The sequence below is a fragment of the Caretta caretta genome, chromosome 9 (assembly GCF_965140235.1).
Source record: "Caretta caretta isolate rCarCar2 chromosome 9, rCarCar1.hap1, whole genome shotgun sequence".
In the NCBI taxonomy this organism is placed as follows: Eukaryota; Metazoa; Chordata; order Testudines; family Cheloniidae; genus Caretta; species Caretta caretta.
In genome coordinates, this window is record NC_134214.1 from 22,530,743 (window position 1) to 22,819,100 (window position 288,358).

Below are 288,358 nucleotides of genomic sequence, written 5' to 3' on the forward strand. Positions count from 1 at the left end.
TCCCAGGCCGGGGCGCTGGTCACTCACGGGGGCAGTCGGGGCCGCTGCGCTTCGCCATGCGGACGAGCTGAGGTGGTGCTGGAGCGCTGCTGGGGCCCGCTGGCGGCAGCGGCTTTTATAGCCGGAGGCGCACCGTGCGGCCAGGACTTTCCCTCCTCTCTCTTTCTCTACATCAGCTGCTTGGTCAGAGCTGAAACCCTGCGATGCGGCCGGCGGGCTCTCGGCTTCCCTCCGGGAGGCAGCGGCCCCCGGCTAGTCATCCCGAGAGAGCCCCCGGGCCTGGCCTCGCGGGCGCGCAGGGAATCCCGAGAGGCGCGCGGGAGTCCAGCGCCGCGCCAGGGGCGAGCTGGGGCCCGGGCACCAGGAGAGGGGCCGAGGGGGACTTTGCCACGCCCCCGCCCGGCCTCCTTTGCCCGGGTGGGCTCCGGCCCTGTCCTGTCCCCAGCACTGCTGTGCTGCACGGGCCCTGCGGCCGGGGCACATGGTAGCCTCAAAACCAAGCTTGGGCTGAGTGAACCACGTGCGGGCTCTAGTGAGCAACTCCCAGGCCTGGGGGACAGCAGGTCCGTGACCAGCTCTGGCTAAATCACGTCACTGCTCCCTGCCTCAGTTTCCCTAACTGAAAAGTGAGGATCATAATAGTCCCCCCTCCTCACACTGGTGCTAGGGGACTCAGTGCATCTACCGTTATGAAGTGCTCTGAGATCCTTGCGGCAAAGGTGCTGTAGAAATCCAAAGGATTATTACAATATGATGTCACTTTGATGAAATTTGATAATCTGACACTAGTTCCTCACCTTGTGATGTGACATGCAGACACAGCCTCATACAGAAGGAGTTTATCCTGCCAGCCTTGCAAGAGAATTAGTGTGACAGGGTTGCAACACATGAGTGAATAAAGTGTTGGCCCAGCATGTACAGGTTAGTATGGTTTTCAGAAATATGTCTTGAAGTTAAATCAGGATTTTAATGAAGAAATGGGATCAGCAAGAAATACACGAGGCCTTCCTTTTCTTTGTTGCATTCCACAAGCAGCAAAGCAAAAAGATGGGGTGAAGCTGAGCATATTTTAACTCCCTGTAATGCATTACTGTGTAATCTTCCTCCCTAGTTCTAAATAGCCTTTACTCTTATGATATGACCACCTTGTTAACGGTAAGCAATGGTGAAGCATTTCTGCCCCCCCCCTTTTTTTTTTGCTGGTTACCACTCAGTCTCCAGCCCTGCATCCAGATGTTGGAGCATTTAGTGATACATATTTTTTTAAAAAAATCATTGAAATCTATTTTAGGAGTTGGATCAATTCCAGTCACTGTAGTATCTGGGAAAAGGTTGTTTGGGGACCAAGCTGCTTGCATTATGGCATCACAGAGTGGTGTCATGACTTTGTTCAAATGTCATTATGGTGCAGGATGATGATATTATTAGTATGTAAGGAGGAACAAACAAGTATGATGATCAAGCTTCCTTTTGTTGTAGATAGAAAGCATATCTAATAATTAATGTATGTGCAGTATTGGAATTCAGGAGATCTTGTTGCTATGTCTTGCACTGCCATTTACATGCTGTGAAGCCTTGGCAAGTCGTTTAACGTCTTTGTGACTCAATTTCCTCATCTTTAAAATAGAGATAATACTTCCCTTCATCCTATGGGTGCTTTGACACTTAAAACATTAACCTTTGGAAAGCACTTCGAAATCCTTGGATTGGATCCTTTTTTTATACTCTCATTGCATTGTCTCATATAATGGCATTCAGTAATGGCTATCATATTAAAGGGGAAAACTAACAAATTAGGAACTAAAAAGGGTCCCATTCCCACCGGCTGCAATTGGGAGAGCATCACTCTCTAAAACTATAATGTACTATATGCAAAGGACAAACATTACTGATATTTTTTGGGAATCTACACAAGCCGAATGCTAATGATTAATTGCCAAATCTAATGTGTAGGTCTAAAAAAAAGATTAAGCAAATTTATTCTCAAAAAGCAATCTAAAATTATTAATTTTGTATCTAAATGGAGCAAAAACAATTATATGCAATAGTTTCGGGGCACTGGTCTAACAATAGATCATGCAATTGAATCACTTTACGTATGGGATCATCTTTTGATTTAAAAAGTTCCAGGGACAAGCAAATAAAATTCTTAGAGGTCCTTACAATATTGTAACAGGCTCTGTAGATTTACTTAGAGAGCATTTTCTCGATTAAATTGATTTGGGGGTATGAAACTGGAAAAGCCCTTAGAGCTAGGCCTTAGATGATAGGCCTGAGAGCATCTTTGCCTGGAAAGTTCCAGGTTCATGCTGAAATCCTGTTTAGTGTAATGCCCTGATAAACTCTTTATTCTTAGTCTCATGTCTTAAGGTCCTAAAATCTCATGCTGCAGGGCTTCAGCCAGTCACCTGTAGGGGTCAGGAAGGAATTTCCCCCCGATATATTTTGTTTTTCTTTTCTTTCTTCTGGAGCAGTGATTTTCAACCTTTAGTTCGTGGACCCCTGGGGGTCTGCAGACTATGTCTAAGGGGTCCGGGAAAGGTTGTAGAACAGCTTTTTTCAACCTGTGGTCTGTGGACACCTGGGGGTCCTCAGACTGTATCTAAGATTTCCAAAGGGTTCTGCACCTCCATTCGAAATCTTTTAGGGGTCCGCAAATGAAAAAAGGTTGAAAACAAGTGCTGTGAAGCATCAGAGATGGCCATGGCTGGAGAGCACCTACTACAGATGTTGGACTGCTGCACAGTGGATTAGCCAAGGGACCTTTTGTTCCCTGGTTGCAGCAGAATGAGGCTCTGTGCCAACTTCACAGAAGCCACCACAAGGAAATCTGGACAGGGCAGAGGTCTGAGCTATTCTCTACTGCAGTGGTTCCCAAACTTGTTCCGCCGCTTGTGCAACGAAAGCCCCTGGTGGGCCGGGCCGGTTTGTTTACCTGCATCGTCCGCAGGTTCGGCCGATTGTGGCTCCCACTGGCCGCAGTTCACTGCTCCAGGCCAATGGGAGCTGCTGGAAGCGGCGGCCAGTAAGTCCCTCAGCCCATGCCGCTTCCAGCAGCTCCCATTGGCCTGGAGCCAGGGGCTTTCTCTGCACAAATGGCAGAACGAGTTTGGGAACCACGGCTCTACTGCCTTTGCACAGTCATATATACCCGTGTAAAGCGAGGGTGTAAAATGATTCCAAACCAGAATATATGTTTTTCACCTATTTAACCAGGTGCAAGTGGGTACAAGGTGCAAGCTACAAGGCAGTGAAGGATGTGCCCCCTGATTTCCATGGACCCTTGAGTAGTGGTTGTGTGGGGATTATAGGCCCTATCACAACCCAGATGTTGGAATAATGTCAGTGTAAAGATTGCAGAGATGGTTTGTGCTCTGCTTTCAGATTGGGGAATGTATTCCAATCCCCTCCAGCCTCTAAGTAGTTCTCTTCACAAAACCCATTTACTTGGGTTTGTAGAGAAGAAACTGGGTTTGTAATGAATTTTACTCCAGCCAGTGGAGATATGAGGAATAGCCAAGAACTAGTGGCTCCTTTTTCAAAACAACAACAATCTCTCCTCCTCTCCCCCCGCAACAATTTGTTAAATGGTAAGACAAAAGCAGGCACCACAGCAGGCAGGTACTACAGAAATCTACAGCTTGGCGACCAGCTGGAGTTTCCAACACCAGCCTTCTCGTTTTCTTTGCACTTACCCGAAATTCATGGCTGCAGTTTGGTATAATTTTTCATTTCAAAAATTTAATGTAGGAGGAATAAAAATATCCAATTCAAATGTACAGATACCAATCTTTTTCTTTTTTCAATTTTGTTTTTATTACCAAAAGCTCTGGAAACTTACAGCGATATGGTGTCATGGCCCATGATAAAGCACATCTGGAAGCTGCTTTTATAGCTTGTTTGATCACATAATGTTTTAATATTAGATTATATTGTATACATGTCACACTACCAATATGTAGGTTAAAATTATAGCTTTATAATCTCTTGGGTTTGAATAATTTTTGGTCCAATATTGTCTTCAATGATGTCAATGGGAGTTTTATTATTGACTTCAATGAAAGCAGAATGAATCAAGAGTTTTATATTGAATTTCCAGGTTCGTCTGATTTTAATTGACATCTAATTTCCCATAATATGCTTGTGGTATATCTAGAGACTAGCTTTGCTAGAATACAAATACTGTATAATTTTCCAGTTTTACTGTGTATTTTCCACTTTTTGGCAAGTCATTAAGGTTGTGGGCTGTGGTTTTAATTTAGTTAGGAGACTTTTTCTCACATAGAAGTGAAACAGGTTTTGGAAATATGAATGAGTGTGAAAAGCATTTATTAGGCTTCCCATGTTCTCTGCATGGTGAAATTAAGTTGTAATGTTGTCTTCAGTAATAATGCATGAGATTTCTCATTAGATGGAGCTGTGCCAATCACCCTGGCAGATAATGTAGACCAGTGGTTCTCAAACTTTTTTTTCCATGGACCGCTTGAAAATTGCTGAGGGCCTTGGCAGACCACTTAATAGTCTTTCTAAATGTAGTTTGTACCGTTAGCTAACTATTGTAAAGCTTTAGATGAAAGTGCTATATAAAAAAAAACAAATAATAATTAATGTTTTTGTTCTATAAATAAAAGCACACAGCTCATATTTTAATATCAGTCTCTCCCCAACCGTGCAAGCCACTGACCTGGGCTGGGAAGGATGGGTGGGTCTCTCCCTCTCTCCCCCGCCGTAGCAGCTACTAAGCCAGGGCTGGGAAGGAGGGGGTTCTCTTCCCGGAAGCCGCAGCCCTGGCGCTGGAAAAAGTTGCCTCTTTCTCTGGCTGCCACAACCTTGCATGTCCCAAATTCCCCCTACCCTCTCTTCTCACCCCACTACCCCCACACCTACCTCCTATTTCCCCCACTTCAGCCCACTGCCCCCTCCCACATACCCTCTATTCCCCCCAAGGCCACCCCCTCACCTTACATGTGCATCTTCTCCAGGGTCCAGGCACCTAATTAGTGGAGCCTCGCCTGTGTGGGTCCACTAATTAGGTGGATGGCCCTTCATTCTCTTGTGTGGCCGCCCAAGTGCGCAGCTTAGAAGGAACTTTCCACGGACCACCTGAATGGAGCTCGTGGACCACTGGTGGTCCGCGGACCACAGTTTGAGAACCTCTGATGTAGACAATAAGTGCTTGCTTCTGGCATTCCTTTGCCACACTTCTTGTATCTGTAATTCCTCAACAAAAAAATAATATCAGGTTTCAGAGTAACAGCCGTGTTAGTCTGTATTCGCAAAAAGAACAGGAGTACTTGTGGCACCTTAGAGACTAACCAATTTATTTGAGCATAAGCTTTCGTGAGCTACAGCTCACTTCACCACTGAATGCATCCGATGAAGTGAGCTGTAGCTCACGAAAGCTTATGCTCAAATAAATTGGTTAATCTCTAAGGTGCCACAAGTACTCCTTTTCTTTTTTTAAAAAATAATATACTTCTCTTGTTTGAAAAGAACAGTATTTTGTTCAATTACATGTAGAAGTGTGGTCTTCTCAGGTTCTATGTACATAACCACCATTAATGTCAATGGGAGCTTTGCACAAAACACTTAGGTCTTGATTATACCACAGAGATCTGTGCATGGAAGGTACACTCTGTGTGTGATCCTCTCCTTCCCACATGGAAAGGAGGCTCAGCTTCCTTCTTGTCAGCCTCAGGTCTCACAGGGATTTTCCCTGCAGGAAAATCAGGTTCTTATCCATTCTGACACGAAAGAAAGCAGTACTAAATAGGAATACACAACACAGAAGTTCCAGTCTTTCAGTTGTTTGTTCTGTGTTAGGATAGTAGTAATGATTCAGTGGATAATTTTTAATTAAAATGTTATTTCTAATACAAACAAAATGTAAGCATAGAACAATGAACTTTGTACATTAACATGAATTATACATAAAGGAGTGACACATAATATAAAACTCCAAGGCACTGCCCTAACTGACAACAGCCTGACCCAGGCTGCTGCACAGCACAGCATTACCAAAGCACATGTCATATTTAGCAAATACCCTTCCTGCCCTGCAAAAGGCTGCATATGCCAGTCCTATGCTGCTCCTGCACTGGGAGTATTCCCCATAAGGCTATTGTGGTCCTTTTAGCAGCACAAAAGAGCAGGAACCTGGCCCAGAGGGATTAAGTAATTTGCCCAAGGTCACACAGGAAGTCTGTGGCAGACCTAGGAGTAAACTCTAGATCTTCTCTTGAGGTGAGTCCTCATCTGGAGTACTGTGTCCAGTTTTGGGCCCCACACTACAAGAAGGATGTGGAAAAATTGGAAAGAGTCCAGCGGAGGGCAACAAAAATGATTAGGGGTCTAGAACACATGACTTATGAGGAGAGGCTGAGGGAGCTGGGATTGTTTAGCCTGCAGAAGAGAAGAATGAGGGGGGATTTGATAGCTGCTTTCAACTACCTGAAAGGGGGTTCCAAAGAGGATGGCTCTAGACTGTTCTCAATGGTAGCAGATGACAGAACAAGGAGTAATGGTCTCAAGTTGCAGTGGGGGAGGTTTAGATTGGATATTAGGAAAAACTTTTTCACTAAGAGGGTGGTGAAACACTGGAATGCGTTACCTAGGGAGGTGGTAGAATCTCCTTCCTTAGAGGTTTTTAAGGTCAGGCTTGACAAAGCCCTGGCTGGGATGATTTAACTGGGAATTGGTCCTGCTTCAAGCAGGGGGTTGGACTAGATGACCTTCTGGGGTCCCTTCCAACCCGATATTCTATGATTCTATGATCTTCCCAGTCCAATGCCTTAACTGTGAGACCATCTTTCCTCTCTAAAGTAATGTTGCAGTATGTTTGGATGTTGCAGTATAAGATTAAATGCTGGGGGTTACTAGTGAAATAAAATGCAATATATTGAAAGTGCAAGTTCTTATACAGGGGGAAAAAGGACTTAATAGGACGCTGGTCTGGCTGCCAAAGACAGTTTAGTAAAGTCTAGAAAAGCCTAGGTGGCATGATCAATGCAACTGTCTTTGCAGTGATTATTATACAGACTTTTCTCAATGCTTACTAAAATATCCAATATCTATGCAAAAGCTTTCTGACGCTTGGGTTGAAGGCTAGGCTCTCCATATGATGGCATGTTCCAGTGTTTTCTCAACCAACAGCAGTGAGAAGAATGGGTCTGGCACAATTCTCGTGCTGAGTGAGCAGCTCATGTGATTCAGCCAGCAAAAGAAACCTTTTATGTTGGATCTGCCAACATAAGAAGACTGGCTACAACAGCCTAGACACTGGGCAAGGAGACTTTCCTTAGAAACTCTCCAAATTTCCTGTTATGCAACATGCTCTCCAGCAGGCTTAAGATGTGTTGCTACTGCAGTTGTGTAGCTTATGTAATGTATTATATATGACCTATACATAAGTTTGTAAAGAGTCTTCACTTATTGCACACCTCTGTCAAAGAGCATCACTTTCTTTCCTAGCTAGGCATCTACATAAAATTCCTCCCCAACCCAGCATGTGGTTGCATTTTATAAAAAACACTTTAGGTTTTTGGTAAAATTGAATATATCTTGCAAGTTATATCTTGCCCTAAAATTCCTGAGAGGATTTTTTTCTATTAATTCAATAAAGATCTACAAAAATATCTTTAATATTTCTTAGAGAATAACATCATTAAAGATATTGATACATTTGCAATTACAAAGGACTGTAGCAACCTTTTTCTTAAATGTCTATTAGAAAGAAGTGTCCCAAATACATGAATCCTGTAATGAATCTGTCTTTCAGATGAAACATGAAACTGAGGTCCTAACCACTTGTGGTTGTTAACAATCCCTGGGCACTTTTAATAAGAGTAGGGACATTAACTCCAAAGTCCTATCAAAATTCCTATTTTGGTAGTTACATTCTGCCTATCCAAATTCCCCCTGCAGTATAAAATCCTAAAATAGTTTAAAGTAAATATAATGGGTGACATTCTGAACTGGTGTAAAGCACCATAACTCCATTGGTTATGCCAATTTACATCCATTGCAAATCTGGCCTGATACTTTTCTTTGCATCCTGTCCTAATTTGTGCTGTTTTGCTGTTCTGTGTTAAGCAGCTCCCACATTAATCCCAGAGCTGGCAGAATTTCAGTGGTGATGCCTATATAGAATTTATCAGTTTGTAAAGAACTTTGAAGCAACGAAGAATGAAAAGTAATATTATTATTAAATAATTTCTTGGTTAGTTTATGTGCTTGCTGAAGAAAAGTGCAATATACAATATTAAGAATATGCACAAGTTATATATATATATGTATTATACAGTACAAAGTATGTATATATGTGTAATATATACATATATTGTACCTAATTATTATAATGAATCTATTACAGTTTTATATTTAAAAAAATCCAGTATGAGGACCTAAACATTCTAAATGAACTAGGAACCAGAATAGCATTTTCCTTTATTGGTCCTGGCAATCAGGCTCAGATGGTCTAACTGATCTTTTTATTCTAAACAACCATTTGCTCTATTTTTTCACTTCCAGCTACTTGCATTTACTTACCGTAATTGCATTTTACAGCTTCTTATGTAGTAGAAAACAGTGCTTGGCTGGCTTCGAATGTACTATCTTGATAATTCATGAATCAGCCAGTAAAGGGTGCTGAAGAGCATTGCAGTGCATACCCTGCTCTGGAAATGCATTTTTGCCACATTCTTGGTCTCCATTTTTTGTACAAGTAATTGTCTCTTTTAGCAGAACAGTCTGTATTACCTGGTTTGCTTATGTTAAGTGTGGTCTAATAGCTAGAGCAGCATAGTCAGAGGTAGAAGTTCTGGGTTCTGTTCCTAGTTTTGCCAACAGTTTGTAGTGTGATCTTGGAGAATAACTTAGCCTCTTTATGCCTCGGTTTATCTATAAGTAAAATGGGAATAATTATACTTCCTTTGGCTGTTCTGTGAGTTTGCTTAGTGAATGGCTATAAACATTTTTGCAATCCTCATATTATTAATGTATTATATTTTATTTTTATATATTAATATATTATTTTTATTACAGTAGCACCCCAAAAAGGAAAAAAAACAGTCCCAGTTTCAAGAGCTTACAATCTAAAATCACATATATTGAATATATACTAGTATATGTCTTGGCCACAAGTGATCATTTCATCAGGCAAAAGAAAAGCTATGAAGCCAGATAGATGGTCACAAACATTCTCATGAAGTAAGACCCCAAATGTAGATACCCATATTTTAGAGGGTTGAATACATTATTAAAGAAAGATACAATTTTAATAGGATGTGAGATGTGATCATTCTGTGTTCAGCACATAGATATTAAGCTATAACAATCCAGTGATCAAAGCAGACAGGACCAAATCCTGCTCTTGATTACACTGGTGTCATTTAAACAATACATTCAAGCATTGAAAAAGAAACAAAAATAGTATTTAAAAAAACCCTTATATAAGAAACCAAAGAAAAAAGGCATAAGTTTAGTTTTGAGGGCTGGATTTGTAAATGATGAGAAAAAGGATCTTCCTTACCCACACTGTTCTAAAAAGTTAGACAGTTCCTGGAAATGTGTTATGACATAACACAAATATGGTGCTTAGGGGTGTAATTATTGCCTATCAGTTTATGAATAGGAATCAGATTTTCTTTAATTCTCTGGTTTGCATCCCAGTAGATCAGTGTTTCTCAAATGTAGCCACTGTGGTCACATAGGGCCACCAGCATATTTTTTTGCGGCCATGAAAGCCTCCAAAGCAAGGGCAGAGATTGGGGGAGTGGGGGGGGCAAAGCAATGGTTCCTCCTGCTGTGCTCAGCTGTTGCTCCTGAATAACTTACCACGTGCAGAGAGATGTGTCACCTTGGTGTTTATGCTGGCAGCGCCAACAGAGATCAGTGCCCTGCACCATGCAGCCTCCTTGGGGGCTCCAGGCAGCATCTCTACAGACATGTGGGGCTGGAGTGTGTGGTGCCGGAGGTGGCTCTTGTCAATGGAGGCAGCTGCAGCATTCAGTCACTGGGGCACTCCCCTGGGCAGCTCCCCCGCTTCCACCTGGCTGGGGAATGGGGAGCCTGGAACTCCGCAGGCAGCTGATGAGTTCCTGACTCACCTTCCCCAGGCTCTCACTGAAGGGCTGCAGGAGGCAGGAATAAAGAAATAGGTTTCTCAGAGTGGCCACCAGCAAGAGTGTGTGGCCACGCTTTGAGGCCACCCAAAAATTTGTTGTGAGAACCAAAGAACATCTTGTTTCTGAAGTTTTACCACAACAAGGGTGGCTTATGATTTTCTTTCTTCCATTTCTCAGCAGAGGAGCACATTTTTCTTATTTGAGATCCATATGGCTCGATGGAATACATGAAAAGTAAGCATGGCTGAGTCTTCCAACAAAGCTTTAGTATCCAGCACTGAAGAATAATGTTTCTTTTTCTCTATTGTGAAACAGAGAAAACAAAACTCAGGACTCTGTTGAAACTGTCAGGATCCAGCTCCATATGTTTCCTAATGTGATTTGAATTGTATAGCAAATCATTCTAAAAGGGACATTCAATTTAGGACAGGTCTATTGTTTACAAATTTCCCTCACACCTGACATATTAATTGAGGATAAAAGACATAAATGTGCTAGACTGGGGCCCAGATCCTCGAAGGTATTTAGGTGCCTAACTGCATTGATTTCAATAGATGCTAGGTGCCTAAATACCTTTGAAGATCTGAGCTTGGATGTCTCAGTGGATGTGGAATAGGATATGGACCCAGATTCTCAGCTGGTTTATAACTGTGTCATTTCATTGATTTCAATGGCACTGCAACAATTTACATCACTTAAGGATCTGGTCCCTGGAGTCCTTTACTTCTGGGTTGCTGGTATGAATCCAGCCCAGATTGCAATTGGCTTACAGTTGGTACTGTCCCATACTCCTTTCAAGTGAAATATATTGTTGATCTCAGCCTAACCTCTAAGCAACAGGTGTCTGCACCATAAAAACTACCGCCATATTTGGCAATCTCAGCAAAGAGGTCAAGGTTTAAGTGAACAAGAAGACTGAACTACACCCTAAGTTCTAGACATTACCCGCTTTTGTGGGCAGCATAGAAAAGCTTTCTACCATCTCTGCTTGGCTAGCAACTCTGTCTCATCCTGGCAAATGAAGACCTGGCCTCAGTTATTCAGGCCTTTGTCTCCTCTCAGATGGATTACAGGAATTCAGTGTATATGGGCATGAAGCCTTCAGCACTTAGGAAACTCCAGCTAATTGAGAATGCTGCACGGCATTTCCACAGCAACAAAGGCTACCACAAACATATCAGATCTGTCTTCTGCTCATTGCACTGGCTTCCCAAAGTATTTCGAATTAAGTTAAATATCTCAATAGTTATCTTCAAAGTGGTTGAGGGCCTGGGCCCAGTATATCTAACAGACCATCTAAAGCTCTGAGATTAAGACTGTGGCTGACAACTGCACTCCTATGGTACAGTGGAACTTTCAACAGTAAATTTCGTCTGTGTGGGGGACAAAACTTTCTCTGGGGGAGGTCTAAGACTGTGGAATGAACTCCTCCAGGAACTAAGGACCATCACAAACATCACCCCCTTCTGCTCCAAGTGTGAGGCACATTTCTTTGACCTTGCCTTTTTTAACAAAAACACATAGCAACAGGTATATTTATATTTAAAAAAAGACACGCTACTAAAACAACGACACTCCGCTGCACAAGCTTCTTTCTCTGGGGAGAGGATGAAACTACAAATAGCACATGACAGATGTTAATCATGTTACCTAATGCAGTACAGGGAAAGCACTCAGATACTACTGTGATGAGCTCAGTATAAAATCTATATAGAAGAGTTTCAGAGTAACAGCCGTGTTAGTCTGTATTCGCAAAAAGAAAAGGAGTACTTGTGGCACCTTAGAGACTAACCAATTTATTTGAGCATGAGCTTTCGTGAGCTACAGCTCACTTCATCAGATGCATACCGTGGAAACTGCAGCAGACTTTATATACACACAGAGAATATGAAACAATACCTCCTCCCACCCCACTGTCCTGCTGGTAATAGCTTATCTAAAGTGATCAACAGGTGGGCCATTTCCAGCACAAATCCAGGTTTTCTCACCCTCCACCCCCCCACACAAATTCACTCTCCTGCTGGTGCTAGCCCATCCAAAGTGACAACTCTTTACATAATCAAGTCGGGCTATTTCCTGCATAGATCCAGGTTTTCTCACATCCCCCCCACCCCCATACACACACAGACTCACTCTCCTGCTGGTAATAGCTCATCTAAACTGACCACTCTCCAAGTTTAAATCCAAGTTAAACCAGAACATCTGGGGGGGGGGGTAGGAAAAAACAAGAGGAAACAGGCTACCTTGCATAATGACTTAGCCACTCCCAGTCTCTATTTAAGCCTAAATTAATAGTATCCAATTTGCAAATGAATTCCAATTCAGCAGTTTCTCGCTGGAGTCTGGATTTGAAGTTTTTTTGTTTTAAGATAGCGACCTTCATGTCTGTGATTGCGTGACCAGAGAGATTGAAGTGTTCTCCGACTGGTTTATGAATGTTATAATTCTTGACATCTGATTTGTGTCCATTTATTCTTTTACGTAGAGACTGTCCAGTTTGACCAATGTACATGGCAGAGGGGCATTGCTGGCACATGATGGCATATATCACATTGGTGGATGTGCAGGTGAACGAGCCTCTGATAGTGTGGCTGATGTTATTAGGCCCTGTGATGGTGTCCCCTGAATAGATATGTGGGCACAATTGGCAACGGGCTTTTTGGCGTTCTGTTATTTTCTTTGTTAGGCCTGTCCTGTAGTAGGTAACTTCACTAGCGGTCACCTTCAGCCCCCAACTAAAACCCCTCCAACGCATTATTAAGGATCTACAACCTATCCTAAAGGATGACCCAACACTCTCACAAGTCTTGGGAGACAGGCCAGTCCTTGCCTACAGACAGCCCCGCAACCTGAAGCAAATACTCACCAACAACCACATACCACACAACAGAACCACTAACCCAGGAACTTATCCTTGCAACAAAGCCCGTTGCCAATTGTGCCCACATATCTATTCAGGGGGCACCATCACAGGGCCTAATAACATCAGCCACACTATCAGAGGCTCGTTCACCTGCACATCCACCAATGTGATATATGCCATCATGTGCCAGCAATGCCCCTCTGCCATGTACATTGGTCAAACTGGACAGTCTCTACGTAAAAGAATAAATGGACACAAATCAGATGTCAAGAATTATAACATTCATAAACCAGTCGGAGAACACTTCAATCTCTCTGGTCACGCAATCACAGACATGAAGGTCGCTATCTTAAAACAAAAAAACTTCAAATCCAGACTCCAGCGAGAAACTGCTGAATTGGAATTCATTTGCAAATTGGATACTATTAATTTAGGCTTAAATAGAGACTGGGAGTGGCTAAGTCATTATGCAAGGTAGCCTGTTTCCTCTTGTTTTTTCCTACCCCCCCCCCCCCCAGATGTTCTGGTTTAACTTGGATTTAAACTTGGAGAGTGGTCAGTTTAGATGAGCTATTACCAGCAGGAGAGTGAGTTTGTGTGTGTATGGGGGTGGGGGAGATGTGAGAAAACCTGGATCTATGCAGGAAATAGCCCGACTTGATTATGTAAAGAGTTGTCACTTTGGATGGGCTAGCACCAGCAGGAGAGTGAATTTGTGTGGGGGGGTGGAGGGTGAGAAAACCTGGATTTGTGCTGGAAATGGCCCACCTGTTGATCACTTTAGATAAGCTATTACCAGCAGGACAGTGGGGTGGGAGGAGGTATTGTTTCATATTCTCTGTGTGTATATAAAGTCTGCTGCAGTTTCCACGGTATGCATCTGATGAAGTGAGCTGTAGCTCACGAAAGCTCATGCTCAAATAAATTGGTTAGTCTCTAAGGTGCCACAAGTACTCCTTTTCTTTTTATATAGAAGAGATAGCTTACTCTGAATCTGTTCTGTAGATAAACAAAAAAAAAAAAAGAAGGTGCAAAACAAATGTTATGTGTGAAAGAACAGAATTAATTATTTTCAGGCTTCACATATGGCTATTGATCTTTCACTGTTTCCTTTGCTCCAGTTTCTCCTTCTACCTCTGTATCTTTTTTTTCTGTCTTTTTCAGTTTCCACTCAGGGTAACTTTTCTACAGTTCTCAGTAGCTTTTCCGTTCTGTCTTTCTCTTCATGTGTGTTCTCTCCTGGCTGTTTATTTGATGTAACATGCAGCAGAAATGCAACTACTAGGTCTCAGGAAAAGAGTGAGTTTGTTTTGCTGTATTTTTCTTCACAATTTCCTGTAATTCTGTTTTACTCTTCAATGTTGCTGCATCAAGAAATGCAGCTTCACATATTTATGTTGCATATGTATCTTTGCTTGGAAATGAACTTCATTTCAATTGAAATTGTACCCATTTTTGAGTGAAACTCAGTCCTTTTCTGGCTCAAAAAGAAAGACAACTAGTTCAGAAAAAATATCAGAAATCACTAAACAAATATGGTTCTTATAAATATAAAACAGGCAGGTGCTTAGTGTTGGGCAGCAATATAGGGATCCTATCCTGTGAGCTGTTCCTTGCAGGTGGACCCCTTAGCCTCTGCAAAGTTTTGTTGAATTCAGTGGGGCTCCACATAAGTGCAGGAGTCTGCCCATGCAGAGCAGCTTGCAGGATCAGGGCCTAAATGTCTAACTTAAATACACTTCTAAAAGGAGAGAAAAGCCACACATAATAAATAAGAAAATAAAGTCAACACACAAATGATTATTTCATCTGATATGATTCTTGTTGATGCAGATGCACATGCAGGATCTTTGCAGTCTTGTGTTTCTCCTTTCCCAAGTGGAAGTCTTTGCTTTTGTTAGTGTCACATTATTCAGAAAAATAAATTTAATGTTGTGGGGATCTGCAAAGTATCTGTGGTTTCCACACTGAACAATTTGGAGGTGTGGAAGTTGCAAAGTACTAGGGGTCACATTTGGAGCAATTAATTAAGTAATCAGTTTCATAGAATCATAGAAGATTAGGGTTGGAAGAGACCTCAGGATGTCATCTAGTCCAACCCCCTGCTCAAAGAAGCACCAACCCCAACTAAATCATCCCATCCAGAGCTTTGTCAAGCCGGGACTTTAAAACCTCTAAGGATGGAGATTCCACTACTCTCTAGGTAACCCATTTCAGTGCTTCACCACCCTCCTACTGAAATAGTGTTTCCTAATATCCAACCTAGACCTCCACTACAACTTGAGACCATTGCTCCTTGCTCTGTCATCTGCCACCACTGAGAAAAGCCTAGCTCCATCCTCTTTGGAACCCCCCTTCAGGTAGTTGAAGGCTGCTATCAAATCCCCCCTCACTCTTCTCTTCTGCAGACTAAACAAGCCCAGTTCCCTCAGCCTCTCCTCGTAAGTCATGTGCCCCAGCCCTCTGATCATTTTCGTTGCCCTCCGCTGGACTCTCTCCAATTTGTCCACATCCTTTCTGTAGTGTGGGGCCCAAAACTGGACGCAGTTCTCCAGATATGGCGTCACCAGTGCCAAATAGAGGGGAATAATCACTTCCCTCGATCGCTGGCAATGCTCCTACTAATGCAGCCCAATATGCCGTTAGCCTTCTTGGCAACAAGGGCACACTGTTGACTCATATCCAGCTTCTCGTCCACTCTAATCCCCAGGTCCTTTTCTGCAGAACTGCTGCTTAGCCGTCGATCCCCAGCCTGTAGAGAGGGATAGCTCAAGGGTTTGAGTATTGGCCTGCTAAACCCAGGGTTGTGAGCCCAATCCTTGAGGGGGCCATTTAGGGATCTGGGCCAGAAATTGGGGATTGGTCCTGCTTTGAGCAGGTGGTTGGACTAGATGACCTCCTGAGGTCCCTTCTAACCCTGATATTCTATGATTCTTCCGTGGGATTCTTCTGTCCTAAGTGCAGGACTCTGCACTTGTCTTTGTTGAACCTCATCAGATTGCTTTTGGCCCAATCCTTCAATTTGTCTAAGTCACTGTAGACCCTATCCCTATCCTCCAGCTTATGTACCTCTCCCCCCAGTTTAGCGTCATCCTCGAACTTGCTGAGTGTGCAGTCCATCCCATCATCCAGATCGCTAATGAAGATGTTGAACAAAACCAGCCCCAGGACAGACCCCTGGGGCACTCTGCTTGATACCGGCTGCCAACTAGACATCAAGCATTTGCAAACATCTTGAAGATAATAAGGTGATAAGTAACCGTCAGGATTTATTTGTCAAGAACAAATCATGTCAAACCAACCTGATAGCTTTCTTTGACAGGGTAACAAGCCTTGTGGATAGGGGGAAAGCAGTAGACGTGGAATATTTTGCCTTTAGTAAAGCTTTTGATACTGTCTGGCATGACCTTCTCATAAACAAACTAGGGAAATGCAACTTAAATAGAGCTACTATAAGGTGGGTGCATAACTGGTTGGAAAACTGTTCCCAGAGAGTAGTTATCAGTGGTTCACAGTCATGCTGGAAGGGCATAACGAGTGGGGTCCCACAGGATCAGTTCTGGGTCTGGTTCTGTTCAATATCTTCATCAGTGATTTAGATAATGGCATAGAGAGTACACTTACAAAGTTTGCAGATGACACCAAGCTGGAAGGGGTTGCAAATGCTTTGGAGGATAGGATTATAATTCAAAATGATCTGGACAAACTGGAGAAAAGGTCTGAAGTAAATAGAATGAAATTCAATAAGGACAAATGCAAAGTACTCCACTTAGGAAGGAACAATCAGTTGCACACATACAAAATGGGAAATGGCTGCCTAGGAAGGAATACTGCAGAAAGGTATCTGTGGGTCATAGTGGATCACAAGCTAAATATGAGTCAACAATGTAACACTGTTGCAAAAAAAGCGAACATCTTTCTGGGATTTATTAGCAGGATTGATGTAAGCAAGACAGGAGAAGTAATTCTTCCACTCTACTCCGCTCCGACTAGGCCTCAACTGGAGTTGACAGGTTTCAGGGGGTCCACCAAGCAGGGCCAGTGTTAGACTTGCTACGGCCCAGGGCAGAAAGCTAAAGCCCCGTTGCGCCAGGGGTCCCGAGTCCCAGCACCCAGGGCTGAAGCCAAAGCCTGAGAAACTTAGCTTTGTGATCTCCTCTGTGGCATGGAGCCCCGGGCAATTGCCCTGCTTGCTACCCCTTAATGGCGGCCCTGCTTTTGTATGCAGAAAAATAGTTGTGGCACAACTGGGCCATGGAGTTTTGATAGCACGTTTGGAGGGGCTTCAGAAAGAAACAGGTTGAGAACTCCTGATCTATAAGATGTTAAAGCTGAATCCTGCAAGCCCTCTGTGGACAGAACTTACATAGATTTCAATAGGAGGTTCGTATGTTTCACTAACATAATCCTTAATTGTGGGCCAACTCCCACTGAAATTAATGGAAATCTTCCCATTGATTTAGATGGGAGAGTAATCACCCCTTATATAAGCAATATTATTATCTTCAAAGAGACTACTTTTGTAAGTAATGATTTTTCGGGGAGCAAGAGTTACATGCTTGGGCTTTTAATTTATGATGTAAAGAAATAACCATACATTTTCATTAGGCATTTGGTCTTGTTGACTGGAATATAATTTTTAAACCCACTTTGATAAAAATGCAATTCAAATCAGTATCTTCTAATGAAAAACAGAATATAATTACTTTTTCAGACACAAGTTATTGTTGGTTTGTCTTTGTCAACTTGTCTTCTAAATAAAGGCAGAACAAAAGTTCTGCTCTAAAGAAAGGAAGAAAAAAAAAAAGTTGTGTAAAGCCCGGAAAGTCCCAGAAACTGAAGTCTTGACAATTTTAATGGAGGTTATATGTAAAGAGTAGAACTATTTGTGCTGTTATCTGCATGGCTTTAACTAGTTACAAAATATGTGAAATTCTCTTAGATTTACTTACAGTTTTTCTTAGATTTCACCAGTAATTTTATCATACAGGAGTGTGGCAGATCCAGTTCAAGATATTGTTGTGGCAGACTGACAATGTCTTGCTCCTGAACAAACCTTATGAAATTAAGGGAAAATTACTGATTCAGTTAAATATTATTGAATTAGTTTTAATACCTTTGGGATAAATTTTATTAAAATGTAATTGTTTATGTGTTATTGTGTAATTGTATGAAATTTCTATAGGAGGAGGGGGATGCTAATGTAATTCCTCTGGTTGTCAGCCCCTTTTAAGCCACCCCGTGGTGAGGGTTGCATGTACTAGTTCAGACTGGTTTTTTCAGGGACCTACAGACAAAGAAAGGATTTTTGGATAAATAGCCTGGTTTTAAATAGGCTTATGGCCTCTTTACTGATCCAGTAAATGGACAGAACCCCTTTCCTCTAGACTCCAGGACAGGACCTCCATAGGATCCATGGAGGGCCAAGTTCTTAGTTTGGAAGGACTTATCTACCAAGGCCCCATGAGATGGCTGGTTCTGCACTGAAGCTGTGATGAACTTGAAGCCCCATGCTCTGGCCAAAGTCCAAGTTAAGATTGGGATGATCTCCGGTAAGCTTATTAGCATGTATGTAGGTTTTTTTATTGTTTTAAATATGTGTTCTCTGCCTTGCTTTTTACCTTAAAAATAAAATAGGCTTGCATAAAATGAACTGTGTAGTAACTATAACTGGGCAGTCACATTGTTTAACTGTCACTGAAGAGAAAGCAAGTCTTGTCTGCTTGGGTAGCCTGTCTCTGCTGGGAATAACACAGCGAAGGCAGGGAACTGTTCAGCCTGTAGATATTCTGGTAAGAAGGAAGAGAGAAGCATGTTTCCACCCAAGAGAGGTGACAGCCAGGGGAGCAGGAAACCTGAGAACAGACCACTTAGGGAAATGGAGGTGCAGTTGCCCTGAACTGTGACAACTATTATCAAATGACCTAGTACAGCATTTTTCAAAGTGTGGGTCATAACCCAGTACTTGGTTGCAGCATGTAAGGCGCTGGGTTGCTCTGGTCAGCACCGCTGACGAGGATGTTGAAAGTCCCGTCGGCGGTGCTGCCCAGCTAAGGCAGGCTAGAGCCTACCTGCTCCATCACCGCACTGCGTCCCGGAAGTGGCCTGCAGCGGGTCCAGCTTCTAGGCAGGGGGGCCATGGGTCTTCTCGGGGTGGGGGCAGCAAGCGCACCAGCTCCGCACTCCCATTGTCCGGTTGCCAGCCAATGGGAGCTGGGGCGGGGGCGGTGCCTGCGGTTGAGAGCTGCGCGGAGCGGTCCGCTTAGGAGCTGGACCTGCTGCTGGCTGCTTCAGGTGTAGCGCGGTCCGCGGTGCGAGGATGGGTGGGAAGCCTGCCTCTCGACCCCGGCTGTGCCGCTGACCGGGAGCCGCCAGAGGCAAGTCAGTGCCCCAACCCCACGCACCATTCCCCTGCCCCAGCCCTGAGCTCCCCCAAACCCAGAACCCCTTCCTGCACCCCAAACCCCTCATCCCCAGGCCCACCCCAGAGCCTGCACTCCCAGCCCAGAGCCATAACCCCCTCCTGCACCCCAACTCCCTGCCCCAGCCCAGAGCCCCCTCGCACATCCCAAACCCCTCATTCCCGGCCCCACCCCCACAGCCCTCACCCCTGCACCCCAACCCTCTGGCCCAGCCCTGAGCCCCTCCCTTCATTCCCAGCTCTGTTGGGTCGCGGGCATCAACAATTTTCTTCAACTGGGTCCCCAGAAAAAAAGTTTGAAAACCACTGATTTAAATACTACCTTATTATGAAGTCTAGTTATTCCAGTGGATGCTGCTGACTTCATAGGATTCTGTCATTAAACTAGGTCTGGCTAGGGATTTACAACCTTTATGTTCTTTTATTCATTGTTGCATGGCTTTCTTTTGAAAATTTTATGCCTGTGTCAGAGTGAATGTCACATGCCTACTTTAGAATAAAGATTGGGGGAGAGGGCGCAGCCATCCTGTTTGCCTTCCTCATGGCAGAAGTTCCATTGTTTTCAGGGGGGCAAACAGGATCTGGCCTGCAGTTAGTTTGGGTATTACAAGTGTCCTTGAAGGAGATTTTAGTACACTTTAGAACACAATGTGGCAATACTGATTTTAGAACTCAGTGAGGGTGGACTGAGGCTAAATGGGGCCCAGCTGTGCCAACATATATAGTGGTTACACTGGATACAGTATTCCTTTCACCCTCTCCTGAGAGAACCCACTCTTTCTCCAAATCATGAGTGTTTGATTTTCCATGTAAGCAAAGAAGTTTATTCAACTACTTAGACAAACAGACTTATTATTATTTCTGTTCAGCCAGTAGTTCTACACTGGCTTAGGGTTTTTTCCCCAAAGACATACTTCAATAGATGATGATAATATATTCATAATAATAAGATCGCTGATCTACACACAGACTTCTAGATTCTGAATCAGTCTAATACGGGACCCCACTCCTCCTCCAATGATATTATAACACAGAATACCACAAATGGAGATTTAAAAAGTATTTTAAGCTTGATAGAAGAGCAACAAAAAGGGTTGTTGATTGCATGGCTATGTTAATTGTAATTCAGAATACTGGACAATTAAGACAGAGAAAATGAATAGTTAATACCAGAAAACAGAATTATTGTGTTTGTTTTTTTTTAGTAGAGATTGATACAGGGAAAACATCTATTTTGTTATGATATGAATTCATAGGGTCCAAAACTAGTGTAATAGAAAGGGCAGCAGCATTAAATTAACAGTGTAGAGAGGAAACATGTAGTACAGTGATTAAAGCACAGAGTTGGGAGTCAGAGCTAGATTGTGCTCCCATCTTAGTCAAAGGGTTACTTTATGATCACAAGCAGATCATTTAATTTCTCTTTACCTGTTTTCCCACCTGTAAAACAGGGCTAATAATGTCCTTTCAGGAATGTTCAGAAGCATAATTCGTTAGAGTTTGTAAGGTGCTTTGTCAAGTTTGGTTGAAAAAGTATGTTACTGTAATATGTTGTTATATTTTAGGAATAATATATGAAATACTTCACTCTTATCCAATCTAATCTTCCCAGTATATCTATCTTGCATTTCATTGCCAGTGCACAATGACAAATATTTAATTGCTAAAGATTGCTGACTCCTTTACTGGTATGTGGTTCCATATTCAGTATTTGGGGACCTCTGTGGCTGTGGAGACATACAGTAAACTCCTTGCAGCTTTGCAGTACATTAAAAACATGTAATGCCTGTCTCAATATTATTTTCACCTACTTGCCTCGGGCTAGGCAGCTGTGGAAGAGCCTTCTCACAGACTGATTTGAATAGTTGCTCTCATGCGGTTTATGTAAAGATAGCAGGATGTGATGCAGCTGCTGATTTGCATTTCTGATGTCCCGCAGAGTAGAAATTTAGGAAGTGTGATTTTTGTAGACTCCGGACATCTGAATTACTATGTTTGAGCAATCCAAACTTTCTTTTACTGTTTAGCATTCTTGCCTGTTATTTATTCATTTTATTAACTTCCCCTGCCATATTTATCTTACTGTTCCTTTGTATTTGGTGATTCCCTTTGGGGGATTTTTTTGCTTTTTTTTCTACTTATTCAACAATATTCAACACAGAACACTGTAATGTTATATTAAAAATCCAGGACTACTGGCAGTGGAGGCACCTGGGGGCAAACAGCCCTCTCTGTTTTGAATCAGATGTTTCATCATGTTTATTCAAACTATGAATTGGCTGAGTGCAACTTTATGTGTTTGTCACTTACTCATTTTTCAATACCTTTGGCTTTCATTGACTTCCGATAACAGTGGTCTCTTCTAGGAGAGATTGGTAGCAGCACAAAGAATTACACAAAAGCTGTGTCTCTTGGGTAGTTTAGGGCATGTTTACATGTACAGAGCTGCGTCGGCATAATAAAACCACCTCTCCTGCCAACATAGCGCTGTCCACGCTGGTGCTTAGGTTTGTGTAACTTATGTCATGCAGGGGGGTGGTTTATTCACATCCCTAAGTGACATAAGTTCTGCAGACATAAGATGTTGTGTAGAATAGCCTTAGATGAGGAGAGTACTGTTGCAATCGCCATTCAAGTACAGGACATGTAAAATAAACCTCTGAGTGTAAACATACACACACTGGATGGTACAGACAGGGACTGTCTTTTTGTTCTGTATTTGTACAGCACCTAGCACAGTGGGCCCTGACCTGTAATTGGGATCCTCAGTACTGTTGCAATACAAATAAATAATAAGCCAGCTTATGCTACCTAGAAAAACACAAATCTCAGTTTCAAGACATCCCACAAAAGCTTTTAGGGTTGGGGATTTTGAACAGATGGGTCCCAAACCACTGGACTAATACCCTTCTTCCTAAAATCCATCATCATTTCCCGACAAGGCAGACTCTTCCACCCTATACCAGTTCTTTCAGGAGCTGCTGTCTCAAATTGCTAACACTCCGAAGATGGAGTCTTCAGTGACTGAGGAAAAGACACATCAATTATTCAATATCCTCTACTCCAGGCCGGTTAGCAATAGCCATAAAGAGAGGCATTTTAGAGCCATTGAAAGACCTCTGGCAGACCACTGCTGCACTTTCCCCAACTAGCAAGAGACCAGAGACCAGTTTTACAGGTATCTGGTCCTTGGATCTCTAGAGTCTCTTGTTGAGTCTTCATTTGCTGAGATTTTGAATTAGTGAGGGAACTGAGGGACGGTTGTCATTGCTCCGCCCTTTATGCCCTTGGGTGGGAGGGCATGGTGTTAGAGGGCTTTCCCTTAACCTTCTTCCCTGGTTCTTGTCACGCAGACAGAAAGCAGAAGACCAGAAGTCTGAAATACAGGCAGTGTGATGTTTATTGGGGTTAATTTCCAGCAAGCATGTGTCTCATAACTCTGACACCACAGAGCCTTGTTTCCCAGTGTCCTATTCCCAGCCTTGATGCTGCAGACCCTTGTCCTGTGTCCCCATTCCACCCTCCATTCCCATTTCCCTTTTCCTCTTTCTTAGCCAGCCCAAATATATCTGCAATGCACGCCCTCGGTCCCACCCCTTACAACTTATGGTCATGTTCCATTTTGGAGGGTCTTGAGTCCCACCTCTTTTGTATCCCAGGGAGGGGTGAGGAGTGAGGTTGTGCTATGGTCAGGGACAGGCATTTCTTTAGCCTTTTAGTGTTTTATACCTTCCCCCCAATTCCCGCCTTGTCCCTCCTGACTGGTTGCTTGACCTTGTTTTGAGAGAAGAGTGAGGCAGCCTTCCAGTGTATGCTCACATATTATACTCCCACCATACCCTGTAACACTTTAGTTCCATCTCTTTTCTCCCTTCACCCCATCAGCGTGTGGGCAGATGTAACACACAGTGTCTTTTTCCTTTGTTTACACATTAGTATAAGATATAAGAGTATCAAAAAGTCAAACCCAAAATTCTATCTCAGGCTGACAGACAAGCCTATATACTAACACTTCACCCCTTTTTTTCTGGTATCCCGGGAAAAGCATAGGACATATGGCAGGACATTTCCTGATATGGCCAGGTATCAAGATGGAATGTGTCAATGATTCATTTGCCCCATTGCCCTCTATGAAGTACAGTGTCCTGGACCTTTCCTCGTACGGACGTACTGCATGTATATTTTAATTAGTGTGTGAGACTCCCCAAAATGGTGGGCCCAATAAGGTTGGGTACGGGTTATCTGTCACACTGTAGTGGAGGGTCTACATTACTTATATGTGACAATGAGTGGCTGTGCTTTGTGGGTCTGTGCCCCCTTAACCACTGCAGTATACATTGCAGAATTCTATCTCAGGCTAACAAACAAGCCTGTATACTAACACATGGTGGCATGCAGGGTGCAGGCAGTGGTGGATCAGCCACTGTGCCAATGGGGCGTGCCCACGGGCCCTGATCAATTGGGGGGCCATGAAAAAATGGGCGCCCGGCCCAGACCCCGACCTGCTTCACCCATCCGGTGCTCCTGCTGAGGAGTGAGGTCGGGGTGCAGGGACTTGCCTTGCTCTGCCTGTCCGCCCAGCACTTCAGCTGGGGAGCAGGGTTGTGGCGCGGGGGCTTGCCTCGTTTCTCCTGCTTAGCGCTTCAGCTGGGCAGTGGGGTCGGAGTTCAGGGGCCTCCCCTTTTCCGCTTGCCCAGGACTCCAGCTGCTCCCTGTGCTCCGACCCCACTCCCCTGCTGGAGCGCCGGACAGTCGGAGTGAGGCAAGCCCCCATGCCCCAATCCCATTTCCCTGGCAGGGGTGCTGGGAAGGGGGCCACAGGGGACTGCAGGCCGAAGGGGTGGGGAGGAGCCCCCACTTCCTCTGGCCCAGGGGCCCCACAAAACCCTAATCTGCCTCTGGGTGCAGGACAATGGAAACTGCTGTTCAAAGATTCTGCTCTTGTGTGCATGGTGCGCATGTGTACCTAGAGTGGGCTCCACACAGACAAAATATTTAGAAAGTCCACGGTTACTGCAAGGTATTTGTTATCTCTTTCCCTCAGATTTAAACATAGGTAAATTTTTCTCTGAACAAATTTAATTTTATTGATGTATTATTTACTTTGGACAGTATAATTACAAATTTCAGTGTGATTTTTGTCCTGCAGGTTGGTGTGCATTTGACTGACAGATTGCATGTATGGTAGAATCTCAAAGTTACGAACACCTTGGGAATGGAGGTTGTACATAACTCTGAAATGTTCATAACTGTGAGCAAAACGTTGTGGTTGTTCTTTCAAAAGTTTACAGCTGACCACTGACTTAATACAACTTTGAAACTTTACTGTGTAAAAGAAAAATTCTGCTTTCCCTTTATTATTTTTAGTTCACGTTTAATACAGTACAAATACTGTATTTGCCTTTTCTTTTCTTTTCTTTTCTTTTTTTTTGTCTCTGCTGCTGCCTGATTGCGTACTTCTGGTTCCACATGAGGTGTGTGGTTGACTGATCAGTTTGTAACTCTGATGTTTGTAACTCTGAGGTTCTACTGTAGTTATATTCCGGGAAGAAGTGTCACCATGTAAATAGATAAGCATAAAAACCCCAGTCTCAGTGTAGTGTAGAGTGTCTGTGTCAAGAAAGTGAGTAGAGTATGCAGGTGGGATGTGGTCTAGTGGTTACAGTAGGAAACTGAAAGACTTCTGCTTGAGAGAGCAGGTTTCTAGACAATGTGAAAGCCCTATATGCTCATAAGGACAGGGCAGATAGAACAGGAGGTGGTATGGAGTGGAAATGTTGCTTCCGTTCTTGGGGCTCATAGTGGCAGAGAATACCAATGCCTGGCTTTTGTTACTGTTTTGGGAGGAAAGGGAAGGGGAGAAGGGGTTGTGTGGTCCCCTACTTGTGTAACTGTGGATTAAGGATTACTTCAACTCTTTTGTTTTGATATTACTACAATTCACGGATAAAGAAGGCAGCATAAGGGAGAATATTGTATTTAAAAACTAGGCAAAATTTGGGGGGTCAACCTTGACAATGTCTTTTCAAAAAGGGGACAGCAGAAGGAAATGTACTTAAACATATCAGTGCCTTCTGTGAAACAAGAAAAGGAGTACTTGTGGCACCTTAGAGACTAACAAATCTATTTGAGCATAAGCTTTCGTGAGCTACAGCTCACTTCATCGGATGCTCAAATATGCTCAAATAAATTTGTTAGTCTCTAAGGTGCCACAAGTACTCCTTTTCTTTTTGCGAATACAGACTAACACAGCTGCTAATCTGAATTCTGTGAAACAGTTTCTGAAGAAATCCTTCACCCTTATAGATGCTGTGTTATTAGAAGATACTAATGTATCCCGGAACTGTAGAGCTTTGTATATGTCTTTTCAACATAACTTTTGCTCAGCCCAATCAAACATATTTATTATAACGCTAGCATAAAATGTTTAATGTTAATAAACAACCCAAGAGTATTTATCATGCATTTATAAATTATATGACATTTCTGACATCTGTCCCTTTCTTTCTCTCTGACTAGACATCTAAAGCTCTCATCTAGGCCTTCTTCATCTCCCATCTTGATTACTTCACCCGTCTTCTCTCTGTCCTTCCCACTACCGCACACGCATACACACTGCCTCCTGCCAGTCCATTCAAAACACAGCTGCTAAAATAATTTTCCTTGCCTGTTGTTCTGACCGCATCACCCTTGCTCTTTTGAATGACTCCTTTTCCACTTTTCAAATTTAAACTTGTGTGTTTTCACTTTTGAAACTCTCCACAACTCATGTTTCCCCATTTATCTCTTGTTTATTTCCTTCATCCTTTCACTCCAATGCCAACCTTGAAGGCCTTCTTGTGTACGCTTCTCAGTAACTGGCTCAGGATGTTCTTCCATACTACCTCTTATGTCCAACCTGAACTCATCGAGAAGGCCACTGCCATCTTCTTCAAATTCGTCCTCCAGACCCACTTCTGCAATCACTCTTGTAGGAAATTAGGCAGGTTGAGGGGCAGTTGAATATTTATATCTGTATACTTACAAAAACAAAAGTAAATGTATATAAAAACTTGTATATCTGTTGACTGTATCTCTCCTACTAAGTGTATGTCTCTTGTCCTCTTAGATTTTAAGGTCATCAGAGCGGGGCCAGTGTCTTCCTATGTGTTTTTAGTGCACCTACAATGGTGGGACCTCTACTATATCAATACTGAATAATAATCATTGTTAATCATTTAGAGCCAGACTCTGATACACTTACTCAAGGTGCAACCTGCCACAGGAGTGGCAGAATGTGACCCATTAAAATAATTTGATTGACTTTCTTAGGCTCAGGATTAGATCCAAATAGATTATATTATGATAGTTAGCCTTTTCTCTTTTTTATGCAGTTGTTTAAGAAATTTTCATTAAGTAATCAGGATTGAAGGATAAATTATCCTGCATTTGAACAGTAATTCCTGAAGAAATCGTCATTATTAAAATGCATTTGCTAATTTGCTTGCAAAAACTCCTGGCTGATACAGAAAGTAATTAACTTTCAGGCAAAACAGCTGTTAAGATGTTTAAATCATTAAAAGTAAAAAATCAATGGCATTTCCAGCAGATCTTCTGCTTTCAAGTTAAGAAACCACAGTGTCCTCACATGTGAAACAGGAAGAAGGAGAGTTGCAGAGATACATGACAGCGAGTGAGTAAAGGTTTCAAGAAGCCTGCACTATATTGCACTAATAAAAAGGTCAGTGGAAAACCTTCTTTATTATACATGGTAGGTGCAATGGTATGATTGTGCCCATGATGAAGTACACTACTGAATTCACTGTTTCTCCATTAACCTGCCAAAAATCAGCATGAAATAGTATTCAAGCAAGGATCTGGCATGTTCCTGATGGGCACATATGGTAGCACTGGAAAGCATTAAACAGGATTGGATTTCTAAAAGATGTCATGTGAAAGCATTCACACAAAAAGCTTTTATGTCTGTGTCAATTATTTAATCTCTGCCAGTTCAGATGTACATCTTTCCTGGCATGGCTTAATCCACACTGACATCTGAAGTATACCAAATGGTCTCACTATCTTTTAGAAATGAAAGTGGAGGAGCAGGGCTAATGCACTAAGTACAATGTTAACATTAGTAACAGGTGAGCTTCAAGGAGATCAAGTTTTTGCAAAGTTCCAGAGATATATTATTTTACAGTTCAAGTTTATGAATTTTTTCATGGTTATTTTTATAGTGTTGCTTACTCTTGTGATTTTATCATGAATCTTGTGGTATTTGGTGTGTTTCTTAAGGCCTCAGCTTCTGGAGGCGTCTGAGTACGTGAGAATCTCAGCTGTTTTTTTTAAAGTAAGTTTATAGCCCTCATGGTTGCAGAGGAAAGTTTGAAAATCTGACCCAAGTTCAACTTAAAGCAGGGGTGGGCAAATTACAGCCTGCGGGCCGCTTCTGGGCCATCAGACATTTTTATCTGGCCCTCGAGCTCCCACCAGGGAGTGGGCTTGGAGGCTTGCTCCGCTCCGCCCAGCCCACCCGGTGCTCCCCAGCCCCGGCCTCACAGTTCCCTTGATGAGCACCATCTTCCCACACGCAGAGCCACACTGCGCAGGTGTGACTTCATGGCAGCTTCTCCCCCACGCGGTGGTGTTCTCAGTCCCCTCCCGGTCTCCTACAGCCCCACCCTCGAGAGCCTTGAAACTGCCCAGGGTCCGTACCCGTCCCAGTTTGGGTGCCTCCGCCTGTGGCGGTGCCTGGTACGGCTGCCTTGGTGTCCCTGCCAGCAGGGCCTCTAGAAGTCCCCGGTACTGCCTCTGTAGAACCCCCCCTCCCCTCTGCACCACACCCCATGAGTCCCCTGTCCCCCCACCTCGGTAACATCCCTTATAGAGCCCCCCCGCTACACCCCATAGAGTCCCCCTCCCCCACTGGGCATTCATGACCCGCCATACAATTTCCATACCCAGATGCAGCCCTCAGGCCAAAATGTTTGCCCACCACTGACCTAAAGGCTCAGAACCAAGAAGAAAAGAAAAAGAATGCCACATATACTAGTTTTATTGGAATCTCATTATTTTTGGGGCTAGACTCATGATTTTGAAATGCTTAGGGTTGGCAATACTGCCATGGATTTGGATTTCTAACTTTGGTCATCAAGTTTGAAAATTTTGGCCATAATTCTCCGAATGATGTGAGCGTCTAGTGTGTTATCACTTGGGGCCTGCTCCACAGCTCACTGAAGTCAATGGGGGTCCTTCCACTGACTTCAGTGGGCTTTGGATCAAGCCCTGGATATCCTTTGTGAAATGGATCAGGTTGTTTTATTTTGTTTCCTCAGAGGCAGGTGTTCATATCAGAAAAGTAAGCAGTAACAACTGGCATTCTCTTTGGAAACCCCATCAGAGTCATGGATTAAATGGGCACAGAGCTTGAATAAAGTTTTGGCATTAGGAATGGCTCTTCCAGATCATTCTTAGGCCTGGTGGTGGGCAGAAGCTTGCATTGCCATTATCTGTAATATATCTGTTCTAAGGATAAACAGAGGATTTCAGCCAACGTAGTCGTCAGCTGGCACCTACTACAAGAACTAAATTCATATGAAAAATATAACATTAAAATTAGATCCTGTTCTACATAAGGCTGCAGATGCCATGGTGGGCAGCACTCACTTTAGGGACTAGCACATTAAAAGTATATCCATAATATACTTCTAGCATAGTAAGCATAGTAAATAGCCAGAGACGCTCACATTATGTTTTATGTATGTACTACTCATCACAAAACATGATCCAAAATGTGCACTAAAAGCATAGCCATGGCTCTTAAATCAGCAACAGTGCTATAGAATGTTAGCTGAGAGAAAACCATATTACAGTTGCTGAATGAAACTGGACTTTCTGTTTCGAAATAAATTATATAAAAGGAAAATTTTCATTGAGAAATGCCATTCATATGTAAACAGTGGTATAGCACAATGGTGCTGGCATCTTCTTAATGAAACAGTCAGAAATGTATTAGATTCAATTCTGAGCTCACATACTGAGGTAATGTCACTGACTTCAGTTAAATTACTCCTAATTCACAAGGGTACAGGGGAGATCAGAATTAGGCCCATTCAGCTGAGATCAGCTGAGGTGTTGGATCTGACTAAAGCATGGGAGGAGTTAAGAGTGAGGAAAGGTGCTGCCAGAGTATTTCCACTGAAGGATCCTCGGTACTCAATTTGATTCCCCACTATGGAATCTCAAGTCTATTGACCTGCTGCATTTCCTATTGATTTCCCTCCAGTCTTTACTAATGGTGTGGGTTGAATGTGTGAGGAATGGCACCTTTTCCTTCCTGCCCCTGCCAATATTTGTTAAAGTGAGTGTTTGTGATTTGTATTAATTGTGTATCAGCCAGAACAATGGATGGGCCCAGACTGAACAAATCAAAGTATATCAAAATAAAAACAGAGGTGGAATGTACCTTTACTATATTTAATGATTTAATATTTATGATGACAAATAGTATGTGACACTTAGAGATTTCTTTTCATCTCCAGAGCACTTTAAAATAATTTATTATTTAGTGGCAGGAGGCTCCAAAGAAGAAATTACTTAAATTAATTTAAATTAATCTTTTCATGTGAATTCAGGGCTTGGGATTGATGCTAGATTGAAGTTCTCTGTCTAGCTTCCTAACAACTAATGCCCAAACAATAGCAGTGCAGGCTGCTGCACCGGTGTGCCTTAGCCCTGAACCAGAGGATCTGCCCCTGAGGGGAAGAGGGTAGTGAATTCTTTACACTCATTCCAATAATTGGCCTCTCTCCAGATACTGCCAACAGAGTAGTAGTGGATGGGACTTATTCTATCAACATTCATCCAGAGGGAACTAGACTGAGATCACCAAACTCATTTCACATAGTCCCCCCTGAACAGCCATCAGATGGAGGTCTGTGAAAACAGGTCCCTCTCCCTTTACAGCCCTGATTTGGAAAGTGCATTGCTACAGCATTTGCATCACATGGGATATACACTTCATTTTTGGCTTTGTCAAAGCTCCTGTGAATGGAAGAACCCCTTCGAAATTTGCTGTCTAAAACCTGGTTCAAGGAACAGTGTGATTATGTCCTCTTTGGAGTCTCGCAGGGATCCGTTCTTGGCCCTACACTATTTGACATTTTTATCAGTGACCTGAAAGAGAACATAAGATCGTCACTGATGAAGTTTGCAGGTTACATAAATTGGGGGAATGGTAAATAGCGAAAAGGACAGGTTACTGATTCAGAGTGATCTAGATCATTTGGTAAACTGAGCCGCAAGCAGGCAATATGGTTTTAATATGACTAAATATAAAAGTATGAATGAAGAATTTGGGCCATATTTACAGGATGGGAGACTTTTTCCTGGAAAGCAGTCACCCTGAAAAAGATTTGAGGCTGTGGTGGATAATCAGCTGAACATGAGCTCCCAGTGTGATACTGTGACCAAAACAGCTAATGTGATCCTGGGATGCATAAACAAGGGAATCTGGAGTAACAGTAGTAAAGAGAAAAGGAGTACTTGTGGCACCTTAGAGACTAACCAATTTATTTGAGCATGAGCTTTCGTGAGCTACAGCTCACTTCATCAGATGCATACCGTGGAAACTGCAGCAGACTTTATATATACACAGAGAATATGAAACAATACCTCCTCCCACCCCACTGTCCTGCTGGTAATAGCTTATCTAAAGTGATCATCAGGTGGGCCATTTCCAGCACAAATCCAGGTTTTCTCACCCTCCACCCCCCCACACAAATTCACTCTCCTGCTGGTGCTAGCCCATCCAAAATGACAACTCTTTACATAATCAAGTCGGGCTATTTCCTGCACAAATCCAGGTTTTCTCACATCCCCCCCCCCCCCCCCCATACACACACAAACTCAAGAGGTTATTTTACCTCTGTATTTGGCACTGGTGTATCTGCTGCAGGAATACTGTGCCCAGTTCCGGTGCCCACAATTCAAGAAGGAAGTGGATAAATTGGTGAGGGTTCAGAGAAGAGACATGAAAATTATTAAAGGATTAGAGAACGTGCCTTACAATGATAGACTCATGGACCTTAATCTATTGAATTTAACAAAGAGAAGGTTAAGGAGTGAGGTAATTACAGTCTCCAAGTACCTACATGGGGAACAAATATTTAAGAATGTGCTCCTCAGTCTAGCAGAGATAGCTATAACACAAACCAATGGCTGGAAATTAAAGCTAGAGAAATTCAGCCTGGAAATAAGGCATACATTTTTAACAATGAGAGTAATTAATCATTGGAACACTACTAAGGATCACAGTGGATTCTCCATCACTCACAATTTTAAAATCAAGATTGGATGTTTTTCTAAAAGATATGCTAAAGGAATTATTTTAGAGAAGTTTATGGCCTGTACGATACTGGAAGTCAGACTTGATATAGGCACCGACTCCCTGGGTGCTCCGGGGCTTGTGCACCCACAGGAAAAAAATGGTGGGTGCTGAGCACCCACCGGCAGCCCCCCAACCAGAACCTCCCCCTCTCCTCAACGCCTCCTGCCCACCCACGGGCCCTTCCCATCAGCACCTCTCCTTCCCTCCCAGTGCCTATCGCCCGCCGGGGATCAGCTGTTTCGTGGCATCAGGAGGCGCTGGGGGGAGGAAGAAGGAGTGAGGGTGCAGTGCACTTGGCGGAGGGGACGGAACTTGGTGGGGCAGGAAGAAGTGAGGGAGGAGCGGGGGTTGGAAGAAGCATGGGGAGGGTGAGGCCTTCGTTGAAGGGATGGAGTGAGGGTGGGGCTTGGGCAGAGCCAGGGGAGAGCATTCCCTGGCAGATTAGAAATTTGGCACCTATGAGGCTAGATGATTCTGGCCTTGGAATCTATGAATCTTAAATGTTAGCCTAAGGGAACTGCATGGGTGGCTGCTAGTACTTCCCTTATAATATGCAGCTATGGCACTTTGTCCCCACTGTGTCCATACCAATCCCCTGTTTTAAATACTGAATCAGGTGTGAAACACACACTGTTGTCCTTCGAAAAAAATACATAACATTCAATTACAAAAGGCCGCAAAACCCCTTTTTGTGACAAACACTCCAGGTGTTTAAACCTGAGCTCTTCTCTACTCAGTGCAAAAACGAAGGGGCAGCACACTTTTTCGTGTGATCGGAACATGAGACCAATCTAAGGATGTTTGTGGAGACTTAACTTCTTCTATTTATGTAATTCCAACCTCCTGTATTATCAGCTGCTGGACCAAGGACTGAGTGTTCTAACCCAGCAGCTTTCTTTACATGTGCAAAGCACTATATACCAGGGGTGGGCAAACTTTTTGGCCCGAGGGCCACATCGGGGTTCAAAACTGAATGGAGGCCCGGGTAGGGAAGGCTGTGCCCCCCCAAACAGCCTGGCCCCCGCCCCCTATCCTCCCCCTCCCACTTCCCGCCCTCTGACTGCCCCTCTCAGAACCCTTAACCCATCCAACCCCCCTGCTCCTTGTCTCCTAACTGCCCCCCCTGGGACCCCACCCCTTATCCAACTCTCCCTGCTCCCTGTCACCTGACTGCCCCAACCCCTATCTACACCCCCGCCCCGTACAGCCCCCCGGGACCTCACCTCCTCTCCACTCCCCTCCCCCATTCCCCATCCCCTGACTGCCCCGACCCCTATCCACACCCCCAACCCCTGACGGCCCCCCCCAGGACTTCCACGCCTATCCAACCGCCCCCTGCTCCCTTTTCCCCTGACTGCCCCCCCCCCGAACCTCCGCCCATCCAACCACCCCCTGCTCCCTGTCCCGTGACTGGCCCCGGGACCCTCTGCCCCTTATCCAACCCCCCTCGCCCCACCCCCGTACCATGCAGCTCAGAGCAGCAGGAGCTCAAGGGCCGGGCAGGATGGTCCTGCGGGCCTTAGTTTGCCCAACTCTGTTATAGATACTAATTACTCCCCCCCCCATTATTCTTGCGCAGTTCTGATGGTTTTTCACAAGAAAACTCACAGCAGTAATAAAGTAATGCTTCAAGAACACCCTGTCAGTTCTGAAACTCGCTTTTCTGCTCCCTCTTTAAGGGAACACAAAAGTGGTTCTACTGACTTGTGCAGGTGGATGACTGGAGGGCATAACAAGCCTTTAGGCTGTGAAAATTATTTTTATTTAGCCAGTCGCCAATAAAAATGCATGAGTGTGAATTAAGACGTAGCAAATGTGTCAAAAATTGATCTCAAATCTGGTATCCTGCCTCCAGCACTGTTCAGTGCCTGAAGCTTCAGAGCATGGCAAAAATAACTCATCGTGCACCAGTCAGTTGTACAATAAGGCACATAGGAGAAAATTTGCTTCCAGACCTGATAGCAACTTATACCTTGAATATGAGATTTAATTACGCTTATCATAATATAGACTGAATAACTACAAATTATTATTGGTCATCAACTTAACCCAGCCGTTTTAAAAAATCCAGCTGCAGTTTGATTGTGTGAGAGGGATTTTTCACCAAAATATTTTAAATGGGTTTAAAATAAAACTAATAAAATGTACCTCAGTTTCACTCTTTATTTGATTGTTCATAAGGCAAAACTCTGTTGTCAGTTACACGGAAAAGATCAGAACTGTGATACTGTGTTCCCGGATGGAACTTCCATTGACCTCAATGGCAGACTTGCACATGTACGAGAACATTGGCGTTCAGATCTGCTAGTGGCCCTGAGAACAGAATTTTGTGCTCAGACTGGATGAAAGAAAAGAGATGTAGAAATCCCATAGGACAAAGCTTTTAGGCCGTATGCAGTGCCACTTCTCTGTGGCTAACAGTTATTCAATGAAAAGTCACATCATCTCATTTTCAACAACTAGGAAACAGAGAAGATGATCTCATAATGTGTGATTAAGGCTTTTCAAAATATGTAACCCTTTATTGTATTATAATACACTGTAGTCCCATAGAAAACACACTGCATGGTGGAAATATATACTATCACTTCATTAGGGGTCTGTTCCAAAGCTCACTGATATCAATGGCAGTCTTTCGATTGATTTGAGGTGGCTTTGGATCCGATCCTATGGACAGCTTCTTATATTAGTCATTCCTCTGTAAATCTCAAGTAGTTACTCTGAAGATGATAGAATTTTTCTAGATTTACTGCAGAGTAATGAGATCAAAGTCTGGCTTTAATATGAAGACAGCATGCACTTTACAAGAGCAGTGGTTTTCCCTGTGTTTAACTTCTGTTTTCAACAAGGGTGGACCAGGAAACAGCTGTGGGTAGTGGTGGGAAGGGGAGAGGGAAGAAGGGCATAGTAACATTCGTGACCCATGATCACTTCACTGTGAAGGGGTTATGTAGCCTATCTGGACAGCCTCTGTATAGCTCACAGTCACAGGTCAGGGCCTACTACTACTTTACCGGTAATCAATGAATATGCACTACAAAAGGAAGAGAAGTCAATATTTGGCTCATGTAGCATCAACAAAAAAGATTCTGCAATCAGAATGCAGTTAACGACTGTGATAATGATGCATGAGGCGGAATGGAAAGTTTTACGCATTCACCCACCTTGGGTAAGTTCCTTCTCCCACAGCTGTGTATTTTACACACCCAAGGAACAGATCTCTGGGATAAACGAGGGCTATTTACAGTTAGTTTTCAAAGTAGAACTGGACCAATAGATTCTGCAATCTGATTTTTTTTACTTAGATGTGTAATTATTCTTCTCTCGAAATTATGTCAGGGGCTCTTTAGCAGTTAGAACCTCACTTATTTCTACTGCCCTATTCATCTGGTAGAATGATTTTATAGTATATTATGCAAACAAAGGGCAACTTTCTGTGCTATTGGGTGCACACACTGTATACCTAGACATAGATTTAATAGTTTAGGCTGCCATCCAAAATACTATGTATGTGAAATATGTCTAAATTAATGCTCTTCAATCTAGCAGAGAATTTTATTGCCTTTGATATACAGGAGGTCAGATTACAAATTCTAATGGTCCCTTTTGGGTTTAAAATCTATCAGTCTACTAAGGCAACTGCAGGATATTAATCTCTGGATTGCTTGACTTTTGTGCATGTCTCATTTCTCAGCCTTAATATAACATTTATGTGTCTTCCTGCATCATGTAATTTTAGTAACCATAGCTGCTGAGTAAAGGTCTGCTAAAGGCCCATCTCACATATAGCCGCACTGAGGAGCAGCAGTAGCAGCAAGGAGGAAGTGAGAGGATTCAGCTATGAGAATTTCTCATCTTTTACTCATCCTTTCTCGGCATTGACTGAAAACTGGAATGTGTGTTGCATTTCTTTCTGAAACTGCTGATGGGATTTGGATTGATAGTTTCATCTCATTTCTAAGCAGTAATTTCTCTCCTAGGTACATCATATGAAGTGTGAACTAAAAAACAAAACAAAAACCAACCATGTCTGAAATGATTACTACAAACAAACAACAGTGTGCTGGTTCTTAGGCTTCTAAACTGTTACCATCTCACAAGGAGTGGCAGTTCTGCAGGCCATGGCACTTCTCTTAGGCCATTGTTTTAATTGAAAGCAGTAGCAGCTTGTGCTTGCCACTGGGAACACAGCTGTGTATATTAGTAACTTTCCAGAAATCATATACTGACACAAGCCTTGGAAAATTTTACTCATTCACTCACCTTGGCAAGGCTTTTATTTTATGTGTGAATATCATATTGTTCAATTATAATTATCATTATTTATATTCAAATAGCACCCAAAATGTGCTTGGCACTTGTCAAATATATGGGACAATACAGTCTGTGCCCCAGAACACTGACAGTTTTGGGCTACCACACACTGCTTACCTCACCTCAGGGTCCCTGTAGGGTGGAATAAAAACATAAGAGTGGCTACACTGGGTCAGATCAGTGGTCCATGTGGTACAGTATCCTGTCTTCTAACAGTGGCCTTTGCCAGATGCTTCAGAGGGAGTGAACTAGAACAGGGCAATTTATTGAGTGATCGATTCCCTGTCATTCAGTCCTAGATTCTAGCAGTCAAAGGCTTAGGGACAGTCAGAGCATGGGGTTGCTGACTATCCCTGACCATCTTGCTAGTAGCCATTGATGGACATATCCTCCATGAACTTATCTAATTGTTTTTTGAACCCAGTTGTACTTTTGGCTTTCACACCATCCCCTGGCAACAGGTTCCACAGGTTGACTGTGTTATGTGAAGAAGTACTTCCTTATGTTTGTTTTAAACTTGCTGCCTATTAATTTCATCCGGTGACCCCTGGTTCATGTGTTATGTGAAGGGGTAAACAAAACTTCCTTATTCACTTTCTCCACTTTCATGGTTTTATAGACCTGTGTCACATCCCGCCTCAGTTGTCTCTTTTCCAAGCTGAACACTCCCCATCTTTTAATCTCTCCTCATATAGAAGATGTTCCATACTCCTAATCATTTTTGTTGCCGTTCCCTGTACTTTTTCCAGTTCTAATATATCTTTTTTGAGATGGGGTGCCCAAAACTGCACATAGTATTCAAGGTGTGGGTGTACCAAGGATTTATATAGTGGAATTATGGTATCTTCTGTCTTATTATCTATCTCTGTCCAAATGGTTCCTAACATTCTGTTAGCTTTTTTGACTGCTGCTGCACATTGAGCAGGTGTTTTCAGAGAACTATCCATGATGACTCCAAGATCTCTTTCTTGAGTGGTAACAGCTAATTTAGAACCCAGCATTTTGTATGTATAATTAGAATTAAGTTAACCAGTGTGCATTACTTTGCATTTATCAATATTGAAGTTTATCTGTTATTTTGTTGCCCAATCCCCCAGTTTTGTGAGATCCCTTTGTGACCCTTTGCAGTCTGTTTTGGGCTTAACTGTCTTGAGTAATTCTGTATCATCTGCAAATTTTGCCATCTCACCATTTACCTCTTTTTCCAGATCATGTTTAAAGATGTTGAACAGCTCTGGTCCCAGTACAGATCCTTGGGAGACCCCTGCTATTTACCTCTCTCCACTGTGAAAATTGACCATTTATTCCTACCCTTGGTTTTCTGTTTTTAACCAGTTACTGATCCATCAGAAGACCTTCCCTCTTATCCCATGACTGCTTACTTTGCTTAAGAGCCTTTGGTGAGGGACCTTGCCAAAGCTTTTCTGGAAGTCCAAGTACACTGGATCACCTTTGTCCACATGTTTGTTGACACCCTCAAAGAATTTGAGTAGATTGATGAAGCATGATTTCCCTTTACAAAAATTGTGTTGACTCTTCCCCAACATATTGTTCTTCTGTATGTCTAGTAATTCTATTCTTGACTATAGTTTCAGACAATTTGCCTGATATTGAAGTTAGGCTCACTGACCTGTAATTGCCAGGATTGCCTCTGGAACCTTTTTAAAAAATCGTTGTCACATTAGCTATCTGCCAGTCATCTGGTACAGAGTCTGACTAAAGTGATGGTGCCACAGGACTCTTTGCTGCTTTTACAGATCCAGACTAACACGGCTACTCCTCTGATACTTGACACCACAGTTAATAATTCTACAATTTCATATTTGAGTTCCTTGGGTGAATACCATCTGGTCCTGGTGATTTATTACTGTTTAATTTATCATCATCCCCCAGAAAGTTTTCTTATCTTCCCTCTTCTCTGTTTGGGGAGAGATGACCCAGCATCTCCTTCTCTTGTCCCTGTGGAAGGAGGGTGAATGTATCTCCCCATGGAAGGAGAATTTGATCTTCTTGCAGGCTTAGGGAACTCCACACATGCTACCTCTCTACCGTGGGTCTGAGTTGACTGGGCATGTGTTTCATTCCTCTGTATTCATTACTCAAGTAAAACTCCCTTTGAAGTCAATGGAAGATTTTTTCTAAGTAATGACTGCAGGATCAGGTCCAAATGTATGTCATTTATACATCCAATGCAGTCTAAGATTAACACCTGGGAAAATTTCTCCACCCACGTTACCTAAATGGTTTTCATTTGTCAAACAAGCCATTAGAGAAATGATGTGTGGTCTAACTGGAAATGCTTATTTAGGGCTTAGGTCACTATTCGAAATAATCTAAGTGAAACTCCTGCAATTCCCTTTTTCATAACTTTATATATTTCACTTTTATTTTGAAGGCATATTTCTTTCCCAGATGATTTGTTATCATGAAGGACAGAACTATATTTAGACGTTTCATGCAGCTCTCTCTGATTCCAGGGTTTTGGTACATGAAATCTTGTTTGTTTGTTTTTCTACAAGATTTGTGCTTATTCTATTTTTGCATTTTTTCCATTGGCTGCTGAAGATTATGGACCAGAAACTCCATGAAATTAGTGGAGTGACAGTAATTTACACCAGCTGCGGATCTAGTCTTTGATTTTATCCTGATCAAAGACCTGAAAATGTGGGTTAATTTTGCACCAACATTTTCAAACAGCTGGAAGCATACATAGAACAATGACTTTGTGATATGAAAATAGTACAACAATTAGATGTGAATTAAATCATGGTTTAATTAAAAAAGGAGTAACGGTTAAAAATGAACTGGAAAGACCTGGTTCATTGGGGTTACCCAAGGGTAAAACTGCTGCAACAAACTGAAGAATCAAGCCCCAAATATTTTGCAGCAGATACAGAGAACCCCAGATCCTGATGTTATGTGTGATCTAAATATACATACAAGAGTCCATTTATTGCTCTCATTTACACTGGGGCAAATCCAGAGTGAATCCATTGACTTCAGTAAAGTTACTCCATATTTACTCTCATGCAGCTGAGAGCAGTATTTGGCCCAGATAATATATATTACCTCACCATAGGGTTAACTAAGGTTTTTCAACTAAGTTCTAAATCAGTTGCTCAAGTAACAACCACAGAACTATCTCTCTATTAATAAGGAAGAAATAAAGAAAAAAGGTTACAAGTTTATTTCCTATTTGCTGAGACCACTGATGACTAAGGGAGTTGGGCTCAAATGAGAACCTTAACTTTACGGTCCAACTAGACTTCAATCATTTTCAATGTTCAAATAGTTTGCCTTCTTTTGTTTCTATCTTCATGTTCCTTAGCACTTCCAAGCTTTGGCTGGGCAGGGACTGTAAGCAAAACTGCCAAAATACCTTGGTGACAGGTTTCAGAGGGGTAGTCGTATTGGTCTGTATCAGCAAAAACAACGAGGAGTCCATGTGTTAGTCTCTAAGGTGCCACAAGGACTCCTCTTTGTTTTTGCAAAATACCATGGTAATTCCTGCCAGGCTCTTAGGGAAACCTGATGTTGCAAGGTTTTCCAGCTCAGAGCAGTTTGGATAAATTTTGGCTCAACCTGAATGGCTTGATGCTTATCTGACACAAATCTCTGAAAAATTTTCTGGTTTCCCCATCTTAATTTCAGTGGGCCCATTCTAGCTTCCACTGGCATGAAGGAAAGATTTTACTATCAACTTCCATAGAAATGGGGTAGAGCTCTACAGGAATGGAAGAAACTGAGTAAGTAAGTGGAAATTTCTGAGCTACATAGGAGACTATCGAGAGAAATACTGTGTCTGGATTTCAAAAGGATTGGATAATTGTAGGACTTTAGCTAGGAATGTTAGTTGAGGTGATGGAATAATAACATGGCTGTGAGCCTTCAGCGGTCAGGGAGGAAACCTTCCAACCCGTGCACTGAGTTGCCTATTTTGTGCTTTATGACATTTTAAATTGTGCTTTCTACTGAAGCATCAGTTATTGTTCATTACAAAAGCTGGGAAGCTGCCATAGATGCCCCAATATTTTCATCTGGTCTGACAATTCCTTCACCTATTTCTTAACTGTTTTGGGGGCTTCCACTGTAGTTCACCTCCTCACACCAGAAACCCTTCAATCCTCAGTCTCCTTGTCAAATAATTTACTACATATTATTTTAATTTGTGTCAATGTATTTACAGAAGTAAACATAGGTAAAATCTAATCACCATGTTGTATAAATACAGTAAACATTGGCAAGTAAGTTTAAAAAACAAGGTTAATTGAACAAATGCTATTTTTAATTTCAGAGAGATGTAACATTCATTGTTTGAACTGAAAAATGCTATGCCTTGAATCTCTTATCTTGAGTTTAGGGCCTGATCCTGCAAACACTTATAACTGGGCTTAACTTTACTTGATGTCAACTTTATGTGTGCATGAAGTTAAGCCCATGCATAAGCATGTGCAGGATCAGGGCATTAGTGCTGAGCATACTTCTGTGCAATGACTCATGACAGTTAGCACCATGCCCAGGACTAAGGGTTTGCAGGATCTGGCCCTTTGTGAATAAAGGTTTCATTTTGTTTTACAATAACAAGGAAGAGAAACTGCATTAGAAAGCGTAGGCTTATATAGGAATCTGAACTTCCCAGATCGTAAACCTCCCCCGTTGAATTTTCCTGGGGATGCCCTCTAGTAGGGCCTAAGCAAATACCAAATTGGGGTTGAAACCACATGAATAGACAGAGGGATATAGGACATTTTTTATGCTCGTTATAAGAAAAATCCATATAAAGGATATTGCTGTGGCTCCAGCCAGCAGACTTAGGGCTCAATCCTGAAAATGCTTATGACTTGTGAAGAGTTTAGATTGTAAAGTCTTTGGGGCAGGAACTGTATTTTTGTTCTGTTTTTGTGCAGCACCTTGCATAATGGAGTCCTGGTCTCTGGCTGGGGCTTCTTGGTACTCCACTACAAATAGTAATAGAACTTCCTGTCAGAAATGACTACTCACAGCACCCAGCATTTTCAGGATCAGGCCCATTAAGATTGATAGCTGTGGCTCAAAACTACAATCAGCTAATCAGTTGGTTCCTACATCCTGTCTAAGTTATATATTTATGTGCTTATTGTTACAGGAATGTCATGAGGAGAAGAAATTAGCGACATCTGTGAATGTGCTGATCTATGACGCGTCTGTTTGCCACTTTTCAACAATGAGAGGTAGAGCAGATCACAAAGGTATTTATTTTCTTGCAAGCAAATTCAAATAAAATTAATTATTATTTCATCAACAGTTTTTTTTGTTGTGAAACGAACAAACCAACCAAAGCACAGCCACATTTTTCTCACTACCAGAAACTAGCTTTTTGGATTTTTTTTCAATGAGGAGAATTAAACAAAAGGAGAATTTTTCTTTTGAAAATTTTTGTCAAAAAGCCAGTTTTTCATGAAAAAGAGTCTTGTTGAAAATTTTTCAACCATCTCTAGTGTCAGTATGCTGTTTCAGCAGAATACTGAAAACCTCAAGCCAGAGTGCTCTGTCGATAATGATTAGGGCCCTACCAAATTCATGGCCCATTTTGGTCAATTTCATGGTCATAGGATTTCAAAAATCATAAATTTCATTATTTCAGATATTTAAATCTGAAATTTCACAGTGTTGTAATTGTAGGGTCCTGACCCAAAAAGGAATTGTGGAGGGTCGCAGGTTATTGTGTGTGGGGGGGTTGCGGTACTGCTACCCTTACTTCTGCGCTGCTGCTGGCGGGGTGCTGCCTTCAGAGCTGGGTGCCCAGCCCACAGCCACTGCTGTCCAGCCACCCAGCTCTGAAGGCACCGCAGAAGTAAGGGTGGCAATACCACGACCCCCCCCCCCCCAAATAACCTTGCAACTCCCTTTGGGTCCCAATTTAAGAAACGCTTATTTCACAGGGAGAGACCAGATTTCATAGTCCGTGACATGTTTTTCATGCCCATGAATTTGGTAGAGTCCTAATCATGATGTGAGAATGATGTAGTCAGTTATGGCCTTACTCTGCTCCTAGTGAAGTCAATGGCAAAACTCCCATCAAACTCAGGACAGGGCAGGACTAGTCCCTTACTTAGCATCTGGCTAATATCCTTGTGGATGGGTGAATAGCACAGATTAAAGATCAACAGTGGAGGCTCTCAAACATCATTCAAGCATAAAAAACGAGTGATATTCTGGAGAAGATAGTCTATACATGCCCAACAGCATAATGATAAATGAGTGGTCTGTTATTTTGTATTTGCTTTCCCCTATCATATGTGTATTAGCCCTTTTCCCTTTAGGAATGGATGTGGAAGGGGAATGAGACCCTTAGCTATCTATTTGGCCTTTTTATAATGTTGCCCATTAACCATGGTATCTGAGTGCCCAGACACAATGGTACGATATATGAAGGGAGAAAATTCATACAATCTCTAGATAGAGATGGTGTTGTTCCTCCTCAGCTTCTGTGAGAGGTACTTGTGTGATGGATGCTTGATGGCTAAAAAATGGAACCCAAGCTGCAATATCTCTTACATTTTGACAGGAAGTGGGTAGAACTGAAGCTTCTCTTATAAAATATGCACTAATCAATGTTGGTTCAATTTCAGAAGAAACTTAGTCCTAAAACAAAAACAAGGCTTATTTTTAAATGCAAAATTGCATGTTTTTCAAACAGAGGTGGTCCAAAACATGTCGATTTAAAACCTGGGAAAACCCTCTGATATCAGATAGATGCAAAAAGGAAAAAATAGATAGAGGAAACAGCAGCTTTTCCCCCTTAATGTTGGTATTCCTGGTATCTTAAATATACTGAGAGATATTGAAATGGCAAATAAATATTTTTGTCTATATACTCAAGGTAATTAGGTAATTCAGTCAGTGTTCCTAAAATTAGTATCAGATACCTTCATTTATGCAAATACTAGGTCTTTTGTTTAAATATGATATACCCCAAAACATGTATTATGTGTCCAAAATATATACGTAATGTGCACATAGCTGGCTGATTAAACTGCAGAATAGATTTAAAAGTTAAGATCAAAAACTGGCAGTAACATCTGCATTCTGGGCTCTTTTACAAATTGATTAATATAGTGGAAATGTAGGGCCCAATCCCCAGTTGGTGTATATTTACCTAGCTCAATTGAAGTCAGTTGGAGCTATACTAATACCAACTGAATCTAGTCAAAAATATTTTAAAAGCCGGTCTTCTTGTAGTTCTTAACATAAGTAAAGCTGAGAATATACCACTATAACAACTAATGCACAGGCAACATTTGTGTGGGTATGACCATTATTTAAAAAAAAACACATTTTTCTGATGCAGTGAACAGTATCATGAAAAAAACAGACTGGTGGAAAATGGAACATAAAGAGATACAATAAATAAAACAGCTTTTTGCTACTTCACTTTTGCAGCCCTTTAACATAGTCATCAGATAGGTGATTTTTGGATTATAATGTGCATAATTTGATGTTATTTTATGTTTTATTGTATCGTTGGAATTACCCCATTGAATCAAACCATCTAGTCTAGAAGTCTGTCTCTGACAGTGACCAACTGCAAATAGCTCAGAAGATGGTTCAGAGTAAATAGAGAAAAAAATTTTTTAACAAACCCTTTCAGTTAGTGGCTGGCTAATGTATTGATGCATGAATGTTTGTATCCCTTTCAAAAAATCCTATGTAGTTTTTACTTTGGTTATTCTCATTATCCATATAATGCATATCTTGTCATATTTTGAACTCTGCTGTCTTGACCGGATCTGTGGCAATGAGTTCCACAGGTTAAATATTCACTAGATTTTTTTTAATCCGTTTTTAATTTGTTGCCTTTCAGTTACATTAAATTATGAGAGAGTGAGTAGGAGTGATTTACCTTCTCTATGAGAGTCACTTTTTTTTATACTTCTATTATTATGTCCTTTGCAGACTCAACAGTCTCAATCATTTAATCTTTCCTTACATGGAAATAGTTCTATGCCTTTAATCAATCAACCCATTTCTGAAGCCCTTCTATTTTTTCTGTACATTTTGAGTGAGGGTGATAAGAGGTGGAGACACTGTTCCAGGCCAGTGCATACCACTGAGGTATATAATGGCACTATATTTTCAGCATAATTTTCTAACCTCTTTGTTATACATTCTAAATCTCCACTTACTTTCTTGATACCCCCACTGCACATCGGGCACATACTTTCACTGACCTGTCCACAATGATGGCCAGATCTTTTTTCTAAGTAGTTACAGTTAGTATAGCTCATCAAGCTGCCTCTTCAGGGTGGAATGGCTCAACGTTCATGTTGCACTCCTGGTCAGTACCCAGTCCGGGCCGGGAAAGCTAATGATTGAACCAGCGGACCAAATTCTCTGATGAACCCTGGTTGTGTGCCACCTGAGGCACATTGTGTATACACTAAGAAGAAGAAGGAGTTGTCCACATGGGGCTGTTGGAGACTGATGTGAGGCATCACCTCCTCTTGCTGACCTTGGGAGCTCAAGTTTGAAATGCTCATCTCCAACTTTATGTTGACACTGGACACTTGCTATAACTGGGCCAAAAGTTCACATTTGTGTACTCTCAACTTAACCCAAAGCACAGTGAATTCCACAAGTGTGAAATCCTGGCTCCATCGCAGTTCATGGGAGTTTAGCCATGGCCATCAATGGAGTCAAAATTTCACCCCAGAAGTCTTTCCATTGACTTAAGTGGACTTGATATCAGTCCTGTGTACAAGTCAGAGTTAGTGCACACACATGGGTCTTTGAATAAGCATTTGTTTAATTCTCATTTTTCTTAATAACTTTAGAACTCAGAACTTTCTGAACAAGATATATTGGTAGTTTATGATTCTGAGTACTAAGTTGTTTTTTTTTAATAAACAGAGGCTTTTTTTCTTTAGTTTGTGAAGGAAACAAATTTCTTTTATTGCTAAATGGTAAATTGTACCTAGAAAGCTTTCTGCTGGGTGAGAGCATATCTCTTTTCTGTTAACTTAGTTTAGAAAGAATGAGGAGTACTTGTGGCACCTTAGAGACTAACAAATTTATTTGAGCATAAGCTTTCGTGGATTAAAGCCCACTTCATCAGATGCATGCAGTGGAAAATACAGTAAGATATAAATATATATATACAGAGAACATGATAAAATAGGGGTTGCCATACCAACTCTTAACAAGACCAATCGCTTAAGGTAGGCTATTATCAGCAGGAGAAAAAAAACTTTTGTAGTGATAATCAGGATGGACCATTTCAAACAGTTGACAAGAATGTGTGAGTAACAGTAGGGGGGAAATAGTTTTTAGTTCATGTAATGCCTCATCCACTCCCAGTCTTTATTCAAGCCTAATTTAATGGTGTCCAGTTTGCAGATTAATTCCAGTTCTGCTGTTCTCGCTGGATTCTGTTTTTGAAGTTTTTTTTATTGAATAATTGCGTCTTTTAGGTCTGTAATTGAGTGGCCAGGGAGAGTGAAGTGTTCTCCGACTGGTTTTTGAATGTTATACCTCTTGACGTCTGATTTGTGTCCATTTATTCTTTTGCACAGAGACTGTCTGATTTGGCCAATGTACATTGCAGAGGGGGGCATTTCTGGTACATGATGGCATATATCACATTGGTAGATGTGCAGGTGAATGAGCCTCTGATAGTGTGGCTGATGTAATTAGGTCCTATGATGGTGTCCCTTGAATAGATATGTGGAGAGAGTTGGCAACGGGCTTTGTTGCAAGGATAGGTTCCTGGGTTAGTGTTTTTGTTGTGTGGTGTGTGGTTGCTGGTGAGTATTTGCTTCAGGTTGAGGGGGCTGTCTGTAAGCAAGGACTGGCCTGTCTCCCAAGATCTGTGAGAGTGAGGGATCGTTTAGAAAAAATTGCTAGTCATCTCTATAAAATCCAAAATATTTTAAGGCTGATGAATGCTAAACATTACTTATGGAAAAATTTCATTATCTTCTTTGCCTTTCTGCCTTTTATGAAGCAGTTCTAGCTGCATTCTGATTCCATTGCAAAATGAAATTGCTTATTCAATTTGCAGCCACTGAGAACAACGCAAGTCATGACTCTTGGCATTGTTGTAAGATCACATCTTCGATCGGCATTGTTTCTTCATATTTAGTATTTGGGTCATGATCCAGTTGAGCCATTATCATAGGAAGTTGGAGATAATAATTTGTAACATTCCTGTGGCCCATCGATAGAAGACTTTTGAAGAAGTTAGCTGTGCTCAGCAGTGGGCTGCTTGCCGGTGATTAGTGATGGCCTCCGCAGGAGGTGCTACTCCATTAAAAAAAAACGAGGAGTACTTGTGGCACCTTAGAGACACAAGTACTCCTCGTTTTTTTTTGCTGATACAGACTAACAGGGCTACCACTCTGAAACCTACTACATTCAAGTTACCGTGGAAAGGCTTTTAATGGTATATGAATAACTGTCTGAGCCAAAGGGAGATTAACCTACTTGTCCAACCCATAGACTATGTTATACTTATCACATTTTGCACTGATCTCTACCTAAATTGAATTGATTTCATTTAATCTCTAGGTTTTAAAAAACATTCATGGTGGACATCACTGTTTAGCCAAACAGTAATTGTCAGATCGCTTTCATTTCCAAGGACCTTGATTTCACGAGCCAGTTACTTTCGTCAGAGCATAATTATCACATCAATGTAACTATAACGTTCTGGACCAGATCCTAGGCTGGTGTAAATTGGTGTAGCTCCTTAGAAGTCCATTAAATTAACTGGAGCGATGCTGATTTACACAAATTGAGGATTTGGCCCATAATATATACAAGAGTGATAATTATCAACCAAGTACTTTATACTGTTATATGATATTGTTTATAACAAAACCAAAGCTATGGAAAGAGAATGTGAAACAATAATAACAGTTGCATTCAAGTCAGACATTTTAAAATCATTTCCTGTAGTCTGTAACTTACCTTATTTCACTAGCTGCTGGATGTGAAAGCATTTGATTCTGTCTTTCCCTGGTGTAGTGTTTACTTTTTGAGGGGTAAGATAATTGAATTTATATACCCCAACAAAATGTGACAAAATCCTGTTACAGCTTTGGCTGGATTGGTTACCGCAAGCTGTCACCATAGAAAGAATGGGTAGCTTGGAATATGATTCTTGTAACAAGTTCTTGGCCACTTAGTCTTTTTCCTTTCATTGCTCAGCCATGCTCCATGTCATGCTGGCCGATAACAGTGCCAAGGAGGCCATTCAGCTGGCCCTGGATTGCAAAAACACGAAGTGCACTGGCCACGCCCCCTACAGTATAGGGTCCAGAAGCGGGTGGTGTATTGTCAACTGTGAATTCACTCAGGAATTCCCTACACAAGAGGAACCCCCAGCTGGCTGTTTAAGGCACAAAAGGTCATAGTGGGGTTGAGGCTTTGGCTCAAAAAAGAATTGCAACTATTTGCAATGTTTAAATCCAGAGCATGATGATGCTCCAGTTACATATTCAAAGCAGGTTTATACCCTTTCCCCTCTCCCCTGCCAGGTAGAAAAATTACAGAAACCTCTGACAATGCAGCTACTTTGCATTTCAAATGACAAATATTTCTCTTTTAATTTCTGTCATATGTCAGGAGCTGTGAAGAATTGCAATCCCTACAACACTGCTAGGGCTAGCCCTATGGCAGAAATCCCAACCTGAACATAGCTTCTTGGGGGATGCCCTGGAGCTAGACTGCACTGATCGGCTAATGTGTGAAGACACAGCTGTCAATGCAGGTTAATTCAAAGGTAGCGTGGAAGCTCCACATCAACACTTTATTCTGGTGACACTTAAAACTGATTTAGCTGTAGCATTTCTTGTGGTTTTGATTCATGGGATGTCTGCTGTAGAATGCCAATTAAGAGGTATGTTCAAGCAAAACTATTTTTAATACAAAAATAAAATCAAAGCTTATCATTATAGTTTCTCTTAAAGTAATTTAAAAGGAGTATATGTGTGTGAATTGGATAGCAGGGTATTACTGAAGGGATCTATAGATTTTCTTCTATAGGCCATCAGTTCCAGTCTGCCTGGAAGTGTCACAAAGTTATTACCGTCTAATGACTGTTTGTGCACTAAGTGAAATTATTATTCCTAATGATGATATTGATGATGATGTAATAAATACCATGTTTATGGTAACCCTCTTGCTGTTCTAGACACTTTCCAGGCAGACAAGAAGGAACAGCTCCTGCCTGGAGGAGCTCACAATTTAAGGACAGAGTTTAGATACATTGATTGGGCAGCTTGCAATGGTGCTTTCTGTGCTGTAGCTGTTCATATGGAAGTCTTCCCTTTCCAGGGTTGTCAGGCTATCACTTTTCACAAGCACAAAATTGACACCCAATTGAGAAAAAAATGTGGGAGATGGCTCAGTCATTCTGGCTGGTCTACTACTGGGATCCATGGAAATGGAGCTTAGCTACTATCTTTCGCTTTGGATTCTTTTAGCTTTTTAGTATTCGTTGCAGCATCACTTGGAAACTTGCTGCAGTTCCAACACAGTGGGAAGTCTTGGAGGCCTCTCATAATGACAAAAGGGAAAAGGAAAGCAGGCAGGCAGGAATTTTTAAAAGCACTTACTCAAGTGTCGTAACTAGCAGCCAAATGGCTGTCTTACTCAGCTGAAGTGACCTTTTTTTTTCAGTGCTCTCCAAACAGAAAGGATATATTTGCAAATTGCTGGATGTATTGCACACCAAGACTGACAGCTGTGTGTCATACTGTACCGTTGCCAGAGAGATATTTGACTCCCTTTCTTCAAAGAGCAATACCCTTTGCTGGCTGGGGTTAAGCTGCAGAGTGACACCTAGGGCATGTGCAGAACATGTCCTCAAGCTTGTGCTAAGGTTGAAGATAGCTCTTAAAATCTGAAAAAAACACCAGCCCATTACATTGTCTATGGCAAGATATTTGAGAGTCTGGAGGACCAGGGAAGGGTAAAAATCCTAGACTTGTTGTTATGGGATCTATAGTCTCTGGGGAGAAATAGATCAGTGCTTTGTTTAACTTAAATGAAAAGGGAGACTGAGTTTGAAGTTGCTGGGAGACCCGGACGCTTAGCACCTTTTGAAGTCAGGACCTTATCCTTAAACTACAAATTAAACAGGGTTGGGAGGTGGGAGAAATTGTTATTTTTCACCTTGAAAACACTTGAATTTAAATAGAATTAAAAATATTGCCTATGGGAGCTCCTCAAGGTACATTTGCCTATTCCTGGATCATTCACTTACTTGTATTTTATTGTACGATTTGTGGATGGATTAGCACACATCTGTTATCTTTCTCGCCGAATGCTCAAATGCTGTAAGGCACTTTAGAACTGGGAAATCCCCACCTGATACTCCAAAGACTCCCATTGTATCAGTGAAGGCTCTAGAGAATTTCTATTTCTTGGTATTTGTTGAAATAATCTAGAGAAGATGCCAAATTAATGCATTGTTTTCTGTCTGTAATATTAAATTAGGGTTCAAATTCCATAGGAAAAAGATAGGTCAGACCAAAGACAGTTTCAATTCCATATGAAAAAGATTGATCAGAGTAAAGACAGTTTAAGGAAGGCTGTAGTACATTCATCAGTTGATGGTGGCTAGGTGTTCTGTACTGCACTTGCTTTCTCAATTAATATACCACACCTCAGTAACACAAGTCTAATCTCATCTGTACCATGAAGAAATTTGAGTTAACTCATTACTACGTGTCTTTGTCTTGCTAATTTAGACAGACATTACACAATCAAAGAGTAAGAAATGATCCAACTAATAAGAATAACAGATTGCACTAGCATGTGTTAAGCAATATGTATTTTCTCTATTTATATGTCATAACCAGGGCAAAGAAAGTGTTCACAAAGAGTTGTATTAAAAATATTGTGCTCCTTAAAATATATTTTAAAATGAATTAAAATGAAACTTGTTTTATGGGTTCAGTATTGTCCCACTAATTGTTTGTATTTCAGTTGTTGAGACTGTTTGCCAATCGAATGAAAAACTATTAACATAATTCCTGTGAAAGAGGGATGGTGAATAGAAATGTAAGCCCTGTGCACTTGGGTAAATTTCACTCTTAGAGAACAGCAATAGTTAATGTTGAGGACACAACCATTAATGTCTACTGATTATTGCTTAACAATTGAGGCAGATTATTCTGCTTTTAGTTCATTTATAACATTATAAATGACATAATGGCTTTTTCTGACTAATAACCCCAAACTGATTTTCTGTCAAGGGGAAGAATGCTTTGAATTATAGCTTTCAATTTACCATTATTTCAGATTGGCCCTATAGATTTCTTTCAGTGGAAAATATGCTAATGATGAAATGCTGGTTTTATTGATACCAAGATAATCCAGAGTTATTTTCCTGTATGATTTGACAAAGATGATGTTGGATAGCAACATAAAATGTAGTTTGCTTCAGAGATGGGTAGATTAATCTTTGTTGAAAGAATGATTAACAAATAGGGAAGCTGACAAAAGGGTATGAAATGCTGAAAAGACACTTCCCTCTATTTTCTGGCCCAGTCACTTGATGTTCATTAGGGTTACAAAAAATTATACCCCTAATAAATGGCAGAGGTCAGTATCCACTGATTCCAGAGCATAGTGTTACATTGCTTTGTTTGAGAAGCAGAAGCATGAAATGATTGCCAGAGTTTGCAAACACAGTGAAATCTGGAACATATTTCCGGTGATAGATTAGAGTTAGTTGAATTATTTGTGTGTGTGAGAGAGAGAGAGAGAAAAGGGGGGAGAGGTTTGGGGTGCAATCCAGATCAGTGAGGGGTTCTGTCACCACTTGCCCTGTGTGCCTTACAGTGCTTTGGTGCTATTGCTCCCAAACTGGGATGCTCATTACAAGCATGCAGGTCACACCCTGAACGTCTGTGTGCTAGACACCCCTTGTTCAACAGCTCTGACCCCAGCAGCCTGTCTACTGCTCCACAGTCCCACTCAGGCTTCCTCCAGCCTGGATTACAACCAGCAAGGTGACCCCCAACATACTCCCAGTTAATAATTTCCCCAAACCCATGTGTGCTGCAATGTTCAGCTCTTTCCTGGGAATTTAGAGAAATGGTAAGATTCATTTGTTCCTCCTAGGACCCAGACACACATCACAATTTATTAACTTAACTAGGGTAAATACACCCTTCTCTTTTAGGAGGCAGGTAAATAGCTGCCTTCTCTCATGTCTGGGAGGGAACTCATTTTTTTCCTGTTTGGCCACAGACTTTAAAACCCTGGACTTTCAGGTTCCAGGGTTGTAGCGCTGGCAGATAAATAAATTTTTAAAATCCACATAACTTCACTTATAAACTGAACAAACGTGATGTGGAGTCATTGAAGAGCTAATAACCATAGTACCTTGTCATGCCATTTTCACTTTGCACTGCTGAACTGTACTTTATAAACAGCTGTTACATTTGGAAGACAAACATAGCTGGGTTCTGTGAAATCACCCCAGACTGGCAATAAGTTGGCATGGGGTGGGGAAGGTCCTTTCATACTGAGCTGCTGTCTTACTGGGCATACTTTATGCATTGTTGTTGTAGCAGTGTGAGTCCCAGAATGTTAGGCACACCCAGGTGCTCTAATAGCTTTTATTGGACCAAATTCTGGTGGTGAGAGAGACATATTTCATACTTCACCTTGACTGGTCCCTTGAAATATGTGTTAACTACTTGTGCTAAACAATCTGTTCCATCTTGTATTGAGCAATGGCCTTCTGAGTAAGTTTCCCAGACCTGAAGAAGAGCGTTGTGTAAGTTCAAAAGTTTTTTTCTCTCACCAACAAAAGTTAATCCACTAAAAGGTATTACCTTACTCACCGTGTCTGGCTATACGTTGTCCTTTCCCCGTTTTACTGTATAGGAGCCTTATCACCTGTAGGGGATTGTACTCAGCAAAGGAGACAAAAACCCTAAACGGTATTTATTAAGAAAGAAAGAAAGAAAGAAAGAAAACCAACCTGTGTTTTGGGACACGAAGGGTCAGGACTAGCTACCATGGTGATGTGACACATTGGAAGTATGTATATAACCAGGCCAAGTCATCAACCAACATTTACTCCTGGGATGTTTTCTGCAGGACTCATCCCACCCCCACCAAATTCTTGTGTTTCCCTGTAGAAAATGGCAGAGAAGCAGCACGGGAAGTAGGGGAGAGAGAAAGACCATAGGTGCAGTTGGGGGGGGGGCCTTGCCCCCCAAAATGTGAGACATGGGGGGGCACACGGGGTTAGGTGCCAGTGCCCCCAATTTCTGCAAGAACAGAGCTGCCCACCTGAAGGAGGCTGCCTCAGCTCCGCTGACTCTGCAGTTGAATGGCCACCTCCTGGGTCCTAGTGCCAGTCATGCTCCCCTTCTGTGTGCTGGGAGCCTTTCTGTGCAACAGTGAGTGCCTGCAGTGGGGCTGGGTAAGGGGGTGGGTAGAGGAAATGATGGAAGGGTGAGTGAGGCGCTGAGGCAGTGGGGAAGGAAAGAGGGGGAACTAAGGGAGGGGAATGTGGGAGTGAAGGGAAGGGACTAGAGGAAAAAAAGGGAATAAGGGAATTGCAGGGGGAAGCAGGAGCCCGGCATGCAGCATCCACGTGGCAGCAACTGGGGCTCCCCCATTAAGCAGGTCCATCCAACCCTCACCCTGACAAGCCCTACTCCCCTACACCTGGACCCCTCTGACCAGCTCCCCCAACACCCAGACCCCATGGATCCCCAACCAGTTTCACCTGTTCCCCCACCCCATCAACCCCCACTCCCACTCCCCCACTGAGCCCTCCACACCCAGATCCTCCTGATGAGCCCCAAGCACTTTCACCTGTATCCTTTGCAGAGTCCCATTGCCCCTGCACCCAGAAGCCCCCAGTGAGCCCCTGTGCATTAAGATCACGCAATGAGCTGCTTGCACCCAGATTACCCCACATAGAAACCTCTCATCCCACACCTGATCCCTGCATACTAAGCCCCTCCATGTTGGATCCTGCTGGGGTGAGCCTTTCCACCCACACTTGGTGCAGAGGGGCAAGGCCCTTGGGTGTTTCTGGGGCAGGCCCAGCCCTTGCAAGATGTCAGGGCCAGGTGCAGCCTCACTGCCGAAGCCCTGTACTGGGCGGAGGTTGGGGCTTCAGAGTGATCATAGAATATCAGGATTGGACGGGACCTCAGGAGGTCATCTAGTCCAACCTCCTGCTCAAAGCAGGACCAATCCCCAATTTTTGCCCCAAATCCCTAAATGGCCCCCCCCAAGGATTGAACTCACAACCCTGGGTTTAGCAGGCAATGCTCAAACCACTGAGCTATGCCTCCTCAATGCAGTCAGTAGCCTGTGCTCACCACTGCCAGAATTCCCTCAGGAGTAAACACTGCTATGAATGTCATTCTGTCAAACAGCTAATCTGTAGCCATAGCTTTCATTGTGAAAAACTACATATAACCCCAATAGCAGCTATTTTGTGATTTGATCACTGAGGGCTCAGAAAGGTTCTTGTTAAAGGACTGGCCGCTACTTAATGTTGAAGGGAAAAGGTTTTGTTGCTTTTTATTTTTTAACATCAAATGTTGGTTTAGAGCAGGGATGGATGAAGACAGGATCTATCCATCGCTCTGGACCCTGGCTGGGGCCCTCTGACTCATGAAATTTGCAGCCAAAGATCCTTGCTGGAGTCCTACATGGGAAGTGGGTCTGACATAGGGCGCAGCGGTCAAAGATTGGTCTTTATTTTGTGGACCTCAGGCACATGCCCTGAGACAGACTTACAAAAGAGAATGCATCAGTTTGAAAGGACTCTGACAGCAAAGCACCTGACTCCATTGGCTCCTTTATCACTGACCAGGAGACGGGGGCATCGGCGGGTGGGTAGGTGGGCGAGGCTAGAACTGATCAAAACCAAGGACATTTTGGTGTGAAAAATTCCTTATGGTGAAATAATTTCTGACCAGTCCTAAGGAGGGTCAAAAGCCCCATCACATAAGTGCTTCCAGCCCCCTCCCCCCTCCCAACCAATGTCATCCCACACTCTGGCCCTGACTGCTCTCAGGAGCAGCCTCCCTGCTAGGATGACTCAAGCCCTGCACGTCTACGGATAGCCGCTTTAGATCTACGGGTATCCATGGACTGTGTTTGCAAATCGAATGCAGATACAAATTTTGTATCGATGCAGAGCTCTAAGGATGAGGGCTGATTGCCAACATACAGGAGCAGAGCAGTAGCTGCACTATTCCTGCTATCTCCCTGTCCATCGGGGGCAGATTGTTGCATTTCTCTTACATTGGCCAAGCCTGGTCTAATGGTTAGTGCTGCCCTGGAGTTACGCTTCTTATGCATGCTTTATTTGGGAGCGTGGTGGTGTGGCTCAGCAGCCAGTCCAACCTGCATGCTAAGAGCTGGGTGTGTCAGACACAGCATGTGCAGGGCTGCTTGCAGCTGCTGACCAGAACAGTAATTTTTCAACCTTTTTATTCATTTGCAGACCCCCTAAAAATTTCAAATGGAGGTGCAGACCTTTTTGGAAATCTTAGACATAGTCTGCAGACCGCACAGACTACAGGTTGAAAACCACTGGACTAGAACCATGGGGACCCTCAGCTGTGTGATGCAGAAGGCTCCTCCACTCCCCATCAGACTATGAAATAGGGTCATAGGCCGATGCAGAGCCTGGAGGAGAAGGCAGAATATCATGCTCTGGGGGTCCAGAAGCAATGGAGGCGCAGGAGGGGTGCCCTAGGCAAGGGGAAAAGGTGGGGGGAGAAGGGGGACCCAGTGGAAATAAATGGAGGAGGGGCCCTCAGGGCTTATCAATAAGTCAGGAAGAAGGGTTGAGAAGTGCCTCTGGGAAAGAGGGCAGCAGAGACTGAGAAAAACCCCTGCAGATTGAAGTCCTGGCTCCCCCAATTCAGCAGAAATAGCCCAGTTCAGCAGTAATGTGACTGCTGGTCAACTCTGTAGTCTTGTGTAGGTTGGCCTTTGGCACTCACTAGCATGTATTACTACTAGGGCTGTTGATTAATCGCAGTTAACTCACATGATTAATTCAAAAATATTAATCACGATTAAAAAATTAATTGCAATTAATCACAGTTTTAATTACACTGTTAAACAATAGAATACCAATTGAAATTTATTAAATATTTTGGCTGTTTTTCTACATTTTCATATATATATATATACACTTTATACTGTGTTGTATTTGAAATCAAAGTGTAGATTATTTTTGCTTACAAATATTTGCACTGTAAAAATAAAGAAACAAAAGAAATAATATGTTTCAATTTCTCTCATACAGATACTGTAGTGCAATCTCTGTGTGGTGAAAGTGCAACTACCAAATATAGATTTTTTTTTGTTACATAACTGCACTCAAAAACAGAACACTGTAAAACTTCAGAGCCTACAAGTCCACTCAGTCCTACTTCTTGTTCAGCCAATCACTAAGACAGACAAGTTTGTTTACATTTACAGGATATAATGCTGCCCTCTTCTTATTTACAGTGTCACCAGAAAATGAGAACAGGCATTTGCATGGCACTTTTGTAGCCAGCATTGCAAGGTATTTACGTGCCAGATATGCTAAACATTCATATGCCCCTTCATGCTTCGGCCACCATTCCAGAGGACATGTTTCCATGTTGATGACGCTCATTAAAAAAATAATGCATTAATTAAATTTGTGACTGAACTCCCTGGGGAACTAGAGTGCCTCGTATTAAATGAGGATATTGATATAATAGGCATCACAGAAACTTGGTGGAATGAGGATAATCAATGGGACACATGCATCCAACGAAGTGGATATTCACCCATGAAAGCTTATGCTCCAATACGTCTGTTAGTCTATAGGGTGCCACAGGACTCTTTGCTGCTTTTACAGATCCAAACTAACACGGCTACCCCTCTGATAATGGGACACAGTAATACCAGGGTACAAAATATATCAGAAGGATAGAAAAAGGTTGTGCTGGTGGGGGAGTGGCACTATATGTGAAATAAAGCATAGAATAAAATCTTAAATGAACCAAACTGTACCATGGAATCTCTCAGGATAGTAATTCCATGCTCTACTAATAAAAATATAGCAGTAGGGATATATTACCTACCACCTGACCAGGATGGTGATGACTGTGAAATGCTCAGGGAGGTTAGAGGGGCTATTAAAATAAAAATCTCAATAATAATAATGGAGGATTTCAGCTATCCCCATATTGACTGGGTACACGTCACCTCAGGACGGGATGCAGAGATAAAGTTTCCAGACACCTTCAATGACTGCTTCTTGGAGCAGCTTGTCCTGGAACCCACAAGAGGAGAGGCAATTCTTGATTTAGTCCTAAGTGGTGGAGCACAGGATCTGGTCCAAGAGGTGAATATAGCTGGACCGCTTGGTAATAGTGACCATAATATAATTAAATTTAACATCCCTGTGGTGGGGAAAACACCACAGCAGCCCAACACTGTAGCATTTAAGTTCAGAAAGGGGACCTACACAAAAATGAGGAGGTTAGTGAAACAGAAATTAAAAGGTACAGCACCAAAAGTGAAATCCCTGCAAGCTGCATGGAAACTTTTTAAAGACACCACAATAGAGGCTCAGTTTAAATGTATACACCAAATAAAAAAACATAATAAGAGAATCAAAAAAGTGCCACCGTGACTAAACAACAAAGTAAAAGAAGCAGTGAGAGGCAAAAAGGCATCCTTTAAAAAGTGGAAGTTAAATCCTAGTAAGGCAAATAGAAAGGAGCATAAACTCTGGCTAATGAAGTGTAAAAATATAATTAGGAAGGCCAAAAAAAATTTTAAGAACAGCTAGCCAAAGACTCAAAAAGTAATAGGAACTTTTTTTTTTAAAGTACATCAGAAACAGGAAGGCTGCTAAACAACTGGTTGGGCCATTGGACGATTGAGAAGCTAAAGGCGCATTCAAGGATGATAAGCCCATTGTGGAGAAACAAAATGAATTCTTTGCATTGTTCTTCACGGCTGAGGATGTGAGGGAGATTCCCAAACCTGAGCCACTCTTTTTAGGTGATAAATCGCAGGAACTGTCCCAGATTGAGGTGTTATTAGAGGAGGTTTTGGAACAAATTGATAAACGAAACAGTAATAAGTCACCATGTCCAGATGGTATTCACCCAAGAGTTCTGAAGGAACTCAAATGTGAAATTGCAATTTGTAACCTATCATTTAAATCAGCTTCTGAACCAAATGACTGGAGGATAGCTAATGTGACACCAGTTTTTAAAAAGGGGTCTAGCTGTGATCCTGGCAATTACAGGCTGGTATGCCTGACTTCAGTACTGGGCAAACCAGTTGAAACTATAGTAAAGAACAAAACTGTCAGGCACATAGATGAACATAATTTGTTGGGAAAGAGTCATCATGGTTTTTATAAAGGGAAATCATGCCTCACCAATTTGCTAGAATTCTTTTTTTTTTGGGGGGAGGGTGTCAACAAGCATGTGGACATGGGGGAGCCTGTGGATATAGTGTACTTAGGTTTTCAGAAAGCCTTTGACAAGGTCCTTCATCAAAGGCTCTTAAGCAAGGTAAGCAGTCATGGGATAAGAGGGAAGGTTCTCTCATGGATTGGTAACTGGTTAGAAGATAGGAAACAAAGGGTAGCAATAAATGGTCAGTTTTCTGAATGGATAGAAGTACATAGTGGTGGCCCCCAGGGTCTGTGCTGGGACAGTCCTATTCAAATATTCATAAATGATGTCGAAAAGGGGGTAAACAGTGAGGTAGCAAAATTTGCAGATGATACAAAACTACCTAAGATCATTCAGTCCCAGGCAGCCTGCGACGAGCTACAAAAGGATCTCTCAAAACTGGGTGACTGGGCAACAAAATGGCAGATCAAATTCAGTGTTGATAAATGCAAAGTAATGCAATTGGAGAACATAATCCCAACTATAAATACAAAATGTTGGGGTCCAGATTAGCTGTTGCCACTCAAGAAAGAGATCTTGGAGTCATTGTGGATAATTCTCTGAAACCATCCACTCAATGTGCAGTGGCAGTCAAAAAAGTGAACAGAATGTTGGGAATCATTAAGAAAGGGATAGATAATAAGACAGAAAATATCATATTGTCTCTATATGAATCCATGGCATGCCCGCATCTTGAATACTGCGTTCAGGTGTGATTACCCCATCTCAAAAAAAGATATATTGGAATTGGAAAAGGTTCAGAAAAGGGCAACAAAATGATTAGGGGTATGGAACATCTTCCATATGGGGAGAGATTAATAAGACGGGGACTTTCCATCTTGGAAAAGAGACGGGGGATATGATAGAGATCTAAAAAATCATGACTGCTGTGGAGAAAGTAAATAAGGAAGTGTTATTTACTCCTTCTAATAACACGAGAACTAGGGGTCACCAAATGAAATTAATAGGCAGCAGGTTTAAAACATACAAAAGGAAGTATTTCTTTATACAACGCACAGTCAACCTATGGAACTCTTTGGCAGAGGATGTTGTGAAGGCCAAGACTAGAACAGGGTTCAAAAATGGCCTCGATAAATTCATGGAGGATAGGTCCATCAATGGCTATTAGCCAGGATGGGCAGGGATGGTGTCCCTAGCCTCTGTTTGCCAGAAGCTGGGAATGAGCGACAGGGAATGGATCACTTGATGATTACCTGTACTGTTCATTCCCTTTGGGTACCTGGCATTGGCAACTGTCGGAAGACATGATACTGGGCTCAATCAACCTTTAGTCTGACACAGTATGGTCGTTCTTATGTGTAAGTTCAACTTTCATGATAAAGAGCTTGCAGTACAGTACTTGTATTAGGTGAATTGAAAAATACTATTTCTTTTGTTCTTTTTCAGTGCAAATACTTGTAATCAAAAATTAATATAAAGTGAGCACTGTACCCTTTGTATTCTGTGTTGTAACTGATATCAATATATTTGAAAATGTAGAAAACATGCAAAAATATTTAAATAAATGGTATTCTATTATTGTTTTACAATGAGACTAATTGCGTGATTAATTTTTTTTATCGCTTGACAACCCTAATTACTACACAAATGGTAGAATGTTTTCACAAGCACCTGCCTGAAACAGATAGAGAACTTCTTTTAATTTCCCTTTGAAATGCAAAATTTTCCATTTGTGCCAGACATGGCCCTCTCTAAATCTCCTGGCAAACACTGTGCACTGCTAGCACTTAGAGGGCCCAGTGAGAGGGGGGTGGGAGAGGAAAACTCAGCAGATTCGTACTACAAAGCTTTTGAGGGTGTGTATATATATGTGTGTGCGAGACTGACCAGAATGTCCACTTTTATGAGGCCACAGGATATCTACCCACATTCAAGGCCCTTCACCAGCTTCACTTTGTCCGTGGAAGTAAACAAAAGGAATGGATTTGTTAAAGCTGAGCCTTCCTTTGGATGTCTCAGCCCATTCAATTGTCTCTGTTTTCTCCCTGTGATGAGTGCTTGCATCCATAGGTCAGGATGGGACACTTAGAATGTAAACCCTTTTGTGTCTGGGGACCTTCTGAATGGGGTAGAAGTTTGGCATGACTAGGCACCGTTTTGTACGAGGGAAATATCCCACTGACGATGTGGCCTGCAAACTGAGGTGGGTCACTGTGGAGGGCCAAACTGATCAGTCGGTATTGGTTTAGAATTATTTAATCTTCCTGTAGTTGTGTACTATAATCGTACATTTTGTTTTGTAGTCCATAGGGGGATGGTAGTGGCAGTCAGTTGCTCTTACGAGTCATCTGTAGACATTCACTTAAGAACCCACACTTGTAAATCAGAAAAGAACGGACGCAACAAAAACTATATTTTTAGCTTAGTGAATCCTTCAGCTGAACCCTTTTCTCACGTTTTTTGTACTGATTGATGGGTCATGGCCTTTAAAATGTGGTGTTGGCAGATTAGAGCCAGCCCAACTCTGGGGGGTACCTATTCTCTACCTTTCCCCTCTTTAAAGCAGGAGGCAAGCACTTTCCAGTGTTGCCTGTTGCTCAATGTGTCAAGAGCAAATACTTCCTCCAAAACAAGAGTTTATGTAAAGAGAACAAGAGGGACACAGATTTGATGAACTTTTAAATCTCTGATTAGTATCTTAATTTTACTCCTGCAAACTGCTGGGTTTTGGGGAAGAGGCTTCATAGTGCAAATGCTGCGAAGGCATTTCAGTGGTAGCCGCTAAACATTGACAAAAAACAAAGAGGGAAACCAGTTAGGATAATGTGTATGTCAATGAAACTGAAACCCAAATCAGCAGCAGAAAAACTGAACTACCTTTCATTCAAATTAAAGTTCATTCTCTCTGTGCTCAGCTGGGACAAATGTAGCTTTCTCTTTTGTTATCCATCTATCTATTGTGTGTGTGTGTGTTAAGGTGGATGCCTACAACAAATTTAGTACAGCATTTCTTGTAACTTTAGTGTGTTTTCTAACATCATAACAGAAACTGCTTATTACTGTACGTGCTGATTTTACTGTACCAAAAGGAACATTTTGACCAAGAGCTCCTTGAATCTCTTTTGGGGAATTTGGCTCCAGTGTTAAGAGGACAGATAATGTGAATTCTCAGTGAAACTCCACAAATCTCCCCAATCGTTAAAATTAAAAATAAATAAATAAATAAAGTGCGCACTACATATGCTGAAATCTGGCTCTATCAACACCCCCTCCCAAAAGAAAAACCCCAATGCCGCCTCCTGCCCCAACTGGCTGCTGCGATCCTGGAACCTTTATGCTATTTCCTGTGCAGTTTAGGAACCAGAGGCTCTAGAGCCTGGAAAAACATGGGAAACTCCACAAAGGCTACCTTGCACTTTCCCAAGATTATCAGGTTTAGGAGATGGGGGCAGGATTTGTTCACCCCTTAAGAATTAAGGTAAGAGTCATACACACTCAAGTTTCAGGATATAAAGGGTGTATTAAGTGTATCTAGCCAATAGTGACCTTTACACGCTTGGAGCTACAACCACAGCGATGTCACTGCTGCGCCCAGTGCAACTGAGGAAGGGGGCACATGGGTGGGTTTGTGACACCGTTATGCTCTGCTGAGGGCTGGTTTGTGTTCTGGCATATCGTATCATACAGCAACCTTCAGACTGCCTCCTTCCCAGCCATACATGTAGTAAACCCTGTACACAGGAGACTGAGGGAAGTAGCAAAGAGCCAGCTATGCTGTCTCTTTGCACCCAGGGATTTCCTTATACCAGAGAAAGCCTCAAGTAGCTGGTTGTGTCCTTCTGGTTTTATTTAAAGTAAATTTAGTGATGATGTATTACACCACTGGCGGTTTAGCTCTGGTGGCTATAGTCTCAAGGTCAACAGTGTTACCTCTGCCAATGACGTCAGGTCTAGAGTTTCTAGCAACACATGAAGCCCAAGGAAAGTAACACAGTCACAAGAACAAAGTCTAACATCTTTTATCAATGGTATGAATATCCAAGCAAAGATAAATCCTACAGAGACATGCACAAATTATAGCTAGTCATACTCACATCCTCCTATGTAGTATTAGGGTCTGCTGGGTCTCATGGCTTGATCATGAGTAGAGGGATGGTTCCTGCTGGAGTTTTCCTGTAGGGAGCGCAATTTTCCTAAGCTGGGCACCCTTATTTAGAATTGATTCTGACTACATCTCATACCAGGCTCAATAGCCTGGGTTCAGTTCCTGCTGTGCCAGACACATCCTATGTGACCCTGAGCATGTCATTTAGTCCCTCTGTACCTCAGTTTCCCATATGTAAAATGGGGATAAAACTCTGCCCTAACTCACAGAGTGAGGATCAATACATTAAAGATTGCTCAGCTATTACAGTGATGTGTGGCCAGATAAGTACCTAAGTCAGAGAAAGAAAATTGCACATTGCAATAATATTTCTCCAATTGTACCTACTGTTTAATTACATCTAAGGGTTTGGAATTTACAGCCTTACTTTCTGTTGATGTTTAAAACAGAAATAATACTTCTGAAACATTGCTGATAGTGGCCCTGTTGACTGTATTTTGAACTAAGCAGGACTCATGATGTGAAGGTCTTTCAGGACCGGTAGCCATAACAGCTTTATTAGAACAGCCTTGTGCTTACAGATGTTGAGTGATTAAAAAAAAAATTTTTTTTGTTAACTATATTAGGTACTTTGTGTAATTTTCTTAGTCTTGAAACTTTTCTGAAGTAAGAACAGTCTGTCCCTATTGCACACAGCTTGAGGAAGGTGGCCTGTTATAGGAAAATAATACAATAAAAAATCAGTGCCTTGTTTAAATTAATGTTACATTTGTTGTTAGGTACAAGAAAGGAGAACTTGAAACTAACTGGAGGACGTATGTCACAGGAAGTGGGACCTGAGATTATAGCATAGGAAAAAATGGTAAAGCACAAATATCATATATAATTATATAAACACTCACAAAACAGACAGATTTAGCCTAACCTGTAATTCTGTCTTGGGTGCCCAACGACATGAACAAATCACTCAAGCTTTGCATAGGTGGATTTTGTCATTACTGAAAATCTCCACTGAAATTAGAAATTCTGTTCAGGGGTAAGAGTAAATTAGGTGTTTGGATGCCCAGAATCTGGTCTCAAATCCATTCATAGTGGACATATAAAAAATATTCATTGGATCTGCATAACCCAAAAATGTGGTAGGCATGCCAGGGATGTATGTATCTGCATGCACATGCAAGATTTTAAAAAGTAGCTAGTGATTTCGGGTGCCCAGCTTGAGATATCTTTCAAAAGAGTGGTGCTCAGCCCCTTCTGAAAATCAGGCCACTTACAGATGTCTTCAGTTGGGCACCCAAAATTGCTAGTCACTTTTGAAACCCAGGCCCAGGTTGTTATCTTATGAAGAGGTTACAGTCTGTATTTTAGAACTGACATTACAAGTGATCATTTTTTTTTTTGAAAATGGAGGGGAAACAATATGGTGAAGTTGAATAAAAGTTATAACACTAAGAGCAAGCAGTTAATCAGTTTAGGCAGTGTGCACTTTGGTCATTCAGTTATTGTTTATTACATATGTTTGTATTAACTCAATTCTTCTATTTGATATAGCAGGGGGCTTTTTTGGGCAGGGGAAGGGCACTGAATGAGGATGGTGGTGAGATCTCATATCATTCTATGAAAACTGGGATGAGCAGGGATTTCCAGGTCTAGAGGGGAGACATAAAAGCAAGGTAGAAGGAAACAAAAGGAGTGTTGAGGCTGGCATTGAGGAAACAGGAAAGGTGACAAGGTCAGAGATGTAAGCTAGAGATGTAAGTACATGTTTGATCTAGAATAAGGGATTTTCTATATGGTGTGGAAATGTGCACGGGGGGGGGGGGGGGGGGTGTTGATTTTTAAAGCACACCAACATGTTGCATATTAATTGGTCCTGATAGACCCTGCCGGTGCATGTTATAGGTTCCCCAGCATGCATTAATAGAGAATGTTAAAGTGCACTAGAGACCCTTTAGCGTACACCAGCTGGGCCTGCACAGACCAATCAATGCACAACATGTTAGCATGCTGTAGAACTTATATCCCCTTAGGGTGCATTGCCCTGCCCTGTAGACAAGCCCTGAGTCTACACTTCTCACGTTCTCCAGTTACCACTGTAGAACTCCACTGTTAGGAACCTGCCAGGCACACCCACACTACTATTCTATTTACGTCAGTAGTGAGACTCGCACCCTGGGCCGTCCCCTTTATGCTAGGTAGAAGAGCAGGATTGGTGTAAATGGGCGCTAGAAGTAAAATGGGGATAATGATACTGCCCTCCTTTGTAACGTGCTATCTAAGAGCTAGGGATTATTTACTATTATTGAAATCCCTGAGTCTGGCTGAGGGAGGATTTTCCTTGCAGTAGAGGGCCATAAAACTACTTTCTGTGAACCCCCTTAAAAATTCTGGTGTCAGGGCAGGGCTGCAGTGCTGCTCAGATGCCATCGGCCTGGGGAGGATTCTGTAACTTGGCTACGAATGCCTAAATTACACAATGGACCTCTCCAGACTCTGGAGGATGGGAAGGGTGCAAAAGGGGTTTAAAGCCCTCTTTGCCCCCTCACCCCCAGGACTCCAAGAGGGGACTCTTTTTTAAATTGTCCTCTTTTTTAAATCCTGGTTAACTTTTTAACATTTTTTAAAACAAATATTTTACTATGAAATCAACCAAAAATGAGAACTTTAACTGCTATGCCAGACAGCTAAATGGATAATGTAGAAAAAATAACCCACCACCAAGCACACAATGACTAGCACTGTAAAGGCACTGAGTATCCCCCTCCTGACCACAAGGAGGCATAAACATGCAAACACTGCATAAGTCTTGGTAAGATATCACTGATATGGAACAAATATTAACGTTTCAAAAACTCACAAGAAACTCTTGTTTTAAAAATGTAATTTAATCCATTAATTCTACAGTAGTCATCATACACATCAGCACAATACTTAAGTACATTGGACAGGTATCCAAGTAAGATGCAATTACCCAGCAATATTCTTTTGTTAAAAAAGAAAAGAAAAGAAACAAACTTCTAAAGATGTAACAGGAAAAATATTGGTTATAATAAACAGCAGGTTAATTGACTAAACACATCACTACTTTTCATTATCAAGTTAAAGGCACTTATCATGTTAACCTCCAATTGAGGCTTCCTGTCTCAAGTGCCCTGAAATCTAGAGAGGACTGAAGGCCAGATTCTTATCTTTCCGACCTTGCTGTAAAGACAGCATAACTCCATAGACACTAGTGGAGACTAGCATATGTCTGAGATCAGAAAATGACCCTTAATACGCAGGCGGTGTTATAACTCCTTTGAGTCCCACAAGCCATTTGGCTAGAAGCAAATGTATCTTGCCACAACTGTTGTCTGCTCTGATAGCACTGGCAAAGGTTTCCTGGCATTTGGACTGAATTGTCATGGCCCAGTTCTCCTCTCACTTGTGTCTATTTGGCACTGATGTAATGGCATTGATCTCAGTGGCATTATCCCACGTGTATACCAGAGAAAATGAGAAAAGAATCAGGCCCTTTCTTGCTTGATCATAAATATGAGCCAGATGCTGCACTCAGGGCCTAGGACTGGTGAGCCTTTGCTTGCCAGAAACAATGCATTATTCCTCATTCATGATGGACCCATTGCTCACCTCTGTCCCAATTATTTCACAGCAATGAACCAAAACAAATAAAATGGAGCAGCTGCCTGCATGCTTGGCCATGCTATGCTGTGAAATGAATGGCTATTGTGCAGAGCCTTGCAGGTTAAATTATCTACCGTAGTCCTGATTGCTATGATGGACCACATATTTGGAGGAAAGCTCTTTAGATGTTTTCCAAATCCTCCCCTTGGATTCATGAGTGGCATGGATTGTATGTATTTAGTGGGAGCTACATGCAGGCAAGCATATGAGGGCTGAATTTGTAGTCAAGGGGGATTGTCTAAGTGAACACTGAGCAAAAAATAACTCAGATCTGGCTGCCCCTTCTTTTAAAAACCCTCAGAGGGAACTGAGGTGTGTGTGGGAAAGTTCACAAAGGCTACCTTGAACTTTCCCAAGATTATCGGGTTTAGGAGATGGGGGCAGGATTTGTTGACCAGCAGAATAAATGGAGGTTGCGGGTGGTGACACACTGCCAGAATCTGATCTCTAGTGGCTGACTGGATTTCATAACCAACCATGCAAAGGCCTTTCCATAACTTCAGGTTTAGGGCTCCCTCATTCTGTTCCTAGACAGCTTGGCTTCATATGCTGACAGACACTGCCTATACTTTCTTATCCCTGGAACAACCATTGTAGATTTGCAGCCTTTGGCTGTATTAACTTTTGAACCCATTTCCTGCCATTTGGTGGGAGAGGGTGGAGACTATATGCATCTGGCACTCCCACCATCTACATGAATCCCTGCTTTCCACAAAGAGCTCTTGGTGCAGTCCAAAGATGATGCCATGTCTGCAGCTGTCTTCCCTGTGCCCCAATTCTGAGTGAGAATGGGGAGAGGGAGGCATTCAGATAGGAAGATCTGAGCCTGAACACAGAGCACAGGGCTTTGCACCTCTGAAAACCAAGAAGACTGATGCTCTTTGCAGGGATGGGGTGAATCAGAGATGGAAAAGGCCTAATGACTTATTTAGTTCATTCACCTGCAAGGGCCGAGATTGCTTCTAATAATATATTTTCCAGTACTTCATGGAAAAACTGTCCCTTTACGGAGCATTCAGGTCTAACCACTGTTGTGGGTGTTCACTGTTCTCTAACGAATGGATTGAACAGCAAATCACTTTTAGGGATGTATCCTTGCTTTGATACAGGCTTGGGACTTCAATTATTTTTAATAGGATTTGTATATGCATGTTGCAGAAAGGGATCCCATTAAATCTTCAGTGTTACACTTAGCAGGAAATTAATTCTTTATAATAAATCAATACATAATGACTGAAGTACAGTTTTTCCTCGAACACAGCAGCACTTGCAGTCGAACTGCCAGACATGTTCAGCTGGGCCTTGAGGTTCATCCAGTGACACTATTCATGAGACATATTTGTCTCCATTGCACATATTCATTTATTACAGCATATCAGTAGTGTTATATAATCTGAACGTCTTTATCACAGATGAAGGTACGTGAGAGAGGTGTTACTATTGTAACTTTATTACTGTATGTTATCACACACATCTAGAGCATACCAGGATTTTATTTTATTTTGTTTTATTTAGCTTAGCCCAAAGTTTTCAAATTTGGGGCCTCTGTAAGACAAGCACTTTAAATCCAGTTAGGCACATAAATAAATGGCCCAATTTTCAGAAATGCTGAGCATCAACAACTCCAGTGTCTTTAAGAGAAACTGCAGGTGCTCAATACATGTGAAAAACAGGCCACATATATAGGTATCTACATTTATGTGCCTAATTCTGGTCTCCAAATTTGACAGTTTTGGCCTTAGAGCACTGAAGACTGGAACTTTACAAAGCAGAAATATAAAAATAGTTGAAACCACAGTGCACACACAATGTCAAGACAACCAAGAACATCCAAAATATTTTTTCTGCATAGATTCAAAGAAAGCAAAATAAATAATCTTAATTTTACATTCCTGTTTTATATGTATTCTATAGGCTAGCTCAGCGGTTCTCAAACTCTGTACATGCTATGGATCACTTCTTAAAATAGAGATGAGCTCTTTCCTGGACACTTCCCCTTCCAATTTCCTAATCCCAATTTAAGTTTTGGTTACTTGCAAAACTAGTCTCAGAACAGTATTAAGGAGACAGAATGAAAATCAACTTCTTAGTACATTCCCACATTTTTTTCCATGTGCTATTTACTCTCTATCTCTGGATGTGTGGAAGGAGTTTACAGGTGGGATTTTCAAAAGCACTGAGTGCTGGCCTAACTCTGCTCCACTGAAGTCAGTGGGAGCAGTTATACCAACACCGAGCACTTGTGAAAATCCCACCCGAGGCTTATTAGTACTAAATCTCTCCTTGGGGCCTTTCCGTACCTGGTTTCATCTGCACTTTTTGGTCACATCCGCCTGTGTGTTTGGTCTCTCTCCACTTCAGGTGTCATCTCTATATTTGAACCCAGAGCAACACCAGACAGAGAGAATCCTGACGCACCCATGTACAAAGGGAGCAGAGTGTGCTTCATTTATTCACTTTAAAAATAAAGTCCTGGACTGGATTCCAAATGGCAGCGAACATCACCAACTGGAGACTGACAGATGCTTCGCTAGCATGACATGCTTCCCAAAGGGATCTGCAGATCAGTTTGAGAACCCCTGTGCTAACGTCAACTTAGTATAAAACTGTAGTGGCAAAGTCAGAGCAATGACATTCTTCCTGCTAGACTTAAAGGAAAAACTGAACATTTCCCTCTTGAAAAGCTGCAAATATTTTCTAATAATAAAATACAGAATGTACATCAGTGCTAGAAAGTGTGACCCATCTAATCCCTACAAAAGCAGATGCCATCTGCCACGTGGAGACAACACCTATGCCACAAAGAGAAGTTTCTTACAACATAGTAGGGCTCTGTTAAAAAAAAAAACCTACCAAGCTCCACAGCATTTTGGTGCCTCATTTATGGACTGCATAATTGCTGAGACAAAACAAATTTAAATAATTTTATAAAATACATTCTTCATGTGAGGTGAAATTTTAATGTACCATATGGCTGTGTTAAAGCATCCTGAATAATTCTTTAGCCATAACCTTGCTCAAGATAAATTTGTCACACCTCAGAGAAAAAATAATTAAAGCAAAATGTAAAAGATAACCTGTTTTGCATAATGTATATTTCAGCTGCTGGCTAACTAGTACTAGGAATAGGTAGATTGACCTGGTATGTCAGCATGAAATCAAAGACTGAAGAGAATTATTTGGTTATCTAGTCAGTCCTCGGTGCCCACAAATGTAGCAGATACTAAACTGGGGAGGACACTGTGATCTCAGCCAAAAGGTAGTGAAGTGGTTAATTACCATACATGATACATTTAGTGTGTTAAGATTTTGACACATTTATATTTTTAACAGTTGGTGAGTTATTTGAATATTTAGTCACAGACATTAAAATGTAAAAACATCTACTGTATGTGCTGCTGGTTCTAACAATAGTCATGATATTAGGATTCCCAGTGAATACTATATATAAGAATATCCTACGTCCATGTCACATATACTTTATGAACTTACAAATAAATAGATCTACAAAAATCTGGTCCTGTCTCCATTCTCTCTCTCTCTCTCTTTTTTTTTTGTAAAATGCAATATGCAAAAAAGGCTCTTTCTGGTGATGAGAAATTAGGAATTGCACATTTGGTAGGATGAATATATTACTGGTGCAACACCTAAGTCAACCACTAGTTAACAAAAAGACATCATATGAAACAAAATTTTAAATTTTATTTTACATATTTATACATAAAACTTTCAAGGTAACTCTCTGAATCCAACTGAATGTTAATAGCACATCTAAAAATGAATGTCAGGTAGTCAACATTCACAAAATGTTGAAAACTGATTAAAATATACATATTACTGAACGCTACAATTTCACTACGAGGCAGGCATTTTTTTGTTTTTTTTTGTTGTTTTTTTTTTCTTTTTTTTTACTTGTATAGCACCGTCAATTACAGTTTCTTTGTTTAAAACTACAGTGAAGAATAAAAAGTAGTCAATGGTAAAATACTGTTCAACTTAAAATCTCTAAACAAACAAAAATAAAGGTAAACTACCTTTTCTTCTTATCCATGGTTTGTAATGTTATAAGCACTGTACATTTTTGTAATAATATTATTAAAATGCCCGATATTTAATGGCACAAGTAAAAAATTAAAATAAATTAAGGAGCAGAGGCCAATCACTGGACATAAAGCTTCAGACATTATCAATGACTAACACTCATTTTCTTGTGCGCCACCTTGAGCATCAGCATTTGTACAACCACAGAAGCAAAATAAATGCTAGCTTATTCTGATTGCTTCTTGCTTTATTTTGCTGGCATTTTCTCTGCCATGTGCTTCTGCTGACTTTCAGCATGTCTGGGGAGGAGAAAAAAAAATCACTATCAAGAAAAATTAAATGGACTATTCAACATCTTAAAACATACTTCAACCTAAATAAGGCTTCCCCAATGAAGAAAATATTAAGCAATCAATTCCTGTCTTCAGATTAGTTTAGTGTAACATTTCTTTCATGACCTTGGTCTGGTTACCTAGTGTACAATACACGTTAAAATAAAGAAACATTCCTTAGACTAAAGTAAACTCCTGGGATCATATAACCTGCAAACATTTTCCCTGCTCCCACCCAAGGAAATTAAATTTGTTAGTTTCAGAACAATGAGACGGTGTAACAAACTGAGGAATTAGCCAGGAATTAGGGTTGACACTGCATCCCTTGCCCTTTGGTGACATGACTATTGTGACGGGGCAAGGCCAGATGGCTATAGAAAAGTAGTGGGAGATAGATATATTAGCTCCAGGCTAAACAAATCCCTGATACCAGGATAAGTTAAATGGCAGCTGCTCCATGTCAGTTAAGACACCTGGGGCCAATTAAGAACTTTCCAGAAGGCAGGAAGAATGCTAGGTTGATTGGGACACCTGAAGCCAATCGGGCTGGCTGAAACTAGTTAGAAGCCTCCCAGTTAGTGAGGTGGGTGTGGATGTCAGGAGCTGTGGGAGGAAGTTGTGCTGTTGGAGAGACTGAGCAGTACACATCATATCAGGCACAAGGAAGGAGGTCCTAAGGTAAGGGTGAAGTGGAGCTTGAGGAAGTGGGGGCTGCTGTGGGGGGAAGTAGCCCAGGGAATTGTACGTGTCATGTTTCTAAAAGGTCAGATACCATATCTGATACTATTAGGGTCCCTGGGCTGGAGCCCGGAGTAGAGGGTGGGCCTGGGCTCCCTCCTTTGCCTGCCCACTGATTAATCACTGAGACTAGGAGACAACACAGACTGTACAAGGGAGGACAGCTTCTCCTCACCTCCCTCGCTGGCTTATGATGAAAATGGCTCAGTAGGCTGTGACCCTTGTCTCTAGAGAGAGAAGGGTTATGTGGAGGGTCACAGTGAACCTCTGAGGCTAGCGAAATCCGCCAGGAAACGCAGAACCCACGGGGACAAGGACAGAGCTTTGTCACACTATACAGAGTAATATCACAAAGTGTAACAATGAAATACACTGCTATAGAAGATATCAAAGACACTTCTAAATGTTTAAACAATTTCGTTTACTACTGATGCAAAATGCTTTCAGAATGCTGAAATGTTTTTGGAAGCACAGAAAAAGAAATAGCTGGAACATCAAACAAACACTACAAGACATACGATAGTAAGTGGTGTAAATCATTGTGCAAATTCATATTCCTGCAGTACCTGTCACAACAACAAGTACATATAACATCCTAAATATTATTTGAGAACACAAGCAGCACTCATTACTAGGATCTCTCAGAACGGATTACTGTCCAACCACCACAACTACATAATCCACTGCTGTTTGTCCCAAGGTACTGGGTAGTAGAGGCGTTAGCTGCTCTAATTCAGGGTGTGGTCAGCCCTGCTCATGTGAGCCTCGAGTGTGACGGGCTCCAGCTGGTAGTACCCAACAAGGGCCTCACCTTAAGTAATGGGCAAAGATCAACAACAGACCAAGTGGATGAAGGCCAAGTTCTTCGACAGTGATGAAGGACTTGCTGGCCACCCTTCCCTCAGCCCCCACTGGCCTGGAGCAGCGAACCGCGGCCAGTGGGAGCTGCGATCGGCCGAACCTGCGGACGCAACAGGTAAACAAACCGGTCCGGCGCACCAGGGGCTTTCCCTGTACAAGTAGCAGACCGACTTTGAGAACCACTGTTCTACGACACGTAGCAGCAAAAATCCAGTCAACTCTGCCACATTACATTCTTTTAGCACTCGGAGATTTCAACTCTGTGACCAAACTGGTATTAGACTGTGCTACATCCCTCTGTTTCAAGGTCCCAAATGACACCACTGCTCAGCTCTTGACATTGTATGCCTCCAAGAATTTGTCTGTCATGGGCTCCTATGTTAGGTGCCTCCATAACCATCAGTGGAACTGTATTTCAAACAGTAGACATCTGCCTTGAAAGACATTGATTATATCCTCATAGGAAATCCCTCCATAATGTAATCTCACTGGGTCTTCGCTGGCACAGAAGCACCAGGAAATTCAGACCACAGACCAGTTGTTGCTCAGCTCTCAAAACATCTTCCAACTTCTCACAAGCCAGATGTCCACCAAAAGTACAACATCCAACACCTTTCTGAGAATCATGTTGAAGCCATGATTCAGCTGACAGATCAGCACTTTGTTCTGCACCAAAAGGTCTTGGCATCCCAGATGTTCTGCTAAATCTAGTGCATGATCTTCACATCAGTGCGAGAGTGCGTGTTGGTCAACTGCTTTCCCTGGATTTCTGCACAACCTCAGATGTGCAGTAGGGATGTATTCTCACCCTGGCACTATTCTATTGCGCTATCAAATGGATATTAGGACTTGCCACTCCACGTCGGAATCAAGATTGGTCAAAAAGTGTTCACAGACCAAGACTATGTTGATGACACTGCCTTGCTTATGGACAAGCCAGAGACTTTCAGCCCTGCTTTTCAAAGTTTCTAAGACACCACCCCCATTATGGGGTTGTACATCTCATGGCAGAAGACAAAGGTTCACAGCCTGAGCTGGGTCACCAGAACCCTGGTGCAGGTGGGTTGTACAATGCCATCAGCCGTGGTTGCGGTGGCTGGCGTAACGCTTCTCAGAAGACCATGCATGTTTGATGATGGGGAGAAGTGCCTACAGGCCAGCTGCAACCCTTCTTTCCTATAAATTCATCCAGGCAGGTATGCTTCTGCTGACTTGCAGGGGGCCTGGATGAATGGGAGGATGCACAGGTGAGGCACACAAACTGTACAGCCCAGAACCCCACTCTGAATGAACTCACTGTGAGACAGCAAGCAGGGGCAGATCAAGTATCTATTACTGTGCAAATCCTTCAACCCCAAAAGGTAGGAGTATGTAACAGATCAAGGTCAGGCAGAGAATTTTCACTTAAATGGGAGATTCTCTGGCACATAACAGTTATTTTGCGTAAAGCTATGTTACAATACACTTGGGATCTCTAACGGATATCAATTTGTCTGTGCCCGAAAGGAGACCTTATAAGTATTCAGCTCCACTCCTAACCCCAAATCCTCCTCCATTTTACTATTATTCTATTAATTTACCACATAGCGACTGTGCACATGCAAGATTTCTAAATGAGGAGGCTTTACTTGTGATTGCAACAGAGGTAAGCCAGGACTGCAATATCTAAAAGCACCCATAGGTGGCATGTAAACTATTTTGAATGATGGTATTTGACTTAACTACACTCCAATTACCATATCATTTATGACAAAACTTTCCCAGGTAGTGGATAACTGTATTTCAACCAAATGTAATGCAACAAAAATTGTTGTTATTTTTTTTAAATCAAACATTTCAGACCATTTTCCCCCACCTTTTCCATATCATCAAAATGGAGTTCTGAAAATATCATTTAAAAATAGACTTTGTTTAAAAATGTTTATTCAGAAAGATTTTTAAAACTGTATTAAAAATGTTTTTGGCGGGCCATACAATTTTATATGCATAGTTTAATGCTGCAGTGCTGAAGATACTACTTGTGACCAATAAGCACTGGAAATAATCCGACATCTTTTAAATTCTTATTATGCAGAAACCTTTCAAATGTGTTAGATTAACGGCCATAATATTATACAAATTAAAAATATCCCTTAAATCATATCTGAGATGATGGACTAAGAGGACTTGATGCCTGTATTCTGGCATGTTTTTTTCTCAATCCACTGCTTAATGTTATTGTTGTATCTCCGTGCAATCCTTCTGGTTGCAAAGTCTACCTCATCTAGCCTGCACCACACAAATGCTATGGGGGATTTTTTTTTTTTTAAACCTTTTTGATGTGTTGGGATTAAAACATTCTGGCAGCACCAAAGCAGATTTATTCTTAACTAGTTTCTATTCTCTACCTTTCAGAAATGACAGTGCCAGACCTTGGCATATCAGAATTTTGGTCTCTAGGGATATGGAGTTGGACAGCTAGTTGATATTTCTCAGCAGAAAGTTGCTGAAAATATTTAGGATTGCCTGTGGCTGAATTATATTGCTGTTGTTGCAGAAATGGCCTTAAAGTACTGTAACACTGATGGAGACCACTGTGTAAAAAGATATCCAAGAGGTTAAAAGTCAGTCCTGCCCTGAGGAAGATACAGTCTCTGGCTCCAGCCTGCTGCTACTCCCAAAGTTAACCCAGGTTTCCCATTTCCTTGTGGTAATCATCTCTGAAGTTCCACTTACCTTACTATGAGTGCTTTTAGAGAAAACTGTGGCTTGGTTTTAGACATGAATCGGGTCCAAGAGTAGGAACCTTCATGTGGTGAATGACATATCATTCAGTAACAGAAATTACTTAAATATTATTCTGTATCGATTTGTAATTGATTTTTTTTTATTGCTCAAAACACCCACTTACCTTGGCAATGGGTTCGAATATAGATTTCCAAATAAAACACACAAAATAATGGTATGAATTGCAATAACAAAATATGTAATGGGGGATCAAAGTGGTAACTTCTTAAGTTTTTATTATACCTAAAATGCTTACACTGGTGATCATATATGATATTTAGCGAAGGAAGATTCATTTCAGCCACTCTGACAGCTTACAGATACTGGGTTTACTTATCACCACCAACTTTTAGGCCTGGCATTCTACCCAAATGTTGCTCCAAAACATAGAAAGTATATTCAACTTGGAATATTCCTAGCAGCAATGTTTAACAGAAGACTTTACTAACCTGGTCAAGTCTTCAATGTCTACCAGCATTGCATCCTGCTCTGTGTGCAATTCATCTCGAATAAGAAGCAGCTGCACCAATTCTTCATTCAAGCCTGGTACCAAAGACAAGGATTTTATAATTTAATTTAACCGTAGATCCAGGGATTAATGATTAGGGAACTGTTAGCTCCTCCTAAATCATCATGTTGCATATAGTAAACAACTGCTTACATGGAGAAGCAGAAAGATTCCCTAGGTAAGGTTTGGTCTCCATAAAAAGAAGCATATCACAAAATGGAATAAAAGATTATCTATATTACTAATAGAGCTATAACAAATATGGACTTTAAACTACTATGGTTCTCATGAAATAACTGAATATAGCATCCTCTCAACTCAAACTTTAGATTTTAGCTAATCCATCTACTTAAAGACAGTTGGAAAAGACTTTTAGTCCAAGAAGCCTCTACCCACTAAGAAAAAATAAATCACTCATTAGGAAAAAGTGTGTGGGAAAAAATAACCTAAAGTAATCCAAAAAGAAAATGTCTCTAGAGTTTAACGAGCTTCCTGGAACTCTCCCCTTCTCAATGCTGCCATAACTGCAAGCCTGACACTGTTCTGTAGCCCAGAAAATCTGCATCCTGATCTGTTCAAAAAGAAGAATGGAAATGAAACAGTGTGACCAAAACGGGCAGTATTTCAAAACAGCTCAGACAGATGAAAGAGCTGCACTTTAGTAAAAGAAATCAATGGCAGATTTGTGGTAATGCCAGACATCTTGAATACAACAACAGACTTTCTGAGCTCTTGCAGCCTGTAATCAAAAACCTGTGTTCATATCTACTTATAGGTTAAGGAATGTCGTGATTCTAAGCAAAAAAATACAGCCAAAATGTGAAGCAAGTGACAGTGGGTAACTATATAAATGTTATAGGATGCTTATTCTGCTTTGCCTGGAATACAATACATTGCAATTCAGAATAGAGCGAAGGTGGGTTCTTCCTTAATAAAGCAAAATGATATGATGAATCATTCTGGAGAGTGGTAGGGGACTACTGAATTTCTGACTTACTGCTAGCTAATCCAGAAAACACCACAAAGGAAAGTGCGCTTGCTCCTTCCTGTGCACACACAAAATCTGTCTTTTAAGCTAGAAGCAACACTCAACAGATAAACAGAAGGGGACCTGCGTGGGGAGCAGTCAAGAACAAAAATGATGCCTAAATGAAATGTTCAGAATAAAAATCTAGTGATCTAGGTTGTGTTTCTGCTAATGATTCACTGTCCCACCCAGAAACCGAAAAAAACTGAATCAGAGTAAAACTGATTTTTGATTGATTCTCTCCTTTATGTGCTGTCAAGGTTCCTCCCCCACTCTGAACTCTAGGGTACAGATGTGGGGACCTGCATGAAAAACCTCCTAAGCTTATCTTTACCAGCTTAGGTCAAAACTTCCCCAAGGTACAAAATATTACACCCGTTATCCTTGGACTGGCCGCTACCACCACCAAACTAATACTGGTTACTGGGGAAGAGCTGTTTGGACGCGTCCTTCCCCCCAAAATACTTCCCAAAACCTTGCACCCCACTTCCTGGACAAGGTTTGGTAAAAAGCCTCACCAATTTGCCTAGGTGACTACAGACCCAGACCCTTGGATCTTAAAAACAATGAACAATCCTCCCAACACTTGCACCCCCCCCTTTCCTGGGAAATGTTGGATAAAAAGCCTCACCAATTTGCATAGGTGACCACAGACCCAAACCCTTGGATCTGAGAACAATGAAAAAGCATTCAGTTTTTTACAAGAAGACTTTTAATAAAAAATAGAAGTAAATAGAAATAAAGAAATCCCCCCTGTAAAATCAGGATGGTAGATATCTTACAGGGTAATTAGATTCAAAAAACATAGAGAACCCCTCTAGGCAAAACCTTAAGTTACAAAAAAGATACATAGACAGAAATAGTTATTCTATTCAGCACAATTCTTTTCTCAGCCATTTAAAGAAATCATAATCTAACACATACCTAGCTAGATTACTTACTAAAAGTTCTAAGACTCCATTCCTGTTCTGTCCCTGGCAAAAGCAGCATACAGACAGACACAGACCCTTTGTTTCTCTCCCTCCTCCCAGCTTTTGAAAGTATCTTGTCTCCTCATTGGTCATTTTGGTCAGGTGCCAGCGAGGTTACCTTTAGCTTCTTAACCCTTTACAGGTGAGAGGAGCTTTCCCCTGGCCAGGAGGGATTTCAAAGGGGTTTACCCTTCCCTTTATATTTATGACATGTGCCATTCACATCATATGTTCTAAACAGCTTGACTGATGTCCTAGAATATAAAACGAATATTCCAGTAGGGTTGCTCAAAAACAGCAGCCTCTGTTGCAGGACTTCAGGGAAAAATCATCTGCATCCCCAGCAGAGCACCATGATCGTAATTAACGAGCACAACAATCTAAGGAGCAGTTCAGTGCACAACAAACATTTTTGACTTAGAGCCACCAGAATACCCTAGTCCAAACTTAATTAATTCTTAACACTGGGAGGTGGACATCCCTTGGTAAAAACTCTGTATCTATCAGAGAGCAAGGAGAGATGAGGGTGGGGAAGGACACGACACTCTCTTTACACACTAATGTATGTGACACATTTTTATTATTTATTTATTTATTATTAATGCATTAAAACAGACTCAAAGGACTGGAAGAAACCTCAAGAGGTCATCTAGTCCAATCCCCTGCACTCATGGCAGGACTAAGTATTATCTAGACCATTCCTGACAAATGTTTCTCTAACCTGCTCTTAAAAATATCCAACGATGGAATATTCCACCACTTCCCTAGGCAATTTATTCCAGTGCTTAACCACCCTGCCAGTTAGGAAGTTTTTCCTAATGTCCAGCCTAAACCTCCCTTGGTGCAATTTAAGTCCATTGCTTCTTGTCCTATCCTCCGAGGTTAAGAAGAACAATTCTTCTCCCTCCTCCTTGTAACAACTTTTTATGTAACAACTTGAAAACTGTTATCGTGTCCCCTCTCAGACTTCTCTTTTCCAAACTAAACAAACCTAATTTTTTTCAATCTTCCCTCATAGGTCATGTTTTCTAGACTTTTAATCATTTTTGTTGCTCTTCTCTGGACTTTCTCCAATTTGTCCACATCTTTCCTGAAATGTGGCATCCAGAATTGGACACAATACTCCAATTGAGGCCTAATCAGCGCGGAGTAGAGCAGAAGAATTACTTCTTGTGTCTTGCTTACAACACTCCTGCTAATACATCCCAGAATGATGTTCACTTTTTTTTGCAACAGTGTTATACTGTTGACTCATATTCAGCTCGTGATCCACTATGACCCCCAGATCCCTTTTCACAGTACTCCTTCCTAGGCAATCATTTCCCATTTTGTATGTGTGCAACTGATTTTTCCTTCCTAAATGGAGTACTTTGCATTTTCCTTATTGAATTTCATCCTGTTTACTTCAGACCATTTCTCCAGTTTGTCCAGATCATTTTGAATTTTAAGCCCATCCTGCAAAGCACTTGCAGCCCCCTCCCAGCTTGGTATTGTCCGCAAACTTTATAAGCGTACTCTCTATGCCATTATCTAAATCACTGATGAAGATATTGAACAGAACTGGACCCAGAACTGATCTGCGGGACCCCACTCGTTATGCCCTTCCAGCATGACTGTGACATTGCAACGTAACAGGGGAGAGAAAAAGACATTTTGAGAAATAGAAAAATACATCTGTGATGGGGTGCACTTACCCTGCACTGCCCAAGAAGGGGTTAGCCTCACACTCTGGGTGAAGGAAGTCCCACCCCCTTGCCCCTGCTAGGCATGCTCCAATTGGAGCAACAGTATAAGAGGGAGCAACTCAGCTCAGGCTGGGCTGACTGCTGAGGAGGGAGGATGCACCTTGCAGGCTCCAGCCCGGGAGCTGTGGAAGCCAGAGGCACCGGGACCCAGGCAGATACCCAAGCACTTGCGGACGCCCAAGGAAGGATGGAGCTGCACAGGCAGAGGATCCCAAAGATCCTGGAGATGCTCAGACCACTGCATCAGGGAAAGGGTAAGAAGCAGCCCAGGGGGACTAGTCATTGTGCTGGGTGGCATTAACGTGTTTCGTTAGGCTTCCCTGACTCAGTGGGGAGCACACTTGCCACTCCCAGGGCTCCATCCTGTCCCTACTGGCCACTGGGCCACACAGCCCTGTGGAAGAGGGCAGCCTTATTGACTCTGGCCACTAAGCTGCATAGTCCTGTAGAGGAAGACAGTCTTATTGACCTGGGCCATTGGGCTATACTGCCCTGAGGGGGAGGGGATGCGTTTGCCCTGCAACAATGTCCATACAAAAAAATAAAAATTGGTAGGGAGCCTCAAGGGAAGATGTAGTTTCTAAATCTAGCTTTAATTAACTAGATTTTGAGTTGACAATTCCCCCTTAAGCCCTGGAGCAGTACTGCCTGAGGAGCAGAAATCGTTTTAGATATGATTTTTAAAAAGCCTGATTCTGTACAGTGTTGAACCCCCAACTCTCCCTGAAATGCAGGGAAGCCTGGTTTTCAGATCTTGCAGGAGCTGCTCAGCACTTTGGAATATTGGGCCTTGCAGACTATTGGATATCCCTAAATAGATCAGAAGGGAACAAGAACTTAAGACTTAAAACATCAAACCTGTTACATATGCACAAAGAACTGCTCAGTTCACCTAAGCAAATGGACCATACTTGTCCGTGATGCAACTCCACTGACCTCCTCAACAGGGCTGATTATGGACCAAGTTACTTTACTACTATACTATACTAATCATGTAACTTCAGATTGTTTTATCATATGAATAGCTAGGAGGCCACACACTTTGTAGCTTGTATAAGCTGAGCTCATTGCACACACCAGGGGCTCTTTGCATTCCTCCCTACAGCAAGCACTCTGCTGCCACCCTCCTATCCCCCTCTGTTTCAGGGTCTCCATGAAACTTCTCCCAGTCCCTCCCTCTCCCTGGGACTCTGTGTGTCCCCTGCATTGCCCACTCTTCTACATGCCAGGGTCCCCAATCTCCTCTCTGCCCCCCAGCTCTGTGTGCACACCCCATTCTCCTCCATACCAGCGGCCGTGTATGCACCCCTATTCCTTCTTCCTCAAGTGCCAGGATCCTCCAGTCTCTCCTCCAACAGGGGCTGTGTTCCCTATCTCATACTCAGATTCCCATTCTCCCCCATGTGCCAGGGGCTTTGTGCCATGCCCCCATTCTTCCCACCCAGCATTATTCTTTCTCCCTGGGAGATAAGTCAACATGTCTCAACTCTATTGGGAGCACAGGCAGAGCTGAAATAGGAATAGTGTTATGCTAAAAGAGGTTAATTGGTGCCATCAACCAGTTGTTTGAGTTACATACAGTTGCAGAGGTGCTTGAAACTGTGGCTGTGTTAAAAACAGATGGCCCTGTGCCTCCGTTTTCCCTCTTGTGTGGTTTTCCCCCAAATCAGTAGGATTCTGCCCACTGATACCTAGAACAGTCAGTGAAATTTTGGCATTGATGAGACGCAGTATTTTAAAATTATCACGTTACATACAGACAGCAGTGCCGGTGAGTTGAGTTTAAGGCCCACACAAGTTTGGCCAAATGTGATTTTTCAAATTAATGCATCAAAATGAACACACAAGACTTACTTTCTTCCTGTGGTAACATACATGTTGCACTTTTCCCCACACCTAAGTTAATGTACTATAGCCAATTAAAAGGAAAATACCAAAGAATTAAAACAAAAATCACTTACTTTCTATTTGTGAGTGGAGATCATTGACTATCACTTGTAGCTGCCCAATAGTCATATCTCTCAGGTCAGTGGGTTTTAAACTTCTTTTCATCAAGCATTCACTTATATGAGGCATATGTGGCAGCTAAAGATGGATTAAAGGCCTTTTAGGTTATTATTACTTCAAATTATTTATATTTCTAAATAAAAATGATAAATGTGTTGACATTCCACGTACTACCCTCCCCTACCCCCACCCCCTACCATGCACACGCTTTCATGTAGCCATAGAAAGCCCATTTACTGAGACTTCCAAAATGAAAACTTTTGATTAATGTTTAAGTCAGCCTTTCAAAGGAAAGAACAAGGATGAATAAATCCTTTTATGATAAATTGTCACAAAAATAATCATCCTCCCCGTAGTCATAACCTTCTAGCTTCATTGCTTCATTTCCCCCCCCAGATATCACTTCGTAAATGACCCACTACAGTGACCCATGTTGACTCTGCAACTACTGATTGAAATGTCATACCTAAATCTCTTGCCTTATATGCAATTATACATGGTAACTGCACTTCCCTTTGGAATATATGGATATTCCTGACTGAGCCATTTCTCAAACACTAAGAATCAAGTTTAAAACAAAGTGTTGAGCCACTGGACTGTATCTACATCATCACAATATAAACGTTGATGTGGCATTAAACTAGACAAGTGTCAACTTAAATAGAAAAAGTCTTGAGAAAAGTCATCTAGAAAGACAGCTGTTACCAATTACTGGCTGTTTTAAATTAAGATACCATTTTAATTCTCAATCAGCCTTTATGTTTAACACAGGCAGACAGGATAGATGGATGAATGGTTAGCCTTACTTTTTTGCTGCTCTTCAGAGAGTGATTTATACAATATACAGTGGGAGAGATTTATTTGAAAACATATGGAACCATTTTAAATCTGGGATTAACTTTTTCATATATTACATTACTATATATGTTGGAAAAATGACTATAGAGTTAAGATCTCATCTTTAAAATGTACATTCTACTTTCAAGTACTTTTTTTGGTTTTCATTTCTGCTTAGCAGAGTTTTGTTTCTGCTGTATTTATTGGTTCTTTAATTACTAATCTGAACAGATTTGTGAATAGTGGTAGTAATGATTATATATTTCTCTTAGTTCTCTCTCTGTTCTCTCTCTATATACATGTTACACACACAGTTAAAAATTAACAAAGGCTTATTATAAAAGTTAGTTCTCATTTACTGATAATGGGTGGATGCAAATTATCTCCTAAAATAACATTTAAGCCTTTCAAAATGTTGATAAAATTATATGCACTTTATTTTTCAGCACACACACAGATATTATTATATATGAATAAACAGAACTTCACTTGCGGGTAGTTCCACTAACTGCAAAAACATCCTTTCGAAGTACACTGTATTGTCATGCCTTATTCCATTTCTGAATTTGAATATCTTTATTATTCGGTCAAATCTTCTAAAGCAGTGGTTCTATACCTTTTTGGGATCAGGACCCATTTGTGAATGTTTATGGCCTGTGGTAATGCAGTAAATAGTCAGGGATGGAGGTGGGGGTGGTTTTGGTCAGGTCCTGCCTGGCACTCACCCCACAGTGGCAGGTCCTGTGCTGAGGGCCTAACAGGGCCTGGCTCTCCGCTCCGGGTGTTGCAACCTCTGGGATTGCAGACCTGTCCCCCCGGACAAAACTTGTGTGAGTGGACTTGTCACCTGGCTCATGGGGTTGCACTGCCACTCACTCAAATATGGCCTACCAGGACTCCCGTCATCATGAAGGCTGGGCCAAACCTAACTGGTGCTGATACCCTAGAGGTTACAATACTTGGAGCAGGGAGGTGAGCCCAGCCAGCCCCGTGGGACAGGAACCACAGGTTGAGAAACCCTGTTCTAAAGTTGATGATTTCCAGCTGAATAATCTCAGATAATTTTGTAACAACTAGGAAAGAGTTTCCTAAGAATCTCTTTCTCAAACACACTTATTTATTATTTATATAAACAAATAGACACACACATATGAACACACAACCTCTAACTTGTAAGACACAGTTTGGCTTCATTATTATACAATATTAAGTATGGGTCTGAGCCTGCAAATATTTACTAGCAGGTGTAGTGCTTGATCTAAATAAGACTACCTGTGGCAGTAAGCACTGCACCCAATAAAATGTGTTTGCAAGATAGCACCTTAAAGCTAGAGGACGTTTCACTGTATAGAATTTATTTTCTCTACTTTCTCAGATTGTAATGAGCGCTACAAAATATTTGAAGTATATTTTACTCTTTGTAAATAAAAAATCCTTTGTTCATGTAGTTTTGGAAATATTTGGATGCACTATTACAGAATTTGGATAATTGGAAAGAATTAGTGATTCTCAAGTGGTTAAGTATCCCAACAGAAAAACAACAAATTGTTAACATTTGGTGGTGACTGAATGCATCCTGGCCTTTGGTTTGATACTCACAAGATCAGCTACGGGGGATTTTTTCCTGTTCTGCTTTTCCACCTCCACTTGCATTTTGGCCATTGGTTTTGCCATAGCCAAAGCCATTTTGGCTTCAGCTTGCAGTTTCTTTTGTCTAGTGAGAAAATCCATGTCATCTAGGGATTCAGATTCCTCTTCAGTAGTGTCTCTGTCAGAGTAGGAGGAGCTTTGCTTGCTCTAGGAAAGTACACACACATCAGTTGTAAGCGTATAACAACATTCACACTTTAAGATAGACAATATTGTAAGAAATTTTAGCTTTAAAGCTTCAAAATTTTCATGTATGCAAGTGGTGTGACTTCTTCAGGGGAGATAGAGATCATTTAATTTTATTTGATCAACAAAATTATTTTTAAATATCAAAAACCATTTTTCAAGACAGGAACACTTAAATGCTAATGGTAACTTGAGTTTTAGTTAGGGAGAGAAACCTGCTAGATCAGTGAGTGTTTGAAGGGAATGGATTGAATCAAACTCTGGGAAATCCCAGTAAGGGTTGGAGGCCCTCAGGTATTGTTCATATAGGGGGAAAGGGGGAATTGTAGCAGATCTGCTAATTTCCTTGCTACAATATTGTTCAGAAGGAAGGGGCGGTGGGACGCTGATGCTTCTCCACGCCATTCCCTTCCTTACTGTTACCAGCCCATAAAAGGAGGGAACTTATTCACATATCTAGCACATCTGAGCTACCTAGCAATATGCAGTTTGTTGTAGCTGTGTTGGTCCCAGAATATTAGAGAGAAGGTGGGTGAGATAATATCTTTTATTGGATCTCTCACCAACAGAAGTTGGTTCAATAAAAGATATTACCTCACCCACCTTGTTTCTCTACCCAGAAACAGTTTGCCAACTGTGGCCAGCAGTCAAAAATATTTTACAGATAATCAAGGACTGTTAAGTTTTTATAACCATCTTGTTATCTTAACAAGCTCCTTGTCCGCTTATATCATTGCCAGTTTATAACTTTTCCCAATCATAACTTAATTTATACCTATATTAAATATATTAAGAATGGCATATGCATGTGCTAAAGAATTATTTTAAATGATAGAAGCTCATGTACATACTTGTGCTTTAAAATCTTTTCATTTCTTAACTAGTTTCACAAAAGGCCTTAGTGAGGGGAGGGATAGCTCAGTGGTTTGAGCATTGGCCTGCTAAACCCAGGGTTGTGAGTGGGTTGTGAGTTCAATCCTTGAGGGGGGCCATTTAGGGATCTGGGTCAAAAATTGGGGATTGGTCCGGCTTCAAGCAGGGGGTTGGACTAGATGACCTCCTGAGGTCCCTTCCAACCTTGATATTCTATGATTCTATGATCAGACCTACCATTGGAGACAAAGGCGTATCCAAGCTTGTTTCAGTCTTGCTGTCATCGGCATCACTATCCTTGTCACTTCCACTGTCATTTACAAAACAAATCTGCAGGTTCATCCCACTTTGTAGCCTGGAGGGGGAGGAAAGGGACAGGTTTTAGCATGCATACTTTCTCTCGACAACAAATCTGAAATATTGTCACCAGCAATCACTGTTGCTTAACAAGGTATGCTAACATATTAGCAAATATAGGAGCTCCAACCTAAATCAACACTGAAGGTTTAACTGTCTCTATCAACATATCCTTCTGAGAGCCAGACTAATTTCTAGCAGAAAATAAAATGCTAAAGTGCCTTAAGCACAAGTTATTTAACTTTGAAAAAGAATGCCATCAACGTGATTTTTTTTCCTATTTGTGTAAAAAGAAAAAGTGTTTCCACTAGGTTTTTTTTTTATTTTTTTAAGGGAAGTATTTGTTTTTAGACATAATTAACATTCCCCATGGTATTATTTGAAACCTAAACATTGCAGCACTAAACTGGAAAGTGAAATTGACTATTAATAGAAGTGTAATTGACTTAACTGATTCTCAGCGTTGAAGAGGAGAAAAATATGAAGAGTAAACGAAGACTATAGTGTCAAGTAAAATTCATTCACTTCTAATAAATCTAGGGTGTTCTTAGAAACATAGCTAAAGCAATATATTTAACACAGAGGGCCAGATCCTCTGGTGTGGCGTGGCTGCTTTGCCTTGCAGCGCTCATGAAACTTATTATTATTAATTTGTATTATCAAAGTGCCTAGGAACCCTAGTCATGGGCAAGGACCCCATTGTGCTAGGCTCTGTACAAACAGAGAGCAAAAATCAAGCTGAGGAGCTGGTGGATCCAACACTGGAAGGAAGACCTCAGTACAAGAGAGATCCTCCGATGGCCAAGAACGCACATAGACACTCTTGTGGCACTCCCCATCCCTGCTGCTGGTACAGTTTCTCCATCATGCACTGATCTCCAACAAAAAGAAGTTAAATTCCCAAATTCAAGAACCAATTCAACAGCAAAGCCAGGAACAGAACACAGCTTTTCTAGGTGAAAGGCTTGTGCTCTACCACAATACTGAAACACAACAGCTGATTTTAAATCATAGTTACTGTGTTTCAATTAAAAAGCTCTCCAGTTCAGTAACAGTACTATGCTTTTGCTGCCATCTGTTGCTGAATTTTAGTATTACTAAAAGCTCTACACAGTTTGTCATTATACCTTTCTTGCTAGAAAACATGCAGATTGTAATATAATGCACAACTGCCACAGTGAAATGATATTCATTTAAGGGTTTAATTTACAGTATTCCTATTAATGTTTTTGTATAACCTGACTGCCTTTCAGACCTGCTCCAACCTAGACATTCCCTTCCACCCCCACTCACTGTGTGCTTGTCTATTATTTTAAACTCTTTGGGGGCAGGAACTATCTCACATGATGTGTTTGTCCAGTACCAAGGGACTGGATCCCTGATCACAATTGCGGCCACGAGGTGCTACTGAGATACAAAGTAATAGATGTGCCTTTATTGCCAAAAGAAGGCAAGGACCTTTGTTGGTTTTTCTAACCTTCTGTCCTGTGAGTGATTTGCCCTTTCCAAGAACACCTATGCTCATTTGTCAACTGAGTTTTTCCCAGCTTGATGACTTAGAACAACTATGAGTGGGTGTGGTTTCAAAATGCAGATAATAAGGCAGGTCTCTGGGTTTTTTGGGGGGAAATTAACAGTTCTAATGCTAAGCTTTCCCCCCTTTTTCTCAGATAATGGTTATCCCTTTGAGTACTAAATTTATCAGGTGGGGAATTTTAGAAGCAGCATATGCCTTAACCTTATCAACCTTTAATTCAAAGATTCATGGAGTTTAAGGCCAGAAGAGACAATTAGATCATCTAGCCTGACTTGTATATCACAGACCATGACATTTCATCTTGTTGTCCCTGTATTGTGTTTGAATAAAGCATAACTTGTGCTTAGCTAAAATTTATCTTCCAGAAAGGTATCTGGTTTTGATTTGAAGACATCAAGAGACGGATAATCCAGCACCTACCGGGGGGGGGTTTGTTCTAGTGGTTAATCCCCTCTACTGTTAAAAATTTATGCCTCTTCGAATTTGAACGTGTCTGGCTTCAACATCTAGCCATTGGTTCTTGTTATGCCTTTCTCTGCTAGTGTAAAAAGACCTTTAGTACCATTATTCTCCCCCCCCCCCCAAAAAAAAAAGTACTTATACAGTATAGTCAACTAATCTCTCAGTCTTCGTTTTGATAAATTAATCAGATTGGGATCTTTAAGTCTCTCATTGTAAGGCATCTTCTCCATCCTCGAATCATTATGTGGCTCTTTCCTTCACCCTGTCAATGTCCTTTTAAAAATGCTGACACCAAAACTGGATACAATAATTCCAGAATCTGTCTCCCCAATGCCATATGCAGAGGTAAAATCACCTTGCTACTTCACTATTTATACAGCCACAGATTACATTAGCCCATTTTGCCACAGCATCGCACTAGGAGATCACTTTCAGCTGTTTGTCCACTATGACCCCTAAATCCTTTTCAGTTATTCTTTTCCAGGACATAGTCCACCATTCTGTAGGTATAGCCTGCATTTTTTGTTCTATATATGACTGTATTAAAATACATTTTGTTTGAATGGCTTACCAAGCAATCCAGCTCTCTCTCTCTGTAAGACTGCCTGGTCCTCCTCATTATTTACCACTCTGCCAATCTTTGTATCATCTGCAAATTTATCAGCAGTGACTTTATATTTATTTCCAGATCACTGAAGAAAATGTTCATTAGCGTTAGGTTTAATACTGATCCCTGTGGAACCCCCTAGAAACACCCTCTTTCAATGAAGATTCCCCACCGACAAACTACTTTTTGAAATGCGTCAGTTAGCCAGTTCTTAATCCATTTAATGTGCGCTTTATTGATATTGCATAATGTTTTTTATTAGAATGTCAGCTGTACTAAGTCAAATACCTTTCAAAAGTCTACATATATCACACCTACAGTTATTATTATCAACCAAATTTGTAATCTCATCAAAGAATAAAAGATGTATTTTCCATAAAGCCACATTGACTGGCCTTAATTATATTACTATCCTTTACTTCTTTACTGGTTGAATCCTGTATCAGCTTTTCCATTATTTTTCCTGGGATTGATCTCAGGTAAACCTGCCTATAGTTACTTGGGTCATCCCACTTGCCCTATTTGAATATTGACATGACATTAAAACTCTTCCAGTCTTCTGGAAATTCCCTGGTATTCCAAGATTTATTAAAAAGAAACATCAGCAGGCCAGAGATCATCTCCGTCATTTTAGGGTTGTTAGGTGCAAGTTAATTTAAGATTAAAGTTTATGTATAAAATAACGACTGCCTAACCCTCTCCCAGCAACCACCACAACTTTCTAATTAGAACCAAGATACACAGCAAAACTAAAAAGCGTGTAGGGGATGTTTCTCCTTTTTAAATACAAGGAATTATGTGCACAAATTCCTGTGCCTCAAAATGGAATGAATCCTCTAGCTCTGGCCATTAGGCTATAAGAGCTCTTGTAGCATCAGAAATATCCAGAGGAGTTTGCAGAAAGCATCCAAAGGAAAATAGGAGAATTGCCTGGACAGAACGAAATGAGAAGGCATTTAAAACCACAGGAAATCACCTTAGCACCACTTTGTCTCTGTGGGAATGCAGACACACCTTCTTTTAGGCTAAAGCCTGTAATTCCTTTACATTCCTGGAAGAGGTAACTAAGAATGCTACACAGGAAAAAGTGTGACGCTACAGTTAATGGTTTAAGAGTGCACTTTGAAAAGCATTTAAAAATAGGTTGACATTTCCAGGTAGATCTGATTGCCTTCTAGCTTGACTGCTGCTGTGCCAATGGTCTCTGCATATTTCACTAACTTTAGTTTTACTTTGAACTTTTATGATATTACAAAGAAGACTTATAAAGTTCTCAATGGTCTATTATGTGAACACTATCTTTCAGAGAGGCAAGGAGCTCTGTCAATCATTCCACTTGCAATATCCCATGCAAGGGCAGATCCCATTGCAATCCCTACATGCAAAGGGCTTAAGACTGCTCTGTCCCTGTACCCTCAGAATTGCAAATCAATACAAAGGAGGTGGGCGAAGAAGCTGAGAGTGTTTCCTGAGCTACAAATACTTCCTTAATCTTTCAAGCTCCCTCATGGAGGATGGAAGTTTTTGGTAGTTATCTCAATCAGAGGTGCAGACTGGGTAGATAAAGAATTATGCAGGTCTTCCCCCCCAGTCCCCATATTTCCCATCCTACTCTTAAATTATGGACTGCTGTACCCTGAAAGAGTTGAACTTGATTTACAGACACTAGGGGTGTCTGCAGAGGAACGAGTCAGATTTAAAGAAAGCTAGTTTCTATGCCCACACATTGCACATACTTTTTCTGTTTTTCCCAGCCATGTGTAGTTTCCATAAGGAAGCTGCGATTTGAGAATTATTCACAATTCGTATTTCACTAAGAATTTCAAATAAGAGGGGGAAGTAAACATATCACTACACACCAAACACAGTGTAACTCACAATCACAGGTTTCAGAGTAGCAGCCGTATTAGTCTGTATTCGCAAAAAGAAAAAAAGTACTTGTGGCACCTTAGAGACTAAACAATTTATTTGAGCATAAGCTTTCGTGAGCTACAGCTCACTTCATCGGATGCATTCAGTGGAAAATACAATGGGGAGATTTATATACATAGAGAACAGTAAACAATGGGTGTTACCATACAGACTGTAATGAGAGTGATCACTTAAGGTGAGCTATTACCAGCAGGAGAGCAGTAGTGTCTCGAAGATAGCTGGGAGTGCTGGTAGCATAGGGCCTGAGGAGGGAGTCTACATAGCCAGACAATCCTGCTGTCAGGGCGCCAATGCCTGAGATGATGTGGCGTCCAGGATTTCCAGGTTTATGGATCTTGGGTAGCAGATAGAATACCCCAGGTCGGGGTTCCAGGGGTATGTCTGTGCGGATTTGTTCTTGTGCTTTTTCAGGTAGTTTCTTGAGCAAATGGGGTAGTTTCTTTTGGTAACCCTCAGTGGGATCAGAGGGTAATGGCCTGTAGAAAGTGGTGCTGGAGAGCTGCCTAGCAGCCTCTTGTTCATATTCCGACCTATTCATGATGACGACAGCACCTCCTTTGTGAGCCTTTTTGATTATGATGTCAGAGTTGTTTCTGAGGCTGTGGATGACATTGTGTTCTGCACGGCTGAGGTTATGGGGCAAGTGATGCTGTTTTTCCACAATTTCAGCCCGTGCACGTCGGTAGACGCACTCTATGTAGAAGTCCACTCTCTGATGCATATCATTCTTTATTCCTTAGTCCCAGCAGAGTTGCTTATATTCTATTTAGTGGGAATGGTCAGTAGAATATCCTTTTCCATTTATTTTAATGGCTCTCTTGATACTATTAATATGTAACATGATAAATAATTGCACACTGACATTATATTACATGAGATTTTCAATGGGTTTTAGGCATAAAGAATGAATTACAGCTACCCAGGGAAACCTGTAACAAAATACATGCTTCTACTTTGCTTAATATTGTATTGTTCAGAGAGAGAAACGGGTATAACATGCTGGTTTACACAACTCAGACCCCTTTCAAAGGCACAACCTGAGCACCTCAAAAACACAAATAACTACTGAAAAGGCACACAGTTCAGGTTAGAGAATAAAGAGCTCACATGGGACATAACTGTTAAAACTAGATTCTGTTGATTGTGATATATTAAGGACAGCTGTATTATTCAGGGCAGATTAAAGTGCTACACAGATTTAAAGAAGGGACTGACTATTAGGTTTAGCAAGTGATTACACTGAGCAGGGAATTTGCAAATTTGAGACACTGGGTGGGATTCTCCCCCGCCCCCACACACACACAGAAAGCCTCCTGTTAGGATACAGGGCTAGAAAACATAGAAAACAAGAAGCTTTTTCAGACGATGACTTTTCAGATGTGTATATTGCCATGTCTCATGTGGGCTGTTGCAGCTCAGTTTGCATGAAGAGCTGTTCAGCGTTTTTATTTTTACGCCTGCATTCATTTCCACCAGCAATGGCCATCCATATCTTATTCATAACACCTAAACAAAATTCTAGAGTAATAAAATGTTAACATGGATAAATGCCTTTACGGCCATTATTTGCTCTCACAGTGAACATATTTCAGAACTAAACCAATATGAGACAAGAGATTTCTTGTTACATTAGGAGCACTGGCCTAGCTAGTCATATGAATTCCCTACATTGCACATGTACAACTACAGTCTATTTTTTAATTCAATTTAACAAAGAAAAAGTAAATTTATCAAATAAAAGTTACAGTAACTCCTCACTTAAAGTCGTCCTGGTTAACATTGTTACGTTGCTGACCAATTAGGGAACATGCTCGTTTGAAGTTGTGCAATGCTTCCTTATAACGTCCTTTGGCAGCCTGCTTTGTCCATTGGTTGCAGAAAGAGCAGCCCGTTGGAGCTAGCTGGTGGGGGCTTGGAACCAGAGTGGACCGGCAGCCCCCCATCAGCTCCCCTAAATTCCCTGTGCAGCAGCTGCCCAGCAGGCTACCAATTGCCAGGCAGTTCAGCTGTTCCTCCCCTCACTGCCATGTGCTGCTCCTGCCCTCTGCTTTGGAGCTGTTCCCGGGAGCCTCCTCCTTGCTGTGGAGGGGGATGGGGTGTGCTAATGTCAGGGTGTCCCCCTCCCCCTGCTCCTTTACCCCATTGGGCCATCTCCACAGAACAGGGGGGACAGGACAGGGTGCAGGATGGAGGGAGCTTGCTGGCAGCAGCTGCTGTCTCAACTTGCTGATCTACTTAAAAAGGCAGTGTACTTTGAGTGGGGTCAGCGTACTTAAAGGGGCAATACGCATCTCTCTCGCTCTCACACACAGGGTGTGTGTCTTTGTCTCTCTCTGCCATGCTGTTTCCCCTTCCTCCATTCGTGCTGCCTTGTAGAGTGTCAGGCTACATTAACTACAATGTGTTAACCCTTGAGGACTCAGCCTAGTGCTAGTTCAACATTTAGCAGTAAGGCATTCCCTGGGAAATATCCCACCCTCTTCCACCCTCTGACTCCACCACCTCAACCAAGCTTCATAATTGTCATTGCTGTGTACTGTATTAAATTGTTTAAAACTTATACAGTGTGTGTGTGTGTGTGTGTGTGTGTATTTTGTCTGGCGAAAAAAATTTCCCTGGAACCACACCCCCTATTTACATTAATTCTTATGGGGAAATTGGATTCACTTAACACCATTTTGCTTGAGCTAGCATTTTTCAGGAACATAACTACAACGTTAAGCAAGGAGTTACTGTACACTGAATGCACATTTGTGTTATGACAATAGCTAGCAAAAACAAAAAAATCAGTAATGAAATGCACCTCACTGCACTCCACAATGGGAGTTCAGCCTTCAACAGCAATACTGTCATTTTCATTATTTTCTGCCACAACTGTAACATTCTTAGAATATATTTCATAGTGAACAGTAATGTATCCACCACACTATTATTATGCATTATTTGTACTACAGTAGTGCCCGGAGGCCCCAGCCAGACTAGGGTCCCAGTGATCTAGGCACGAGAGAGAGAGAGAGAGAGGACAGTCCCTGACCCAAGAGCTTGCAGTCTTAGACCCTAATCCTGCAAACATCTACACATGCATGTAGCTTTACTACCATGACAGATATCAATGTGACTATTTACAATAATAGTTAATCATGCCTGTAAGTGTTTGTAGGACCACGGTCTTAGCTTAAGACACTAGCGAGTGAGTGAAACAGCAGGGCCTCTGTAACATGAACATGTGCAGAATTTCTAGGCACAGGAAGGTTTTTTTGTTTGTTTGCAGCTAACAGACAACTTTCATAATCTGCATTTTTTGTTTTGCAGTTTTGTTTGAGAATGTCACACCTTTGAAAGATGCCAGATTAGCTGCCCAGGCAATTCATTCCTATATTCGTTCTTAGAACAGGTACAGTGTGAGCAGCAGTGGTGCAAACGTCCCTATATGACTCTGTAAATATGTCTAAATCCAGATGTGGAGGGACCATCTCAAGAGGTAAAAGTCAGTCTCCATATCCATTCAATACTTGGTCCGTCTGCTAAGACTGCAAGGAAGACTGCCAGTTGGTGCTAATTGCAAGTGGTAGTTTTTGCCATATGGACAGCTGTTCAATAGGAACTAACTCATTTGACAAAGGCCATTAAAAAGAAATAAAATCATCTTCTGGTCACTAACAACCTGAGCTGGATTCTTTCCTCTTTAGGGTACTAAAGAGGAAAGAATATGTATTCCACGTTGCCAGCCCAGAATAATTTTTTGGAGGGATTCATAACTTCTGTAAAAATGTTCTGAAACTACAGAGTTTGAGATACACGAATCACAAAAAGAATGGTGGGGGTCTTATTATATAACTGCTCACTGGAATATCCAATTTCTTTTTCCAAATCAGTTTTTCATATATGCAAACAATGCACCTTGCACACAAATGTTGATTGAATAAAGGGTGGGGGCATATAAAAGCTGGACACATGTTGTGCTATATTCACTATCCAAATAGTAAAGGGCTTTTATTATGTTTTTGTTTTCTACATAACGTATCCTTTTTCAATACGAAAGCACTCCTATGAAGGTTCCTCCACCCCCGAAATAACAACCACTGTGTTTTAAAGTTCTGACCGATGTATAAATATTAACAAAATTCAGAAGCATCTAGTAATTTCACTTGGTACATCTGTCAAATTCTGCTTGCACACTGTTAATTAGACCTGCTGCATAATTAGAAGATAGAGGTTACTGGCTTTGCTTTAAAGGAAAGTAGTTACTAAACAAAGTCAAATTGTTTTTCTTTTCAATTTATTTGAAGTTAAGCTTGATTTTTATAATTGTAGCCTCTCTCAAATAATGGTTAATTCTCTCCTGCTTTTGTCCATCTCTCTAATTTGGTCTCTTGCCACACCCTGGAAACATGTCCAGCTCTACACTAAACATGAGAGTCCATTCAGAAACTTCCCAAATGAGGTTAGCTGTTATGGAGAACAACTGGTTCACCACTATCTGGGTAAACACACATCTCTGGACTATTTTGAAACCTATTGTAGGTTTGTATAATGGGACTGTCATTTTGGTATAAACATTGAACAACATGATAGTGAAGTATGAGAACAGATAGAGCCAGATCCGCAGATACGGTAGATGTCCGCACATAGTGCAAGCTAAAGGTGCCTTAAAGCTTATCTTTTCACTCTATACATTCCCCTTAACTAAGGCAGAACAGACAGATGGCTGCTCTAACTTATGCCAGCTGTAAACGGATCTAGGATGCCAAGACAATGCAGAGGCATATTTGCCTCTCTCTCTCTGCTCTGCCCATGCCCTCCTCCCCCTGATATGTGTGTAACCGGGGGAGACTGAAATGAGAGTGACACATGAGCTGCTATATTGGCTCTGCACTGCTGGGTAAATCCCCTTACATTGCAGATATCCCTCCAGGGCCAATTAAACCAGCACTAGAGCTAGTTAACACTGGGGGCATGGTGAAATCAGCTGCACTTCTCTGGAGAATATGGCCCATGGGATTCTCTCTCTGTTCCCTTTGGGTTTAAAATTATTTTAAAAAAATTACAGGTAACTCATGAAGAAGAGCTTTATTTAAAAGATCATTTTATACCTCCAGCTAATATACGTATATATATTTTTTACATTGGTGGGTCTTTTGGAGGAGTTTGATGAAGTCTGGGTGCACCATGGGGTCACAGCAGGCTGTTCCATGCACATGCTATACATTGGAGAAGACAAAAGGGACATCACTGGATGATCAAAAAGTGGTCATCTGAGCTCCTCTATCATGGAGAGCCATAGTGAAAACACACTGACCAGAGCACCTGAAAGTTAAAAACTGGGTCTCTCCAACTGTATGGCTCTGTGAAATATCATTGTCTTGGAGGGTGAAGTAAACACTGTAGCAGCCAGATTCCAGTTCATTAAGGACTCTGTAGATTAGGAGCAGGACTTTGAATACTTATGTGTAAGGGGAACCTGTAGTCTGCAGAACATTTGCTATGCATTTGTTGCTTGCATGTCATGTGTCCACATCATCCTTTGTTGCTCATGAAGTGCACTGCTGAGAGTTGCACCAGCTTAAGCCTTCTGGTGGTGGCTGTGTTTAGTTCCAGGTTGAATGAGCTGGATAAATCTAACCTAGAGGAGATGAAAGTGTGGATCACCATGGCTTGACTCTAGCCAGAGACAAAATGGAGGTAGACTGTCCTGGCTAACAGAAGATGCTAACATCATCTTCAGGAGTAGTGACTTCAGCATGATTTCAAGACTGCATATCAAATTGATGACACCCTGGACAGCTGGTGAGATTAGCATATTGGCAATTTCCTGGATGTATTTCCCCTTCCAACTATCACAACACTGCTTCTCAGACTAACCGCCAAATCTGGTCATTTTATCCAGGCATTGGACACTTTGATGACAGAAAAAGCCTAGTAGTTAAGCTGGCAGCACAAGAGTTGAGTTTCATCCACATATGGGTAGCACATGAGAATGTGACATTTCATGATCTCTGAATGACCTTATAAGATATTCAAGGGAGAGAGAATAATGAGCCTTCTGGAACTTTCGTGGTTGGGGCACAGGAGGAGCAAAAAATTTATCTTATTAACTTTAGGACAGAGTTTTACAACAGAGAAGACACAGGAAGGTTCATATTGTTGCTTTCTTTAAATATTAGAAAAATCAGAAAATATAACTGAGATTTCTTATTTTCTGCTGAGAATGTTCCTAAAAGTATGCTTTCTGATTTGAAACAAATACGGTATAAACATATTATATTATATTCTTAATGGGTGTTTTGAATAATTTACTAAGAAAAAACAGAAAACTTTCCCAAGTTAGTATGGAATGTATCATTATTTTACATACCATACATACTGATATATGGCCAAGAAGAATATCTTTATGTGGGAATAATTTGTAACTAAATTCTTATACATCAAATGCATAGTTTAGTTTAAAAAAGAAAGAGAAAAAAAAAGAACAGGACTACTTATTTCTGCAACCCTATCTTTTTGCAAGTCCTGACCAAATTCCCTGGCTTCCTCTTTTGGATCACGCCTACTTCAATCCCAGATCTGGAAGCATTCATGTGTTTTCCTTACGTTTAACTCCTCATATACAAAATATCTACTAAACAACAGTACATCCAAACAGATTAACCAATGCAATATATTTCTTTCACTGTCTAGTTTTCTAATGACAGGCACAAACCAAGACAAATCAGGTACTGTTTTTGAGAACACACATACCTAGCTGGAACTATGCTGTAATAATATTATCTCTATTGCCAACTTCTTGCACACCTTCAGGCAGATAGCGTTATTCACATTTAGCAAGGGGGAGGGGGTGGAAGGGAGGAGAAGAGGGAAGAGCTGCAATATGCCCATTGTCCAGAGCCATGCTATTAATGGGGCTAATTGCGACATTTGCTCGTGTTGATGATTTTATTTTGGGTATGTTCAGTAGCAGCAGCAGCAAACGGATAGGTCAGATCAGCTTTTGAATTAACACCAGAATATTGTTTGCCTATATGACAAACAACAGGTCATTCTATCTCTATTCCGCTATGTTTTCATAGCTAATCAGCAACTTGATCCTGCAAGGTGCTGAGTGTACCCGATCCCACTGGAGTCAGGGAGATTTGAAGGTGTTCAGGGATTTTGCAAGAATGAGTTGAAAGTTCTGTTCCCCGTTGCCATATAGCCGAACACTTTATGGTAGAAGAATTCAGCTCTGTGTAAACCCCTTTGCAACTGTAATATCTCTGTCAGCACAACAGGCAAGAGAGAGGCATTTGTCATAGAATTCTAGTGATAAATTATGGGATAGGCCACCAACTCCATCTGCAGCCAATGTTCTATAACCTCAGTCCCAAGATTGTTCATTTTTTTTTTTGTAAATTATTCACAACAAACTGACATGACAGATACAAATTTGTGTGGAACCTAGGATCTAAAACGAGGACCATTTAAAAGGTATGGTTGCCACTAAAAATCTAGGGAGGCAACTAGAAGAAAAAATGGAGCCTACAAACATCAGGGCCTCCCTCAATATTCTAATGAGTTTCTCAAAGGACTTCATACTAAAGATATAATACACTACCCAAAGCCTCATATTAGCTTTTACCCTCTCCCCCACATATTCACCTTTAAATTCACTCTGATGCTATACCACATGAAATCCATAAACATTAGGAATGCTCACTATGCCATTTTACTTACCGAGAAGAAAGGCTTGGCTTGCCACTTTTGCTACAGCTGGTATAAATTCCTGGGCCATCATCAAAGAAACTTCCAAGTGCCAATTTCTGCCTGATAGATTCTCTCTCATTTTTCTGAGCCTAAAAGTGCAGGTAGACAACGAAGTATTAATCTGTCAGTTATAACAACACATTTCTGTAGTATTCAGTATTCAAGCTGACAGTACAGAATTAGCATTTACAGTATTGTAACATGAGATGAGCAAAGTTAGAAACCCACCACTACATTGAGGACATTTCAAAGGCTTTGTTTTAAATTAAAAATCTCCTTTCAGTTGCCACTGATGTACATACACTATTTATCTCAGCCTTGTTCACCTCAAGCTTATCTAACCCACTCATCCTCAGGGCTTTAAAGAGCAGCTTCTTCATTCTTCCCTCCATTGACTGTTGCTCAAGTACCTAGTCTCCAGTGGAAATGATGATAAATGGGGATGAAATGGTAGTTCTAGAAAACAGGTACTGAAGGAAACCAACCTTTTATGCCAAACAACTCATTGTAAATCTAGAAAATTACTGTGTTTACACTGAGCATAAGCTTTCGTGAGCTACAGCTCACTTCATCGGATGCATACTGTGGAAAGTGTACAAGATCTTTTTATACACACAAAGCAAGTGTATAAAAAGATCTTCTACACTTTCCACAGTATGCATCCGATGAAGTGAGCTGTAGCTCATGAAAGTTTATGCTCAAATAAATTGGTTAGTCTCTAAGGTGCCACAAGTACTCCTTTTCTTTTTGCGAATACAGACTAACATGGCTGTTACTCTGAAACCTGTGTTTACACTGCTACTTGGATTATGGACTCAAAACACTTTAAGGAAGATTTTCCAAAACATTAGCAAAATACTTTCATATTGAGCTAACAACATAAAAATATCTGTTCAAAAGGAAGCTGCACCTATTATAGAAAAAACAGTGAAATCATTGGATCATACATAAGAGTATGTATCCTGCTGGTAATAGCTCACCTTACCTGATCATTCTCGTTACAGTGTGTCTGGTAACACCCATTGTTTCATGTTCTCTGTGTATATAAATCTCCCCACTGTATTTTCCACTGTATGCATCTGATGAAGTGAGCTGTAGCTTATGCTCAAATAAATTTGTTAGTCTCTAAGGTGCCACAAGTCCTCCTTTTCTTTTTACATAAGTGTATAAACATTTATTAACTTTCTTAAAAATGTAAATGATGAAGATATTTCATAAAATGTGCGTTTTCAGATTTATATATTTAAAATAGAATATATATAGTGGTTGTGCCAAAATAAAAGCTGTCTGAAAAGACACCTTTTTTCCCGTCTGAGGGAGCTTACATTCTTACCTTTTTTATATATGAAGTGACACGAAATAATTGCTGAATCAGAGTAGAATGAACATCTGTAAAGTAACCAGACTGATCTGAACTAAATTACCACAATTAAATTTGTTACTTTTTCTATATATATTTTCTTATGTGATTGTTTCTTCTCCAAACAATTTATTCAAAATATATTTATAATGGCTACTGCTGAATTAGTCTTTACTCTTTTCTTTATGTTTTACATTTAAAAAATTTAAGCTACAAAGTGCTTTAAAAAATCACCAATCAATGGCTATAGACTTTGTTTTATATTTGGACTGAACCAATCAATATGCAGTAAATGAAAACTTTATTTATGTTTAGTATTAATATAATACTGTACCAGAGGGCCATAAATAATTGTGTCAACACTGACACCAAAAACATGTAGGAAGGCAAAGGATTAATGGAAGGAACATGTTCAGTCTATCAACTGCTCTACAACAATGTACAGTACATGCTGTAAAATATGTAACAGACAAAGCAAAATAGACTGTGCAAGTCTGGGTTTAATTCTGATATCTTCATATAAATGCACTTGAATGGTTTTACTTGTTTAATGTAATTAAAGAAAGTACCTTTCTGATTCTACATGGTAATATAAAATTACATGCAAATTTTATTAAGGACAAAAGAGCCAGATCATCATGATTTAGTTCTGACCTCAATCAATTTTACACTATTATATCATCCATTATATCGTCAGACTCTTAGTAGAATTTGGTCTTCATTTGAAAGCTGAACTCTCCTCTCTTTTCACAATCTGACAAGGATGGCCAACTTTCTACTGTGTGAAAACTGGACAATGAGTGCCCAGAACCTCTCCCACCTCCTGCTCCACCTCTTTCCATTGAGGCTGTGCCCCCCGCTCCTCCCCTGCCCCCATCGCTTGCTGCTCTCTTCCCCTGCCAGCTGATCAGGGCTGTAGGGGTGGGGAGTAACTGGGGCAGGACAAGAGAGGGGAAACCGCACTCCAGGGGTGGGGTGGGTAACTGGGGCAGGACGGGGGAGGGGGGAGCCACAGTCTGGGGGTGGGGGAGGGGGGACCGGCAATCCAGGGTTTGGGGGTGGGGGAGCTGTGGGTACCTCTCTCCACTGGAGCCGTTCCTGAATGCTCCTCCAGACTCCAGCAGCAGCTGCTGCTCTTCCCACCCACCACCCCCTGTGGCAGAGGCCAGTTACTGCAAGTAACCAGACTTCTAGTGTCCAGTCAGCAGTGCTAACTGGACTCTGCCAGGTTCCTTTTTTGACTGGACTTTCTGGTCGAAAACGGACACTTGACAACCCTAAATCTAACCCCAAAAAATTATAGGTAAGCCTGGTAGCAAAACCTATAATTAAAGTTGTCTAGCATTTTCAACTGTAAGTCCCAATTTTCAGGTGTTTATAACTTAGCCAGACTAACTGTTCTGGCTAAAATTTTCCATGTTTGCTTCCTTCCTCAGGCTGATCTTATATATGTTTGTTTATTTTAGTTTCAGCAAAAATGGTTTAGTCATTTCAAAGAATACATTGAGGCAAAAACAGGTAGTTTTGCTAATACTACTTTTCCTTCCCAACTGTTTCTTATTTGTTATTTCATTACACCGCCCTGGAAACATCTGAAAACCAAAATCCTTTTGATAGCTCGTGATGCATGGGCAACTTCACACACAAATCTTCCCTCATTATGATAAAAATATACGCCCTAGGACTATGTTCTTTTGCAGCCTCCAGCTATTACTAGTAGGCCATATCCTGTCATTGATTTTTATGCCAGACCTTCATGGTCTTCAGAGAGAGGCATGTGATAAAGAATGGCTGGATATAGCCTACTGCACTTTTTCCAACATAAAACTCTGCATTGGGTTTCTAATTGTAGCAGCATACCACCACGGCCAACTTTGGAGAACAGCATTGGGGGAAAAATGAGAGGAAAGACTTGAAGATGGCTATCCAAAGTAACTTCAACAATCTCTTCAACTAATGAATAAAATACAAATTTTTGAGGACAAGGAATGTATTTTTAAATCTCAAAGTTATTTTATTTCATGCAATGAAATGCTATGCTAGACTGTGCGAATACTACCAGTTAACTGTCTCACTAGTGATCAATACATAATACATTTAGTTAGAGCAGCTAAAAAGGTAGAAAAGAAAGTCTGCTTCACACAGCACAAGCCAGATAAAGCAAAGCTGTTCTTTAGATTCTAATTCCTTGATTGTTTGTCTTACTGTTCGAAGCTGACGCCACATTGTCTGTTGTGAAGCAATTATATTAATCCCTCAGCTTCAGTGAAACCTTCTGTCTAGTGAATTCTGATAGCATCATCGTTAGTAGCCCTCATTAATGAATAAACCTAGATTTAGATGCTTACTGTGTACTGTTCTCTAAAATTTACAGTAATTTATAGTCTTTCATTCATCCAGTATATCGCTTTTCTATCCAAACATGATGAAGTAACATAGTGCAGCACAAAACAAAAATCAATAGCTTCTAAAGCACATTTACTGAACTTAATAAGCTGGAATATTAGTTTTCAGTACACCGAAAGTGCCGATACCATAAAGTAAGCCCCATCAAATTATTCCTTGATTAGATTTTTCATGCAATCTATTACATGCTGAAGATGCTTGCACCCTTAATCTCTCTCAGCATTTTTTAAACTAGAAAAATGTCAGTTTGAAGAACAAATCAAGATGTGAAGAAGGCACTCACTAAAGAAACAATGTACCATATCCTATGGTATCAAAAAAATCTAAATACAAGGTTAGAACAAATACAGGCCAATCCCTGCCACTTCCAGTTCTCTTATCCTGTTCATTTTTATGATGAATCACTATTTTTAACTCTCCACAGAATGCTCTAATAGGATCTTTAGTCCACCAGGCTAGAGTACTAGAAGCTAGGAACTCCTGAATTCTAGTGAATAATTTTATTAAGATAATGTTGAAGTAAAGGGAAAATGGTACAGAGTTTAGGCATAGAAGTTTCTGGTTATCAGGGAATAAGGTACAGATTATCAAGGGGTGCGAAATTCGGTTTAGGAATGGGTGGCGTAAGGGATACATAATCTGCAATCTCCCCGATTGAGGGTAAAAGTTTAACTGGTCAAAGTACAGACATTGAGATATGGGGATATGTCGTCCATATAATGGCTATGTTCAGGTGTGGAGTATAATGAGTGGATACGATGATGGGGATAGATCTGCCCTCATTTGGTGGGATTTAATGTTCAGTGAGTTTATGGTTCCAGTTCATATGGTCCAATGGAAAAAGCCTCTCAGTCCTTTTCCCATAGTGGATGCACGATTTCGTACCGGCTCACATACCTACTTCTCTCTCACACAAGGTTGCTGTGAGGATTAATTACGGTAATTAAGATCTTTGAATATAAAAAATACTAGATAAGTATTTGAAAAAAAATTATCTTTCATTTAATTTGAAAGTAAGTAAACCATGCCAGACCATATTATGACAGCGTTTTGCCCCCTCAATCTCACTAAACTGGGTTGTTTGTCCTGGACACACAGAAAGACAAAAAAGATGGGGGTTCTTCTCTCTTCACTGTACCAGTCATTAGGAACCCCAGCACCATTCCCCAGCTTCTTTAGGGGATATCTTCCATTAATTCCACTTTCAATTCTGGAGTATCAGGGAACGCAGACTTCCTCAAGAATGAGTACATGCAGTGGACATCTTTTGCTTTTGCAATCTGATATAAAAGAGAGTTACCTTTTCCGTAACTGGTGTTCTTCAAGATGCGTTGCTCGTGTCTATTCCACAATAGGTGTGTGTGCTCGCCATGTGCACTGGTGCTGGAAGTTTTTCCCCTAGCAGTACCCGTAGGGGGAGTGACCCAGCGACCCCTGGAGTGGCTCCTCCATGGCATGGTATAAGGGGAGCAGTGTGCTCCCCCCACCCTCAGTTCCTTCTTGCCAGACAACTCTGACAGAGGGGAAGGAGGGCGGGATATGGAATAGACATGAGCAAAACATCCCGAAGAACACCAGTTACTGAAAAGGTAACTGTCTTTTATTCTTCGAGTGATTGCTCATGTGTATTCCACAATAGATGATTCCAAGCTATATCTGTTGGAGGTGGGTAGGAGTTCACAAATTCCTGGGATGGAGTACAGCCCTGCCGAACTTGGCGTCATCCCTGGTTTGGGAGACAATTGCATAGTGCGAGGTGAATGTGTGAACTGAAGACCACATGGCGGCCCTACAATGTCCTGGATGGGGACGTGGGCCAGGAAGGCAGCCGATAAGGCCTGTGCTCGAGTTGAGTGCGCCTTCACAATCGGTGGCGGGGGAACGCCCGCCAGATCATAACAGGTGCGGATACACAAAGTGATCCAGTTGGAGAGATGCTGAGTGGAGACTGACCGACCCCTCATGCGCTTAGCTGAGGCGACGAACAGTTGCAAAGCTTCCTGAACGGCTTAGTCCGCTCGAGGTAGAAAGCCAGAGCCCTTCGCACATTGAGCGCATGGAGGTGGTGTTTCTCACTGAACGCATGAGGCTTGGGGCAGGGGACTGGCAGAAAAATGTCCTGACCCATGTGATAGGCGGAGACCGCCTTCGGGAGGAATGCAGGGTGTGGGTGGAACTGGACTTTGTCCTTATGAAAAACCATGTATGGGGGCTCGGAGGTCAGGGCCCTGAGCTCCGAGACCCACCTGGCTGACGTGATAGCCACCAGGAAGGCCACCTTCCACGAGAGGTGAGACCAGGAACATGCGGCTAGCGGCTCAAACGGGGGCCCCTTGAGAGACGGGAAAACACCAGGTTCAGGTCCCACTGCAGGACTGGAGCCTAACATACGGGAAAGACGGTCCAACCCCTTGTGGAACCGGCCAGTCGTAGCATAGGGGAATACCATGTGCCCCTGCACCAGCGGATGGAAGGCCGATATGGCCACCAGGTGCCCCTTGACTGATGAGGGCGCCAGGCCCTGGGCTCTAAGGTGGAGAAGGTAAGCTGGATCGGGGCGGCCACCAGGGAGATACCCCGTTCAACTGCCCATCTGGAGAACCGTGACCATTTTGCCAAGTAGGCGCGGCGTGGAGGGCCGTCTGCTTTTCAGGAGGATGCGTTGGAACCTTTCTGAGCACGTCCTTTTCCCTCTACCTAACCATTGAGCAGCCATGCCATGAGGTGGAGAGCTGCTAGGTTGGGTGGAGGAGGCGGCCCTGGTCCTGGGAGAGCAGGTCCAGGCGGAGCAGCAATGGCCACGGTGGAGCAACTGCCAGGCCTGAGAGGGCCCCGTACCAATGCAGCCTGGCCACGCTGGGGCAATCAGGAGGACACATGCCTTGTCCGTCTTTATTTTTTTTCCAGGACCCTGCTGATAAGTGGGAACGGGGGAGGGGGGCGGGAAGGCATAGAGAGAGAAAACTGGCCTGATCAGGACAGGCAGAAGGCATCTGAGATAGCACCCCATCCCAGTCCCCCCTGCACCGGAGCAGAACCGGGGACAGCGCTGGTTCTGCCGCGCTGCAAACAGGTTCACCTGGGGAGTTCCCCACACGCAGAAGAGCTGGTGAGCCACTTCCGGGTGGAGAGACCACTCATGTTGGGAGGAGAAGTTCCTACTTAAGCGATCTGCCCGCGCATTCCGGGTGCCCAGCAGATGGAAGGCCCTCAGGCAGATGTCGAGGGCTATAGAGAAATCCCACGGCCTGAGGGCTTCACGGCAGAGGACCAGGTTCCACCTTGCCTGTTGATATAAAACATCAAGGCAGTGTTGTCCGTGAGGACCCTGACTATCTTGCCCTGCAGGTGTGAGCAGAAGGCCATGCATGCCACGCGTACCGCCCTGAGTTCCTTGACTTTTATGTGTAGGGACAGATCCTGCGCCAACCACAGACCTTGGGTGTGAACATTCCCCACATGTGCCCCCCAATCCAGCTCTGACACATCGGACACCAGCTCCAGTGACGGGATCCTGTCCCAGAATGAGACCCCTTGGAGCGTGTTGCTTGGGGTGGACCACCACTGCAGTGAGGCGATCACCAAGTCAGGCATGGTGAGGACCTTGTCCATCCTGTCCTTGGCCTGGGAGAACTCCGAGGCCAGCCAGAGCTGGAGGGGCCCCATTCAGAGTCTGGCGTGGCGACCACGTATGTGCACACCGATATGTGACCCAAGAGCTGGAGGCACGCTCTGGCCATAGTCACCAGGAACCTTGTGACCGTATTGATGAGCCCTTTTAGGGTCTCGAACCTGTCCGGTGGGAGGGAGGCTGTGGCTGACGAGTTGTCCAGGAGTGCCCCAATAAACTCTATGCGTTGGACCGGGACGAATGTGGGCTTGGCGTAGTTTACCAACAGGTCCATGGCAGCGCACGTGGACAGTAGAAGCATCACATGATCCCTCACCTGCGACCGAGAGCTGCCCTTGACCAGCCAATTATCCAGATACAGAAAGATCTGGACCCCGGCGCCTGAGGTAGGCTGCTACCACCGACATACATTTTGTAAATACCCTGGGGGAAGTGGATAGGCCAAATGGGAGGACCGTAAACTGGTAGTGATTCTGCCCACCAGGAAACGGAGGAAGCGTCTGTGCCCCTCGAAAATGTGAACATGGAAGTACGTGTCCTGCAGATCAAGGGCAGTGTACCAGTCCCCGGGGTCCAAGGAGGGGATGATGGAGACCAGTGAGACCATGTGGAACTTGAGCCTCATCATGAACTGGTTTAGATCCTGCAGATCCAGGATGGGCCTGAGTCCTCCTTTGGCCTTTCAGCCGTGACCACTCTGGGAGGAAAGCACACAACCAATTGTAGAAGGGAAGCTTCATGGTGGGGGGGGAGGGGAGGGAGAGATATCCCTGGGGAGAACTGGCCAGGTGCCCCCGAGCGTCCCATCAAAACCGCCTTTTTCCCTGCCTGTTTGCTCTTGGAGGACCCAGGTTGCAGGGCAGGCCGCGACTGCCTCTGAGGGCACCTTTTATAGACCCTCAACTTGTTATAGGCGGCCTTGTACTTCGGTTGGGTGGCCTGAGCGGGAGCCTGCTGCGGCCTAAACTTAGATTTGGCCAGAGACGGGACATAGAAACCCAGAGTCTGGAGGGTCGTGTGTGGGTCCTTCATGCCATTCAGCTTTGTATCTGTTTGCTCCACAAACAGAGCTTTGCCGTCAAATGGGAGATCCTGCATGGCAGCCTGCGCTCCACTGGACAGCCCGGACAGCAGGAGCCACGACGCCCTTCCCATGGACACCGCCAAGGCCATGCACTGTGCTGCCATGTCTGGCGCATCCAGAGCCGCTTGCAGGGATGCTCTGGCAACTGCTGTACCCTCCTCCACCAGCGCCTTGAACTCTTTCTTATTGCACTCCTGGATGGAATCCTCGAACTTGGGCAAGGAACCCCACAAATTGAATTCATACCTGCCCAGGAGCGCCTGGTGGTTTGCCACCCACAACTAAAAACTCAAGGGAGAATAAAGCCTTCTCCCGAAAAAATCCAGCCTCCGCGAATCTTTATTTTTCAGGACAGGGGCTGGTTGGCCCTGCTGCTCCCTGTGATTGATGACTTGACCACCAGGGAGTTGGGTGCCGGGTGGGTGTAGAGGTACTCGTGCCCCTTGGCGGGGACAAAGTACTTGCGTTCCGCCTTCTTAGAGATGAGGGCCAGTGAGCCGGTGTTTGCCACAAGGCATTTGAAATTTTTGCCACCCCTTTGTGGAGGGATAAAGCTACCCTGCCCGGTGTCGAAGAGGACAGCACGTTGAACAGGGAGTCTGACGGTTTCTCCAACTCCTCTACCTGGAGGTGGAGGCTTGATGCCACCCTTTTAAAAAGTTTTTGATGGGCCCTACGTCCTCCTGCGGGACGGAGGGGGGCGGGGCTGTTATCGCCTCATTCGGGGAGGGCAAGGAAGCCAGCAGGTGCTCTGGGTGTCCGCCAGCACCGGAGGATCACCACTCGGTCGGACTCCAGGCACGGTGCCAAGGACATGTGTCCCACTGACCCCCTCCTTGGAGGTCTGGAGAGGGAGGCCGATGGCGTCTCTGAGGCTCTGGCTACCGAGCGGGCCCCCACCGGGGGCTGTGTTGGGGCCACGGTGCCCACTTGTACCACTGGGACGGCCACGGGGCTCGGAGTCACTGCACTGGCTGTGACACTGATGGGCCCTGGTTGTTTGGCCTGTCTGGCCTGTCCCATGGAAGGGAGACTACAAGTGGAGGCCGGGCTGACGAACAATCTGCTGCTGTCTTGGGACCGGGAGGAACGGCAGTGCAGGGAGCGATGTTGCCCATGGGACCGCGACCTCGATGCGGAGGACTGGTACCATCTGTAGCTGCTGCTCTGCAATCGGCTCTGACGGCCGGACCAGTGACTGCGAGGTGCCAGTGATCGATGCCCTGGCCTGCGGAGGCGATGCCTTGGTGGAGTCTTGAAGCGGGATTCTGAGCGGGAACAGCGTTGATGTCCGTTCCGTGACCAGCCGCGGTAATCCCTATGAGAAGAGGACCTCTGGTGATGTCTGCCTCGGTCCCATCGGTATTCACTCCGTGACGCGAAGCAGTGCCAGGAGTTTCGGTCAGACGGCACCCAACCAGACAGACAGTCTGGTGGGAGTTGAGGGCGATCCACAAACTGAGACCGGTGCCATGCTGGGGGCGACTGCGGAGAACCCAGCAGTGGCTTGCCCCTGGGGTGTGGTGCCAACATCGGTGGCGCTCCTGGTACCGGCACGGACATGACGTCCCGGGCCACCTGCAGGGCCTCCGGCGTTTCTGAAGCAGCCGGGCTACTCCACTCTACATGAGTCGGAGGTCTAGAGGCTGGAGGGGATCGAGGACTGCTCAACATGGGTCTAGTCTCTGCCCCTGGATTCTCTTGGTGCTGCTGCGAAGAAGGCGTTTCCTTTGCCTTCTTGTGCCCCGGGGACGGGGAGCAGTGCCGACTGGTCAAAGGCATCGGAAGGTCGCTGCACGCCGACGCCGCGGTGCCTGGTGCCGACTCGGAGCAGCGCACCGGAGTCGGGGTCAGCGCCGACTCCATCAGAATAGCCCGGAGCCTAATCTCTCAGTCCGAGTTTCAAACGACTTGTAAATCTTGCAACGATCGCCGATATGGGTTTCTCCCAAACAGCATAAACAGTCTGCATGCGGGTCACTCCCTGGCATAGATTGCCTACAAGTGTTGCACAACTTAAAACCCAGGGTGTGGGGCATGCCCCGGCCTGTGCACTCTAACTAACTGAACTGCTAACTAACTACAGGTACTAACACCGAAAGAACAAAAAGTTCTGGGGACGAGCTACAGCAAAGCTGGAGCAGAGCAGTTCCAATGCACCTTCACTGGAGGCAAGAAGGAACTGAGGGTGGGGGGAGCACACAGCTCCCTTATACCGCGCCATGGAGGTGCCACTCCAGGGGTCGCTGGGGTGCTCCCCCTACGGGTACTGCTAGGGGAAAAACTTCCGGCACCGGTGCATGTAGCAAGCACGCACACCTATTGTGGAATACACATGAGCAATCACTCGAAGAAGAACTGATCAACCCAGTGTTTTTAGTATATCATGGGCATACACAAACAGCATTAGTCAGCAATCAATCATCTTTTAACTGGCACTCTTTGCATACAACACATTATATCCTAATTAGTCTAAATTTACACAAACTTATATTTTGACTTTGTATTCAGATGTATTATGATACTTAGTGACAGTATCTTGTCCTATAGGCGCATAAGGATTTCTGAGTCAATGCAGACGAAAACAAAATTATTATATTAGTATCTGAAGTTTTAATATAAAAATTAGCATTGTTTGCAGTAACTTATTTTAAAGCTACAGAGGCACCACAAACTTTTTCTAAATGTATACAGTGCTCATTTGCACTAGATACACAAATGCAAAGAACTCTATAATCTAAACATTAATAGGTAAATCCACTGAAGAGACTGCTATACCCTGGGCAAGGCTAGCCACAAGGTTGAACTCAAGCCCTTAGTCAGCCCCTCAGTCTGTTCATTCCCTCTGGGACACCTGGCATTGGCCACTGTCGGAAGACAAGATACTGGGCTAGACTGATCTTTGGTTTAACCCAGTATGGCCGTTCTTATGTTATTAGTCTGGTGAATAACAGCAGTCCTCAAAACTTAGATCTCTTGTGATTTTTTAGTCATTTGGCTAGGATTTATCTTCAAAAAGGTTAGTGATCAGAGCTACAGTATAGATAAAATTTACTCAAAATTTTTCAAATAAAGCATACAACTGTTGCAATGTTTGGTAGCTTTAATGTAATCTTCAGACGCTATTTATGACATCTTAGATGTCATGGCTGGATGTAGTAAACACCTATTTCTGTATTTTCTTTCAGGGTTTTTATCCCATGAGAATTTATTTACACACTTTCATACATGTTTTTGTACAAAACCTTTTCCACTGTAACAGCACTACTTTATGTAGTGCTTATTAGCATGAATAGATCCACCAAAATCAAAAGAAACTGTTCATGGTAGTAGCACCATGCTCAGTAAGTTTTTGCAGGATCAGAGCCTTAGTGAGGGGGAATCAGACATCTATAAAGTGCCTAATCAATCCTATGTACTTTCATACATCTGGCAGGTTTTATGCAGAATGTCATTAATGCTTCCCAAAATTTGTTGAGATTCTCATATGGAAAATACTATGTAACAGTGCAACGTTTTATTAAATATTATAATTAAATTAAATTATGTGTCATCTAGTTCCGTGGTTTTCACCCTTTTTTCACCAGGGACCTATGTTTTCTATCTTGGCAGGGATGAAAACAAGGAGCAATGGAGGAGGAGTGCAAGCTGCTGCTTCTTAGTCCTAAGTTTGCACCCGCTGGGTCCTAGTGACAGTAGTATTTCTCTACTTCCTTAATATGCACCTGAGGGTCATGCCCCACCAGTTGAAAAATGTGTATCTACTCTACTGCTTGCAAAGAGCAACATTTTCTTCCATTTCGTCTATTCTTAAGCACCTCTGCCGGAAGGAACAGTGGCCTTGTTATTAAGGAACTCTCTTGGGAAGGTCACAAGATACCTGCAAATTGAACATTAGGATGATTAAATATTTACATTAGAGGTGTGCCTCAAGACCCCAAACAAGAATGAGGCCTCATTGTGTCAGGTGCTGTACAAATGGATAAGAGAGACAATCCATGCTCTGTCTGGGTTGCATGTTGACTATGGCTTTATAGTGTTTTAAGATTTTCTTTACCTCAAGTCTATTGCTTATTATTCACCTCATTACTGTAAATATTTTTTTCAATCTGTACGAATATACTACCCTCAAATATCCCTTTCCTCCAAGTCACACAATTAATTTCCTTATCTTCTCATCTATTTATTACTTTAGTGGCCCTTCATTGGATTCTGATGTATCTATATTCTTTTAGAACAGTGATTCCCAAACTTGCTCCGCTGCTTGTGCAGGGAAAGCCCTTGGCGGGCCGGGCCAGTTTGTTTACCTGCTGTGTCCGCACACTTGGCCGATCGTGGCTCCCAGTGGCCACGGTTCACTTCTCCAGGCCGATGGGAGATGCTGGAAATGGTGTGGGACCAGGGACGTACTGGCCGCCGCTTCCAGCGGCTCCCATTGGCCTGGAGCAGTGAACCGTGGCCACTGGGAACCACGATCGGCCGAACCTGCAGACACGGCAGGTAAACAAACCGGCCCGGCCCGCCAGGGGCTTTCCCTGCACAAGCGGCAGAACACGTTTGGAAACCACTGTTTTAGAAATAAGATGCCAAATATATATGACTCCCTCCAAGCTGGCATAAAGTATTTTTAACATTTCCCGTGTTCTACCAGTGCTAACCCTACATTCAGACCAGAATGTCATTTGCCTTTTTTGCAGCTTCACTTCATTTTGAATTCATGTCTCATCTGTCTCTCTCTCATCTCCAAAGACTTTTCTGCATTACTGCTCTTTAAGTAGCACCCTCATCTTTTATGCTTGTGCTGGGGGTTACTCTTCCCTGCTTTTTTACTTTTACATATTTAGTCCCATTTAGATCTCTCTCAAACTTTCAGATCATTCTGTAATTTTGATCCATCCCCCACTGTGATTGCAATTCTTCCCAGTTTGATATCTGTACATTTGATCAATGTACAATTTATTTTATCCACTAAGTAATTACTGAAATATTGAATAATACAATTCCCAATATTGAACCCACATTAATGCACTTTGTAAGTCACCCTCTAGATAATGACCATAAAGGTATCAATTGTGCCATAAGTTCTTATAAAACAGGGAACAGTTCCTAAAAAGCCTAATATACTTGAAAGCTGGATTTCATGCTAAAGATAAATCACTGTAACGGATACACTGAATATTTTGATATTAGAGAAACTTGGTTTCAGACAGGAACCAAATCAATAATCTCATTCTTCAGCTACCAAGAATTTTTAAATTATTTTCTACATAAGAAAATCACAAAGAAACAAACACTTGGAATATAAAAATATTAACATAATTAAACATGTATTATATACATCTATGGTCAAAGATAGGTCTTTCTGTTAGATCTAAAGTGAGATACACAGATTTTCACCAAAGAATCAATTTTGTGGCTAAAGCACACAGTCTAAAAGGACAGTAGAATTTTTGTAAATGTGCACTACTTGTAGCTGTTACCTAGGAGAACGCAAATGCTACATTTCATTAATATCATGAGTTATTTTGCCTTCTATCCCATCACCTAGACTTTCACGAAGCAAAACAGGTTTGAATTATTAATTCCCAAATTATAGTGCTATAAATAAATAGTGTTATAATTCTGAACACTACATCCTGCCATTAGTCCAGCTGCTGAAGGAACAGGAAAAGGAAAAGTTACATAGTCTCTTCCTTCTATATCCATTGTAGGATCTAATTTTAACCACAGGAATAGAACTGTTCGATTTTTCTTTTTTTCTTTTAAACAACAATACCAAAAATATTTACAAGAACATAAAAAAAAGATGTGGTATTCATCAGTACATAACTCGGTCTAGCACAGAACTCATGCATGGATTAATTCCCCAACCATTGATTATGTGTGACAAAGTTCCTAAGAACCTTACTGAAAGTTAAGTTTCAAGGCCAGTTTTGCTAAACCAGTGAGGTATCTGTGGTTTAGACAAGGAAAGGAAAATGAGAATCTCTACATCTAAAACACTAATTTCAATTAAGTTTACATTAAGAGAAGTGCCAAACTTACTTCAGTAAATTAACAACTAAAATGCCACGGGGAGGCCATCATTTTGACCCTTTGTGATCATATTCTCCATGCCACATCTATCTACTTACTGCTTTTTAAAAAATATATTAATTACAGCTTTGTTGTTTACTGACCCATACATTTACAATTTGTTTTCTTAATGGTCCCCTATCTTTCCCACAAGAAAAAATAAAAATAAAAAACCTCTCACTCTTCTTTTAACCCCACAGCAATAACTTCCATTTACCACATTTGTCCCACCTATTTACCATCTGTTCTTCTTGCCAAATATTAGAAAGGAGAAACATCCCTAGAGCTGTGCTGGTGACAATAGCACAAACAAGACGATTATAAAAGTTTTATGTATTATATACATACAAATAAAAACACATACCCCTCTGCAGACTTATGGTACTATAATATATAAATAATGCTTGCATCTGTGATTTTTCATTGCGTAGTTATGGATGCCATGTTTTCTTTACAACACATTAAAAGGGCAAATGTTACACACTTTGCTTGGAAGTTGGAGTGTTGAAAGTTATGCTATTAACCTTGGGGCACTTGCCCTGGCAAAACAACAGTTACAGAAGTTAGTCAATCTATCCAAAGATATTTTAACGTTGGCTAAATATTCCTATATGACAATATAAAGTTGATTCCATGGGTCATGTATTCACCATTTAAATTTTACCATTTACTATAATTACACCATTGATGTAATTATCTGCTGCCTGAACATCTGAACTGGCTTGAATGTTTGAGAGGATACAACTTCCTCAGTAATTTGTAGCTGCTTTTTGGCACTGATCTACAGTCCTGTCAACCTCTCTACTGCAATGACCTACTCTGTTGGAGGGTGAAATGCTGTTTTCTGTTAGTCTGTAGATTCATGAGCATGACAAGACCAATGTGGATAGGAATTATGGAAGTTTCTTGAAAGGTATTATATATCACATCCAGTGGTTGTATGGGATTTAATGCTGATTGGACACATTGAGAGGGTACTATTTAGTATCTGGGAAGAGTAGCCCTGTACGGCAGTCTTTTTCCAGCAGATTTTGTACATACACTCAATACAAAGAGGGAGTTTTGTCAGGTACGAACAGGGGATTAGCAGATAAGCTTTTACAGTTTTTATCTTTTTTCACAACATACCAGATAGAATCATAGAATATCAGGGTTGGAAGGGACCCCTGAAGGTCATCTAGTCCAACCCCCTGCTCAAAGCAGGACCAATTCCCAGTTAAATCATCCCAGCCAGGGCTTTGTCAAGCCTGACCTTAAAAACCTCCAAGGAAGGAGATTCTACCACCTCCCTAGGTAACGCATTCCAGTGTTTCACCACCCTCTTAGTGAAAAAGTTTTTCCTAATATCCAATCTAAACCTCCCCCACTGCAACTTGAGACCATTACTCCTCGTTCTGTCATCTGCTACCATTGAGAACAGTCTAGAGCCATCCTCTTTGGAACCCCCTTTCAGGTAGTTAGTTGAAAGCAGCTATCAAATCCCCCCAATATCTGATATCTGAAAGATATCTGAAATAGTATTACATTTTTTGATTCAACACAACCAACGTGGCAAGACTACATCCGTTTCACATGGGCCAATCAAGAGAAACTCCACTGAGTCACTTGGGTTTATACAAGTGTAATCTGACCCCCTGAATCTACATTCAAGGACTAAGTAAGGTGAATAATATAAATGCTGTCATACCTCTGGCAATTTAAAGGATTAAGACAGTTATGTAGATGTTGCCAACAGTTTACTACTTCTCATTTGCTTTGGCTACACCTGCTTTCCTTTCCTGGATTAACTCCACATTTCTTTCTTTACTTTAGTTTGCTTGTAACAGGTTTGGGATTAACAAGAAAAGACTTAAAAATACTTTAGTGCCACAATATTACCTCCAATTCTTAGTTATTGAATAAGATTGGGCAAAATTGTTTGACAAGAAAGCTCTATATGCCCTCAGAAAAAGGAACAGTCTAACGATCCAATAGCGTATTGGAGTACAGGTACTACTGAGTTCTGTTTTATTTCTAATCCATCCACTGTCAGAGAGTGCTAAGACAACATTTACTGGATAAGCTTTCCTGTTTTGCTCAGTTTTATTAATGTTGTTACTGAAATATCACTGGGTTATTCCCATCATTTATACTGCATGTTAAGAAGAATGTGAATCCCACAATAGCAACTTGGAACTTTAGTTGATTGCTCATCCATCAGTAGTAATGCATTAGACCATTATCTTTTACTGACCTGCTTTTATGTATACTTCATTCCATGTATAATAAACAATAATTGACTCTGATATGGAATTTAACAGTTTGTATACACAGTAGATTTTATATCTATATAGTAAATTGGTTTAAATGTAGAGTTATTGCTGAAGTATTTTTACTGGGCAACAGTGTGAAATTTGTTCCAATCATGACATCTTCCCTGTACAAGAACTTTACTGCAGGGGGTGTTAAGATGCCATTAATGTGGACACTTATCACCTCAGACTTTTTCCCTTCTTGGCAATTATACAACACTGAAAACACAAGCTATGGCAGACCAATAAACAGCAGTACATGAGTCAGCTCTTGGGATTTACTGACGGTATTTCCAAAGGAGTGAACAAAGTTCATACATTACTACTTACATAACACAAGAAGTGATTATTACAATGCAGCCCATTGTTTTAATATATTTTACACACTAAGATGTCATCTGAAATAGTGAGTATGTACAAAACTTATTAAAATGTAAATTTAGAACCAACACGTAGCAGCAATTAGACAACTCTGCAAATATCACCTCACCGAGGCTTTATTCAAGGACACTGCCAACGTACAGAAGTGTTTAAAGGTAAAAATATGTTATTCTATTAACATTTAATTGGATTAAAAACCCAGCGGGGTTATGGCAATTTTTTATTTAATATTAGAAGCAATGGGCCAAATGTTGAAAGGTGCTGATGTCAGATACAATGGGCTGGATGCTGCCCGGTGCTGTAGTTAGTGAGAGTTGAGGGTGGTGGGTCTGTTATGGAATGATACTTCTACATACTGTGAAACAGTTTAGAACAGCACTTGTTTCCCTTGGAAGGAGGTTTGGGGTGGGGGGGAGGAGGGAGAAGTTGCATAATATCCTGGCTTGTCGGGACAAGCATATACTTGCAGTTAATGTCAGGATTACAACCATGCCGCTGAAGCTATTTTTGCCTCAGGTCCGTCATTACCAGATGTAGACAATTACTATATTTAAAGTTCCAAAACGGTACATGGCATACTTTATTTTTAAAGGGACAAAGGCTGTTATAATATTTATGAAAATCCTGTACTCATAGAATACTTGTTTTCATATCTTTCACTTCAAGATGTATTTACGGTGCAGTACAAATAAAATGAAAATTTAGAGTCAAAATTTTTCATTTCTTAAGCTGCACTGTAATTTGTATTAAAAACCAGAGGGTCACAATATTTCTGAATTATTTCTTAAATTACAGTTTTGACAACTAAATGTGGAGTGTAAGACGTTTTACAGAACATGGCAGTATACCAAAAACTGAATCAAATTTTAATGAAAATTACTTGTGTGTTAAATATAACAGAATGTTTCACTATTTTAGCAAATAAAGAAAAATAATCATGAAGAAACATTTATATATCTGGATGAACTGTAGCATAGGGTGCTGGGAATGGTACTGGCAACTCTTCAGATTTGAATGGTTTCTCTTTTGCAAAAACAGAGCAATTGTCAGAAGACAAGCGTCCTTTTTGTCTCTTACCTTTTTATAATTCCCCTCCATCTCCAACGTGGATACTTTACTGATGATGTCATCCATTCCATCACTGTCCATATTCATCCTTTAACTCTCAAACCCCCTCACTGCAGATTAAATATTCCTTGCAATTATCACTATTCATTGTATCCATAATTTATTAGTCCATACTCCAAGATCTGTTTGGATTTCTCATTTTTAAACTGAAATATCAGATGAAAACTGAAATTCTGTCAGTGTTCTTGCTCTTTTTCATTCAGAGAGACTGTCCCCTACTTTTACCCTTGTCTCGTTCACTCTAGTGTGAGGACAGCTGCCATTCCATGCAGTTAAAATGTGACTTCTTGCTGACACTTTGGCCTGTCAAGGGTATGGTCTTCTCACAATCTGCTATCACCTTCCTCTGAATAATTCTCCTAGAATCCTCTTCAAAGCATGTTTCTTTTCCCTAATAAAGTAAAAGGCTGTCTTTGAGCCTTAGCCAGCTGATTATACTGAGTTCACTGCTTAGCAGTGTGTGTTGTAGCTACAAGAGGAAAGCAGCAATCTTCCTCCAGCCACTGGTAGTGCAGGATAAAAATAGATGGAAACTTGCCTAGCAGACTACACCAGGGCAGAGAAAACCTGGTATCTTATGACAAAATTAAAACAGTGTGGTTCAAAGTCAAGGCTACAGGAGGCAAAACTGGACTCACTTCAGGGACTTTCACATACAACCTCTCTGTACAATATAGCAATACTTTCTGTACAGACTGATTGTTCTGTTTCAATATCCACAACTTTAGTCTATTAGAGGAAGCAAAAAAGAATTCCATAATTTGTTTGGAAATTCACCCACAGTGCCTTTCCAATTTCAGGAGGAGCTCTTCATTCTTCTTACTGCCTTTCTTGCCTCCAAGCATTGCATGGTTGGCTTACTTGCTTAAGAGACAGGAGTAGCAAAATCCACAACTGGAGGATTTCCCCCCCATCCATTTCTTTCACAAAGTATATAACTAGGGATTTTTTTTTGTTTTAAAGGTGATTCCTTGGCTGGAATATTTTTTTCAGACATAATAAAGCTTTTAGGAGAAAAACAATAAATCCCAACCCAGTGAAGAAAAAGGAAGCATTCAAATATAAAGATTTCACTTGTCACAAGCTTCTAATATTTTCAGAGTCAGATTAAACCCCACTGGCACCAGCAGATACAAATTCAAGGAACACTGTGGAACTTGGCTCCCCAGCCAACCACCACAAGTAAGTTCCTCACTGCTCCCCACTCTCCATACCAGGATTCCTTTTGGATTCATAAAGCCTTCTACTCACTCCAGACCTGTGGGCATAGTAATTGGTTTTGTAATGGTATTTAAGAAGTCATGGATTCCATGGCTCGCTGTCTTTTTCCCCAAGCCCAGCGTCTTTCCCTTTTTAATCCTTGCTCAGATTGAATATGTTATTTTCATGGAGGAAGACACCGTTGTAAGTCACTCAGGAGTATTAATTCTGCTGCATGTCAATTGTCAGTGGAGGAAGGGAGAAGGAAAAGGGGGAATGAGTGAATGTACGAAGATCCTCCCAATGCATGGGTGATGTAACGATCCTGTTGAACACGGGACACTGGTGGCCAGTTCTTGTGGTGCTCCCTCTCCTCACTTTACAGGGAGCTTGGATATTATAGCACCAGATCCCCCTTGCAAGGGGAGGGTTAAATTTTCCATACTGCATATTTACAGAAACATTCACACCCTGCTCCCTCCAAGAGGATCCCCTTGAGAAGAGGTTGGAGCCTGGTGTCTCTGTTTCAGGGACAGCGAGATTGTGGAGGGAGGGAGGGAGTGAGTGCAAGCAGATTCCTCTCCTTCCCTCATAACAGCATAAGAATGGCCATACTGGTTCAAACCAACGGTCCATATAGCCCAATATCTCCCCAAACACTGCATGGGTAGTTGACGAAGGAACTCCTTTCTTGGATTCTTCTCAGCACCCATGCATACCTTCAAGATACATCAACCCTCAGTTGGACTTCATTTTCTCAGAGAGGAGTGAAGGGTTATTGACAGTTTCTGCTGCAGGCACAGCCAATCCAGCCAAGAATGGTAGAAACACACCAGGAAAAAAGATTCCACTTGTGCCTGTCTTGTTTTTGGGACACAGAAAAGAAATGCCAGAAACACGTAACTGAGCTAGGAGCTCCAGCTCTGATTACTGTGACGGTGCCCCCCATAAGGCATTATGGAAATATGCTTATGAATATATATTACATAACTGGAATATGTTCTATGCTACATATGCCATGTAACATATCTACGTAAAGGTTATGATCTACTGAATCTATTAATCCTATTTGTATGCATGTATCATTTTTGTATTCGAAGTTATGAATATTGGCCGTGTACTGGCTTGATTTCTAAATAACCTTAGTAGAGCATTTGGTCAGTTCCTGGAGAAAGGAATTCGCAAAGTTAAGTGCCCAATCAAGAAGCACTTAAGGAACAATGCATCTTGGAATGCTCCAATCCACATAAGAAGTCTTCCTGGAGACATTCAAGATACCATGTGGGCAATAGCTTCTGCCTGTAAGAAACTGAGTCATGCACGGACTTGTGACTTGCCCAGGTGACTCCAGAACTCCATCTTGGAACTGGACTTTGCACAGGAGAGAGGAGGGGGTCTCCATCCACAAGAGAAAGTCTATTTAAGCCCGTGGGAGACCCCCTCCATTTTGTTTTCAGCTGGCTAAGGAGATATCCTTGGGGGTGGAGAGGCTAGCTGAAAGAAACTGGAACAAAAGAGAGTAACTACAGAGGGTGTGAGCGATTGCTGAACCCGGACTAGAAGGAGATAAATCTGTAAAAGGAAGATTACTGGACCTGGTGAGGTTTCGCCTGTATTCAGTTTTATTAGACATAGACTTGCGGGTTTTATTTTATTTTGCTTGGTAATTCACTTTGTTCTGTCTACTTGGAACCACTTAAATCCTATTTCTGTATTTAATAAAATCATTTTTTAAATATTAATTAACCCAGAGTATGTATTAATACCGGGGCGTGGGGGGCAAACAGCTGTGCATACCTCTCTATCAGTGTTATAGAGGGTGAACAATTTATTAGTTTACCCTGTATACGCTTTATTCATTGCACTATACTTTCAGAATGCTCAATTTATATTAAGTAGTTATGCATTCTGGGATTTAAATATTGTACAATAGATGGCAAATTCATTTTTGGAAATAAAGCATGGAATGCTTTGAAGAGATTTCTCTTTATGCAAGAAATGTTCTAGGTTAACTTGCCTGGACAATATATGATCATTATTAGACAGCATAAGGATTCTTGACATTATACTTTTTTTAATTTATGGAGAGCAAATAAGTGTATTTTTAAATGAAGAACATCCTAATGGAAGAAACAAGGCAAGTTTTCTCATAAACCTTTACTGTTCTTGTATACAGTAAATACTGTGTTTATACTCAGGTATATAGTAAATAATGATTATATCAAATAGTCTTTCTCCTCTATAATTTCAATATAAATTAATCAACAACATGAAGAGCTGGTGTTTATTCAGATGTTTTACACTTGCTTCCCCCTTAAATTATTTGAAACAACCCACTGTTAATCCAGTGATAAAATATTGTGTCTGCCTATTAAAACGGATATTTAGAAATGCTGTCAAAGTATTTTCTTCATGGGATTAATATATTTCATGCAAAGGAGAAGGTTTTGTTGAAGGAGTTAATCACTACGGGTTGACCATTTATCCCTGGATAAAGAGCATATTCTTACTACTCTTCCTGACAGAGCAACATTGTAAAAATCAGAATAAATAAGTAAAAAAAAACAAAACAAAAACCAAGAAACAAACCAACCCCCCCAAAAAACTAAACCAAAAAACCCACACCCACCCTCTTCAGGGTATGAAAAAACCATCTAAACTGTTGAAATTACAGAAACTGCACAAAGAGTTTATGCATTGTTTTAATTTAATCAGAGATAAAGGATAGCTTTGTAGTTAAAGCCCTGGACTAGGACTTTGGAGATCTGGGTTCAGTTCCCCCCATCTGTCCTTGGACAGTCACTGACTCTCTGCCCTCATTTCCCGACCTGTACAATGGGAATAAAATGTCCTGTTTTATCTATTTAGTTTGTAAGCTGTTTAGGGCAGGAGCTCTCCGTTATTACATGTATGTATCGTGTCTAGTACAAGGGGCCATGCTCCTGGTGGGGAACTCTATGTACTATCACCATATAAATAATAAATGCAATTAATGTATGTGATGATATTTTACTTCAACACCACTAACATAAAAGTCAAGTTTTTGGGCTTTGTAATTATGTTTAGAAAAAATGAAATGAAATCACACACACCACTGCAGTATCCAACTCAGAATAGTTTGCTTCTTTCATTAGATAAAAAGGAGAAGGGTTCTATTTAAAATACATTCACACAGAATCTCACTTAAAATTTTTCAGGCTAATTACCCGGTCATCCAAGTACAGTTGGAGAAATGTCTTTGCTGAGATTCTCTCAGGACTCACCTTGTAATGAGACCATCCGACAGAAAAAAATAAGTCATATCAGTTCATTTAGCTTATTAGTTTAGAAGCTGATAATTCTGGTTTTAACTCAAATGAAATCACAACCTTAAATGAAAATGCACTGTTCAATGAACATCTTCTTTCAAATGAGAGAGAAGAAATCAATTCAGAATACTATGTTGGACAACAGGTTTCTGATAAAGCAGTATAAGGGTTACTTTTGTGAGAGAGAAGCCCACGTAAAATTTCATCAGCTATGAAACTGGAATCATGGTTATAGTTACAAAAACTGTTTCTCCCTTCAGTGAATTTAAACGGTAGCATTAGGAGAGAGACAGTTTGAAGTCTAAAAAAGAAGAGGAGTACTTGTGGCACCTTAGAGACTAACCAATTTATTTGAGCATGAGCTTTCGTGAGCTACAGCTGCTCAAATAAATTGGTTAGTCTCTAAGGTGCCACAAGTACTCCTTTTCTTTTTGCGAATACAGACTAACACGGCTGTTACTCTGAAACCAGTTTGAAGTCTGAGATTGTAGTTAGGGCACCCTAACATAAAAACTGGAAACACATACTGAGTGCATCTCAACTTTAGTAGTAGTAGGAGTACCACAGTAGCAACTTAGAGGCCCCAATCAAGATAGGGGCTTCATTGTGGGGGGGGGGGGGGGTATAGACACAAAGTGAGATAGAGTCTCTGCCTAAAAGAGTTTATAATTTAAATAGATAAGACAAAGGGAGGAAGAGTTAGCAGAGGTATAAAGAGGGGAAGTTACTTCCCCAAGGTCACAAATAGGTCAGTGGCTGAGCCAGGAATAGAACCAAGGTCTTCTAACTCTCTGTTCACTGCCCTATGCAATAGGTCATGCTGCCTTCCTGTGGCTCAAGCTACTACAGTTAAGAATCTAATGTAACAACCCCCTCCCCACTCCTTCACATTCAAGGATCAAAATTAGTCACCCCCTTGAACATATAAAACTATTTTACATAACAATTTCAAACTATACCATCTTTTTGTGCATGCAAAGTCTGGGGGGAAAATGCATTTCAATTTCAGGTTTTATAAAAGCAAGAAAACAGGACAGATTAACTTTTACTTAGTCTTAACATTAAAAGCTTAATTTTTCATACTGATAGTAAGGCATGAAACAGTCAGTGCCTTCTGCTATTTTTTTTAAAAAAGGTTACTAAAAATGAGCAATACAATTGTAACTGAAATTGTTATCAGTATTTTAAACATTCAGATTTAATTATGCACGGATAACACTTATCTGAGTCAATGAAATAAACTAAACGATGAACTACAAATTTTCTAAGGTCTGCCATAAAGAGAATAGGCCATAATAATCTTTCTGTTCCAAGGATCCAATCTTTTCCAAACAGTGCACTTTAGCAGATTATCTAGTTAACTGATCATGGTAACCCAACTAGAGTACCTATACCGATGAACACCTCTCACAATAATCTCAAAAGTAGTTGCTACTTTATGATTTATTAGTAGAATTTACAGCATTTTTTATATCTGGTTAGGTTATAAACAAGTTTGGAAGGATTACATTTCTAATCAGTAAATGCCAATAAACATTGATTTTACTGTGCACACACAAACCTATGAAAATATATTTTCATCAACAATAATGAAAATGAACCAAGAGGCAACGCAAGAAAAATGCTGCTTGAGAACTTCTGAGAGTTTGATTTAAGGATAGATACTTTGTACATTTTGATATGTGATATTGACAATTTGCATTTTAATGGTTATAAAACTTTATCATTAAATGATTATTATCTGACCTGCCCCATAATTTCCTGCAACTGTAAAAATTTAAATTGATAAAAATAGAAAAAAATGGGTTACTTTAGAAAAACTCTTTTAAAGTCAGTCCTAATTATGAAAGTACCACTCTGAAGGCTGGCCATCATCCGTCTTCCCATTTATACAGACATGTCTGAAAAGTTCCACAGAATGAGCAGAAAGCACTTCCATGTAGCAAAGGCGAGCTTCTCTCACAACTTCAAAGAGAAAAAGACAGCCAGCCTCATCCTTGCAGTCTAAACTGTCTGTTAAAGGGCTCCCCACCTCCAGAGCGGCAGGCTCCTTTCGTTTACTTAATAGTAGCAGTTTTTCCATTGGTGATCAGTGTGCCCAGAACTATTGATCTATTGAGTTCCAACTCCCTTGTTACAAAATGTTTTGTAGCATTTACAATCAGCTAAAGAAAAGAATGATTTTGGAAGATAGGGTGGGTGCCATGTCCTCTGCCCCAACACAGGAGAAGTAGACTGTAGTGTTGCCAACTCTTGTGATTTTATCTTGAGTCTTACGATATTTGGTGTTTCTCCTGAGAGTCTCAGCTTTCATTTCTAGTATTTATGGTTGCTGAGAAATCTTCAAAATGTGAATCCTAAACGCTCGAAAAACAGAAAGCAAATAAAAGGACCCCAAATTAGTTATGTTTAAAAATGTAATGATTTATAAGTCAAATTTCACGATTTTTTTAAGACTCTGACTAATGATTTTTCAGTAGTTGGTATTAGCATTACTGAGGCCCTATGTATACTCCAGACCTCTGCTGATCTAGGTATATCCGTCACGGGTGTGAAGAAGAGGTAGCCTTGACTGACATAGCTGTGGCAACAGAAGTCCCTAAAATGGCCTGAAACAGCAAGTACTTTAGGTCCTCTCTTTCTTTTCCCAAGGAAATCAGATGGCTGTTGGCATGTCCTTGATCTACAGACAGTTCTTTACTGAAAGGACTGCTTTCAAAATGGAGAGCTTGTAGCGTACAAGCTGACCAACTCCCTGAAAAGGTCTGCAAAGGAAGAGGCATTTACTGAGAAATACCACTCTCTCCCCTTCTTTCTATGGAAGTGCAGCCAATCAAATTCAATACAATTTTAATACAGAGGGGCAGCCTGATCTTTCAGCACATGTATATAGCTGCCAAATTTTGTGCAGCTCCATATGACATTAACGCACAGAGATCATACAGAAAGCTTGGAGTAGGGCAGGGGTGAAATGTTGAGGAAGGGGGATCCAAAAAAGGGATTTGGGCACTGAACTGTTCTGGGGAGCGAAGGCTGAAAACTGATGGTCCAATCAAATTTCTGAAGTAATACTGAATGTGTTTTAGTTCAGTTAACACATGGAATTAAAACAGTTTTTAGCCACAATTCAAGCTGTACATGTTGTCAGCAAAAGATAAATATCCTAGTGTAGACAGAGCCATACTATCCAAATTCCATCTAAACGGATCTTGTCCCATGAGTTATGTCCCAGGCCCTTCCAGAAATATCTGTTTTTGAGCTAACTGCAGGACTTTGAAGAAAATCAAATGTAACTGGTCACATTAGTTTTTTATCTGTGTATAAAGCCCAAGAATGTTTGACATTTCAGTCAACAGAAATAGGTACATATCCAAATCGATGCTAGTCTGCAAAACCGAATGGCCCCCATGGGCAATATTCTGTTTAGGGAGTATAATATTACACAGAGATTCAGTCTCAATGTTTTGGAGTTCAGAAATTTATCAACTTTTAGAAGACCATCAGAAATAAGTCTGAGGTGATGATATTTAACTTTACTGCCATGTTAATAATAGGATTATGGTAGCATCTAGAGGCTAAGGTCCCATTGTGCTAGGCACTGTACAAATATGTAACAAAAAGGCAAACTCTGATCTGAAGAGCTCACAATAGACTCATTCATCAAGATGAAGAAAATATGCAAGAAGCTGACGTCCACTTGATTTTCAGATTGTTACTCTATGCAAAGGGCACCTAAAGGATTTAATGGTGAACTGAAATGCTTTATTACTTAATACTAGTTAAGATCCTAAATCAGGGGTGGGCAAACTTTTTGGCTGGAGGGCCACATTGGGGTTGCGAAATGGTATAAAGGGCCGGGTAGGAAAGGCTGTGCCTCCCCAAACAGCCTGGCCCCGTACACTACCCACCCCTTCCCACTTCCCACCCCTCCTCAGAACCCCCCACCCATCCAACCCCCCTGCTCCTTGTCCCCTGACCACCCCCTCCCGGGACCCCCCCGCCCCTAACCACCCCCCGGGACCTCACCCCCTTATCTAAGCCCCCCTGCTCCTTGTCCCCTGATCGCCCTGACCCCTATCCACACCCCTGCCCCCTGACAGGCCCCCTGGGACCCCTGACCACCCCCTCCTGGGACCCCCATCCCTAACTACCTCCCCCCGACCCCACCTCCTATCCCACCACTCTCCCACTCCCTGTCCCCCCCCCTACTGGGATGCCCCAGATCCCCTGGGATCCCACCCCCTATACAACCTCCCTGCTCCCTGTCTCCTGACCGCCCCCCTCCCCAAACCTCAGCCCCATCCAACTGCCTCCTGTCCCCACTGCCCCCCGGGACCTCCTGCCCTCCACTCCCCCCGTCCCCTTACCAGGCCGCTCAGAGCAGCAGGGCAAGCTTGCTGGACAGCCTGGGAGGTGGGCAGGCACAAGTCGCACTCCTCGCACAGTGGCGTAACTGCAGGGGAGGGGCTGGGGGCGAGCCTCCCCAGCTGGGAGCTCAGGGGTCGGGCTGGCTGTGGCCCGCGGGCCGTAGGTTGCCCACCTCTGTCCTAAATCATTAAAATAGTACGTGGGTATATTTAAATGGCAAGGAAGTACATTATAACAAAATATTTTATTTACTTTTATTTACTTATCAGGGCCTGAGTTACGGTTGTGTTTCTTCGATGCATGTTGATGACATCACAGATGTCTTAAGTATTTTAAACAAATGTGCAAGTGCTGTTATTTTTCATGTCAAATTTGCAGGAGAAAAAATATAGCCCTAAAACACAGGTCTTGGGAGATTAGTTGAAAACACATTTGCAATTTACTTTTAAATTATATTTATTCATAATGTTAACAATACACACGTAGTCTCTTAAATATTTCACTGATCTTAACAAGTTGTCATAAATATAAAGGGAAGGGTAACCCTGTATACAGAACTATAAAATCCCTCCTGGCCAGAGGCAAAACCCTTTCACCTGTAAAGGGTTAAGAAGCTAAGGTAATCTAGCTGGCACCTGACCCAAAATGACCAATGAGAGGACAAGATACTTTCAGATCTGGAGGGGGGGGGAACAAAGGGTTGGTCTGTCTGTGTGATGCTTTTGCCGGGAACAGATCAGGAATGCAGCCTTACAGCTCCTGTTAAGTTAGTAAGTAATTTAGCCAGAAATGCGTTAGATTTCCTTTTGTTTAATGGCTGGTAAAAAGAGGATGTGCTGGATGGAATGTTTATTCCTGTTTTTGTGTCTTTTTGTAACTTAAGGTTTTGCCTAGAGGGATTCTCTATTGTTTGAATCTGATTACCCTGTAAGGTATTTACCATCCTGATTTTACAGAGGTGATTCTTTTACCTTTTCTTTAATTAAAATTCTTCTTTTAAGAACCTGATTGATTTTTCATTGTTCTTAAGATCCAAGGGTTTGGGTCTGTGTTCACCTGTACAAATTGGTGAGGATTCTTATCAAGCCTTCCCCGGGAAAGGGGGTGTCGGGCTTGGGGGGATATTTTGGTGGAAGATGTCTCCAAGTGGGCTCTTTCCCTGTTCTTTGTTTAAAACGCTCAGTGGTGGCAGCATACGGCTCAAGGACAAGGCAAAGTTTGTACCTTGGGGAAGTTTTTAAACCTAAGCTGGTAAGAATAAGCTTAGGGGGATCTTTCATGCAGGTCCCCACATCTGTACCCTAGAGTTCAGAGTGGGGAAGGAACCTTGACACAAGTGTTTGGCATTATTTACAAAAATAATTTCAATCACTTTTAATGGTGCTGTAAAAGAGATTACCAACATACCAATGCCAATATGCCTGAACTGGAGAGGCGATCTGTAATGGTGAAAGGGTCCATGCCTATTGAGTCAATAAGAGTAGGGATGGCAGTGGTTTGTGTAATACTTATCAGTTGGGAACTGGAAGGAGGACACTAAACAGCCTCAGGTGGTAATAACTTTTGGTCACCACTGACCTGGTATGGATTCAGATTGATAACCTAGAAGTGAAAAGATTCATATTCCATTACCATATGACATTCAATTCCACTGCAATCAATGTATAATTCTTCCAATCTATAAAAGCACAGATCTTTAACCTTCGGAGGAGGGTTATCATCATATTATTTAGAATATGATCCAAAACTGTTTAATAAACACCTAGCATTCTTCTTCTTGGAATTGTTAATTCTGTTAATTAAAAAAAATCTAATTTTATGGACCACTTCCTCAAGAATTTGGAAAGTAGCAGCAGCAGTTGATTTAGGTCAGACAAGATTTGTCTAGCGAGATGCGTATAAACGAATTGCTTTTTGCTGTCTCCCGTTATAAGATAAACCTGTGTTGCTGATCCACCACTCTAGGATTCTTTTGATAGCATAATATACAGCTCTGCTTAGCATTTAGAATTTATTTTTGAACAGCCACTGTAGGGATTTAACGTCTAAACTGTATAGGGTCTCTCTCTTTATTAACTGTATTTTAAGGCTCTGATAAAACCTAAAGCACATTTCAAAAAGGAATTTGACCACAGATATCACACGTGACTATAGCAGCCTTCACATTGACATTTTCCCTTCCCCCCCATCACAGCCCGTGTTTAGGGAAGCCACCCTTCCTCTCTAGCTTGCTGAAATCCAATCATTTATGGCTTGTAGTTTGATTTTAAACCCTGGATTGCTGATCACAGAAGGATTAAAACTTGACCTCCAGGTTAATGGGTTTGATTATTTGGGTTGTTTTGCTGCTCCGTGCAACCAAACAGAGGTATTTAAACAAAACATGAAGATCATTTTCATATGACATTTTTCTAAAATAAAGATTCACATATGACTAGTGATTTATATTCAGTATTTTTGTTTTGAAAGAACACATTGTAAAGAATAAGCAGATTAAAATGATTAAAAATGTAGCCATACTATGATCACACAAAACCAAATACTTTAGGATGCTATCCAGCCTAATAGCAGTGTTTTTGACTGAACCTAATGTATCTTCACTTACTCACAGTTCCCAGAAGACTGGCTTCCATTTGAGAAGAAACAATAGGCGACCTTTAACCCTTCAGTTCCCAGAACTATGCTGGGAAAACGTTCTCAGAGACACAACAATGATGCTATTTATTAAATTACTAAAATATGACAGGCTAAAGGCTTCAGAAAATTATTTAAATATATTTTTAGAAGGGGATAGACTGGAATAATTATTTTAAACTGCTAATTGGATTAAAAATCTTCAAACTCAAAAATCATTTTTTAACTCTGTACTATGTGTACTGACTGGTACTTTGGTTTATTTCCCTTCCCTTCTATAATGCTATTTTATGCATAGGGATACATGTGTTTAACAGTAATCTTCAAGCAGGACCAAGCCCTAGGAGAGGAATCTGTAACGTAGGTGCGTGTGTCATAATACTGTCCCTCTATTGTTAGGAAAGTGAAGTAATGTCAGTGTAAACTCCTAAATTCTTACTTTGCCCTGTGGAAAGGTAATACATGAGTCTTTGTTACCAATTATCTTCTCATCTTCATCTCTGATTATTAGCATTGTGGCAGTGCCCAGAGGCCCGACCAGGATTGGGACTCTACACTGTGCTGGTGCTACAAACACATAAAAAGGCACTGTCTCTGCCCCAAAGAGCTTGCAATCAATTAATCCATATTTTGATTATTTATCAAAATAGCAAACCATAATGTGAACAATGAAAAGACAGCATGTGAAAATGACCACTACATTTCAATGCATCAATTACGGACAGTGAATATAGAACTCTTAAAAATATTAAAAGCTAATCTTGCTTCAAATATAACTACAAAGGTGCTAAAACAGCCACTTCATACAAGTAATTTAAATCAAGTACTCTCATTTATACTTGTAGTAACAGAGTAAGTGTTGACGCATTATATAACATAAAATGCAGCTCGTACATAAACACTCAGATGAATACATATTAGTGAACGTAAAGCATCAATGAATGGAAGTGTCAGAGAAAATAAATCAGTTATCAGTTCCTTTTCCACTTAGTTCATCTAAAGATTTTTACTATATTAGTGAACATTGTGTAGTGTACACAAGAACTTAGGCATTGACACTCTTAAAGTTAACATTTAAAAATATTGTTTACTATTATTTTATGCACCTTTTATTTGTTCCATAATTCGTTCCCCAAAATTATTTCCCATCTCCAAAACATATCTTAAACAGTTCTTCATTTAAAGGAGTTCCTCTATCCATATAGACATACATGTCAGGACAGATTATACCTATACAATTCACATTTTACAGCCAACTAAGCATTATTTTCTACACTGCTCATCAGATTTACAACAAACCACAATCCTAAGAATACTGTAGAAGCCGAAGAGAGGCAACTTGCTGCACTGAAAAAGTCAGGCCTTTCTCTCCCGCAAAGGATGCCTATCATCATAACAGAGCTTTAATTCTTACCTGATACGAACAGTTTTCCTGGTGTACCATCTCAGTGCATCATACAGAGAGCAGACACCAAAGCCAGGAATGTTTACAGAAGCTGCACAGTTAAAATTTACAGCATCTGAAGGAGAAAAGAACGCCCTTGTAAGGCGAGAAGCTTCCTGCAGATTAAAATGGATGCTGTTTCTGCTGTTTCAACCTGCGCAATGGCACTGCCTTTGCTAGTGAGGAGTGTAGCAGTGCTGTTCTCCTCAGGGAACTAGCAATGAGGTCTAACAACATGTAGCTGAGACTGTGATGGGGGAGGGGGTTCACTCATCACTAGCACAATCGGCCAATTATATTGTAGACACAAAGAAAAAGATCAGTATGAGGCTGGTGTGACCTTCTGGTGCTTTCTGAAGGCAGCTAACTGATGTGGAAACATTCTAGTCCTCATTAAAGGGAAAAGGGGGGGAAAAAAAAAAGACAAATCAATACTTCACTTGAACATTTCTGACCTTTGCCATCATTCTCCCTTCCTATAGCTGTTCTTCCATTACTGCTTAGAAGTTTTAATAATACTTACAAACAGAGAGTCATAACTGTATTACAGAAATATAAACAATTGCCTTGGTAATTTAAAAACATTAATCTATTTCAATCAGACAACATTTCTTTCTTTGGCCAAGACCATTTACAGCCAAATAAACCAAACTCAGGTGTACATTTCATACAAAAAAGAATCAAGGTATGTATTCCATCTTCCCAAAATAGGTTTAAGATATTGAATCATTAAATAATAAGTAGGAATGCATTCCAGTTATTTTCTTTTACAATGTATCGGAGAAACATAAAATCTTTTCTTGAAAATGTTTTGTTCTACATTTCCTGTGAATTGTAAGTATATTGTATATTTCCTGTGAATTGTAAGGATGCAATCGTGTTTAAAGAATTTACTTTCTGTATTGTTGTAATGTCCATTTTGAGCTGGAGCTTTGACTATATTATCCAATACAGGGGAACAGTTAATGCCACACTGTTTGTTTCAAATGAAACAAACATCTGTGTTCCTTGCAACAGCCCCAAACAAAAATAGGCTATTCTATAATTAAATTTGACTGATGAGAAGAAATCTGAAGATCAGACAAATATCCAGAGGAAACTATACACAGCCACAGTTTGCCTACACAGCATTTTTAGGAACAACTATGACTTGGTATTTTAGATCTGAGCTGGTTTTTTACTTTTGTAATACCCTGTCATCCAATCCACAGATATGAGATAATTTGGCCTGAAAATTCTTAGAGGCTGGACAAATATTCCAAAACAGCAGTGATAATTATTTAAGAAGATCTAAACAAACATTCATTTTTGTAAATCTTCTATTGCATTTTCAGAGTAGTATTTTGAGATTATACACTGGTTTTACAAATGGCAGTACAGGTCAGGCTGTAATTCTCAACATATAAAAGAAACTAAATACAAACTTTTTATTCCATTGATGAACAGTCTTGTGATAGAAGACAAGAGTGAAAGAAGAAATAAAGTACTACTTTACAATTTCTCAGGATCTGTGATCTTGGGCTGGGAGTTTTAGCAAGTAGCTCATAGAAAAACGTGAGATTTCAGAGTCACGTTCACCGCTGGGCTGCTCACCTTCAATTTAAAACAGTGAAAACACGTTAGGGGTCCTGGCACATTAGCAGTCAAGTGTTAACCTGTAAAACACTCAGCCCAGATTGTGCCGAGCTCTTGTGTAGGTGCTAGGACACCAGAGCGTTCTTTCACTCTTGTATTCAAGAAATGCTCCCTCCTAATACCCCTACCAGAAAAGGGCATGGAGACATCCAGCCATCAAAAGAAGAGCACATTCCTATGGTACGTCACACTAGTCATGCTTCCCCCCCCCCGAATGCTGCAGAATTCCAGGAGGGATTGTGCCAATCAGAGACAAATCCCTTCCAGAGCTCAACATGGGGTGGAGCGACTGCACCAATCCCAAGCCGGCAAGTGCCTATCATGCACAATCTACTGCTCAGTGTTAACAGACACCTTCAAACTCTGCCAGTCTTTGCATAGGAATATTAGATGTATCCAGCCCCTTTAGTAGCTTAGCTATGATGTTCCAATCTCTTGCTAGCTCATGTAATGGTGAGATCAGTGAAGCCATGTTTTTCACTGCTCTGCCAATGGAGAAGACATGCTGACCTGAAGTCCCCCATACTATCCTGGAGGAGATTGCTGCTTGATGTATTATAGACTAGGCTATTGGTAAAACATGGTAAAAAGTTAAAATGTACTGAGTAATATTCATTTTTGCACAATATCCTGTACAGTATGAAAATGCAAAAACCTATCTCTGCAATAAAAAGCAACGATATGCTTCTCCTTCCTAAACTGAATATTTCTATAAATTTGGGAATGCCAGTTCATTACTGAAAAGCTATCTGTGTATCCCTTCTATTTTATATTAGCACTATTTCCTAGGCCTTTGGAGGCTGAGCTCACAAGTTCAAATGGCTATGGGAAAACAGGAATCTTGAGTTTTCCTTAGAGCCCCTGATTCAAGTGCCAAAAATCTATCCCTGATTCAGAATTTCTTTCTCAAAAATGGCCTTGCATGATGATCTCTCTACCCCCACTTTTCTCAGCTCTTCATCCTTGCAAGTACATTAAAAAAGCAGGGGGAAATGTGGGTGGATGGCGATTCACCAGAGTTTTCACGCAAGTGGGAGGGCAAAGAGCTGAAGGGGAAAAAAATCCCATAAAACCAATCGTTTTCTCTGTTTCTTCTTTCAGGGCCTTATCCAGTATCTCAGCAGAAAGGCTGATATGTAATCATCACTCCCACAACCATGTGAGGAATTCTTCATCTCTGCAGCACGGCTTCACGGGAAATGAGGTCTCAGTCAACAACTCTGGGCATCTCAGTGTTCTTTCCACCAGGGTAGGAATGCTACGTGGCTACAGTTCATAAGGACTGTGGGACAGGAACAGTTCCAGGCTGCTCCCAGGGGAGAGAACTGAGCAGAAATAAGAACTACCTTACCTTGGAAAGGGAGGTTTCAACTACTCTGCTGCATACTGCAGAGATGTTTGGATGGGGAGGGGGAAAAGAACATCTCTTTCAAAAGTTTTACAACTTTTACAAACAAACAAAAACCAGAACCAACAGGTTGGGGTATGGGGGAGGAAGGCAAGGAAGTTTGGAGAAAGAAGGCGGCTACCCTTCAAGCCCTGTATGTGGGGACTTAATGTTGATGCTTAGCAAAGACATTAATGGCCACATATGGGATAATCATAATGAAACAATTTCCAAACTCCAGCTCTGGGAAGAGGGTGAAAAGATGGGACTCCTAACCAGGTACACAAGAGGTGGTAGAGAGGGGATAAGCCCTCTTAAGGTAGGGAATAGTCTCTGTGGCTGCTCTGGTGCTAGGGAATCTCAGCAATTTTTGATGAGTGAAGATTAGCTAAAGTGTTTTGGGTTTTTTTGGCTGGATCAGACCAATCATTCACAAACTGCCTTTTTTAAAAAGAATGCTATAAAAACCACTTACATTTTAATTTTCCCTTCTGAAGAAATGTAAAGGGATCTCTCAGCAAGACTTTTTTCAGAAGCTTCCTTGACAGAGGGCAAAATGTTTGCCCCAAAAGACCAAAAACAAACACACACACCACCACCAAAACAAACAAACAAACTCCTTGCTTAATGCTAAAAGCAGCTTCTTGTGTTACATAATCTCCTGATGACATTTATCATGTGTGTCATAAGAAAGACTCATGAAATTATCCCACTCTTCACACATTACTGGTTTATTTATAGTTGAAGTGACTCAGTGCCATTTCACACCAAGCAGATTTCTGACAAGTATAGCGTGAATCTTGTCGGACACAGCTATGGCACAGTGAGGTGCGAAGTACACAAAAACACCCTGTTTAACAGTTTATTCCTTTTGTAGGTATTTGTGCATGGGGGCTGCTTTATGTTTAACTTTTAGTTTGCTGCACAGTATCCCTCCACCTCTTCCAAGAGACTATTCTTAACAGGCCAACTGGTCTGGTTGGCACACAGTTCCCAATTCTGCAATGAGCTGTGTGTGGACATATGCCTGCATCCATGCAGAATCCCATTAAAATATCAGTGAATCTACACTGTCAGAGGGATCTGCCTGTATAGAGCTCATTGCAGGATCAGGGCCATAGTTACACCATAGGAACAGGCTCCACAGGAATTCCTTAAACCAAGCAAAGGGTTTTTCTTTAAATTGAAAGAATAAAGGAAAGTGTATCTGTCTAGAGGTTAGTGTACTAGGCTATGAGCCAGAGAAACATCTGCACCCGCTCTTTCTTTATCAGTTTGTGATTATCCATCCAGAGGGCAAGTCAGATAGGTAGGTAATAAATAAAGTTGCGGGTGCTTCAAGTGAATGAAAGTTATTTGGCTGTCTCCCAAGTGGGTCACTACAAAATGGTGTCCCTTGCTAAAGAAAAGAACAAGTAAACATTCCTATTTCTGCACCTAGCAATTTCTGCATCTGCCAGTTAGAATGCATAGGAACCTTTGATAGTCCACTAAGGGAGGAAGGGGTCTTGAAAATTAACTAAATTTCAATGCCCTAAGAACGTCTGTCTGAAAACAACTTTTGATAACATGAAAATATCCACTCTGCAATGTTTTGAGAAAACATACAGTCTGACTATGCTGCTAGCCTAAACATTCCTTTCTGAGAAGAGATGCATCTCTCTGCCCAGGAGAAAGTTACTGCATGGACAGAGAGAGCTCTAAGCCTGACAAAGCACTGACCTCTCCAACTCTTCTGACTACTGTTAAATAATGGAATATTTAATTCACCTTGCCCAGCTGGCCTTAGAGAAATTTTGCCCCAACAAATAAAAGGGAAAATGTTGCCTGACTTACAAAATGGTTTTCTATAGCTGAAATAAAATATAAGGGTCTCTTATATGTCTAGATAGCGCTACCTACTTACAGTGTCATACAGGCATTGAGGTTGATATGAAAAAGGGCCATTTTATGAAGAAAAGCAGGAACAGTATTCAGCACCACTGGGTCTTAATGAAAGACTAGGTCATAAACAATAAAATCTAGCTCTTATAACATATATATGGCTTTTCATCAGTAGTTCAAAGCACTTTATGAAGTGGTTAGTGTCTTTATCCTTATTCTACACATGGGAAAACCAGCAGGGAGGGGAAATGACTTAGCCAAGATCACCCAGCAGGCCAGTGGCAGAGCCAGGAATAGAACCCAGGGCCTCTCGAGTCCCATTTTTGTGTTCTGTCCAATTAAGCAGACCTTCTTAGATAAACAGATCACTACTGAGTAGGCAGTTAGTTCCCATTTCATGAAAGGAAGCTAGAAACAGAATTTTGGTTTACAAAGGGAACACAGGATCCAGGAGATAAAGGTAAATCTTCAAATAGAAATAATCCTCCTTCCAAAAACCTAGTTACCTGGGTGGGAACCTGCCAGTGTCCTGTAGTTCTCACCAAATAGACCCCAAGGTGAAAACCTGGGACTCTCAGTGAGCTAGGGAACAATCCCTTAGGCAGCCCTCTCCACAAGACTGCATGGGTTGTTAAAGAGAGAAGTTCCTAAAGCAACCACCTCCCTAGACTTGCATCACCATGAGAAACTCCACTGAAAGTTCACCTACAAATCGGATTTGGGGAATGGAGGGAAGTGTGCCACTGCTTAAAGAAGTCACACTTTGTTTAACGGTCCCCTTTCTGAATCCAAGGCTTAATAGAGAGGGGAAAAAATCTTGAGATCTATGGTGGATCTCTGACAGCAGTTGTGGGAATTGATGAACTAGTGCTACACACTAAGCCTGGGATCACTAGAAGAAAGTAAATTCTGACATACTGAACTGTTTGGAGAATTTTATGGATAAAGGTAAGAGGAAATCAGTTTGAGGGGATTAGCAGTTATATATAAGAGGGCTGTCCCTGAGTCTAGGTATCAATTGCACAGTCTCTACTGAGGTGAAGTGATCAGGAGGGTTGCATGGGGAACAAAGAAGCATGAACCCGACAAAACACATCAAAACGTCTGGATGTTAAAATAATGTTATCTGTTCATCTACTGAAGGAGCAGCAGCACCTAGGTATTACCATTTGGTGTGTCCCCTGATTCAGGAAAGAAATTTTTACTTATCTGCTAGCTTCTAGTCCTTTGCTCGGCACATCTCTCTATTCTTTTATTCCTAAAATGCATCTATTTTCTAACTGCCATATGTTAAGAGTATTCTTTAAAGAATGAAGCATTCCACGCAGCAAGCCACCAGTTAAACTCAAAGAAGCCCTCCTGAATCAATGTCTAAAAAGGACTAAACTGCTCAGCAGATAGTATTTTATATTTGCTCATACTTTGCTATCCAGAATTTGCCAAGATTTGTGCTAAACTTGTCAGAAGACTGCTCTGTTTTAATAGTTTACACTGTGCTAGGTCATTGGTTCATTACTGAATCAGAGGGAAGTGTGCCTCACCAAAATTCTTCCTACAGCACTTACAGTAAGTGTTTCTTGAAGACCTTGCATACAAAAAAGTGGCCTGACCCAACTTAGGCTATGTCTACACTTGCAGAGTTTCTGCACTGTCAGTTTCACCTGTGATAGGGAACCAGTAAAAGAAAGGTTTCAGAGTAGCAGCCTTGTTAGTCTGTATCCGCAAAAAGAAAAAGAGTACTTAGAGACTAAGGTGCCACAAGTACTCCTTTTCTTTCTGCAGTAAAAGAAAAGCGCTGCTTTGTGTTCTCACTCACTTCCACAGGCATCTGATCATGTTCACATTTGCAGCACTTCCATCGCGGATGAAAGCACTGCACTGAGGGCAGCTATCCCACAGAGCAGCTCTTTCAATTTTGAGGATAGGTCTTGGGGTGGGGGGGATTGATCGCAGGGCATCTTAGTCCCTGCACAGCCTCCTCTCCCTAAACACTGATCTGCTCCAGTAGCTCAGCATTGCTCCAAGCAGGGGATCGTTTGCTCCATGAAGCAGCCATTATCACTTGGCCAGATAAGTGAGCACTTGCCAAGAAAACAGGAAGGGAAATTTCAAAGTTCCGGGGGATTTACCGGGGGGTGGGGGTGGGGGGCGGACATCTTTTTACCTGGCTTCAGAGCAGCAGAGCTGCTGGCCAGAGTGGTCACCTAGGCACTGTGGGATATCCTTCGGAGGCTAAAAGCTGTGTAAACAGTAAGAATGTGTCTTCACTTGCACATCACTGCAGAAGTATCACCAGTAAGAACTGTATGTCTCTCATGGAGGCGGTTTTCTGTTTGCGGTGAAGCTCTTGGAATGTTTTACAGTCCATACAGGCTGACCATTCCTCTCTGTCCCAGAATTCAGGTATGTCTAGGATTTGAAAACCCTCAGGACTTGCATTAAAGCGCTGAAAAGGGCAAGAAGAGAGAACGTACCAAAATTAACTTTTTCTATAACCCTTGCCACCACCCAGGCAAAAAACTACACACCAAAAAACCTATACAGTAAACCAAAATACAGTATTATACACTGTGTCAGAACACTGGAGTTGCTGAGCACTCTCAACTCCCACTACCACAGAAGGGGAGTCAGGAAATGCAAAGTTGTAACTCACCTGGAAGCCATAACCTTACTTCTTCAGCAGTACCCTACCACCCCTCATTATAGTTAATTACAATGCGGCTGAATTGCAGTAGCTGAAAGAACTTAAAATTGAATTTACAGACGTTCTCTTTTAATTCTTAACCATAACATTGCACTAAGAAGTGAATTTCCTTTCGTATTTCTGGGATTTAAAAAGATGAATGAAAAAGCAAGGTGCTGGTTTGTGTGTTATTTGAGCATTTATCAGCAACTTTCTCCCTTAACTTAGTTCTTGTCCAGAGCTGATCAGAGGTTTTCTTGCCCTAAATATAATGGGAGTAACTCTCTTTCCTGCCCACAGTCACTCTCACAATAAACTGTCACTCAATATTATGATGCCTTATTGTTGCTTGTTCTGTTTATCTGGGACAGGTGGGAGAAAGCTGGGTCTTCTGGCTAACAGTAGTTTACAGTACACAATGCTGGAGTTAGTTTTAGTTTAGTTTTCTAGAACTTCATAATTAATATATGTCTGGTTCATGTAATGAACAAGGAAAAACTCTATTAGGACTTTTTTAACAAGTTATTTATGTCCAACAACGGAAGAGTCATTAATCAAACACTAACTGGTCACTTGTACGAGAAAGTTATACAACCCTTATTCAAACAAATGACACATTATGTCTGCTACACATACCTATCCATAGTACTCATACTCCTTCTTTTTTCTTCACCAATCACTAGTTTTTTCACTAACACTAGAGGCAATGCTGTTTACTTAATGCTTGCATAAGTATAATGTATTTTCAAGAAACTATGAAAAATACATGCACAATTACTGAAATTTAATGGTAATTTGCTCATGGTTTTCTTGGAGTTATGTACTTAGCTGTATTTTAGGTTAAGCTACACATTTTTCAAGGTCACTGCACCTGGCAAAAATAGATGGAATGCTTTTTGAAAACTGAGCAATGCTAGCCATCTGTTATGATAACATATTTGCTTGAAAATGAGTCTTACCTCAAAATTACTATAATATGTATAACACTTTAGATTAATTTCTTATTTAAACAGGATGCTGCTGAGATGTTTTCCATAATTTTGAATATATCACTATTCTCTGTAATAAAATAATCCTTTAGAAGCTTAAAAAATTCTTGGCACTTCTGCAATTTCAACAAAGATTCTTAAAGTGCTTTACAAATTGTAAGCCTCAAAAACCCCTAGGAAACATAGTAGGATAGAAAATGAAATGTTTGCTTCACTGGTTTGCTTTGGGAGGTCTGTCTACCATACATTTTAGGTTAAAACTCTCCCACCAATGCAACTCCACCCTGCGGTAGCAAGATTGATTACTACAGCAGATGGGGAACCAGTTGTTTTACCACCACTCCCCTCCCTCCCTGTCCTTTCTCATCATATTAAAGATGAAGTAGGCAGCTGTTCTCCCTTCTTTCCCCACACACCAAGGGTGGGGGAGGGACAGCAGCCCCCCAAACCTTGTCAGCCCTCTCATCCAAGAAAAGTTTCAAGAGAGTTTTTTCCACACCCAAATAAAGATATAACAGGCAATTATGACAGTGAAAATATAGTGTAAGTGTACAAGATTTAAAAAACAAAACAACCCCCCCCCCCAAAATAAACAAGCAACTCCCATCCCACACACAGAATATGGGACAAAGGTATATATAAGGATATAGAAAAATTATGGTATATTGTATTTTGGAATCGAAACATTATCATGTAGCAAAAGAATGTATCCGTCTATTCACAGGGGAAGAGATAATGCTGCAAGTCCATTTTGATCTAAGCTTGGTCTACACTACAGAGTTCGATCGACCTAACTGTGTCAGGGTCTACACTAAGGCCTTTCTGCCACTGATGTAAGTGCCCTATGACACCGACATAACTCCACCTCCACGAGAGGCATAGGGCTTATGTCAGTGTAGTTAGGATTTATGATGGTGTAGTTAGCCCTTACATGGGCGGTTGGCTGTCTTGTCAATTTCAGGGCTCTGCTGGAGCCCTGAAATTGACAAGAGAGCCAGCTCCCAGCTCTGCTGCTGCCCCCTCTCCACTCCAAGTTGGGCTGCCACCTAGGCTCCCGGCTTGGGCTGCAGCCCAGGCTCCCCGCTGAGAGCAATGCTGCCCCCCATGGTCCTGGCTTCCCTGCCAGGAGCACAGCAACTGACTGGACTCCGGGTGCGGATTTCCCACCCGGAGACAAGAAGCCCCAGCAGCTTCCCCACTCCCCCCGACTCCCAGCTGGGAGGTGAGAAGCCCCGGGGGGGCAGCTGGGCTCTCGGGGACGGGGAGCTGCACGGAACTGAGAGCCCTGACACTCAGCCCCCCCACACTGCCCCTCTTCAGTCAGTGGAAGAACTCCTGGTGAGGAAATGTCCCACCAACAGAAGAAGGGTAGTGCGGACATCAGCCACTGCAGTAATTACTGTGGTGGGTGTAAATCAACCTAACATAGGTTGACTTAAGACTGTAGTGTAGACATGCTTAGAAGCACTTACCTGTGGAATGTTAACATACTCTGAAAGGGGTTTTTTTTTATACACACAAGAAAATGTGTGTATAAAATAGATGTTGATTCTTGATCAGGAAAATTTTCATCCTTAAAAAGGAACGTGCAATGGGGTGTTTACCCCACACTTGCCCGGAAAGGGTTAATAAGATTGAGAAGGGGGCTAATTAACCCAACACTCAACATCTGAGGTGAATCAGGTGGCTGAGTAATTCTGTGACTGAGTGAGAAAGCCCAGCTGAGGAGGAAGAGTTGGGCTGGGACTATAAAGACAGGAAATTGGAAGAAGAGGGGGGCTTACTGGGAAAATCTGTGGTTGTCCCCTGGGAGAAGGGAGGTATGGTTTGGGCTGGCAAACTCAGGGAGCCAAGAAAGTAGGACAGGGCTTAGGGAAAGGCAGTCATGTCTAAGAGGGAACAGACCTTGGCTGCTGGCTAGAGGGTTCCTGAGCTGGAACCCAGAGTAGAGGGCAGGCCTGGGTTCCCCTGTCAGTCACTGAGGGAGTGGCACTATGAGGCAGCAAATGGGAAGACTGCCTAGGATACTGGTGAGGAAAGACTCTGATACCCCTGAAGGGGAAACAATTTGGTGGCCTAACTAGAAGACCAAGTCAGAGAGAGGCAGCAGCAGGTTGTGAGAGAGAGAAAGAGGGGCCACAGACTCAGAGAAAGAGAAGAAGATGGTATGCAACCACGAGAAGGGGAGTTGACCTCATAAGCTATTCCCCAGAACCTCCAGGAGGAGGTGACATCCTAGCGGTGAGTGGACCACCCTGTCACAGACCAAAATACTTTATATGTTGCTATATTTTCTTTGTGACAATACACTTGTGCAGGGCTCTCTTATAGAAGATAATGTCATGAAATTACTCTTGATATTTTCTACATGTCCCCTTATAAAACACCCCATGCATCATAACAAACATTTGATTTCCATATCCCTGATAAATATGGAGAATGGTACAACAGTCTTTTCAGTTTCATATCACAGTACATTTATGCCTAGTATCTCAAAATGTTTGACAATGAAACATTAAAATTATTCTTCAAGTACTGTAAATCTCCAGGGACTTAAACTGTGGCAGTTACTAACTCTTTCCTGAAGCTATACACAGATCTAGCATTACTTGCTGATCTAACAGTGCAAACTTCTCCCTCTATTTCTGGCTCTACAAGCCACAGCAGCACCCTCCATGGTTATTTCTGAGATTGCAAAAAATTTACCTATTACGCAGTTGCGTTATCTGAGCCAATCAGTAATTACTTACTCTAGTTCATCTGCCAGGTATTACAGAGGATAGTGAAATGGCAAGGGAAAACTATGGTTGAATTAGTTTGCAACTTTATTTCTTTGTATCCATAAGAAAAGAGTTAACATGTCAATCAGAAAAAAGGACATGGTAAACACAGGCTTTTTCATGGATCTATATAGAAATTCAATTGCCCCCTCCCCCCCTTTTTTTTGGCACTAATGACAACTAAATGGTGCAGCCATCCTGCTCTTTTTCTACTACATTTGAGAGATGAGGAAATGAGTCATGGTTTCCATTTCCATCTACTAAGAGGCAATTCCACCATTTCTGGTGCACTTACACAAAGGGAGGAGAAGGGAATCTGAAGTTCTATGAAAGCAGATGTGTTTGTGGATTAGCTGATATATACCACACTTCATTCAGTCATAGCCTATTATTCTACATCATCTCAACTCAACCAGAATTAAACCTCCTCCATCAGCTTCTCCCTGCAGAACTAATACAAAAAGGCATCAGTTATAAATTAAAACCAAACAGCATTTATGGTTGGCTGTTAGGCTGAGATTTCCAGTTTTCAGAACTACTTCATACTAGCTGGGCCCATATTTATTGTATTTTCTTTAGCAGAAAGAGCCAATTCAAAGAAGTTATAAGACCAAAGTGTCAGATGCGCAAGTCTGTACCAATCAGGTGGACTGACCATTCATAACTAGCACAGTAGTTCTGACACATTAAACTTTGGGAGAAACTACAGAAAGCAGTGGAAAATATTGATTAAAGTACTAGATTTTTTCTCTCAGGATCCCACAACACACTCTGTGCTGCTTTCTTTTCTTTTGTGTAGAAACATATTGCCCAGGGGGAAAAAACTGTCAAAAGGCCCATTTACAACCGTCCACTTACACTGAATGACCACACACACATAATTCTGCAAGGTGTTAACTATCTTTAGCAACAGAAATACTGCTATACCAACTGAACTAAATATTTAACCTCATTAGGTGTTCCTTGCCCACTGTGCAGGCCAGCCACTAGAGGGCGACAAGATCAGTCACTTACGGTATGTCTACACTACACACCACCGGCAGCAGGAACACACTGCAGTGACATGCAGGCTTGCGCCCACACTGCACTGCATAGCTACACACAGCAATGAAAGATTCTGGCAGTGGGGAGGCAATCAGGAAAGACTGTGGCAGCAGGAAACAGCTGGAGCCCTTTCCTGCTGTTGGAGACATGTAATACCCTTAGGGTATGTCTACACTACAAAATTAGGATGATTTTACAAGTCTATTTTTAGAAATCGATTTTATACAGTCGATTGTATATATCTACACTAAGCGCATTAACTTGGCGGAGTGCGTCCTCACTACCGTGGCTAGCATTGACTTACGGAGCAGTGCACTGTGGGTAGCTATCCCACAGTTCCCGCAGTCTCCGCTGCCCACTGGAATTCTGGGTTAAGCTCCCAATGCCTGATGGGGCAAAAACATTGTTGCAGGTGGTTTTGGGTACGTTGTCAGTCGCCCCTCCGTCCATGAAAGCAACGGCAGACAATCGTTTCGCACCTTTTTTCCGTGCAGACGCCATACGGCAAGCATGCAGCCCGCTCAGCTAAGCTCACCGTCACTGCTGCTGTTGTGTCCTAGGTGCTGCGGTCAGCAGACGGTGAAGTAGGACTGCTAACCATCATCATCCACTGCTTCCACTGCAATTCTGCTCCCCTGCTCTTGTAAATGAGCTCAGTCGCAATAGCAAATTTCTCCATGTTGCCGTCATCCACCGCTTCGGCTGCAACTCTGCTCTCCTGCAGACGCCATACCATGGCAAGCGTGGAGCCCGCTCAGCTCACCGCTGCTGTTGCGAGCATTGTAAACACTTCGCGCATTATCTTGGAGTACGTGCAGAACCAGGGACGAGGACGATTTTAATGAGGACATGGACACAGATGTTTCTGAAAGCACGGGCAGTGGCAATTGGGACATCATGGTGGCAGTGGGGCTGGTTGATATAGTGGAACGCTGATTCTGGGCCCGGCAAACAAGCACAGACCGGTGGGACTGCATAGTGTTGCAGGTATGGGATGATTCCCAGTGACTGCGAAACTTCTGCATACGTAAGGCCACTTTCCCTGAATTTGTGAGTTGCTTTCCCCTGCCCTGAAGTGCAGGAATACCAAGATGAGAGCTTTCCTGACAGTTGAGAAGTGAGTGGTGATAGCCCTCTGGATGCTTGCTAAGCCTGACTGCTACCGGTCAGTTGGGAATCAATTTGGAGTGGGTAAATCTACTGTGGGGGCTGCTGTGATCCAAGAAGACAATGTAATCATTGACGTTCTGTTATCAAGGGTAGTGACTCTGGGAAATGTGCAGGTCATAGTGGATGGCTTTGCTGCAATGGGATTCCCTAACTGTGGTGAGGTGATGGAACGCATATCCCTATCTTGGCATCGGACCACCTTGCCAACCAGTACGTAAACCACAAGGGGTACTTCTCAATGGTGCTGCAAACACTGGTGGATTACAAGGGACATTTCACCTACATGAACATGTGATGGCCGGGAAAGGTGCATGATGCTCACATCTTTAGGAACTTCGGGCTGTTTGAGCAGCTGCAAGAAGGGACTTACTTCCCAGACCAGAAAATTACCATTGGGGATGTTAAAATGCCAACAGTTATCCTTGGGGACCCAGCCTACCCCTTGCTCCAATGGCTCATAAAGCCATACACAGACAGCCTGGACAGTAGTAAGGAGCAATTCAACTATAGGCTGAGGAAGTGGAGAATGGTGGTAGAATGTGCCTTTGGATGTTTAAAAGCTTGCTGGCGCTGTTTGCTGTCTAGGTCAGACCTCAGCGCAACCAACATTCCCATTGTTATTGCTGCATGCTGTGTGCTCCATAATATCTGTGAGAGTAACGGGGAGACATTTATGGCAGGTGGGAGGTTGAGGCAAATCGCCTGGCATCCGATTTTGAGCAGCCAGACACCAGGGCGATTAGAAGAGCACAGCAAGGCGCGCTGCACATCAGAGAGGCTTTGAAAACCAGTTTCATGATGGGCCAGGCTTTGGTGTGATAGTTGTGTGTATTTCTACTTGATGCAAACTTGCCCCCTTTGTTGATTTTAATTCCCTGTAAGCCAACCACCCTCTCCCCTTTGAAATAAAGTAACTATTGTTTTGAAACCATGCATTCTTTCTTTATTATTTTTTAAAAAAGGGAGATAACTGACAGCGTAGCCAGGGTGGGATTGGGTGGAGTGGGGGAGGAGGGAAGGACAAGGCCACATTGCTTATTGTAGCTACATTACAAATCAAACTGTTTGAATGACAGCTTTCTGTTGCTTGTACCATCCTCTGGAGTGGCATGGCTGGGTGCCCGGAGCCGCCTGCCCCTGCGTTCTTGGGCGTCTAAGTGAGGAGGATATGGAACTTGGGGAGGAGGTCAGGTGGTTGTACAATGGATGCAGTGGGGGTCTGTGCTCTTGTTGGCTTTCCTGCAGCTGCACCAGACGCTTCATCATGTCCGTTTGCTCCCCCATTAGCCTTAGCATCGCCTCCTGCCTCTCCTCTTCAAGCTCCGGCCTCTGCTTTTCGCGCTTTATGCTTTCCTAGTCTCTAACACTGAATGCCTTCATGCATTCAGCTGTGCCCTATCAATGCAGGAGGATTGCGTGAGATCGGAAAACATGTCATCGCGAGTGAGTTTTTTTTTCGCCTTCTAATCTGCGATAACCTCAGGGACGGAGACGATAGGGGGAGCCTAGCAACATTTGCACCTGGGGGGAGATAAAAAGGGAGAGTAAAATTTAAGATGATACATTTTTGAGAACAAAAGGGAGACTCTTTTACAGTGAATCAAGCAATTCACAGTAGACAGCACATGTGCTTTAGGTACAAGGTCACATTTTGCCTTTTATATTGAGCACCTGCCGGTATGGTAACACATCACACACAGCTGGGCAACAGAATTCAGTTTCCAGGCAGCCATGGTAAGGCAAAGGATATGCGGGGTTGGCTTCTTACGCATAACATGTGGGAATGTTTTCAAACTGCAGCGCCATCCTTTCCCATAGCAAGCAATGGGTTGGGTTTCACATTTAAAAGGAGAGGTTGCAGTTTTCGGGTGGATGTGCAGCACACACCTCCCCCCACCCCAGCATGTGGCTATTCTCCAGAATGATCCCTTTTAGCCAAGCGCAAACAGCCCAGCATGAACGGGGTCCTTTTACTGTTTCCTTACAAAAATTCCCCTATTTCAACTAGGTGACAATGAACGATATCACTCTCCTGAGGCTAACACAGAAAGATATAGACCGAATGTTGCTTGAATGCAACCAAAACCCAGGACCATTTGCTGCCATGCTTTGTGCTGCAATGATTCTAGAATACTTTCAGAGTGCCTCCAGGAGAGCTTCATGGAGATGTCCCTGGAGGATTCCCGCTCCATCCCCAGACATGTGAACAGACTTTTCCAGTAGCTGTACTGGCCGCGAATGCATCCCAATTCTTCAGGGCAAATCAAACATTAAACACTATTGCTTTTAAACCCTGTACTGTAGTTACAAATGTGCACTCACCAGAGGTGCCTTCTCCAGCTTCAGGGTCGGGGATCCTGCCTTCGGAGGGTATTGTCTCCAGAGTGATGAAATGGTCCTGGCTGCCAGGGAGAACGGATTCACCGCTTGCCTGCTGCGCATTCTCCTCCTCCTCCACAAATGCTACGCATTCTCCTCCTCCTCATCCCTGTTGCGTGAGACTCCCCCCTTGCAGGTGTCCACGGACAGTGGTGGGGCAGTGGTAGAGTCCCCTCCTCGAATGGCATGCAGCTGATCACAGAAGCGGCATGTATGGGTCTCTGACCGGGAGCGACTGTTTGCCTCCTTTGTCTTTTGGTAGGCTTGTCTCAGCTCCTTAACTTTCAGGCGGCATTGTGTCCCTGTGCTGTGTGTCCCTGTTGTAGCCTCTTTCCAACATGCCCCGTGAGATTTTGGCAAATATATTTGCATTTCTTCTTTTTGATCGGACTTCTGCCTGCACAGATGCTTCTCCCCATACAGCAGTCAGATCCAGTGTCTCCCTTTCGGACCATGCTGGAGCTTGTTTGCAATTCTGGGGGGACTGCATGGTCACCTGTGCTGCTGAGTTTGCCACGCTGACCAAACAAGAAATGAAATTCAAAAGTTCCTGGGGCTTTTCCTGTGTACCTGGCTAGTGCACCGGAGTTCAAAGTGCTGTCCAGAGCGGTCACAATGGAGCACTCTGTGACAGTTCCCGAAGGCCAATACGGTCGATGACAGGGATCATTTATTTTCCAGACTTTGTCCTCTAGCCGTTTCTCACGGCTTCCAGGGCTCTGCCTGTATGTCAAGTGCTCTGGGACCCGGCTTCCAAATGTTGCACAGCCAGAGTCTGGAAAGTTTGGGGGTGAGGTCGAGAGCACGGTATCCATACCCAGTGAGAGCCTTCAACTCTGTCCCTTCTCAGCTGCTCAGGCACAGCAAGAAAGACTACCTCCCACTGCGTCTTGCAGGAAGCTTACTGCTCCTCTCTAGTTAGGACAGGCAGAGAGCAGCCTTGCAGGGCTGGTAGGTGGCAGCTCTTAGATCTGCTTCTTTCCTCCACTCCTGAAATGGTTGGCGAGAAGAGAACAGTATGCAGAATTGCATATGCAGGGGGGAGCTGCGAAGGAAAATGAATTAGAGAACAGTGTGTTGTGGTGCAAAGGAGAGAAAGCTAAAGCAGGAAAAGAAAAAGACAAAAGATTGCCCTGGAGATGGGGAGAAAAATGGTGCGGGGTGGAATTACATTAATCCGCCCAATACATTTGACTTCTTCTCAAGAGTTTTGAGTCTAACCTTCCTGCCTCCCACGCCAGCCCCCCGCCCCTCAAAAAAAATTCTATTTACAAAAGCACAGTTGAGAGATTACATACATACACACGCACACCCCAGAGCAGGCTAAGTAAGGGTAGTGGCTGTGCAAGCATCCACACATTGCCCTATGTGCCTTAATCTTAACCTAGAGGAACCTGAGAGGGGAGTTCATGCTGTTAGTGTACAGTCTATTCATTCCTTGGACCCTATGAGAAGACTGCAACAAGACGTGCCAACTGCTTCCAACTGAGGTGATCATCTTTATGATACAGACACTTCCGAAAAATAGAAACTGAATATTTAGAGTCAGTACAACAGATGAAGGAATCCTAGTTTATTAATGCCAGAATTCCAGAGAGGGTATGCATAAAAAGGAATGAAAAGAAGCTTGCATCCCATACAATAAAACAATATTATGAATTTTATTAACTTACTTCATTTTCTAATTTCAAGCTACTGTATAAAATGAGCTCACATTAGCAGATTCACAGAATGAAGCCAGACACAAGTATCATCCTCAGCATCAAGGAAGCTTAAAGCTTAAAGGGGAACTGTGGCCAATGGGAGCTTCGGGAGTGGTACCTGGAGGCAAGGCCAGGGCAATACACAGACCCCTGTGGCCCCCCACCCCCCCCGGCCAGGTCCCAGCTGCTTCCCAGAGCGGCACGGGGCAGGGCGGGGAGGCTGCCTTGCCCCCAGCGCGCGCCAGGCCAGGCCGGAGCCACTCTAGGTAAACGCTGGGGGGGGGGGGGGGGGGGAGGACCACGGGGAGCTGGTGGGCTGCAGAAAATAACCCCTGGGCCGCATGTTTGAGACCCCTGCCCTAACTGAACTCTCCAGCTTTGACACTGAATACACCCCATCACACATGCTTAAGTGCATTGGCTAGACTAGGACCCTGGCATGCATTTTTGGGGGTATATTTACAATTCAGTCAAGTTTCTATGGGATTCAAAAAAAAATTTTCTTTTAAAGAGAATTTACAGGAAATTCCACACCCTACAGCTGAACACACAGTTACCAAGTATCTTACCAGTTTGGGGAATTGACAGTCAAGGTAGCCCTAGCCATTTTATGCATGAAACAACGAAGACCTTTTAAGTGTGAATGATCTCCTAAACAAAGGTCTGGCATGATTATTAACGTAGCTGAAGTTGCGTAACTTAGATTGATTCCCCCCTGCCCAGTGTAGACCAGGGCTAATTAACATGCAGAGTCAAGTCCTATTCCACTGAGTAGTCTGTATAAGAATCTGGGCCTTAATTATGTTTTGTCTACACTTTAAGTCTTGGTTTTATAAAAAATGAATGTAAAGATAACTTTCTAAATTCTCAATCCCAATTGTCAATGGATAAAGAGTAATAAAAAATTGCTATGCTTGAATTTGTTCAGTAAAGTCATAATACATAAAATTTTTTTGTACAGATTCCTCAGGATGCTGGCTTTTCTTTAATGGGAGTGGCAGAAAGCATGTCATAACTAGGTCCTACACAAATCAGCCTGCAGATCATATACTTACGTTTGTTTAAGTCTCACATTTTGAAATTGACATCAAATGACAGCAATATTATTCATACCAAAATACAGCAATAAAATAATGTTTCACTAATCATTTCTGAAACCATTGACAAGCTGTGTTCTCAGAGTTGGAGAAACAATCCTAATATGAACATAAGATTCTCATGTTGATAAAACTATCTGAAATCCCTGTGTGAGGGTATAATTTTTGAAAGGGAGGGCCCACTAACCAATAGGATGTAAAAAGCTAAAAACAGGAAAATCAAGGGTGTGTCTCAAGTGAGTTTTATTAGTCATGGAAGGACAGAGAACTCTCACTGGCTGTTCATATTATGACAAACAGCAACATGGAAAAGCAAGAGACAGTATCTCATGTCTTAAATCGGAGTTTTCTCCCTTCTCACTTGTTGGATAAGACTTTTTTCCTCTTAATATAAAACTCCAAAATACTGGAAAGTTTCTTCAGTTTTTCATGACCAAGATCACACTTTTTAGCACAGTTTTACATGCATTATTAAATGCCATTAATATCCAAGATGATTCAGTTTCTTGTGTCTACTTCAATGAGAATAAAACTGCTTAAAAGTTATGTGGTAGTGTTGTTAATCATAAACCCCATTCCACTCAGGACCAAATTTTGGGTCAAATTCAGTCCTCAGCTATCCTTATGTGAAGTCAATGTTTGTTATTGCTATTCAAAAAAAGGGCAAAATTTGTTTTCACAAACTTGGGAGGATATGACGAAACAAAGGTGAGGTGAAATGGCCAAGATTTAAAGATAAAGTATCACACACATTACCCAGTGTAGATCAAGAATAATTTAATAACGATTAGTTTACTTTAAAATCTTCTCCAAATCTGATCTAAGAGCAGCCTACCAAACACAAACTTAATTAGTCCTGTTACCCCTAATTTCCTCTCTTAGTTCCTCAGTAGTTATCATAATTACAGCAACATATTATTTTTGCAATACTCCATCTTTGTCTAGCATAGGATCAAAATGAACAGAAAAATGATTGCCTTGTCACTGAGTTACTATAGTAAATTATTGATTTTAGTGAAGACATATTGTACAGAAAAGGTATTTTTACACTGATAGAAGATCTTATAGAAGAAAATTGTGAAACCATAATGCATACACTTATCAAAACAAATTACAAAAATATGACTTAACTGAACCTTTTACTTCACTTCATACGCAAAGAAAATCCAGTCTAGCAAAGCGGTGCTGTGCTGCCTTCTAATAGCTCAGATGACACAACACAGAAAAGGGCTAAAAAAATCTCTCAGATCACCTGTACGACTCTTTCAAAACTCTCTGGCTGAGGGAAGAATGACAGAACATGCAATTCCTATACATAGTCAATAAAGGTTAAGATTTCACACAGTACTCAATTCTTCAGGAGCTCAAAATACAAATAATTAGTATTTGCCCACATGCTAAGAGGTTTCAGAGTAACAGCCGTGTTAGTCTGTATTCGCAAAAAGAAAAGGAGTACTTGTGGCACCTTAGAGACTAACCAATTTATTTCAGTATAAGCTTTTGTGAGCTACAGCTCACTTAATCGGATTCATACTGTGGAAAGTGCAGAAGATCTTTTTATACACACAAAGCATGAAAAAATACCTTCCCCCACCCACTCTCCTGCTGGTAATAGCTTATCTAAAGTGACCACTCTCCTTACAATGTGCATGATAATCAAGGTGGGCCATTTCAAGCACAAATCCAGGGTTTAACAAGAACGTCTGGGGTGGGAGTAGGAAAAAACAAGGGGAAATAGGATTGAATAGAGACTGGGAGTGGCTAAGTCATTATGCAAGGTAACCTAAGTTAATTGTATCCAATTTGCAAATGAATTCCAATTCAACAGTTTCTCGCTGGAGTCTGGATTTGAAGATTTTTTGTTGTAATATCGCAACTTTCATGTCTGTAATCGCGTGACCAGAGAGATTGAAGTGTTCTCCGACTGAATGTTATAATTATGTTTATGAATGTTATAATTCTTGACATCTGATTTGTGTCCATTTATTCTTTTATGTAGAGACTGTCCAGTTTGATCAATGTACATGGCAGAGGGGCATTGCTGGCACATGATGGCATATATCACATTGGTGGATGTGCAGGTGAATGAGCCTCTGATAGTGTGGCTGATGTTATTAGGCGCTGTGATGGTGTCCCCTGAATAGATATGTGGGCACAGTTGGCAACAGGCTTTGTTGCAAGGATAGGTTCCTGGGTTAGTGGTTCTGTTGTGTGGTATGTGGTTGCTGGTGAGTATCTGCTTCAGGTTACGGGGCTGTCTGTAGGCAAGGACTGGCCTGTTCTCCCAAGATTTGTGAGAGTGTTGGGTCATCCTTCAGGATAGGTTGTAGATCCTTAATAATGCGTTGGAGGGGTTTTAGTTGCGGGCTGAAGGTGACGGCTAGTGGCATTCTGTTATTTTCTTTGTCAGGCCTGTCCTGTAGTAGGTGACTTCTGGGAACTCTTCTGGCTCTATCAATCTGTTTCTTCACTTCCACAGGTGGGTACTGTAGTTGTAAGAATGCTTGATAGAGATCTTATAGGTGTCTGTCTTTGTCTGAGGGGTTGGAGAAATGAGGTTGTATCGCAGAGCTTGGCTGTAGACGATGGATCGTGTGGTGTGGTCAGGGTGAAAGCTGGAGGCATGTAGGTAGTAATAGTGGTCAGTAGGTTTCTGGTATAGGGTGGTGTTTATGTGACCATCGTTTATTAGCACTGTAGTGTCCAGGAAGTGGATCTCTTGTGTGGACTGGTCCAGGCTGAGGTTGATGGTGGGATGGAAATTGTTGAAATCATGGTGGAATTCCTCAAGGGCTTCTTTTCTATGGGTCCAGATGATGAAGATGTCATCAATATAGCGCAAGTAGAGTAGGGGCGTTAGGGGACGAGAGCTGAGGAAGCGTTGTTCTAAGTCAGCCATAAAAATGTTGGCATACTGTGGGGCCATGCGGGTACCCATAGCAGTGCCGCTGATCTGAAGGTATACATTGTCCCCAAATGTAAAATAGTTATGGGTAAGGACAAAGTCACAAAGTTCAGCCACCAGGTTAGCCGTGACATTATCGGGGATAGTGTTCTTGACGGCTTGTAGTCCATCTTTGTGTGGAATGTTGATGTAGAGGGCTTCTACATCCATAGTGGCCAGGATGGTGTTATCAGGAAGATCACCGACGGATTGTAGTTTCCTCAGGAAGTCAGTGGTGTCTCGAAGATAGCTGGGAGTGCTGGTAGTGTAGGGCCTAAGGAGGAAGTCTACATAGCCAGGCAATCCTGCTGTCAGGGTGCCAATGCCTGAGATGATGGGGCGCCCAGGATTTCCAGGTTTATGGATCTTGGGTAGTAGATAGAATATACCTGGGAGATATATATATATATATATAGATAGATAGATATATAGATATAGATATATATAGGCATCCGATGAAGTGAGCTGTAGCTCACGAAAGCTTATGCTCAAATAAATTGGTTAGTCTCTGAGGTGCCACAAGTACTCCTTTTCTTTTTGCGAATACAGACTAACACGGCTGTTACTCTGAAACCTGTCATTGTAAGGAGAGTGGTCACTTTAGATAAGCTATTACCAGCAGGAGAGTGGAGTGGGGGAAGGTATTTTTTCATGCTTTGTGTGTATAAAAAGATCTTCTGCACTTTCCACAGTATGCATCCGATGAAGTGAGCTGTAGCTCACAAAAGCTTATGCTCAAATAAATTGGTTAGTCTCTAAGGTGCCACAAGTACGCCTTTTCTTTATGCTAAGAGGTATCTTCTGTCAAAATGACTGCAACCCACTAAGGCTAGAACATAACAAAAATGAATGCTATGTTTGACATTTCAAACTCTTTTTGTATTTCAATATAAAGCCCGCACAGAGTATAATGCTCAGATTTCATTAAAAATTTCAGTGCATTTTACAGTGGCAACAAAATGAGGATGATTAAACAGGATGATCAAGGCTTTAAACATACAAACATTCTTAAAAACCAATTCGGAGATCAAACACCACAAGGAAGGGCAACAAAAGCTAGGAAGTTCTCCTGCAAATACAAATACTGGACTACAACATGGGGGGAAAAAAGCTGCTTTACAAACTGCATTGCAAAAACATTTCAATCCTGACAATATTTTTATTTCTGTAGCCTTGATTCCTTTAATTCAAGTGTCCCAGAATGTGAAATGTATTCACTAAAAAAAATTTTTCATCTCAGTGTGGAACATCAGCAGCTCCTCATTATGATTTCCACCCTTTCGGGCAACAGGTGATTTTCATGCTTATTCACCAAACCAGGTCAGAATGAGACATTTGTTTCCTGATCAGAACTATGGACCGAGCCCCACCCCTTCAGCTCAGGTCACCGGAAAGGTCCTTCCACAGCTGTTAGAAACACTCCAACTTATTATTAGCATCAAGACAACAACTTGGTATATAAGCTTAAGAAAATTGTGTGTCCAGGTCTCCCTTTAAGGAAAATTTCGGTGTGTATTTTGGTCACTTACCAGTAAGACCACGAGCATGAACTGAATGAAAACGGATGTTATTAACACAATGAAAATTTTCAAAAAGAAAAGGAGTACTTGTGGCACCTTAGAGACTAACCAATTTATCTGAGCATGAGCTTTCGTGAGCTACAGCTCACATCCGATGAAGTGAGCTGTAGCTCACGAAAGCTCATGCTCAAATTAATTGGTTAGTCTCTAAGGTGCCACAAGTACTCCTTTTCTTTTTGTGTGTATATAATGTCTTCTGCAGTTTCCACGGTATGCATCCGATGAAGTGAGCTGTAGCTCACGAAAGCTCATGCTCAAATAAATTGGTTAGTCTCTAAGGTGCCACAAGTACTCCTTTTCTTTTTGCGAATACAGACTAACACGGCTGTTACTCTGAAACCAATGAAAATTTTCTTATCTGATAATTTTCTATCTGTTGCACAGCTTCTATCCTCATTCGTTACTAATGGAAAGTACTGAGCAGTGAATCACAGAAGTATGAGGGAAAGGATAAGCAGAGTTTTAATTATCATAGTAGAATAATAGGCAAGAATGTAAGTTTCCCCCAAATCAAGCAAGAGCTTTGTAAACTGAGGAGTTATGTGGGAACCAACCTGGTAGCATCTTCCTACCAAAGGATGCCTCTGAGGAAGAATGGAAACTTACTCTGCAATTTTTCCCCTGATGAGGCTCATCCGCCCCTTCCCCCCAAGGCCCTAGGGACTTCTGAGAAGTTTCCCAGATGACTAGCATGCCAACTGGAGCAGGATTTTAACTTCTTGCCTGTAGCAACTTTTTGTGACCCTAAGGCCTTGGCATTTTCGATAGAATGAGATAAACTGGGTATAAATTCATATGTACCTCCTGTATTCTTGGGATATTATTATGAATTTGTATTACTGTACTGCCTGGGAGCTCTAGTCATAGATCAGGACCCCAGAGCGCTAGGAATGCCAGAACTCTCAAAGAATGCTGAGTTAGAACAAAATGATGGGAGAGCTACGCACAGGAATTGTAGAAAAAGGAACTTAACCTTGGACAGAAGTTTCTAGAGCTATAACAACCATCTTTTCCTCATGACCACAGGAGCATGATTCTTAGAGAGAGAGAGGAACAAATTCCCAAACCTGCCTTTTGGAGTTAATGGTGACTTGGAAGGCCAGCCACAGACTTGTATAATCTGAGCAGCTGTGGACACTCAAATAGTCTGATATGACTATCTATACAACGCTGGGTTGTACTCCTATTTTTATGGTGCCTGATTGTAGGATTCCAACCAACACTCAGTAGCTGAGATCACCAGAACTCGGTGATTATAATATTTGTATTATGGTACCATCTAGATGTGAGGGCCCCATTGTACTGTGCACAGAACAAACAAAGAGGAAGTGCCTGCCTCAAAGAGTCTGTTTCCCTGGCACCAGAAACATAACTTGACCAAGTCAATGAAAGAAATTTCCTGGTTGAGTTCTGTCTAGATAGCAAAATACAAAAGGGGCTAATGGAGAGTCTCTGCTGAACTACACTTCTCTACACCAGCAATCCTAGCCACCGCCTATAACTGGCTACAGATGACCACTGCCAGAAAATGACTCATGCAATGAAGCTTTGGATCTTTACAAATCTTTACCATTTATAGCAAGGTAACATTATAGCCAGAACCAAGTCTATTTTATCCCTCAGTAAGCAATTCTCTGTAGTGGAAATCAAAGGCTCTTCTTCATTTTTAAACAACTGGTGGGTATGAATCCTTTTCCAGCAGCTGTTAAATTATGAATGGGCACTGATCAGTGTGTTGTCTGAATAGGGCTAGGTGCATAACTTGCAAACTGAGCCTTGCTGTGACTAATGCCAGCTGTTTCTTAAGACTCTGGGTACAGAGGGTGGATCAGAAAGAAGAGTCTTGTACAGGAATTGAGCTCTCATACACAAACATTCATTTTATCTTTGTTATGCTGAGGATTTTGTTGGTTTGGAAAACATTTTATCTAGGTTTCATTGGAAGCTTCTGGTCCAGATTTCATCCTCTGCTAGGAGAGCAGCCATTTCTTTATTACTGTTAGTGTTAACAGTGACCAATGGATTGCTATGCTAGCTCTGATAATGAGGGTTCAGGCCTATCTGCTCTCTCAGCTACTAATTTCTCTTTACCCAAAAAGTTCCTCATCTGTAAATTTGGACGCACAACATATCCGTTTAGGATGATTTACTGCTATTCATGGGTATATTACAAATTCCTTGAAGCCAGCAAATTAGAAGCCAATGCTCTAGTAACAAATCACATCAAGGGTTTGACCAGGGCAGAACCCAAGATATATGGGATATGTAGGGTTAAAATCAGAAAGGCTACAGCACAAAATGAATTACACCTACCACAGGACAGGAAAAGGCAATAAGAGGTTCTTTCAATACATTAGGAGCAAGAGAAAGATGAAATAAAGCATAGGTCCACTACTTAGCAGGGAAGGAGAGCTAACCACTGATGACATCAAGAAGGCTGAAGGATTTAATGCCTATTTTGCTTCAGTCTTCACTAAAAAAGATAATGGTGACCAACACAATTACTATAAACAACAACATGGAAGGAATGCAATCCAAAATAGGGAACGAACAGGCTAAAGAATATTTAGATAAGTTACATATATGCAAGTCAGCATGGCCTGATGAAATTCGTCTTAGGGATTTGAGCCACTAGCTGAAGCAATCTTGGAACTATTAGAAATTATCTTCAAGAGCTCAGGAGGACAGATGATGCCTCAGAGGACCGGAGAAGGGGAAACATACTACCTATCTTTAAAAATGGGGAACAAAGAGGATCTAGGGAATTATAGACCAGTCAGTCTGTGATACCTGGAAAGATATTGGGATAAATTATTAAACAATCAATTTGTAAGCACACAGAGGATAATATAAAGAATAGCCCATGTGGATTTGAGAAGAACAAATCAAGACAAACCAACCTAATTTCCTTCTTTGTGAGGACTGCTGGCTTAGTGCACAAGGGGGAATCCATAGAGGGGATATATCTTGATTTTTAGTAAGGCTTTTGACACAGTCCCAAATGACATTCTCATAAGCCAACTAGGGAAATGTGGTCTAGATGAAATTATAAAGTGGTTATGCAACTGGTTAAAAGACCATACTCAAAGAGTAGTTATCAATGGTTCATTGTATAACTTGTGGGGGGGGGGGGGTGAGAGATGTATTAGATAGGGTCCTGCAGGGGTCAGTTCTGGGGCTGACTAGTCAATGTGTTCATTAATGACTTAGATAATGGAGTGGAGAGTATGCTTATAAAATTTGTAGATGACATCAAGCTGGGAGAGGTTGCAAGCATTTTGGAGAACAGGATTGGATTCAAAATTACCTTGACAAAGTAGAAAACTGGTCAGAGTTCAACAAGATGAAATTCAATAAAGAAAAATGCAAAGTACTTCACTTAGCAACTAAAATATCAAATGCACAGCTACAAAATGGGAAATAACTGGGTAGGTCGTAGTACTGCTGAAAAAGGAACTGTGGGTTATAGTGGATCACAAATGGACTATGAGGCAACAACATGATGCAGTTGCAAAAAAGGCAAATATTCTGAGCTATATTAACAGGAATGTCATATGTAAGACACAAGAGGTAACTGTCCCCCTCTACTTGTCACTGGTGAGGTCTCAGTTGGAGTACTGTGCCTAATTCTGGGCACAACACTTTATGAAGGATATGGACAAACTGGAGAGTGTCCTGAGGAGAGTAACACAAATGATGAAAGATTTAGAAAATATGACCTTTGAGAAAAGATTAAAAACTGAGCATGTCTAGTCTTGAGAAAAGAAGACTGAGAGGAACGGGGGGAGAACCTGACAACCATCTTCAAAAACATTAAGGGCTGTTATAAAGAGGACTGTGGTCAATTATTCTCCATGTCCACTGAAGGTAGGACAAGTAGTAATGGATTAATATGCAGCAAGGGAGATTTAGGTTAGATATTAGGGAAAAAATTCTAACTATAAGGGTAGTTAAGCTCTGGAATCAGCTTCCAAAGGAGGCTGTAGAATCTCCATTATCACTGGAAGTTTTTAAAAACAGGTTGGACAAACACCTGTCAGGGATGGTCTAGGTTTACCTGGTTCTGCCTCAGCACAGGAGGCTGGACTTGATGACTTATCACGGTCCCTTCCAGACCTACATTTCTATGATATGTCTCACTCCAAGTAAGAATCAGCTACCTAGACAATAAGCCACTTGCTTAACACCAAGAAGGTCTTCCTTACTAACTACATGACAAATCTTTGGTCTGAACGGATCTAGCGGAGACTTTGCATCCTCACTCTTATGGTCTATGAAGAATCTTTTTGAAAGAAATCCCTTCTGAAGGTTTGTTTGTTTTTCACCAATACAGCTGTTGCTGCAGCAAACTTATATTTCCAAAACTTATATAAAAACAAAGATAGCTCATAACATCTTAGTTTAACACTTGGTTTTAAACAGAAGTCCTTATGTGGATGTTCTGATGTCCTCAAAGTAGATGCCTATAGGAAACTGTGCATCTAGTAATGCTTGTTAATATTGATGAGGTCCTTGCAAGCAACTGGCATCCTGTCCTAGAAAAATCCTGCAAGGTTTTTTTTTGTTTGTTTTAAAGTGGTTCAGGTATGGTACTTCTGCTGACTGTTCACAGGGCTCAGGCAGCACACTATTTATCCTGGCTTGAAGAAGTCCTGCTTCTTTTCACTGGGAAGCTGAGGACACATATCCAGCATCTTGAGAAGGAACAGGACAGACTTTGGATCCCTTCAGGATTTCTTCCCCTTCCAGCCCAGATCTCTAGTGGGAAGTACTCTCTGAGTTGGCTGGATTATGTCCTCCTCATCCTTAGACTCTCTTCCAAAATGCTCAGAAGCTCCAGATTGGGGCTTTTCTGCATTGTATGTTGGTTCTAACTCTGAGCCCTGTACCGTGGCAAGGGAGAGGTGTGGGGGTGGCTGGGCTGGATGCAAACAAGCAGGGCACTCTCTGTAGAGCCTTGGAACCTCACATAGCACTACTTAGATTTAACGTGGTGTTTGCAGGACAGTTCTGCCACACCTGAGTGAGGGCAGAGAAGTCCTAGAAGGGAAGCACTGGGAGTGGTGGATTCAGATGGCTAAAGCCAACATAGTGCCAATACCAGATCTGGGAGAGGAGAAAGAAAGATTATATATTGCCACTGCATGAAATAAAAATTAAAGTTCTAAAATAAAATGACCAGAAGATAGAAAAATCTGGTGGCCTGATCTGAAGGGCAGGGCTTAGTCCTGAAGCCTCCAGCCACACCACTAAATTGCCTCTAAATTCCAGAGATGGGGAGCCTTACACCATTAGTGATTAATGAGGTCAACAGCAATGCAACAGAAAGAGCTGACTTAGTAACAAGTTTTTTCAAAGTACTGTTTTGTTTATTTCCGGTATAGGATTGTGCTGTAGAAAATTTTAGATCACACTGCAGTATCTTAGCAGATAATTAATTTAGCCGGAAACTGAGGATGACACTGGATTCAAGACTCTCAAAGAGGCCAGGATATTTCTCCACACCATACATTTTACTCTTTTCTCTCCATTTTTCTCTACTTCTGCATCTAAACGCATTAATCAGTAGTAATTTCTGCCAAGGCTAGTTGGGTTATTACCCTCAAATGTCTGAACACTCTAAAACAAATTAAAAGTGTCTTTGACTACCAGTCATCACCTCTGGGCTGGGGGTAGAGGGAGATCCTGTCCTCATTCAAGTCAATGGCAACTTTCATTGATCTGAATGAAGCCAGGATTTTGTCCCAGGTGCCTGGGATATTTCTATGGGGTTTGCTATTTTGCCTAGTCCAGTTCTTAAATCAAGGTAAAAATAGTTACCAAGAAGCCTCCCTTAAAAATACAGAATAATAAACAAAATATATTTATGGTCAATTTAAATACAATTCCATCCCTGCCCCCACCCCAGGAAAAATACTTATTATAGAAGCATTTGGTATTGAAACATTAGTTAAATATTTTTAAACATACCGTACATATGTATGTAGAACCACTACCACCACAGTAATATTGAGAGATCATTCTACTTTTCGAGTTTCTTATGGAAACTTCACAAAATAAATATAGCAATAGCACATTCCTGCATGTCAAACAGAATTGTAAACTTCAATGCAGTAAGTGCATGATTCCTTTAAGTGATATGAAAAATAAAAATATTTGTCATTTTAATCTCCTGACAAGAAACATTTTTCCAAAAGGTCTTAAAAACAGAAGGATTACCAGGTCCCTGATCTCTGCACTGCACCTACCACTGACTTACAATCATGGATGTTCCCCTGATTTTCTGCTCCCTTTCACTTCTACAGACGACCAAGAAGCTGGGAAAGTTTCCTAAGACTTGGAGTAAAATCCTGTTTCCACTGAAGTCAATGGCAAAACTCCCTTTGACTTCAGTGGAGCCAAAATTTCTCTAAGTCGTCATAATTTCATTTTGCTTTATCGAGACTCACCCCTCTCCTCCTTTCTGCTTTTTGGCTAAAAGTGAGCAAGACTGACTTTTTGCTTAATTAACAGGTCTGTCATTTCCCCCACACACCTTATATTGGGTCTTCTGACCCCTACCCCAGTGAGGATCAAAACCCCATTGTGCATACAACCATGTTGTTTTCTATGTCCACCAAAAGTAGGACAAGTAATAATCAGCATAATCTGCAGCAAGGGAGATTTAGGTTAGATATGAGGCAAAACTTTCTAAGTAAGGATAGTTAAGTACGGGAATAGGTTATCAAGGGACATTGTGGAAACCCCATCATTGGAGGTTTTTAAGAACAGCTTAGAAAAATAATTGTCAGGGACGGTCCAGGTATACTTAATCGAGCCTCAGCATGGAGGAAGAGGGGTGTAGGGGTGGATGGATTAGATGACCTCGAGGTCCTTTCCAGCCCTACATTTCTATGCTTCTATGATTTTGAAATACAATATGGCCCATGCCCTGAAGACCATAAATAGACAAAATGAACATTATTCTATTAATATTAATTAATTCTATCTCCATCCTTCCCATATAGATGATTTAAGCAATCAGATTTTTTTAAAAGCTAAAAGGTGAACAGTGTATTAACCCCCTCCCCCACCCCTATATTATTTTCTTTTCATTTGCCAACAGAAACTAGAAAAAAATAGATTAAAAAAACAGGTTTTTCTTACACATCATGAAGAGAGGGGGGAGGCAAAACTGTTTCCCCTCATTTGCAAGTCACTTTTAACAGACCTGTCTTTCCAACTTTGAATGTGAAAAATAATGAGAAAAGAAAAGGGAAACTATCTTGTATAAGAACCTATGTTAGAACATTTGAATATTCATTTAATATTAGGGTCATATACAATAAAGAATTAAATAAAGTGGGTAAGTTTTTTGTTATTGATAAGAACAATTTGATGTAAAATTACTACATGACAAGAAAACTATACAGTACAACTATATGCACTGTAGCAATGGCTACGTAAGAAACACAAATACGTAATGCTGATATTCCCCAAGTCCCATTTTAATAAACTCAATATAATAGTTACATTAAATAAAAAAGTTAAGATTAAATTTTTAACAACTTACTAAAAGCATTTCTATTCTCTGTGGACCATATGCACTACCACTGAAGCAAGCTTTTATATGCATAAAGAATTACACACTTCTCTATAGTTTTCTTTATTCACTATTGCTAATTACTAGTTAAAAGACATTTAGATCTCATCTCTGTACTTTCCATCCAGACATACTGACCCCCTTGAACTTTAGATGGTCTCTTTAGTTTATATGAATGAGCACGTCTTTAACTTTTAAAATACTTTGTTACAATATGTTCCTGTAATTTTTTCATTCAAAGGAGGATTGCAAGTCATCCAACAAGAAGCCAAAAACAGGTGGTGTCAACCAGATTTACTACCTCCAAGACCCATCTGTCACACTCAAATGCCTCCATAATTTGGGAATAGTAAAAAACAAAAGATAGAGTGTTTGTCACTTTACACCATCAGAAAAGTAGGAAACTCTCAGAACAATAGGAATACTCTAGTATCTTCAAACCTGAGGTTCATTTCTAATATTTATAGGAAAATTATTTTCCCATCATGATCTAATATACTGAAATGGGAGTAGATCAAAGCGCACTACTAACTGTTAGTGCAGGGCAGCAGGGTTCAAATGGATAATTAGTGCACTGCAAACTAGTGCAGGATAGATTTTCACTCCAGATTGCTGTGGACTAACTAAAACAATGAGGAGTCCAGTGGCACCTTAAAGACTAACAGATTTATTTGGGCATAAGCTTTCATAGGTAAAAAACCCACTTCTTCAGCCCAGACCAACATGCAACATCCAGAGTGCCTTTTCCTGCTACCCTGGATCAACCTCACAGAGGACTTGGAGCAAGATTTTTCCCCACAGGAGGTGTTGGCAAGGCTGACGAGGACCAAAAACACTGCGTCCTGGAAAAGATGGCATCTGCTACCACCTGCTGAAGAAGCGAGACCCCGGCTGTTTGGTGCTTGCCACCATCTTCAACAAATGCAATTAGTTCCGCAGTGCTCGTCCACAAAAAAGGTGAACAAGATGACCCCGGCAACTGGAGGCCCATCTCCCTCTGCTCCACCATCTACAAGCTGTATGCCAGCTCCCTCACAGCAAGGATCACAGACTGGTCAGTGTGAGGGGACATCGTTAGCCCAGTGGAGAAGGGTTTCATGTCCTGCCCGGGATGTTACTGAAGAAGTGGGTTTTTTACCCACGAAAGCTTATGCCCAAATAAATGTTAGTTTTTAAGGTGCAGCTGGACTCCTCGTTGTTTCTGTGGATACAGACTAACACGGCTACCCCCCCGATACTGTGGACCAACTGTTCGTGTAGACAAGCCCAAACACTAAATTATATAAAGATCAGGTTGGATAAAAAGCAATGTTTTTTTAAATAAAAAAAAACGGGGTTTTTTATTTAAATTGGATTTTCTTGATAAAATGTTTTTTGAGGAAAAAACCTATGAAAAATAGCTTTAATTAAGACATATCTTTGAGCTACAATGTCTCATCATGGAATAGGGATTACGAATTCTAATTCTATAGTAAGAGACAATATATTAATGTCATGTTTAAGAAAAAGTTTTGTAAATGAGTTCCAATAGTTCATGGATTAGGGACCCAATCGGGTTACAGCGGCTTCTGTATATATTAATCTTTCTCTCTACCCAATGGGGCTCAGTCTAGAAGATAGCATCAGAGATGCTTAATTTTGCAGTTCTCAAACTGTGGATTTGTGTCTCCAGAGATAACATGCTTGTTAACAGAAAAAATGTTTTAAAATAAATAAATATTGTATAGAGGTGAAAAATAACAGACCTCAACCCTATTGTCCCTCTGCAAATTTGTGTACACAGAGTCAATCCCTTACCTCTCTCTAAAAGTGCAAAGTTTCAAAAAGTTCAATGAATAGAAAAGATTGTTGGGGGTGGAATAGATCTGGACAAGGAGAAGAAGTCTGGAGATAAATGTGAGAAGGGAGGGACAGGCAGTAGAAACAAAAGTGAAACTGAGCAGCATACTCCAGAAGTCTTGAGGTCTTTCTGAGTGTAGCCTTCATTGGTTTGAGATCTACCATACCATTCTCTCACTAGAAGGGAAAACCTATAATGGCAGCAGGCCATAAAAGAGACCCAGTTCGGGAATATTTTAATGAAGTTCCTCTACCTGTGGGTAAGACAGGCATGTGTGCAAAATGCAAACAGCGCAACAAAGAAATACAAGACCTGGTTGCCCGAATGAAACAACATCATGAGAAGTGTTCCTTCTCAGGAGGAAGCTGTGTTGAAGATGATGAATGGAATGTCTGAACATGCAGGATCTTCAGGTTGGTAAACTTTTTTATTTCATACTTCTTTCTTAAGGACTGCCTGTCTTCCTTCTGACCTACTCTTGAATTCTCATGTTTGAGCAAAAAATATAGTTATTACTCTATAGTACTACCATTTTAGATGCAGTTGTGATAAAAAATAAATAGCTGAAATAGGCAGATCTTCCTTTTCCAATTTCATCTTTAAAGTAGTACTGAGTGTCAGTGAATGCAATGAGTAACACTAAATGAGCAGTATGGTAATAATAATTAAATAACTGCATTGACTTATTTTGTTTAGGAGAATCCATCCTCAACATACAGGATTCTGAAGACTATCCACCTTCAAGATCACCATCATTTTCTATAGTTTTAGAGTTATCTGCCAATGATAGTGTTTCAGTCACATCATGTATGTCACATAGCCACAGTATATCACCTGTAGCAATAAGAAAAAAAGTCTCCACCATCCAGAAACAACCATAGATAAGTTTGTGATAAGAACCAGCAGATTACAAAAAGAGGTAATTGATTAAATAATTGCCAGGTTTCTTTATGCAACACACTCTCCTTTCTGTATGATTGAGAACCCACACTTCATTAATATGGTTCAGTCATTAAGACCAGGATACAGTCTACCCAACTGAGCAGATGTTGCAGGCAAATTGCTGGATAAAGGGTATGAAAGAGAAATTGAGCAGTGTGCAAAAAGGTCTAGAGGGTAAATATGTTAACCTGAGTCTTGATGGGTGGAGCTATGTCCACAATGATCCTATTGCACGTGCTTGTGTGACAACAGAAGAAGGGAATGTCTTCCTTACAGAAACAATCGATACATCAGGAAAGACGCACACAGCAGAATACTTACAAGTAGCAGCAGTAAAAGCTATAATAAACCGTGAAAAAAAAAATTCAAATGGTCTAATATGCAGCTTGGTCACAGACAATGTTGCAAATGTATCCAAGATGAGAAGAAATTATTTAGAAGAGAGTCCCAAGCTAATAACATACGGTTGCAGTGCTCATTTGATGTACCTCCTAGCCAAAGACTTCAGTGTTCCAGAAATAAAGGTTAATGTAGTTGAAATTGCAAAATACTTCCGTAACAACTGCTTTGCGGCAGCTGCTCTGAAAAAAGTGGGAGGAACCAAGCTAACTCTCCCACAAGATGTGCGATGGAACTCAGTAGTGGACTGTTTTGAGCACTATATCAAGAAGTGGCCTAATCTGATGACAGTTTGTGAACAAAATAGATGGCACTGTCACAGCCAAAGTTCTCAACATTGGGCTTAAGAGAAATGTTGAACACATGCTGAGTACCCTGAAGCCTATTTCTGTAGCCTTGAACAAAATGCAGGGAAATAGCTGTTTTATTGCTGACGCTGCTGAAATTTGGAAGGAACTGACTGACATCTTAAAAAGAGAAATATGCAATGACAGAGTTAAATTCCAAGCATTAAAAAAAAAAAAAAAACAAATGGGACAAGCATGATCTCCAGCTCATTTTCTTACAAATATACTCAGTGCCTGGTACCAGGGTCAAACCTTAATTGCTGAAGAAGAGGAGTTGGCTATGACATGGACATCCAGCAATCATCCCTCCATAATGCCAACTATAATAAACTTCAGAGCTAAGGGTGAACCATTCAAGAAGTATATGTCTGTGGATGATGTTTTAAAGAAAGTCACACCAGTGAACTGGTGGAAGTCATTTAAGCACTGGATTCAGAGACTGTTGAAGTGATAATCTCACTTTTAACAGCAGTAGCTTCTTCTGCTGGCGTAGACAGAATATTTTCTTCCTTTGGATTAATTCATTCCAAATTGAGAAATTGTTTGAGACCTGAAAAAGCAGGAAAGCTTGTTTTTCTTTTCCAGATTATGAACAAACAGGAAAATGAAGGTGAAGATGATTGACTTAACTGCAGAAGCCAATATTTTAAGTTTCTCATGTTGACCTGGCTGACACAGTCGATTTTATTTTTGTTTGTTTTTTTAAAATATTTCATTTAACTATTTTAGTTAAAAACAATTTTAACAAACAAACCTGATTTTAAAAAAACTTGAATGTTTAACTAAATTCAAAAATTCATATGCTTGTTTTGTTAAAATATTATATATTTGCTGTTGAAGAAAAAAATCCAGAATACATAGCATTGTTTTAGTTAAATAAAACAATTTAAATGTCTGTCTGGTGATGTTCTCCTTCAAATAGAATGGAAAGAAAATCCTCCAAATATTAATGATTAACCTGTTGAATTGGGGATATTTATGAAGTCACTGGGAGGTGAAGCATCTGCTTCAATTACCTTTGGTAAATGAAATAACCAAACAATCATTCATTTTCTGATATAGCTGTAAAACTAATCTGAAAAATTTTCAAAATCACTTCAAAAATTTATAGTGTGTACCTTCTAAAAATGAAACCTACATCTATCTCGGAGTTATTAAGGTTATGTATTAAGATTGTATATGTATTAAGGTTTACAAGAATGCACTTTTATGTAGAAATCTATCATTAAATCCAGTCTTCCTGACTAGTGATTTAAATCATGATTTAAATCAAATCCACCCTGATGAAGATCAACATTCAAAACATGTTAATGCCATTATTAGAATACTTTAGCCACACTTGGAAAGATACTACTGTATCATGTAGCTGGTGTCTACACTGCTGCTACATTTGTCTAGAACGACCTAATCATAAGCGTCGTCATGTATCCATCCTCAGTCTACAGGAACAAGTGTCAGGATATTCACGCAATCTGATCAGTATAAACAAACATTTATTTTATAAAAGAAAATAGCTATACTGAGCAACAAGCAGGAACTAGAAGAGTCAGATTTTCTTTCAACTATTTTTAAAAAGAGTAATTATTTTCATATACTGAACTGGGATTTCATAATGCAGGGGTGGCCAACCTGTGGCTCCGGAGCCACATGCGGCTCTTCAGAAGTTAATATGCGGCTCCTTGTATAGGCACCGACTCCAGGGCTGGAGCTACAGGTGCTAACTTTCCAGTGTGCTGGGGGGTGCTCAACCCCGGCTCTGCCACAGGCCCTGCCCCCACTCCACCCCTTCCTGCCCCCTCCCCGAGCCTGCTGTGCCCTCACTCCTCCCTCTCCCCCCCAGAGCCTCCTGCATGCCACAAAACAGCTGATTGGGAGGTGCGGGGAGGGAGGGGGAGGCACTGATTGGCAGGGCTGCCAGTCGGCACTGGTAGCTGATGGGGGCTGCTGATGTATTACTGTGGCTCTTTGGCAATGTACATTGGTAAATTCTGGCTCCTTCTCAGGCTCAGGTTGGCCACCCCTGTCATAGTGGCATAAAATTGTGACTTTTCCCCTCGCTCATTCCAATAAAAATATCAGTTTTTCAGTAAAAACACATTTCTTATGAAAAAACTGTTCGTCATTACAAATGTAGAGAGTTTGAAATACTCACTCCACACTTTTATTAACAAGACGCTCTGAAGTGTTTGTAATTAAAAACTGAAATCTAAGGTATTTCAAATATTGCCCTACAAGCAACTTCTATTTAATTTAAATTTTGAATTGAAATATTTTTAAATCTCATGTTCTAATTTTTGCACGAGAATATTTTAATTTTGCAAGACAAGACCTAACATAGGCTTCAAAGGCCATACTTGTTAATCAGAAGGAAAATCCTTGTTTTGTTATTTAAATCCTTTACTTGGCAACAAAGTATCCTTTAGTCAAAATGAAAACAGGTTATTTTTATAGTGTTATGGGTGTGTATGGTTTGACTTCATTTTATTACTGCTCCTGGAAATTCTACCGCTAACACACATTTTTCCCCTCAACCAAAAAGATTATAGCTCTGCAGGGATTTATTTACATCCATCTTAACACACATCAGCTTTTATCACAGACTGGGCCTCCGATTGTCACCACTTCATTCTCCTTGATCAATATTTAATCACTGCACAGTTATATAGAAGCGAATGAAAAATTTCATCTCAAGGTAACACAACTTTAATATGAAAAACCATTAATTTACATTTCTGTGGTGCAGTAACTGGTTTTTATTTTAAAATCACCAAATTAAAAATATAATATAGAAATTAAAATTACTCAGTATGTTTTTTTTTTTAAATACAGCAACTTGTATAGATGCCATAAGCATAAGACACTAAAGCTTATTGAGTGTCTCCAAACATCTCGTTGAGTAGTCCCATTTATTTCAATGGGATTGCTCAGATAAGGGTCTGAAAACTCATGGTGATATTTTGTACTTTAGAAACCTTATATATTCTTAAAGAGGGCTTAATCATCATATAGCAAAATGTTTGGCTCAAATTTGGGTCTCTGCTAGGTAGCCTGCACTGGATATTAAAGGGATAGTTTGTTTTTCCCTTCCATATTTTCCTTGTTTTTCCAGGGGAAAAAGAAAATTTCAAGTACTTTTCCCAAATAAGGACATTCAGAAGATACTTCAGGTGAGAAGTAAACATTTCCGTTTTTCTTCATTCTAGGATTTCACTGAGAAGTTAGATTTAAGACGGGGAAACAATACTGCTGATGGAGCTCCTGACACAACTAGTGGTCTCTGCAATCTCATCTGACAAACATTAAATGATTCCATTGTAACAAACTATTCCTCTAATGATGTGGTATTCTGACTGTCTGCTTACTTTTATCATTTTAACAAGGGCTGAAATGTACCACATGGGAAGTTCATTATTTTAGTAAACTGAAGGGGGAAAAAGTTATATTTTTTATGCAGGTACTTTCTCCCTCTCACATACACACAAGACAATGGCTCAGGAGGAGAACAATTTAAAATGTGCAGCCCAGAGGAAACAAAATTTATTGCTTCTTGTGTTCTATCAAGAAAAAATTTATAAAACAAAAAACCCTTCTGTCGTGAATACCAGTGTTACACAAGTGTTCATGTCACTCATGTTAGCAATGGTGGGAATTTTTTGTAAAATCACCTTAGACATGACTGATAGACTAGACAGTCTCCATGGGGCTTCCCTCAATGACAAAGTTTACACTAGAAAATTGTGTATCCCTTTTCCAGCAATGGTAGAGCTGCACTAGAGACAGCAATGACATAATCATTAGTGTTCACAGGGCTCAGGAGGAAAAATGAAAATAAAAGTCTCTAATGTAAATAAGGCGAATGAGTAAAATATCTCTCATGGATAGCTGACATGCAGCACGTATCCCATCTCAGGAGAAACTCCAACTGATGCCATTATGGCCCACCCTTCGCAAATATACTACTCTTGGGGGAAATTCTGCACCAATGCACGTGCGAAGAATTCATGTCCCCCGCAGATTTTTTTTCTCTGCAGAATATAGATTCTGCTGGAGAGTCACCGAAGTCACATTTTTCACTCACGAGGGACTGCTGTGGTGCCAAGGAGAGGCTGGAGCCAGCTGGAGAGGCTGCATTCCTCACAGCAGGGCCAGGTGAGGAGACACCAGGTGGTCAGAGTGGGGCACATGCGAGGGATCACAGACTGAAGTTCAGAAGGACTAGTGGGAGAGACAGACTGGGGTGCAGGCTCAGGAGCTAGTGCAGTGACAGCATTGAGCCAGGGGCTGAATGGAAGGGAGGGTGCAGGGACACACGGGGACGGGGGCAGATATGCCTGACTGAATGGGAGAGGCTAGAGGTCACCCCGGATCTGCATGGGGGAGGCTCCCCAACTTCCTAACCATCTCTCCCTACCCCTGAAAAAAACCAACTCTGATCCATACTTCTCCCACCCACACCTAACAACCCTCTAGGTTCACTCCCAGCTACTTCCCTCTCCCTCAGCTCCTCCATTACCCCTGACCCCCCCAAGCCTTTTCACTTTGGAGGAGTAAGGAATATGTTTCTGTATTGTAGTTTAAATGAATTATGCAAAGTTCTGTATTAAATATGCCTAGTAAGGAATCTATTTGTGAAATACACATTTTGTGAATTTTTTTTGGTCTTTATTGCTACAGCCATACTTGCTGACAGGTATTTTGAAATAAATTACCAAAATAATTGAAACTGACATGATTATATTGTGTTACTTTGACAAATAAAATATGGAGTATTTTAAAATATTGTGTGCAGAATTTTGTTGGTGCAGACTTCCCCCAAGAGTAATATATGAAATAAAGTGTGGAACAGTATTGTGCTGCATTTGCCAATAAGAGCTTTCTTAGTGGATCTTATTAATATTATTGCATTATTATGGGCCAATCAACATTGATACATTTATTCCAGATTTAGGCCCCTATTGCAGTAGCTCTCAAATTTGCTGAGCCTGGAACCCTCCCATTCCTTTACCAATATTTCCCAAAATTTTAGGACCTCTTGATCAAATATTTTTATTAATTCTAATCAAGGTGGGGTTCTTTACTTGGTTCAATCATACAGACCTACAGCAGTCCTAATAACTGTAAGTAACATATTTACAGAGGAAGTTCTTAAAAGCAGCTAAAAGTACAGAATAAGGTGACTCACACCCAAGCTCATCTGAAAAGTATCCTTTCCTTGAGTAATAAGGTCCACTGATCCATTGTACTGCATACTTCGTCTTGCTTGCAGAACCAGAGCTGTCAGTCACTGGCAATCCCTAAGAATTCCCTGCCCCATTAGAGTGTGCAAAAGCTTCCAGGATAATTCCATCCTTCTTTCCTAAATAAGAGATTGTGTTAACTAAACTTTTTTTTTTTTGGGGGGGGGGGGGGGGGGAATAAACAATGTTTTCCTATTGCACAGCAAAGGGATAATTTTCCCTAACAAAATAAACCTGAATCTTTGGATGTCAAGATCCATCTCTGACTCTGAATTACCCCTTTGTTTCCAGGGTGGCTGGATCTGTGGACCTTATTATTTGAAGAAAGGAAGTTTTCAGGTAAGTTTCAATGCATTTTTCTATGTCTCATTATACTGAGGTCCACAGGTTTGTTACAGTGAGATTTTCACAGAAGTGTGCTTCCAGGGTGGGAAGTAGGATAATCCTTTAAATATGGATATCCAAAACAAGGTGAGTTATATATCCTCTGTGTTCCCCTTATTAGAATATGACAGCAGGAAGATGATTTCTGCAGAAAAATAGAATTGGCTGAAGACTGAAGACCAATTTGGTGAATTGATGGCCACATGGACCTCCTAACTTCTCTCAACGTAGCGTACCATAGCACTTGCCCAGTGCTTCTAAAGAAATCTGACAGATGGAAGAGCATTTCTTGACTCCTGTGATAAAAAAATTAAGTTTACTGGGCAATGAAAGCTGACAAGACACCTGTGAGGATGACTTGTGTGAATAAAAAGTATAATAGTGGGCCTCAGAGAAAGCTCTGAACTTCAAAATCTCACCTGATAGGAAATAGTGGCTATTGGGAAGACTACTTTAATGGACTGGAAGTATGACACTTTCAGAACTACTCCAATTGAACGCTTACAGGAAGATTCAGAATGAGGTTCCAAAGTTGTGTTCTGGGACTGAATCATGGGAGTTGCCATAAGGAAGCATTTAATATCAGAATTTGTAGACAATTTAAGTTTCCTGAATCGGCGGAGAACATGATAGTGCTGAGACAACCTTTTAGCCTGAACACTCCAATACACCCATAATTCAGTATTCTGGGAGAAACACAAGACTTGTAACATGGTAGATAAACCACAGACTTTGCATCAGCTGCTAGAACTAAGTTCTGTTAGTTGGCTTCTTTCTAGGGTCGACAAGAGTGGAAATCACCTAATCCAAGTTTTGAACTTGTCTGGGGTGCAGAATATGTCTTTGCTACAGCAGAGCTCGTCCATGAGGTAAAGGCTTTGGGAGGTTGAATGTTAGGTTAATAAGTCTTGAGAACCATAGTCTCTTTAGCCAGAATAGTTTAAACATTATCATTGCTGCTCTCTCCTTCCTGTCTTTGTATAGTCCGGGGGAGCAGTGGAAAGTTCTCTCAGACACAGGATCCATACAGGCCATATGAGGCTGCATTTCCCCTGGAAGCCTCAAACTGCAATATCTGTAGGAAAGCCTTTTAACTGGGAGGCCTATTAACTGGAGGGAGACAACTGGGCCTGAAAGCCCATACAGCTCTTTCTGCTGTTGGCAGTGTCCAAAGCCCACTTCCACCCCTCACTTCATGGCCTGAGGCAAAGCAGAGAGCGAGGAGGAAGCTGAGCTCTGTAATCAAGGGCATGCTGGGGGCTCTAAGGACTCGCTACTAAGCCTGCCGATTTGTCTGACTCTTGATCCACTGGGTTCTGAAACAAGTGGGGCAGTAGCACAAACTCCCAAGTACTGCTCTGGGGATCTGTGGGGTTTGCAGTGGCCTCAGCATTTTTACACCTTTTGCCAGCTTTTCCAATCCTACTTGCCTCCTTTTCTGCCCTTTCTGCATGGGAGGCAGACTGAGGCAACCCCACCCATGCAGGACTTCCAAGACATCTTGCCCATCACAGCCAGCCTCTCCAGTCATTCCTGGTTCTTATCCTACCCAGTGGGGGGCAGTGGCACTGGAGCCGTTTTTGTAGTGGGGGTGCTGAGATGCATCCCTCTTGCCCCGGTCTGCGCCCCTCACCACCCCCTTGAGCTGGCGCCGGGAGCAGGGCTGTGGATCTGGGAGGTGGGAACGTGGACACGGGTAAGGCAGAGGAGGCTGGGGCCACAGCTAGGAGTGGGTGCGGAGCTCCGGGCATGGGGCTGGCAGCCGGGACCCCATATGCGGGGCCAGCAGCGGAACCCCCAAGTGCTGGTAGCGGAGCCACTGGTGCCCCAGCAGCTGGACAGGACCCTGAGCTGGCAGCCAGGACACCGCATGCAGGGCCGGCAGCCGAGCAGGACCCGCAGCTGAGCAGGACCTGGGGCCAGTGGCCAAGTGGGACCCAGGGCTGCCAGTGGAGCCCCTGGGCAGCAGCGAGGCCAGGAGCTGGGACCCCTTGCAGCAGGGACACAGGACTGGCAGCTGGAACACCGGGTGCAAAGCCTGGGGGTGCTGCAGCACCCCCCGAACCTCTACTTCCTGCGCCTACAGTGGTGAGTGGGCTGATGGAGGGAAAACCGCCATTTGCCCACAGAGATGGCCAAGATTCCTAATAAGTAAGGGGCTGGAGCAGGAGACAGCCTTTTCCTTATGCTTCTGGCTTCCGTGGCCTACCTCTTTCCCTGAAGCCTGCATGGGCATTAGCTACAGCAGCATCTGAGAAGGGGAAGCGGAGTTGAGGGGCGAAACTCCCCAAAAGGCATATGCAGCCCTAGGACATGACTGGGATTTCCATCAGAAAAGCTCTGCAGCAGGAAGCCCTGGCTGAGCCACCCGATGCTAAGGAGGTGGTGAAAACTGGCTGGAACTTCAGGTGGCAAAGCATTCCCTTGCTGCCAGTGACCAGCAGATCTAGTCCCCAAGCAGGCAGAAATACGCATTGTAACAGCTCTGTGACCTTCATGTGATGAAGAATAAATGTTTTTGTTCCTTTGATGTCACACACAAAAACTCTCAACAAAAATACTATTGTAATATTTTCTGGTAGTTAGAAGAAAGAGAAACTGAGAAATAAAGACATCTGTCCAACTCAGAAAACTAATACATAAATTTGATTTTTGACCTTGTTTCTAACCAAACCTTGAAAATAATCACTATACAAACCTTGCTCTTTATTTTTTCTAACTAGCAGAAATAGATCACCAGAAGCATCAGTTACTGAATTTAAATCAGCTTTGTAGTAACAAGAGAAAAATAAAATCATTCTTTTTGCTTTGCTGTTGTCATTCTAACTGATACCTTATATGTTAGGCTTTTCAGAGTCTTACTAATACCATTTTAAAAAGAACCTGTCTATCTGAGGAACTGTCTACCTGCCCTAAATTCTGTTGCTGTGGCAGCAATGAGTGACTTGTTTCGGATTTGATGACCGTCCTGTTCTGGAGCGTTGAAGAGAGCAAGGTCTTCTCCACTTGCTTTCCTTCTGGATATATGCCAGACCAACTCTGTACCATCATTCTGGTTGAGGCTCTCTCTCTCTCTCTCTCTCTCTCTCTTTCTCTTTTTTTTTATTTTTTTTTAAAGTATTTGGTGGGAGGCTGTTATTTCTTGTTTAATACAGTTGGAGGGAGATTATGAATTTATGTTTTGGCCCCGTTTAGTATCTTCTCTCTAATTGCACTCGGGCCAAATTCCTTTTTGTCTGCAATATTTATTGTATTATATACACGGAAGACTTTGGGCATGGAAAATCTTATATTTATTATTGACAATCTTTGTTAGCAGCAAACTCATTTGCCCTGGTCATGTGATTTTATCTGGTATGGACCGAGCCTGGAATTTGGAAAGTTCATTCCTCAATTCAGAAGATGTTTTATGCTACCTTGAATAAACAGACCTCTCTTTTTATACTTTTCAATACTATCCTCAGTTTACAAGATAGCTTTTATAAGATAACTATCTTAGATTCTATATTCTAATTTTCTATAATGCAAGGTGTTACATTTCCCATACTATTTTGCTGAAAGGCAGAAAGTTAATATTTCTTTTTCACACCAAATGTTTCCCTTCAACACTAAAAATAATGGTTATATGCAGCATGTGTCAGTTATGAGTATTAAAATCCCTAACTCTCATTTATTGTAGCTGACTTTCAAGTGCCAGATGCATAAATATTATCATCTCAAGTGTATATTTTTTCTTCCTACTGCTGTCCCAACAAAAGATACTTGCTTACATTTAAGTGAAAGTTGAAAGAAACATTGAAGTGTTCCCCCCTCCCCCAAGATACTAGACTATAAAACATCTTGGTTCCAAAAATTACAACAAAGAAAGTATACTTCTGAAGTAGGCTTTTCCCTGACACAAAATAGAGTCTGCTTTGGTGAAATGAACTGTTAGATTTGTTTTTAGAATACATTTTACTATTTTCTTTTTTAGAATACAAGATTTTAGTATGCTGCTAATTTCTATACCAAGTATAAATCCTTGAACTCAGTTACTTTCCTTCCAACTATTTCAACTATAAGAGTAGCAGTTTCCCTACCACAAACAAGCATATTAAAAAAGACATTTATTGTTAGCTAAACTCACAGTCTGCACAAACTCTATCAATTCATTTTAACTATCTCTACATACTGTACGAAATATTAACTTACCCAACGATTATGGAGTGCAGCCAACTTATTTGTATCCATAATATATGTGTTGAGTACTCATATACAGAACAGCCATTTATCAAAACTTTTTGCTATCCCACATACACTTTCATTAATGACAGCCTCTGTAATGGCAACAAAACTTTGAGCTGAACTGAGTAACTATAGTGATCTTCCCGAACTGCTGTCACAAAAAACATCCTTTGAATCTATGGAATTCAAAATGGTCTTCAAAAAACTTTACATCGCATATTAGAGTGTTTTCTTAGCTAAATGACAATGCACTTTCTGGTCAAATTATTAATACTTTGCCAGCCTCATCTAACCTTTGAGCTGGGTGGAAAGTGGCCAAAGTACACTGTCACTTTGCCACATTATGCTGCGAATGAATCAATGATGTATCAACCATTACATCACATCACATCAGTTATTACAACCAATTACATCTGTAAAATAAGCCATGCAAAGCAAGCAACCTATTGTTTGGTTAAAGACATAATATTTTTTCAGGCTAATGAAAATATTCATTTTTGCTGTCAACTAAGACAAAACAAATACTGACTGTGCTCTGTGAAGCTCTCTTGCCAAGATAATCATTTTCACGGCTCAAAACTGCTCATTAAATCAATTTTTAAAAGTTAAATTATTAAATTAATTAATTAAATGAAATGAAATTATAGCCCCTATAAAAGTGATCAGATGAAGGGAGACAGTCATTCAATATTCATCCTGTTGTGCTCTTAAGTTTCAGGGGCAATATAGGTAGAAAGATGTTACAGCTCAGTATTTTAAACCAGATGCTCATTTTCAAAATGAACTTGTCTACTGGTAAAGGTGGAGGAAAGAACATGTTTGTGTTAAGTTTTCCTGGGCAAAAACTGACAAGTGCACACTTTATAAGCATGGAAGAGTCCAGCATGTTGTTCCCATGCTTCCAAACTATTAAATATTCCTCCCTCCAAGCAGTGAGCAAACAAACCATTAATAGCAGAACAACTAACCTCCCAGAGACCATAGAGACTTCTTGTTTAGAGTCAAAGATCTGTCACTGCACATGTGCACAAATCAAGTGTTACTGTGTGCATAATGTGGACAACCTCCCCAGATTAAATTGACGTTTTCCCCCCATTGCAGTAACACTGTGTTATATAACTGAGCTAGGCGGACAAATAAAATTCCAACTTCCACTTTCTCTCCCCAGCAGAAAGGGCTGCTGGTCCACCCAGCACTTTCTGATAGCCTGACTGTAAAGTATGAAAAAAGAACAGGAGTACTTGTGGCACCTTAGAGACTAACAAATTTATTAGTTAGTCTCTAAGGTGCCACAAGTACTCCTGTTCTTTTTGCGGATACAGACTAACATGGCTGCTACTCTGAAACCTGTAAAGTATGAAGGCACCCTTGCTCATCCCTTTCACACATTCCAAGGCACCTGCCTAATTATTCCCTTATTTCCTCCTGGCAATCTTGTATGTGTGCAGGTACTCCTCTGTGCACCCCCTATGCCTAAAGTCTCCTTTCAGAGCCAGTCTGCCTCTCCTTAAAACCCACTACTTCCCCAACTCAAAACTGGGTGACTGGGGGCATCAAAATGAATTAGCTGTTACCACTCAGGAAAGAGCTCTTGGAATCATTGTGAATAGCTCTCAGAAAAGATCTGCTCAATGGAAGTAGAAGTCCAAAATGCTATCAAAGTTAAGAACCATTAGGGAAGGGATAGATAAGAAGACAGAAAATATAACACCATTATATAAATCCCTCGTACACTATCACCTTGAATACTGCATGCAGTTCTGGTTGCCCCATCTCAAAAAAAGATATTAGAATTACAAAATAACAGAGAAAGACAACAAAAATGATTAGGGGTATAGAACAGCTTCTGTATGAGGAGAGATTAAAAAGACTGACTGTTCAGCTTAGAAAAGAGACTAATAAGGGGGGATATGATGGAGGTCTACAAAATTATGAATGGTGTGGAGAAAGTGAATAAGGAAGTGGTATTTTACCCCTTCACACAACACAAGAACCAGAAATCACCCAATGAAATTAAGCAGCAGGTTTAAAACAAACATAAGGAAATTCTTCTTCACACAATGCACAGGCAACCCATGGAACTCAATGCCATGGGATGGTGTGAAAGCCAAAAGTATACCTGGGTTAAAAAACGAATTAGGTAAATTCCTGGAGGATAGGTCCATCAATGGCAATTAGCCAAGATGGTTAGGGATGTAACCCTATGCTCTGGGTGTCTCTAAGCCTCTGAATGCCAGATGCTGGGACTGGATGACAGGAGATGGATCTCTAGATAATAGCCCTGTTCTGTTCATTCCCTTGGAAGAATCTGGCATTAGCCACTGTCAGAAGACAGGATACCGTACTAGATGGACTGGTCTGACCCAGTATGGCCATTCTTATGTTCAAATCCTGCTAAATTAAGTAGTAACCAAACTGTTATTGTCTGAAGATTACTCAGTGATCTGCATGGAGTTAACTGGTGTGTTTCAGTTTAGTTTGTAGTGAACAAGTATATTCACATCACAAAGCGCCATATCCAGCATTCTTCTTGACAGCGTACATAAGAAGAGTTGAAAGGCTGAGTGGATGAAAAGGGGCATGGAGAATGCAGCACCCTCTTAAGCCCTACAGGAAGCTACTGCAGATCTGCATTGAGGAACAGTCGCAGGGGCTGAAAAGATAAGCTTGTGTTACCATTGCCCACTGTAAATCTGTTCCATGGACACCAGAATTCATTTTCTAGTGCCATCAATCCAGCAATCACCTCAAGCGCAAGAGACATTTTTAAAAGGTAAAAGTCATCTTGCTAAGTCAATTTACTAGTTTTTTCAGGCTTTTAGAGACTATGAAATACACATTGTATGAGTTTCAGAAAATATGCTCTTGATCGTAGCTATTGTTCAGAGAGACATGATGAAAAAATGTTATTAAGCCCATTAATGCTAACTCTGTAAGAACCATTACTGAGGCTGCAAATAGAAGGGGATTGCTTCCTATTCACAAAAGAAGGTTGTAATACAACAGATACTAAGTACCATAAATCATGTCATGACATGTTTGGTATTCTTTCTAATGCAGCTAAGACTCAGTAATTGAAAAGAGAGTAAAGAAGAAATATTGGCAGCAGATTTCCAGCACCTGAATGATGAGATTAGTCCAAAATAGTTGTGAAGGAATGTTCTGAGCATTAAGTATCTTCTGAAAAGATATAATTTCTTTATCAGATGAAGGTCTAAGACGCTTAAGAAGTGTCTAAAGCAACCCATAAATCCAAAGCATGATCTAGGCAAGTTAGAATTGGTTTACAGAAGGGCAGTCTCTCTTCAATATGGAATTAATGCTGCAGTTAGAAGAGCTGTCCCCAAAAGAAACAAATGAATGTGATGAGTTTGCCAACTTAACACTTTCACATGCATCCCCAACCTAGCAAAAAGTTATGAAAAATTTGAGACAGCGCAACTTTCAAGTCAGTAGCAGCTGATGAAATTATTCAACACACTGTGCAAGTCTGAGAGAGATTAAAGTTTTAAAGGAATTTAAATTTCTCCAAGGGATCCAAAAAGTCCCAGAAATATTCCCTTACTCCAGGACGTCGGACCCCATCACCTGTACTTGTATCCTCATAACTCAGGTGACTGGTAAGATGACACATGTCCAACCTCAGAGCTGCTAGTTTAAATACAACCCACATCAGAAGAGTATGTGTATAAGCATATTTTTTCTTTAAAAAATGATCTAACAAATTATATGATATTGCTCCCTTGGAGAACAATGGAGCTTTATTTTAAAGCTCCTTTGACAATCATCAGCACATAAAATACAGTCAGCACAGTTTTAGGATGTGTCTACACTAGTAATTTGTCCTATAATTTCCCACTGCTGCTGCTCGTGCTGCTGCTATCTGTTCAAGTCTACCAGTGGTGTCTCTATTATAAACAAGACAGAAGAGGCTGCAGGCATTTTAACAATTGTGTTCAGACCAAGTCTAGACACAAGGCTGGATATTAGTTGTGCAAGAGTGCCTAGGGGGCTCTGGTCTGTGACTGGGGCTCACTAGGCTGGATATTATGGCTATCAAGCAATTTAAAAAATTAATAGCGATTAATCGCACAGTTAAACAATAATATAATACTATTTATTTAAATATTTTTGGAAGTTTTCTACATTTTCAAATATATTGATTTCAATCACAAAACAGAATACAAAGTGTACAGTGCTCGCTTCATATTTATTTTTGATTACAAGTATTTGCACTATAAAAAAAGAAATAGAATTTTTCAAATCACCTCATACAAGTACTATAGTGCAAACTCTTTATCATGAAAGTTGAATTTACAAAATGTAGAATTACATTAAAAAAACCTGCATTCAAAAATAAAACAATATTAAACTTTAGAGCCTACAAGTCCACTCAGTCCTACTTCTTATAAAGCCAATCGCTCAGACAAAAAAGTTCATTTACATTTGCAGGAGATAATGCTGCCTGCTTCCTGTATACAACATCACCTGAAAGTGAGAACAGGCATTCTCATGGCACTGTTGTAGCCAGCGTCACAAGATATTTATGTGCCAGATGCGCTAAAGATTCATATGTCCCTTTATGATTCAACCACCATTCCAGGGGACATGCGTCCATGCTGATGACAGGTTCTGCTCGATAACAATTCAAAGCAGTGCAGACCGACGCATATTCATTTTCATTATCTGAGTCAGATGCCAACAGCAGAAGATTGATTTTCTTTTTTGGTGGTTCGGGTTCTGTAGTTTCTGCATCGGAGTGTTGCTCTTTTAAGACTTCTGAAAGCATGCTCTGTCTACACCTCATTCCTCTCAGATTTTGGAAGGCACTTCAGATTCTTAAACCTTGGGTCAACTGCCGTAGCTATCTTTACAAATCTCACATTGGTACCTTCTTTGCGTTTTGTCAAAGCTGCAGTGAAAGTGTTCTTAAAATGAACAACAAATGCTGGGTCATCATCCGAGACTGCTATAACATAAGATATATGGCAAAATGCAGGTAACACAGAGCAGGGGACATACAATTCCCCCCAGGGAATTCAGTCACAAATTTAATTAACACATTATTTTTTTAACGAGCATCATCGAAGCATGTCCTCTGGAATGGTGGCTGAAGCATGAAGGGGCATATGAATATTTAGCATATTTGGCAAGTAAATACCTTGCAATGCCAGTTACAAAAGTGCCATGCAAACGGCCTGTTCTCACTTTCTGGTGACACTGTAAATAAGAAGAGGGCAGCATTAGCTGTGTAAATGTAAACAAACTTGTTTGTCTGAGCGACTGGCTGAACAAGAAGTAGGACTGAGTGGACTTGTAAGCTCTAAAGTTTTACATTGTTTTGTTTTTGAGTGCAGATATGGAACAAACAAAAAAAAAATCTACATGTGTAAACTGCACTTCCACAACAGAGATTGCACTACACGACTTGTTTGAGGTGAATTGAAAACTATTTTTGTTTATCACTTTTACAGTGCAAATATTTGTAAGCAAAAATATACATTTTTATTTCAATTACAACACAGAACACAATAAATATGAAAATGTAGAACATCATCCAAAATATTTAATGTCAATTGGTATTCTGTTGTTCAACAGTACAATTAAAACTGTGATTAATCCCAATTAATTTTTTTAATCCCGATGAATTTGAGTTAATCGCACGAGTTAACTGCGATTAATCGACAGCCTACTAGATATGATACAACACAATGAAAAGATGATCTTTGTTCCACAGAGTTTCCAATCTAAGATGACAGAAGGCAAACAGGAGGATATAACAGACAGGGGGAGCAAAAGGAAACAATGATGCAATTAGTGCTTCCACTGTTGCTGCTACAGAGAGAAACAACAATGGGAAATTTCAGGGTGGTGGTGGGGAGTAAGCGCAGATAAGGGCAAAGCATTCAGTGTGGATAGGAAACATTTTCTGAATAATTATTAGCAGAAATCATGCCATAGACTAACCTCCTATAGCATGGCTTTAACATAGTTCTTAACACAACTGTAACTTTTTTTTATTAGTGCAAGATATAGATATAGATTAGTGCAAACCATATTACAGTAGAGTCTGGTCAGAGCTGTTCCTGAAATCTGGTTTCAAACACGAGTATTAAAGTGAACAGGACCACTAGATCAGAGCTGATGATGCAATCTCAAATTAATCAACAAAACTCTGAAAGAGGAAGATGACCTACTATAAACTGGAGTATTTGGGAGAGTAAGGACCTGAAATATTGAATGGTCAAAGAAAATACCTGAGTTTTCACCAATGCAAGGAATATTTATATACTTTAAAAAAAAAAAACACACAAACCCTGTCAATTCAGGAAAAAACAATGAAAACGTTTCTGTTTCTATCTGGGTTTACAAAACTCTCTTAAGGGGTGAGTCACCTAAAATTAGCCGATAATGCCTTAGCACAGGGGCTCTCAAACTGGGGGTCATGACCCCTCAGGGGCTCGTGAGGTTATTATGTAGGGGGTCGCGAGCTGTCAGCCTCCACCCCCAAAGCCCACTTCACCTCCAGCATTTATAATAGTGTTAAGTATATTTGAAAAGTGTTAATTTATAAGGGGGTCACACTCAGAGGCTTGCTGTGTGAAAGGGGTCACTACTACAGACATTTGAGAACCACTGCCTTAGACAGCTGACCGCAGCAGTCAAATCAGGCATCCTAACTCTATCTGAATCCTTCTAAGACTTCATATTTTACTTAGTATTATTATACCTGAAGTTCCTGTCATAGGTTTCTGCAAGTAACCTAGAATTAATTATGTAATATTTCATAAAGAAAAGGAGGGTATAGTCTTGCGTACATGGCACTGGACTGGACTCAGAAAACCTGGATTTAATTCCCAGTTCTGCCACATGCTTCCTGTATGACTGTGAACAAGTAACTTGATCTCTGTGTGTCTCAATTCCTCACCTGCAGCAGCAGCTCTGGACTGAAAAGAAGGATCTGTAGCTTTCTCAAATTGCACCAGACTGAAAGGTGAAGAAGGGGCATTTGTGTTCTGCTATGCCTGCTCCCCCATACTCTAAGAAAACCTGGGAAAATTTGGGAGAAATTCACTTCAAACTAGACAGATAAGGACATGAAGTCTCTTCGAGAATCCCCCTCCCTCTGCCTTCTCAGTCCGAAAAAGCCTGACAGCCAAGAAGATGAATGCAAGGAGAAATACCTCGAACATCAGGTTGGATGAATGACTGTTCGTGTCCATCATGGGGAGGCTGGAGAGAACCCTCAATATCAAGAAACAGCAGGGGAAGAAGCACCTGGGCTCCCCGCCTCAAAGGGCAAGTCTAAACTGTAATTATACAACCAACGCTGGCCTGTGCCAGCAGAAGTGGGCTCGCGGGGCTCAGGCTCGCAGCGCTGTTTAATTGTACTGTAGATGTCCCAGCTCCACCTGCAATCCAAGGTCTGGGACCCTCCCACCACAAAGAGTCCTAAAGCCTGAGCTCCAGCCCAAGCCCAAATATCTACTGCGCAATAAATGACCCCTTAGCCAAAGCCCTGCAAACCTGAGTCGCTGTCATGGGCTAGCCCCAGGTTTTTAACTGTTGTGTAGACATGCCCCAAGAAATAAGGGAAAACCCTTCCTGAAGATGGAATAGAGCTGAGTGAATGGAGGTTAGAGAGAATGTTACTGCAGGAGAGCACAGCAAAATAGTTATTGTTAAACTGGCCTTGATAGCAGAGATCCCCCACTTCCCCACTGTTTACTCACCCTGACCTTCTCTATTATAGAAAGTGAGGATCAGTAAAAACCATGAGTCTATCTGCACTTCAAACAGTCTAATACAGTGTACTTACCTGTCCTAAACTATGCCCATAAGGCACAGATGCTAATTAGAAGGAACAGATCCATGACTGAGATAACAGAAATGAGATTCCTGCAGTAGCTTAGTGGTTTTGATGGATTCACAGAACTGAGGCACATAAGCCAAATAAATGTTCAAATACATAAATAGAAATATGCATGGAAAAAGAGAAAGGCTGCCACAACGAGCTACACACATTGTTGTTCCCACGGGTGCTGGAAAACTGCAGGAGGGGAAATTGGTTACAATTATCAGGAATTCTTCCAGTACCTCACATACCATAAAACTGATACATTTATAAAAATAGGAAATGCCAACTATGGGCTTAAGCTGACAGGCAGCTCAGCAATGAGAAAGAGGGAAAGAAGACGTGCATGTGCTGTGTCTCTGGAGATGCAAGGCCAGTCTCCTTAGCCTGATCTGATCTACAGAAAGCAGTGTTACTGCAATACTTACAAGGAGTGCAGCGTGTCTGTGTGAGACAGTACGGCACCCAAAGTGCAACTTCCAACATTGGAACCACAGTGCAATTCTATAACACAGATTACGCTTCCATGAAATCCCTTGCATAGGGATCAGTGTTTGTAGCAGCTAAACAAAGAGGACCTATGTGCTCATCCTCCAGGCGGGAGGCAAGGTGCTACGCCAAGTACAGGTAGTGTAATGGGAGGAGCCTGGTTTGGAGAAAGCGTGGTCAAAGCACTAATACTAGATAAAGGGGAAGAGTAGGTCCAAGACAGATAATATTTGTTTGTTTTTTTAGGGCACTGGCTCCAATTAACATTTTTTCTTAAATGTAAGTGCTAAAATTATTACGAATGGCAATGATCCAAAAATCTTTCAGGGTAACACCTCATTTAAGCAAGCACCCAACTAGAAAGAAAGAGTTCCTACATTTGCTGCTGCTGCTTAGTTAGAGATGGTTTTCTGTAAGCGTGAGTGACCAAAAGTAAGAGTACATCAGTTTACATTGCTAAGATCATCATCATAACAATAAAGGAGAGAAACAACTTAAAAAAAAAAAAAAAGCTTAGTTTCTGAATAAGCCACTATCAATTACAAGACCACCTAAAAAGCCCTGGGATTAGTGATTTTATTCCCACACCCTCTACATGCTGCTGTTATTAGCTCACCCTTAGTTCCAAGTCTGGTCTTTTAAAAATATACTGTGTGGTAGCTGTCATTCTACCAGACTGTACTAATTACAATATCTAATAACCACAAGATTTTTCAAAAATCATCTGTAATATTCAACGAATGATTCATTCAACGTCATTTCAAAACATAGTAAGTATGATATAAAGTCCTAGATGCCTAACTAGAAGGCCAATGCTGCAAGTAGTCAGCGCCCTCTCTTCAGCTGATATCAGTAAGAAGTGAGGTTGCAGAGCACCCTACAGAATCAAGCCCTAGGAAAGTGAAGTTATAAAGTGGAGGTTAACAGAGCATACATCAGTCTTACTGTCTATCATAAAGCAGTATTTGACTGTACCTTCAATGGTTTTAGAGAAAAGTTTAGGGAATGTCATACCATCTTTTAATTTACATATTATAAAAACGATTCTTAATTAATGGGATTTCATATCTCCCTGAACAGAATGCTGTACACCCAAACCACCATTGACACCTGCTTATTGGAGAATAAATATGTGCTAGTTTCTTTTTCTTCCAGAAAGATTCAAAAATTATTACTTTGTATACTAAACCATATAGTATGAGATTTCACAATATACTGTATTTGTCCTTCCAAATAGTTATATAATAGAAGTAGTTTCCACCTTGACTGTGGTTCTTAAATCTCTGGAGTACTAGGTTCCAGTTCTGGGTCAGGTTACAAGCAAAAACGTGTTTGATGTTTTCATTCTGGCTGTTAGGGGATTTTGTTCAGCTCTCACACAAAAATAAATAAAATAAAATAAATTGCCATTACTCTGTGTGACAGTCTCTGCTCAACAGCAGCCCAGGACTGGAAAACCACTGCTCTGGCCAGTTAGGAGTGTAGTTCATTGGCAGAGCTGTATAGGGAAGCCAACGCCACTTAATCTCTCAAAGAATAGGCACCTAAATTCACACACATACATACGCTCACACACATAAAGACAACTTTCACAGAATATATAAAATCCTCAACAAGGCTAGGTCATACTTAAAATAAAATGACATCAGCATCTCTTATTGCTGAAACTAAAAGCCATTGTATTATTTTGTTACAGTTGCAACAACAACAGAATACAAGCAAAATGTTGTTCATTAGCTTCATACTTTCTAAAATCTGTTCAAAATAAAATATAGACATTAGGACAGTTACCAGGAGATATTTTTTCCTAACACTGTAATAACTTTGTGTCTAGCAATGATAATTTTTGGTTGCTGCTTAAAGATATTTGCTGAATGCTGATGAAAAGAATAGCTATGAAAATCTGCTATACAGCAGTGATTAAAGGAAACACATTTGAAACAAAGTGGGGGTCTTATAACCAGGTTCTACAAGGCAAAGAAAGCATCCTCTTCCTTCTTTTAGTATCAGCTATCCCAATTACTCTGAGAAACGCTGTTAGTTGTCCTCATGCTGTAAAGTCAAAGTGCAGGCATCCAATTTCCAGTAGCCTGAGGCCCTGTATACTCAAACCACACCCCAAGGCAAGGTACCATGGTGTAATGTTACAAGCATGGTGTAATGTTGCCACATACTTTAGCTAAGTTAAAGTATGCAATCCTTCTTGCCTAAGGTACAGATTTAAATGCTTGGGTTGAAATTGTTGCTATACCTCAAAATAAAGCAAACAGGAAACCACCCTTCAATAAGAAGATACTGACTCTTTTCACTGGGCCAGGTCCATATTGGGAAGTATGGTTGGCACCTGACCAAAAGGATCAATGGGGAAAGAAGATACTTTCATATCTGGGGAGGGGGGCTTTGTTTGTGCATTCTCTTGGGAAGCAGAGAAGCACCAAGTCAGAAAACTCCTTCTCCTATAAACCATCCTAAAGTGAGTCTTTATATTGCAAAAAGAGTAAGTAAATAAGGCAGAGCGCATTAGATTACCTTTTGCTTTTAACTTGTGAATTTTCCCTGTGCTAAGAGGGAGGTTTATCCCTGTTTTTTGTAACTTTAAAGTTTTGCCTAGAGGGCAATCCTCTGTGTTTTGAATCTGATTACCCTGTAAAGTTACGTTCCATCCTGATTTTACAGAGGTGCTTCTTTTACTTTTATTTTCTTTATAATAAAGTTCTGTTTTTTTAAGAATCTGGTTTACCTATTTGGTTGGTATATTATTCTCAAGGAAAAGGGTGTAGGTCTTGGGGGGATATTTTGGGGGAATAGGAATTCCAAGTGGTCCTTTCCCTGATTCTTTGTCTAAATCACTTGGGGGTGGCAGCGTACCGTCCAAGGACAAAGGATTTGTGCCTTGGGGAGGTTTTTAACCTAAGCTGGTAGAAATAAGTTTAGGGAGCTTTCCTGAAGGTCCCCACATCTGTACCTTAGAGTTCAGAGTGGGGAGGGAACCCTGACATCAGTAGTTCTCAACAGGTGTCTGGGGGGTCCACGAGCAGGTTTTGGGGGGCCGCCAAGCACCGCCAGCATTAGACTTGTTGGGGCCCAGGATAGAAAGCTGAAGCCCCACTGTATAGAGCTGAAGCCCTGAATCCAAACTCGCCACCTGGGGCTGAAGCTGAAGCCTGAGCAACTTAGCTTTGCAGGGCCCCTGTGGTGTGGAGCCCAGGCAACTATTTGGCTTGCTACCCCCTAATGCCAGCTCTGGCTTCTATATAAACCAGTTATTGTGGCACGGGAAGGGGGGGACAGGCGTGGAGTTTTTATAGAAAAGGGTTGAGAACCCTTGTACTAGATGGCCTAAGACTCCTGCTTATGTTAATTCCACCCACTCCTGCTCCTGATGCCACCCACGTTGTCTAGCTTTCCTGTATCCAGCCAGGTGCCTGTCTGATAAGAAACAGGAAGTGCCACTGAGCCCCACCAAAATCTCAGCAATCACAATATGTTACAAATGGCCACTGAGTCACCAGCTTGCTCTGTTCCACAGAGGCACCCCTGACTCCCTGATCCTCAGGCCAGGGGCGGGCAGATCAGAGGCAAGCTATTCCTTCCACCGCTGAACAAATGAAAGACGCTGGAGAAAGACACAAATTCTTTGCAGATCTGCAAGAAAGGGGACAGATCTAGATTCACACACAATGAAGCTTCTTACCAGCAACAATGCTGCATTCAGTAAGTTGCCCTCCCAGGTCGGAAGGGTGAAAAAACCCGTCACAATTAAAGGGCAACAGCGATTTGCTCAATTACCATCTATGGCAATGCTCCGTACGGATCTCTGCGAGGGACGTGTGACTCACTGCCTAGTAACATATCTTGTCACCATAAGTAATTCCCTTTACTCTGACTCGCCTTCCCTCGCTCCCTCCCCAAAGCCACAGACCTTGCAGATAACGGGGACCAACTTACTGAGGTGTAGTTTGTTTTCTGGCTCTGGTTTCGTACCTCCTGTTCCTGAAACTGTAACCCTGCCAGGTGTCTCTCCAAAGCCTCCCAGTCCATAGTCGGGAGCGGGGGCTCCTGCTCTTTCAGCCACGTGCCCCCCGCGGAGCTGTCCAAGGGGTGCCCGGGGGCGACCCCCCCTCCACCGCGGAGCCTCCCCACAGCCGGCTGGGCTTTCTGGAGATGGGCTTTGCGCCCGCCCGCCCCGCGGTGCCCCGTCCTGCGGCCGGGGGGCACCACGTTGCCGTTCTGCCGGAGGTCCTGGGGCGGGAGCGGGCGGTGGGGCGGGGGGTTGCCGTTGGGGGCGGGGGGCGGCATGGTGGGGTTGGCGCCGCTGGTGCTTCTCACATCCTCCAGCTCCTCCGCCAAACTCCTTCGCTTGGCAGCCGTGGCATCGCAGCCGGCGGTGCAGAGCCGGTCCTCCTCCCACGCGGCAGTGCCCTTCCTTCCGTACCCCAGGTAACCCTCCTCCTCCTCCGAGTCCTCCAGGGCCGCCGAGTCCAGGCTGCTGGGGGAGGGGGAGGATTTGCACTCCGAGCAAGGGGTGACTTTGCTGGAGCCGGACTCGGAGCTGGAGCGGCTGCTGCACGCGTCGCTTCCTAAATCCATCCCATCCTCGCGGTAATCCTGAGGGGGAGAGAAGGAAACACGCAGCGGATTAGAGAGCAGGAACCAGCCGCCTCCCGTCTGGCCGCCGCCCGCGGGAAGCGCATCGCCTGCGGGCACAGAAAGCCCGGCCACGGATGTGCCCCCCCAGCGAGCGCCGCGTCCCGATTTGCACCGGGGGCGGGGGGCTGCTCTGGGGGCTCTCGCCTCGCCCCGCCCCCCCCTCCCCGGGCCGGGGGCTTCCCCGACTCTCCCAAAGTTTCCTGCCACCTCCCCCGCGCTCCGGCCAGGGGAAGCATCTGCGCCCGCTTTGGGGGAGCGGATCTCCGGACCCGGCGCGCTCACCCCCAGGCAGAGGAGGGGCAGACGCCTTCGCTAGGGCTCCATGGTGTGGTCAGGAGGCGGCTGGCCCCATAGCGCGGCGGCTGCAACTTCCCGGCTGCCGCGTCCAGCTGCTGAGCCGGGGGCCCGCCGGCAGCGCAGCGCAGCGCAGCCAAACGGGGGGTGCGGGAGGGAGCTCGGCCGGCAGCCGTGGCATGAAGTCCCGTCCCCACGCTGCCGGCGTAAGAAGCAACGGGGAGGCTGGTGCTCACACCGCCCCCTGCGGTACAGCTGGGCAAGACGCAGAGCTGCAGCTCATGCGGGGACTGGGGAGGGGGAGCCCCTGTGGAATGGCTGTTTCTCTTTTTACTACCCCTTCCCAGGCAGAGCCCGTGAGGGCTGCACCCTCTCCCCTCTAACGCTGTGCCCACGAGAGCCTGGCCCGCCAACAATAAGCTGCACTCAGGTAAGGCACGGTCACAAATTCCTTTCTTGTCTTTTGTGTGTGTGTGTGCAAGAAGAAACACATTGTGATCCTATGAACTTTGGAGCAGCTTCTGATAGATAGACTGCGAGCGGGCAGGAATCCAACCACCCCTTCAACTCTCATTCATTTGCTTTCTTTTTCGGGCCCTCCAGCATGCACAGTTTGAACTGCCTGCAGCCATGAAATTAAGTCTATTATTACAAAAGCCACACAAAGAGTTTGCAGCAAATGAGGACTAAGGCTATATAATACCAGTCTCTACCTGTACCAACCTGTGCAAGTAGCTCAGCACACTTTGCAATCACACCTCTGTCTCAAATGTACAAGGTTTCTTTGAATAATTTTAAGGAATGTTTTGAAGCAATTAATGCCTGACTTACATTATTACACGCTGCTATGTAACACAGAAGCTGTACCTTAGTGCACCCACCTAAGCAATGTCATATTATTATTATTTTCAACTCTCTTGGCTTTTTAAGGAAGACCAAGTAGAGAGAGCCTGGTTCAGCATGGACACTGGATGTGGAATCAGACCTGGGTTCTAGGCCCAGCTCAGCCAGAGGTTCACTACCCAGTCTGCTTCCCCAGATGTGACTCAGTTTCACTACTTACCCTCTTCTGTACTTTGAGTTCTGTGGGTGAAGAGTGCTCAAGAACACAATAAGTGTAGCACAAATATAGTAACAGTTTAGTAGTTGATACCTTCTCCCAGAGAACTATGTTCTGCTCAGGGGGACAGTAAGGTTCCTGTTCACTGTACAAGGCATATCCATATTATAAAATGTCTCTCCTAGTGTAAAAATAAAGGCTAAAAATGTCAAAAGTGCTTAAGTCACTTAGCAGCCTAAATCCTATATACAAAATCACCTAAAAACACTCAGGTGCCAGTCCCATTGAAATTCAAAATAAAATAGCTTATATTGTGAAGATTCTTTATTTTGATTCATACAAATCAACTAAAACACAAACTCACCTCCTCTCCTGGGCTCTAGGCACCTTGCCAATATTTTGTGGAAAAGACAATAGCACAAGAATAAGTCCAGCAGATAACTCAGCCCCCATACTACTAATACTCCTGAAACAAAGTATTTATTTCAAACTCTTCCCAGAAAGATATCCAATGCAGGCAACTCAACTGTTCCTCAAAAGCCTGAATTAATAGATGGGCTTAGCAGTATGTCCCAAAATGCCCAGACTCAAACTACTTACAAATCAAGGGAGCTACAGCTAGGATACCTCTGCTGATCTCAGTTGCACCTGAATCTCAAAAGATGTAGTAACTCGGGTAGTCAAGTTACAAACACCTTAAAATCATAGGTCAAATCCAACACCTTAAACTCCACCAGAAACCAGTTGCTGACAGGTACAGAATCTGGTATGATATGTTTGTGACAGTTGTGGAACTGCTGTTATAATCTAAGAATACTGAGTGTGATAATTTTATGAACATTGTATGTAACCTCGTCAGTGAGGGGAAGTTACTGTAACTTTAGCAGGTTATTAGAATTTCCAGTGTGACTGTACTGATGTAACTTACATTGAGGATAGCGGAATGTTTATTATATGCCTGTAATGGGGTCAGTGCATGAAAGCAATGCAGTGGGTTCCCAAATAAGAACATCCAGACCACAGAGCAAGCTGTTAGGAGACAAGATCCTTAAAGATGTCTCGGACAAGTTGCAAGCCTTGTTTTGCCAAAACTGAGCTCCTGGATATCATAAGCACACCAAACAGGTAAAAAGTGCTTCTCAGAAGAAGGCAGTGGGGAGGAGGCTTTCCAGAAGCTGTCCAGGGTGATAGGTTGATGGAGGGAGAGACGAAGGCCTGGGCTACACTGGGGGGGGGGGGGGGGGGGGGGGGGCGCGAGTCGACCGTGGCAGCTCCCCTGTCAACTCCGCTTACTCCTGCCGAGGTGGAGTACAGGCGTTGATTCGGGGATCGATTTATTGCGTCTAGATGATAAATTTATCATCGCGTCTAGATGAGACGCAATAAATCGATCCCCAATAGATCGATCACTACCCTCTGATCTGGCGGGTAGTGAAGACGTACCCTTTGAGGAGAAAGTCTGAAGGAGTTAGGCCTTCCCAGATCCAGCAAATGGTAAGACTTAGGGAAAAGGAGACATGTGGATAGTCTGGTTTATTATTTTGAACGTGTTTTCTCTCAAGTATTTTTGTCCTAATAAATTTAATAAAGCCTTTGTTTTAAGAATGCTGTTTGGTCACTGGTCATTGCTCCCAGAGGGAACAGAATTGCTCCTGCTGAAGTAATCACGGTTGATCACAGAGGCCTGCAGGCCGGGCATGATCAGATTTGGAGAATCATGTAATTCCACTCTGAGCCAGGTGACAGCTTGAGGGGGAAGGAAGCTGGGGGGGCACAAGGTGGGGGCAGGGAGCTGTGGGGGCGCTGGGGCTGTGGGGGGGGGGAGGAAGGCCGGGGCTGGGGCTGTGGGGGGGGGGAGGAAGGCCGGGGCTGGGGAAAGGGAGCTGGGGGGGCGCTGGGGCTGTGGGGGGGGAGGAAGGCCGGGGCTGGGGGGGGTGCTGGGGCTGTGGTGGGGGGAGCTGAGGGGGCGCTAGGGCTGTGGGGGGAAGGAAGGTGGGGGGAGGGGGAAGGGAGCTGGGGGGCGCTGGGGCTGTGGGGGGCGGAGAAAGGCGGGGGCAGGGAGCTGGGGGGGTGCTAACACCAGGTGGGATCAGAGGTATGGAAAGCCCACTAACCATGACAGTGTTCCTGAAGAGATGCCTCATTCAAAAAATGGGCTGCTGATCCTCCACTACCTTTAGCCTATAAGTAGATCTTGCATGCAACATAGACATGGGTCCTGGTAGCAAGGTCTGCCTTAAAAAGAAATGACTACAACCTCTGACAAGATGCAAAATGAAAACACCTGTATTACTCATTGCTGCTATGTGACCATCTAACAGAAGCAGAGGATCTAACATTAAGCTGTGAACACTGGTGACAAATGGGGCTGATATCTTCTCTATACAATCCATCATCACTCTAATCTAATCCAGTTTTAATCAACTGCTCCAATCTCAAACAAACGCTGGGGAAGATGCTGCACCAGCTGGTGAAATAATAGAAAAAAGTTAGGTGTTGTCAGCATACTGAAAGAAAAGGAGTACTTGTGGCACCTTAGAGACTATCAAATTTATTTGAGCATAAGCTTTTGTGAGCTATAACTCACTTCATCGGATGCATTCAGTGGAAAATACAGTGGGGAGATTTATATCCATAGAGAACATGAAACAATGGGTGTTACCATACACACTTTAACCAGAGTGATCACTTAAGGTGAGCTATTACCAGCAGGAGAGCCGGGGAGGCGGGGATGGTCCAGTTTGACCAGTGTACATTGGACAGTCTCTACGTAAAAGAATAAATGGACACAAATCAGACGTCAAGAAATATAACATTCAAAAACCACTCGGAGAACTCTTCAATCTCTCTGGTCACTCGATTACAGACCTAAAAGTGGCAATACTTCAACAAAAAAATTTCAAAAACAGACTCCAAGGAGAGACTGCTGAATTGGAATTAATTTGCAAACTGGATACAATTAACTTAGGCTTGAATAGAGACTGGGAGTGGATGGGTCATTACACAAAGTAAAACTATTTCCCCATGTTTATCCCTCCTCTCCCCCCCCCCGCCACTGTTCCTCATGTTCTTGTCAACTGCTGGAAATGGCCCACCTTGATTATCACTACAAAAGGTCACCCCCCCCTCCCCCCCGCTCTCCTGCTAGTAATAGCTCACCTTAAGTAATCACTCTGGTGACAGTGTGTATGGTCACACCCATTGTTTACTGTTCTCTATGGATATAAATCTCCCCACTGTATTTTCCACTGAATGCATCCGATGAAGTGAGCTGTAGCTTACGAAAGCTTACGCTCAAATAAATTTGTTAGTCTCTAAGGTGCCACAATTACTCCTTTTCTTTTTGCGAATACAGACTAACACGGCTGCTACTCTGAAATCAGCATACTGAAGGCATTTCAGCTCATGTCTCCTCATTAACCATCCTAATGGCCCCATACATACATTGAATAAAAGATAATAAAATATACTCTGCAGAAACCCTACATGAGTCTGCTTTTGCAGCAGAAAGCAATATCCAATCCCAGATGGATCTCTCCAAAAGAAAAGAGCAAAGATGCTCCATCTATTTATAATCTGATCTGTCCATGAGTCAGTAATAAAGCATAATTAACTGTGTCAAAGGCAGATGACAGATTTATAATTTAGGTTGTGTATCTGATCTTCATCCATTGCTACAAAGAAGTCATCGACCAAAACTATCTCTGTATGAGTTGTCACAATCTTCTAGGTAAAGTTGATAAATGGAAAGACAAACCCAAATGATAACCTCAAAAAAAGCAACAACCACCTCTCTCTCTATTTAATCTTAAATTTTGGATCTTAATTATGTGTACTCAAATGTGGACTGATAACTACTTTATGGCTGAATGGTATATCCACCTCTCCCCACTCACTCTCTCTCTCTCACACACATACACACACACACACACACCCTATATTAAAAGCACATTATTAAGGTTGTAAAGTCAAACACTCAGAAATTAGGAAATGCCAGATTTACAGTTGTCCATTGGAACCTTATTTCTGCCCCCTTGCGCATATGCGTATGCAAAATGATACCATCTCTGATCACAGCATCACAAAGTATTTTGGGACCCCTGCCTCATTCAGTAATATCCTCTATGTGACAAATAAGTACATTAATACAAATTAAGGATGAATATTTAATGTCACAAAATTCCAGCAATGCAAAAGTTAAGATTCCAACAGAGGTAGTTGTGATGCATATGCTTTGAGTTGCATGGCATTAGGACACACAATAATATATATTTAAGCACAAAATGAGAAATAGGAAAAATATGTGCAAGGTGGTTGAGTTAACATTGCTGGTAGGTCCTTAACTTCTGCATTTGCTGCCTTTATTTTAACCATGCAACTTTCACATGTGCACTAAATTTCCTAGGTTTCTTGTTCATTTGTTTAAACAGGGTACAGGAAAAGGGAAAGAACTAAAAGGAAAAGTCAGCAGTTATCCGGCTCATATGGCTTTTAAGCTCCTTGCTACGCAGCTATTCATCTTGAGAAGATTACAGGCTCTGTCTGGGGATCTTATAAGTACCCTAAAGAAAAAAAGGATGTACACACTTAGGCCTTGATCCTGCAAACACTTACGTAGGTGCAGAATTTTATGCACATGATTTAAGGCAGGTGCATAAAGTATACTCACATATGTGTAGCAAATCTATATGTAAATGTGCACCTGTAGATTGATTCATATTCTACTGAGCATGCTCAGTATGCAATATTCAAACTATCATAAGAATCATGTTTAGACCAATCCAAAAACCCCACGCACAGTACGAATTATTTATATCAATCTTCAAATGTTACCTATATTTTTATAGCCCTGCTCCCAAAAATGTTGGTTTTTCAATGGGGAAAGTATCTTTCCTCCTCCTTTCCCATAACTTAAAAAAGCCAAAACATTTTGCTGAAACCTTCCAGAGAAAAACAAAAACAAAAAAACAATAATCTTCAATTAGAGACCAAACTTGGTGATTTTTCTGCCACTGAAGCAAATGTTTTAGAAAGTTCAGTTTGTGAAAGCAGACATTTCTGCAGTGAAACTGTTTTGAAATGTTAGCAGACCCTAGCAGAGTATGATAGAGAAGCAGAATTCAATAAAATGTGGGAAAAGGAGTGGATAGTGGAATGCTGTTGCATGAACAGCAAGCATAAAATGCAATTCAAATACAGGAATACCACACGTGAGGCTCTAAAGGGTTCTATGCTGTCACTACTCTTATTCAGAGTGTGTGCTATTAGCAGAGTTAGTGAACAGATATCGCAAAGGTATTCTACAGAAGGGCTCCAATGTTGGATTTGTCTCCTTAGGTCCAATGTAAACCAAATATGTTGACCTTCTGGATATGCTACAAAACCTGTCTTTTTTAGTAGATATTTGGGGACGCTTTTGTTCAAAATCTGAGGGGTAGAAGGACTTTATTGAGAAATATGTTCTTGTGGACTGATTGGCAGTAGAGATATGCTGTTATTTTGGTCCACATTGATTTTAGTGCACACTGACTTCATTGTTAATTGTGGACAAGGGCTCCTGGAGCCTCGAATAGGCTTTACTTTTATGATTGTTTAATTATAATAAATAAAATTTTCACTACAGAGTAAATTAATAGTCATTTTGGGGATATCAGGCTGTAATTACATGATAATTTTTGTCTTTTTGTAGTATGCATAGCAATACATAGCTACTGAGATGAACAGTCAGAAAAAGACTGAAGTGTTTAATCAATCTTTTAAAGTGAATTATATTTCCAGGGCATAGCCACTGTGGGGGAAAAAAGAGTATCACAGGTGGATATATCACATATTGGTGATGACTTCGGCTTGGATTTTCGAAGAGCCAAAGGGAATTAAGTGTCAAAATCCCTTAGGCCTTGCCTTGTATACACTACATAGGCTCTGCCAACAGCTACCCCAGTATAACTATACCGGCAGAACCCCCTAGTGTAGACGCAGCATATACCAACAGGAGGAGGAGTTCTGTGGGTGTAATAAACACTGCCTCCCTGAATGACATCAGTTCGGCCAACGGAAGCCTTCTGTTGCATCTACACTGGGAGTTTTGCTGACATAGGTATATTGATTAGGTGTGTGTGGTTTTTTTTCACATCCCCGACTGACAACTATCCTAACAAAACATTGAAGTGTAGAGCTGGCCTAAGACGCGTTTGAAATCTTAGCCTTCATAGGTATTTGTGAAGGAATAGTGCTTGGTGTTTCTAACTGGCTTTAATTCTTCTCTTGTGGTAGTTTAACGCTATTATCACCTTAAGAAACAAGTACCAGTTTAATAAAGCAAAGTTGCAGTATGGTTGATTATGAACTGATAGACACAGATTGCATAAAAGAAATCTTAAAAATCAATCATTACACATAGTGAATAAAGCTTTCTGCAACTGGGTATAATGATAACACTGTTCTACAGATAAGAGAACTCCTATAATGCGTGGAACATTTAATTAAACAATACAGTGCTTGTTTTATAATCCATAGAGATGGCATAATAAAAGTTAGGCCTTTTATCCTTCTGCCGTCGATGACATTACTCAGTGGCCATGTTCAGTTGCAATAATGTCCATGTCCCATAAAATGATAGTATTATAGGAGGTACAGCAAGGGCTCAATTCAATAAGAAAAGGATTCTATGGATACAGCCATATGAAGCTCAGGAGGTCCTTTACGTGGTACGTCTCAGCATGAAGGCTTATCTGGATTCTCTTCAGATCCACATTTCAGCAGCTACAGAGAGCCTAAGTAGCTGGCATTTAGTGCCATCCTGTCTTGCACCCAGCCCCACAGACTCCAAAGGCAAATTGGACTCTCCAGCATGACATCAGGAGAAGGGAACAACACAGATGTCGTGTCTTACTAGGAAATTTGTTCCTTCCCTCACTGGCATAGGAATGAGCATAAATCAGGAAGAAGAAGAAGAAGAAGAAAAAAAAGAAGAGGAGGAAAACTGATCCCATGCATATTTCAGAAAGAAATGACAGACCTGTTTGGCATAACTTCTAATTTGAAGTGTGGCTTGTAATGGTACGTCTACACTATGAAATTAGGTCGAATTTATAGAAGTCGGTTTTGTCGAAAGCGTTTTGATACAGTTGATTGTGTGTCCCCCCACACAAATGCTCTAAGTGCATGTAGTTGGCAGAGTGTGTCCATGGTACCGAGGCAACCGTCAACTTCCGGAGCGTTGCACTGTGGGTGGCTATCCCACAGTTCCCGCAGTCTCTGCCACCCATTTAAATTCTGGGTAGAAATCCCAGTGCCTGATGGGGCTAAAACATTGTCGCAGGTGGTTCTGGGTACATATCATCAGGCCCCCGTTCCCTCCCTCCTTCCATGAAAGCAAGGGCAGACAATCGTTTTGCACCTATTTTCTTGAGTTACCTGTGCAGATGCCATACCATGGCAAGCATGGAGCCCGCTCAGCTAACCGTCACCGTATGTCTCCTGGGTGCTGGCGACGTGGTAGTGCATTGCTACACAGCAGCAGTTTATTGCCTTTTGGCAGCAGACAGTGCAGTATGACTGGTAGCTGTCATTGACGTTGTCCTGGGTGCTCTTTTAACCGGGCGCCTGGGCAAACATGGGAGTGACTCAACCAGGTCATTTCCCTTGTTTCATCTCATAGCGATTCAGTCCCACACTGTCTTTTAATCTGCAGCTAGCAGAAGATGATGGCCAGTAGTCATACTGCACCGTCTTCTGCCGAGCACCCAGGTGTTGACGATGGTTAGCAGTCGTACTGCACGGTCTGCTGTCAGCAAGATGTATAAAGATAGATGAAGTGGCTCAAAACAAGAAATAGACCAGATTTGTTTTGTATTCATTTTCTCCTCCCTCCCTCCCTCTGTGAAATCAACAGCCTGCTAAACCTAGTTTTCAGTTCTATCCTTGAGGTTTTGAGATCTATCCTTGAGGGGCCATTCAGTTTCTCGCAAAGCCACCCCCTATGTTGATTTTAATTCCCTGTAAGCCATGTTGTCAGTCGCCCCTCCCTCTGTCAGGCCAACGGCAGACAATCATTCTGCGCCTTTTTTCTGTGCAGACGCCATACCAAGGCAAGCATGGAGCCCGCTCAGCTCACTTTGGCAATTAGAAGCATATTAAACACCACACGCATTATCCAGCAGTATATGCAGCACCAGAACCTGGCAAAGCGATACCTGGCGAGTAGGCGATGTCAGCATAGTGACGTGAGTGATGAGGACATGGACACAGACTTCTCTCAAAGGCCGGGCCCTGGCAATGTGGGCATCATGGTGCTAATGAGGCAGGTTCATGCATTGGAACGCCGATTTTGGGCTTGGGAAACAAGCACAGACTGGTGGGACCGCATAGTGTTGCAGGTCTGGGATGATTCCCAGTGGCTGCGAAACTTTCACATGCGAAAGGGCACTTTCATGGAACTTTGTGACTTGCTTTCCCCTGCCCTGAGGCGCAAGAATACCAAGATGAGAGCAGCCCTCACAGTTGAGAAGCGAGTGGCAATGGCTCTGTGGAAGCTTGCAACGCCAGACAGCTACCGGTCAGTCGGGAATCAATTTGGAGTGGGCAAATCTATTGTGGGGGCTGCTGTGATCCAAGTAGCCAACGCAATCAAAGATCTGCTGATATCAAGGGTAGTGACCCTGGGAAATGTGCAGATCATAGTGGATGGCTTTGCTGCAATGGGATTCCCTAACTGTGGTGGGGCCATAGACGGAACCCATATCCCTATCTTGGCACCAGAGCACCAAGCCAGTGAGTACATAAACCACAAGGAGTACTTTTCAATAGTGCTGCAAGCACTGTTGGATCACAAGGGACGTTTCACCAACATCAACGTGGGATGGCCGGGAAAGGTACATGACGCTCGCATCTTCAGGAACTCTGGTCTGTTTCAAAAGCTGCAGGAAGGGACTTTATTCCCAGACCAGAAAATAACTGTTGGGGATGTTGAAATGCCTATAGTTATCCTTGGGGACCCAGCCTACCCCTTAATGTCATGGCTCATGAAGCCATACACAGGCAGCCTGGACAGTAGTCAGGAGCTGTTCAACTACAGGTTGAGCAAGTGCAGAATGGTGGTAGAATGTGCATTTGGACGTTTAAAAGCGCGCTGGCGCAGTCTACTGACTCAGTTAGACCTCAGCGAAACCAATATTCCCACGGTTATTACTGCTTGCTGTGCGCTCCACAATATCTGTGAGAGTAAGGGGGAGACATTTATGGTGGGGTGGGAGGTTGAGGCAAATCGCCTGGCTGCTGGTTACGCACAGCCAGACACCAGGGCGGTTAGAAGAGCACAGGAGGGCGCAGTGCGCATCAGAGAAGCTTTGAAAACCAGTTTCATGACTGGACAGGCTATGGTGTGAAAGTTCTGCTTGTTTCTCCTTGATGAAATCCCCCGCCCCTTGGTTCACTCTACTTCCCTGTAAGCTAACCACCCTCCCTACCTTCCTTTGATCACCACTTGCAGAGGCAATAAAGTCATTGTTGCTTCACATTCATGCATTCTTTATTAATTCATCACACAAATAGGGGGATAACTACCAAGGTAGCCCAGGAGGGGTGGTGCAGGAGAGAAGCACCAGGAGGGGTGGTGGAGGAGGGAAGGACAAGGCCACACAGCACTTTAAAAGTTTAAAACTTATTGAATGCCAGCCTTCTGTTGCTTGGGCAATCCTCTGGGGTGGAGTGGCTGGTGGCTGGAGGGCCCCCCACCGCATTCTTGGGCATCTGGGTGAGGAGGCTATGGAACTTGGGGAGGAGGGCGGTAGGTTACACAGGGGCTGTAGCGGAGGTCTGTGCTCCTGCTGCCTTTGCTGCAGCTCAACCATACACTGGAGCATATTTGTTTGATCCTCCAGCAGCCTCAGCATTGAATCCTGCCTCCTCTCATCATGCTGCTGCCACCTTTCAGCTTCAGCCCTCTCTTCAGCCCGCCACTTACTCTCTTCAGCCCGCCACCTCTCCTCCTGGGCATTTTGTGCTTTCCTGCACTCTGACATTGTCTGCCTCCACGCATTTGTCTGTGCTCTGTCAGTGTGGGAGGACAGCATGAGCTCAGAGAACATTTCATCATGAGTGCATTTTTTTCGCCTTCTAATCTTCGCTAGCCTCTGGGAAGGAGAAGATCCTGTGATCCTTGAAACACATGCAGCTGGTGGAGAAAAAAAAAGGGACAGTGGTATTTAAAAAGACACATTTATAGAACAATGGGTACACTCTTTCACGGTAAACCTTGCTGTTAACATTACATACATAGCACATGTGCTTTCGTTACAAGGTCGCATTTTCCCTTCCCCCCCAGCGCGTGGCTAGCCCCTCACCCGCTTCCTCCCCCACCCCCGTGGCTAACAGCGGGAAACATTTCTGTTCAGCCACAGTCAAAACAGCCCAGCAGGAACGGGTACCTCTGAGTGTCCCCTTAAGAAAAGCACCCTATTTCAACCAGGTGACCATGAATGACATCACTCTCCTGAGGATAACACAGAGAGATAATGAACGGATGTTGTTTGAACGCCAGCAAACATACACTGCAATGCTTTGTTCTACAATGATTCTTGAGTACGTGCTACTGGCCTGGAGTGGTAAAGTGTCCTACCATGGTGGATGGAATAAGGCTGCCCTCCCCAGAAACCTTTTGCAAAGGCTTTGGGAGTATATCCAGGATAGCCATGAATGCCAGGGCAAATTAATCATTAAACATGGTTGCTTTTAAACTATGTATAGTATTTTAAAAGGTACACTCACCAGAGGTCTCTTCTCTGCTTGGCGGGTCTGGGAGGCAGCCTTGGGTGGGTTCGGGGGGTACTGGCTCCAGGTCCAGGGTGAGAAATGGTTCCTGGCTGTCGGGAAAAATGGTTTCTCCGCTTGCTTGCTGTGAGCTATCTACAACCTCATCATCATCATCTTCCTCTGAGTGTCCCCTTAAGAAAAGCACCCTATTTCAACCAGGTGACCATGAATGACATCACTCTCCTGAGGATAACACAGAGAGATAATGAACGGATGTTGTTTGAACGCCAGCAAACATACACTGCAATGCTTTGTTCTACAATGATTCTTGAGTACGTGCTACTGGCCTGGAGTGGTAAAGTGTCCTACCATGGTGGATGGAATAAGGCTGCCCTCCCCAGAAACCTTTTGCAAAGGCTTTGGGAGTATATCCAGGATAGCCATGAATGCCAGGGCAAATTAATCATTAAACATGGTTGCTTTTAAACTATGTATAGTATTTTAAAAGGTACACTCACCAGAGGTCTCTTCTCTGCTTGGCGGGTCTGGGAGGCAGCCTTGGGTGGGTTCGGGGGGTACTGGCTCCAGGTCCAGGGTGAGAAATGGTTCCTGGCTGTCGGGAAAAATGGTTTCTCCGCTTGCTTGCTGTGAGCTATCTACAACCTCATCATCATCATCTTCCTCGTCCCCAAAACCTGCTTCCGTGTTGCCTCCATCTCCATTGAAGGAGTCAAACAACACGGCTGAGGTAGTGGTGGCTGAACCCCCTAAAATGGCATGCAGCTCATCATAGAAGCGGCATGTTTGGGGCTCGGACCCAGAGTGGCCGCTCGCCTCTCTGGTTTTCTGATAGGCTTGCCTCAGCTCCTTAAGTTTCACACAGCACTGCTTCGGGTCCCTGTTATGGCCTCTGTCCTTCATGCCCTGGGAGATTTTGACAAATGTTTTGGCATTTCGAAAACTGGAATGGAGTTCTGATAGCACGGATTCCTCTCCCCATACAGCGATCAGAGCCCGTACCTCCCGTTCGGTCCATGCTGGAGCTCTTTTGCGATTCTGGGATTCCATCATGGTCACCTGCAGCTTGCCATGCTGGCCAAACAGGAAATTGAAATTCAAAAGTTCGCGGGCCTTTTCCTGTCTACCTGGCCAGTGCATCTGAGTTGAGAGTCCTGTCCAGAGTGGTCACAATGGAGCTCCACAATGCTATCCACAATGGATAGCTCCCGGAGGCCAATACCGTCTAATTGCGTCCACAATACTCCAAATTCGACCCAGCAAGGCCGATTTCAGTGCTAATCCCATTGTCGGGGGTGGAGTAAGGAAATCAATTTTAAGAGCCCTTTAAGTCGAAAATAAGGGCTTAGTCATGTGGACGGGTGCAGGGTTAAATCGATTTAACGCTGCTAAATTCGACTTCAACTCCTAGTGTAGACCAGGGCTTAACAACACTTGTATAAGGACAAGTATAAGGTAAAATGAACAATGGTTCAGATTTTGGGTCATTTTCAAGGTTTCAAGCTCCATTCATCAGGTTAGAAGAAATAACTGCCCTGTTTCAGAGGTCAACCAAAGAGACATTTATGTCAATCTGCCAGTGTAGACAAATAAAAGCAAGAACCAGATATGTGTTATGAACCCCTTTCCTACTCCCCCCACCCCAAACCCCTCAAAACAAAAAAAGTAGTCATCTGTATGCAACACTATCTTCTCCATCCAACATAACTCTTTCATATTAAAAGAAAGGTTCTGCTGTACCTGGTGTATTTCTTCCACAACTAATTAGATGCTTACATTATGGTAATGAAGACACATGTATTTTCCAATCTTTATTTGTTTTCTGTTAAAATGAAGATGGATACTCAGTCTTATTTAATCACGTGGTTAGCACTCTACCTTTTTAATTTTATATATTTATATAGTATATTTCCCCTCACTCTTCACAAGAAGAGACCAGATATTGTTAAAAAGAATATGTAATTTATCTCTTTTTACAAGTCAAATATGTTGCCTTTCCAAAGCCATGAACAACTTAAAAGGCACAGGAATTTTAAAGGGTGAAGGGTGTGAACACAAATCCTTGTAGATAAAAAGAACATGCTTTACAGTAATTTTATGCAGTGCAACAAAGAGACTTTAATGCCCACAAAGTGAGTCAAGTTTATTCTGAAACTAAAAGACACATCAGGAAAATACAATATTGTATTTAGGACTTTTGTCAAATTAATGCATGGCCATTTAAAAAGTTAACAGCTTGTAATGATAAGCAAGCTGTTGCATTTATTTCATTACCATTTTAGCTTCACATACAATGTCTTGGAAATACATATTAGACGGAAGTTATAATGAAGCTAAAATGGTAATGAAATAAATGCATTAACTTGTAATAATAATCAAGCTCACCTTTTAAAGAGACAGAGAGAAGGGAGACAGACAATACACACATTTTTAATTTAAGAAAGTTACATAAAATGCAAGTCTCAAGCAATCTTAAGAAGTCCCAAGCAATCTTAACTCTGTTCATGCCCCTTGATATACCTTCCATGTATAGGGTTGTCAACTGTTTAATCACACAAACCCAAACACTCTGGCCTTGCCCTGCCTCGCTCCTGTCCTGCCTCTTCTCCAAGGCTGTGCCCTGTTGACTCCACCCCCCCCCCATTGCTCGCTGTCCCCCACCCTCACTCACTTTCACTGGGCTGGGGCAGGGGGTTGGGATGCAAGCTCGGGAGGGAGTTTGGGTGTGGGAGGGGGCTCAGGGCTGGGGCAGGGAGTTGGGGTGTAGGAGAGGGTGAGGGGTGCAGGCTCTGGGAGGGGGTTTGGGTGTAGGAGGGGGCTCAGGGCAGGGACAGGGGGTTGGGGTATGGGAGAGGGCAAGGGGTGGGGGCTCCCGCCAGGCGGTGCTTACCTCAGGAGGGTCCCGGAAACAGCCAGCTCATCCTTGTGGACCTTGGTGGGGAGAGCGCTCAGGGGGCTCCACGCACTGCCCCCACCCTGAGCACTGACTCCACAGCTCCCATAGGCCGCAGTTCCTAGCCAATGGAAGCTGTGGAGTCGGCACTCAGGGTGGGGGCAGCGGGCCGGGACCCCTGCAGCCTCCAGGGGCTGCAAGGACATGCTGGCCATTTCCGGGAGTGGCGCGGGGCCAGGGCAGGCAGGGAGCCTGCCTTAGCCCTGGTGTTCTGCCGGACTTTTAGCGGCCTAAACTCTCTCGAATTGGTTTCCATAGCCTCCAGGAGGTGGCGCCTGATTCCAGGAGATGCCCGGCAAAACCAGGAGGTTGGCAACCCTATCCATGTAAGACATCCCTATGGAAGTCTATGACAAGTATTACAATATCTGAGCTTCCTCTCCTTCCTGCCGCTCAGAGCCCTTCCTGCCCCCTTCATAGCCCCACCCATTGTGCAACGTGAAACCCGATTTCCTGCACCAGAACTCACGGATATGAAAATATTTGCAGGCTGCCACCTCAAACACTGTAATGTATGTATGAAATCTCACTGAGATATTACAATATGAGCAGGAGACCTCATGAGCTCTTTGAAGCCTCCCATAAAAATACATAGGCTAGCTTACAATATTACCCATTCAAGTCTTTGAAAAAATACCTAAAGGCACCAGTCCTCACTGTGGACAACAGTATTATCTCGATTTGGAATTTTTAAGCCAAATTGTTTTAAGATATGACATTTTTAAAAAGTTCTCTCATGAACAACTTGTTCAGTTACCCTAAATCTTTCCCAAAATAAAAACACCATAGATGAGAAATTTAGGTGGTTTAGTTCAGTTTTGGCTAAGCTGTGAAGTGAGCAAAGCAGACAATATTGCACTTTTACAGAAAGCTGGACAACTTTTACTCAAGTGAGAGACTGCCGTTTTTCCACAGTTATCATGTTTGAAGCTGTTTATTGTTCAACCCACAGATTTATGCACAACTATTAACAAAGACAACAGTCCGTGTACATTTAAAGTCATCCAGGGGCTTCCAATAAGCTCACTGTTTAATATGATCAGAACAGTTGAATTCCATGATTATCATGTAAATATGATCGAGACTAACAAGCCAAATCCCCAGGCCACTGTTTCATGAAGTGATGCAAATCTCACTATCCTAGGATGTTACAGGAATGCTCTATTTCACATGAACACAAGTCACTATTATGGCAACTTTTTGAAAAGGAGAAGCTGCCTCATATATTTTCCCTCTTCCAGATACATTTATTCCTACACTGAATAATAAAGCAGGCTCTGTGTTTAATTAATAGGAATATATGTTGATATTTACATGTCCATGAGAGAGAATCTCCATTACCTCATCTGAAATACCTAGTCAGCATCTGTACAGATAACACTGGTATACTGACAACATTAGTGATACTGAATGTCATGTACAGTCCAAGTTCAGAGACTTCTCTGAAAGATCTGCTAATGCAATTGCAGTTGCCTGGTCTAGGGGCCTGTTATCTCAGAGACCTTCCTGCCTCTCTCCAGTCACCCATATACTGTGACAACTGCATTCATCATCATGCACTCAGAAATAATACTTCAGCTATTTGACCCAGAGAAGGTAAATCTCACAAGAACCAGGACCAGAACACACTCAGTGGTGGGTCCATGCCTCTGGAATCTGATCCCAGTACATATAAGAACATAACATAAGAACAGCCATATTGGATCAGACCAAAGTTCAATCTAGACCAGTACCCTGTCTTCCAATAGTAGCCATTCCCAGGTGCTTCAGAGGGAATGAACAGAACAAGTAACCTTCAAGTGATCCATCTCCATCACCCATTCCCAGCTTCCGGCAAACAGAGGCTAGGGACACCATCCGTATCCATCCTGCCTAATAGCCATTAATGGACCTACCCTCTATGAACTTACCTAGTTCTTTTTTTAATCCTGTTATAGTCTTTGCCTTCACAACATTCTCTGGCAAAGAGTTCCACAGGTTGATATGTGTCAGATCCCAAACCTATCCACTTTTAGTAAGCTGTAAGACAGTTTTTCTTTAAAGGTTTTCTGCCTATTGGAGGTATGGCCCCATGTACTCCATAATTCCACATCTGCCAAGTTTGCTATGGGGAATTATGCTCCAGAACCTAAGCTTTCATTTACAAAGAATAATTTTCTTGCTATCATGGTTATTAAACTAACCCTGGAAATGTAAGCCAAGTGTAACAGCTGCAATCTCTTCTTCCCAAGTCTGCAGATAGCTGGAAACAACAGCTCTGAGAAGGAATAACTGCCCCTTTCATATCAGTGGGTTAACTCTGAAACAAAGAGACGACTATTTAAATGCCAGCTTTGTTAAATATTTCTTTGCTGATCAATTCAGCAGAAATATCCAGTTAATGTGCTTATCCATCATTCACAAATGGACTCCCTCATTTTCCCAGGTACCTAAAGACCAAACTGTTCCCCATTGTGCTATCAGAACTTTGGGTTTCCTTCCTGACAAGTTCTGTGACAGAGTTATCAGTACAAAAAAAACCAACTGTGAATATTGAAGACTAAACATGTAGAGCCAGCGTAAAGTAAACAACACAGGGGCTACTGGAGTGATTGTATTATCTTTTCATTTAAATCACCTAGCACAAAATCTAGGGACCCTGATATAGAACTGTAGCAACCTTGGACCTTGCCAACCAATGTGGCATAGAATACACGAGCTCCTTACTACAATTCTTTCTCTCAATTTCCTAGAGAGACAAGGTGGGCGAGGTAATATCGTTTATTGGACCAACTTCTATTGATGAGAGAAGCAAGCTGTCAAGCTTACACAGAGCTCTTCTTCAGGTATAGGAAACTTAGGCCATGTCTACACTATCATTTATGTTAGCAAAACTTATGTTGCTCAAGGGTGTGAAAAAATAGATATAGAGCGATTGTTTTGTGAAAAGTGTTCACCCACAGGTGATGGGTGTTTTTGTCTGTTATCGTTTTCCTGTGTGAGTTCATTCAAGAGCATAGTGATTGTCTGGTTTCACCACCATAGTTGCTACTGGGGCATTTAGTGCACTGACTGAAGTACACCACATCATAGGCACGTGTAGCACCCATAAATCGTGAAAGGTGTGTTGCGCGAGGGGGGTGAGGGAGGGAAAGTGTTGATTTCGGACACTCTGCTGGCTGCTAGTCACCATTAAAGATCTTACCAGACACAGGTCACAGATACGGCAAAGGATCACAAAATATATGCTCTCTAATTTGGATAGCGTGTTATTTGGGTCTGTTTTAATGTATGTAAAGTGAAAACAGATACCGTGTGATGGATGCCTTAAAATACTTGTAATAAACAAAATCAGTTAGGGCTTTGCAAATTTATATTTTAAGTCCAAATTTCAAGTATGAACAACATGTGCCTGGCATCAGTTGCCTAGGATAACTGCCATTAGTACAGTTTGCCAGATCAAAAACTACAGGCACAAAAACACAGCCCTTATAGGCCTGGCTAGAAAAAAATACTAAACAAAACTCTCGTGATTGGCCACACTGGTAGCTATGCAGACCTGTCCCCATGTGTACTGCCTATCTAAATTTTACTGTGCTGTATGGGCCTCGTGTAAGCCTCCGACATTCCCACTGAGTGTACATGCCTGAGATATGAAGTAAAAAATTCAGGGCATCCAGCCAAATGGGATACCCCGGGACTAGAAGTCCAAAGTAAGAGTATGTGAGCTGTAACATCATGAAGGTTTTGATATTTTTCTGTATAGGTGTGGCTGTAATTAGCCCTATGGAGCTATTTTAGTAGGAGAGAGGCAGCTGATACTCAAAATTTGTCCTAAGTACAACTGAAATTGTCTGTTTGTTTCCCAAGACTATTTTACACATATTTGAGGGTACAGCCCAGGGACAAACCCCTATGAAAGTGAAAATCTATTGGGGGAAAGAAGCATACTTGAGTGCCAAGAACATGCTTGAGTGCCAAGAAAGAGAGAGCCCTTAGAAAGGTGGCCAATGTTGGTGGCAATCTAGGCAAAATTTGTTTATAAATCCTAAAAAAGTGCAAATTTCTGCATATGAATGTACTCCTTATATACAAGAGCAATGCAGATTTGTCTTTTCCTTAATATCTTAATTTTACCTATGGAGGTCAGTGGAATCTTACTTTTGAGATTTTCTAGCTCATGGGACTGGGATTTATGAATTTTTGACAGCAGTCATTACTATACTTAACACACCTTTCTTCATTCAGTTTGTCACAGAATGAAGAAAAAGAGACCCTAGAGCTTTACTTATCCTTAAACTACAAAGAGAGATGTGAATATTTTGCTCAGCCCCTCAGTTTTAGTGACTTTATGAGGCCCAATTTAAGTCCTATGTGACCTGTGGGGCTAGGAGCTTACATTCCTGTTCAGTCAGTACATAAAACAAACAAAATTAAATTGCTTTGGTTTGCAGAGCAGTGGTGGGGGGAGAATTTCACAATAAATGTGCTTGTAAAAACAGTCTTCTGTTTCACAGATCAGTACAGAGTATTTGTTATCTAAAATAAATATTCCTTTAAAATAAATATAACTTCAGACAGAAAAATATTTTTAAAAGGATTGGAGAATGTAGAGACTTTTAATACTGACGTACAGTTCACTCCCCTGCATAACAACTGCAGAGAAATGGTTCAGCTCTAAATGATTTATGACACCTGAATGCCATGGAAAATGACAAGGAGGATCCCTGAAAAATGTAAACATCTCTTTTTGTGTTTGAGTTACTGCATTTTTCTTGGCTTCTTAACTGTTTAAAACAAGGCTTAAAGGCCATTTATATATGAACATGTACATATTTGTATACTGAATACAGCATATATGGGCATTGCATTTGCATGTTTCCATGTGTGACATGCTATGTTTTACATGCATACATTTACTACTAATATCAACATTCTCTACTAAATAAAAACTACTTTCAGTATAGCCTCAACAGCCATGGAAATGGCTTCATTTTGGGTCTGCAGGAAGGCAGCTGGCATAAAACATCTATTTAAAAAAACGTTGTTGGTTCTGGCAGTGCCAAGTAAAACAGAGAGGGGGAAAACAAATTGGAGGGTAACATGAATTTGTGTGTCCTAGTCACTTGAACTGCACAAGTCTTTCTCCATCATCAGTGCTGTACACAGAGTTTCTTTGTCTGGAGAGTGTATTCTCCCTGCAATGGAAGATACAGGCCATGCTGAGTTTCCAAATACAGTGCCCAATCCTGCTTTCATTGGAGTCACTGGAAGCTTTGTCATTGACTTCAAGGGGATAGGGATTGGACCCAGTGTTTGTCGTCCTCTCCTCCCCACGAAGCAATATATTGGCATGTAGATAGGGGCATGCAGTGCCAACCTGCAAACAAGCAAGATTCCAGCACTGGTTCTGCCTGCCTGCAAACTTCCCTAGGACCGTTTTCATTTCTTTTCATGGTCACAGAAACAATTTCTTATAGCTAACGTTCTTGCAAAACTTTTTAAAGCTTGCAAAGCATAATGTCTTTGCGTGTTGCAGACTCTCCGCATTTCATTTAAACTTGCACTGCATCTGATATGTGAAATGATCTCTCATTTATTACTGCTTATTCTTACATAAAAGGTTTCAGTGTAACAGCCGTGTTAGTCTGTATTCGCAAAAAGAAAAGGAGTACTTGTGGCACCTTAGAGACTAACCAATAAATTGGTCTAAAATTGCACATTAAATTATTACGATTAGTCGATGCTATTAGTCTAAAATTCTTTGGGTTACAAATGCTGTAATATTGATAATTTTACATAGTAAGGTAGAAACGCATGCTTGCTGCATTGCTACACATTTTACTCTCAGCCCTGTTTCTTCTCATTACAATTTAGACTCCAGCAACAAAAAGAATATTTACCACTACTGGAATGTGGAAACACAAAATCTTGCCATTTCTCTTTAAAAATTAACAGCACATAATATGACATATTAGAATAAAAAGCACAGGAGCCTACCTGCAAACAAGCAAGAATCAAGATATTTAGATGTATCTGCAAACTTCACTGGGAATATCTGCATCTTAAATTTCCTGATTTTAAAGGTAAAGGCCCCTTTTCAACACAGAATGAAGGGGCAGTTTATATTACTGCAATCAAATCGTCTTGCAAAAAAAGGTGGTGAGTGTTTCCTTTTGGGGCTGATAGGTTTAAACTTTTAAGTGTAGCAATTTAATCCTGTGCATAAGAAGGCTGGGAGTGGGGAGCAGCACATGGAAACCTGAGTTTACGTGATTAAAGTTTCTTTATATCTTGTATCTGTTGAGACAAAGAGGAAGGGATGGAGAAGAGGGAAAACTGTCTTTCACCTTTTAATTTTTGACCATTTTCTTGATTCTTTTAAGCCAGTGGTTCCCAGTCTTTTCCATACTGTGATTCCATTTTACAGCAGCAAAAGGTTTCATAGTTTTGGGATCCCCCTTTCACCTACCCTTAAAGAAAAAGAAGAATGGAACCCAGGCTTTAGACCTTTTGAGTAGTGACTCAATGGACAGACAGTCATCGTTCTTTTCAGATAGGAGCAAGCTGCTTCAACATAGCAGCAGAGTGCATGTTAGCAGTACCATGTACAAACGTAAGTTTCAGTCAATGTTAATATTGACAGAATTGTACTTTATGGGCAAGGTATCCTAAAGGTGAGTTACAAAGATTAAACATAATTGGTCTCATGATCTTTTTTTTGCTTCTCTATGATAGATGAAGGCAGCCTGAAATATTTGTTTGATTTACTCAATATCCTTTTTTGGCTTGTTTTTTACAAATAAATTCAGATCCTATCTACAGTCTGGAGGACTCTGTGAGGACTGGAAAACTATTAAAATGGCCACATTACAAAAACCAAGTAAGTGAGAAGGGAATTATTTAATTAGTTGGTATTAAGCACCTGTTTGTTGGTTTTTGTTAGTATGTATTTAACTTAATGGCTAATTAACATTTTGGAGAAAGAGAGTCCTTCTTAAAGATATAACACCCTTTCAGTTAAGGCATGAGAAATAACAATATTGATTATCTGAGAACTTCCTGACAAGACCTCCACAGCTAAACCAAGGCAGATGAGACTGTTGCTATTCTAAATATTTCTAAGGGGGAAAATCAGGAAAAAAAACTTTTAAAATGCACACAACCCTTTTAGGCTCCCAATGAATGATAAAGGAAGGAACACACCCAATGATATTAAAATTCATTCAAGGTTACCTTTAACATGGTAGAGCAGAGAAGATGGGTCTGCTGCTTGAAACCTTTGGGACCATGTCATTCAGGAGAACGAACTGGCCAGTTAAGATGGGTGATTTTATTCACAAACACTGTAAAATATGCTGAGACAGACATCAGAAGGTTTATTGCTGCTTCAGTGAGGTAGGGATTAGCACTTGGATATATTTAAACTAAAATTCCACTTAAATCAGTAGAGAGCAAATGCTACCTCACTGATTTAACAAAAGTACATTAAAGGCAATTATCAAAAAATTAGACTTCAATAAGTAAATAGATTTTAATTAAGTTATTAGCAGTCTGGTATCAGCATCTCTCGAAGGAGTCCTCTGGCACTGGTTATCTTCACATGAAGAGTCTAGTTTTGCTTAACAATCTCTCTCTCTCTCTTTTTCCCTCATCAAGATCAACACTCTTTACATCTTAAAAGCATAAAAGTATCATGCACCAACAGAAATAAATAATACAGAACACTGATAATGGTGTTTATTTTAACCAATGCACATGTTCATGAGTTCCTTTTGCATAACTGTTCATAGAATCATAGAATATCAGGGTTGGAAGGGACCTCAGGAGGTCATCTAGTCCAACCCCCTGCTCAAAGCAGGGCCAATTCCCAATTTTTGCCCCAGATCCCTAAATGGCCCCCTCAAGGATTGAACTCACAACCCGAGGTTTAGCAGGCCAGTGCTCAAATCACTGAGCTATCCTTCCCCATCTTTCCCGTATACAGCTTTCTGAATCATTCGTTGTGCCACTTCCTCCTCCTTTCACATGCCTTATTTTCTCTACTCTGAATCCTTGCTCATCTGTGTATTCCCTCTGCCTAGTCTCCTTCCCTTGTCTCCTGCTTGATATTCTCAACTGCCTGTTTTACGCCAACCATTTATTATCATCAATCTATACCCAGCCATTTCCTACCTCTCCCTGGACACTATCACCCTGGAAACCCCACCATTCTTTCTTCCTTAGCAATCCTACCCCTTTCCCCTGCATTCCTTCCAATGTCCATCTCTTCCTTCACACTGCACTCCTGCTCATCTCTCATGGCCATTTCTCTTCTCTTCACTTTCCCCTTCCTCCCTCAGTCATGTTAGCAATGTGGGAGTGTGCTCTCATAATGGTGGGCCACTCCTCTTCCTCTCTTGTGCCTTATTCCATTCCTACTCTATCTAATGTAAATGTATTTGGGGGAATGGGAAGCCAGATCATCTCCCCTACTCTATATTCTGTCCTTGTGCTACAGTGAGTAAAGAAGAGGATCAGAGAGAAGGGAAAAGGCTAGCAGTGTAGAAGCTGCCTGGTTAGTTCTTCTGTGCCATCAGACGATAGGGTACTCAAGAACAGTGGGCACTCTTGACATAAATGGTTTAGAGAGCCACTCTGCCTTCAGAAAACCCCCCTCTCCAGTCCTGCTGTACTCCTAAGTGCCTCAGAAAAAATCTCGGTCTTGTGTTTTAGAGGTATGCCATACACCCTGGGACACAACTAACCAGCAAGTCTGAATGATAAGCAGCTCCTGCCAAAGGAACGCACAGATTTGCTGAGTTCCACAGCTGGATGAGGAGGTAGGAGATATACAAGGTGAGCGCAGGCTCCAAGAAGAGATCATAGGGGGCAGGGGAGGAATAAATGTGATATTTGCTGAAAAGACTCAGACTCAGTTTAAAACATTTGAACCCTTGAATGCTCCACCCAAATGTAAGCAGAAAATTGGCCATTACTAAACTCTCCTCAAATCAACACAGATTTGCAGAGGTTTATCCAAACTCACTGGGCTTGTGAATTCATTTTTCATTTGTTTTCCATTTGGCTAGGCTTCCTTTCCTATTCAATGCCAGCTCTCATTTGTCAGACACAAGTAGAATAATTAAAAACTCTAACACTTATAAAGAGTAAATAAGCTTGGTAAACAAAAGGCAGGATCAATAAGTCTCAGCAAAACATTTGTCAGAATCTTAGGACAGTTCCTCTACCCTCGCAAAAGACTTGTGGAATTTTGTGCAATTATCATTGCTTTGAAATGAGGCAACTTTATAAACTGGTCTCACAGGCACAATTGTGAGGAATGTAAGTATGGAAATAGCTGAAATACTTGAAATACATGAATCCACAAACAGTGCTATATCATCGTCTTAATATTTATTCTGGCTATTTACTGGCCAAAGGTATTAACTCATGAATTTTGATAATGTTAAAAAATGTACATTGTACCACAGGGCAGCAATATTAAGGAAGTAATTCTGCCCTTGGTCATTTGTGCATGGCTCCCACTGATGTCATTAAGAGCCATGCTTACTGACCCAGGAGCAAAAAGAAAAGGAGTACTTGTGGCACCTTAGAGACTAACAAATTTAACTGAGCATAAGCTTTCGTGAGCTACAGCTCACTTCATCGGATGTTAGTCTCTAACGTGCCAGAAGTACTCCTTTTCTTTTTGCGAATACAAACTAACACGGCTCCTACTCTGAAACCTGACCCAGGAGCAGAATTTAGCCAGCTGAGAATTAGAAGATAAAGCTCTGCTTCCCCCTGCCCCTGACATTCACCCTATGCTAGGTTCGGGGGTGTGACTCCTCCACCGCAGGGAACTCTGGGCAGGACAGCTGCAGCAAGATTCTGTCTCCTTTACAAGGTTCAGACAGCACAAAAGAGGAACAGGGGGGAAATAATCTGGCCCTCAATTAAGTTTCAGTGAAGAGCACTGGGTCTCTCTCTCTCTCTCTGTCATAAGCTTTACATGATCAAAAATGTGTGCTGAAGTTAACTATTAATGACAATGGGGGAGAGCGACACTTTGAATGGTAACACAGTATATTTCAGTCTGGCTGGCAGCAAAGCAAACAAGACAACAGTGCATTGATTTCAGGGACAGCTTGAAGCATTTGTGATGCAACTGACTGCTAGGCAATGTTCCCTCTAATTTTTGACAGGCCGTGTGCACAAAAAATTTCTTCTGTGCAAATTGTTGTGCTTCTGTGCAAATTTTTGTGCGTGGGGTTTAGGATCTGTGTGTGCGTGCACACATGCACACAGCTTAGAGGGAACAGTGCTGCTAGGGTGCTGTGGTTTAGAGTCTATACAGTCCTATATTCACTGTGCAACTCAGAGGCAGGGAAAAAATTAATTACCAGATTAAACTATGGTCCTGGCTGCAGGACTGGATGGGGAGGCATTTGTTAAGATCACCTCATTAGGCTGTGTTTGGAATTGATTTATATAAACTCATTTTGCATCTAAAAGGGACAGGGTTTTGAATTGTTTTGTTTTGAAGAAAACACTTAGATTCTGAGAAGTACAGCAACATCTGTAGGAAGACCCTACATCCATGGATTTCTATTGTTCTTGTCTCTCTTACTGAACAATGGTTACAAACTTGAGAGATGAAGGCATCTCTATTTAAAATGCTTTAAAAAAGCTGCACATACATCATGAATTGTGCTGTGAAATACCACTGTTCAATTATAACGTTCAGCTATAACTGGAGAGGAAAAACATTCTCAGGAAGGCCCACGTGTGAAACCATTTTAGGGCCAAATTTTACAAGAGATAGATAAATGGCTGGATATTCTACCGTCTTGTGATGTATACTGATCAGACAATTTATCTTATAATAATCATGGGTGGTCCAGGGAAAAATGGCTGCTAAATGTATGATTTTACATTACTGGAAAATTACATCTCCTCTAATACTGAATCTTTTCCAACCTCAGCTTCTAAACTTATATAGAACAATTGAGACTGGTTGGATAAATATCAGCATATTCTGAACCCTATTCTGCAACCTCTAGAAATGCATGTATATGTAGAACTATCATTCCCTTTTGACCTTTCTTTTATTTGAACAGGCTGATCAGGGATGGATTCAGGTTAAATGCAGAATCCACTTTGATACAAATATGCCTCCTCCCAAAACAGTAACATTCTCTGGGTGCATAGGTGCTACTGGAAAACAAGATCTATGGACTCGGGGAAAAAATGGGAGGGCGTGACCATTGGTGAAAAAGATACTTTTGTAGGCATCCTTCAAAGCATTGGACAAGGATACATCAGTCTATTTCATTACAGTTTAAATTTGTAACTGCGACTGTTGCTGATTCCTAGTCTCCATTCAAGGGCAACTGTCATTTTCACAGAGTGGTATTCATAAGTCTGTCTGTCTCTGCATCTTTAGAAGACGTTTTATATTTATATGCAATTCAGGTTTTACAGGAGTACATATTACTGCTTTTCTTTTCCCCAGTGATTTATTAAGTGTGTAATACAGCCTTTCTGTGAAATGCAGTATTAACATTCCAGTACACTAAACTGGCTGAGAATATACTGTATTTTGTTTGGTTTCGTTCTAATTGACAGTGACAGAATTGAACTTCCTAAGCAGCATTCCTTTATTATTATTTTAGTAAATGTGGTGCCTATGAAAGATACTGGCTGGATAGCTCTGTAGACCAAAGACATAGATTCACTCACAAAGCACATATCGCACACACAGGGCAGGCCTCCTTGCGTGTCCCAACAACACACTTCAACCCTACCATGGAGGGACCATCCCTACTGTGAAAGGGAGGTTCTGTCTCCATGCATATTTTCCCTTCTTGTTCCCTCTGCGGAGACTGACAACCAGAGTACCATTTGTGGGGACGATTGACTGAGACTAACTCATTTCACATGGCTACCAAACGATCTCCAGATGGCAGCAGCTTTCACTCAACACTGGCCTGGGCACTGATCTGCACTCAGCTGTAGGTAGCCCCAGAATGGAGCTCATTGCAGGACTGGGGCCTTGGGCTTACTCTGAACCAGGAACCTACAGTCAGAAAAATACAAAAGGAGTACTTGTGGCACCTTAGAGACTAACCAATTTATTTGAGCATAAGCTTTCGTGAGCTACAGCTCACTTCATCAGATGCTGTAGCTCACGAAAGCTTATGCTCAAATAAATTGGTTAGTCTCTAAGGTGCCACAAGTACTCCTTTTCTTTTTGCGAATACAGACTAACACGGCTGTTACTCAGAAAAATACATATCTCTTAACCCCAGGGTCATCCAGCTCCCCTCCCCTCATTGACTATTTAAACCAAAGAGCATTCAAATGGCTTGACATGAGCAGTCTACTATGTCCTGCATATCTGACCATGTTTGAGCTACCTGGGTGGGGCTGAGCTAGGGAAAGATAACATTCAAAAGGAGGCAGCAATTGTAAATTAAAACCAAAACCAAAATAACAACAAGAAGAACATGAGGCTTGCTCATTCACACAGTTCAGCCACACAGGCAGCTGTGAAGGCAATCTGTATTATGCATGCCTTTCTTCAAACACAAAAGGATACACTTTTCTAAAATGTATGTGCATAAATAAGAGCTGCCTGGGGGCAAATTTAGGTTCAAAAACTTTCCCTCATTCATCCCTTTGTGTCATTGAACAGTAAACAGATTGCAAACACAGCAAGGCAATGAAAATATTATCTATTATCACACCTAATAGCTGTGCAGTCATTCCAAGGATGATTGCTATCTTTTTCACCTGCTTTGTTTTACAAATCTTCAATATACAATGGAAGGATTTTTAAAAATAAATTACCAGATTAAGATTCAATCTAATTATTATTGAAGACAAGTTTGCTACTAATCCTGTAAAAAACCAAGAAGTCGCATGATAATAAAACAGACATGCCATACAAAGTTTAGAAAAACAAAATACATAATTACAGCACATATATTTATATGTGTGAGTGGAAAAAAAAATCTCTTTCCTGATGCTGGATCATACTTTGATTGTAACAGATGCATCTTTTTATATTTGTTTTCTGCATAAATCTACATATTAGTCTGAAAGCTACTGTATGTGCTTTGTGTTGTCTCAGTTACATCAATCATTCCCTTTTCTGGTTGATAGTTTTTGAGTTTAGGGCTTGATATTGTAATTCTTATTTACACATGTAATCCTTACTTATATGAGTAGTCCTCCTGAATAGTTTTTACAGCATCATAAGTGTGCATAGCATTTTACAAGGGTTCCCTGATCCTGCAAACCTTGAAGTAGTTCCATCAGAATGAATGGCATGGTGCAACTAATCTCATGACATTACCACCACAAAGCTCTTTACTGAGGTTTGTTAACAGTTAAAATACTGTCCTACCTTTAAATCTTGGCTTTCTGTATACATTGACAGAGTGTTCTAAAAGCTACTTTATGTACATATTGCAGAACCTGTACATTGTCTTCTTTCTTCATATTAATTGTATATGGATCCATCCAAAATAATATTTTAGTTGCCTCTGGGACCATGTAAAAAGAAGAGCAGGTGTTTCCCCTGACCATATTTACGCAGCTGTTCTGATTACTGAGCAGTCAGTGCTGCTAATTAGTACCAGTTAGGGCACTGAACTTGACTCAGACCTCAGTTCTATTCCTCGCTCCGCAGCTGGTCTGCTGTGTGACCTTGGGCAAACCGCTTCACCCCTCTATGCTTTTATTCCCCAACCTTTGTCTATCTTGTCTATTTACACTGTAAGGTTGTTGGGGCAAGGCCTGTCTCACCCTATATGTTTGTACCGTGTTTAGCTCAAAGAGGCCCAAATTGAGATAAGAGTTGTGACGTTGCACTCTGTATGATTTTATGAAAATATGCTAATGAGTGTGAATATAATGTAACTGGAATATGCAAAAGGTCTCTTGCAAGGTATCATTATAAAATTTATAATCCACTGAGTGTAGTTATCCTATTTGTATAAATGTATCACTCTTGTGTCTGAAACTAGAAATATGAAATATAACTCTGAGGGCCTATTGTAATTATGCAAAGTGTGGGCCATTAATGGTGGTTTGGAATCTTGATGGCTCCCATCAACCAGGACAACTTACTGTGGATGGCTCTGTTTGCAGGCAGGCCTTCCTGTGAGTCATGCTGGGAGGAATGAAGGCTTGGGGTCTCACAGGACATGTGACCATGTCACCTGGTAGTGAAATCTATCTTAAACATAGGTTTCAGAGTAACAGCCGTGTTAGTCTGTATTCGCAAAAAGAAAAGGAGTACTTGTGGCACCTTAGAGACTAACCAATTTATTTGAGCATAAGCTTTCGTGAGCTACAGCTCACTTCATCGGATGCATACTGTGGAAACTGCAGAAGACATTATATACACAGAGACCATGAAACAATACCTCCTTGAGCTGTAGCTCACGAAAGCTTATGCTCAAATAAATTGGTTAGTCTCTAAGGTGCCACAAGTACTCCTTTTCTTTTTATCTTAAACCTAGTGCTTTTCCACTGGGGGAGGGGGGAACCGACCCAGAGAGACAAAAGATTCTCGCCTTGTGCCAAAGCCATATAAGGGTGTGGAACAGAACAAAGGGGGTGCAATCATGAGAAATCCCCTAGCTACCACCTGAGCTGGAACAAGGGCTGTACCGGGGAAAGCATTGTGCCCAGACTAGGAAGGCGTCCAGTCTGTGATAGAAGCTTATTGAAACATATGAGGGTGAGGTTTTATCTGTATTCAGTTTTCTTACTGTATTAGGCATAGACTTCTGTGTTTTATTTTATTTTGCTTGGTAATTCACTTTGTTCTATCTGCCATTACTTGGGACCACTTAAATCCTACTTTTTGTATTTAATAAAATCACTTTTTACTTATTAATTAACCCAGAGTATGTATTAATATCTGGGGGGTGGAGTGGGGGGAACAGCTGAGCATCTCTCTCTATCAATGCTATAGAGGGCGAACAATTTATGAGTTTACCCTACAAAAGCTTTATACAGCGTAAAAGAGATTTATTTGGGGTTTGGACCCCATTGGGAATTGGGCATATGAGTGCTAGAGACAGGAACACTTCTCAAGCTGCTTTCAGTTAAGTCTGCAGCTGTTGCGGGAACGTGGTTCAGATCTGGGTCTGGGTTTGCAGCAGACTAGCATGTCTGGCTCAAACCTGAACCCCCAAGCTGTCAGGGAAAGCAGGATCAGGGGTAGTCTCAGCACATCAGTTGGCAGTCCCAAGGGGGTTTCTGTGATCCAACCCGTCACACTAGTAATAGGTGCAATCATAACACAAATAATATATCATACCAGAGCAGGACCTTGAGCTAGTGTAACACCAACAGACCCTGGTCGTTGGCAGGCAGGATTGAACCTGGGCCGTAAGTGCATGAGCCTCTACTGCATGAGATAAAAACCATATGCCTGTTAGCTAAAGCTGTAGAGCAGACTCATTAATCTCTCTCTAAGTGGTCTCGGTGCCACTAGATGGGACAGAACACGACACCCAGAAGGTGTGTGGATTACACTAGCTCAGCACTAGCACTGTAGTCCTGTCAGGCATGCCCCTTCAATGCCTTTCACTGCTGCTTCATATGAGATCCACTGGAGAGGTGGAGTCAGTAACGGGTCCAGAAATATCCTTGGCAGCTGATCAGCTGGTGGGACACCTGACTGCCTTGCCTTGTCCCCTTGAATCTGGCTTCATGTCAGGGAGAAATCCCTTCTCACATCACCATTTCGTCAGTCTGAACCCGGCTCCTGCTTCCCCTTCCCTCAATGAGCCAGCAACTGCTGACAAGGGAGGCCAACTAAATGAGAAACATTAATATATATATTAAATTGCAGTTTTAGCAGAACCAGATCAAACTCCCCACATTTTACTCCTTGTTTGTGCCCTAAACACAAGTATTACTGGAGCTCCTAACTCTACCCCACAGTAGCTGTCAAATGGAGGTCAGCTGACTCAGGCTCCTGGGGCTCGAGCCATGGAGCTAAAAATGGCTGTGTAGTCACTCGGGGTTAGGCTGGAGCCTGAGCTCTGGGACCCTCTCATCCCACAGGGTCCTAGAGCCCGGTCCCCAGCCCAAACCCAGAATGAAATAACCCTGCAATCTGAGCCCTGCGAGCCCGAGTTGGCTGGTTTTTCTTTGCTGCATAGAAATAGTCTAAATAGCTCCAATCAAGAGGGAGGTTGTTTCTTTTTAGACCAGAGAGACCTAGGACAAAGAGTCATGCATGAAAACCCTGGGAACAGTCAAACTCAGGAAGGAAGCTAAGGCCAGAGATGCTGGAATTTTTTTATTTTTTTTTTATAGTGCAGGTGCTGAGAGCCATTGAACCAAACTGTAAACCTGTATATGAGGGAAACCACTTCAAGCCAGGGATGCAGGAGCACACCCCAGTACCCCTAGTTCCAGCACCTATGGCTGAGGCTGGTGTTTATATTGTGTTATTGGTTTTGAATTGCTAATAATGCCAAATCCCAAGCAGCAGGCAAGATTATACACTAACTCAGGGCATATGTGCTTTGCTGGGCTTGTGGCAGGGATTCAGCTGGGTCAGAGTCCCATTGTGATTTGAGTTACTCTCTATGTATAAGGTATTATGTGGGCTAGATTGTGGATGGCTCAAAAACTCTTCTTAGAAGTTGGTGTGCCACCTTGCAAATAAGTGTGGGGAGAGTAGGATAACAGACCATGGAAGTCAACAGGAAGCTTTCCATTCATTTCAATGGGCTATGGATCAGACCCCAAGTCTCCTGGATGCCTACGTGCCTGCAGAACAGATCAACATAGCTATTTACTTGAAGTGTGAGGCATGAGGGTAATATTTTGCAATTTAAACCAGAAAAAATTAGAAGTATAGGTATTGAATATAATTATGTTATTGAACTGTGAATGTCTCTCTTCCACTTTTTATACTCTCATTTAATGCTATTGGTGTCAAGTTAAATTATTTTTAATTGCTTTTATGAAAAATATCTGATATACTAATGTTTTTCTCAAAAGTAGCTGTTGGAACATCATTCTGGGAAAGAATTTCTTTTTTTCTTCACTAAAGAGTTTTAGTTAATGTATGTGTATGGCAAATTGAAATGACTAAGCTAGTTATTGCTGCATATTATCACTGAAGAAGGCAGACATGTCCTGTTACAATAATGATCTTCCTCTGCTTTTTTTGTTGGGCGCAGCATTGGTGTTTAAGTTTAATACTATGTTCCTCCTACTACTCCATATATGTCCCCAGAGGTCCATAAATAGGACAGAGAACAATATACTTGCCTGATAATGAGACTCCTAAACTTTCTCACCATTGATTCTTTTGAGCCACAACTGGGAGTATCATAGAATCATAGAATATCAGGGTTGGAAGGGACCCCAGAAGGTCATCTAGTCCAACCCCCTGCTTGAAGCAGGACCAATTCCCAGTTAAATCATCCCAGCCAGGGCTTTGTCAAGCCTGACCTTAAAAACCTCTAAGGAAGGAGATTCTACCACCTCCCTAGGTAACGCATTCCAGTGTTTCACCACCCTCTTAGTGAAAAAGTTTTTCCTAATATCCAATCTAAACCTCCCCCACTGCAACTTGAGACCATTACTCCTCGTTCTGTCATCTGCTACCATTGAGAACAGTCTAGAGCCATCCTCTTTGGAACCCCCTTTCAGGTAGTTGAAAGCAGCTATCAAATCCCCCCTCATTCTTCTCTTCTGCAGGCTAAACAATCCCAGCTCCCTCAGCCTCTCCTCATAAGTCATGTGTTCTAGACCCCTAATCATTTTTGTTGTTTACATGCTGCATGACTGCTGTATCCATTTTAACAGCGATCCATCTATTTGCCCAGCCATTAGGGTTGCTTGTATACAGGGCAGCTCCAGTATATGCTTTCTGCTTCTGCCTACTACATCTACAGAGCACTATAGCAATTCAGAACTAGTATTTAACTTTATCCTGAAACTGTGGGAATAGTTCCAGTATGTGTCTTCTTCTTGGAAGACTACCTCTGTTCTTTCTTGAACTGCATAGTTGTTCCAGTTAGCAGCAAAATGCACTTCCACTAGCCTTCCAGGAACTGTACTTCCTGGCTTGACTATTACAGATATCTGTTTGTCATAAAATATAGTGAAATGACTTTTGTGTGAAATAGACCTTGTTATTTCGGCCCAGCAACTGCAGTTGGAGGCAAACAAAATTAACAATTCCATACAGAAAAGTAATTTGGCATATTTCACTGATGAACAGGAAGAAATTTCAACTTGAAGTCAACTGTCCTCCCAAGATTAGAAATAGTCAGACTCCAGCTGGCCTGATGGAATTTTTGGTCACATCAATGTATCAGTTACCAATGGTATCCTGGTAGGATCTCATTACCAAAAAAGCCCCCTCTATTTATTTCAAATAACAGGAGAGGGTGATGAGGAAAGTTTAGGTGTGGCTGGGTCAGAAGTGGAGGAAAAGTTTGTTTTAAACTAAACTACTCTTTCTTCCATGAAACCAGCAACCCTTTAGGCTGAAACACTTGTAACTAATTTTGTACTGTAATGTATTTGTACATTTGAGGAACTATTCAGTGTAGTTATATAATGAAGAGTGTGTTGAAAGTGACCAGAAAGTTGAAGATAGGTGAGGTCACAAACTGTTGCTCAACGGGCATCCAAAGTCATGAGGTTTAGGAGAGGGAGAAGAGGCTTAGAGGGAAGAATTTTTGAGTGCTTGGGACCCAACAATTTAAATTAACCTCAGTGCATTGTATGTGAATCACACTGTACTCCTGGGGGAATTCTGTGCCACTGCAATGCAGAATTTTGCAGAAATTAATGTGCACGCAGAATTTCCTTTCCCTAGCCGCCACTAGGGGCACTGGACTTGGCAGAGCCAGCTTGCACATAGAAGACACTACTGTGGGGAGAGAGAGGGAGCTAGAGGGTTCCTGGCAGCTGCAGTTCCCAGCATGCCCTGAGGAAAGGAGAGGGCGGCGCACAGGAAACTGTGCAAGTCTGGGACTGAGCATCAGGCTGTTTCTCCCTCTGGATCCCTGGGCTCTGGGTTGGAGGGGGATGGGTGTCTGGGAAAAGGGAGCCCCCCGCAGCTGGGCTCTGTGGGAGGGAGGGGACGTGGGTATCTGGGTTGGGTGGGGCCCACAGCTGGGCTCTGGGGGTGGGGGAGAGAGAGGATGTGGGTATCTGGGCTGGGGGGGGTCACAGTTGGGCTCTGGGGAGGAGATGGTTTGGGTTATTGGCTGGGGGGCTGCATGTGGGCTCTTGGGGGGAGGGATTGTGGGTGTCTGGCTCCTCGTCTGGGCTCTGGAGGAAGGCACGGGAGGGGACAGAGAAATAGGAACTGGGTTGTCATAGGGGTTTCTTTAACTCTCTACTCCCAGAAAAATTTGTGTGTGTGTCTGCATTGTTACAGACATACTTGCTGACAGGTATTTTGAAATAAATTACCAAAATAATTGAAACTGGCATGATTATGTAGTGTTATTTTGACAAAATTTGCAGAATTTTAAAATATTGTGCACAGAATTTTTAAATTTTTGGCACAGAATACCCCTAGGAGTAACACTGACTATGTTCAATAAATAAAGAACACGCAGAAAAAGCATACAAAAATGTAACAAACAGTGGAAATAGTAGAGAAGCTGTATTTAAAAAAATTCCCTATATTCTCTTACCCTGCTTCTCCTGTGAAACTATATTTCATAGTGGAAATATGTACACCAACTCTTAGAAAACTGGATTTTTCAACAGATTTAAAACAATTCAGGAGCCAAATCCCAATAAAAATAAGCCATGCCAAGAGTGTGAATTAGTGAATGACTGGTGCATTTCTGTGCTTTCAGCCTTCAACCTCAGAACACACTCTTGTTGTGCACCAAATTGCTAACAAACACACACCCTGCTGTGGCTTATTGATATACTAAAACACAAAAACTAAAAAACAACAACAACACAGAACTACAGTGAAACCATGAGTGTTATTGTATTTCAATGCACTACCATTTTATGCCCCAGATGGCTGTGAAAGACACAAGTGGACAATTCTGCCAACCCTAATACTCACAGTGTAAAATACCATTCAATGTGAGAAAGGGTTGCTCAATCTGTTCCTAAATTGGGAGTGTAGTGGCTATATATACACATCATAGTGCACCATCATCTGGAAGTGGGCCATGGGGAGCTGCTAATGAATTCAAACTCTGAGAGGAGAATTGCACTGTCTCAGTTCAACAGTTCTTGCTGACTGAGGCTAGGTTATAGCATGTAGCTAAACAGAATACTTTGTGAAACACCATTTACTGTCTGACTGGGTGATTGCAGCCTTCAACAGACACCAAAAAGTTTCTAAAAATTCAAGAGTACTAAATCACAGAATTCCTGCTTGGGTCAGAAGCGGCTCTTGAAGTATACTTGTATTAATTATTTCACACCATTTTCAGCAGAAAAGTGATTTTTTAAAAAAATCTAAAGCTCATTTGAAGGATTTCTTGGGGAATATTCAAAATACTAAAAAATAAAACTACCCATCTCAATAAACTTAACACTGAGTGGAATTGTGTGACTACACTCCATAACTCTCTTATTAGAGGTTATTATATATTTTGTCATGGCTAGAGTGATGTTTCCACAAAGGACATTTTTCTACACCTTTTATTTTTGCTGTGAATTTTCTTTGTGATTCACAAACACCAGATCCAGCATGTCCGCTTCTAAACGGTTGCATTTTAAAATATCTTCACAAGAATGTTAATTAGCTGTGAACACGTGTTAAGCCAGTTTTTTAGGAAAGAGCATGACATTTTCAGACACTGGTGAGTTTCCAAGTGTGGGGGGAGGGAGGAAGGAAACTTCTGTGTTTTATGAAATCAGGATGATCTCTGTTCTGCACTGTATCATAGAACATAAGTCTATGGTCTTCCAACATTTTTACTCCAGATGGCTAAATGCAGTGCCTTGCCTAATGACAGGTTTCAGAGTAGCAGCCGTGTTAGTCTGTATTCACATTCGATGAAATGAGCTGTAGCTCACGAAAGCTTATGCTCAAATAAATTGGTTAGTCTCCAAGGTGCCACAAGTACTCCTGTTCTTTTTGCGAATTCAGACTAACACGGCTGCTACTCTGAAACCAACATTTTTAGTGTCCACTGTCCAGTAATGCTGCTGCTGCCTTGGGTGGCCAGGTGAAAGTCTGGTCAAAAAGGGGACCTGACAGTGTCCGGTCAGATCTGCTGACCATACACCCAAAGTCCAGTTACTGTGAGCAAGGGAGGTTGGGAGGTGCTGGGTCATTATCTGCATCAGCCCCTACTAAGCTGGGGCTGCCTCCTGCCTGCATCAGGTGAGTGCAGCTCCCAGCCCCGGCTCCTCAGGCAAGTCCTTTCCAACCTGGGCGGGGGATGGATGGGAGGGGAAAAGCAGTGAGCGACGGGGGGAGAGGAGAAGAGGAGTGGACAGCGGGTGGAGCCTTGGGGGAAGAGGCAGGGCAGGGAATGTTCGGGCACTCCTGCTGGAGTGTCCGGTTTTTAAATATAACCAAATTGGCAACCCTAGTGTCACCCCCTTGGCACTAATAAATAATAATATATCATTTTCTGTAAAGAGTGCTTTATATGCTCCAACACTAAGTAGCCTTGTGAAGTAAGTGTTATCCCCATTTTACAGATGGGGAAACTGAGGCTGAGAAGTGAAGTTACTTGGCCAAAGCCATAAACAGTAGCAGAGATGGGAAAAGATCTCAGGAGCTCCTGTGCCTAACCCATTAACTGTTCTTTACTCTGGATCATACTGCTTCTCAACGACAATCTCAGAATCTGATCCAAAATCCACTGAAGTTAACAAAAAAGACTCCAATTTACTTCATTGATCTTTGGATCAGGCTCAGGGTCTTGTAACAGGAGACAATATCCATGAGTGGTCACCATGCCACTGCAGGTAATCTCTCACACAGTCAGGCTCGCCAGGGATTAAAAGCACAACACATCTTATCACTCACAAGAGGGAAAATGTATAGCAGTGTATTCAGTGTGTTCTGTTCATAAAGAGAAGGCTACCCCCATATAGTAACTTATTTACAGCACAGCAGACAAGGTAAATAGGTAACAGAGAATACCAAAACTAAAGAAACCCTGATGAACTCCTCCTCACCAACAGCATCTTTAGCAAATATTTCTCATGTTCTTCTTTCAGTGAGTGCTATTAACATAACTGGGCACATTAAAAGGCAAATCAGGGGAAAATATCTTACAGTTCCATAAGGCCAAATCCTTCACCAAGAAGTTTTTTTTGGGCTGGGAGCCAAGGAATTCTATTCTCTGCCACCCAGGTTGCTTCTGTATCCGGGCTAGAGCAGACCTGCTTTGTTTGTGTTCTTCCTTACAGGGACAGGGAAGCAGCAGATCCACCACACTCTCTTCAGTCCCATCCCCATTTACAGATACACAAGAAGCTACAACGGAATATGGAGTAGGTGTGCAGCCTTTTCTCAACTCTTGCTTGGCAGCAGATCAGAATCAGTTCCACTGCAAGAGGGTCACCTCCATATTTGAGGATGAAAGGGTGAAGTTTTTCCCCCGGATGAACAAAATTCAAAGGGACCCACTTAAAAATTTAAAAACTAGTTACCCTAACAATAGGCCATAGGAATAGTAGTGAACTCAGCATCTGGACTCCAGGATAGTAGTGAAAAGTAGAATGTAGGCTGCCATGATCTATTATTGCAGAAAGGAGGTCTATTTCTAATACATGCACTATTTAAATGGAGAGATTTCTAGCTAATCTTAAACCATAACCTGCTTTACTCAGGCAAATTCTCATGCATAAAACAATGTAATTATTAGCTTTTAATTGCATATTCACTGGTAAAATACAACAGATGATGGGACAGAACAGAATAGGAACTACATGCAATAACTCTGATGCTACTCTATGGCGACCATAAAAAGCTGAGTTATTGATGGATGGTGAAAAGATCCAGTTAGATTGTAAATGGAGGTATGGCTTCGAGGTTGAATCAAAGCTAAGGTTTTGGCTGAGATCTGTCAGTGCTGACATCTCACAAGCTGCTCTTGTGAGATTTCAATTAATTCAAACCCCAATGAGAGGCCCTTTCCAATCCTGGATACAACCCAGAACTAAACCTATATTGGAGGGCTTGGGTCTGGAGATTCAAATGCAAACCCTCTCACAAACAACAGAAAAAAACTTTAGCAAAAAAATAAGTGGGGCACGTGAGAGAAATTCCAATTCCTCCGAGGTTAAACTGAATTGCTCTGACAAGAAATGAATGATATTAAAGACACAGCAGAGAGATGAACAGAGAAAATAGTGGCCAGGACCTCATCAGCATAACAAAGCTGTCTTAAAAGGACAGTGTGGGCCAACTGCAGAACAGAGCAACTAGAATATCTGGTCAGAGCTAAAACATTCTGGAATTCTGGGTATTCAAGATGACGAAAAGTTTAAAGATTCTATCGGAGCCTGTGAAAAAAAATCCGTAGGCTAAAAACTCAGTCTGAATACTAGGGAAGATCCAGTATATCTTGAACAATGTGTTGTCTTGTACTTAAGACACCACAACAGGCGGTACAGTAATTGTTACATTATCTGAGTGGTGGGAGCCAAGAGAAAGACTCCTGTTTACAGGTATGAAAAAAGATAATCACTGACAAACTCAGTTAATGTTCCCAGACATAAACCTGGTGGCACAACAAAGAAGAAAAGCACTTAACACTATAAAGAGAGATTTTATTGATGAAGGTCTCTACCTCAGTCCTATTCCCAGAAAATCTTCAAGTAATGTACTCAGAAAAGACTATTTATTTTGGGATGTTGTCTCAGCAATGCAGTAATGAAAGAAAGCCAGAGAGGAAAACATCTTGGAAGTGGATGGATCTGACATTACAATGAAAACTTGGAAGAAAATCAAAACTAAAGAAACTGAAGAATTTTGCATGGTCGGTAACTCAGTAAAATAAAATGCCTTGAATAAGAACACCTTAGAGGTCAATTTTGCAAACACTTAGGGCCTGATTCATGGTTACCTTACACTACAGGCTCTTTGCCCAGACACTGCTGCACTGGCCCTCAAGGCAACACCTCTAGCTCAAGAAGCCCTCACGTGAACCTGCTCCGTGACCCTTTCTCTCTCCATCTTAGAGGTGTCCAGAGCAGGCTGAGATTGTGGGAAGGGAAATTCTTAAACCCTTTGAAATTCTGTATCCATTTCCTGGGAAACATCCCCACCAAGAACATGACTAACTTAAAGGTAAAGGTTACTAGACTGAATTTTCCACCAACACAAATGATAAAAAGCAAACAGGAAATAAGCAGCTCTGGTGTTCAACACCCCCTCTGCTTCTCAGCCTCAGCTAATATGCAGCCTTCATCCTGCTCAACCAATATGCATCCTTAACTGAGACCATAACTCTAACACAAGCACAACACACAAATGCAGCTTTAAATACTGCTTAAAAATTCATACCCACTTTGAACAATACCTAACATAGACTGCCCATTCACATACACCTTCCAAAACATTACAGAACAAATCACAGCCAGCATTTACTACTTGACCATGTCTCACCAGCACACAACAAAAAACTATGGACAGCGTAGTTTATGAAAGCTGCATAAACCCTACATTAATACACTGAAACAGAGGACCACATCGTCAGTAAATGTGGTCAGAATTCAAGAGTGCCCACTGGTTGTTCAGGATGAGGGTGGAGATATGTTGAGGGCGAGGTCCTTGTTTTTACAGTTTGTGTTGGTAGGCATGCTACTGAATTACCTTTGCTCAAAGTTAAAGTTTTCTGTGTCCTCCTCTAATGCACTATCAACATCCTAACTGTAATAACAGTGAAATTAAAACCATACTGCAGATTATCTAATTCTTTCATTACTGCTTTGTCTACTGAGTTTTTCTGATATTTTCTGATATTTGCTCTTTGCTTCTTCAGGTGGGCAGCAGCAGGTATGTTCTCCAAAGCTGAATTGCCCATGTTCTAGTTTTAGACCAGCTGTTGCCACAAGGAAGTTTAAAAAGCTTCTCTGTATCAGCAGCGGTGATATATTAAGAGCATTGCTAGATTGGTATTACAAACTCAAACTCATTCTCCTCCAGACATTCCAGGATGAGATCTTGAATAAACCAGCTCTATCTATTTAAATACCTTAATAATCAGCATACCAATAATCAGCAGTTCAATTATATAAGGATTGGTACAAATTTAATCCAGCTCTTAATAGCTTTATCTCTTTGGTTTACACAGCTGTTTCAAGGCAGGAACTTCATCTTTCAACTGCTCCCAAACTGCAAAGTAAGCAGATTTCATATTTTTGAATGTGCTGCAAGAAAGTGTGATGTCAAAATTTGCATTGCTTTGTAAGGAAACTGTTTAGTATAGATTGGCACAAAATTATACTTTAATAATGCTCGATCCTGTGTTATATGAAAAGATTACTGACGTAATCATTTATGATCTGTCAAGGCCATAACACGAATGGTTAGTACAAAAGTAAAAGTAAAGTACAACTGTAACAGCTTTCAGAAGTGAATTATGTATAAGATGTACCTGATCTAGATTTGCTTGAGGGAAAAAATCATAGCACCTATTTACATACTTTCTGTATGCAATATACAAGATTTTTTTCTCTAATTCTTTCTTCAGAAAACATATTCATAACATCACTGTTGCTCACTTTGAAATTGTCACTGAACTGAAATCCATACAACCACACTGAGAATGCCTATACCTTCATAAGTCTGTAGTCTCAAGCAATAAATTAAGAGTCTGATTCTCAGACATCACAGCATCTACAGCTCCCATTGACTTCATATGGAAATGTGGATGTTCAGCATCTCAAAAATCAGGTCTTAAATGTATACCTAATTTTCAGAGTGGGGGAAAAAGATGCTTGAGGGAATTTTTAACAGAACATGGATCCTTTCCAATGACTGTTTGTGGCTGAATTCAGTCCAGATTAGTAACAGCTGAAGAATTTTGCCATCTCTTGGCCTATGTGAAAGGAATTGAAACGCCTATGTGAAAGTCCAGTTCCTGGAGGATCAGAAGCCAAATAATAAAGATCAGCCTCACGACTGCCATTTCTGTTGGCAGTCTTAGCAGATAAGTCAATAGGAGAACGGATATGAAGGCTGAAATGCTTTCTCATCCCTAGAGGTAGTTCCTGCACTACAATCATTGGCTAGTACTTATAATCACTTAAAATCTATCTTTCTCTAGTTAATAAACTTGTTTTATCTAAACCAGTGTGTTTGATTAAAGTGTTTGGGTTTGTGTTGCCATTTCCAGTGCTTGTTCTGTGGAGAGCTCTTGAGACTGAAATCATCTACCCATCTAGAACTTTCAACAGCAATACATTCATAAAAAATTAAATACTGACAATATTATTTTTCTTTAACACATATTACTGCCTAGGTATTCCTTCCAAAATATTTTTTTAAAACAACATAAGACATATATAACCTCATTCATGGAACTCACTGCCACGGGCTTGAGGCAAAGAGTTCTGTAGGATTTCAGAAATGATTATATATTTATATGATTAGTAAATAAATCCCCCAGTTACATTACAGATGATAAAAATCTATAAGGGTTATACACCCGTATGCTTCCCTGGACATAAAACCAAGTACTAAGTGTCTGGACTGTGGAAGAAATTCTTCTGTAGGCCTAGTATTGGATGGTCCTTTATAACATGGAGCGTGTGTCTTGCTGTGAAGCATCTGATATTGTCATTGTCAGAGATCGGTCTTGTGTTGGACCACTGATGTGATCTAGAATAGCAATTACAAGATCTCTGAAATCACGGAATAATTGCAGCATTCTAGCAGTTAGTACTTTAAATGCTTGGCTGAAGTGGGACATTAAACACATGCTTAAATCCCATTTAATGTAACTTAAGCATATACTTAACAGCTTGGTTGAGTTGGGACCTAAAATATCTAGTCACAATAACTGGAGTTAAGGTTAAAATAAGAAGCCTTATACATATCAAAGCAGCTGAACACAATAATGTTTAAGACAGTATATCTATATAGCAATGGTTTTCTCCTCATCTGAAAATATAGATAGAGGTTATTGAAAGTTATCAGAAAATTTCAGCTTCCCTGGGTCTTTGATAAAGGCATTCTGTCTTTTTAATGAACAAATAGAACTGGTTTGCCTAGTTAGTCTGGGTATATTTATATCTTAAAAGTAGGATGAAGCTTTAGCTGCACAGTCTATCTTAAAATAACAGGGACAGCTGGACCTTAAGTACTACTCGTTACCAGGAGACTGAGCTATTGTATTAGATGTGAGATCTAGTTATATGATTGCTAGTTTCTAACAGAACTCTTTTGACATGAAATTCTTAAACAAAAATGCTATGAAACTGTTTTTGATTGCAAACACTATTCCATGTGTGTAGTTTGTGTGTACAAACACTGAAATGCACAATCAAGATTTTCACATCAAGAAAAACCTTTAATTTGAATGAGACAAGTGGTTATAGGTAACATAGTTTATTGAATCAACTTCTGCAGGTGAAAGAGACAAGCTTTTGAGCTACATGGAGCTCTTCTTGCTTGAAAGCTTTCATGAACAGAAATTGGTCCAATAAAAGATATTACCTCATTCCCTTTCTCTCTCTAATATTCTGGGACCAACACCGCTCCAACACCACTGCAAACAACAATGGAAGATACTTAATTTTAATGGAAATTTGTGTCTAAATCTCCTGAAATGCTTTGAACATCTCATCAGTAATGTCTATACAAATATACAAACTGTGTTTACATGTAACTCTTTGATTATTATTGAGGTTACATTAGGAAGGACACATTTTCGGTGGACCAAGCTGAATCTTTAAAAACTATGCATCATGATCAGAGACGAGATACTAGATATTATATCTGCAGTCAAATCAACTGTGAGAACAGTGGTTTCCAGTTTAGACACTTCTTCAATGCAAACAAAAAATGAGGTGTTTTTACATTAAGACACTACACCACAAACACATTCTCCCAAATATGAATGTTTATACAGACAGAAGATATAGGGGTGGCAACAGTGTATTATATCCAAATGCATTCTCTCTCATCTCTTGTTTATTTGTGAGGTGTCCCTAGTCTACACCTCACAGAATAACGTAAGCCTCTAAGTCAATAGTATTTCCGCCAGTAAAAGCAATAGACATCTTAGCTAAATGTAAAGGAGAAATTTCCTAAGATGTTTACAATTTCTGTTTCTCCTCTGTTTTTTGAATTTTGTAATTATACAGAATATGGTTGGGTTGACTTTCATCTGGTGCCTGTGAGAAGGTTTACAGTTATGGGGACTTCTACAATATTTTGGTTTAGTTTGACTGAAAAACTGAGAAAGCAGCAGAAGTACAAGGAGGAATTGTGCTTACAGTGTGTGGGGAATAAGACTCAATGTCTCAAATACCGAGTATTTTTGCCCTAAACGTGATCCTTCTTCAGAGTTATTCTGTGTTGAGATTCTCCGTTGTAAGCCACAGGGTCATATGAACATGTCTTATTGATCAGCATGGAGGGAACTGTGAGGAACTGTTCAGGGCAAAGTTCCCTAACTCAGCACACAGGAATTTTTGCAGCCTAAGGCTATTAATTATGTATCAACACAGCCTTATAAATAGCAGGTGTTTAGAACCTTATATTTTACAGTCTCCAGTCCCACAATTACTTGTAGTGCATCAGGGTTTGGGAGGATTCTAGTGTTAACCGCCTGAACTAAACTATAATAGGTAATGCTGCATTTTTCACACTAAAACTGAAAGCCAGCTAATTAAGAAGTGACTGCTCCTCTTACCAGGTCTGAAGGAGGTTCAGATAGTCTTCTGCCCTGCCTCTAATTAAAGTGAATAGTGAAGCCTTTTGATATTAATGTATGTGAGAAGTGGAGAATTGATCATGATTTGTGGAAGGTTGTACTTTAGCTAACAGAGGAGTTGTGCTAAAATTACTTGAAGTGTTTATCCTGTAGCTCTTGAAACACCTGGAGGTAGTGCTGACTATGCTAATCCATGTCATTATCCGTGTAATAAAAAAGACTTACTGCTATGGCCACCACTTGCTTCTCTGTTTCTGCTTGCACCCAAATGCTACAAACTGATACAAACACGTTCCCGATAACTTCATTGGTCTAACTGTTCTGTTTCTGGCAGGCTCCAACAAATCTATTGGGCAGGGTTTTAAACCTTGCCTGAGCAAGCTGCTTTCTTCAAGTCTCTGGTAGCCTCTTCCAAGGTAAATCAGAGATTTTCTTATGCACTTGGACCAAACTACTGACAGCCAAAGGCTGCCTTTCAGTACTAACAGTGACTGTCCCTTCTGGAACTATATTCTTACATTACTTAGATTCAGTATAGCTCCTCTGTTGTTTCAATGCTCACATTTGAAGGAGATCATCGAATCAGAGGAGATGCAAGGGAACAGACACAGTGGCACATGTGTTCTTAAATTATTTTATTATTATTAAATAGTTGGAAACAATTTTTACTGTAAAATGAAAGCTACTTGATTTTTCCTATAATTTCTCATGACGAGAAACTTCATGTTAAACTACAGTAATTTGACAGGACTTTTGCTTTGAAACTATGATGATGACTTCTGCACTTTGTACCAGGACCCAGCTCTGAGTGTTCCCCTGTGCTAAGGTGCAGCCACAATGAGGTTATGTGCCAGGATCTGCTCAAAGGGAGCAACTTGCTGAATTGGGTTTTCGGCATCCTGTGTTAGAGGAAATGGAATTTTCTGTTCAACGATCTCACCTTAAGTGTCAGCAGCATTTTGGAATTAGCCATTTCAAAATTACTGTTCTGTTGGTCCAAAGTACAAATGCTGTGTACAGCACAACCACTTAACTGACAGCAGATTTAACCAACAATAGGTTCATTTTATACAGAAGCCATGATCAATAAAGTAACAAAGTGATTGAAGGTAAAAGATCCATTACAATCTACATACCACACAGACTATGCTGACAGATTGTGCCACACACTCTCAAAGAAACTGCGGAACCACCTGATCAACATCCTACACAGCAAACAGGGAAAGATTAAGAATGATCTCTCAAAACTGGATACTCTCATAAAAAACCAACCTTCCACACAAACTTCCTCGTGGCTGGACTTTACAAAAACTAGACAAGCCATTTACAACACACACTTTGCTTCTCTACAAAGGAAAAAGGACACTAAACTATATAAACTACTACATGCCACAAGGGGCCACAACAGTGGTTCCCTTGACCCACCCAACAATATTGCTAATCTATCCAGCTATACTCTTAGCCCAGCAGAAGAATCTGTCCTATCTCAGGGCCTCCCCTTCTGCCCCTCCACCCCCACAAACATGATACAGTTCTGTGGTGACTTAGAATCCTATTTTCGACATCTCTGACTCAAAGAATATTTCCAACACACCTCTGAACAGCATACTAACCCACAGAGACCTTCCTACCAACACTACAAAAAGAAGCATTCTGGGTGGACTCCTCCTGAAGGTCGAAACAACAGACTGGACTTCTACATAAAAAGAAAAGGAGTACTTGTGGCACCTTAGAGACTAACCAATTTATTTGAGCATGAGCTTTCGTGAGCTACAGCTCACTTCATCAGATGTGAGCTGTAGCTCACGAAAGCTCATGCTCAAATAAATTGGTTAGTCTCTAAGGTGCCACAAGTACTCCTTTTCTTTTTGCGAATACAGACTAACACGGCTGTTCCTCTGAGACTTCTACATAGAGTGCTTCCACCGACTTGCATGGGCTGAAATTGTGGAAAAGCAGCATCACTTGCCCCATAACCTCAGACATGCAGAACACAATGTCATCCACAGCCTCAGAAACAACTCTGACATCATAATCAAAACGGCTGACAAAGGAGGTGCTGTCGCCATCATGAATAGGTCGGAATATGAATGAGGGGCTGCTAGGCAGCTCTCTAACACGACATTCTACAAGTCATTACCCTCTGATCCCACTGAGGGTTATCAAAACAAACTACACCATCTGCTCAAGAAACTCCCTGAAAAAGCACAGGAACAAATCTGCACAGACACACCCCTAGATCCCTGACTAGGGTTATTCTATCTGTTAACCAAGATCCATAAACCTGGAAATCCTGGACGCCCCATCATCTCAGGCATTGGCACCCTGACAGCAGGATTGTCTGGCGATGTAGACTCCCTCCTCAGGCCCCACGCTACCATCACTCCCAGCTATCTTCGAGACACCCCTGACTTCCTGAGGAAACTACAATCCAGAAAACACCATCCTGGCCACTATGGATGTAGAAGCCCTCTACACCAACATTCCACACAAAGATGGACTACAAGCCATCAGGAACACTATCCCTGATAATGTCATGGCACACCTGGTGGCTGAACTTTGTGACTTTGTCCTCACCCACAACTATTTCACATTTGGGGACAATGTATACCTTCAAGTCAGAGGCATGGCTATGGGTACCCGCATGGCCCCACAGTATGCCAACATTTTTATGGCTGACTTAGAACAACGCTTCCTCAGCTCTCGTCCCCTAATGCCTCTACTCTACTTGCACTACATGGATCACATCTTCATCATCTGGACCCATGGAAAAGAAGCCTTTGAGGAATTCCACCATGATTTCAACAATTTCCGTCCCACCATCACCCTTAGCCTGGACCAGCCCACACAAGAGATCCACTTCCTGGACACTATGGTGCTAATAAGCGATGGTCACATAAACACCACCCCATACTGGAAACCTGCTGACCGCTATACTTACCTACATGCCTCCAGCTTTCATCCAGACCACAGCACACAATCCATTGTCTACACCCAAGCTCTAAGATACAACCGCATTTGCTCTAACCCCTCAGACAGAGAGAAACACCTACAAGATCTCTATGAAGCGTCCTTGCAACTACAATACCCACCTGCGGAAGTGAAGTAACAGATTGACAGAGCCAGAAAAGTACTCAGAAGTCACCTACTACAGGACAGGCCCAACAAAGAAAGTAACACAACGCCCCTAGCTGTAACCCTCAGCTCCCAAATAAAACCTCTCCAGCGCATCATCAAGGATCTACAACCTATCCTGAAGGACGATCCCTCACTCTCACAGATCTTGGGAGACAGGCCAGTCCTTGCTTACAGACAGCCCCCCAACCTGAAGCAAATACTCACCAGCAACCACACACCAAAAACACTAACCCAGGATCCAATCCTTGCAACAAAGCTCATTGCCAACTCTGTCCTCATATCTATTCAGGGGACACCATCATAGGACCTAATCACATCAGCCACACTATCAGAGGCTCGTTCACCTGCACATCTACCAATGTGATATATGCCATCATGTGCCAGCAATGCCCCTCTGCCATGTACATTGGCCAAACCGGACAGTCTCTACGTAAAAGAATAAATGGACACAAATCAGACGTCAAGAATTACAGCATTCAAAAACCAGTCAGAGAACACTTCAGTCTCCCTGGTCACTCAATTACAGACCTAAAAGTCACAATTCTTCAACAAAAAAACTTCAAAAACAGAGTCCAAGGAAAGACTGCTGAACTGGAATTAATTTGCAAACTGGACACCATTAAATTAGGCTTGAATAAAGACTGGAAGTGGATGTGTCATTACACAAAGTAAAACTATTTCGCCATGATTATTTTCCTCCCTACTGTTACTCACACCTTCTTGTCAACTCTTTGAAATGGGCCATCCTGATTATCACTACAAAAGGTTTTTTTCTCCTGCTGATAATAGCTCACCTTAGTTGATTAGTCTTGTTAGAGTTGGTATGGCAACACCCATTTTTTCATGTTCTCTGTATATATATATATATCTTCCTACTGTATTTTCCACTGCATGCATCCGATGAAGTGGGTTTTAGCCCACGAAAGTTTATGCTCAAATAAATTTGTTAGTCTCTAAGGTGCCACAAGTACTCCTCATTCTTTTTGCTGATACAGACTAACACAGCTACCATTCTGTAACGTTTACTGTATTTCAAGAGCCTGATAGAAACTTAGGGCATGATCTTGCTAAACTTAACATGTGTGAATAGATTTTAGATGTGTGAACAGTTCGAAGGCAGTTGGGGCTCAACTGCACTAGCTGCTGAATGGCCTCAACTCTCAGGGGCAGATCCTCAGGTGGTGTAAATAGTCATAAACTCCATAACAGAGCTATGACTATTTACACAGTTGAGGGTCACCCGCCTCCTCCTCCCTCAGCCCGAGGGTGCTCAGCACTTTGCGGGCCCAGGCCTCAATAGAAGTTTAAAGGATTGGGCCCTTTCCCCTTATGGTGCATATCTTAAATATTCATTGAAGAAAAAATCTGGGGGGAAGTGAGGGGAGGGAAACTTTTTATGAAAAGAAGAAAAACTGAAAAGATAACCTTTTCAAAGCACTTAACTTACATATTTATATATTTCAGCACCATTCCCTAAGTGCCTGATCAGCTAGTTTTCTTTATGGCATGAACGAGAATAGAAAAGTGCTAACTGCCTCAGGGGTATAATCTTATCTCCAAAAAGCACAGGGATTTATGCGTGTAACTGCAGCACACCAAGATGAGAATATGCTCATGAGAGTTTTTTGAAATCATATCCAGGTCACTAGAAAATTACCTTATTTTCAGAGATAATTGCTCACTAGTTGATTTAGGAGCCTATCTTGTTTAGGCCCTTTTGAAAATCCTAGTGGGTGCCTAACTGCATCTTTAGGCATATAAATACCTTTGAAAATCTGGCCCTTAGCTGCTTTTGAAATTTTTACCCTTCATCTAAATGATGAAGCACCAACTGTCTGGGTTTTATATTCATTTTTAGTTGCATACATTCTACCTATTCCTCAGTGACAAAAGTAGTGTGTAATAGAGTCCATTGAAATGAAAATAAACAATGAAAAAAAGGTAATGTTTACATGCAGTGTTAAATATCTACTTCTACAAGACAATGGAAAAGCACTGCCAAGCTCCTGAGAGCTACACAAGTGCCTTACAAATTCATTAGAAAGAGGGATATATTAGCATGAAGTAGAACTAAGCTTTAATTTTACCTTTATGTCTACACTAGAGAGCTTACAGCAGCACAGGTTTACCAGTGCAGCTTCGCGGCCTTAAGATGTCCCGTGTAATCCCTCTATGCTGACGAGAGAAAGCTCTCCTGTAGACATAATTAAACCATCTCCAACGAGCGGCGGTAGCTATGTTGGCAGGAGAGAGTCTCCCACCGACATAGCATTGTCCAAGCCAACACTTCTGTCCATGTAACGTATGTCACTGGGGGGCAGGTGGGTGGGTGTTTTTTTCACATTGTGTGACGTAAGTTATACTCACAAAAGTGCTCGTGCAGACATAGCCTAAGTCACTCTTCAGTTCCTAATGGTGACCGCTCCCTAAATGTAGTTCAAGCAGTACTTTTAAATTGATGAGATTTCTAAAACAGGAAAAGACTATTTTAATCTTCTGAAGAGTTTTAAACTTATTCTATATTTATTTTTCACAAGAGATTTTTGTAAAGTAAGTTTGTGTGAAATACAGTCCTGGGGCCTTAACATTCTACTTGTCCTGAAGGAGGGAGATTTTTTTTCTCCTTAACCAAGAATTCAGCATTTTCAAATGGCTTTTATCCTGGTGGGAACAGGACACCTCCCATAAAACAGGTGGAAGTTTAAGACTCCAAAAGTGGAATATATTCAAAACATGCTTTTCTTTCCTCCATCCCCAATCACTGTCACCCACCTAGACAAACGGACACTGGACAACTGTAATTTATGCACTAACCCAGATCCTAACTTGCACTCCTATAGCAATGGTCCAGACATTCAGATAATTACAATTTTTGAAAGTTTACTGCATATTTCAAATATTGCACAAAGGGTGCTTACAAAGTTTATGGCTTTTCATTTTAGCAACACAAAAACCTAACTAATGACATTCTTTTTACAGAATTATAATAAAATCACATGATAGTAGGAGCTGCACTGCACAGGGAGCAGCTGCTATATGTACAAAAATAAGATTTTTAATTGCACGATCAGAGACGTATTATGTGCTTATGTCACTGAAAGGACATACAACTTCAAAAAATAACCATTTTTCCATCTGAATTGTTTTAAAACCACCCACCAAAGACAAAAGGGATTAGATGGGAGGAAAAAAAAGATCTCTCTCTACATGTTCCTGGTTATTTTGTGCATTTCACAAGACTTCAGGCCTTATCCAAGACCCATGGAATGGCATTGACTTCAATGAGCTTTGGAACAACCCCTTTGAGCAGTTTCACTCATTCCCCTGTAAAGTCAGCCAGTTTTGTTTGTTTGTTTTCACAGAGAAAAATAGGAGGAAAATATATATTACAAAACCCAAGCAAGTGTAACTGTAAAACCACAAAAATGGGAAAGGGCACTGATGGGCTGGTGCAGTGCCTGATAGTACTTTAGCTCTTTATTTTTAAATCAATGTCCTTTTAAAAACTGTATTGTACAAACATATCACAATGGGGCTGAATTTCAGTGCTACCTTAACGTGAGCATTTAATGACTTGAGTCCTTCACCATAAACCCTTAATGTTCTATTAAGATAGGGTTTCCCCCCCCTTATGGAATAGATATTTGCTGTCCAGATATTTGGGAGAGAACTGATGTTAATGGAATACTTAAAATTACGTTTTCAAAAAGGACACTTTCAAGGTAATGTTCACCATTTATACAATTTTTCTCTCCTTGCTGTTTGTAATAATCTTTTGGTAAATTTGGGCCTTATCCAAAGCACACTGAAGTCAATGGGAATATTTCCATTGCCTACAAAGAGCATTCTGTGAGGCCCTTAAAACAGAACTGTTTTCTCCAGAAATCAGTTTTCCTACATTGCACCTGCACACAGACTTCATTATGGTCGAGTGCTCCTGAATGCTAGGCTGCAAGCATTCAGAGAGAGGATGGAAAAACACACAAGTATGCTGTAGACTTACAAACAGATAAGAAATCAAGGCAGGTCAAATATGGGGCTTATCCACATTGGCAGTATTCCCTCTATGATTATCAACTATGGTTAAACAGAAAGCGTGCAATTATTACATTCCTATACAACTGAAAAGAGATTAGCCTCAGAACAAGATTACAAAAATCTATTAATTGAACTGGAATTAAAAGGCACACACAGCTCTTGGATGGGGAGGGTTAGAGGGAGCGATAATATTTCGGGGGGGGGCAGGAGAAGGAGGGAGAAAAACTGGGTGGCACTGACATGGAACTCTACAGACAGCACAACACATACAGATCCTTTACACTTCAAACCCATAAGCTTATGAACACAGCTATGCACATCGTGTGCCACACATCAGTCTTTTTTTTTCTTTTCTTTTTTCGACACCATATTAACAAGGACAAAGACAGAGACTGACAGGAATAGCTGCCTACAGATCCAATGAGAACAGGACTTTCATATCTGTCTCCTTTTAATTCTTGGCTTGTTTGTTAATGTCTCTAGACAGATCGAGTCTGTATGAATTGGAATGATAGATATGCAACACATATCTTCTGCCTAGCCCCAGAATATACTTCAGTTAGAATTTGAGTCACCTTAAAGCAATGTGATCTACTTGCTGGGCAGCTAGGGAGTAGTTCATTTTCTACTAACCTAGGCCACAGAAGGGAACTGGAGTCCTCCCTATCCATGCTAGGCATGAGATATTAAAAAATAGCAGCAGAGGGTGTCATATTACTGCATTTAGAGGCCTCCCTTAATTGCATATTCTATACAAATCTTGCAGCTATTTAATAAATGTTTAACCACTGCTTCTAATTCCCGGAACAAAAAAGGTTACAATACAATTCAGGTAGAGAATACTTTACTGTAGCAGGGCCAGAGCAGAATGACAGATAAATACGTGCTGAATGCTCGTACACCACCTCTGGGGAGGGTTCCATTGCAGCAGGGTCTCATTGAACCTAAATCAACATCAATAAGGCAAAAGTCTCGAGCTGCACATTCCTTCTAGGCAGTAAGCTCACAAAGTACAATAAACAAGTGGCCCTGCTTTCAGGTTAGCACAACTCCCTTGTTTGTCTTCTAGCAGAATTTTTAAAGGTGCTGACCCCATATAGATTTAGTTGCACCTAATTAGCTCCCAGCTAATACTGCCTTCTGGAACTGCTTCCAAAGTAGAGCTGGTAAAACAATTTCTGACAGAATAGTTTTCCATCGGAAAATGCTGATTTGATGGAATTGTCATATTCCGTGTGAATGTGTTGATTCCATTGAAACTGTCAACAAAAAACAGGTAGGCACGCAGGCCAGCCAGCCAGGTTTTCTATCAGTCCACCCTGTTTCCTGGTTCCCCTGACAGCCCACCTGATGGGCTGCCATGGTGCCAGGCTCCTCAGGGAGATGGGTAGCTAGCTCCCTGTTTGGCCAGGTTCCTAAGAAGCATATTTCATTTTGGAAAAACTAAAACACTCCCAATGTGGGAATATTTCTGTGTTTCCAAAACTAAATCTTGGAGAATTTCTATCTTGCAAAAAAACCAACCAACCAACCAAACAAACCTTGTCATGTTGATTCGGGACAATTAAAGAAAACCAAACCAACACCAAAAAAGCAACTTTCTTTTAACTCAGTTTTTTGCAGGATGAAAATTCTGTTTCCTGGCCAGCTCTACTCTGAATCCTAGCTGGGATTGACCCCTCCCAATTCCATGTTGTTGGGTAGCTTGGCAGAGAGTGCTCTTAAGGAGTCCACTAAGGTGGGTTGTTGTAGGAAATGGGTAGTCAATTATTTATTACCAAGGTCCAAATTTACTGGTCAAGGTATAGTCAAGGTCCAGACTCCAGAGAAAATGATAATAATAAAAAATATAGGCAGCCAACTTGCTACCTTTGAAGGTGCGAACACCTGGGCCATGGTGGCCCTGCCTACGCTCCACCCCGTGGCCCCACCTGGACTCTACCTCTTTCCGTCCCTGTTCTGCCCCTCCCCCAAGGTGCTTGCCACTCACCGCTTGCCAACTCCCTCCTCTCCTTCTTCCCCCTCCCCTGAGGTGCCCGCAGCTCACTGAATCCCTCCCTTCTTCCACAGTTGGAGAGGATGAATACGGTGAGTGGCAGGAGTCTCGATGGAGGGTGGTGGAGCGACTCAGCGAGCAGTGAGCCTTGGGGGCATGGGAGTGGAGGAGAGGAGAGGGGGGGATGCAGCAAGTGGTGCGTGTCTCAGATGGGTGGAGTGACTCAATGAGAGGTGGGTGGAGGGAGCTTTGGGGGTGGGGGATGGACAAGAGGAGGGTTTCAGTGAGCAGCAGGCAGTGGGGGGTCTCAGGACTGGGGTGGAATGACTTAGCGAGTGGCAGGTGAGGGGGCCAAGCATGAGTGGGGCCTGGAGTGGAGTGCGGGTGGAGCAGGGAGTGGGGCCACAGTCTGGGGGAGCTTCTGGTGCTCAGGCCAGCTTCCTCAAATGCCAGATCCAAGCACCGCCCAAGAAAATAAAAAGAATTCAGGGTCTGTTCAAAAGTGTCTGGTGATCCAGATTTGGCCTGCGGTCCACCAATTGACTTCCCCTGTTGTGGGGCTTTGTGTTACTCTCCAGGGAGCACCGATGACCTGCACTGCCCATCACAATTGCCCTTTTAAAATGTTAACCTAAAGTTATTCGTGTACAGACAGCTAAGCAATAAAACTGCAGCCAATTCACCGTCTTCCTAGACTTTTAAGTCCTGTATAATGTAGCTCTTGATTGCATCTCTGCTCTCATCTTCCTTCCCCCATCTCCAAGATGGACAACTACCTGCCCCTTCGTGTTCTTTTCCCACTTGTGTTTCTGAGCCTTCTTCATGCAGCTGTATAAGCCTGGAACCTCTCTCTGAACTGGTCTGCCAAGTCTCCATCCATTTCTGATGGGGCTTTGTGAGGATGCAAGGGTCACCTGCATTGCTCCCAGTGCAATCAGGACTTTGGATTTCAAATATGCTTTAGCACTGGAGTAATTGAGCAGTTCTATAATGCTTTACATCTTGAAAGTGCATTACAAACATTAATTAATCCTCCCAACACCTCTGGTAGGTTTTATCCCCTTTTTAGGAGAAATTGAGTCAGAGAGGAATGCCATTTGGCCAGGGTTAGAACTCATCTTTCTGTCTTCCAGTCCTGTGAGTATTGCACAAATATAACCAACAAGATTCCTTGTTTTTCCCAACATCCTGTGGGTGACTAACTGCACTCATTTCCCTGCTATCACACGGCTCAATTCAGGAGACTGTAAAAAGTCAGAGAATGAATATGCTCATTAATGTTTGTAAAGTGCTTTGATATCCTCAGATGAAAGGATCTATGTAACTGCAAATGATTAATACTACAATTTCTCCAGCATGCAGGCACTCTGATGCCATCATTTCTGCAACACATTTCAGATCTCAGCAACTTGTTGAATTCTAGTTCACCAAAGTGCACAATGCTACATACTTAGTCTTATCTCTGAAAAAGGAATATTAAGAAATTACTTCTGCTGTGACAGCCAAATAAACTGTCTTTGCACACATGGAATTATTGCTACAACAATATTCTATAAAATAGAGGCACTGTCACATAGTCGCACATAGTTTTTAGTCTCTCACATGGGGCCTGGGACGAAATGGGAGAGGCTCATATGAGCTGTATAAATCCTAATCTCTTGCAATGCTTCCAGTGCCCCCACCCAGCCCAAACTTGTGCCTACATTCAATTTTTAAAAACTTAAATGTTGCATGTAGTTTCATGACTACAGTTGCAGACTTTTAGAATACAGTTTTCAAGCTGGCAACAGCTTTTTAAAAGCGAGCCAGCCTACCAAATTCAAGGCAACCATTATCATTTGCAAAAGGAAAATGCTGAACTGAGCAGAGATCTGTATTCTAATATCCTTTTCTTCATCTTCCATTTGGCATTATCCTAAGAAACATCCTCTGCTACTAAAATGAGTAAATAATTCACACAAATGGCGAATCTGACAGTTTTAACCTTTTGGTTCTGACAGAATATTCATGAGACTATCCATAATTTCCTCAACTCTGTTCATTATTTGAACATGCCTAAACAAGAGATATTCCCATAACAGAAGAGCACTGTTTACAACAGGAAACAATCAACTGGTGAGGAGTAAGAGGGACATATTGTGAAAAAACCCTCTCTCTTAGGTAAACAGCAGCAATAAATACTTTATTAACTATCATTTTTATTTGAGATGAATTAATGCCAAAATAGCAGATGGAAAGACAAAGGCATAAAACTTCTGAAATATAATCACCATCAGAAAGGGCTGACAGCTCTCTCCTTTCAAGGCCGCTTGGGAGAAGGTCTACTGGAGATCTCTTATGAAGGGGGAAGATAGAGAAAGAAACAGTATTCTGCTTCTCTTGTACCATATATAGACAAACAGGCAGCAGATTGGCTCTGCTTTCAAATTCCTTGGAATTGACTGAGGAACTTCTCTTTTGCTAATATTCTGCACAATAACACATACCAATTTGCTGGACATATCTAAGCCAGATCATCATTTAATTGTTGCAACTCAGCATGTAAGTGGTTTTTTACTTCCTTCATTGGCTTTTTCCTCCCATGCAGTAGTCAACAGTCCCTCCCTGTTTCTTGTGTTTGCTTTGTCCCCTGCTCAGGACTGCACTGCCAAAGGATCACACAACAATGAGTGAAGGACCATCTCCTCCAGCTCTTCCTAGATATAGAAGTATTAATGTTGAGCAACAATGACCAGAGGAGCAGGAGGTACTCACCTGGCTTAAGAGGCAGGAAATGAGTCACTTGAAAGCATATCCCCATCTGGCACACAAGCTGTTCTTTGGCCCTGCTGTACTTTTACATGCTCATCAAAATTCTGTGCATTAGTCTGAGATGCCTGCTTTTCCACATGGGAAGGCTGCTCATTTGAAGGAGAGGGCATGTCACACTGATATAAAGCAACAGAGTGCTGGAAAGAGGAAGGGTTTTGGAATTAGAAAGGGGAAAGCTTTCTGTTTCACTGATCTCTCTATTCTGTTCCTTGTTGCATGTACAGATTCTGTTGCCTCCCTCTCCAATATCTGTAAAGTGCAGAGCAATGTCCTCAGAAAGCACCAACACATTGAGACTATTCAGAGACATTTTGACACTTTTTTCAGGGTTTATTAATTTCATTTTGGGGGATTTATTTTTAGCAAATTTTTGATAGATGTCCAAATATAGGGGTTTTTCCAGGCTCTCTCTCTCTGTATGTACACATAGTACTGTTTCAAACAACATTACATTAAAGCACTCTAGCGTACCTTTAGTGCATACCAAAAGGGTCCACATGGACCAGTTAATGCTTACTGTGCTTTAGAACTCACACCCCTATAGTCTACATTACACTCCATGAAGATAAGCCCTTACGTACAAGCCAGGGAGCAGGGACGTCATCTCTATAAACAAACTGCACTGGGAAAGGGGTGAAGTCAATGTGAACTGAGTAACCATTTCGGATGTTTTTCTGGAGTTTATTGGATAAACACGAGTTGTTCTTGTTTTTAAATCGGGGGTGTTTTATTGGTTAAAAACTAAAATCAGAAGCCCTAAGTATAATTCTGGCTAAGAAGGAGAGGATCTCTTCCCTCAAACGTGATTCTGTCAACAGTATTATTAAGTGAATCACAGCACCATCGTTCCTTCCTGCAACATTTTTCTTGTGTGAGTGAGGTCATGTGAATGGATGGCTTTTCTCCAGTTGTTGCGTACCATCATTGGCTTTCTCCCATATTGCTTTCAGTCATGCTCTTAAGATCTCTCTATTTGTACTTGTATTTTCATAGGTCTCTTACAAAAAACAAAAGATTATCTGGTTGACTAAAGATGATCAGGTTTTACATAGGATTCTTGTTTACAGAGTTTTCTAATGCTAGAAGGTTATACACTCCATTATTGTAAGTGGGACTAGTAGAGTCCCTTATTATTGTCCCTCTGAACAACATACTAATCCACAGAGACCTTCCTACCAACACTACAAAAAGAAGGATTCTAGGTGGACTCCTCCTGAAGGTCGAAACAGCAGACTGGACTTCTACATAGAGTGCTTCCACCGACATGCACGGGCTGAAATTGTGGAAAAGCAGCATCACTTGCCCCATAACCTCAGCCATGCAGAACACAATGCCATCAACAGCCTCAGAAACAACTGTGACATCATAAGCAAAACGGCTGACAAAGGAGGTGCTGTTGTCATCATGAATAGGTCGGAATATGAACCAGAGGCTGCTCGGCAGCTCTCCAACACCACTTTCTACAAGCCATTACCCTCTGATCCCACTGAGGGTTACCAAATGAAACTACACCATTTGCTCAAGAAACTCCCTGAAAAAGCACAGGAACAAATCCACACAAATACACCCCTGGAACTCTGACCTGGGGTATTCCATCTGCTACCCAAGATCCATAAACCTGGAAATCCTGGACGCCCCATCATCTCAGGCATTGGCACCCTGACAGCAGGATTGTCTGGCTATGTAGACTCCCTCCTCAGGCCCCACGCTACCATCACTCCCAGCTATCTTCGAGACACCATTGACTTCCATAGGAAACTACAGTCCATCGGTGATCTTCCTGAAAACACCATCCTGGCCACTATGGATGTAGAAGCCCTCTACACCAACATTCCACACAAAGATGGACTACAAGCCATCAGGAACACTATCCCTGATAGTGTCACGGCAAACCTGGTGGCTGAACTTTGTGACTTTGTCCTCACCCATAACTATTTCACATCTGGGGACAATGTATACCTTCAAATCAGCAGCACTGCTATGGGTACCTGCATGGCCCCACAGTATGCCAACATTTTTATGGCTGACTTAGAACAACGCTTCCTCGGCTCTCGTCTCCTAATGCCCCTACTCTACTTGCGCTATATTGATGACATCTTCATCATCTGGACCCATGGAAAAGAAGCCCTTGAGGAATTCCACCATGATTTCAACAATTTCCATCTCACCATCAACCTCAGCCTAGACCAGCCCACACAAGAGATCCACTTCCTGGACACTACGGTGCTAATAAATGATGGTCACATAAACAACACCCTATACCGGAAACCTACTGACCGCTATTACTACCTACATGCCTCCAGCTTTCATCCAGACCACACCACATGATCCATTGTCTACAGCCAAGCTCTATGATACAACCGCATTTGCTCCAACCCCTCAGACAGAGACAAACACCTACAAGATCTCTATCAAGCATTCTTAAAACTACAATACCCACTGCTGAAGTGAAGAAACAGATTGACAGAGCGAGAAGAGTACCCAGAAGTCACCTACTACAGGACAGGCCCAACAAAGAAAATAACAGAATGCCACTAGCCGTCACCTTCAGCCCCCAACTAAAACCTCTCCAACTCATTATCAAGGATCTACAACCTATCCTGAAGGACGACCCATCACTCTCACAAATCTTGGGAGACAGACCAGTCCTTGCCTACAGACAGCCCCCCAACCTGAAGCAAATACTCACCAGCAACCACACACCACACAACAGAACCACTAACCCAGGAACCTATCCTTGCAACAAAGCCCGTTGCCAACTGTGCCCATATATCTATTCACAGGACACCATCACAGGGCCTAATCACATCAGCCACACTATCAGAGGCTCATTCACCTGCACATCTACCAATGTGATATATGCCATCATGTGCCAGCAATGCCTCTCTGCCATGTACATTGGGCAAACTGGACAGTCTCTACGTAAAAGAATAAATGGACCCAAATCAGATGTCAAGAATTATAACATTCATAAACCAGTCGGAGAACACTTCAATCTCTGTGGTCACTCGATTTCTGACCTCAAAGTGACTATCCTTCAACAAAAAAACTTAGAAAACAGACTCCAACGAGAGACTGCTGAATTGGAATTAATTTGCAAATTGGATACAATTAACTTAGGCTTGAATAGAGACTGGGAGTGGTTGAGTCATTATCCTAAGTGAAACTATTTCCCCTTGTTTATTCCTCCCCCCCCCCCCCCACTGTTCCTCAGATGTTCTTGTTAACTCTGGAAATATGCTGGAAATGGCCCACCTTGATTATCACTTCAAAGGTTTTCTCTCCCCCCCGCCCCACTCTCCTGCTGGTAATAGCTCATCTTAAGTGATCACTGTCCTTACAATGTATATTTTTTCATGGTCTGTGTGTATATAAAATCTCCTCACTGTACTTTCCACTTTATGCATCCGATGAAGTGAGCTGTAGCTCACGAAAGCTTATGCTCAAATAAATTGGTTCGTCTCTAAGGTGCCACAAGTACTCCTTTTCTTTTTCCTTATTATTAAGGTTGCTCAACACTTCCCATTATAAGATTCTATTTTCAATTGCTTATAACTTTGCCAGATTTTAACTATTTGGATTAAGGAAACTACCTCAGGGCTTTTTTCTTCCTTCGAGAAGCTCTAGTACCCCCATGCTTTGGAGCAAGCACTTCAAATTTGCCAGGTTGGGGCCTTTATGTCAGGGATGTACATTTCACCATCCCTGTGAAAATCCCCCCAAATTTGGCCAAGTTATAAGTGTTTAAAAATTTCAGTTTGCACATGCTCAGTGGAGACTTGCTAGAGCTTTGCCTCTAAATTCTTTAAAGATTCTGTCTATACTGAGCATGATCCAGTCCAGGGCTGAGCAGGACTTCTCCTGCAATTGCTCTTTTGGGCTGGTACAGGGCTAGGCATTAGAACTGAGAGCAGAAAGGCTGTCTCTCCTATGCTTTCCAGGACCCCTCTGCTGATGTCTAGGCAGCCTGAATGAGGAAACTGCCTGATTCAAATGCTGAGAAGACAAGAGCTAGATTTGGGGGCAGGGGGAAGGCAGAAGGATAAGGTGATGAGGGAGCCTGGGAGGGGATTGGGACTGGTTGAGTAAGGAAATTAGGAGCTGGGGGACAGAGACTGGGAACCAGTGGGATTGGGAGGAAGGTGGAGGGAAGGGAGACATCTGACAGGGACGGTATGGGGAGAGAACTCAGAATGATTGGATAAAGAGATTAGGATGAGAAGCCTGAGGAATGGAGACTGCGACCGGCTAAGTGAGATGAATGGGCCTGGAATGAAAGGCCAGATGTAAGGAAGATATAGGACCACGATAGGGAAAGGTTGGAGGGAACATAAGAGGTCAACTTTGGGGGGAATGGATAGAAGAATCTGTGTTCATTAGTGTACACTCCCTGCAGAATCTGGAATGGAACCCAAGTTTCCTGAGTGTCACCATTCTTCTGCTGTCAGCAAATACCTGTGAAATACACTAGTAAAATGTGGGTCTCATTCCCCGTTAGTACCAGTCCATGGAGAGGATGACATCCTACTACTGCTATCAGTTACTCCATTAGCTCAAGTGGCAGAGGTCTGTGAGGTAGAGCTAAGGTTCAGCCCGGCTGATGACCCAGATGGATCTCAATATGATGCCACATGATGGAATTTCTGTTTCTTCAATTCTTTGTTAAAGAACATTATTAAGGTTTCAAAGTGAAGTACTCAAAAGTTAGGAAATGCTAGCGTTAAGGTGGCCTTTGCGATATGAGTTTGCTCCCTTTGTGTGTATGTGTTATAGTCTTTAATTACATGATCAGATGCTACTTTTTCCACAGGACCCTGCCTCCTTCAGTGCACAGAATGGACCGGCTCTGGGGATGAAACAGGGTGGTATAGTGAATGAGACTTGTTCGAAGAACCCCATTTCATTTGTTGCAGATGTTGGAAGATGTGTAGTGAATGAGGCAAGAAACAGCAGAAAGAGAAAGGACGGTTTCATGGCTAAGACAGTTTAATGCTGCCCTGAAGAACAGGATTCTATCCCTGCCTCTGCCGCTACATGATTCTGGGCAAGTCACTTAAACCATTCTTTTTACAGGTGGTCACTTCATTTTCTAGGTGCCCAAATTTATTCTGTTCTATTCTATGTAGGTTCTTATATGGTGGTTATCATTGTAGTATCTGAGCACCTTCCAGTAGTCCAATAGGTCTGGGATCTGATTTGCAGAAGTGCAAATTTATGTAACCAGTGCAACTGAAGTCAAAGGAAGCTGTCCTTCAATATATACAGTGCTATATAATCCTAAATACTCTGAAAAATCAGACCCTAGGCATCTCAAACTGGGCACCTAAAATTTGTAGATATGCCTGGGTCTTAATCTCTCTGTGCCTCAAATCACTGTCTGTAAAATGAGGATAATACCAATTCCTCATCTCACAGGAGTCTTGTAAAAATAAATTAATGTTTGTGAAGCATTCTGATACTAGAATGATGAGCACCACCCAAGAGCCCATGAAGAACTTAATTCTGTATTCCAAGCAGGGTTTGAATAGTAAGCACTAAGTAAGGCCTGGGGCCATATATTGAATAATGAGAAACAAAATATTTAATACCTGCTCATTAAGTCAGCACCATGCATTCTGTGCTCTGAATAAGTCAGGAAATAGTAATATGTGATTATGTAATTAAAGAGACTGTATCATAATCATATGCACAAGGGGGCTGAATTAAGTTTGCCCAGGCAACCTTAGTTCTGGCACTTCCTAACTCCTTGAGTGCTTGACTTTGTAACCTTAATAATGCTCTTTTAACATAGATTATTTTTTGAGTAGTATATACATACTACAGTACACACGCACACACCACTCACCTCTACCCCTTCCCGTCAGGTAGGAGGTTGTAGTGTTTGGTGTACATATTCTTTTTGTCATGGCAGAATACTGACTTTCCAGTTCTTAACTACAGAGGAGTCTGGAGCTGTCCTTAAACTGCAACAGAAAAATGTAGCCAACACCACTTCCCAGTCATCAGAAAATGAACAGAAACCAGAATACCTCCATGCGATGGAGGAGGAAATCTTTCAGAGTAAGATCCTGAATTTTCCATCTTGACTTTTGCATTTGGTTTATGTTTACCTGTTGCAGAATGCACATGCAGAGTTGTATCTTGATCAACAACAGGTGAAAAGCAGCATTTTTACTGATCATGAGATCTACTTTAAATTAAACTAATCTCTGCATAACAGTTATAACTGTGGCAATCAGTTATTTCATTATCAGAATATGACACCATCAGTGAATCTTTGTGCCACGTAAACCATGAACCATATTAGTACAAGCAAGCATAAAGGAACAGATTTTTAAAACCTGGTTTTCCTTTCCCCCCCTACAAATTGTAGTTGGAATTTTGTACATGCAGGCACAATTTAATTCATTTATATGTCTGACTGACTGAAATGAGGCTATGATGAGGCAGTTGGAGATCTAAACAACAGAATTTGCACTCACAACTAATAACAGGTGATAACTGCACCCAGGAGTCTTTCCCCTTGCAAAATTGTAGGTGCAAGAAAGAAAAGCCAGTTTAAGGTCAGCCTGGAAATCAAGCCCAAAAGGTCTCTATTGAGCTTTTGAAATCTTATTTAGAAAAACCATGTATGAAAAATAGATAAAATAAATCCAATAAATTTAAATATGTTCTTTTAGAATTCATTAGGATTCACCCCAAAATACAGTCTGTCCATTTTGTTTTATCTAATGAGTTTGCACAAATTGTATCTAATTTTTAGATCTTCCTATTCTAACACTGTCTTGCTTAACATAATTAGCAGTTGCACTTAGAAACATTGATGCTGCAGGCTGCTGAATCTCAGCTTGAAAGTTGCAACGCATATTGATTGCGAGCAACACTATATAATTCTGCTGTTTCCCTCTAACATCTTTGCAAGCTACTGAAAAGCAACATAGGATATGATTTGTGCTGGGCCAAATGATTCTGAAATTATAACAAATAAATTCTATTATTATATTAAACTACAATAAGAGAATTTAGAAATACAGTTAGATCTGCAATACATTCATGATTTTCAGACTTATTCCCTTGCATACAGATTACATTCAGCAGAGTTCAAACCCTGGGCTTCCCAACACCTTTTAAACAAAAAGACACATGCACACTCTTAAAAATTACAGTAATCCATGCACTGTTGAAATAATTGGTCTCCTGGACTGTGTTTCTTGTGATGTGCTTAAACAGTTTCAGAAAAAGAAAATAACCAATATTAAAGCAGACCATGTGTTGAAAGCATTTTTCTCTTGGTGTACTCACATTCATCTTCTACAAACAGTACTTCCCTTTCAAGCCATTTTGTAAGGAATTCCAATAATTTGTATCGATTGCCTAGGGTATTGTTCATTGGTTTCTTTTCTCTTTAGTAACCATTCCTTCAGGATGTGGAAGTTGAGTTCAAAAATAGACTTTAATTCATTTGGCATTAAACATTCAGGCTTAACTCTTCTCAGCAGCTGACAGGCTCCGACCGAACTAAATGTGGTGCCAATAGATTTCAATATAATCTTCTCTCAGAACAACTAGACAGTGTTCTGTGTTGCTTGATCTTGTCTTAACCTTCCAGATGATGGAGATCTCTCAACAATGCTGAAAGAATAGGAACTGCTCTTTCCAAAAGCCTTCCCCTTTTACATTCATCGACCTTGCAAGGCAAATTCTGTCTCATTTGAATTATTCATGATACTTACTGTTCTCCCAGTTCCAGCATACATTTTAAATCATTAATATGTCATGATTTTTTCATTTTATCTTTTTTCCTGCATGACTTCCATCTTTAAAAGTACCATAACTTGTGTATTAATTAGTATTATCTGATTTATTTAAAAGTGTTACCATCTTTAATGTAAAAAGAAAAGGAGTACTTGTGGCACCTTAGAGACTAACCAATTTATTTGAGCTACAGCTCACGAAAGCTCATGCTCAAATAAATTGGTTAGTCTCTAAGGTGCCACAAGTACTCCTTTTCTTTTTGCGAATACAGACTAACACGGCTGTTCCTCTGAAACCCATCTTTAATGTGCATCCTTCACTATAGCTGATATCACTGTAACCATGTTGGTGATTAGAAAAAGAGATAGTGCTTGAATACATGATTCTGACGGGTTTTATTTGAGAGAGACAAGGTAGTATTTTTTATTGGACCAGTTTCTGTTGGTGAGAGAGACAAGCTTTCGAGCTTACACAGAGTTCTTCTTCAGGTCTGGTTATATTTAAGGCAATGCAGAACGTGTCTGGGAAAACCTGGGATCTCACTTTTTTGTAATGCTCTCAAAGCTTGTAAGTCTGTTTAATAGAGAAAAATGGGACAGCTTCTTAGGGTAATAAGAAAAAAAACCATGTTAACTGTGTTATGAACTCTCTAGTAGAGTTTATTCTCACCCTTCCTAAATAAAGCCAGTGACAAACCACATATTCTGTAGTCAGATTACCAACACTGTGCATATCTATCACACAGTGTTTGCCAGCTAGCCACCTAGAAGGCAGATTGCCACACTTGGATAGAAGCTCACCAGCACTAATACATCAGTGATCCTCCTATACAAACTTAAGGCTAAGTGCTTGGACCACAGCCACTACTTACAATTTCCTAGGCCATGTCTACACTACAAAATTAGGTCAACCTAATTTACGTCGGCATACAGCCACCTCAGTTATTAAATCGCTTGTGTGCATGCACACATGGCTCCTTGTGCCAGCGGTGTGTATCATCATCAGGAGTGCTCATATTGATTATATTGTCAGTTTGGGACATTGTGGGATGGCTCCTGAAAGCCAAGCCCAGTCAACTAAGCAATGCAGTGTCTACACTGACACTATGTCAACCTAATTACATTGGCCATGACTCTATGGTGCTTGGGGAGGTGGTGTTACTCAATCTGTATAGAGAGGCACTTATGTTGTCGGGAGCCAAATTTAAGTGAAGACACTTTCAAAGGTAGGCCAACATAAGGCAGCTTACGTCATCCTAACCATGTAGTGTAGACCAGGTCCTAGCCATTTACACAACAGGTTTAAAGGGGTGCGGCAGCATTTGTAAATTCTGTAGGGCACAACTTCATAAGTTCCTGGTCTTGGTTAACTGGTTCAGGCATAACAATGACAAAGGTGCAAGGAGCTCCTGGTGGTGTTAGCAGTTCCACTAACTTTCATAGATTGACAGCCATCACACATACAATGGCACTGTTTTTAGATCATTTCTTAGAGCAGAAAAACTGCTACAATGGCTTAAAGGCTTGTACAGGCTTCATTACAAAAACAACCAACCAAGCTAACATATTTTTCTCTCATGTGAGATATAGTTTTCCTTTGAAAGATGATTACTTTTCACAGCACCAAGTTCTGCTCTTCAGCCCATGAAACTAAGTTGTATCTGTGTAACAGAGCAAAATTTAGCTCATCAAATCTTGACAGGTGTTTTGGCTTTATCTAGTTATATCCCCAGTCCGAGCACAGGGGCTGAACCAGTCACTGAATGTGGATGGAAGTAGAATATCCTGGTTCAGCCCTCAAGAAACCTAACCTCTATCTCTTGGAGAATAAAACTGTCACCATAGTAACTGCATCCACATAATAAAGCTCCCCGTGCCTCTCAAGTCCTATAAGTTTGTTCTCTTACATAAATGGCACTTATTAATTTAAAATCAGATATAACAATTAGCTTGTCTACAGGAGGCTAATGCCTCTTTCAATCCCTGCTGTTCAACTCATGACTAGAAGATTTGAAATCTCTGTCCTGTTATCTGAAGGGCTAAATGATATTTCACCAGCAGGAAATTCCTACCAATAAAATCACAGCCTGAACTCATAGCTTTTTATTATTGCTTACATTATTTTCTACACTTGATGTGGATTTATTGATAAGTTTGGGTTGTATACATGAGAGGAGATTCAGATTTAGTCATGTATGCTATGCCTAGCTATCAGTGCTAGATAGAATTGCAACACAAGTCTCTTCTGCACAGTTCAATCCAAGAACTTTCTAAGTCTAGTATACATTCATTTGTGATAATCTATTTAGCTATGATTTAAATAAATGAAGTACTGTATTGAAGACACATGGCTAATAGGAATCACACAACTTTTGAGGACAGAACTTGGTCCATGTGGTTGATACAAGCTGTGGTTGCTCTCCTTTTCTCCCCCAAGTCTCAAGATATCTATTTTATACTCTACCTGCACTGGTCAGAGTATTAATCAGAAATGGACTTGAATTGGGATTTGAGTCACAATCACTGGCCTGAATAACCCTGAACTTTGGGAAAGTTAGGATATAGTTCTGAACTCTGTAGTTCAGGCCTATCTTTAACATTAATGGCACTGCCTGAAATGATCATGACAGCATTTTATGTCAGTATTTGTTCCCTTGTAGTAATTATGGTTATTTATGCCTATTGGTACTTTTGCAAATATAGGACTATGTCATTCTCTCTTGCAAAAAACTTGTAGGAGAGACAAAGTTGCTTGGAAAATTCTAAGTATGACACTTGGAGATCCTGCTTCATCAGCCCCTCTGGGGAAAAAAAAAATAGGTGTGAAACCTTCACTCACAGGGTATGTAATCCCCTGGCCATAAAGAATATCCTGTGGATCTCAGGGAACATACGGACTGTCCCTACCTGCTGTTGCCCAAATCTCACATCCCTTGATAACATGGTTCCCTCAGGAACTGTGATGCCCTTGCCTTCCCTCCCTGCACCCAAATGTGGTAGGGTAGAGATGGTCCCTACAGAATGGAACCTGCAAGGTTTAGTGCAAACAGGGTCAGTGTTAAGTCCTGTTCAGATTTCATCATGGGATTCCAGTGTGGCAATGCCACTTTAGCATTCCTCTTACTCTGCCAGTTTTCAAGCCTGTGCAGTCGTGTTTCTGCTCCTTCTGTGACAAAAGAGAAGGAATGGAAGCATCTGGAAAGTGAACTGCCTTCTAAATAGTAGGACATTGATGCCCCCCTTGCGCAATATCTCTTGTTCACCCCCTCCCCCCAATGGATGCACTTTTCAAGGCAGGTCCACACCAGGGGCACCATATCCCACAAGGGTGTGAATACACAGAGGTCCCCAAAGAACAACAATGGAGTTAGACCAATATAAAACTGGAGTAACACAGTGAGGAATCAGAACCTGTGAGTTAATGAGGGAGGATAACGTAACATATGAACTGGAAATAGCTACATGAAGAAAAGTCATAACTGACATTTAAAAACAAACATTTGTTGCTGGGAAGAAGCTATGGTGTTCCCAGCTATTAAAACATTATTGGTTTGCAGACATGTGTGTTATGTTGATGACGGCGAAGTTTTACCTGAGTTCTCTTTTCATCTTTTTGTTTTCAAGTTAATGTTACCATGTTTTGTGTAGCATGGAGGATAAGCACTAAGTAGTGCACGTGTGGCGGGGCAGATAACTATTATCTCTCTGTATGCATGTGTATACGTACGTATATGTTATAGGTGTATAGCATGTGTTAAAATATTAATAAAGACTTAAAGGCCAGATTCTGGCCCTGCATCTGGCTTCTTTGCTTTGCTCCAGGAGCACAAGCCAACCAAAAAGTCAATTTAACTGGTTAGCTGACAATTCCCCCAATAGGAGGGAATCCATAGCTGGCATACTTTACTATCCTCATTTATCTATTTTTTAAAAAAAGCTAATAGTAAAAAAGTACTGTAAATTCTCAAAATAAATTAAGATGCAAATTAGTTCAGTATAATGGTTTAAAATTTGCCTTTTATATGACAGTTGCTCATTAGAATGTTATGAAGAGCAAATAGAACAAACCTTTAATGAACTTAAATGCATGTTAATGCAATTGAAGCAATACCCTAAAACCTGAATTGGTGATGAGTGTGATAATAGAAAGTTCACTTTTTAATGAAATTCGCATTCCATGTGATTTGGCCTAGCCATAACCATAAAAACTGTATTAGAGTAGTGACAACCTGATATTTGGCTGGATAGGCCATATCTCTTCCCTTCCTTTGCTGGCACACTCTAATGACATGGTGTTACTATCCTGAGAAGCTAGGATTGGCTATTGAGAAAGAAGATTCAAACTGCTCAGACAGTGAACTTGATAAAGAAACCAAATCAATAACAAAACAAGAAACAGATTTATAGCTCCCCAAAGGTTTGAGAACACTTAGCATTTTTTCTGACCCCTGAGAATGTGCTTGAATTTGGGCCAGACCAATCTGTTCAGCATTCCCTTGGGCCCATCTTAAGGCACTTGTTTGGACATTGATAGACAATTGACCTCAGGTTCCTGGGATCACTGTCTCTCCACTGAGCTGCTTTATGCCACTGGTTGACTTCTCCTGCCTCGTAGCATGGTCATTGGAGTTGCCAATGATCCAGATATTAGCTAGCCAGCTCCCAACAACCTATACTAAGTAATATTATGGTTTAAAATGTTAATACATTTTTAAATGCTGGTGTACACTTAGAAGAACACCTCCCAGAAAAAACGAATTCATTAATCCCTTGCCCAACTGACCTCAACTGTACATCAGCTTCCATCACTCCTTAGTTCCAAAAGTTTACTTCCCCACAGCCATTTTACTTCACACAAAGGTTTATAAAACTAATTTAAGACCTCAGTTTAGTGCAACTGTATTTTCTTTTCTAGCTAACAACAACCTACAACTAACTTTTTTTATGCAGCCTAGAGTAGGAAATTGTATAGCACCAAACCATTATATTAGAGCTGGCTAGCCTGCTGGGTAAAAATGCTCACAAATGTCATAACATTAGACATAATAGCTTCCCCAGGCAAAATTCTAATGACTGCAGAGGCATGCAACTAACGATGTTATTTACTGTGACTGATACAGCTGGCCAGAACTTAATACAGTCACAGAACCACCAAAAGCATATTATGATTTTTCTTAAGAAAAATCTGTTTTTAAAATTAGAAACAAATTTGCTGGTTTACGTTTATCATCTAAGATACTAAGAAGCATGTGGTGTCCCATGCAGTCTAAAACAAGGCACAAAGGTTATAAATCATGGTCTTCGGTTCTTAGTATTGCTTCCTCTTTCAATATGTGTATGCTTCAGTGTTAGAGCTGCAGGCCAGACAGGATAGCATATAGCACAGTGAATTATGAACACACTAATATTCATTTTGTTCTTGCCAAAGGATGCTTTTGGCATGGCATGGAACTATGAGACAAATAAATTATATTATCAGGGGCTTTGTATGTTTTAATGACTTCAGTTCTGTCATTTGCTCCAGAGTTCATTGCTGAGTGTGCCGGGCATAGTATTAGATTAGTTTCAGAATCAGAACTGAAATGCAAGTAAGAAAAATATAAAAAAAAAACTGTATGGCTCCAATCCTCAGCAGGTGTTAACTGGCATAGGTGTAAACAGTGATTTATACTGGTCAAAGATTGGGGCCTGGATGTTGGTTCTGGCATTAAAAAGAATCCAGAACACTAATGGTAACAGAGGTCAGAACAAGTCACTTTAATAGGTGAGAGAAGGAAGAAATGTGACTAACTTGTAAAGTCACAAAAAAAAATTATTTTGGTTAAGTTTGATAGACACTCAACAACCCATGGACCTTTGTCTACAGTCTTGGCTCATGCAGCATTAAATAGCTGTGCTCACTTGTTTATTGATCTATTGCAAATGAAAACAGCTTGTTTGGTTATCTAAACTAGAGCTGAATGAATAGTTTGCAATGAATAATTTATTAGCTGAATTCAGCCTCCTTTTCTTCTAGTGGAATATCCAGGAGCAGATTGTAATTTCCTCACATTTATTCATAACGAAAGTTTAGTCAACTAATATTTGTCAATTTTATTTTCCTCTGTGGAGTGATTGCAAATATTTACAATTTTGAACTGTGTTATTTACTTGTGATTGCTCAGCTAAGTCACATGTTATTGCTTTTGTTCCCTGATTGGATGAGCACGCAAGCATTTCAAACAGGAATACTTGCAGCAAACTGAAAAGGAGTACTTGTGGCACCTTAGAGACTAACAAATTTATTTGAGCATAAGCTTTCGTGAGCTACAGCTCACTTCATTGGATGCATTCAGTGGAAAATACAGTGGGGAGATTTATATACATAGAGAACAGTAAACAATGGGTGTTACCATACACACTGTAACCAGAGTGATCACTTAAGGTGAGCTATTACCAGCAGGACAGCGGAGGGAGGCGGGGGGGGAGAACCTTTTGCAGTGAAAATCAAGGTGGGCTATTTCCAGCAGTTGACCAGAACATCTGAGGAACAGTGGGGGGTGGAGTGGGGGATAAAAACGGGGAAATAGTTTTACTTTGTATAATGACCCATCCACTCCCAGTCTCTATTCAAGCCGAAGTTAATTGTATCCAGTTTGCAAATTAATTCCAATTAAGCAGTCTCTCCTTGGAGTCTGTTTTTGGCCCTATGATGGTGTCCCCTGAATAGATATGTGGACACAGTTGGCAATGGGCTTTGTTGCAAGGATAGGTCCAGGAACCATCATAGGTCCTAATCACATCAGCCACAATATCAGAGGCTCGTTCAGCTGCACATCTACCAATGTGTTATATGCCATCACGTGCCAGCAATGCCCCTCTGTCATGTACATTGGTCAAACTGGACAGTCTCTACGTAAAACAATAAATGGACACAAATCAGACGTCAAGAATTATAACATTCAAAAACCAGTTGGAGAACACTTCAATCTCTCTGATCGCTCAATTACAGACCTAAAAGTGGCAATACTTCAACAAAAAAACTTCAAAAACAGACTTCTCCTGCTGGTAATAACTCACCTTAAGTCATTACTCTGGTTACACCCATTGTTTCATGTTCTCTATGTATATAAATCTCCCACTGTATTTTCCACTGAATGCATCCGATGAAGTGAGCTGTAGCTCATGAAAGCTTATGCTCAAATAAATTGGTTAGTCTCTAAGGTGTCACAAGTACTCCTTTTCTTTTTGCGAATACAGACTAACAAGGCTGCTACTCTGAAACCTTGCAGCGAATTGTTTGCATTAGTTGCCCAGCTCTAAATCAGTCCCCATGTGATCAATTGTGCATAAGAAAAATTACTTGGATATCTTTCCATACAGATGATCAAGAATGAATAAGGATGATGGAAGATTAATATTTATATTTAATCACTGTTACAAAAAGTCTATACCAAACAAGGCAACAATGCCTTGGCAGCCATTTCTTTTGTAGAGGTTTGCCTTTTACAGTACTGTAGATACAGAGGGTAGATCACTGGTCTGCTAAGAGCAGCGCAGAGGGGACTTTAAGCTGAGATTTCACCCAGCATGTAGCCAATCTTTGGCTGACACAGAGCCGGGGTTACTATCTCTACATTACCCTCCATCCATGATTATAAGGGTCCTGTTGGAGCAGGAAGAAATATGGCCAGAATGTGCCCTCCTGGCATAATGACCCCTAGAGGCTACTACTAGCCAGTGAAACAGAGTAGCTCTGAGGCTCTGCTAAGCTGCACTCAAGGGCCAAAGTGGTCCCTGGCTGCCCCCAGAATCGGGTGGTGATGGAAAGCCATCTTAGGCTCCTCAGCGGGTATGCCAGAGCAGGAAGTTTCAATCTAATGAATTCAGAATGTGTAATCTGAAAACTTGGATGTGAATTTTTAGACATGCTGATCCTTGGTCTGAGCAAGAGCTGCCTCCCAGATTGGATATTTTGTAGAAATATAATCAAATACTATGCTTTATAATTTCATATAAGATTTCTAGAACCATTAATTCTTAGCCTGCAGTTCAATTTAAATCAATACAACATAAATGAATTGCATCCAGCTTTGTGTTCTAGTGATTAGAGCAGGAGTCTGAAAATCAGCCAAGTCCTGTCACTGACTGTGTGAACTTGGAAAAGTCAGCATTTCCCTTTATGTCAGATTTCCCATCTTTTCAAAGTGGGGAGAATGCATCCCTGCCTCATGGGGATGTTATGAGTGTTAATAAATTAAATGTTTCTGTAGAGCTATGAGATCAAGATGAATGATGCAATAAAAGTGCAAAGTTTTGTTTTTCCCCTCACCATCTCCATTATTTGTGCTTGAGGCTACAAATTACAACGTTTTGCTGAGTTTCAAGTGTTACATATAAATACAACAAAGCAAGTTCCCCCTGCCAACCTTATTTTAAACATGATTTCTTCCATCTAACTTCAAGGTAGATCACTTATAATTGTGCTTGCACTTATATTTTTTCTTGACAATTACTACAAATTTCTCCTTACCAGGTAGTTGACCTGTTAGACACTTAATATATTTAAGTATTTTCTAGTGTCCTGCTCCTTTATTTCACTGCATACAACATGACTTGAATAAATTATAAAAACGTAGAAACAAAGGCAAACTAAATAAAACTCACTTTTAATATTCTTTATTTGCAATTTTATTGAAATCCATTATGGAAAACTGCAGCATGCAGACTGGAGGATTTTACTGTAACTTCTACATGAAACACACTGTCTACCTAACATTTATCCAGAAAAATAATTTAAACTCAGCTTCTTGAACTGAGGATCTAAAAATATAGCAACCAGGTATTGACCAACGTGCAGATGGGAAATACATTTTTAAAGCATCACTTTGCTATGCGGATATGATAAGTAAACATGAAGAATACTACCAAACAATTAACACTCAAATAATTGCTCCCTAGTCACGCAAAGTTGTTTTACACCTAGATATCACATTAAGGTCAGGCTGCAGCCTATCCATGAGTCTTCACAGGAAACTAAGGGACATATGGTCCCCCTGTATGTTCCTGCACTGGCTAGACCAACCACGAGGGATATGCAATGTCTGCAGAGCTGCTACCCCACATCCTGCTCAGGTAGGTGGGGAATAGGCAAGGAAAGGCATGGCGTGGGCTCCATCCAGAAAGGGAGTCTTGGCTCCATTTTTGCAATGCACCAGCTAGTGCCAAGAGACGATGCTGTGGCTGCTGCAGAGAATCACAGAATCATAGAAATGTAGGGCTGGAAGGGACCTTGCAAGGTCATATAGTCTAATCCCCTGTGCTGAAGCAGAACTATCCCTGACAGGTGTTTGTCTAACCCGTTCTTAAAAACTTCTAGTGATGGGGATTCCACCACCTTCCTTGAAAGTGCTTAACTACCCTTAAATTTTTCCTAATATCTCACCTAAGTCTCCTTTGCTGCAGATTAAGCCCATTTCTTCTTCTCCTACTTTCAGAGGACATGGAGAACAGTTCTGTTCATAACAGCCCTTAGATATATTTGAAGACTGTCATCAGGTCCTTTCTCAGTCTTTTCTCAAGAATAAACATGCTCAGTTTTTTTAAAACTTTCATTATAGGTCTAAACCTTTTATCTTTATGTTGCTCTCCTTGGACTCTCTGCAGTTAGTCCACCACCTTCCTAATGTGTGGAACAGAGCAGAACACTCCAGCTAAGGCCTCATCAACGCTGAGCTGAGCTGGACAATTAGCTCCCGCATTTTATACATATGATATTACAGTTAATACACTCCAGAATGATACTAGCCTTTTTTGCAATTGCATCACATTGTTGATTCATTTAATTTGTGATCCATTATAGCACCTAGATCCTTTTCAGCAACTACCACCTAGCCAGTTAATCCCAATTTTGTACTCGTGCATTTGATTTTTTCTTCCCAACTACTTTGCACTTATCTTTATTGAAGCGCACCTTGTTTATTTCAGACCAATTCCTCAATTTGTCAAGGTTGTTTTCAATTCTAATCCTGTCCTCCAAAGTGCTTGTAATCTCTCCCAATGCTTGGTGTCATTACAAATTTTATAAGCACTCTAGTATACAATCATTAATGAAAACACTGAATAATACTGGACCGAGCACTGACCCTGGCAGGACCCTACTAGATACATCCCCCCATTTTGACAGTGAACCATTGATGACACTGTCTCTTCTTCCCAGGACCTGGGAAGAAACCAGAGGGCAGATTGTGACTGCATCACAATTTGCTCCTGGTTCTCTTCTGCAGCAATGCAACAATGCACTTTATCAGACAGAAGGCTTGTTGCATAGCCACAATTTAGCCCTTGAGGGATGTACTGCAAATGTGCAAGAGAGACAAATATGTTTGGTATTATCCTAACCTATTTAAAATACACTAAGGCCCTGTTCCTCTTACCACTGACTTACGCAGTGAGGGATCATTGTGGACGATTCTCGGATAATAGACATTAAAAATACTTGATATTAGGACAACAGGATTATACAAGAAACAAGTGGTATTATTAAAGCATAAAAAGCTGGTGTATACTTATCTCTGCTGATATGGAAATATGTTGATATACTCTCCTTGAAACTAATCAAACTAGAACTAATCAAATCAGATTAAGAATCATGCTTCATATATAAACTAGGCATTCCTCTGGGGATTTCAGCCTTAATGTCTATATATATATATGGTAATATATACAACTCATCATGGAAGATGGGCAATTAATTTGGAGAAAACCTGTTGCTAATTACCATAGAAATTACAGTTGACAAAGATGTATTAGATCATACAGCCCCTGCTCCTGCCCATGAAGGATTAGGGACTTTTACTCCTTTGGAGAGTATTATGCAAAACATAGATTTTAATGTCAAGAAGCTTTTCCTCCTAATGTCATCCTAGTACTTCTCACGACATCCCTTTGTACCACTTAAATTGATTATTCCTAAACAATTTTGGGTTTTATAGGTCAAAAACAGCTCCTTAAACTCCACCCAGAAATCCACGAGCAACCAGTACAGATCACAAAGCACTCTTTAAATATGCTTGCAGTGAGATATTCCACTTATCCACTGGACTGTTGCATTGTGCTTTAGCTTTAGTTTTTAGATAATTTTAAATTGAAGCCCCAGGTAAAGCATAGTACACTAGCTAAGCAATCTGGAGGTAGCAAAGGCATGGCTGACAGTTGTAAAATCTGTATCTGAAAGGAACAGTTACATTCTTCTGGCTGTACATCAATAATAAATACTAGGGCTGTCAAACGATTAAAAAATAATCACAATTAATCGTGAGATTAAAAAATAGTAGCAATTAATCACAGTTTTATTCTCTGTTAAATAATAACAGAATACCGATTTAAATGTATTATACATTTTTTGGATCTTTTTATACATTTTCAAATATATTGTTTTCAATTAAAAACATAGAATACAAAGTGTACAGAGCTCACTTTATATTATTATTTTTGATTACAAATATTTTCATTGCAAAAGAGATAAACAAAAGAAATAGTATTTTTCAACTCACCTCATACAAGTACTGTAGTGCAATCTCTTTATCATGAAAGTGCAACTTACAAATGTATACTTTTTTTTATATAACTGCACTCAAAAACACAACATAAAACTTTAGAGCCCGCAAGTCCACCCAGTCCTACTTCTTGTTCAGCCAATTGCTAAGATAAACAAGTTTGTTTATATTTATGAGAGATAATGCTGCCCACTTTTTATTTACAATGTCACCTGAAGGTGAGAAATGTAGCCGGCATTGCAAGGTATTTATGTGCCAGATATGCTAAACATTCATATGCCCCTTCATGCTTCGACCACCATTCCTGGGGACATGCTTCCATGCTGAAGACGCTCATTAAAAATATGTGTTTACTAAATTTGTAACCGAGCTCCTTGGTCGAGAACTGTGTAGTGACATTTGTAGCCACGCTTTTGCTACCTTTCACGATAGAGATTGCACTACAGGACTAATATGAGGTGAACTGAAAAATACTATTTCTTTTGTTTATCTTTTTTGCAGGGCAAATATTTGTAATAAAAATAATAATATAAAGTGAGCACTGTACATGTTGTATTCTGTGTTCTAATTGAAAATAATATATTTGAAAATGTATAAAAACATTCAAAAATATTTATAATAAATTTAAATTGGTGTTATTATTTAACAGTGCAATTAAAACTGTAATTAATCACAACTTTTAAAAATTTGGTTAACTTGTTTTGCATTAATCGCTTGAATTAACTGTGATCGACAGCTCTAATAACTACCTATCCTGGATGTTGCTGCTACCTCTTGTTCTAGCAGCATCTAGGAGTCCAACCTGATCCATAAATTACAAACATGAACAACAAATGATGGAGACACAGCTGAAGAGTCAGATATTACTCTCCCCATATCTTCCAACCAGCACCACCACCTGAGATCCTGTCTTACAACAGTGAGTAAATTTATGGGCTCCACTTTCTAACTGTGGCGTGGATGATCTTGGAGTTGAGAATTTATGCCTACTTTTAGGAGGACTGTATGTAGCCTCTGAGGAACACAAGCCATGCTGTTCTTAGAATGATTGCTGAGTCCAGTCAAGAAATTTTGTAGGCATGAGCAGAAGAAACTGTTTATCCTGATACAAGAAAGTCTGGTGGGAGATGCCGACAAAAGTTGAGTATAAAGTAGATTAGGAGAATATAACCCTAAGAATTAAGAACTAGAGTAGGCAGAAGACAATAATGCAGTCTCTCTCTCACTACATACACACACACACACACACACACCCCACGCATGCATGCACCTCCCCCGCACATTTATATCAAGAGACTTTGAAGTTAGTGCTTTCTGTGCTCACTACAGTTATTGGCAGTGAGAATCCTCTATTGGGAGGTGGGTTGCAAAGGAGGATGCTTCCTTTGAATGTTAAGGATTCTTAATCTAATCTTATAGTGTAAAATAAATTATGACTGGGCTGTGGTAAAAGCACAAATTATTTTCATAGCCTTAGAATGAAAAAGCCATCAACCAATGTCATAGAGTCTGTCATACAGTAGATTAGTTGTAGTAATTCACTCCTACAGCCATGTGGTTATGCAGAATAAACCAGTCAGAGGTTTATGAAGATGTACAGCGACAGCAATGGCTGCATATTAGTAAATTATAAATCTCTGAACATCTATACTTTGTTTAGGGAATTCAGTGCAATTATCTTTGTTTCCTATACATCTGATTAGCCACAACATCAACTCACAGAAATATACAAGGAGAATATGCTTATTCTGGCCCCAGTCTGCGCTTTGAAATCAATTTAATATGGTGCTGTTTCCATTACATTAGTGCCTATAGTTCAAAAGGAATTATTGCTTCAGTATACTAGAATTCCCCCTTTTGTCCAGAGAAGCACTGCTATTAGTATACTGCTTAAATGTAGGCCTTTGATAAATGTCTTTCATGTCAATCTCTTTTCAGAATTGTTTCTTAACATAAAAGTAAGTCTTGTTTTGCCCTTTTTTTTAAAATGTAATGCAGAACATTGTTAGATGCATGCCTGAGAGAGACTGCAGCTACAGTACTCAACCTTAATTTGAAAGGGAATAAATAGCTGTAGATGTACAATTCAAGGGACACTCTCATGGGTAAAAAAAAAAAAAAATCACATAGAAAAAAACCTCACTAATTCTTACTTTGGTAACCTGAATTCTTCAGACACAATTCTCTACCACAAATAAACAAACTAAACATGTCTCAGTCAAGAAGAAACTCCAAATTGCTATATTGATGGTCTCCTGTTTGTAAGACTTCATTACTTTTACAAAATAATCTACAGTACATTCACTAGTGTACTATGAAGCATTCTGTTCAATAATTAAAACTAAACTGCACTTATTTAACTGAATTAACAAAGCTTGGCTTGTGTGATGTGATATCCTTTTACACTGAGTTTGTTTAAATATCCACAGATAGGAATCTGTGATCACAGGGGACACTCTAGCAGTTCTGCTGTGCAAGGAGTAGGATTCTGGGCTGAACATAGCTTCAGTTCTTGGGTGTCCACTACATGCCAGAGGACAGATTTGGGGTGGGCTGTTGCAGAGCTGAGGATGGAATCAGAAGATCCACTGATATGGAGTTGGATCTGTGGAAGCTGCTGCATCCTCAGGGCAACAGTAGTGACTGTGAAATGCATCTGCAGATGCCGGGCAGCCTGGAGTACAAGGGGGACGATCCATCTTCCCTTGGACTCCATGTGGACTGGACTGCAGAGTGCCTACACAGTTCAATACTTGTGCTGCATGTTGGGTACAGGGCCTAAGGGTCTGATCCTGCAAGGTACAGAATGCCCTCAACTCCAGTTGCAGTCAGAGCTGAGGGCAATGCTCAGGATCCAGCCATAACTCACAGAGTTAGGTGAATCTGCAGTTGGTCTCCCCTTGAGCGTTAGTGAGGTTCAGCTGTATGTGGGGAAAACATACTCTTCCTCATGCCACTGACACCAGCATAGCTCACAGAAACAGAAGGTATTTAAATCCCCTCATCATTACCCTTTTACTCTTTGTGATGATTATTTACTTTTTGCACACTATATTTACTTTTGTTGATTTGGGCAATGAAACAAGACTGGCCAGTTTCTAGTCCAATTTATTGGCTGTTTTTCATGCACTGGCACAATACTGTTATGTTTGGGTTCCCACGGCAATGAAGGGGAACATTTAAATAAAAACAGTTGATTTTTTCCATGCAATTTTAAAAAAAAAGTCATTAAAACATTCCTATTCTTGTGAGATTTTATAATTTTTTTATTGAAAGAAAACCTAAATTTTGGTCCTAGTTAACAGCATTTCTCTTTTAAATTAAACTACCCTGGTGAGATTTTACACTTATTCCCTACTGTTAAAAGCTTAAGTTATGTGCTGGGCTTGCACATTACCAGAATTGCTTGTGTATTTCTATATGGGGGCTGCAGTGTTTCAGAAGTAGGGACAGAAGTGTTCCTTTGTGTAACACAATTTCATCCTTGTGTTGTTAAATTTGCATATGAACTGCTATTAACCACTAGAAGAATGAGGAATTTTAAAAAAATCTGGAAAATCAAAAGAAAGGAGTGAGAATATGAAAGTAACCCAAAGAATGGTTTAAAATGTAATGATTATGCATGACTGTAAAATGCCTCATTCACATCTAATGTATGCTTCCTGGAAGCAAGAAAATGCTGTATAAACACCATCATTTAAAATGTTCAACTGTAGAGCACAAATTAGGGATTGGAGGCTAGTTGCAACATACACAAGATTGACTATGACAGAAACTCACTGAAATTCTCGTTTGAAAACAAATATGTAGCCAAGGGTGACAAGTTTATAATGGAAACCATGACTTTCAATGGATAATACAAACACATACACAGAACTGTACAATGAGTCTGTAGTTCCTCCATTCAAGCATATGTAGAGAGAAGGTTTTGTTAGAAAACTTACAAGCTACCAGAGAAAGATTGGGAACAGATCAGTGACTGGGCCCAGCAGGCTAGAATCTGGTCCACACACACTAGGCCCTACAACAGTATCTAAAAAGAGTAGGGATTTGAGGGAGAAGGGCACGATTGGATGATCCAAGGCAATCAGCTCCCCATGAACTGGTGAGATGTGGCCAAAGTCTATGTGGTAATGTGCTCCCAGGGCATTCCACTGGAGATTTCTATTGTCAAGATAGCCATAGTGAAGTAGGCTTTGATGAAATATCACAGGATGCAACTCCTAAGTAACTAGGTGAGGAACACTTATAGTCAGATTCCTGGCATTCCAGAAGATAAAGAAACTTGATTAGCCTGGTGAGAAACAAAATATTCACCCAGTACTGTACATGCTGAGCACTGTAAGGTCTAAATGACTACCCTTGTTTGGTTTTGACCTCTTTCTTGTGGTGTTTCAAACCAGGTTATGAAATCAGTGTTTGTAAAATTTAGTTGAAAGTTTTAAAAAGCAAAATTCATTTTGAATTAAATAAAGTGTGGCAGCTGCTCATGAGGCTTCTATTTAGCAGAAATGGTATGCATATTTATGTGAATGGGGCTTAGTCCTCAAAAATGTCTCTCTCTCAGAACTATTAGCCAATGTCATAAACTCCTTCAGGGGAGACAAGAAAGGACATAGGCACTGACTTCCTCTCTACACAGGGTGTGCTCGACACCCCCTCCACCATAGGCCTGCCCCCACTCCACCCCTTTCTCCAAGCCCTCACCCCTGCCCTACCTCTTCCTGCCCCTGCTCCATCCCCTCCCCACTCCAAGACCCCACCCCGCACTGCCTCTTCCTGCCCCTGCTCCGCCCCCTCCCCCAAGCATGCTCTGTCCCCACTCCTCCCCCTCTCTTCCTAGTGGTACATCATTCTAGCCTACACCAATTATGAATCTCTAAACATAAACACTCACCTTATAGAACAACAGCAGCTTCTGCTGTATTTTCAAAGTGTGATTCCAGCCCTGAAATGGCATATCCTCCTGGCCAGAAATGAGGAAATTTGGGCACCTGTTTTGATACCTTATCCTTTATCACTCACAATAAATGCATTTACATGATCATTTGGCTGGCTACATTCTTGTTCATGTGTTAAAATGGCATTTTGCTTGACCACAAGGTGTTAAGTCAATTTTACTAGGGCACAAGTGCCAAAAATGGGCAACCTGTGCACTGGTAAAAATGTCATCTTTTCTGCAGAAACCCCATCCTTTGTGAAAGTATTAGCTTAGAGATATCCTCTCTCTTTACACTTGTTTGCGGTCCTTAAGTACTACCACAACAGAAATAAAAACAGTTATGAGCAGCTACCATTGCAATTTTCGGCTTTAGTCTCTCTGTGTCATAGTTCCCTAATTGAAAACACTTACCCTATTCCACTGGGGTGTTGTGAGGATAAATTCATTGAAGTAGGTGATATTTCCAGATACTACAGTGACAGGCACAATAGAAAGCCAATAAATAAATAGTGTTTGTCTTTTTGAAAACAATGGGAAATAGAGACATATCATGAAAATATTGACTGGCTTTCGAATACAGCAGCTATGGTTATATTTATATATATGATATGATACAAGATGGTACAAAACATTTAAGATATCCACTCCAAATGCATCATCAAACTCATCCAATTCACCCTCACCCATGACAATTTTACATTCAACGACAAACACTTTGTCCAAACCATGGGAACAGCTAAGCAGATATCAAACCTGCAGCCATATCTCCACTGCTATGATGATCAACACCCTCACAACACACCTTTCAAAATTCATAGGTCCTACACATGCCTATCACAACATGTGGTGTACCTCATTCAGTGCACTAAGTGCCCCAATAACAACTATGTGGGTGAAATGAGACCATCACTATATTCTTGAATGAACTCGCACAGAAAAATGAAGACAGACAAAAGTACTGTCTCACATGTGGATGAACAATCACTCCATATCTGACCTATCAGTCCTCATCTTCAAAGGAAACCTGCACACCTTCAAGACAACTTAAATTCATGACTCTGCTAAACTCATGGATTTAATAAAGACACTGGATTTATGGCTCATTACAACAATCTGTAACTCACTAAAACCTCCTTTGTCCTATGACTGTAGAGATCAGGGCTGACTGTAGGCCCAAATGTTAACCTTAGTCCTGGGCTCTCGCTTCACTTCATTCTTATACCTCACTGGCTGACTGGTGATGCCCCGCCCCTTATATACCCAGGAGGGCACGACTGACAACATTCTAGAAGGTTCTAGGAAAATTTAGTTCTCAGAAAGTCTGGGAGGTTCCACGAGATTCTACCTAGGTCCAGAACATTCTTGAAGGTTATGAAAAATGAATCCACATATGGAATACCTGAAACTTCAAATGTTCTATTTTCCCTTTTTTCACTAACAACAAAAGCAGCACCCTGACCCCAGTGCCCCCCAAACCCGGCACCCCAGGTAGTCATCTGGGTCACGTAGCCCTAAATCCGGCCCTGGAGAAATGTTAACTCTCCATTTCACCTTGAATGGCCTCTTGCAACATATGTTAACTCCTTATCTGTTCCAACTCAGAATACCTTTCCCGGACTGAAAAACTCTGTGCAAGTTCGAAAGCTTGTCTTTTTCACCAGCAGAAGTTGGCTCAATAAAAGATATTACCTCACCCACTTTGTCTCTCTATATTTTCTTTTGTAGCTTTTAAGCTGTAACTTTCCTGTCACTTCCATTATTAATTCTGATGATGAAATGCCAGACATTTTCTTTGTATTACCTGTTTTTTAAAAGGTTAGTTTCTTGAGTTGTTTTAAATGTTGAGGAGGAAAAAATGATGACTGGGGGCTGGATTGTGCCACCCAGACTCATAATGAATAATAAACCTTACCCCACATATAGTCCTATTGATCTCAATGGAACCATGTGTGGAGTAAGGTACCAGTTAGCATAAATAGAGGTGGCAGAATATCGCCCTAGGTATTAAATAGCTGATATATAAAGTGAGGCTCTTTGCAAGTAAGCATTGCTTGATGATTCACTTATGAACAACCTCCTCTTTAAATGCCAACCTGGATTAAAACTCAGTCAAGAAACACTGCAAGAAAAATTAGTTTTGTGGGCTGAAGCAAGCCTCCAGCAAACAAAGGTACAGTTATAACTTGTCTTAAATGACTGTAAACTCTGACAGCAGAGGCTGTGCATTCCTATGTTTTTGTGTAGTGCCTAGCACAATGGACTCTATTGTCTGATTGGGGTCAAAGATTATACAAACAGGAAGACAGAATTATATTTTTACTCTAAAAGAGATGGTCTGAGTCCTCTGGTTAGTTTGAAGGACATTGGCTTAACAGTGCCAATTGCAGGCAAGTTGCACACAGATTGTCAGCTAAAGACAGCTTTTCAATCTCCAATATTGTCAATCCCTCACTTTTCATAAGCAGTAAGGAAAAAAAGAAAAAAGATGGCGGAGTTCCAATATGCAGCATAATGTTTGACTATCAAGCATGCGCCACTGCAGTAAAAAGTATAGAATAGCACCCATCGGATTGGTCCACACTTATAGTGGTACTGAAATGTGGAATTGACTCTTGCTCAGACGGTTGATGTGCCGTGCTTTCCACAGTTTTATATCCGTATATAGCTATATTACACACAAAGTCAAATTTAAAAACCAAAAAAGCAAACAAAATCCAACACAACAGTTCACTCGAAGATCATCCCTGAATGAAACATACAATGTGTTGCAGGTTTCTTTAATTGACGGTCTTTGCAGCATTGACCTGTCATAAATAGATAGCTCAGCCTGTTTGCTCTGAACTAATCTGCATACATATTTTATCAAGTCACCTTTAAAACTGCTGAAACTTCTATGTTTAAACTGTTGAAATAAATGCTGTGAAGGAGCAGGGTGAGAGTGTGTGAAAGTGTTAAAACATTGAAACCTCATACAAAAATGTCGGTGTTTATTTGACTCATTTGTTCATTCACCATAACAAAAATTAGAGTTCTGCTATAAACTACTCAGTGATTCCCTCAATTGGTCAATATCTGAAGTGCAGCAGAGCTGGGACCTGTTTTGAGAGCAAACAGCTGACCTCATTGCAAGAGACACAAATCCAATGAAACAAAATAAATACCTTTAAGAGGTTATATACCTGCTTTTTTTCTCCACTTGCTATCTAAGTACTTGACTTACTTGTGCTTTTGCTATTTGTAAGTTATTAAACAAAATCAACCAGTGGGAAAGTCACAAATTTAATCTTTAGAACTCACAGAGAACTCTGTTTTGGGCCCCCAAACCAAATAAATATTTAGGGGAGATTTTCAAAGGCCCAAGGACAGGCACAATTCCCATTGGCTTTTAACAAGAGTTAGGCACCTAATTGCCAGTTATGCCTTTGAAAAGCTGTCTCCCTTCATCTTTTAAGTATTTAAATCAAGCATAACTGTTTAGACCAAGTATAGCACCATTTAATATCTGCTATGACTAACTGAAGGATTAAATTATGGCTTTTCAGGGGATGGACTCAGTCTAACAGATCATTTCCTGTACTACACAAAAATATTTCAGTATCATACTGAGACAATTTGGGGAATCTATGTATAACTTATGAATTCCAGTTTGATTTTTATGAACTGTCTGTATTCTTATGTCTAATGGCTGTCTTTTACTATATTCTTAGCTCACACGCCTTGTGCTAAGGGGTAGGGCATGGCATTGGGGCATCTGTCTATGAATAGGTTAGTCATTAATGACTATCAGTACCAGAATAGATCATGCCAGGACATCCTAGATAAAACTAGTTTTTTTCAACTTCTCTGCAGATGGCTAGGGTTTGAAGAAATGGAATTTCCCCAGGAAAGGGAACAAAAGATGAGATATTGGTCCAGCTCTTTGAAAAAAAGAGAAGACTGGGTGGGTGAGAGAACCAAAGAAGCTTGAGGCAGGAAAAAGGCACAGAGGGACAGAGTTTTGGAGAAAGAGAGGACTTGGACCCCTGGCTCTGGTAATTGGCAGTTGACTCCTGTGCTGACCGTTGGCTTCATTCCCCTACCTGGTTGTCTCCTCCACCCACTAGACCTGACTCCTGCTCTGACTACTAGGCCAGACTGCCTAAATCTCAGTCCATAACACTAGGTTTTTGCACTGACTCATTACTGTGGCATCTGAGCATGTGTATATTTAGTGTAATATTTTAGACACAAGCAAGTTCTACTAATTTAGTTTATTCATGTAAATGTATACATTTTCAATCTTGTGATACAAATGTGATACCTTTGTTATGTGTTACCTATATGGAGATCATTAATATCTTATGGGGTTAAAGTCATAGGCTAAATTCAAGACCTTTTTGCAAATCTGGAGGAAATTATCTTTCTGCTGAGACATGAGATGACCTTCAAGTCCTATTAGTCCTAGAGGAGTTCAAGGGTGAGCATTTTTGCATTCAGAACACCCAAATTTTATAGATTTATGACACCTCTCCAGCAAACATCAGAGTGCCGTAAAAACTCCACATACTGTGCACTTGATTCACTTCAAGTATAACTTCAAGTGCCAGAAGCTGTATTTTTACTCTGTGTATGGAAGGAATCCAATATTTGCATTACTACTTCCTTCAATTAACTTTATGTTTAATCCTTGTAGACGAACACGTCTTATTGTTACTCAATGTCAGAAGACAATTAGCCCATCAACATGTAATAGATATTCAACGACAAAAAGAGTAACCCCAGAAAAAGTTCCCTAGCTATTTCTTTCTTTTAACCCATTTCCTAACTGCCAAGCCTAATTCTTGTTTTTCTTTGTGCATTTTTATATCCCTTTGTCGATTCATTTGTTCTGCCAAGATAAAAAGCAAACAAATTAATTCCAGAAAATATATTACTTACAATCTAGCCAGACATATGCAAAAACCCAGCATCTGAGGTCTCAGTTATCTTTGGAGAGTATTTCTGGTTTTTCTTGGCTCCCTGCCAGGAGCTGGGCTGCCCCCTCCTCAGCTCCCTGCTGGGAATGGGGCAGCTGCACTGGGCTTCTTGGCTCCCTGCTGGGAATGGGGCAGTCAACTGGTCTACCTGCTGGGAGCCTGGCTGCCCCATTGGGCTCTCGGCTCTCCACTGGGAGCACGGCAGCTGACTAGACTCTGGGTACGGAGCTCCCCACTGTATGCACCTATGCTCTCTGTGGGGAGCTGAGAGCCCGGGGGGGAAGGAAAGGGAAAGCAGTTGGGCTGTTGGCATGGAAATCCGTGCCCAGAGTCCAGAAAGAAACAGACACCTGTGTTAGAAACACTGGCCATGAAATCCAATTAATAGCTAAGTTTGTGACCTTCAAGAGAAACGTTCACAAAAGAAAAACTGTGAAATAAGAATGCTAACACAGGAGAGCAAAATATGCAATTTCTTTCTTTCCATATGTATTTATTATTAATGCTGCGGTACTGCCTAGGGGCCTGAATCTAGGATCAGGGTCCTACAGTACTATGTACTGTACAAACACACAGTCCCTGTCCTGAACAGCTTATTTTCTAAGTCGTGTATACAATCTATATAGTCCATAGAATTACCACTAAGAACTGTACTATTACATAGTATTCGGAATATACATAGTGTGAAACATAAGGGATTAAATGAGTTTGAAGAGTGTATGGTATACACTGGTACTTTTCTGACAAAATACATTAAAGCCATTATGGTCTCTTTTATATAGACTTCAGATTTGAGTAACTATATATTTAAAAGTGTTTCCTTCGCTGAAGCCTAGCCTCTTCATGGTAGATAATGGGTTTTATATTAACCTAAGGGTGAAATTCACTCCTATACTGAGGCCAGCAAAAGGTCTTGAGCTAGCGGTACATAGGTCTTGAGCTAGCCCTACATGCAGGGGTGGATTTCATACTCAATGCATATTTGGGTATTGTGTTGATTCAAGAACATGCATTACTTATGCTTCTCCTTTGGCGTATTTTCTTTTTGCTAAAATAGACTGGTTTTCCTGGGGTACTGGACCCTGTCTGGCTTTATTGTTTTAATTTTGCACAGAGTCCCAAAATGCTGGGAGAGAGCACTTTAGAAAATACTATTTGCTATATATAATTTGCTTATTTTAAGTGCTGATTAATGGTTTATTAAGGTGTTTTAAAAAATGTTTTGATACAGTACACCAGTTTTTGGGAATGTGAATTAAGCTTGTTCCGATCCTGAAATATGTGGGCCTGCATAATTGTATGTCTTGTTAATTCAGCTACCGTACAGGCCCATGGTGGTTCCGACAAACTGTGAAACCTGCAGCAGCAGCAGCAGGTCCCCCCTATAAAAGTTCACCACACAGAGCTCAAGGAGAAGGAGCTGTGTGTGCACCTTGGGTAGTGGAAATGCTTATGAGAGGGTGCTGCACGGCCATACATCAAGCATGCTGAGATACCTCAGGTTAGTTTAATCTCCAATCCAAAGAAATAGGTCAGCAATACTGAACTCAATGCATGAGAATATATGAGTTGGAATTCACTTGAGAGTCATATTCTACTACGGAGCTGGGCTGAGGTGCCAGAGTGATGTGACTAAAAGAGTGTCCTACCTTATCTGCTCTTTGTCTCAGCCTAGAGATGAGGTCAAGGTCTGAAGAACCCCTTCTGCTGTCTGTCAGACTGGCAGGCTGGAGAGGGGTCTATCAGCTCTCCTTCCTAGGAGAGAATATGGAAACCCATGGCTTGGAATGAATGTGTCACTCCGGGGCTGCTGGTGAGTGTTAAATATGTGCCTTGATGCCAACAAGCCATTTGCTGTTGCTGAGGTGCCTCTCTTGTCATCCACAGGGCCAGGAAATAGTGGTGACTGAGACAGGAGTTATGATGGTGACTTTTAGCCTCTCTGTTGGTGGGTCAGAGTACAATGTCAGCACTGCCATTCAGGCAGTAACTGCAAACTCATTCATTTTAATTAGACTACAATAAGTTGCTGGGTAGCAGTCACCTCCAAGAGACGAGCCTTATTTCATAACCTTCCTTTCAGATTGTCCCTTCCTGAGGTTCTATGCAAGGAGAGGATTAATCTAATGCCTCAAGTGTATACTATTTTAGGGATTTGTTCAGAACCTTGACATGCCGGAATCAGATCAATCAGGAACTTGGTTTTCAAAATTTTTATTGGAAAGAAACACAATTTTATCTCCTAAGGAAGAATGAGGGGGCTGAGCTGGTGGGCTGCTAGCATTCAAACCTATGGTAGCAGGAGTACCAGACATTACAAACCTGACACTTCAACCACTAAACTATCCCCTCTGGCAAATCTTATAGATTTGAACATCGATAGCTCAATATCCTGGCTGGTGTATCAAAAAATAGTCCAGGAAGACTTTGTTTTCTTGATGGTTCTTTGTTAAACAAATCATACCAACTAATCACATCATAGGAAACAGTTTAGTCCTTGAAACAGTGGTTTTTCAGAATTACAACAGAGGAAGGAAGAACTAGATTAAGTGAAATATGTAGTAGACCGTTGCATCCATATTTGCTCAGTGAATCATTTTGTGTTCATTTCTATCATGGACTTTGATCTGGGTCTAATCCAATTATAAAATCCATGCTAAAACCTTGCATTTATGCACCATTGAGGTTGAGAAATGCCATGCGTGTATATGATTGCATAAGAAATTCCATTTTGCATATCATCCACTGTTTTATTATTTTATTTAATCTTGACGTACCAAATTTCCAGTCTTCTGAGTTCTAAATTTATCACCCCTAGTATGTGGGGCTTTCATACTCAAATAACTAAAATATGGCTGAACTGATTTAGTAAAACATTTTTAAAAAATCATGTTTGTGCTAAGATCACCCAGAGAAAATTTCATCCCCTTAGGAATTTATTTGAGCAAGTTATGGGCAACTGAGAAAGGAGAGGTAGAACAGTTATCAGAACACAACCTCAATTACAGGGCACACAGTTCATGATCATTATAACGTGTTATAAGGTATCAAACAAATCACTCCCACTGGCCTATCTAACCTCTAAAATCTTGGGTAAAAGAGAGAGACTGAGTGCTGGTCTATTCAAAAATCAGCACTTTGGCCCAGATTCTCAGATGCTCTGCAGTCGCTTTGTGCTCTACACCTGACATAATCTAGCTCTCAAGCAGGTTTAACTGGACCAGCAGAACCACCCTTTTGGAAAGGTTGTCCTCTGATGGTGCAGAACTGACATTAAGTGCTCCTATCTCCTGATTGTCAATATGGTAGAGGAATGGGTGTGTGGCCAGTCTGCCAATGTGCTGTATGCTGATCCTTGGTTGTTTTCTGCTTCTTGTAGTCACTGCAGCCTGGTATAAATCAGAGCCAATCTTAAGCTGCTTTAACTCAGCACAGGGGGGCTGACCTGCATGGTGGTGCAGTGGCATCAGGACAGTGTAAGGGAGCGCGTTAAGACAGATTTGCACACAAACCACTCACTTGTGCTTTGTGCAGTTTTAGCTACACCCCAGGTTCTAGCTCTTTATCTGCCTATAAAAACAGAATTTGTGCTGTTCTTTGATACTAACTCACACTCTGTGCCCTTTGAAGGATAATGCTAAGCAGCACTAAAAGCCTTTCTGTGGGGCAGATAATTGGGTAGACTTATTACCTTAAAGAAAGCAAACAGATCAGTTTATGTCTCTAGAGGGAGAGATTTAAAACCTGGAAAGCTATAAAATATCCTCATCAAAGAGGATAAATTAAAGGAAAGGGGGGAAAATCACCAATGCTTCTATATACCATGGTGAAAGCTTTTTTTTTTTTTTTCCAACTTGAAGTACCATTTGTTAGAACAAAATAAGTATTTGTTGCCAATGGCAGGAGAATAGAACAATATATACATTTGAGAGCAAGAGCTAGATAACAGTATCAGTACAATAATAGTTAACACAGTGGTTCGGAATTATGCTCATCATATTTTACTTTCAGGTTAGTTCAACTTTGACCTATGCTATTGGGCAGGGGACAATTGTAAGTTATATATGTCTAGATTAGAGGGTAGTAGCATTTCCTCGTATGGGAGGAGGCAGTTCTCAGAGCATTGTAAATAGAAGTGTGCATATTTTTTCAACCAAAATATTTTTGGAGAAAAAAAATGCAGATTTGGTGACACTGAGCAAATTTGGAAATCCACCTCAGTTTTGCTGAAATGTTCATTTAGAACAAAAACATTCTAATTTTTTTTTAATGTTTCATTTTGGCATTTTTAAACAAAAGGTTTCAAATTTTTGTTCAAAATGATGTTTTATTTTGAAATTTCTTTTAATTTAATTTAAAAAACCCAAAATATTTAAAAATACTCAAAATCAAAACATTTAGTTTGAACCAAAACATTTTCTCCCCTTTTCGATTAGCTGAAAATTCTGAAAATTTTTGTATTTGGTCCAACCCAAAATTAATGATTTTTTTTTTTTTTACTTTTCAAAATTGCCAATGGACTGAAAAACTCATTCTTCACCCAGTTCTAAGTACAAATATAAACAGTGATATGCTCTTTTTATAAAAATGATGTTTGGGTTTCTGTCAGAACAATGATAAGGAACATCCTAAAACTGATGTAATCCTCTACTAGCAAAACACCCCTACCTATCTCATTGAAACATACAGAGCCAAAAGCATACAAGGATGCTGAATACAAATGCTGTGGGGTTAAGCATGTTAAGGCCTTGGGAGATTCAGTTATAAAGCTGCAGTTTATTTCTCTGAGAAATTCTCAAGCTGTTTTCAAAATGTATGTGTCACTTCATTTTCTCTTCTTTGTACGGCTTTGGGCTCTGCGATATCTCCTATTCCAGCTGAACTTGAGCTTATAGTAAGCCATCAATTTTAGCTAAACTCACTCCCAGAATTAATGCCAAGAATACTTAGCTAACATGGTCTTCATCAAAAGAGATCATTGAGAATTATCCTAATAATTCTTTTTCCTTTGTAGAGGTATTAGGATATAAAAGTATTAAATAGCAATTACCACATTATCCAGGATGTAAATTGCTGCAATTTTAACTTATGAATAGGGTACATTTTTAATATGGCAAAAACGTATAGCCCCTTTAATTGAGCAAGTATTATAAATTGCTTGGGATTGTATGGTTCTTAAATGTTATTACAGAGAACTTAAATATTTGGAATTTCAGCAGAGACTGACAGAAGGGTGACATTTTTAAAGCACGACACAGAATTTTAGAATTATGATTCCTAAACATTTTAAAGGGAGGTGGGTGGTTTATTGGTTACTGTTGGAAGCTGAGGATGGCTCTTGTTCACATGCAAAATTTATAATAGATTATATTAGATTATCAACTACACCAAAGCAAAATATTGATTTTCAGGACATAGCAAATGCTAGCATATAGCCTGAATCAGCAAAACCTCTCAGGAGTAACTTCATACATATGTCTGTTTTCCTAACAGCCCTAACTTTTGAAATTATTTGCTCACTGACCATTTTCTTTGTAACAATCTGAGATACTGATATAGACATATAATAATCAAATGAGAGTACACTGAAGCAATATGCAGACTCCCATTGACTTCAATGAGCTTTGGGGCAGACCCATAGTGAATTTGATACCCCATGCTAGCAATATGCAATTCCTGTAGCATGGCAAGATTCTTGCTCAATCCTTTATCATCTCTTCCTGCATGGAGAACAATTTTTACATATGTTTGTTATATACTTCATAAACTTTATTGACTATGGACTTTTTTCTACTTTTAATTTACTGAGAAAATTCCCCTTTAGTGTTGACAGCATTTCCACATTTGGAAAGAAGTCTAGAATATATCTGTATAATAAGCACTACATTAAATATTGTCTGTTTAAAATACACCAGCATTTTAAATGAATTGAAATGTACATGAGATAGACAGTATGTTTTACCAGATGGTTTAATTAAGATAAAAGCCAAGCAGTTGTGCTCTTCAAAAACTTGTATCATCAGGGCTTGAAAAATGCATCAAACTCTACTAACCAGGGGAGTAAAGCCTCTAATCAGACTCTAATACAAGAGGAGAGGGAGGCTCACACCAGAGAAATTTTGGGGGAGAACTATGGTGAGTTACCCACTCTCACCACCAGATGCTAGAAAAGAGTTCTGTTACTGAGCTTTGCTTGAGGGCTCCATCTCTCCTATCAGCCTCATACATTGTCTGCTACATTGCAAGCCCTCTCCAATTAAAGGGAAGGAGAAGGAGCTGTGTCTTCCAATCCCATAGTTATGTGATGGGGAAGGGGAGGAAATCTACTTCTCTCCAACCTCCATGATTGAGGTCATCCTCCCCTCTAAATTCCTCTTCTGCTGCTCATCACTTTCTCAAGCATCAGCAACATGACAACTGACAAGATTATTAGATTAGTGATGGTTCAAAGTTTTGGTGACTTCACTCAACTGCTGCCTGGAAAAGCTATGAGAAGTTATACTGCATGCACCTAGCACTCCTTGTTGGCTTACTTACAAAATTTTGACATTGGCTCAGGAGAGAACTGCTTTTCTGTGTTCCTGCTGGCTGCCTTAAAGGCAAAATGGTAAACAAGAATTTTAAAAATGACATTACAGAACGGTGATACCAAGATACTTAGTAATGGTTCTTGCCAAGTGAGGAAAAACAAACACAATTATCTCGCTCTTTAGTACAGAGGCAAATTTGATGAGCAGTTCAGGCTATATGGTCATGGTACCTCCAATGTCTGGAAGTATATTTCCTGCTAGACTTCTGAATAGAAAACATGTGCAATACAATTATTTCTACCATGGCATTGCATTCAAAAAATCTCAGGCATGGTTGAACTGAATGGAGTTATCGGACTACAAAATGTGAAATACAAATGCATCGTTATATTCTTCATGACCACTGGTAGGGATTAACAGAGTTCATTTACTAAGCAACCCTGAAACTAAAATTAGATTAACTAAATGTATATTAAGGAAAGGGGAGGGGAAGAGAGAGTGAGAGAGCTGGACAAGTTACAAAAAGCTTCAGCATTTGAATTCTGTTCAGATACACACTGAAAACTTATCCAAACATCCACAGGCTACAAATGCAAAACTAGCATGGAAATCTCATGAGAACATCTCTCTGTCACTATTTCTGGTACTTTGGCTTATGGTCCCAGGTCCCAAAAATCCCATGCGAACTGCCTCCTTGGGGGTATTTTTAGCACTTATGATTCTGCCTGGAACCCAGAAATAGAAAACATTTTACTGAAGCATTTTAAAACCTTGACAATTGTTCAGTTCAACTATGAATGTAGAAATCATAGTTTTGTAGTCAAGGAATTATGATGTGATTGGAATAACAGAGACTTGGTGGGGTAACTCACATGACTGGAGCTCTGTCATGGATGGGTATAAACTGTTCAGGAAGGACAGGCTGGGGAGAAAAGGTGGAGGAGTTGTACTGTATGTAAGAGAGCAGATTGATTGCTCAGTATGAAACTGGAGAAAAGCCTGTTGAGTCTTTGGGTTAAGTTTAGAGGTGAGAGCAACAAGGGTGATGTCACGGTGGGCATCTGCTATAGACCACCAGACCAGGTGGATGAGGTAGATGAGGCTTTCTTTGGACAGCTAACAGATGTTTCCAGATCACAGGCCCTGGTTCTCATGGGGGACTTCAATCACCCTGACATCTGCTGGGAGAGCAATACAGCAGTGCACAGACAATCCAGGACGTTTCTGGAGAGTGTTGGGGACAACTTCCTGGTGCAAGTGCTGGAGGAACCAATTAGGGACGATGTTCCTCTTGACCTGTGCTCACAAACAGGGAAGAATTGGTAGGGGAAGCAGAAGTGGGTGGCAACCTGGGTAGCAGTGACCATGAGAGGCTGAGTTCAGGATCTTGACAAAAGGAAGAAAGGAGAGCAGCAGAATACGGTCCCTGGACTTCAGAAAAGCAGACTTTGATTTCCTCAGGGAACTGATGGGCAGGATCCCCTGGGAGGTTAATACGATGGGGAAAGGAGTCTAGGAGAGCTGGCTGTATTTTAAAGAAGCTTTATTGAGAGCACAGGAACAAACCACCTCGATGTACAGAAAGAATAACAAATATGGCAGGTGACCAGCTTGGCTTTGCAGAGAAATCTTCGATGAGCTTAAACACAAAAAAGAAGTGGAAACTTGGACACATGACTAGGGAGGAGTATAAAAATATTGCTCGAGCATGTAGGGGTATAATCAGGAAGGCCAAAGAACAATTGGAGTTGCAACTAGCAAGGGATGTGAAGGGTAACTAGAAGGGTTTCTACAGGTATGTTAACAACAGGAAGAAGGTCAGGGAAAGTGTGGGACCCTAACTGAATGAGGGAGGCAACCTAGTGACAGATGATATGGAAAAAGCTGACGTACTCAATGCTTTTTTTGCCTCTTTCTTCAGACAAGGTCAGCTCCCAGACTGCTGCATTGGGCAGCACAGTATGGAGATGAGTTGAGTAGCCCTCAGTGGTGAAAGAGCAAGTTAAGCACTATTTAGAAAAGCTAGACATGCACACATCCAATGCAGCTGAGTGTGCTGAGGAAGTTGGCTGATGTGATTGCAGAGCCATTGGCGATTATCTTTGAAAACTCGTGGTGATCAGGGGAGGTCCGAGACAATTGGAATAAGGCAAATATAGTGCCCACCTTTAAAAAAGGGAAGAAGGAGAATCTGGGGAACAACAGATTGGTCAGCCTCACCTCAGTCTCCAGAAAAATCATGGAGCAGGTCCTCAAGGAATCAATTCTGAAGCACTTAGAGGAGAGGAAAGTGATCAGGAACAGTCAACAGGGAAGTCACGCCTGATCAACCTGATTGCCTTCTATGATGAGATAACTAGCTCTGTGGATATGGGGAAAGTGGTTTGACTTTAGCAAAGCTTTTGATGTGGTCTCCCACAGTATTCTTGCCAGCAAGTTAAAGAAATATGGATTGGATGAATGGTCTCTAAGGTGGATAGAAAGCTGGCTAGATTGTCAGGTTCAATGGCTCCATGTCTAGTTGGCAGCCAGTATCAAGCGGAGTGCCCCAGGGGTCGGTTTTGTTCAACATCTTCATTAATGATCTGGATGATGGGGTGAATTGCACCCTCAGAAAATTTCACGGAGGACACTAAGCTGCTGGGAGAGGTAGATATGCTGGAAGGTAGGGATAGGGTCCACAGTGACCTAGATAAATTGGAGGATTGGGCCAAAAGAAATCAGAGGAGGACAAGTGCAGAGTCATGCACTTAGGATGGAAGAATCCTATGCACTGCTACAGGCTGGGGACCGACTAGCTAAGCAGCAGTTCTGCAGAAAGGTATCTGGGAATTACTGTGGACGAGAAGCTGGATATGAGTCAGCAGTGTGCCCTTGTTGCCAAGAAGGCCAACGGCATATTGGGCTGTATTAGGACCATTGCCAGCAGATCGAGGGAAGTGATTATTCCCCTCTATTCAGGTTTCAGAGTAGCAGCCGTGTTAGTCTGTATTGGCAAAAAGAAAAGGAGTACTTGTGGCACCTTAGAGACTAACAAATTTATTTGAGCATAAGTTTTCGTGAGCTACAGCTCACTTCATCAGTGAAAAACCCTCTATTCGGCACTGGTGAGGCCACATAGAATCATAGAATTATAGAATATCAGGGTTGGAAGGAACTAAGGAGGTCATCTAGTCCAACCCCCTGCTCAAAGCAGGACCATCTAGAGTGCTGCATCCAGTTTTGGGCCCTACACTACAGAAAGGATGTGGACAAATTGGAGGGAGTCCAGCAGAGGGCAACGTAAACAATTAGAGGGCTGGGGCACAGGACTTATGAGGGGACGCTGAAGGAACTGGACTTATTTAGTCTGCAGAAGAGAAGAGTGCGGGGGGGATTTGATATCAGCCTTCCACTACATGAAGGGGGATTCCAAAGAGGATGGAGCTAGGCCGGGGGTGGGAAATAATTTTTGCAGGGGGGCCACTCCACGAATTTTGGTAAGTCGTCACGGGCCGCACATTTCTACTATATTAATGGAGGTGGTGTGGAGTTTGTGAGAGAGTTTGAGTGCAGGAGGGGGTTCTGACCTGGGGCAGGAGGTTGGGGTGTGGGAGGGGGTGCGAGGTGCAGGATCTAGCCGGGAGGAGCTTATCACAGGTGGCTCTCAGCTGGTGGTGCAGTAGGGCTCAGGCAGGCTGCCTGCGTGCCACAGCCCCATGCCACTCCCGGAAGTGGCTGCGGCTGCCTGCTGTTGGCACATTTCTGCATGCCCCTTGGGGGAGGGGGACAGTGGGTCTCAGTGCGCTGCCCGTGCCTACAAGCACTGCCTCCACAGCTCTCATTGGCCAGTTTCTGGCCAATGGGAGCTGTGAGGATGGTGCTGGGGGTGGGGGCAGCGCACGTAGCTGCCTCCCCCCGCCAGGGGCCGCAGAGACGTGCCAGCAGCCGGCCACTTCTGGGAGCAGCGTGGGGCCATGGCAGGCAGGCAGGCAGCTTGCCTGAGCGCCCCGCTGTACCACAGGACTGTTAGCGGCCCGGAGTTCGCAAGGGGGCAGCCAAAGAGCCTGGTGGGCCAGACAGAAATGTTAGATGGGCCGTATTTTGCCCACCCTGAGCTATGTTCTTCTCAGGGGTGGCAGATGGCAGAACAAGGAGCAATGGTCTCAAGTTGCAGTGGGGAGATCTAGGTTGGATATTAGGAAAACATATTTCACTAGGAGAGTGGTAAAGCACTGGAACGGAATGGAAGCACTAGGGAGGTGGTGGAATCTCCATCCTTAGAGGTTTTGAAGGTCCGGCTTGACAAAGCCCTGGCTGGGATGATTTAGTTGGGGTTGGTCCTGCTTTGAGCAGAGGGTTGGACTAGATGGCCTCCTGAGGTCTCTTCCAACTCTAATCTTCTGTGATTCTATGAAATGGGCCCAGTAGTGAGAAGGGGTCTTACTTGATCCTGAGTGGAGCTTGGGAAGAGAAGGCATCTAACTTTTTTCCAAACTGGTTCAACTCATCCCTAATTAAAAGTTTTCAAAGACTAATTTGCTTCCATTTCACAACAGTTAGGGGGTCTGTTCTCCTCTCCAAACTCATGTAATTGTCATTAGTGTCAGAGAGAGTTATGCACAATGTGGCGCGAGAAGAATAGATCCCTAAATAGATTGTTTAACAAATATCCACCATCTGTGACCACAACTGTTGAGTCCACTGGTGCATCACGATTATGATTAAAAACTATGTTCTCAATAACAATGGAGCATCACTCTACTGCAATTAGCTTTCTATATATTCATCATAGAATATCAGGGTTGGAAGGGACCTCAGGAGGTCATCTAGTCCAACCCCTTGCTCAAAGCAGGACCAATCCCCAACTAAATCATCCCAGTCAGGGCTTTGTCAAGCCTGACCTTAAAAACCTCTAAGGAGGTGGGCGGCCAAATGCTAAGCATTTTCTGCACCAGAGTAGCATGACTATAACTCCATATGATGTCCTGGAGTGTGTTAAATATACCAATTGTCCCATCAGGTTTTGCTTGTTTTTATTTTTAATAAATGTGCTTCCTCATTTGCCAAATGGAGGATACCTCTCTCCTTTGAAGAGGAAATGCCCACAACCCCTTTGGATGTAAACATGTTTTGGATTTTAAATGCCTCTGCTCATGGAGAATGCTCTTCCTCAGTTAAAATGAAACGTTTAAAGCTTCAAACATAAGCTGCTGGAATACTCTCCTCAGCTACAGGAAATTCAAGATGGCACCTGGAAGAGAGGGAGAAATTTCCCACAGAGCCATATGTGATACTTTAAGAGCTTTCTCCGCCCCCAAGATCCCTTAGAAATATTTTAAAGTCAAAAGGGAAAAATCTAAAGTTTCAGAAGAGCCTGAAAACTTATTACTATCTACTATTGTGGATGTCTGCTCCCTACAGTAGCAAACGGTAACAAACAAAACCTAGACAGCATTTCCTCCAAAGTGATACAGCTGATATTTATGATGTCCCCATAAACACTGTAGTGGGGTGGTCACCCCGCTCTGGTTTGAAAGGGGTTAAAACCAGTGCTGGGAAAGGGCTGCCCCAAGGAGCCCATCAGGTGAAGGCAGGTAGCTACCAATCCAGGCCCAGTAGGGCTGGTATAAAAAGGGCTGTGAGCTAGGAGGCAGGCAGTCTCACTCCAGCCTGGGGGTGGGAAGGACCGGGCTGTCCGGGAGCACAGGGTACCTTCAATAGAGCACTGCTGGAGAAGGGGCAGGCTGAGCTGGGGAGCTCAGACTGGCGACCTCCCAGGCTGAGGTCTGACAGGAAGGCCTAAGGAGGTACTGGGGCTGCAGGGAAAGGCAGCAGGTCTAACCCCCTAGCCAATGATGAGTGGTCATTGCAGACTGAAGTTTGCCCCTGAGGGATGGGGCTAGATGAAGACTGGCAGTGGGTCACTGAGGCGAGGTGGGCTCAAGGGAGTGGGGTTCCCTGGCTGAGGGGCAACACCCCAAGGTAAGGGGACATGGGGCCTATACGTGGTGGAGATAAAGGGACTGCAGAGGGGTAGGTAACAGAGGGCAAGACACCGGCCCATAGAGGACGCTCTAGGGCTGAGAGACCTAATTCCCGGACAACCAGCAGGAGGTGCCGTGCCAGTGAGTCAGCAATCTGTTACAAATACAAGGATGTGAACTAAAGCCTTCTTTGGTTTCTGCTCCACAGGAAACAGGAAAAACTCCCACAAAACCTCCCCATGTTTGCCAGGCAAGAAAGGGGAAAAAATCACTTAAAGAAATGTTATTTTCAAGGATCAAAATATATCTTGCAAAATGAGCTAAAAACAAACTGCAGTTGAACACCAGAGTTAAATGTTCTAGGTCCATCTGTTGTTGAAAATATCATGTGAATATCATGAAAACATGTTGGTTTCAAAATATTTCCAGCATGGACCACTAGCAGGAAACAGCATTAAGGAAAATGCAAGAGAAATGAAAAACAGGCAGAAGAAAGTAATAAGTGTGATAGCTGAGTGGAAGTAAAAAGGGACAGATAAGTGTGTGAGATGAGAGAAAGAATGTGAAAATCAGAGAAAGAGGAAGGAAACAGAAAAAGGTTATAAAGAAAGAGGAAAGAGACAGATTGTAGTACAAGGACTGACATGTAGCGGAAAAGGAAAATCTATACATTCTGCAGACTATGAGAATAAAAAGCAAATATAAAAAAATGGACCAAATGTAAGAATGTACTCTAAAGAGACAAGAAACACCAAGAGAAAACAAACATTGGGAAAGAGCAAGAACACAGTAAAAAAGTGAGGACAAGAAATTCCAACATTAGAAAATTCATTTTTCAATGGAGCATTAACAGGACAGATATGATTCCCCACCCCACACATGCTGTATTGGCAATGGTTAAACCTGGATAAAGTCCACAATACCTCTGAGTCATAGAATATCAGGGTTGGAAGGGACCTCAGGAGGTCATCTAGTCCAACCCCCTGCTCAAAGCAGGACCAATCCCCAATTTTTGCCCCAGATCCCTAAATGGCCCCCTCAAGGATTGAACTCATAACCCTGGGTCCTTGCCAGACAGGTCCAAACCTCTTCACGTTTCCCACCTTTGTCTAAGAAGTTGTTCTAAAAACTGGAGAAAAATCCCATCCATCAAATGCCCTTGCCCCAGATTGTTAAAATACTCCACAACTTTGGGGTCCTCTAGTGCTCCATACTGCACTTGTATACCCTAATAAGCACAGAGATTGCACTTGAGCCTACCATAATCAAATTTGGCCACGATGATGCACACTTTGTAACATTTCAACTCAACTGTCCCAACATTATATATCTATAAAAAGGAAGCCCAATTCCCTAAGGTCAGGTCTACCATACGGGGGAAAGTCGATATAAGCTACGCAATTTGAGTTACGTTAGTAGCGTAACTCAAGTCGACGTAGTTTAGATCTACTTACCGCAGGGTCCACACTGTGCTATGTCAATGGGAGACACTCTCCCGTCAACTCCCCTTACTCTTCTAGTTCCGTTGGAGTATCAGAGTCGATGGGAGAGCGATCTGCGGTCGATTTAGCAGGTCTTCACTAGACCCGCTAAATCAACCCCTGGTGGATCGATCGCTGTCCACCAGTAAGTGGAAACAAGCCCTAAGAAAGACTTCCTGTTCAGCAATAGGGTCATTGGGATCGTAATATGCTGTTCCTGCATTGGCTCTTCATTGAGCAGAGTCCACTTCAAGATCACTATCTGGATTTTCAAATCCCTGTGTGTTTATTAGCCCTGGCTATCTGGGAAACTCACTCTCTCTCCAACCACAACCTCACACAGTGGCTACATTCCATTAGAACAATGAAACCAGGGATTTCCCCACACCCCCTCTAAGGGGGGGTCTACACACCCCCTGAATTTCCCCAACACCCCCGCCCAGTTTTGTGAACTAGTTACATGCAGTGTTGCCTGGTCAGTGATTGTTTGGAAATTTGAATTGAAGTTGAAACAGTAATACACACTTTAAAAGCATATACAGTGTATGATAAAATACGTGAATCTGAAAAACGATAATAGATTTGAAAAGTATAAACATAGACTAGCTTTCTTAAAGAGCTGTTGTTTTTTATATCAATGTCAGTGCATTCATTTCAGTGATGTTGGCCAACCTAATAATTTCAAATTATGATTTGTAAGCAAAGTCTAAATCAGCTCTCCCTTACAGCGAGTGATGAGCTAGGGGCTGGGGGGAAAGGCTTCAGGACCAAATTGTATTTACATTCACACCTAATCTACTAGGTTTCCAGCAAACTGAGCTGTGTTGCCCAAGTGATAGATTTTGGCTGGGGCTGGGTTACAAATCACTTGAATGTGTGTGGTGGGGAGGATAATGAAATGTTATTCTTACTGTATGAGTAAAGGGCAGTAGAACTGTACTTACCTGTGCTGATTGAGGGCATCAAGAGAGAGGGTGTGGACAGGTGTTTTGCTTGATGGGCTGCCTGAGTCACAAGAACTATTTGACCTGCCCCTCTCCACTGTTTCAAGACAGAGCTGATTAGGCTCCATAGAGAGTCTTTTGTTTTGTTAAGTGACCACTACAGCTGAAATCACTGATAATCAGGTCTAAGTGCCTAGACCTACTGTGGGACAGTGTTTCTGTGGAAGAGATGGCCCAGTCTGTACGAGCAGCACGGTTCCCCCACTGAGAGCTCAGCTGAAATCACTGAGAGCTGGGTGGAACCTCAAGAGACCAACTCGCAGAGGTCACAGTGGCAGGTGGCAGCAGAAGGTGACAGCGCAGGGCCATTGGCAACAGAGCGATGGAGTGAACAGTGGCACAACGAAAAACAGTGGCCAGAGCGAACAGTGAGCAGCTGGAGGAACGAGCACGGTGCCTTCTTGCCCACCACCTGGGACATGAACTCATGTGAAAGCACCTCTGAACTCTGACTCTCCACTGACCAAGGACAACATCGGTGAGTGTTAATGAGGCTGTTAAGAATGCTGGAGACACAACACTGTTCATGTGAACAAACATGGCTGTGGCATCATACTTTCAATTTAAGCAAGAGATACCACACACTACAAACTGGAGGCCAATGTTAAGTGCATTGTCACTTGTTCACCCTGAAGTTGAACACTGGTTCTGAACAAGGCCAGCAAATGCTCACTATCTTGGCACCTCCTACTGAGGTTCTGGCTGCACTTCTCCCCACACTTATTCATATTTGCACACCCTATCTATGGCCCCACTGAGTCACGAGACCTCCTCATCAACCTGCTCCTGGCACTAGCCAAAGTAGCCATTTAAACCACCAGGAAGAGGATGGTAGACAAGGGGGTGCTCTGTGACTGTGGGGCCTACTTCTGTTCCTCCCTGGTCTCACACATCCTGGCAGAGTTCCTCTGGGCGGCATCCACTGGCTCCTTTGATGCCTTCGAGGAGCAGTGGGCGCTGTCCAGGGTTCTCTGTGTGGTGTCCCTGTCCGGTTCCCTTCGTTTAGCCCTGTGACCTCGCTCCCGTCCCTGTTATATCTTTAGTTGTTCCCCATACTTAATTGAGATCCTGGACCTTGTGGATCCACCCCATAGGCTGGGGGAGGTCCTTTAGTAGTGGGCGGGCTCTGCCTGCCCATCTCCAGGATCCCAACAGACTCAGGGTCAGAGCCTGCTTCACACAGCCCTATGTCTCCAAGCCCGGGATGCAGCAACAGCGAGCGAGAGGGACAGAGTGAGTCTCTCTCACCTGTTCGCATGCAGGCAGGCAGGCGCCCAGCCCGACCACCTTAACGTCTCTCCACGGACACACGCAAGCACCCCTGGCCTCTCTCCCCCCTGCAGTGATCTGCTCCCAGCAGACATGCCCGGGCTGCCAGGAAGGGGCAGATGTTCCCCCACAGATTTCTTTGCTCCCCCATTTTCCTGTGGGGGAGCCAAGAAATCTGTGGAAGGTATAAATTATGCAGGAGCACAGAATTCACCCAGGAGTAATTTATCCTCCCTGCATCGCTGAGATAGGACTACTGGCTCCATTTTACAGCTGGGGACTTGAGCAAAGAGTTGCTGAGTTGTTCACACTGGAAGTCTATGGCAAAGCAGGGACTTGAACCCAGGTCTCGCAAGAGCAACATTAGTGCCCCAGCCACAGGATCTGCCTTCCTCTTTGTGTGAGAGCTGCGTAAGCGCTCTGGTGATGCTTGAAAGTACCACCAAAGATAAAGGTAATTCTTTATTTAATGTTGGGTGAAAAAGTAAAAACTGAAAGAGGTGCTGGATAATTAAAAATAATAAAATGAAATTGTGCAAAGGAAGAGGTTGAGAGGGATGATGGATACTAAAAAAGCAAGAAGAGGCTCTTAAAGTCAGTAAATAATTAATATTTTATTTCAATTATTCATGCTCCTCTATGTTAATGCATGTTTCTGAGAAAAAGGAACTTTACGTAGGACAGAATATAGTCCTGAAGAGAACGGGTGGAAGGAGAGAGATTAATAAGCCATTCTCAGCACTGGTGAGTAGGAATAGGATCATATTATTGCTTTCTCCACCCATCCCCACTCCAAACACTGCAAGAGAGATATAACTTCAATGGAAGGTTTTCACATTATTGTGCCTCGATCCTCATTTATAACAAAAATGGAATCTCTGGGGTTGATTCTATGCCTGGTGTAAGTGCACTGCCTTTAATGGAGTTATTTGTGGTGTAAGAGGACAATCAGGCACTCCTCACAGCTTTTCAAGCATGAACAGCACACACTCTGATTCTCCCTGCCCCAGACTATTAGATATGTATGAGCAAGTGGGGAAGATGAGTTATGAAGGACAATGATCCTCTTTATACTCATTCGTCTCCAATAATTAGCCATTTAGTAATGTTACATTTGCTTGATTTTGAGCCAAATGTTTCTAAAGTTTGACTGAGTACAAAGGTTCATCATTAAAATCATTACCTGCATAAATCTATGGCAAGAATAAAATAATAACTTTACATGGAAAATGATTCTGCACAGAAAATGTACTCTAATGCAAGAGAGAATCCAGACAATTAACTAGTCATGGGCCATAGATGCAGATAGTCTTGTAATTAAGGCAGTGCATGGACTGTGACTCGGAAGATCTGGGTTAAGTTTCTAGCTCCACCACAGACTTCTTGTGTGACTTCAGGCAAATCACTTAACCTCTCTCTGTTTCAGCTCCCAGCTGAGAAATAGGGATAATATATACTTCCCTTCCCTACTCATTTATGGGAAGCTCAAGAACTATGGGGATATGGCTATTTAAGTACCTAGAAACATACTCATCAGTGTCATGAGCTTCACAACTACAGAGACTATTTTATAGTCTTAGGGGGAAATTTCCATTCTCAAGCAATTTAAAGGGCCTATTGAAGCATTCTGAACTGCCCCTCCTCAGGGCCTGACTCCATCCAGACTGATTGCCACTGGAAACCTATGGCTATCTGCCATTTAAAAATGATATTGGGCAGAACATTAACAGCTGAGGAAGAAATATAAATGGGACATAGCCTTAAGGAACTGTGCTTTTGCTTAGCTTGAATAAGCCAGAGGCAGCACACAAGGAGCTACCTGATGCGATAAGTCACCTTACTAGTGCCTTTGCTATACTGCTGATTGAATTTTGCTTGTCATGTGGCTACAAGTGAAAGAAGGTTTCCAGAAACAGAAGCTTGTTGCATGATATGCCAGGAATCTGCTTCCACAAGTCCCCTGCCTGCAGCTCTCTGCAGGAACAAGTTTAGGTTTCGTCAGAGGCAGTGGTATGCATATTGTTGGTGCCCC

At 41.7% G+C, this 288,358-nt stretch overlaps 2 protein-coding genes and 4 long non-coding RNA genes across 9 annotated transcripts in view; 2 read left to right on the forward strand and 4 right to left on the reverse strand.

Moving 5' to 3' along the window:
* Positions 1-58, reverse strand: part of IL12A (interleukin 12A) — a 4,818-nt gene extending 4,760 nt beyond the window's left edge. The window contains exon 1 of the mRNA XM_048864471.1: positions 28-58. Within this exon, the coding sequence (XP_048720428.1) occupies positions 28-58 (31 nt within the window). The remainder of the gene's footprint in view (positions 1-27) is intronic.
* Positions 59-64,455: 64,397 nt separating this feature from the next.
* On the reverse strand, positions 64,456-185,475 carry SCHIP1 (schwannomin interacting protein 1). Of its 4 annotated transcripts, XM_048862784.2 has the most exons (8): positions 185,267-185,475; positions 184,283-184,942; positions 96,421-96,539; positions 84,053-84,170; positions 82,706-82,903; positions 80,224-80,347; positions 74,461-74,554; positions 64,456-69,613 (listed from the first exon to the last, which is right to left on the reverse strand). In XM_048862784.2, the coding sequence occupies exons 2-8, from the start codon at positions 184,922-184,924 to the stop codon at positions 69,562-69,564; spliced, it is 1,347 nt and encodes a 448-aa protein (XP_048718741.1). In that variant the 5' UTR covers positions 184,925-184,942; positions 185,267-185,475; the 3' UTR covers positions 64,456-69,561. The 4 variants fall into 4 exon arrangements, with proteins under 4 accessions (XP_048718741.1, XP_048718739.1, XP_048718743.1 ...); XM_048862782.2 differs by lacking the exon at positions 185,267-185,475 and having other exon boundaries at positions 184,319-184,942; XM_048862786.2 differs by lacking the exons at positions 184,283-184,942; positions 185,267-185,475 and adding an exon at positions 127,731-127,995.
* LOC125642075 (uncharacterized) lies at positions 119,719-125,280 on the reverse strand. Its single transcript, XR_007358262.2, has 3 exons — positions 125,090-125,280; positions 123,682-123,861; positions 119,719-121,671 (listed from the first exon to the last, which is right to left on the reverse strand). It is a non-coding gene; the product is annotated as an uncharacterized LOC125642075 (long non-coding RNA).
* Positions 124,371-165,308, forward strand: LOC142073168 (uncharacterized). The gene is made up of 3 exons (XR_012669869.1): positions 124,371-124,452; positions 130,497-130,644; positions 165,255-165,308. It is a non-coding gene; the product is annotated as an uncharacterized LOC142073168 (long non-coding RNA).
* Positions 142,250-144,879, reverse strand: LOC142073167 (uncharacterized). Its single transcript, XR_012669868.1, has 2 exons — positions 143,655-144,879; positions 142,250-142,853 (listed from the first exon to the last, which is right to left on the reverse strand). It is a non-coding gene; the product is annotated as an uncharacterized LOC142073167 (long non-coding RNA).
* A 23,281-nt stretch (positions 185,476-208,756) lies between the features above and the next one.
* Positions 208,757-225,788, forward strand: LOC125642077 (uncharacterized). Its single transcript, XR_007358264.2, has 4 exons — positions 208,757-208,878; positions 222,427-222,510; positions 225,318-225,365; positions 225,717-225,788. It is a non-coding gene; the product is annotated as an uncharacterized LOC125642077 (long non-coding RNA).
* The last annotated feature ends 62,570 nt before the right edge of the window (positions 225,789-288,358 follow it).

Excerpts from the sequence above, each read along its gene's own strand:
- SCHIP1 (XM_048862784.2), bottom strand. The coding sequence starts at position 184,924 with ATGGATTTAGGAAGCGACGCGTGCAGCAGCCGCTCCAGCTCCGAGTCC. Across the intron at positions 80,348-82,705 it reads AATCCCCCGTAGCTGATCTT|CTGCCACATATGCCTCATAT; the intron begins GTGAGTATCAAA and ends ATCCATCTTTAG. Across the intron at positions 74,555-80,223 it reads TCTCCACTCACAAATAGAAA|GCTTGAATGAAGAATTGGTG; the intron begins GTAAGTGATTTT and ends CTTTGGTACCAG.